The sequence below is a fragment of the Chroicocephalus ridibundus genome, chromosome 8 (assembly GCF_963924245.1).
Source record: "Chroicocephalus ridibundus chromosome 8, bChrRid1.1, whole genome shotgun sequence".
Lineage (NCBI taxonomy): Eukaryota > Metazoa > Chordata > Aves > Charadriiformes > Laridae > Chroicocephalus > Chroicocephalus ridibundus.
The window spans coordinates 316,085-600,675 of NC_086291.1; the positions used below are offsets into that span (position 1 = coordinate 316,085).

Here is a 284,591-nt window from a genome sequence, read left to right on the forward strand (position 1 = left end):
GAGAACAAGGCAGCCCAGTACCTTCATTTTTGGCAAAATTCATCAATACAAGGGTGCTCTCTGGATGGTTGGGACAGAATTTTTCCTGTGTTTCCAATTTTGTGATAGCAGAGGACTTTGCGACACTATTCACAGTCACCAAACTATGTAATTATTATTCATGGTAAATATGATTGGTGCCATTTTAAGATTCAAATAAGGACTAGGGTTCATTGCGCTATGCACTTAAATGAATATATATAATAAAAAAGATTTCCTTGTTCCAAAACCATAGCAAGGGAGACTGCAGGGGGTGCTTGAGATCATCTTTACCCATCTTTCCAAAATATGCTCCCTTCTCCATTCCGACCTTCCTTTTGGCTCTAAGATGCAATGCCCTGCAAACGCCTTCTGCACTCATTAATACTTTATGTTACTTGTAGGGCTGGGGAGTGACATTGAGTTGCTGATAATGATGCAGATGTCAGTTGCCAATGCAACATATCGTTACTTCAAACTCTCTCTGGCTTCCCTTTGCCTTCTCTTGGAAGTGAGCTCTGCTCCTATCTGCTGTGGTTGCTGGAGGCTTTGGCAAGGAGTTCTGGGATGACTCACCAGAGGAGCAGCAGAAACAGAGAGAAAGCAGATGAGAGATAGATGGCTATTTTTATTTTTTTTTAATATGAGTTTACATGAGAAATTACTCTCTATCGGGCTGGGAGTGAAAGCAATGATTGGAATTGTGTCCTGTGGCTGACTTCAGTGCCTGCCCTTAGGCTAGTTACGAGGGAGGGGATTTGGTTTGAAGCAAGACAAAGCTTCCCATGCAGCTGAGCTTTGTTATCCTCAGTAAGCTCTGGGCGTGTTGAGGTTTATCAGGGAAAGCTCTTCATAGCCCTCCACACAAAATATCATACCTTCAGCATTTAATGAAGGCATAAAGATCTATGTCTATAAAATTCTCTAATTCTGCATGACTGTGAAGATCCAAGTCCTTAAAGAAAGGTCTTGGGAAAGAAGACCTGTCTGCAATGCCATTGAAGGTCTTTCAGTATCCATGAAGACCTGTCTGCAACATATCCTTGGATGGACAACGTATTGAAGGACAACATCCTTGTCATCCAGGACCATATGCTCAGCTGTCAAGGGAAATGTTCTGGTGTGGTCTGCATCAGGCAGGCTCCTCGGTGACCAGCCCTGCTTTTCTTGCTCTTCCCCAGACATATAAATGCAAATATCAACTGCTGAAAATTTAAACTTTGTCCAAAATTAGTTATTCTAAACAGCAGATATGTGATAGAATAATACAAAAGCAAAGAAGAATAATTATTTATCATTGCAGGTAAAATATACATCAGTGTCACTAGGGGTATGACCTTTTTCACTCCTGGTACAACCCCTACAATTTAAATAAATGACACAACAGATGCATCTGGTCCAAAATATTTCTATTTGCCACCAGTGAAACAGTGCATATCCACAGTGCTTCCACTGCCAGCATTTTCTTCCATTTCCCTATAGCGATCCTTTCATGGCTAGTGTCTGCATGCATCAAGACACAATAAAATCTTTCCTTAATAGGGGAAGTTTGTGAATAGAAATAACGCAGCCAGGAAACCACTTCTAAATATCGAAGAGATCTCAGTCCTACTTACATGTCACATAAAGAGTGGCCTTGAGTTTTACACATCGCCCTGATTTTGCCAGAAGTGGTGTCGCGATGGCAGCTGATGGAAAGCACCAGCTCGGGCCAGTGAGACCCTCTCGTTCTTCCATCCCTCGTATTCTCTCCTAGAACTTGGTCTTGAAGCGGGTGGTTTTCAGTGGTCAGGAGAGCCAGCAAATTCAAAGCAGAGGTCTGGGAGCAGCAAACAGGAGCAGCTGGCTCGGGACCGATGTGGTAGCAACTTCTCATCCCCTGGGGAGTGTGTGTCCGTGTGTTTCGCTGGGATTGCGCTGCCCACCAACAACCTGGGGACTGTAAAGAACAGAGAAGGGCTAATGTGTATTGAAACCAGAATTGGTCTGAGACTAAATCATTTTGGGAAAGGATGATATAAGAGGCTTTACTGGGGTAGCGCTGGGTGTCTGCTGGAGACCCTCAGGGTTGGATTCAAAAATGGGGAGAGATCTCCCCAACATTATCAGAAAGATAAGTAGTACCAGTAATTGTATCATTATGGGAGACTTAAATTTCCAGATATAGATCAGAGAGCAACTGCTACTAATAGTTACAGGGTCCAGATATTTCTGCTTGTGTTGGTCTCTAGGTTTCTTTGCATGTGGAAGAGCTTTGGAATTTCTTTAAATCAAAAGTGTAAAAACTATGTGGAATCTGTATGGCAGATAGAGAAAAATATGTTGTGGGGAATGATTCCAGACTGAACTGGATAAATACCTGAAAAGGACACTATGAATAAGTAAAGAGCCTATAATGAAAAGAAAAAATATTAATCCCACAAAACAGTTCTGTCTTAGAGATAAAAAGTGCGAGATAAAGTGAAGATTACCAAAGGCTATGTGAGCTATATTTTTATGAGGAAAATTCAAAGTTTCTTCAATCAAGTCTGCACTGAGACTGGAAAAAGAAGTAAAAGGTAATTTAAAATATAATTTATTTTAAATATATTGATCATAACCTGGTGTCGTAATAAACTAGCGTTTTGTCCAAGTTTCCCGTAAATACTGTTTCAGCCTCGTGGGCAGATGCTGGATGGCTAGTGAGCCAAAAGGACAGGGAAAACGACCTGCATTAGAGACTGTCTGCGGTGGGCTCACCCCAGCCATGAACTAAGCACCTACCAGCCTCCCGCTCCCTCCGCACCCCGCATCGGGATGGAGGAGAGAATCAGGAGGGCAAAAGCCAGCAAAAATAGAGGGTATAGATAAAGACAGTTCAAGTGAAGGGAGGATTAAAAAAAAAAAAAAAAAAAAAAGTGGTGCAAAGACAATCACTTACTGCCTTCCTCCAGCAGACTGGTGCGATGTGTTCCAGTAAAACTGCCTGGCTGAGGCGGAACTGTGTGGTCAGAAACTAGTTAGTGGTCATGTAACCCTGGGCAGAATGAGGAGGGGTGCAGATGATGAAAGGTGTGGAGGTAAACGACAAATAGGATAAAATACAGCATGAGTTTAGGAAATACAGGTCATCCCAGACTAACATGGTGTCTTTTGCTTAAAGAAGGATCCTGTTCCTTCTTTGTGAAGTGTCCATCCTTGGAGCTATTAAAAATCCAACTGGACATGGGCCTGGGCAACTGGCTGTGGGTGGCCCTGCCTGAGCAGGGGGTTGGAGCAGACGATCTCCAGAGGTCCCTTCCAGCCTCAGCCGGTCTGTGGTTCGGTGAGAAGGAGCATGCTCAGAGTAAGGAAGAGACATGGACGTTGGGCTGGATGTGCTGACGTGTCAGCCCCTTCCGAGGGCGGTGTTATCGTCCACAAAGATCTCCCAGAGAGACGTGTTTCCCCAGGATACGCAGGACTGTAATGGTCCTGCATAACCAGAAATGGGCAGCCAGCCTGACGCAGACTGTGCTTGGAGTTACCACTGATACTAGTGGGTTTTGCAGAGGGTGTGCGGGGTATTGCTTCCTTCAGAAAACTGCTGTCCCGGAGGATTTTGGCAACTCAGTTGCTGACATTGGAGCATTTGCGTGAACTCCAGGCCTGCTGCGTTAGTTCATCCTGGCTGTGCTATGGCGAGTGGCATGCGTGACTCCTTCCAGCCCAGGTGCCAAGAGGTGCTGGGTGAGGTGTGTTCAGATCCCAAGTCTGTATCTGAGCACTTTTATGAAAGTGGAGCAAGAAATTAGCTAGAGCTGTTTGAAATTATTTGTTCAAAATATTCTTTTTTGGGGGAAACATCTTTCTTGCAATTTTTTCCTCTGCTGAAGCACGAGTTTACACAGGGAATAGTCACGTACAGTTAAGTTCTAGAGGTGTTACCAGCGAGTGGAAAACGATTTCTGAAATGATTGAAAGATGGAATGTCTTCTCCTTGGGTAGTTCAAAGAAACCCCCAAAACTATTGAAGAAACGGGTTTAAAGAAAATGAAAACTTTGTCACTTCTGTTGTTTCCCCCACCCTGGGAACTGCAGACACCCCTTGGGCAGCCCCAGGACTCTGCTGTTGCCAGCTCTGGCCCAGCTCTGCCACACTCTTCCCAGAGGCGCCGCCTGGAGCAGTGACAGTTACAGCGATGTCCAAAACCAGATGGTGGCATTGGAGCCTAAATGACTCACAACTGAGAAGCTTTAGTCTTAAATTCCTCCCTGATGTTACTCCATCAAAGCCAATTAATTTGTCCTCCTGAGCCAGCATGCTCCTAAACTTTGCCAAACCTCTTTGGCTTGTTCCTGTTGCTTGCAAGTGGTTTTAGACCAAGTCCTCTTCCATCCCTCCAGACGAGTGCTCAGAGAGCATGGTCAGCGGGCAAAGACTTGTTGTTAGGAAAAGAGCTGGCCCCACCTAGAAATTTGCACTCAGTCTGAAGATATTTTTTATTATGTATTAACAGTGGGTCTGATAAAGCTGTAAGGTTTTCAGAGACAAATATCTAATTTTTACCTGTTTGAATTTGCTACTTTTCGCTTGCATCAAATTCTGCCAGCTGTTACAAACGCTCTGTTCTTCAGAGGAGGGAAAGTAATATAGTGAGAAGACTAAACCAGCTCACTGGGAAACTCTCACAGGATTATGTTGTTGTTTTTTTTTCTTTTAAGAAAATTTGCTGCTAGAACATTTATCTTTTTGGTAATTCCAGTGTTTTAAAAAATTAAGAATTGCACTCAATGAGGTCCACAAACATTTGGCAGCAAAACTTCTGCTCAGATTAGAAAGCACTGGGTGGCTCAGCAAACACCAGCCTGACAAGGTCCCTTCTCTCCTGGTCCCTGGTTCAGATCCAGCCTGGGTGGACGATCACCAGCTGCTGTCTCTGGGGGATGTGGTGGAGCTGCCCGACGTGAGCCAAGTGCTGGTGGGGAGTCAGTGGTCCTCCCACCTACAGCCTCCCCTGCTGCTCCGCCAGTCTTTGGTCTCCACGGCAAGGCTGGGGGCTGGAAAGCAAGTGGGCGGCGAGAATCACGGGGAGGATTAGGCACGTGTCAGAGTGGGGTTGGAAAGCTCTCCCCGCCAGCATTGCACTTTAAATTCATTATTTCCATCGTAGATGCTTTGGTAAGTACCAGTGTCCCTCTGAGAGGGTGCTGCACAACCTCGTCTTACGGGCACGGGGACAAACAGAGAGAACCGTTTCCCCCCGGGCTTTTTTACTTCCCACCCAGAAGTAACTCAAGTGAATTTCCTGGAGTTACTCCAGTTAAAAATTGGAGAAATAGGAGAGCCTTTGTTTAATGCAGTTTTTCAGAAATGCCACTTCTTGTGGCTTATGTCACCTTACAATGCCACACGAATCTTTATGTAATGTAGTAATACGGTATTGGTTGGAAATGTTTCTGATGCTATAGTGCTAAAGTCCAAAGTGGAAGAGAATATGAAAGGCTGAACATTGAACTTGTCTTCAGCCAGACCCGTGTGTGGGGTGAGGGTGTTTGTTCTTGTGCCTTCAGTTTGACTATACTTGGGCTTTTCAGGAGCAGCAGTACCGGGCCAGGCACTTCAGGTGCTATTTCCCTGTGTTCCAGGGAGGAATATCAAACCACGGCACCGGTGCTGAACCCAACAGCGGGCTGAAACGTTTTGGTGAGGAGTCATCCTTCCCGTCCGAGAGCCAGGGCTCACGGTGGGGGGTCAGGTCTCTGCTGATCTTGGTGCCCCTCGTGTCTCTCTGTAATGCAATGCTGCATTTCCCTTGTGGAGGGGGAGAATGCCATTACATCTGGTAATGATGTTATTCTTATTGCATTCGTGTGTTGCACTGCTGTACAGACCTTGAAAATATACATCCAGCCATCTGATCCAGCTTTTTTTTTGCTGTACACATTCACTTACTCTTCAGCTCTGAGGCATATTGACTTAATTCCCTCTGTTTTCTAATGCTGTGTGTGGTTTAATCACATCCCCAGGAAGAGGTGTAATTATTAAACCACAGGAAAGTTAATGACTGGTATTTGCTCTTCAGCATAGCCCATTTTGGTGTCCGGGGTTTGGCATGTCATCCAATGGGAAAACCAGCTCGGGGACCTAATCCTCAAACCACACATGATTTTCCAGTGATTTATACGTCTTTTTTCACATACTAGGTTAGAACAATAGTTTTGCTGGTTATTTTAGAAAAGCGTGTTTTTTCGATCAAGCTGTGCAGTGCTTACCGTGCAGCAGAAGGTAGTACCTGCTGAAAATTCTTCCCTGGAATTATCCCATGGTTTATAGGGGGGATGGGTATTTCACCATAAGCAAACTAGATTTTACATAAAATTTGCATACTTGTGTAAATGTTGCCTACAGTACTTGTCATTACAGAAATGCATAATTCAGGGTTTTTTGCTAAATCAAGAGCTCCTAATGTACTTTGCTTATTATGTATAAAATCCCTAGGAAATTGGCTAACAATTGCTCAACATTTTCTTTACTGAAGGGATTTCCTGGCAGTCTCGCAATAGCAGTTGGTTATTAGTAGCTCTCGGTATATCTTATGAATTCTGTTTAACTAAAGATCCACTAAACTGTATCCAATTTTATATTGGTCAAAAGGAAAGGAGTAGAACCCATTAGAAAACAGCATTTCTGCATTTGATGGGCATTTTATTTAGGAAATGATGATCTGGAATCAGGTCTGTGCTTTTTTTGTTCATTAAATGATAATAATAACGAAAGCTGAGAAATGGGGCCAGTTTAATCATCTTTGTTAGTCGCCACACGAAGTTTGCAAACCAGACAAGAAATCTGTGAGCCCTGGGTCCCTGAAGAGCCGCTGCCCCGGCTGCGCCCGGGGCTGAGCCTTTGCGCTCTCACCCCTTCCAGCCCCTAAATCGGGCGCTGCGGAGGGGCTTTGTGTACGGAGCGTTAGGGAACAGCCAGAGTTCTGCTGCAGGGGCGAAGGAGGCTCGTGCAGGCGTTGTGCTTTGTTTATGACGTATGAAGCCCTGAGGTGAAAAGGGAAAGGCATCCCAGTGACAGATAGTTTGTTCATGGAATAATTGTGTGAAATCGGGGAGAACACCCACGGAATGAGGTGCTATTCTGTGTGAGTAAAGGTATCAGAACTGCAATGAGTGATCTCGAAACAGCCCTGCCCGTTTAAAGGGCCTAGTTAATAGTTGTGGAAATGAAGGATTAACAATATTTTCTGGAGTGAAAATGACCATGGTTTGCTTTCTGTTTCATGGATCTGAATAAACTAGAATTCAGCTATAATATTACTCAGGTGCACGCTGATAGTTCTGAGCATTTGTGAGGCTCCTACCCTTACTGTGCAAGAAATTCACTTTCTCCCCTTTTTAAGATGTTTAGTCTGAGCTTTATATGGGACTGCTCTTAAAAACTACGGAAACCTTAAAGGGCTGGTTTTGGGTTCACGCACAAAGTTGACTCCAGTGGCGTTTACTACATTTGCTTTAAAGACTGTTTCTGATTTCATATATTTCAGTTCAAGAATGTCAAGATTCCTGATTTAAACTGGTTTGAGGTCAAAAACAGGCTTTAAACTTTTGCTTAGGAATTTATTATCATTTGTGCATCTAAGGGGACGTGAAGCCCTTCCACAGGACAGTGGCAGACTCTACATGGGTGTAAAGATTGCGTATGACCTGGACACTGGAGACTCAAGCTCGGGACAGAAATTCATCCTCCCGAACACCTCATCCACCTCCTCATCCTGGCAACTCGGTGAGGACAGCCAAAGCGTCCCCATCACTAACAAAATTTCCCGTCCTTTAGGCACAGGTGAATTGCGTCAGTGAAGGTGATCCTCGGAGGAGGTGCTTCTTCTGCGCATCCGCTTTGACGCTGACGGGGACCAAGAGAGCTGACACAGAGAACCTGGCTGCGTGCCGCCAGAGGTATGTGGCCGTGCAGATCTTCACTCGAGACAATCAGGTGATTTCTCAATGAAAATGCGCATGGCACGGGAATTGTTTCCATGTTTTAGGGAAGGTGAAATCTAGTAATGTGCTTTTGTTTCTCTACAAGTGGGGCTCAAAAATAAAAGAATGTCATCGGGGAGTAGGGAAGCAGTTGTTCAGTTAGAAAGTTTGAAACTTGTTTTTGAAGCTAGAGAACATATTGGGGTTTTTTTTCCCCACTCTATAAATAACTCTTGGCAGGCAGAAACAACCTTGATTGCATGAGATGAAGTAGAGCAACCAGCAGGCTCTACAGCAGAATAAATGGCACTGTGCCAAGAGCTTCATCAAATGAATAATAGCTTCCACTTGACAATCAGTAAAGTGCCTCTTCTCCTGTGGATTTAGTTTTTAATGATGATTAGAGAGGATGGGCCCCTAAAATTTCTCTGGTAGAAATGACCTCCTATTAATTTCTGTTACTTGAAATGCTGAATTTCAAAGCTATTTTACAGCTGCAAAACCAAAGGCACTGACATAAAGGAACCATTATCTTTGTAATTGTAGCAACAAGTACTAAATTTGTCATTGATTAACAGAGACTTTTTAACTTTATGATCCTTCTGTTGGCTATGTCCCTTACATAATGTTCTGAGCCTTCCAGATTGCCGTCCTTTGGAACTAAAATGTTTGTTAGGGTGTGAAAGTGTATCTTGTGGACTAGAAACCCTTTCTATACTACTGCCTTTTTCTAATTTAATTCCTTCATGCTTTTTTTCTAGTACTTGGCATTGATCCTTGTGGTATCAAAGGGCGTGTGTGAGTATGTGTGGCGTGGAGAGCCCTTCCCGGGGGTGCACTCGGGGTAGGTGTGTGCTTTGTCACTGGCGTGCCTCGCACACACCCAGGACAAGGAAGTAAATCCCAGTTGTCATTTTCCCCATGAACGAAGGGACCTTCCCTGCTCCACTGAGTAAAGAAACGTGGGGATTTAATGCAGAAGGAGTTTAATTGCCATGAAAACCTGGACCTGCAAACACATCCCATGCCTCTGTTCCTTGTTTTGTTTTGTTTCAAGCGAAGCTGTAGAAAGAAACTTTGGCGAATGCCGTTACAGCCTCCATGATGCTGTTTTAGTGGGGAGTTATCAGAAAGGCTGATTAAGTTTTACCTCTTGATTAGAATGTAGAAAAAAATTAGTCTGGTCTAGGCTTCTGTCCTTGGTCTGCTGCTGCTGCTGGTTTGGGACAACACATGCTGCACAGTGTTTAGTGACACAGCGTAATTTTACAAAGCTATAAAGCACTTTGTATGATCACCCTGGTGTTTGAAATGTCCCGGAGGTGCCCGTTTCCCTGCTATCAAGGAGCCAGGACGTGCTCCCGGTCCGTGTCACCGTCTGTGCCCATGAGGCAGGCTGCCCGGAGCTGCTGCCCCTCGCCCGGCAGCGGAGGCCAGGACCCCCTTCTCCTGCCCTGCCCTGGCCTCGGGGCGGGCAGGCTCGCTGGGAATCCCAGCCCACTCTCCTGCTCCCTCGTCAAGGGGCGAACAGGGCAGACCAGAGTAAGAAAGAAGGAGCAAATATTAATTAATGGTCATACAGCACAAGGCTGTTACTAAGTGAACAAAGTAAGTGCTTGAGGGAGGTGAAATGAACTTTCTTTTCCACATCCAGAGGGGGTTTTGGAGTGCTGTCTCTCTGTGCCACGCTGTGGTGGAGCATTAGTGGGGGACAACATAAGGAGCATTGTAATGGGAAGTTTTTGTCCGTGTTACACCACGGGATGTGACAGCCTCGGCGTGTCTGCCTTGACCACCTGCATCCTGAGCCCTCCATGCTCCTCTGCACTGTGCTGATAGGAAGCTTTGGCAGCTATTGATGGCACTTAGGATAACGCTGCAGGGAAAAAATCGTGAGAAAAGACTCAAGACCACTATCTAGATTTCTGGATGTAAAGTTAGGATGTGAGGAACCACTGAAAAAAAAAAAAAGGCAGTCAATGGTAACTTGCTTAGGATATTTTTAAATATTTTGTGATTAGTTTCATGTTTTTGTTTTACATTACATTTTTACTATAAATTATCACATTTTCATAGTAAAAAACTTTCTTTGAACAAAAATTTGGAACTTTTCATTTAGACTATTGAGACTGGATTTTGAATTGGATATTTAAACTGGCAATTTGTCATAACCAACCTTTTTCCCTACATAAAAAATCAGTGTTGATGAATCAGCATATTTTTTAAATAAACATTTCTCTAAAAATTCTTGGCAAGCAATATAAGTATACAGAGCAGAACACGCAAGCAGAGATAGTAATTTGTTTCTGGAATGGGTCATTCTGTATGGGTACCGTGGGAGTTGGGATTTTCTTCAGTTTTGCCATGAGTGAAAATTATTTTGCAAATCTTTTCTGTAGATAACTTGTTTTGGCTGCCTTTGCTTGCTGCATCGTATTGTGGGTTTTGCCAAGTCAACAAAATAACTCAAATGAGGCATTTTGGAGTAAGGAAGAGCTTTGTTTGCAAGTTCAGATGTCGGGTGGTGTGAACCTTGCCTGTTATTTGCATAAAAGGTGCTGTGTCTGTGGTACCTGCTGCTGTGAAGTTACACGGCATTTCTGGGGAAAGCAGGCTGACGAGGACAGCAGGAGAAGGGTGAGGTGGTGGTTCCCCCGTCGCATGAGTGGCTGGGGGATCCTGGCTCTCCCCGGGGCAGCAGGAGAGCCTGGTGGAGAAGGCTGGGCTCCGTCCCTGGGGCAGGAAGGGACGGGCAGTGCGGTGCTGGTGGGCTTGCTGGGCGCCTTGGGCAGCCGAGGGGCCATGGGTGCTGTCTTTCAGTCACAGCAGTCCTGCCGGCCATTACTCACTTCTGGACACCGTTGGGCAGTTTGCAGGTGTCCGTCGGCGGCTGTCTGCAGCACCACATGTCACATGGAGATGCCCAGAGCATGTTTGCTGTGATGAGTTTGCAGCAAGGGGACTCGGTGTCCTGGGGATGGTGCGTCCTAGAAGCTGCTTTGCTCACTGGGCTGTGGTGTGTGCCTCCACCCAGCCTTTGAAATGGGGTTCGGTCTGTTTTTTCCTCCTTTAGCTACTGGGCACTATTAAACACTCGCACAGCTATATTTTTATGATTATTGGCAGAAGTTGGCTTTCACTTAGCAAGTAGTGCCTATCACTTCAGCTAGAGCTCTCTCACAAATGGTGTGTGATCAGCTAACGCATTTAAATGACATTTCTATGCTATCAGACATGTACTCCAGGGAAGTTTCACTAAAACTATCGGAGCTCGTGTCGAGGTATGGAGAACCCAATAGAATATCCAATGCTGACAACAATGAAGTGCTTTTGTGAGATGCCACAACACTTCAAAAATCTTTTCCTGCTTTAAATTCATAGGAATATGGCACTGTCTTGGACAGTAACTGTTAGTAAATACTTCTTTTACGACAGTGACGTGTGTGTGACCAAGGCAGCACCAAGCTGGTAAGGTTTGCGGTTGAGGGTCTGAGAAGGAAAGCAGAGGCAAAGATGTGTTCAGAAAGTCAGGTGTCACTAGCGGGAAAGACTTCTCTTCTCAACAGGCAGAGGCTTCGTAGCACTCGCTGTAGATCTACAAAGTTCCTACTCAAACGAGATGGTAGCAAGCAGAGTGCTTCTACAAAGTCCCTCCTATTCATAAATGTTCTTTGCATACTCATGCATCTTCAAGAAAATCCAGCATTTTATTTAGAAATTCATGACCCGTTTGTCCTTTCTTTTTGAGCCTTCATCAAAGAAGGACGTCCTGGTGTTTACAGTGGGCCTTCACTGTAAATGCTGGCTCTGTCAGGACACGCTTGGGAAGGCTGTGGCAGCCTAATGTTTGTGCTTTAATATAAAATTAAATATACCTGGGCTATCTCAAAAGCACTAGCATTGTCCATGGAACTTTAAATCACTGTACATCTGTGAAAACCAAATCAGGTTGTGGATAATACCCTACCAGGGCTGCTGACAACACTCTGAGTCAAATTCAACCCAAATATGTTGCAGTTTATTGTCTCAAGTTATGAGTATAGCTTTAACTCAAGACAAAGACAAGCGCCGAAACCAGGTTTTTTTTCTCTTTAAGTTTAGTTGAATAAAATAGTGAAAATACTCTGTAGGAATTACTAGCTTTAAAGTGTTTTATTCCTGTACTGTGGTTTGGATAATTTGAGGCAGCCTGGAACTCAGAAAATGGTCAAACAATTTATTGCAGGTATTAGGAGTAAAAATCAGCCCCTTGAGAAATTCTTGTGATTTCACCTGGTGGAAACTAATCGGACTCATTTGAAAAGCTTTGTCACAATCATAGATATATTTTGTAGGTGGTCAAGTTTTAGAGATAATTCATCATATTTCACAAGAAATCTAACTCCTCTGCATGTCTTCATACTTTTTATAATCAGTAAGAACAACTGTAGTTATTTTTCTTGAAGATTCTTCACTCTTCCAGTGTCTGTTTTCTAGCTACCTTAAAGAACAAAAAGCCATCAGTTAGTTGTTTCAAAGACTTGTAAAGTCCTGAAGTCCTCTGAAATCTAAACGTGCAAGAAGAAGGAATCAAGAATTGAGCTTTCCACAACAATCTCCCAACAGCTTCCTCAGCCGGAAACAGATATGCTCAGAAGTTTTGTACAGCTGCAAGTTGTGGGCTGCTATATGTGTTGCAAAATAGAATTGTAGTCTTGAGGTTCATTCTTTTCTTAACTACAGCTAATTTTCACGTTACGGAGCAGATCCTTCTCAAACAGATGGTCATAGACTTATTTTATCAGCAGGAGATCAAGCCACGGAAATTTCAGAAAATCTGAATGTAAGTGGAATTGAATCTACTTTTTTATTATTTTGGATTTAGCGTATTTTCTACAGGTTTTATAGGGCTGAGCTATATTTAGCCATCAACACGAGAGACTTTCTTCTCGGGGAATGAAATACGTGTTAACAAATTACAATAAAATGCTCCAGCAGAGCCTCTGCAAGGATCTGAAGGGCTACTTGATAATTTTTGATGCCTAAGACTCTTATTTCCTCTTAAGAGGCAGATTTTTTCTTTGCAATACACACAAGATCTTGAAATTAACAGAAATCCAACCAAGTAAAACCAAAGACAGAAGTGAAAAATGGAGGGCTAGATCTTCAGATGCTGTGAATTAGCTTATTTCATTGGCTTTGGTGCAGCTTTTGAGCTGAGGGAGGTGGACTCTAGTGTATCTATAGCCCAGAGTGCCTACATCTGCCAGTGAATTAGCTGGCAATCTTAACTGAAATGAAAGCCAAATTATTTTTGCATTTGGCGTAATACCTCCACATCACTGCTCCAGAAGCATTTGAGATGTGAACTGGAACCTTGGAGAACTGTCTTTGCGTTTGGGGTGGATTTAATTAGCAGTGTCTCCTTCCTCCGAATGGCAGGAGGGGAATCCTGCCCTTGCTGCTGAAAAGGTGACAGGGATGTCATCATTGAACAAACGGCAGCAAAGTCTTTGTTGACTTCATCAGACTTTTACTGGTGATGCAAAAGCTTCTTTTACAAGACTGCTTATGGATCTTGGTTTCTCCAGTGTGGTGTTCCTGAAAAGGTGCTTAAAAAGATGCTTAAACCTCATTGAGGACAGAGTTTAATCCTTGCTGTTCACAAGTGATTACTTCTTGATACAGGACAATTGGCTAAAATATCCTAACGGTTTCCTGAAGTCAGTATGAATTTGTCTTGAACTGGTGAACTGCAAAGCCGTAGTATGTAGCGAGAGGGATGGAACAATAGTTATTCCAATATTCCTGAGGAGCCCTGAGTAAGAAATGAACATGTTTAGGGCTCTGCTTTGTTAATATGGGAGCAATAATAGAAGTTCATTGTGAAATTCAAGATCAGAACTTGCTGCCCTTGCTCTGGCTGTGGTAATCAAATGATTATAGTTCCCCGGTATCATCATACTGATCTTCCAAAATGTGAAAGCAGTACATGGTGCAGCTCAGTGACTCACCCCAAAGAAAACAATGCTTAATTATCTTTAATAAAAGCTGCATTTTTCAGGAAATTTAAGCCCCAGAACAGCCATGTTGAGGCAATCTGGTATTTATCAGTGAACAAGGCCCCTTGTGGGGCATGTAAGTGTTTGCCACGATGTGTGGGGAAGAGCTGATGGATCCCTGACTGTCCGCATCCGTGGGTGGGTCTCTGGAGGGTGCTCAGCCCTGGCCACCCCCGATGCTGCTGCCTCCCTGATTTAATCCCCCTCTTTGCCAGTGTTTTACTGTGCATTTCAGGGAGAGCACAGACAGCAACGAGCTGTTAGAAAACCCTACCTGCTATAGAAAGCTGCAGCCACTTGAAGACCTGCCAAAATTTAGGCTAATTATTTGCTAATTAATTAGATGGCAGAGGTACCTTTGAGGAAAAAATGCATATCCAGGACCCCCGCTGGTACCAGGGCTGTAATGAGCTGAATCCTGCCCGCTGTGGCTGTGATGTGCGAGCACCTCCGTGAACGGCTGGTGTGTCACCAGCTCCCCGTCGCTGTAGCCTTGCTCTAAGGCTGCCCAGATACCTAAGAAGCTCTCTGCCCCTTGCTCAGTCACACATAGGAATTGTCTGGTAGCAGCAATACTTGACCTCTTCTTGCTACACACAAAGCTGGTGTCTCCTGCTCACCAGACGCAGCTGGTTCCTCTTGCTCCTGGGACTTCCCTTGGCCTCTCCCTGCATGGTACCGTCCCCTTGCTCAGTAATGAGCTCACTGAGTGAAAAATACAGTAAAAGCATAGTTTTTCCTATTAACATAGAAAGAGGTCTGATGGGTCTCACAGGTTAGATTCACCGGAAATAATACGTCCCCAATCTTCAAACAGCATGTAGTCCTGTTTGTGCAGAGTACTCTGCACTCTCCTCGAGGCTTCCTGGGCCGGTGCGGTCTGTGGTAAAAGCACAATGGAAGTATTGAGACACTGAAGTTATCCCATGATGCTTCTCACAGAGGATGGCAGGGTGGGTCGCAGCCACCCCTCCGCACTTGGTGGCCCTGCGGGATGGCGAGGTGTTACACTGGAGCTCCTGGGGTGCTAGCGGAGACCTGCAGCGTGCTCCCTTCCCTTCCAGGGGTCAACCACTGCTTATGTCTCTGTGCAAGGCAGGGAAGAGCAAAACCAGGAAGTTGCTTCCCAAACCCCTCCAATCACTCTCCTTGCACTGATTCTTAAGGCAGCGCATACACTTCCCTTTGCTTCAGTGGGACTTCAGTACGTGTTTAAGGTTAAGCACATGCTTAAGTCCTTTCCTGGGTTAGGAACCACTGAAAACAGATAAAGTGTCTTGTACAAGGGTGTGCAAGCCAAAGGGATGGTTGCCATGGCAACAGCTGAAAAATTCCCCCAGTGCAAAAAGCTAGAGTACACCCGGGAGAGGAGTGCTTCTTCCCACCTCGCTTGTCTGGCTGATGGCTTCAGGCATGCTCAGCCAGCCTCTGGATCCTCCGGACCACTCAAACGTGGGCAGCTTTCACACCTTGCTCAGTGCTGGGTGAATGGTTAGAGACATCAGAGTGTATGTCTTTTTTCGGTCACTTTTGCTCATCACTGTATTATATTAATGTAGTCTCCAAGTGGACAAAATTTAGCCTTCACTCAGGAAGTTTTTGTGTAATTGTTCCTGTCTATTAGGTTAATTGTATGCATTTTATCATGGCTTTGTCTCTAGCCAGAGAAATACCCAGTGCAGCTCCAACAGATTCTCAAGAAGACCACTATATGTCCTTCTAAACTGACAAGTTTGCATGCTTTTTAAACGTAGTTGTTGTGGGTACTTTTATCTTTGCCCAACAACATGTGTAGAATCATAGAATATCCTGAGCTGGAAGGGATGCGTGAGGACCATCAAGTCCAACTCCTGACTCCACACAGGGCAACCTAAAAGATAAACCATTGTCGTGGTTTTGGCCGGATTCGGCAAGCAGAACAGATGGCCCTCCCCACCCCCCCCTCAGAGAGGAGAGGAAGAGATAAGGAGATTTATGAGTTTAGAAAAAGAACTAAACTACTTCAATGAAAATAATAATAAATAAGAAAATAGTAAATAATAATAGAATAATAAAAATTAAAGAAAAAAAAGTACACAATATATACAAAACCGTATCCAGCTCCCAGGATGACGATCGAGTCACCAGCAGACACAGGGAAAGCCCCAGACTGGAGTCGGCGACGGACAGGAGCTGAATTCCAGAACTAGAGTCAGGAGTGCTCGGATCGGGATCAAAGGCAGACGAACAGACAGGGTCCTCCTCAGACGTCGGCCACTGAAGAAAGAGCGAGCCAGAGCAGCATTGCCCCTTTGATCCCTCAGCTTTTATACTGAGCGTGGTGCAGATGGGATGGAATACCCCGTTGGTCAGTTTGGGGTTGCCTGTCCCCTCTGCTCCTCCCTGCAGGTGGGACCCCTCTACGCTTTTCTGCTTCCGACCCTCCAACGGGGCAAACAGCGAAGTTAGCTGACCATGGTTGTTAGAGCAGTAAGTCTAAGCAAGAGCCTCTGTGCATACCATTCCTTGGTGTAATCAGGTCTTATCACTCAGAGTGAACAGTGTCTGAACGATACGCTGTTAATTTCAGACTTCAGTCAGTTAGAAGAGGCACAGCTAAAAAGTAAAATTACAAATCAGAAAATTGGTTCTGTTTTACCTCAAACCAGGACAACCATGTATCTAAGAGCATTGTCCAAAGACTTCTTAACGCTGACAGGCTTGGGGCCATGACCACTTCCCTAGGGAGCTTGTTCCAGTAACAACAATATTTTACTTAGGGTGTTGATTCTGATGGAAGCTTATAATCCAGAAAATCACTTCAGCAAAGCGTTACTTGAGCAAAGCTTTACTTAAGTCTTAGATTTCTTTATTTAACTCTTGTCCCTCTGTAATATGCTTTACACGCACAAAAGGAATCTTAGTTTTGTTTGCAGAGAACTTTTAAAGAGAGTGAATGAAGAGCCAAGTTTACTTTAAAGACTGCTGCCCCAGGACAGCATTATTGACCCGGACTTTTTCCTCTCCTGGCGATACGTCGCAGTCTCCAGATAGCCGGGAGTGACAGTGTGACCCGTCGTCTTCTGAGACGCACTTGGGAATTCTCCAGGATCCCTCTGCTCTCAGACGGGGAGGGTGGAAGAGAGGTGCTGAGTCCCATGATTCATCTCTGCTGGGTTCAGGTGTGAATAGCTCCTTTTTCACGTGGATTTTGTGATGCTGTGTGTGTACTACTGTGAACAACAACACAACCTAAACTCATTTTTGTTCCCACTGTTGATTCTGTTTTTTTCTTTGTAGTGTCCTTTAGCAAAGATAAGCTTTTGTGTTTGTGTTGAGAAACAAACACTCAGATAAAATCTCTCACAGCATTAGTAACTGATAAAATTGTTATTTTTTTATTATCGTAAGTAGCAAGTATGCAATGTTCTGTGTTGGTATTAGGCAACTATTCTATAGGTAAGGGTGCAGCACTCAGGAGTATATAGCCTAATTTCTGCGGTTTAGAACCAGTAGAAATAACGCGTGGTGACTGAGGCTGACTCTTTCGTTCAGCTGTTAATATTAACTTTTAACACTGAAAAGCAAATAGGGGCCTGGCAGTCAAAAATGCTGAATAAATTGAATTTTACAGGAGATGCCATGATGAACAATGCTATTGTGACTTTGCTGTTTATTGGGCTGGGTTTGCAATACCACAGCGTTTTGAAAAAATCATTTCCATATGAGTATCGGTGTGAGATTTTACTTTCTGAACATATCTTCCTCAGTTTGTCATGGTTTTCACTGCCGTGGAGCTATGAGTAGGAACCTGTCTGTTTTCAATTGGTTTCCAGAATGCTCACATACTTAGACTGTGCAGTTAGAATTGATTTATTTTGTGGATATGAAGTTGCAGTTATGAAGTTTTATTGAATAGTCATCATTGGTAAAGAAAAAGCTCAGACACACTGCAGAGAGATGAAATACCTCTGAACGCATGGGCTTTGGTCTGAGTGATGAAATCAAGTGCTGTCTTCTATCATCCGAGGAGAAGGGCCTGGGACACTCCATTGTCAGCCTTCTAGGAGATCTCCCTGGCATACTGAGTGTTGTGGGGTAGCTGGTAATGGATGGTTGATGGAATATTCTGAATAAGGTCAAAATGGCCCTTTGCTTTTCTTGCCGTAGTCCTTCCTTAGCAGGAGCTCTGTTTGTTCGCCGGGGTACCACCACTCTGCGGGTCCGTAATCTGAGCTGGCCGCTGATGGGTACAGCTAGAGGGTAGCTTTAAACATCTCTGTGCCTCTGCTTCTCTGGTGCTTCTTGCTGGACTGCGCCTGCCTTTGGGCACAGATTAGGTGTGGAGAATGGGCTTGTGTTTGGTGAACAAGCCAAAGGCTCTGGACATCAAAGTTCAGTCTCCTGCTGTGGCATGACTTTACCTGTGCCCTCGGTAAATCGTTTGGCTACTCGCTATGCCTCCGTTCGCGTTCTGCAGAATGGTGCACAGCCTTACCTCTTAGGGGCTTTATAAGGAAAAATATACCCAATATGGTGAGTTGTGCAGCTTCCATGGCAATGCAAAGTACTACGCAAGTCCTGGAACCACGGTCAGGCCTCCCCTGGGTCCCCCGGGAGTTTTGCTTCTGCTGATCGTAGCAGGAGTTCACAGTCACTCAGCGCGGAGGAAAGGTTCACATTAACAACTGTGTATTTCTTGTGCTCGCATTCGTCTGTCATCTTTGCTCAGTCTCCCAGCACGATTAAGTCATCCAGGAATGGGTTGAAAGAGCTGGGCTTGTAATTAAAATGGGAACACATGGCTGAGTTTGCTTTTACCTGTTGCAGAACATGGAGCGTAGGGATGTAAGAAATGAATTGGATGTAAACTTCCAGGAGGAATTGCGTAATCATTTTAGCGATGCTGCTTTCAGCTTGCTCTCTTGCTTTTGATGCAGTTATGGGGTTACCAGAAGATTGTTCTCCTCTCTGTGACCGCTGGGATCCTGGGATTTCGATGACATTTCCTTTCACTGTCTATTTCTCTTCTATTCATTTGTAAGCGCGCGTAAGTTTTTAGTTTGTTTAAAGGAGTCCTAGTCATGTTTTTCCCTCAGATTCTTTCTCAAGGAATCAAAACTGAAAAGAACAGAGTCTTGACAGCATTTTGGCTCCAGTCTTCGGCAGGTATTGAGTAAAAATGTGGTGTGAAAAGTGTAAGCTCACACTATTTACATCTACAGTGAATAGCTGATAATGGATTGCAGTATTAGGCCAAGAGCCGGGTCCTGCACTTGGGTCACACCAACCCCATGGACACTCCAGGCTGGGGGCAGAGTGTCTGGAGAGCTTCCCGGGGGAAAAGGACGGGGGGTGTTGGTTGACAGCCGGCTGAATATGAGCCAGCAGTGTGCCCAGGTGGCCAGGGAGGCCAGCAGCGTCCTGGCCTGTACCAGCACTAGTGTGGCCAGCAGGACTGGGGCAGTGACCGTCCCCCTGTACTGGGCACTGGCGAGGCCCCCCCCTCGAGGGCTGTGTCCAGTTTTGGGCCCCTCACTCCAGGAAAGACATTGAGGGGCTGGAGCGTGTCCAGGGAAGGGCGACGGAGCTGGTGAGGGGTCTGGAGCACAAGCCTTGTGAGGAGCGGCTGAGGGAGCTGGGGGTGTTCAGCCTGGAGAGAAGGGGGCTGAGGGGAGACCTTCTCACTCTCTGCAGCTCCCTGAAAGGAGGGGGCAGCCAGGGGGGGTCGGGCTCTTCTCCCAAGGCCATGGGACAGGGGAAACGGCCTCAAGTTGCACCAGGGGAGGTTTAGGATGGATATTGGGGGAAATTTCTTCACGGAAAGGGCTGTCAAGCATTGGCCCAGGCTGCCCAGGGCAGTGGTGGAGTCGCCATCCCTGGAGGGATTTAAAAGACACGTAGATGTGGTGCTGAGGGATGTGGTTTAGTGGTGGGTTTTGCAGTGTTAGGTTAATGGTTCGCCTCAATTATCTTAAAGGTCTTTTCCAACCTAGACAATTCTGTGATTTTGTGATTCTATGATTCTATGTGTGTCAGTTGCCTTTTGCAGCTCAAACCCCACCATTTGCAAATGTCTGCTGGAGTTTTCTGGGTGAGTTTTTGTCTGCGGATGCACAGTTGGTACCTAGTTAGCTTCTCAGAAATGTCTGTAATGCCAGCTGGTGTTCTCCTGGGCGAGCAGTGGAAACCTCGGGGTCATTCCCTACGACACGTTTGCGTGTGCAGGCGTTCCGTGCCTGTGCTCGGTGCCCAGGCAGTGCCTGTCCGGTGCGAGGCCACCCTGTCTCCCCGGCGTCTCCCAGGCACCAACACCAGTGACCCGCCGCTCAGGCTGACCCACAGGTTGTTCTTAGATACGACTGTACCTTGGATACACTTCGTAACAGCTCAGCTGCCCTCAAAGGCCTCCGCGAGAGGTTTGATACCTGGTGCTTGCAAAGCAGCCACCCGAAGCTCTGCTCTGAAGGCATCTTCACAGGAGAACGGGGTAAGGCCAAGGTGTCTGGTACTGCGGTCGTTATTCGCATGTGTTTTACCTGCTGCTTTGGGTGTATCGCAGTCACCCTTTGAGAGTACAGCTCATGTTAAAAGGGCAACTGTAGTTTGTGGTATGGAAAGATGGGCAAAATACAGCACCAAAAAATGGGGAATATGTTTAAAGTCACACCGAGAATCTACAGGAAAGTGAAAGACAAGAAATCAACTCTCCCAAGTCCTGGGCCTCAGCTGTAATCACAAACCTGTTTCACTCTCATTTACTTGTATTGTCATCAGGAGCTGATTTATTAAAATCCCTAAAGGTCACAGTGCTCCCTATAGTAAGAATGAGACAATGCAACAAACTATTGTCTGCTGTACTTGCCATAATCTGATATAATTGTTTGTGTTAGCGTTTATGTTTATTTATATACCTAGGAAACTCTTTTTACAGTTTACTTTTGCTTGCTCCAGTTGTACATTCTCAGTCAAATAACTAAACCTTGATATCCCACTGGAAACCACCATCTATCCTCAGTTTACTCAAAGAATGACCTCAGCGCGAGGAGTGGTTTGGTATAGACCCCTCATTCCGACTGCGCCAGCGCTCCAGCATGGATGTAGTGCTGTGTCCTGGGAACTGGGACAGGCCTCTCTGCCACAGCTGTGCACTGGTTGTTGTTGGCACACGGATCTGAGCTACTAACGTAGTAGAAGAATTCAGAGCCATCCTTGTTAAAGTCAGACGAAAGATCGGTGAGATTTGCAGAACAAAAGAAATAGTCGTGTTTGTGAAATGTCCTACTCTTGGTTTCGTCCTTAATCCTTTTTCTGGTTATGAAGGAAATTGTGGTTTTCCCGTCAGAAGGACCCTGCACTCAGATAACGGAGAATCCTGCTCTGCGGGCTCCATCTTCATGTTTGACAGCCTCTGGTGTACGAATGTCCTCTGCTGTACGAACGTCCTTTATGAACGTGAGTAGCCACTTTCCTCACCTTCGCTGAATGCGTTTGTCATCCAGAGCCACGCTGGCAGCAGGTTCCTCAGCAGAACTGCCTGGCGAGTGAAGAATATCCCCGTGTGGTTTTTGGAGCTTCCCACACGGTGATTTCAGCCGGCCCTTACCGCCTTGCTGGTGGCAGCGAGTGCCTCTCGCCGTCACGCTGCCCCTCAGGCTGCCCTGGCCCAGGCTGGGCTCCGGCCCCGCTCTGCCGGCGGCACCTCTCTGCCCGCAGCCCTTTGGGAGGTCACTGGCTTTCCTCGGAGCATGCTGTGAGCTCGGCGTGGAGCTGCCGCCCTGACGGCGTCCAGGCGCACCGGCCTTTGATCCCGCGGTCGCTCCAGGCTCTGCCACTCTGGAGAGTTAGCAGAGATTTTGTCGCTTTTTAATTATTTCCATCACAGCTTTCATTTTCATTGACCCTTGTTCAGATGCAGGGGGAAATAATTTTATGGAAAATACAAGCGCTGCTCTTTCACCTGCTCTGGAAGGAGGAGGCGAGGCAGTCGGAAACAGCACAGAAATTAATGAGATGGCAAAGACGTGAGGAGTTGGCTTGTGCCCCCTTGGACAGCAACAGCATCTTAACATGGAGTAGCACGAGTGGGGAACAGTTTATTTGTTGCACAGAAAGGATCCCAGACCTGACCCCAGGAGCTGTGTCTTCCTAGGGCCGGAGGAGGAGGAACAACGACACCCCGACAAGGCCAGTGACAGACAAGGGGCTGCCGCAGGCTCCCACCGGGAGCGCTCCTGGGCGCCAGGTGGAACGCGCCCGCACTGGAGGCCACCACCGCCATGGCCACCACCACCACGGCCTCCACCGCCACGGCCACCGCCTCCACGGCCACCGCAGCTGGGACAGAAGAGCTTGTGCTGCGCAGCACCAAAGGGGTTCAGCCAGTGCCACTGCCAGGAGGAAACCCAGCCCGGCCATGGGGGGCTGTGGGGACTGTGGGGAGGGCCCGTGCCTGCAGAAAACAACCGGGTTCAGGTTCAGAGATTTTCTTTTTTCCTTATTGGACTCAAAAACTGGAAAAAAAGGAAAAAGAAAAAATGATTAGTTTTGAACTTTTTTATGCTTTTGCCTAACTATAGTGGAATTTATGAACATATACCTGAAATTATTTAGCTAAACATTTTTCACCCAACTCTAATTTTAATATCTTAAGCTTGTATTAAAATGGAAACTACTGAACAAACATTTCTGTAGCTGTGAAGATCAACATCTTTTGCACAGAGAGGAGTATTGCTTGCGCCTGCCATTTCAGATTTGACTTCTGATCTTTAAAAATGCATTTTTCCAATGAATTTGTGTGCTACTTTAATTTTCTATCCTCTGCATTCATAATAGTAATAACAATTCCAAACAATTATTATAATAGTAGTACAAAGAATTGGTGTTTGTTATCAATTGTAGGGAGAATCAGAGACGTACCTAATATGAAACTCACTGGAAATAATATGTCTCTGTATGACAACTAAATCCAGAAAAGGTGGCTTTGGATTCAGCTGTTTGAGTAAGAACCTCTGTTCAATTTCTCGTAATTCTTAATTTTCATATGACTCATTTTTTATTTAATTTGTGAAAAACTAATTTCATAGTTTTATTTTCATCCTTACTACTTCACCGTAGCTCTTTAATTCCGTGAGAGAAGAGCTTTCCCTCGGGTGTTCTCGCAGGCCCCCGGCTGTGCTGCCAGTGGAGGGGAGGGTGCGAGGAGGAGCCTTGCGCCTGCCTGGGGACTGGTCATTTCCTACTTTCAATCACTCCGAGCTTCAGGAACTGTGTTTTTGGGGTTTTATGTTTGTCTTCTCCCTGACGGGGCAGAGCATCAGCTCATCTTGGCCGTCACCCTGCCCATCCCTGTGTCTGGTGCGCAGTGGAGAAGTGCCGTGGGCTTGGGAGTGGTGCTTGCAGCCCGGACACAGCCGCCATCGGCCTGTCCCCCCGAGCACAGCACGGGGTTTATTGCTCAGGCACGTTTCTCCTGGCAGTGCAGCGAGGATGTCATTGTAAGCTGGCTCTAAATACTCCTGTAGCTCTTTCAGGGCCAGGCTTGGCAGAGCCCCAGGGCACTGCCGTGTCTGTGCGGGGTCACTGCCGGGGAGCGACTGGTGGCCACGCTGCTGCTGCCCCAGTCCTGTGGCTCCCACACTGCAGCCGGAGCTGGTGCTGGCCCTGGCACTGCTGCCCCTCCAGGGTTCCTCAGGTGTTTGTTACCTGGTGGTGTTTTCTCTCTGGACCAAACTCTCTCAGCCTGGCTGTCCGCGGAGTTACTTGACTCTGCGTTACTTTACAGTGTGTTACTCAACAGTGGCCACTGCTCAAAAGGAGAAATTGCGGCTAACTTCTGGAGGAGAAACACATGTCTAATACTGGAAAGGTAGAACCCACTATACAGTTCTACCAGTCTGATGCTGGGCTGGATTTCTGGGGTTTCCTCCCTGGCAGGCTGCTGGGGTGGGAGTACATCGATCCTCGGGCCATGATGACAGTCTGATTCACTTTAAATAAAAAGAAAAGTTAGTTTTACAAGGTGTTTTAATTATCATTGCTAAAACCCCTTGCTGCCATGTGAAAAGCCGTGTGGGGCTGTGCTTTGGCTGCTCTGGCAGTCACAGCCGAGGTACCCGGCACAGCAGCGGAGTCACGAGCCCCAGGGAGAAGGGCAGATCTCCGTCTCTGCCTCTCCCCTCACGGTTTTTCTGTGGAATAGTTACACTTCCCAGAGTCGCAGCACTGAGCTGCTGCCAGCACCGCTGATTTCCTTGACACCATTTTGTCCCAAGGTTGATAATATCACACTTTTTTGTTTAAAACTACTAACAGCATTCTCAGCATGCGCCGAGTCGGATGTCTGAATTACAGTGCCAACAGCCTCAGCTGTTTTACTTCTGCGGAATGAGCTGTAGTTACCAGAACCCAAATTACTCCCTCTGCTTCTGCTTTTCCTCAGATCTCTCCTGTGCTGCCTTTCTTGAAAATTAACGTGCAGGTCGCTTCCATCTTTCCTTAGAGCCCATTCCTGAAGCTACTGTGGACACAACGGTGTGAACTGGGGATGCTCACACCACTGCCTCGTTTATTAATTACGATCAAATTCTATAGGCTGCAGGCAGCGAAGGCAAATAATGATAGTCATCAAGCTGTTTTTCTTTCTTTTCAACCATTTATTTCTGTCAGTATTAAGAACGTGGTGTTTGGAGCTGAGACGCCCTTGCTGTGCAGCGGTAGCACTACCTGGCGTGTTTGGAGCACAGCAAGGTTGTTTGCTTCTTTTTCTTGGCTGGGTTTTGGAGATAGGTTTTATATCTCCCTTTGCCGCTTCGATTGATTTATCTTTATTGTTTGCCTCTTGATTTTTTTAAAAGTTTCCATCTTACTACTTTCTGACCATGTTTCGAAAACACACGTGCTAGAGATTTTCCATGACAGAAAATTCAAACTCAGTACAAAGATTTCTTCTTGGGAAATGGCTGAGGGAATAGGTTTTGCTGTGTGTCCTGAAGATCAACAGACCTGGATCCCCGTCAGTCAATGACAGGAGATAATTCCAGAGTCAGGGGGCTGAAAAACTCCGTCTTCTGTTGCAGAATAGTTGGCAATGGCAATGAACAATTAGATGGTATGGAAATCCCAGGATCTCTCGGTGCCTGTGCTGTGTAAGACCCTAATTAGATTAAAGCAGAGTGAAGGATGAGGGAAGATGTTAAGGGGAACTAGGCTGAAATGACTCCGCTATTGACATACTCACTTGAAGAAGCTATGCTGTTTAGAGTAGGTTCAGTGAATGATAACCTTAGCTGAGAGATTTATAAAGATATATAAGAACATGTCTGGCACTTTAGACTGTCTGAAATCTCTACCCTGAATTTTTTATTAGTTCCATCTCTAAAATAGTGCGAGCCATTTATATAACCCTCTGAACGCCCTTGTTATGGAGTAGCTATACATCCTGTTCCTAAACAACTCGGCATGAGAAATGTTTTTTATTCGACTCTGCAGAGAGGCTGGAGAACTCCACAATGATACGTTGCAGACCCTTGAAAATTAGCGAGAGTGGAAAAAGAAAGGTAATGCGACAGTAAATCACAGATTCGAGGGGAGTGAGCTAGAATAGTAAATCCAAAATTATTGAATGAGGGTTCATTACTATGAGCTATGAGTGCTGTGTGATTAAAGAATTGGGCCAGATTTCCTGTGGTATGCTGCTGTAATCACAATAATCACATCGCAGCTCTGTTAATATAATGCAAAGGAAAATGTGACCCTAGAAATATTTATGATAAGGCATTAGGAGCTCAAAGGAAACAGTCAAATTGTGTGGCTTCCAGTGACACAAAGCTCCTGGTAAAGGCAGCAATTAAAACGTGTGTGGTGTGTGTTGCTCCAAGGAACAAGTTCTGTCAATGGGAGTGTCGGGGAGCAGCGAGGGCTCGGAGAACCTCATCCTATTACGTTTGTCTTGCGTCAGGTCCTTGCTCCCGACCCTGACAGAGATTTGTGCCTGGTAATACCGCAGGGTTCAGTCCTTCAGCTGCAGACGAAGAGAGAGCATCCAAAGTGAGTTACTCAGGAAGGTTCCTCAGATACTGGCAGCCTCTGTGCAACATTCATGGCCATCGCACGAATTTTAAGAGCTTAGTTTTCAGTCGTATCTGTGCTTTTCTGTAAGATTGCAAAGTTGCAACAAGCTGTCCAGCACTTTTGCAGGTTTTTACATTAAATTGGATGATAATAAACCAGAATCTTATAGGAGACCAGTGCATGTCGGCATGTTTTTGTAGCACCATGCCTACATACCTCCCGTTCCACCAATAATGGAGTTTCAGCAAGTGGCTTTTAGTGACACCAGTAATTCCTTGTGTCTGTAGGAAGCTCAGTGAACATGAACGTGACAGGACGGGGAACTGCTGGAGAGGGTGCAGCAAAGGGCTACCAAGATGCTGAGGGGACTGGAAGACCTCTCTGAGGAAGAAAGGCTGAGGGATTTGGGTCTCTTTAGTCTGGAAAAAAGACGGCTGAGGGGGGACCTTATCAGCACTTATAAACACTTAAAGGGTGGTTGTCAGGAGGATGGGGCCAGGCTCTTTTCAGTGGTGCCCCAGGACAGGACAAGAGGTAATGGGCACAAACTTGAGCATAGGAAGTTCCACCTCAACATGAGGAGGAACTTTCTTGTGAGGGTGGCAGAGCCCTGGCACAGGCTGCCCAGAGAGGTGGGGGAGTCTCCGTCTCTGGAGACATCCCAAACCCGCCTGGACACGTTCCTGTGCCACCTGCTCTGGGTGACCCTGCTCTGGCAGGGGGTTGGACTGGGTGATCTCCAGAGGGTCCTTCCAACCCTATGGTGCTATGATTCTGTGAATTGCAGACACCTGCAATTAATAACATCACTGATGTTACACGGTTGGCTAAGGCATGCATGTTCCTGTCTTACATGGCTTTCTCAGACGGGTGTGGGCAGTGACCGTAGGGGCACTTGGGCAGTGTGTTTATTAGGTCACTTTAGTTACCATCATAAAGGTCTATTCACGAGGATAACCTATAGCCATTACAAGGAATTTTCAGCCTTGCTCATTGCGTGCTCTTTTGGAAGGATGCAGGCTAGCAAACAGTTACTTTTTCAGTCCAGTATTAACCAGAAAAACTGAAACCAAAGGTGAGAGAATGGATCTCTCAAAGTCTCAAAAGCAAAGATTTGTGTTTGCTTATGTTTGAACTCCCCGCGGACTGGTCAGTTTGTTATGATCAGTAACTCCCGTTCATCTGATATCCTGAACCTTCTTGTTGAATCACTTTTCCTCTCTGATTTAGAGTTGCTGGGTCTTTTTTTAAGCTCAAGTTAACTCCAGCTGGCATTACGTGCCACTACACATTATGTTAGAAGTTTGTTTAACTCCCCACAGAAATCTGTGGTGACAGATTGAGCTCATTCATTTCACCTATTCTCCAGCTTGAGACTTTGCTAGCCATTTGGAGACCTGTTTCTCAACAGGGATTGTGGATGCTACCAGAAGAGGTAGGGTATTTGAAGGTGAGAGTCAAGTCTCGTGCTTTGCCAACTCTGCGTACTGCCAAAATAAAGCTATCATATTAAAGGGAAATGCACTCTAGACTTTTTTCATATATTATGTATTGAAGCTAGAAATGACCAACACATTCAATGGTATGAAGTCTGGAACTAAACTCTGTTCCTCTTTTCTTCTTAAGATACTTTGTGGCCCTTCTTCCTAAGGAAACTTTCTGCTGCTATTCAGGTTTCAGCTGTTGGAGCTCTGCCTCCAGATGCCGGCAAAATCAACACTGACCCTCGTTAATGCCAACGAGTGCTGCTGGCCAAGACCCCCACTCCAAGGGGAACAGGTACTCCTTTGCCTTTGAGCTCGTTAAAGGCTGTGTGTCTGAGCATGGCTGCATGCCAGCGTCTGCTGGCACGTCCACCCTCTGTGGCAGCACCCACCTCGAGTTCAGCCCTGGGCTGTGACCGTGCTCTCGGAGGCCGGGGTGCACCCGTACTTACTTCTCCATGGTGACTGCCAAAGAGACTCTGACACAGGCCTTGTCAGTGTGTGATTCAACGCCCTCTTTAGGGCGGGCGCCCACACGCTGCCTTCTGGCCCGACAGCCCAGAAGCGGGGCTCAGGCAGTCCCAAGTTGTAGGGAACTAATTGTGCTGGGGTTTTGTGAGCCCACCAGGAGCTCACGTGCATTTAAGCTACTCAGGCCAGAGATGACGCTGGTGTTTGTCTGCTGGGGATGACCTGGGGGCTGAGCACTGCCCGGCTGAGAAGGGAATGCAAGCTGGCTGGCTGAGTGCAGGCTCCTGTCCTCAGGTGCGGGTGGCTGGGAGGAGAGACCACAGCTGGGAGAGGGAGGAACCGGTGATGAAGGGCCTCCCGGTGAGCCAGGTGTGGGTGGGAGAGTGTGGCGTGCTCGTGTGCTGCTCCGAGCCTTTCTCTTTCGTCCTCCCCAGATTGCTCACTGTGTCTGCAAGCGAGTACATCAGATGGGGATGTCTGACTCTGTTCTGCTGTTCCTGGAAAAGGGCGTTCGTGGTGCTGGCAGCCACACGTGGGTAAGTCGTCCTCTGCAGTGAGCTGTGCGGTGCTGGTGCCGGCCGTCTGGCCAGCCCTGCGGGCAGTGTGTTCTGGAGGTGGCACGGGCTGCCCTGGCGGTGCTTCTCTGCTCAGGGGCAGTTTGCCACCTTTGCTACAGTGCCTTTTCTCAGCAAGGGGAATTTTCACTGTCTGCTTTGGATTTTACTTTGGTGTGAGATTTCCAGTCTTGGCCCTCAGGTAACCTGCCCACTCTAAGAAGTGAGAAGTGCTCCGTGTCTGTGGACATGGTCATACCCTTACCTGAGTGAGCTCTGCCTCGCTGACATCTAAAAATGTCAGGTTTGGGATTCCTTCATATGTAGAACACTATCAATGAAGAAAGAAGTGGGAGACGCTAATCAATTTGGCAGGTCTAACCATTTGAAGGAATGTCTTTAACAAAGAGCAGCTCAAGAACTGTAACTGGATCACAGAAAAGCCTGAAGTCTTAAAATAGACTTCAGAAACTGGTTGAAAACAGCACAAGGACAAACTGACGAAGGACTACTGCCCTGCCTGTCTGGTAGGCTTGAGATGATGGTCTGGCATTGAGGTTCTTGTTGCAGGCAGTCTTTAAATCCCAGAACATCACATACCTTGGTTAAGCCATGTTAAACTACGATAAAAATCGGGTAATCTATCAATAATAGCTTTAATAGTGATTCTGGGGTAACACTTTTTTATTTCCTCTGGTCTGGATTGATGCAAACGGAAGTCCCTCTGATGGGCACCCAGTGATGCCGTGTCCAGTGACCAGAGTCGCTGCAGGGAAGGGAGAAGGCAAGGGGGGGGTGGGAACCCGCTCTTGGGCTATTGAAAAGGGTGTTTGGAGCCCTGGCATCTGTTCCTGGTGTCCCACACTACTCCTGTAATGCGGGATATAAAAGTTGTCTTGCAGGCAGACCCATGAAGCAAAAATGTGGGTTTTTTCCCTGTTTTTTTTCCCCAGAAGTTGGAGTCTGCAGTACCTGGCTGCTTGTTACCTTTGGGTAGGTCCAGGAACACACGTCAGCAATATGTTGTTTGTTACATGAAGGTTTATGCTCTGTGCCAGACTGCAAAAGTATCTGCGTGATGTGAGTCATTCCACCAGAAATAGACCCTAAATGACCAAAAGCTTGTTGCACTGTGTCAGGAATAAAGTTTGGACAGGAAACAGAGGTTTTTTGGCTTCAGCAGGCAAAGTGAACCCCTTGTGAAAAGAATTTGCAATTTCAAATGGAAAATGTGGAAGGAGGGAAGAATGCACAAATAATGCCAAGAAACAGACTCACTTCTCTGGCACAAAATACGAAGAAGTCGTTCCAGCTGATGGTGGGGGACCCAAAAGCAATGTAGTGGTCAAAAGTCAGTAAACTGAGTTGTCTTTTCATTCTGGTTAGTACGTGTAACTTTTAAGAGGATTGTGAGGACCCTTCAGTATGTTATAAAATCCCTTTTGGGTGACAGGAGCAAGAACAAAAAGCAGGTTCTAAGTTTGTCAGCCGCATGTATTCATGTTTCACTGGTGAAAACAAACAGAAGGGACGGTTCTTTTGAGCTTGGGTGTAGGTGTATACAATGAGCTCATGTAGATCCAGGTGCAGCCATTAAGGAAACATTTGATACTGCTAAGTTCCTTCAACTTCAAATGCTGGTACTTGTAGAAAGTGTGTTATTTAATGTAAGTGTAAATACCAGGCAAGAAAGGGAACTGCTTTTTTTACCTTGGGAAGTCGTGTGTTTTCTCAAGGATAAATACAGTTAACCGTTTCGTACACTTTGCACACAAGAAGAGGGTTTTAATGATGTAGAACCTGTGACGTTATCCCGCTGCTGATAGACGAGACTGCAACATTGCTCACCTACCGAAAGCCAGGCTTGAGCTGTCTTCTGCCTGCGAAGCATAACCCACCCCGGCTTCTGGGGCTGTTCCCAGCTGTTTCTTTGCAGAACTCGTCTCAGTGGTTTTCCTGCCTTCAGACTTTGAACTCTGTCCTAGAACCAGCTTAGAGACGTGCCGAAGCCATGCAGCGTGCCGCAGGCGGCTGCGGAGCAGGAGGGAGGGGACAGTGGCTGGCCAGCGCGGGGCGGGGAGGTGGTCCTCGCAGGGACCCCCCTGGCCATGCCTGGGGCGAGCCGGCTGCCGCGGGGGCTCTGCTTGTTGCCGTTGGGCTTCAGTGTGGCACAGCCGGCACAGTGCCTGTGAGAGAGAGCTGATGGTTTGTGTTAGCGCACGTGGCTAGAACCTGTCTGGGGTAAGCAAACTACTTTGGTGCGGGCTAAGCAAAATAGTAGTATGGTATTAAGGAAGACAGGCCTCCCCCTGCACTCCAAATTAATTTCTTTCAACATTGTACAGCAGTAATTTTTTTTTTTCCAGTGTTTTGTCTCCTTTTAAAAATTATTTCCAACTTCTATCAGCCTCCAAGGTTGGTAAAGTATTAAGGCAGTAAAAAATCTTCGTAATGGTGTTAGGTGTTGGGGGCATCAGCGTAGTTTAACGTATTTGGGGGGCGAATTAAATGACAGATATTTGCTCCACAAAACTTTAGGCCAGACTCTGCTATCCGCAGATGTTTATCCTGTGAAATGCGGACACAAAATCTCTTCAGATTTTAAAGGCTGTGTTTTACACTTCAGTTTCTCAGTTCCTGGTATTACTCACAAGTATTGCCTAAAATTCTTACATCCTGGCCTTCATTGATGTTTTTAGATCCTGAAATGTATCGATCATATCTCTTAAGTTCCTTTGTGCAGGACTAGAAATAAATTACCCTAGGTCAAGTTCTGTTTATACAGTGGGCTGTTCTTGCAGAATTACCTTCTTGACTTAATAGCTTCCTTTTGGATGACATTTCTGCCAGAAAGAAGACAAATTGTCTAAGGTCAGCGTGCAGATCAGCTCAGAGTGTAGGAGGAAATTGTGGCGGATCAGGTAAATTGTGGCGGGGCTGGCGGGCAGCACGCCGACGGGCAGCGGCAGCGTGGCCCCCCTGGCACGGCAACGCGCAGAGAGAGCCCCTCGGCTCCCGAACGCCGTCGTGGTGTACTTTGTCCAGTTTGGGCTGGTCTTGAGGTTGTAGGGTTTTAACCGGTGATCAGCGTAGCTATCCTTCCAGCTTCACGTTGACGCGTTCGCGGGTCCCCCAGACTCCTTGTATCAAGCCTGGCAATTACCCGGCCGTATCCAACGTGGTCACGTTTACTCTGCAGATGTTACAAAGTGTAATTTTCCCTGCACCTTCCTTCCCGCTCATTCCTGCAACCTTTGAAATTGTTGTCTCACAAATAGTTGGGAGCCGGCACCTCGCAGCCGAGTCTGCCCTCCTAACTGCCCAGCGGCTGCGATGTTGAGTTTGTTTCCTGATGTGCGGCATCGGGGGACAGGACCGAGGGACCTGGCGCAGATCCCATCGTCCTGCGCCCCGTGAATTTGATGCCGTTCCATATGCGTGTGTGTATGTATATACGCGTGTATTAGAACACATTATGTTCTGTATAACACATGTTAAATAGAACGTTATCTCTATCACATATAAAATATATTCCTTGTTTTACATATATATAAAAACATAAATATGACTTGATGGAGAATGGTTCTGCTGATGTTAGTGGCCTTATATCGCATGAAATTTATGGTAGGAGAACCACCAGGGCTGCAGGCACGGATCAGAGTGGCACCAAACCTGTGAGTTTTGCAGAGTTCTTAAAAAGCAAAGCTAGAACTTGCTCCCGCCTGTCTCGTGACATACTCCGGTCGTGGAGGGGGGTTAGCCCGCTCCTCTGATGCCTCGCTCGTTGCTGCACCGTAGCCCTAGTTAAAGTGCACCTCCAAAGCCCCTGCGCACGGGGGGGAACTAAAGCACAACTGCGTCATATTTAAGACGACGGAGTTAGCTTTTCCCTTTTCAAATTCTTCTGTTAATTCTGTGTTCTACAAGAGAAGAAATATAAAAGTCTCCTTTTAATTAAGCTCTTTATCCTTTGAAGTGAATTTTGGATTTTTTTTCCACGTTGGTGATGTAATTTATGTAAATAATCATCTATCTATGAAAGGAGTGTGTCTGTCAAAAGCTAAAATAAAAAACATCCGTCATTTTGAAGTGATTAACATTCTCCAGATGTTTAAATCATCAGATTTCAGGAGTTTCCCTTTGTTGTGATAATGATATAGTATCCAGAACAAGAATGTTTACTTTTTTCTATGGGTCAAACACAGATTTTTCACAATCCTATTAAAGCATGCAGTTTATTGTAATTGTATGTGCAGATGAAAGCATATGCAGTTATTATTATTTCCCTTAATTGTAAACTGCTGCTGGTAATTTTACTGTAAAGCTGAAACAAAAGGAGCGTACTTGAAAGGACCACCACTGCCCGCTTATGTGATCAATTTATGGATGTCAGGGCTGCACAGCGATGGTTATCCCTCTGCGAGGGGACCGGTGACACGCTGCCACCCTGCAGCGCTCCCCCCGCGCTTCGGGGGGTTCTCGGGCGTACAGTAGATGTAGCTGATAATATTAAGTGACAGTTCTGAAACGCTGTAGTCAAATGTGTTCAGCTTTAGACTTTGGGGAGGAAATAAGACGTGCATTCCCCTCTAATGCCGTGGACCTCGTGGCTGATCAAGAGAGCTTGGCCCGGCCCCCGCCGGCCAGCTCGCTGTGGTAACTGGAGCCACAAAGCCCTGCTGGAGGAGAAGGGGGGGTTATAGTCGAGGAAAATGGCTACACATGTACTAAATGGATCGTTTCCTTTCCCTTCTGCAGTCCTTGCAGAGCAACACCCTTCAATTCGTATAACCCGGAAACGTGGGAGAGGGATGTACGGATCTGGCGTGTCACCGCGCTGGCGAGCTTGTCTGAGAGCTGACAAGGTACACCTGGATAAAACTCTGAGTGGGCTGACACATGATGGCAACTAGCTGACATGTTTGGTTTTAACAGAATCTCTCCCAAAATACAAATTTTGAAAAAATTTCCACAAAAAATAATGAATAGTCGTACCAGATAAATAACCGCTTTTTCTTCCCCAAGATTTCATTTGAACTGAAACCTTAACCAAACAATTGTTCAAGATTTTTCATTTTTTTCAGTTGGTGGAAGGTTCTTGTCAAGCAAATGGGTGCACGGTGCGGGAAGGGGGCGTTGGGTGGCAAAGGCGGCGCGGGCTGTGGCCGGTCCTGCCCTCCAGCATCTTCCCCCGGGGCTTCTCTGACCCCCGTCCCTTCAGCAGCTCCCTCCAGGCTTTCCTTGGAAGGAGCCCTGAACCTGTCGGAGTGATTTCTTCTTTGTCCCACCCAGAACTCGCGTTTCCCTACGGCTGCGCTTGGCTGGGGTCCGGGCCGGGGGAGCGCAGCCTGTGCCAATCTCCAGCGCCTGCTGCGGAAAACGCGCTGTTTCCCAAGCATTATCTCATCCCCTCGCTGGCCCCGACACCGCTGCGGAGGGGGAGATAAGTGAAAGCTACGTTTTGTGGAAGATGAGAAACCAGAATTTCTCTCTGTTTCTCTCCAGGGGGCCCCTAAGACACTATACATGATTAACTCTCTAAAATGTTTGTCTGATGGTTTTTTTTTATCTGGCTCCTGAGATCTGATCTTGCCTCTGGCAAGGTGAAAGAGAAATCTCACCAAAGTACGGCTTTTTAAAGGTCTAAGCTGTCCCGAAGTAAGTTTTCTGTGGCATGCGACCTTTACAGGGTCATCGGTGTACTTGCTTAGGGTGGCCAAAATAATTTATTAAGGACTTTAAGATGTATTTGCAAATAAAACAGCTCATTCCACCAGAGACTCGCTCTGCAGCCAAGGGGCTGAAATGGTGAGCCAGATCGGCCGAGGAGAAAAAGTACACACATGGGCTCCAACCTCCCTCCGGGTGCTGCTCCCGGGCGGCCGGAGAACAGCGGGGACATGGGACGGGGTGGTGGCACGGGCAGGAGGGCGGCAGGACATGGGGACAGCAGGGGGATGAGGCACAGGGAGACGGCGTTGGGTGGGGCTGGGGGAGCCACGCTCCTCTGGAGGGATGGCCTGTCCCCCGCTGTCCCCACACGGCCTGTCCCCCGCCGTCCCAGCCCCGTGCGTGTGGCCTGGCTGCAGCCCTGGCAGCACGTCCCTGCTGCGGGGCAGACCTGGCCGCGCCACCCAACCGTCCTTGCCAAACGGAGACTGCTGTGGCCGTGGGGTGTGGGCAACACGCATGGGGTCGCGTTTTCAGAAGAAGGTGCAGGATTTGGCTGGGAAGGAGCCTCCGGCTCGGGGCAGACCCTGGGGTCTCGGGGTAGCCTGGGAGAGCCTGCTGCTCCCAGCCAGCTCCCGGGGCTTCTCAGAAGCGCTGAGCAAAGCCTCCCACTGGGAGTGTCGGAGCCTGATGCTTCTTCCCAACCACGTTGCGACATTTTGATTGCTCTTACGTTATTTTTGTCGTGCCAAACTTGCTTGTAATTTTAATTACCTTAGACAGGAGAGATGGACAAAGGGCAATTCTTCTGCGTCGTGTTTTGCATCATTTTGCATCGCTTTTTCTTCTCCAGTTCTATTGGCCTGATTGTAATGGATGCATGAAGCTCGTAATGAACGTCCGGAGCTGGCTGTCGGTTTCCTGAGCCCTTGCACCTGGGCGAGACGCTGTGTCGGGGGCCCCGGCAGCAGCCCCCGGCTCTGCACTGCTGCCCATCCCCAGAGCTGCCGGGGGGCTCCGCTGCTCCCCCAGCCCCGCCGGCACTGAACCCTCCCCAGTGCGCGTGGGCACAGGCAGCGGGCCAAACTCGCCCCTCCCAGTGTCCTCCCTAGAAACCAGCGCACTTCAGAAAATACGTAATCAATTATGCAGATGTGCCCGTTACAGACTGGGTGACCCGAGCCGCTCCATGGGCGTGTGAAACCGGGCACATTTATCTAAGTACAAGGCAAGCGGGTGGGTGGGTTTGGTTCTTAGCGCTGGGATCGGCTGGGAATAAACCCGTTCTCAGCTGGAGAGTTGTGCTAGCGCTGTCTCCCGTGAATGAAGGATGAGTTAAAGCCAAGGGCTCTCTCCTGTCTTTGGCCTGCCTTGGTATTTTCACCTAACAGTCCTGTGCGGTTCACTCCGCACTCTGTGCTAGCTAAAAAGGTAAATGGAATCGTAGAATACGATGCAGTGCAGTTTTTCTGAGTCTGTATTTTGGGTTTAGGCGTGGTTTGTTAATTGCATGTAATGTCCTGGTCAGAAACGTGCCGTTTTTCATCACGGGGTAACTACGTACCCGGTTGCCTTTTCCCGAGCTGGGTGCCGGGCTGGGGGGCTGCTGTGCCCTCTGGCAGGTTTGGGGCTGCTCCCCACCCCTCCTGACTGCAACGAGCTCCCTGCCCTTGTGATCGCAGCGGAGCCGAGCCCCGGCCCTGCCTGGGAGCCCGGGGGTGGTGGGAGCAGGGTGGGATGGGGGGCGATGGGGGTGGCGGAGTCCTGGGGAGAGAACGGGCTGCGCGCGGGGGGGGCAGAGGGGCAAACCCAATGCTGCTGGGCCTTGGGGGGAAAGTGGGTACCTGGGCCGTTGCTCACCCCGCTGCAGAGATGCTCTGGTGGGATGACTGTCCCGGTCGGGGCAGCGGTGATGCCGCACCGGGGGTGGGATGCCAGGGTCCCCCCCCGCCCTCTGGGCAGGACACTGGGCGGCAGAAACGCCCCACTTCCCTGGGCAAATATTTCACCCTCGCCCCCTGCTGCCTGACGCTGCTCTCGGGGAAGGTGCGCGTTGGAGCTCTACCAGAACCTGCTGTAAATGCAGGGGGAAGAAAGCAAATAATTCCTGTCATTGCATTCTGGCTTCGCCGTGCGTTCCCTGTGCGTCTGGCTAACGTGGGTTTTTCCTGGATAATGCTGAAACAGATTCTTCCCGTTTCTAAAGTAATTTCTTTTTGTGAGTCTTCCATTACCTCATGCACATAAGCTTGCTAATTGGGCTGAAATAGGAGCTGGTTGTGTCGCTAATTTTCCCTTTGATATACTGGACCCTCCAAAATGACGGCTTTGGAAAACAAATGACTGCTAAGCAGAAAGCGAGTTACAAACCCCCACAAAAATACTGTTCTGCTGCATTTGCAGTCTCTAGCACCCGGAAACATTAGTTCTGTTATTTTTACTCTTCCTGTTTTTACACCCGGTAGCGAGTACTACCTTTCTAACGCAGCATCACGTTACATAGCCCGGCCTGGCTCTTGCGCTCCCGAGGGCCGTCACACCATCGCCGTCGTGGATTTGGCAGCAGTTCGATGCTGAACCGCTAGTTCTAGGGATAAGCCAGTGGACCATGGAAGCATGTTCTTCTGCCTGCAAACGCACTCCGAAGCAAAATTCATCTATTCCAGGGCAGTAGCAATTAAATAAATAAATGTATTTGTTTTAAAGGTAATTGTGGCTTTAAAACAAATCACCACGGGTGATTGTATGAGTGTGGCTGTGCGTGTTTCTGAGCCCAACGTGGTTCTGTGCCGCCTTCTCCCTGAGGCGCTGCCCACCGGCACGGGCTGCAGCAGCCGGGGGTCCAGTGGCCTCGTCCCTTGCCCGGGACCCTCCCGCTGGGCTGCGCACCTCTGGGGCAAGGCTGGGAGGAGGCACAAAATGCGATATGCCGGCAAAACGGGTGATTTCTGGAAAGACACGGTATAAATCTGGTTTTCAGGCAAACAAAGCTCTAAGCGCCAGCACCCAGATGCCCGTCGCGGCTTTTGGTTGACTCCTTTGAGCAAGTCACCTCACCTCTGCTTCTGACGTTACTGCGGATCCAGTATGTGCTGTGGAGTCCGGATGACACCCCGGCCAGCCTCAGCTCTCTTCTTTCAACTTCATACTTGGAATTAAAGTTCACACAATATTTTCATTTCTCCCCTCCCCAGAAAAAAGGAAGGGGAAAAAAAAAATGAAAGGAAAGAAAAAGGGTGAGGAAGGCAAGGGGCGGGAGGAGAAAAGACAAACACAAAATGCAGTTCACTTAAAAATATCTCTGCTTGATGGAGGCTAAAAGGTGGCAGCTGTGCCAAAGTAGTGGACCCTAAATCGCTGAGCAAAAAAGAGCAGGGAAAGCTCTGATTGCTGCTAGTACAGTTGTGAATGTGCGCTCTCAGCCACAAATCAAGCAAGCTTAAAAAAAAAAAAAAGACTCAATCAAGGCAATAATGGCCTCCACTTCACAATCAGACAAGTGCTTCTACTTCAGAAATCCTACCATTTATGGCTGATTGCTAACCCTGGCCTCATTTCTAATCTAAAGGGCGAGTAATAATTTGGAAAAGGAATTATAACAACTTCCCAACCATTTGGTAAATCGTTATTATTTTAAAGGGGTGTTGGGAGGCTGTTGCTGTTTGTCAGGTATTTTTTTCCTGCTGCTGCTCTACCGCTTCCACCACACTGGTTCTCACCGATGTCGTACTGGAAGGAGAGTCATGTACGGTGAAAATATATAAGAAAGAAAAGCGCGGGGCGATACTCCGATCACAGGGCTTGGGTGCGTTAGAAGTTTATACAAAGGCTCACAAAGAGGTGAAACGGCTCTTTGCCTTCGTTATGGCAGCGGTGCCCAGCGCCTCGCGCCGGGACTGGGGCTGTGCTGAGCAGGGACGGGGACACCGTCCGCCCCCCAGGAGCTCTCCCGGGGATCGTCTCAGGTGGGAAGCCCTCTGCCTTGGGCGCTTCCCGAAGGAAGGGGCGAGGGGCAGCGCTGCCCGTGCTGCTGCGGGAGCACGCTGCGGGCTGCGTGGGGGGCAAGGGGCTCCCTGCGGAGGGGGTCTCTGGGGAGAGGCTCCCCACGGAGCGGATCGCAGCCCCCGCTGTGCTCAGGGGCTGCCCAGCCCGACGGAACCGACGCTTTGCTGTCCTAACCCTACCCGCTGTGGGCAGCGTCACGCGAGACAGCAGGAATCATGTCACCCCCAGCGTAGGTGCGGGTGGTGTTAGTTTAGAACCCTGGTACCTTCACTGCATTTACTGCACTTCTTTTCCTGCTCCAAGCATGCAGAACTGCATGTCTCGGTATTTATGTAAATATTTATTCAGACACCTTCTGCAAGGCTGTTGTGGTTTTCACATATGCCTTTTGTAGGCAGAAAACACGGAAAGGGAGGATTCAGACAAAGTGCCTCCATCCGTGAGCGCGGGGAGGCCACAGCGGCCCTGGGCCAGAACGCGGGGTGTTGTCCGATGCCTCTGTTCTAAATGACAAAGCGTTTAAAAACAGATGCAATGTGACGCAGAGCGAAAAAAGCCAAGGGGGACCCGTGCGTGGCTTCACCTGGGTTAGCTAATCCTGTTGAAATCATGGTAGTGTTTTGATAATAGCAGGCATTTGTGATCAAAATACCTCTTATTTTAGTGAATCAAGGGCAAAATGGGATGCCGTCATTTCCCTCGTGTGTTTTATGAAAGGGACGATCAGTGTATTTTGGAGGGTGGCAAAATTTCATTCACTGAATCGGGAGGAAACGCAGCAACAGCTTTAATGCAGCGTTATTTGCCTTCTCCCTGGTTTGTGTTGGGGAGGTATCTGTTGCCGCAGTTACTTAAGTCCCTATTTTAAATATGATTTGAAGAGAGACTGATTCAAAAATTTTCAATGACCCTGTGAAATCTGAACTACTTATTGCAAGACAGAAAGTATAATGCTTCAATCAAAATAACAACTTGGAATGTGTTTTATTAAATGGAGTTCATTTAATATTACCCTGGAGTGCTGTGTATTTGAAAGCACATTATTGAATTGGAACTTTCTAGGTAATAGGAACGAGGGGAAAATGTTTGTTTGTAATATTGCACATTTTGGGCCAAATTCTGATCCCATGTAGAACTAGCCATGGCATTCCTGCGTATATTTTCCAAAAGTGGCATGTCCCTGGGTGCTGTTGATCATTCCGAGGTGAAGACGGTGCAGGGAAAACACATAGAATCTGCACAGAACTCCACATAAAATTCTGCTGTATTTTCCTTTCTCCTGGCCGCTGTATTTCTGCGGTATTTCTGAGGTGAGTGTATTTTCAGTGAGAAAACAAAACCAGGTTCAGTCTCAGTGCAATCGAAGAAAATTCTGTCTAACGTATGCTACCGAGGGATGAAAAATAATGGGGGAAAAAAATTAGATTATATGCATAAACTGCGGGTGCATTTCACTTGTAGATATTCCTTAATTTTTGACGGCAATGTTATGCAAAAATATTTAAATTAGCGTGTTATAAAAGAGCAGTACTGTCAGTTTAACGTTGATACGGAATTGATCGCGGAGGGGGGAAACTTCTTAGAAAGCAATGGGATCCATTTACATCTCTATTAGTGGAAAATTGGTGGTCGTTCCAAGGAAAACAGGTTTTTCCAGTCCAGGTGTTTGCGGAGTTGAAAGGACTCCTGCTGTCAGCAGGCAGCAGCGTGACACAAACCACCACGACGGGTTTTCTCCTCGCAGTCGGGGGCGGGTAAAACGGGCCCCAAACCGCCGGTGCGGCACCGGGCGACCCCGGGTGCGGCGGGTCTGGGTTTGGGGCGGCGACAGCCCCGCCGTCCGCGCCGGGAGTCCCGCCGCCAGCCACGGGTGTTCCTGCCCCGCGCCCGCTGCGGGCGGGACGGACTCTGCGGGAGGGACAAGGTGGCATCGCGCCCTCCGGGCACCGCGAGCCCCGGGAATTAGAGCGGTTTCCGTGGAACACACCCGATGAAAAACGTGCCGGGTTATGGAGGTGGCAGTGAGTCACAGACGCCGGCAGCCCCGGCTTAAAGTTCCGGTGTCGCCCGTGAAAGCGCTCCCCGCGGCTGGGTTCAGGCGTTTCGAGCACCAAAACGCGCTCCGCGAGCGCCAGGCTTCACGGTTTCTGGAGGCGCCTTTTCCATTTTCCGCGCCGTGGGCGGAGGTGTTATTCCTAAAAGTCTGTCCCGCAACGAAACTAAAGCCCCGCACGCTGATGCCGGGGGCTGGGCTGCGGTCTCCGGCGGGCGGCCCGGGGGGAGGCACCAGGCACCGGCCGGGAGCCGAGCGGAGCGCCGGGGACGGGCCGGGCGCGGGTCGGCGTGGGGCGGCCGAAGGACCGGGCGAGCCCCCGGCCCAGGCGTGGGGGACGGGGCCAGGCACGGCGGCACCGGCCGCGCTGGGCGGCGTTCGGCGGCCCCGGAGCTGCGCGGGTCCCGGTGCGGGTCCGCGTCCCGCCGAGCAGCCCCGTGCGGCACCACAAACCCAGAAAGTTCGGAAAACTTACGGGTGGCACAAGGAACAGAACAAACATCTGAAACCTGCGCTGTCCCGGTCGCGGCGTTCCCTGTACGGTGTTAAAAATACTCAAAAATGGCACGTACTGAAAAAGCGACGCCTTCGAGAAACGAAAACGCCGGTTCTTTTCTGTTCGGGGCGCGCTGTGGGGCACACGCAGACGGTCCCGGGCTGTGCGCTCCGGCGGCTGGTGGCAGCTCTCGGCAGCGGCCCCCCGGCGGGCAGGCGCTGGGTCCCGGGGCGCGCCGTGCGGCCCCCCCGCGGCAGCGGCCCCCCGGCGGCACCGGCCCCTGCCGGGCTCCCGGCGGAACAACCGCCCGGGCGAGCGCCGGGAGCCGCGCGGCTGCCAGCGGGACAGCGACCGAACCATTACACAGTCAAATTGTCGGCTTTTGGGGTCCCTCTTCAAAAAAATCTAATTGCAATAAGTATAACATTCCATTACAGTGTTATTCGAGGAAAGGAATTATGTTCTCTTTGATAAAAATTCAATTGGCTTTGAGAAAAATATTTCTCTCTTCGTGGTGTTATTCAGAAAATGAAAACAAAATAAGATTATTTTTTTTTCCCCATAGCATAAAATTGACCGAAGTATTGTATCTGCTCAGTTACCATAAATAAACTGCATCCAGAAAGCAGAATAAAGGCTTATGTGTAATTTCTATATGGAATTTGGATGTTGTTCTGTGGTTTTGAAAAAGAGCTGAAGATAATCCCATCTTGCTGTCTAGATAGTTGCAGCTCTGGTGGGACGCAGCAGACAGGTTTCATACAGTAATTCCTACAGGCTTTACTTCCTCTTGGTGTAAAGGTGTAAAGATATAAAGTGGGCAGCTAGGAAAATTTAGGCAAGTGATTATCTATTTCTTTAAAGACTCGTATTTCCTTTCAAAAGGTTCTTTTAAAAAATGCACAGCATGCTGCACTGGCGCTATTTTCAACTGCTGGTACCTCAGAAGTTAAACATTCTCCTTAGTATCATCACATTATGTAAAATCAAACTGACAAGATATTGTGAAGTAATTGCATATTCTCAGTAACCAGAATTACCTTCTAAAACTCCAGGACACGGTATATTTAATAGGACAAAGTTATTTAAAAAAAAAACCCAAACGAGATTAAATTTTATGTATTGCACGTTGTTGTTCAGGGCATAGCAAATGGAAGGAAAGCGTTAGCGGGGGGGTGGCTGAGGACTGATGGGCCGTCCTGCCCTGGGAGTTTGGGCTCCTGCGAAAGCACCGATTCCACTGCAGTCTGATGCCGTTACGGTTGGGCTCTCGTGCACTGATTTACGGACTTCAGTTTCAGAGGAGGAAGCTGTTCCAAGCAAATACTTGTGCTTGCGACTTGCGATTTGCATGTAAAGAATTATCTTGGCGAATGGGTGGGGGGACTGACGCTGAAGCGCTGCGGGCTGCTGTTTCTGAGCGCTGCGGGCTGATGCTTTGCCTCTAATTTGGGGGGTGATGACTTCAAATGATTTTCTGGCATGGATGCTGAATGTTCTGGGTGAAAAAAGACCATCAGTTATTGGAGTGAATGAATACATCTGCCTCGCCGCAAACAACTGAATGCAAAGTGAACGAAACTGTAATTTTGAATGTCCCAATATTTTAACATAGCAAAACAAAATATGAAAATTGGGCTGAAAATACCTTTTTGTTAATCAAGTGGCTAAGCACACTTACAAATGGTAAAGATTTGCTAATTTTAGGAATCTTGTGGCTTATCAGTAATTTTTTCTGCTGCCGTGAAGCCCGGAGTTACTGGGAAGCTGCTGCCTCCAGTTGCGCGTAGCCACGGGGCTGGTTCTGCCCAGGGGGTGCCTGCAGTCCGCAGCTGGGTATTGCGCTGGACGCGTAACCGGATGCTATAGGAGCTGGAAATAAAACACAGCTTGACAAAATTGGGCTCAAAAGGAAGTTGTGAAGCTGGGGTGAGGCTGGGTGAAGCGTGGCCGTCCCTGCTCTGGGCAGAGGTACCAGGGGAGGGCGGCGCCAGCGCAGCGCTCACGGACAGCTAAAAAGCTCAGAAAAGCCTTGCGAAAACTGTTCAGTATGTTAAGCAGTGAAGTAACACGATTCCCTAATCTTTCACTGGGAATCACACAACAGTTTATTTTTCTTGTTGTAGGGTCTTGTTTTGGTTTTTTGTGTGAGGTTCCCAACAGTCTTCAGTAATTGGAGTGAGCAGGCATAAAGTAACAGGATGGCAATAGTCAGGGTAACCTTTCTACTTTAGACTGACAAAAAATCTCCCTGAATTTGCTGTGATTTTTAAGAGGAAGGCGGGATCATACCACACAGCAGTTTCTGACAAACCGTATTTCTAAGAACGTAAATCCTGTACATGCTGTTACACACTGTAAAGGTTTGGGCCATTATTGTAGTGCCTGCATTGAATTAAAAAAAAAAAAAAGTTAAAAGAAAAAAGAAGCTTCCCCCAAAATGAGGTAGTTGCACTGAATACTCCCAATACATGGCCCCATAGCTCTGCCCTTGCGAACACACTGAAGTCCTGGCTTATGCACAAAGCGCGTGTCTGTGGTGGCATTCGCCCCTGCACGCGGCTGGAAATTAACCTCTGAGTTCCGAAACCACCGCCTCTGTCCCAGAAATATGGACTCTTTGGGCTGGGGTTCAAGTCCGATGCAGTTTTGTTGCATCGCTGCTTTTTCGGTGCTGAATTGTATCTTCCCGGGCGCGGGGCACGCTCTGGCTGCCGCGGAGCCTGTGGCACCTGTACAGGGTCGGTGCTGGCACCTGCAGCCATCGCTGCTGGGCTGGGCCAGAGCCCCCGGGGACCACGCCAGCGTGGGAGATGGGTCACGCTGCTCCAGAAAATCTGAAACCCACTCCCTGCTGCCCCCTCCGCAGGTAGGAGCTGCCCCCCGGGCGGTGAGGGGTGAGCCGGGGTGGGACCCTGCCAGTGGGGACAGGGACAGCCAGACAATGGGCTCCACAAGAAGGGAAAAACAGGAGCATGGAAGGGCAATTGTATCTCCTTCACTTGAGTAACTCTGGAGAGGGCTGAAGTGGTGCTGTGGAGCTTTCCTGTCGTTTGTGCTGGAGGACGGACCTGGGCCTGGGTGTTTGGGATGACTGTGCATCCGCGCACCTCGGGCTGCGGGTTTAACTTCACGGGTCTGCGTTGTGCCAAAATCCCTTCTCCATCCTTGTCTTTTCCTCTCCGACTCCATCAGCCCGGTGATGGGAGCTTCGGGCTTCGGTCCAGCTCGGCTCAGAGGGCAGTCATGCCTCCCAGCGAGCAGCTCTTCAGCATCAGACACGATCCCTTGAGCATTAGACATGACTGCAACCTTCTCGCAAGGACGGAACTGTGTTGGCCTCTCACCTGCCCAAACCCCAGCCAGGTGCCGGGGTCTCTCAGGCCACCAGGACGAGGATGAAGGCACCGAACCGTTCAAGCTGCCGGTGAGTAACACAAACAAGCAACACAGAAGGCTCAGGTTTCTTTTTTTTGGCATGCCTGCACCTGGAAACACAGCCCAACAGGTCTTTCTGAGGCTATTTAAAGCCCCCGATTACTTTTCCCTTTAGCTGCCACCTAGTATGTCAAACTTTTACAGTGGAATGAAAATGTCCCCAAGACACAGGCTGACGTGATGGAAAAAACGGCGGCTCCCGGCTGATGTGAGCCGGGAGTCACAGTACCAAATAAACCAGCTCCTTCAGCCGGGGTCTTGTTTTCAGAGTTCACCATCACGCAGTCATGAGAGGAAGGGCTCAGCATCCATTGTTGCTAAGGTTTATAAATTCACTATTTTTTCTGAAAAATACGAGTGTGGAGTGACTTTTCCAGTGGTACAGTACAGGAATGCACAAATTATTGCACTGCTGTGTATTTAACATTTATTGCAGGTCAGTGGTTCGTAGGCTGGTGGGAGCCTGTTACTGCACACCTTGGGGGCCTTTCTGCCCAACGCTGGAACTGAACTGGGTGCTGGCCGCAGAGCGATACGTCAGCGCGCTAACGAACCCCACGGAGTCCGTGTGCTAACGAACCAGCAGCACACGGCGCTGGCTAACAGATGCAAAGAACAGTAACACTTAATGGTGTCCGGTCGAGGGAAGCAGAACACACAAACACAGCGGGGCTGGAGCCCGACATGGAGCGAAACGTAGGAAAACAGCAAAACCAGCATCAGCTTCGCTGCCCAGCGCCACAGCCACGACGGATCCTGGATGCGCCCGGCTGGAGCTGGCAGAGCAGCGCGTACCTTCTGCTCCTCCGGTCTCGGCGTCGCACCAGTCTGCTTCTGGTGAAGCCAGAATACCTGGCTTTGTGCCATTCTGAAAGGGCCATCGATATTGGGGCACAGTCTTGCAGAGGTCCTACAGGGATTAAGAACCTTCAAGGACAACAACCCAGTTTTTAGAGTTTCTCTGCTCTGTAAAAATCAGAAGGCCCAAACCCAGCATTTGGAAGTGAAATGCTTCCACAGAGAACATGGCCAAAGGCAAACCAGTTATTTCTGTGATAACTGACAGAGTAAAAGACTGTTAATTCAACAGTGCTGTTAAAGAAACCCCCAAAACATTGTAAGGTTTTGTTCTTTGTGCTTCTGTGGCATTAAACCTGCTCGCAATTCTGTTTAATTAACCTGTTTTTCTGGTAAACGTCCATGACAGTGTTACTACTTAGAACAGAGCAATATTTATATCTCTTACAAAGAGCATTACAATAATTATTCAGTTTGCCATTTGCTTTCAAATGCCTTAGTCTATATTGTGATTTCAGCAAAAATATCCAGATTGCTTTCTGAATCATCCTCCGGCTCCAATTCCTCATTGCGATCCTTTGGAGAGGCATCTACGTCTCGTTCTTGAATGGTCTTCCTCTTTCTTCTGCGAGTGTACACAGAGCGACTCTTCCCTGTCTCCTCACGGGGAGAGTGGTCTGCGCTGGCGGCAGTTTTCAAAGCTGACTCCAAGTGTGTGTAGAATCTAGAAAGAAACAAGTGCATAGTTATTATCTTTGTAGGTTTGCCCAGGATCCGCAAAACTACTCTGAGAAACTAATGGTTTTGTAATATAATCAAAATGTGCTAAGAGAAGAAAATCATTACTAATGTTGAAGTGTTCTAGCCAATACTGTAAGAAAAAGAGAAGTACCAGCACGCGTGCCAGTGCATGCCATGCCACTGCTCTCTGCAGGGCTCGTATGTCAGAAATCAGGTACTGACTTCACTTACACGCCATTAAGACCCTGTTAATCTTACAGAAACTACAAAATGGTATCAGGTTAACTGGCTGAAGAATGATAGCACTGATGATCAGATGGACTGCTACTATCAGCAATTACTGTTAACAACAACTGCAGAGATTTTCAATGGACATAAAGAACGAAGCGGTGTGAGTGCGCATAGGTTCTCTCCAGCGTCCTTTAGACCCTCATGCTCTTTGGCTCTTCTGCTTATTCCCGTCCTTGGCTGGAGACAAATGTAAAGACCCAGAGAGTCTTCAGAAATCGTCAGTTTTGGGAACTCTACAAAGCATTTAGTAGAGTAAAGCATGCCCTGCAATCTGCGTACTCCTGAAACGCTTACTGTGTTAGAATAACAAATGCTGGTATCATTAGAAAAAGAAACTTAAACCTACTCAGTAACAGTCTGCAAACTCATGTTGTTTATAGGTTTTTGCTTAAACAGTTTATAGCCTTCAGAGCTCAAAAAATTAACTGAAATTGTATTTTAGACTTCAGGGGGGTTGTCTGGTTTTGGGTTTTTTTTTTTGTTTGTTTGTTTTTTTTACATAACGTGTCTCGCTTTTGGATGTAGATGTCATGAAAAGGATTGGTGCGCTCTTACAAACCTGTCAATCCTCCTTATGTTTTCTTCCATTTTCTGATTAGCTACATGTATCAGAAATTCAATATATTCTTCGGAGACCATCAATTTCCCCTTGTGGCTCAACGGAACTTCTAAGCAATGCGTGCTCCGGACAGCCTAAAAACACACAGAGAAGGATTTATCTAGAATGAAGTTTTTTACTTTATGAGGTTATTTAAATAATATGGGGAGTTCGGTACAGGAAAAGCAACACTTATCCAAACAATTGGTTAGTTTGCTGTCAACTAAGGCAGAAATAAGCTACAGCATGCCCTGTGATAGCTGTCAATCACTTTACAATGCAGATAGTGGCTCGTAAAAAATCAAGGTTAACAGTAACGGTATGATTTTGTTACATTCCTTATGGGTAAGTAGAAAAGTCCTTACCATCATAATTTTTCCTCCTCTGCCGACTGTAATACCAGAGTTCCTGAATCCAGAGTCGATAGCCACTGAATGCTGCAGAACACATAAATGCCTTAAACAGGTCTTATACAACACTTTCACAGCCAGAAATAATGATGGATGGGTTGCAACGCAGTTTATAATCTCAGTTTTGCAAAAGAACTTGTCCAAAAACATCTCCCCAGATTAATGCAATAACAGTTCCATGACAATGTTTTTAAGATGAAACTCACATAGTATCACAAATTGTGGCTGGTTCTCAAAGAACCACAGTCAATATCGATTGTCTCATCTTAATCCGTTCGTGCAGACAGGACATTAACGCCCCTCTGGGCATGGTACTATTGAAGAGCTGGTGACCACACAGACAGTCCTGCAACACTTTATAGCTAGGAGTGCAGCAGTACTACAAAAGCAGCTCGTCAATGCTCTTCTACGTTAATGAAGGAACAAATCCATCGGGCGTTACTCTCCGGAGTCACTCTGGAAAAGCAGAAGGTGAATGTACTACTCAGTTGAAACACTGGAACCAAATGACCTGGCGGCGTCCAAATGACATCTAAAGAACCGTCGCTTTCAGGCAGCGAGAGCAACCCAGGCTTACCGGGAAAAACTTTTTACCAGGCAACCCGCTTCAGCTCAAACACGGAATTGTAGTTGGGTAATTTTGTTTTCTAAAAAGTACAGCAAAGTCTCTACTAAGTTTAAAGCTGTGTTTTCTTCATCAGATTACTTTTACTACCCTAGTTATTAAACGTACAGCACATCTGGGATTACTCCTAAGAGCTAACGCTTACTCAGGAGCCAACACTTGTACTTTTCCAGCAAGGAATATTAGGGGACAACAATGTAACATTGTTAGTTGATGTAATTTTACCAGAAGCTGTGCATCTTGCAGCTCTTGACATAGCACATGAAGAACAAATGGTTCAAACTTGAGCACAACGTCACCAGTGGCTTTCTCTAGTGCTGTCATCTGGAAAATACACCAAAATATTTATATTAATACCACAAGTGCCTACTGTTACTACAAAAAAAAAAGGAAAAAAAGAAAATAATAGCTTGTGTGTGAAACAAGCATTAAAAATGCAGCAAATGAGTTCCCCGTCAGGTTTGTTCATCTGCTTTTGATTTTTCATTGCTCATAATACACAGAAATTCCATGGATTTCCCTGATTCTATTTGCTAGACTGATTAGGTTTGATAGAAATTCATTGCAAGATAGACTTTAAAAACTTGAAAAAGTGTGCGTCCCTGTTTATTTCTTTGTACATCCAACCAAATCGATACAGTCAGTGCAGCATGGGAGGAGGAGTGTTTTACTGCAATCAGATGAAACCTGAGCAGCTTTTCTTAGTGTTTTTTAACTGTTCTTTAAAAATCAAAGACATTTAGTTTCTGAAGTACGTTCCTCAACTTCAGAAAACTTTCTGGGGTTCAGCAGATTAAATTCATGGCCTAACATACTTGATCACATTTTAATCCTAGTGCAAATAATAATGCATAGCCTACTGTATGAGTTATAAAGATAAAAAAAACACAGAGGTTGAAATTAGAGGCATAAACCCACAAGACGAGAAAAAAAGAGTAACTAATTATTAGTAAGTAATAAGTAACATAAATATTTATAAGAAATAATCATAAAATTCAAGAAATCGCCTTCAGACCCCTCAGTTCTGCTAGAAGACCGAGTTGGTAGTGGTAATTTCTCCTGGATTTGCGAGTGTGGAAAAAGGTATGTGACATTCTGCACGGCTTACTGTTACGATTTCTCTACTGTTCTGTGCTCTCTTTATGCAGAGAAATCTTAAGGGCTAACATTACTTTCTTCCCTTCAGAAAGGTTGCTTTGAGGCAGTTTTATTATTTCATTGTATGATTATTTAATCATAAGCGCTATTTGCTTCCCCTTCTTCTTTGCTTTCGCTTGCTTAATTCACAGCACTAAAAATTCGCTATGTTGAGAAATTTCAGTTGTTTGCCCATACTCTTCTGTCCTGTCTAGCTCTTCTCATCTTTCCCGTAAAGTGAAAATATTCAGTAAAATCTTCCAGGAAATAATCAAATTCATATGCTTTTTTTTAAGACATGATGGTATAAAAGAAAACTCTCTCCTTTCTTTTCAACATCGAAAAGTATTTAAATGTATTTATGCAGCATCTCCTTCATAAATGTTCTTATTTTAGGTTGAAAGGAGGTCTTTCTGAATGGCTAAGTTTGTAATTCGTGCGCCAGATTTTACAAAAATGCTCAAGTAACCACAGCTGTGCTAAAGCTGATGAGAAACAGAAACCATCACCGTTGCACAATGCGGCGTTGTGCAGAAATACCTGAGGTAACTTATTTAGCGTTTGCCGGGGCCTGGAAGTGAGCGGTGCTGACACAGAGCTCACCGAGGCGAGTTCAGCTGCCCGAGAGCAGGGTGCCGCAGTCCCACACTGCCGTACCGGGGTGGGCTCTGCAGGTCGGTGTGCTGGCTGGCTGTGTGCACCCTGGAGGCCCCCGCCCTGCGCCCGTGTTCCCTTTTCCAGTGTGTCTCCCTCACCCCTTTCCAGACGCTTTCCTATGCTCAAGCACCTTGTCCCAGCCACCTGAGCAATTCCGTCTCCTGCTCCAGCAACATCATCGGCGTCCGTTGTGGGTGGCAGCCGAGTTAGACAGACTTGTCTCCGAGACAAGCAGTGTAACAGAGAATGCATTATTAGCTGCGGGCGATACCGGTGAGGGTGTTTGTAAGGGTTTCTGTTTCTGAAAAGGCTAAGCAATTTAGCAGATTCTCCAGAGGTAGCTTTGCAGCGAGAATACAAGTAGTTAAGAAAGTCAAACTGACTGAAATAATGTGTGCACGTTAGCACTGCCCCAAAGCTTTCCTACAATATTTGGTTCCTTAAAAAGCTTAGTAATGAAACAAAAGATTTTCAGTAAAGTTTTTTTTTTTATTATTATCTTACTGTATCTAAATCATTAATTTCCTGTAAACTCAATTTAATAGGGCAGTAGTGAAAGTAATTTTCTATTAAGTCTATGAAGTCTGAGGCCCTGATTTGCTCCCAGTGAAGCTGATGGGAAAACTCCCAATGGGAATAGGATTAGGCCCCTCATCTCCAAAGAGTGAAAGTCGTGAAATGACAGAAAGTACCTGTCAGTGGTGTGTAAAAAAGATCACACAAAATTCCAGTTTTACACTACTATGTAATCATGGGATTATATTTGTGTTGTACCAATAACCTTGCAAAGAGGTACTTCGCAACATGTGATGCTTTTTCGCTAAGCATTGGGGGGATAAAGGGATAAAAATAAATTTCAAAATAAATACCCCAATGGTTGAGGTTAATAAACACAGTGCGGTCAAATGATCTGACAGCTGAAAAGCACAACACACAGCATACGTGATCCTGACTTCCCTTCTCGTGTCCCAAATACTGCACTAGCAAAGCTTTACTATACAGTAGAGTGTAGTAGTTTAAAAATTAATCAAAGACATTTTTCTTACACTCGCAATTCACACACTTTAAAAAATCCTGTCTTCCTGCTAAAGGGAACAGGAAAAACGATGAGTATTTACTCGCAGCAACAACCTAATGCATCCTACTCGACCCGAAATTTGCTGGTGGAAATTTCAGCACACTGCTTTGCTAGAGCAAATGCTAACAAAGACAAATATTTTGGAGGAGATTTTTTTGTGCACACGTGAGAACGCATGCACACAGTAAAGTGAGCTATGAATCAAGTGAGAGATTTTTGAGCTTGTAACTGCTTCTTTTTTGTGACAGACAAAGCTAAGCGATGTATGCAGAGAGCAGACTGTTTTGAAAGCACGCTAAAAGAACCTTGCTAGGCGTATTTTTTTTTTTAATTTCAGAGGATTTTAAGATAGTAAAGTGCAATGTAAGAGATTCACTGTTAAAACTAGTTTCAGGTGTCTGTAAATGAAAAGCTGTTAGCACAGCAGCTAGGCTCAAGGCATTTGTAAACTCAAGACAGGTTTAACTGTCTTGAAGGAGTTATTACTTACAAAATGGACATGCCCACTGGCATGCTTACTGCAACACATCTGCTTTTAACGGAAACAAAGGAATTAATTCTGGTCACTTCTGGAATTGCTGACCAAAACAACAAAGCAAGAATGGCCACGGTTTACAAAACAGGTAATGAGGACAACACAAAGTATTTGTGAATCACAACTGACCCATTCTGAAAGAGGTGTTGCAATTACTGCACTAATGTGTACGTCGGGCTCCAACTGTTGGAGAACCGGATAAAGACCATATTACCCTGGACCCACAACCTGCAGGAATGCTGCTGCTGGAGCAAGCACCTCAGGTGCTGCCTGACCCAGAATGTTTACTAGGGGCATGCTGAACTTCAAACAGCACTTGTACCTCGGTATTGACAAGGAATATACAGCTTTCATTTAGCGTAGTCTGCTAATGACTACATCAGCACTGTCCAAAGACCAGCAAGCATCCTACAGAAATTAAGTTATTTTTACTTTTGGACAGGAAGGCTTTTAAATCAGATCTAGTCCCGAGTTGATACCTTGCTGGCAATCCAACCAGAAGGGAAAACAAAGAGGAGATAAAAAGCTGCAGAAATGAAAAATACTTTGTTATATTGACAGTAATTCTTCAGGAAAAGATCACTTGCTTAGGAAAGCATTATTCTTGCTTATTCTGAATAAGGGTTGCAAAAATAAGAATCACTGTATGTTAGATTTTCAGAAATTGTTTTTTGAAAGACAGCCTGCTGTATTGTCTAGAAGCAACAGTAATTACTGACATAGAATCACAGAATTCTCTAGGTTGGAGGGGACCTTTCAGATCATCCAGTCCTACCACGCCTTGTTGAGCTGTTGTGAGGTGGAGATTATGTGCCGCCAGACAGGAAGAAATTATACAAGTTTCATATTAGCTGTGCTTACAACTATGCAGAGAATTTGGTATTAGGATTAAAAGTATTCTCTTCAAAATGGGTCTTAAGAGTTTATTAAGTAGAACACCTGAAGTTTATTTTGAAATCAGCATCATTTCACCTAAGTAGCAGCAATGAAAAGCCTAAAAAGTTTGTTTTACGTGTTTTCCATGACATTAGGCACATTAAATTAAATAAATACAAAAGTTGTATCGCATTGTCCTCTTACCACATCACCTTTGCTACACAACTCGTGCGTTACCATGAGCCACGTACAGTTTTTCTTCGGGATCCCCCCGCTGCTTATATCCTAGCAATGAAGAGACAGGATTAGACCGGTGGGTATTGGATTTGAGGTTGTATAAAAAAAAGAAAATAGAATAATAATATTCCCGCCTCGGCCCGGCCCACTCCAGAGCCGGGGCTCCCTCACCGCGGGGGGGCCCTGCGCCAGGACCAGGCGGCCGGAGCAGGAGCTGGTGGTGCAAAACTGTGTCCGCCCGTTCAAAAGGTGCACGACGCCAGCCGCCCTTTCGTCCAAGCCGCCTTTCCTGCTGCCGTCCGCCCGCCCCAGCCGCTGGGCCTTGTGCTGAGGGAAGGCCGCCATGTTGGACGGCGGCCCGCCAGGGACAAACCTCGGGGGGCGTGGCAGTCGGGGGGGCGTGGCGCGGCGTCTTACGTCGCCGCGCCACGCCCCCCGACTGCCCCTCCCCCCGGTGTTGACCCCGCCCCTCCACACGAAGGGGCGTGTCAGGGCGGGGCTTAGCGTCTTTAGGGGCGGGGCTATGGTGGGTCTGACAATGATGGGCTTGGCAAGGGGCGGGGCTTGGCGATGAGTGGCACGCGAGGGGCGGGGCCTGAGGGCAAGGGAGCCCCCCCGGGGGCGTGTCTTGGGCGGAGTCTGGCAGTGAGAGGCGGGGCTTAGAGGCGAGGGGTGGAGCGAGGCGCTGAGGGGCGTATCCGCGGCGGGGCCTTCCCGTGGCGCTGAGGAGGTGGCGCCCCGCTCCGTCCCCTCGCCTCGGTACTGGTCTGTGGCCGCCTGTCCCTCCTGAGTAGCCGGTGAGCCTCTCCGGAGTTGGGACGGACCTCTCTCGTCCTGCCGTGCCGATGTGTGTGGCGGCGGAACGGGCTCCGCTTCTCGGCCGCCCCGCGACCTGCGGTCTCGGTGGCTGCGCTGAGGTGGGGGGGGGACCCCGGGCGGGCCGGGGCCGCCGCGCTCCCTTCCCCTCAGTCCCTCCGGGCACTCGCCGGAGTCCATTGCGCTGCTTCACTCAGCCCCCGTGGCCCTCCCGGCCCGCTCTCCGGTGCGCTCTCGCCGCTCGCCCTCTCCCGGCTGGTCTGTGGTGGGCTCCGAGGGAGCGTGGGGAGGCTGGTCCTGGGCTGTGCCCGCTCTCGGGCTCCGCTTCGCCCCGCTTCCCCCTGCCCAGCTGCCAGCGGGCCGCTCGGGAGCCGCCTGCCCGGCCCGTGCCGCCGGCGGAGAGCGGGGCTGCGGGCCGGCCTCCCCGTGAGCGCTCACGCTGCAGGGTTCCTCACAGAAACCGCCGCGTCCGGGTTTTTTCCGCGCAGAACAGAGGTCTGCTTTTAATTTGGTTTGTTATCGCTACATATAAAAGCGACCTATACTGCAGAAATTCGCAGTGTAGGTTTTTGTCAAGGGAGATGTTCAGAGTCTGTCCTCGTGAGTGACACTTCTCCTGACTTGGGACAGGCGACTGGACACGTGAGGCCTTGCAGACTGTATCAGGGGAAAAATATAATGATTAAGCCAGGTAATTCTGAAAGCTGTAATCATTTCCATGAAATAGTCCACCTCTGACTGCAGCCCTAAAGCTCTTCGGCTGGAGCTGGCCGAGAGCAAGACCTCGCGGTGTCTGGGAGCTGTCTGCTGTGTGCCTGGTGGAACTCCGCTGTCTGAACCCATCAGATCCTGAAAGAGTTGTGTGTAACTTTCCCTGTGTCAGGAGTAACTTGCTCTGGCTGTTTTTGTCAGAACGTAATAGTAACGTGCCAGTGTTTTTCACCAAAGTGCTGCACATCTCTGCATATGCGATAGCAGTGCAGTGTTTACAGGAGCTGCTGTAGAAATACTTCTACGGATATATTAATTGCATGTGATTCTCCTGATACCCATAAAGTTCTGCAAAGGGTAGGGTTGATTTTCTGCCTTTTGCAAAATTTGGGAAAAAAAAGCCCAACACCCCCCCCCCCCGCCTCTGGCTAATTTAAATCAGGAATGAGGCTCTGTTTAATCAGTTGCTTGACAGGTGGTTGTTTGACTTTTTTATTTATTTTGACTGTGTAAAGTGAGTTATGAAGGCAATACAATAGTATTGTTTGGTGGTGTTTTTTCCACAGATATTCTGATCACTATGGCAGCCACAAGAAGTGTGATGAGAGCTGTCAGAGTTTTTGAATTTGGTGGCCCTGAAGTGCTTAAACTCCAGTCAGATGTCTTAATTCCTCATCCAAAAGAAGATCAGGTATGTATGAGTTCTGTGAACTGAAATAATGGTACTGACTGATAATAGGTACACTTGAAACAGAATGAATAATACAAAACAAAACTTTTTGTCTTGAAGACGTAGTTTTTTATTGGCGTATTCGTACTACCTGAGGCATCGCATTTAACAAACGTGGGCTTTTTACTGTTGTGTGGGCTACATATTCCATATGAAGGATTTCCTGAAAATAGTTTCAGCTCAACACTGAATTTTTGCTGACTCTATTTAAGAATTAAGTTAAAATGCCACAATACTATTCTGTGAATTCAAGTTCTAAATATTTTTAATTATTGCTTAAGAAGCATCTTTTCTTTTAGGTGTTAATTAAAGTCCATGCCTGCGGGGTAAATCCTGTTGAGACATATATTCGTTCTGGAAATTATGCTAGAAAACCAGCGTTGCCCTATACTCCTGGCTCAGATGTAGCTGGTGTAGTAGAAGGTGTTGGGGAGCATGTGACTGCATTCAAGGTATTTATACACTGGATTTTAATTCATTATTGTTTATTGTATCCTCTTTGTATGATTGCTATACTACTGTTCCTGGTTTTATTGCTCATAATCATGTAGTCTATTCGGGGGGGAAAGTCACCGTCATTGACTGGTAGAAGCCTGCAGCAGGATCATATTGGCCATCCAGTCTGCAGGTGGAACTCTGGGGAGGACTTCAAGGCTGTTGGCCTTCAAGAGTTAAAAGGGCTCGGAAGAGGCACTTTGGTTTCTCTGCTTAAAGCGATGATATCGGGCGTACAAAGTTGTGGTTCAGAACTGTTTTTATGGCATTGCAGAAATATTTGAAGTTGGATACTTCCTGCTTGAGGTAATAATTTCACGCAGAACTGAAAAATTTTCTGTAAAGTTTTTTTTGGAAATGGAAATAGCTTTTATGTTACTGACTTAGAAAACCCCATAAATTACATATTTGTCATAAAAACTGTTCAAATACTTTATTACTCCAGTCTAGTAATTTTACTTAGATTTTGTCAGGGGGAAAATCTCAGGACAGGAGAAGGCAATCATCAGTTTCCTAAAAGATATCTACGAAATTTATTTCGTTTTTAAATCTGTTCTTCCTTTCACATCACTAGACTGTTGGTCTCGGACAGGCAAGAAAAATGTAGTTAAAATAGTGTTGGAGTTTCCTGACTTGGAATTTATGTAACCGTTGTGGGAGAGACGAGAGATTTGGGTATCTAGAGAGAAGAATCATGTTTTTGTGTATTTTCTTATCAGTAGTTCACTCTATCTGCTGTGTGTGCGTTTTGTTTCTTATGGAAAGCGCGATGCTCTTTACTGAATGCAGGAGCGAGATGCGGAGGTCAGTGTGTGCCACAGGCAGACACCAGAGGCCAGGCTCCGTCATTTGCCTGCTCGTAATGCTTGAGACACGGCTGTGCTGACCTGCAGCCCTCTGCGCCGTCATTATACCCGATGCCTGCACACCAAACTGGCGTAGGCCACGCGCTGTTTGTTTATTATGATCAGTGTGCAAACAGTAGAAAAACCAGAGCCTCGGTAGCTGTGGCGGCTGACGGCGACCAGGCACACATACGTACGGGACGCTGCCTTTCCTCCCTCACCGCCTGAGTCGCTCCTTTGAGCTTTGGTTACCTTGGAGTATATTAAGAGTATATCTCTTTTCCACATTCAAACAAAATTAACTGACAAATGTTGCTTTTGTATTTGTAAAAGCTTCTGAGGTTTTGCATTTGGAATCTGTGGATGGAATTCTTCAGTGATCAGGTTCATTAAGGTTAATATTAAATGAGACAGTAGGTTTGTGTGTTATGCTGGAGAGCGGGGGGTTATAATTATGACACTTAAATCTAAGTATATGAAATTATATAGTTTGTGTTGCATTGATTGTATGTATTAGCATTTATAAAAATCTCTGTGACAAATATAACTGGTTATTTTTAATAGGAGAGCTGTTAGAAATAGCATAAGCTTCTGTGAATAGATTCTTAATGTATATTCAGGAAAAAATAAAGGAGGTGATTAATTTCTCTGTTTTCTTTCCCTCCTTTCTAGAAAGGTGACAGGGTTTTTACCATCGGCACGATCTCTGGAGGATATGCAGATTATGCAGTTGCTGCAGCTAATAGAGTCTTCCCTTTGTCGGGGAAATTGGACTTTAGGCAAGGAGCAGCCATTGGAATACCCTACTTCACTGCGTATCGTGCTCTTTTCCAAAAGTAAGGTGCCAAATCTAAGTTTCTGCATTTTGCTTTTGAATATTTAAAATCTTAAAGCCCACATTGTCCTTGTCCTGTAAAATGGGGGCGGTATCAATGAGTGGTTTAAAACACTCGAGTTAAATTTGTTATGCTGATGGAATTGTCAGATAATTGTTATCTAGAAGCCAGCGACTGTATTTTCCTGTTAAGTATTTATTCTTAAAAGAACAGACCTGGAAAGGCTTCTTCAATAAGTATCACATAGTAAAACATGTAACTCTTTTTCAGAACTCATTAGTATTTTAGCTGGGGAAGGAAACCAGGAATAGTTTTCATTTCTTAATTAAGCGTCAATGACCTGTAGAGCAGAGCCACTTCTTTCCTTCGTGAGCCTCTGCCGGGAGATGCTGTGTTCAGTTGCCGTGGGACTGTATAACGAGTAAACACCAGAATTCCGTGTCAGCTGGGTGAGAGCTCAGGGCTGGAAATCTGGTTTCGTTTGGCAGGACAAATGATGAGAATTAGTGTGCTTTATTTTAAGATCTGTGAGAGGTGAAGATCTTGAACTGAGGTTCAGCACCAGACCGTTACTTGCTGCAAGTTGCATGCTGACATAATTGCATGTTACTTAAATTCATAAATGATAAGGTTTATTTTGCCTCCTTGTTTTCCCAAAGAGGCTGATTATACCTGTCTAGCCTAACATACATTGGAAATAATACTGTGTGAAAGGTGAGATTTGATGTCAGTATACGCAATCTGACGCTTAATGATTATGTGCTGCGATCCTAATGACAGTATTTTCTGTGTTTCCCTTCAGAGGGCGTGCCAAAGCAGGGGAAAGTGTGCTCGTGCATGGGGCGAGTGGGGGAGTAAGTATTTTGAGGCAAGTTGCAAGAAATGCTGCTTTCTGTCCTTGTATCTCCTTTTGTCTACGATGTGATTTATGGTCACGTTTATATCAATTAATGGATTAACAAAATGAGTGTTTTATTTCAGACACTTTGAGATAGTTTTTGCTTCGAGCAAAGCCTGTTACTGCAAATAGTGATGAAGCTGCATGAGTGATGGTGTAAGGCCCCTGATGCAGAGGGTCACGTAATGAACACGCTGCTGCAGTCGGAAGCTACTGCGGAAGTTTTATATCTGGTCTTCCTGAGATAAAACTAATAGCAGGAAGCTGTAATTTTAAAATATGTACAAGTTGATCTCATTTCTCTGGGTAGCAATCACTTGTGCAGAGCAACTGTGCGTTTCTGGGATATTTCTGCCTGTTGGCTAACAACTGGGCGCACAGGGAGAGATACTGGGATATATAAAGTCGTGACTGAATATTATGTGAAACTGGAAGTATGGTTTTCTTTTGTTTTACGTGACAAGCTAACTTCAGATCTTTCACACAACATTCTAGTTGAATTTGTCCCCCATACTCTGCACTTTGATGCCCAGCTTCTGCTGATGCACCAAACAGCTGCTGTCAGCGGGCAAAATGTCCTTAATTATTTGGTAGACAGCAAAAAGGTGATTATGGCAGTCTCACAGGAGGAGGAATTCAGATCTCATTTGGAGATACTAGAATGACATTCAGCATCGTAGCCTCTTTTTTTTCCTTAAACTAAATGTAGTCTTTAAGTTCTTACTTATTTTATGTTTCCTTGGCTTTGTGTCAGATATACACGTCCCAACTTTAATAGGCAGACAACATTCTACATGGATTTATATCAAATGCTGATAGCTATTAAAAAAACCACAAAACTTTGCTATGCCTCTAAGTATCTTTTCTTTTTTTAAAGACTATTTGGTTATCTTTAAGATCTAAATTACCTATTATGGCTAAAAAAATTTTTTCAAGGCCAGCTTTTAAAATGGGTAAGTTCCGAGTTGCTGGTAGAATATGTAAAATTCAAAATGCTAAGAAAGAAAGAGAAAAAAAGATTTCTTTTTTTTTTACCTTTTCCCCTCAGGTGGGAATAGCAACATGTCAGATTGCCAGAGCTTGTGGTTTAAAGGTTTTGGGTACCTCAGGCACCGAGGAAGGCATGAACGTGGTTCTGAGAAATGGCGCTCACCAAGCATTTAATCACAGGGAAGCCAATTACATTGATAAAATTAAGGTAAGCACGGATCAGAGCTAGTTGATGCAGTATGTATTTGTCTTACAAAATGTGAACAGTTGTTTGCAGAAATTTTTTAAAGCAGATTTATGTAGGCGCAGTAGCGTACTGCCTTTTTCATTTCTAACAAGGAAAATCTTTTCCAGGCTGGAGAAGCTGAGCTTTCTTCACAGGCAGTGGCATTTAGAACCTCTTGCATTCCCGCAAATTCCAATACGGTAGCATATCGTAATTCAGCATATCAAAATATGCTAAAATTAAACTTATTAGCTGTCAGTCTTAGTATAAAGGCTGTATTTAAAATGTAAACAATAAACTGTAAAATGTCTGTTATCTGTAGCATATGAAGTAAACAGTGGCACCCAAGCACTAATTGGAGTGATTTAAATAGCATATTATGTCGTGTATAGGAATACATGGGGACGGAAGGAGTTGATATAATAATAGAAATGCTCTCTAACGTCAATCTTGCTACTGACCTGCAACTGTTGTCCTACGGAGGAAGGGTGATGGTGAGTACTTTTTGTCACTGACTTCAGTTTGTGCATTTAGCAACGCAATTCAACAGTTACAGCTTCGCTGTCTTTTAACTCGTTTGTACCAGGTCGTGGGCTGTAGAGGTCCTATTGAGATAAATCCAAGAGACACCATGAGTAAAGAATCCAGCATAATTGGAGTTAGTCTGTTTCTTGCAACTGAGGTAAGAAGCATTTTTATTTCAAAGAGTGTTTTGTTGGTTTATTTCAACATCTCTTTTATTTCCAGTTAAAATCATTTGTAGGGATGAAGGCACAGTTTCGCTGGAAGTAACTTGTTTGTTCATTCCTTTACGTTTTGATTTAATCTTGGAACATCATAAAATATTTTTGTGTTGTGAAGTTTGATTTAACCCTTGCATTAAATAGTCAATACTTTCCTAAAATATAACGACCTTGTGGTAAATGCTGTCTTTATTACCTGCAGGAGGAGAGGCGTGAGTGTGCAACAGCGCTCCTTGATGGCATAGAAGCTGGCTGGCTGAAACCCGTTGTAGGCTCTGAATATCCGCTGGAGAAAGTCGTGAAGGCTCATGAAGACATCATTCACAGCAGCGGTGCGCGAGGAAAGATGGTGCTCCTTCTGTAAAGCCTTTTTCCAGTTATTTTGTAGCTGTTCTGACTGCACCTTGGCTTACGCGATTCATTGAACGTATGTTATAAAACATACTTTTGATCAGGCTTGACAGTAACAGCAAATGCTAACTTACATTAATTAATTAAGAATTTATTTTCTTTTTGTAACAAGCAGGGTTGCGTATACTTTAAAGTATTTTTAGTAGCTTTTTTGTCTGATGTGGAAATAATAAATTTTCTGTGCTGATGTGGCGTTGTGATGCAGGGGAAACTGTCTAATTTGGTATCGCGCTCTGCGTGATGTCAGAGCGAGGGGGCTGTAGGCAGTGCAGAGTGAAGCCTGCTGTTCAAGCAGGTGCGCACATGTACATGACTAACTATATGCATATAACTAGGGCTCTGTAAATTTTTTAGCCACAAAATTTGTCTTATTCAAATTTTGTCGCATAATTTACTTGGAATAAAAGCTTTTACTACCAAACTAGTTCACTTTCCAGTTCCAAAGATGGCCAAAGAATCTGTCAGATAGGAAGTGTTTGGGAGCAGAGGCAGTTTCGTTTCACGTGCCTGACTTGGTGTTGGAGGTGAGAGTTTCCCAGTTAATCCAAAGGCACCATCACGCTGGGGCTGCATGCTGATCTTTGCTGCTTTGCAGCTGATGCCGTTGGCGGAAGCAGCTGGTTCCTTGCCGGTAAATGGCTGGGTACAGAGGGTTTCTGTTCTTCCTGGGACCTTTATTAAATGTAAAGTCGCCTGAATCCCTGCTACATCGAGGAGAAAAGAGAGGTTGTACTGCTTTCGTGGGTACTGAGAATTCCTGCTAGTTCAGAAGTCAATGTGTCCACGTTGTTGACTTGTTCCAAATACAGTCCAATTAAGGAAGGACAGTTACTTTGATATGTTGACAGTTTTTACACTCAAAAATACTGTTTGGTATTACAGGCACTTCCTTTTAATGATATAATTCTTTAACAGGCAGTGAAGGCATCTTCTCTTGCAGAAGAGTTTTCTCAATTTGAAGGATAAGCTTTTCTATTCCTTTGAGGAAAAGTGAGTCCCTACTAAAAAGAAAGTTTTTAGAAGTATTTTTGTCTGTGAAGGTTACTTGCTTTTTAACATTTGGTCTGGATTCGTTTGGTGTCATACTCTCATAATTCAGCACATGGGCTCTGAATTCATGTGTGGTTTCCTCAGGGTGGAAGCTTCATCACGCCACCATTTTCTAAGTTGTGATTTTTTTTTTTTCTGAACAGCCATTCAGTTCTACTGACATTTTGCTTAATCTAAGCTAAGAAAATAATTGGCAAAATCTTTTGAAATGTCTGGATTTCTCATCTATGTTTGTCATCCCTTGTTAAAATATAAAGGTAAGAGAGGGCCCCCGTCTCTTTATAAGCCCCTCGATCAGGTCTTAACATCTTGTTTTAGTGTTTAATCGACCACGGTTGTTCTGCGTGTGGTTGGGAGAAATCAAATCCTGACACAGTGCTTGTCTCCGGAGTCTGAAATGGGTTCATTACTGTACCTGGGTGGCCTCGAGGGACAAAATTGGACACTCTTCGTGTTGAACTCTTGCTGTCATTCGAGTGTCTTCTTTGGTCTTGGCAGACGTGTTCAAAACAAACCAAAAACCTGTGCCTCATCTCTGCTTTTGCACAGTGGTGGGGTTTTTAAATTTTTTTTATGAGAGTAATTGGAATTGAAATATTTTCCAAGCTTGTAGACACGTTAGGACAGAAATGCTATATATACTTAAAAAAGTGGTAGAAAATTGTCAACTTATTTATTTACACGGAAAACATTGTGGGTGATAGCATCTGTCACCTCTAAGAGCCGCCTTCTTGCCAAGTGGCTTCCCCTTGGAGGAGACCAGGAATGGTTGGATCATTCGAACTCACGCAGTGCCAGCTTGTCTAAAATCTGCCTCAGAAAATACCCATCCTTTCTGCTTGATTTTTCTCTTGTGCATACTACGTGAAGAGAAGCAAAATGCTGGCTGGGAATTGAGATAATATTGCTTTACTCCCTCCTGCTTTCCACGTGCCGTCTCAATAGACCCAGGAGTGGGTCCTGGGCTTCACGTGGTCTTCTCCGACAGCCACGACCCCTGTGCTGTCACTGATACATGGATGAAAATATTTTGGCAACTTGCTAATGGAAAGTGGACAATTTATGGTAAGTGGATAGAAATCAAGAGAGAATTTTCTTTAGAGCTCTATCAAAAAGACTTTATTTTTGTGTCATTGTAGTTGACTTGGATAACAATAGTTGAAGTGTCACGGAATCGTGGAATGATTTGGGTTGGAGGGGACCTCTAAAGATCATCTAGTCCAACCCTTCTGCCACAGACGGGGACACCTCCCACCAGACCAGGTTGCTCTAAGCCCCATCCACCCTGGCCTTGAGCCCCTTCAGGGATGGGGCAGCCACAGCCTCTCTGGGCAACCTGGGCCAGGGTCTTGCCACCGTCAAGGCAAGGAATTTCTTCCTCACATCTCATCTCAATCTCCCCTCTTCCAGTTTAAAACCATCGCTCCTTGTCCTGCCAATACAGGCCCTGCTAAAAAGTCTTTCTCCATCTTTCTTGTAAGTCCCCTTTACATCTTGAAAGGCTGCAGTAAGGTCTCCCTGGACGGAGCCTTCTCTTCTTCAGGCTGAACAACCCCAACTCCTCAGCCTTTCTCCAGGGGAGAGGTGATTGTGGAGTACACCAGCCTTCTCCCTGTCGGTTGCCACGAGCTCTCCTGGCTTATTTACTGGAGGTCGCACATTCTCTTTAATCTTCCTTGTCTGGCCAATGTATCCGTAAAGGCTTTTCTTACCATTCTTTGCATCCCTCGCCAAATTGAGCTCCAGCTCTGCCTGGGCTTTCCTAATCCCATGCCTACACATCTGGGCAGCGTCCTGGTATTCTTCCCAGGACACCCGTGGAAGCGTGTGTGCTCGTGCTATGTCAAATCCAGCTAGCAGAGTTAATGAGGCTATGGGGAGCTATTCTCGGCCCAGTCGCATGTTGTTATTTTCTAATTTGAGAGAATGTGAGATAAATACTAAACACCGATATTTTTTCTAAGTAACTGAGTATAGGTAGTAATCCTTTTCATATTCTACATTTTAAAATTAATTCTAGTGCTCACACTCCCTTTTGGGTTAGCAAACAGCGATAGCAAAGACTGGTGTCAGATGAAAGACAGGTGGCATCTGTCCTTCAGTTACACCTAGATTAGTGTTTTCTTTTTATTCACAGCCCTAGTAAGGTCTCGTTGGGTAGTATTTTCATCATTTCTCTGAGCTGGGCACTGAGGCTCAGGTCTGAGGCTGGGGCCATGCTGGAGACAAATGTCGTGTAATTGTAGTGCGTTGGGGGAGGAAATGAGTATGGTTTTCAAGAATATGAACTTGGGAGCAGTAGCCAGGCATGTATCACAAAAAAGGAAAGAAGATCTTTACAGTGAGGCTTATGAAACAAATTCAGTTAATACTGATGATAAAAGAGCAGGGTCTTAGTGTCAAATGGGGAAGGAGTGTTTTCTAATGCAAGGTTGAGTCATGGAAGGAAGACTTTGTCCAGCACCACATGGGTCCCTGTGGAAGTACCTCTCCTGTTTTACATTAACTTCTTAGTAGAGAGGAAAACGCTCTAAGTTCAGGAGTCAGGTTTGCAATGTCAGGCTTCTTCAGGTACAGAAAGGTCTCTTTTAATGCCATGTGAATTTTATTTGGGACTGCCACTCCAGTGATAATTTAAACTTAGAACTGAGTATTTTTTTTAACATACCATAAATAGATATACATCTCTCTATACATATATATATGTATACACACTTTTCCCAACAATATTAATTCAGCAGGATTTAAGTAAGTGTTTGTATTTCTGGGGGGGGTGGATGATGTTAAGATATTAGAACTTTAAGTCTTGTTATTAAACACAGGACTAAAGGAATGTACTGGATCACTGAGTTAAGTCCTCATTTCTTTCGAGCAGTTTGTCATATAATTGGTTTTGTGAACTTCTAAAGCAGGTGGACCACAGCACTGCTGCTCCTGTGCAAATGTAAACGGGAGGTCATTCTGCTATTATATGGAGTCATACCCTTCGTCCCCAGGCCGTGCGGATGCCCTGTGGAGAGGAGCTGGGTCCCTCCGGCGCTGCGCTTTCCCCAGGGGCAGGAGCTGCATTTCTCCTTAGCCCCAGTTTGAAGGGTTAGGGGTGACCGGGCAGGTGTGAGCCACGCGGGCAGGTAACGGGTAGTGTTGAGCTGATCATTGAGGTGAGAGGCGCTGACGACTCCTGTGCGTTGAGGCAGGGCGCAGTGCGCGGCAGTGGGGGCACAAAGGGAATCTGCGATTCCGCGTGGCAACGCTGTTAGGAAAAGTAAAACACTTCTTAATATTAAGGTACTAAGTAGCAGGTTAAGAGTAACAGTTACCGAGTGATATGATTATGGACATGATGTGCGTATAAAAAAAAAAAAAAACAAAAACAAAACACCAAAAAAAACCCCCCAAAACCTTTTCTTTATAAGTTGTATGTATTTATTTTATTTTTAATGTGGCCTTTGGTGCGAGGGCGTTACATGAACAAGAGGTTCATGGTATATGGTGGCTCCTTTCTGGCTTGGCGCTGCCTCCGTGCGGTAGCTGATGCGCAGAGATGAGGCTGAGAGCGGAGCTGTCTGGGCTGTGGCAGCGCTGCACAGCGCCTGTGACGGGCGTCTCACCAGGAGATGTCAGAGTGGTTCTGTTCTCATCACATTGCAGGCTTCCCTCTGCAAAGGTAACCCGGCAGGAAGAGACAGCATGACTTAGACTGCTTTGTGAAGAAATGTACTAGAACATTTAATTCTTTTGTCCATTTTTGATGTATCGTACAAAGGGAAGGCATTGTTTGAATTTTGGAAAAAGTCTTTTGGATATAAATAATGACGTAGCACTGGACACAAAGAGCGGGAGCAGCAAGGAAGCTGTAGTGGGTGCTTTCGGGCAGGAGATAGCGTATTGGAGAGTCGGGTTGTATTGCTGAAACAAGGTTGGATTCCAGCTGGTGGCTGTAGCTGCAGCAGTGCAGGATTTCGTCACCGCTGTCGTGCTGGAGCTGGGGACACCGGTTTGCCCACGGCTGTGTTACCGTAGTCCCAGCCTTGTGTGTTAGTGCAACCCCACCCTTGCTCACCTGCCAGGGGAGGTGTTGAGACGTTCACGGCTGTTTGGGCTGTGCTCCCTGCTAGAGACACTAATGGCCGGTGGGGGGAAATCACCTGGGCTAGGCAACTTCTTCAGCTGCGGCAGCTGAATTGCTCAGAGCTGTTATTTGTCCCATTTCTGGATAATCTTTCAGGTGTGTCTGACCTGTGCATGGCACCCGGCCAGAGACTCTGTCCCCCTCGAGAGTCCTTGGTTCTGCTTTTCCTTTAGGAGCTGCGGTCCCCTTGGCAGAGCAGGGAAGGGTGGAGGAAGAGGGTGAGGATCACAGACAAGCAGACGGGGCAGGATGACTCTGTCAGGTGGTTTGTTTTTGAGTGAACTGGCCCCTGCGTTGGCAGTTTGGGGCTGGACACGGCTACCGTCGTGTGCCCAACACTGAAAAGGGTGGAATTGCTCTGAAAAGCCATTGCCATTTGTTAATCGCATTATGCCCAAAAGAAATGCTGCCTCCGCCTTCTAGTCATTAAAAGCATCCCCTCTCTCTTGTAATTACATGGTCCTGTGTGTATTCCTGACTTCATGTGCTACAGCGTGATACAATAAATTAATGAGACTTTAATTGCAGAGTTGGGAAGATAAAAAATCAAGAGGATATTGATGTTTCTGATAGTTGTTTCCTTTACCAAAGGCAATTCCCTGTAAATGCAGATAGATCATGGGGACAGTGTAAGTCCTTCAACACCTTGGATCAAGCGTGTGGGGGTGGGACAGCCCTCCCTGTGCCCCGTTCAGGGGTACTCTGTGCCGCCAAGGCATCACCGTAAGATTGTGCTTCAGCTGGAACCCACAAGAAGGGAAGAATAGCATGGAAGGGTGATTATATCTCCTTTACCTGACTAAATCTAGAGAGGGCTGAAGTGGTGCTGTGGAGCTTTCCTGTCGTTTGTGCTGGAGGACGGACCTGGGCCTGGGTGTTTGGGATGACTGTGCATCCGCGCACCTCGGGCTGCGGGTTTAACTTCACGGGTCTGCGTTGTGCCAAAATCCCTTCTCCATCCTTGTCTTTTCCCTTTCCCCTCCCTTCCCAGAGCCCGGTGTTACCGCGGGGCCGGGCACCCCCGCCCGTGCCGGAGCGGGGCCTCCTGCCGGGGGCTGCGGGGGCTCGGAGCGGCGCGGGGGCGGCGGGGGCGAGCAGGGCCGGTGCCGAGCGGGCGGAGGGAGCCGCGGTGCGGGGCCGGGCCGCGGGTGCAGCGGGCCGGCCATTGGCGGCGGGGAGGGGCCGCGGCCGCCCCGCCGTGTCCTAGCGACGCCCGGGGACGCGGCCGGTACCGCCGGGCCCCGCACGCCCCGCACGGCCGCCATGAGCGGCCCGCAGCCCGGGTGAGTGCCGCCGGGCAGGGCCGGGGGACGCGGGGGGACTCGGGAGACGCGGCGCCGCCACCGGCGCCTGCCGCGCCCGCGGCCCCTGGGCCGGGAGCGGGGGGAGCGGGGCGGCCGCGCTGCCTCTGCCGGGCGTTTGCCGTTTCCATCCCGGAGCCGGGGCGGCCGAGGGCCCCGGGTGTTCCCGCGCCCCCGGGCTCGGCGCGGCGCGTTGGGCCGCGCTGCGGTTGCCGGGGGGAGCCGGTGCCGGCGCGGAGGTGGCGAGCGGCCCCAGACCGCGTCCCGCGGAGCCCCCGCCGCGGGGGTCCCCGTGTCGCGGGAACGCGGGCGCGCAGGGAATGGGGCACCCGGCTGCGGGCGGGTCCCTCGGCTCTTGTCTGGCATCAGAGCTGCAGGTGTGAGTTTCAGAGCACCCAAACTGCCCCCAGGCAGCGTGAATTACAGACGCCGAGGAGCTCTGCAGATCCCCATCTCCATGACAAAATTTGGCACATCCTGTTTTAGGGGGCGATGCTCCGAATGAAGCCATGACGTAACTTGCTCGTGGCCGTACAACTGATCCGCAGCAGAACAGGAGTCTTTTGGTTCCCATTTCCCCATCTAGTTGTGTTCAGGATTGGAGGAGGATTTCCATCTGTCCGTGTTGAACTCCGTACTTGAACTTTCTTAATGAGGAAAAAGGAAGAGCTGGCTCCAGTGAGAGCAGTTTATGTTTGTGAGTGGTCAGTTCAGGTGTTACCCTGGGAGCGCAGATGATGCCGAAGCGCAGGTGGCCACCACCTGGCTGCTGCTGCCACCCAAGGGATGGGGGGCCATGTCCACGCTGCCCATCAGCCTCCCAGGTCCGTGGCTGGTCCCGCTGTTGGGCACGGAGGTTCCCCAGGGTGTCCGCAGAGAGCTCGTGCTCCACGCGTGGTGGTCTCCATGTGCCCCGGGGAAGGAGTCACCGGGCTTTGTTCCCTGCACTTCTGGTCGCCCAGAGAGTCCTCAGCTGAAATGGTGATGGATGGGACCCATGGCCGGTTTCACCTGACAGGAGAGCTCCTCCGCCTCCTCCCTGCCTCCGCAGGTCCATCTCAGCTGACTCCAGAGGTCTGCTCTGTTTCACTGGAGCTGGGTAGTTAACATAAGGTCCATGTAAATTGGGGAGTTTTCCTTTCTCCTATGGTATACGGTCCCTCACTTTAAAATTCTAGTCAGGCAAGAAGCTGGCAGATTTTTTGACAGTGATCTTTTGCTTTTATAAATTCAAAAAAATGTAATCTCTAATGTAAAGTGTCTTCTCATCTCTGATAGTCAGCAAGATAATCTATTAAAAAAAAAAAGTGGATGCCCATTGAAAAGTTATTGTTAAAATGAGATGCTGCTGTTTCTCAGTGACTCCATAATAAAAGAATTGGAGGAGACTGCTGCACTTTATTCAGTCTTGATTGGGCATGAATTTGGGCAACTTGGCTCAAATTTAGATGCAAGTGAGGGAGGATTTTGAGCAAATTAATTAAAAAAAGAATCAGGAACAAACTGTGTACATCCAAGTGTTCTAAATAACCTTAAATGTGAAATTACTGAACTAAGAGTGATATGTAGTCACTGTCTGCGATGCCAGAAAAAAACCCGTGATACTAATTTTGAGAAGAGCTTCAAAACCAGTCCTGGAAACTACAGATCAGTCAGTTGAGCTTCTGTGCCAGGAAAATTGTCTGCAATTATGATAAAAACCTAGAATTCATAGGGAGAAGAATAAATAGGATAAACAGGCAGAGAAAAAGGAGTCCCATAAATATCCAGATAAATGGACTTTTTGGACTTACTGCGTCACAAACATTTTGTACAGTACTATTAAGACTGATGCTTTTCCTTTGCTGGGTGTTTTTCTAACATGCATTTTTGTCAGTTCTGTGCTTCTAGCTGTGACAGAGGATTTAGGGGTGACATTTGGATATAGCTCTTAAATATTTAAATCTCTGGGAGAAAACTTCTGATGTGAACTTCTGTTATCTCTCTGTTGGTGCCGTGTGCGGGAGCAGAGGAATAAATGGGGCCGATGGTCTGCTTTGCTGAAGAGCTTCTTTCTGACAGTGGTTTCTGACATTTCTCAAATAACTTGCTATTAGGGAAACCCCCCTGAAGCCAGAGGCTGCGTTACTCTGTGAAGCTCACAAGGACTCCCCTCTGTGTCACAGCAGTTCTGTCACTGCAGCTCTCTGAACCCTCTCCCTCCCTGTCTCACCCCCATCCTTTGTAAGCAGCGGTCTGAATTTTACCTCCGGGCGGGATCTGTGGGTCAGCAGAGACGGAAAGGACCTGGCTGCTGAATGGGGAGCGTGCGGGGGTGCTGCCGGGGCCCTTCCCCAGCACGGCACGTGTCGGTGCCACGGTCACTTGCGGGCACATGGCAGCATGAGTGTCACCTGAAGCTTGGGCTCGAGGCTAAGTTGTGCGCTTTGAGAGCGTGCCATGGGTTCCGTTCAGAGGATAATGTCTCCCCCGGGCTGCCCTGGGGCTGGAAAGCCTGCCTGCACCCGGAGCGCCCAGCGGCTCTGATCCCCGGTGCCAGTGGGATGCTCCAGAGGGACCTGGGCCAAGCGTGAGGAGGGCACCGGTGTGTCCCACTCCCAGCTGAGCTTGCCTGAAGTCTCCTGGGGCAGGGCCAGCTGGGCGGCTGAAATAAGGAGGAAAACTGTCAGAATCTCCAGGAGGGCACAGGCTTGCGGGATGAGCCCCTGCTCACTGCACTGACTTCAACCCGAGTTGGAGTCGGGAGCTGGGAATTCCGCCTGGCTCCCTCTGCGCTGCTCCTGCCGGCAGCAGAGGGCAGGAGCCCGGGCTGCCCTTGGCTATGGCACTGCCAGAGCCCAGTGGACCCCGTTGTGTTCTTCCCAATGGTTCAGTGGGTTTTGGATCAGGCCCAAGACATTTCCTTATTTCCTCCAGTGCCCTTTTGAACTTTGAATGTAATTCAGCATTTTTGAGGACCAGCCTGTTCATAGTTTAAATGAGAAAATACATGTACAGAGACTTCGTTGGAACTGGAGTTGCTACATCGCTGTGCTCAGGCGGGAGTTGCATTTTAACTAGTTATATGGTCCATGAAATATTAGATGGAGGGAAGTAAATGAAAAGGAATTGGATTGAGTTTCTCCTCGGCCTCCGTGTGCAATTGCCAGGTGATACCACGAGTCAATACTTCGCACGATTGATGTAATCTGGTGGTTTCAAATGCACATGCAAACAGTGGATTAAAAAAGTAATGTAGAACAGTTGCTATAGCAGCAGTGTTTAATCAACATGCATAATAGGGTAAGCTAAATTGTTTGTTTAAAGTTTAATTTATTATTGGTAGGCTACCTGTGAGATTATTGTGAAACCCCAGATAAAATTCCTGTAAGTCCACGATCTCTTTGGTTTTTTTGGATTCCTTTTTTTTTTCATTCGCTCTTTTCCTTGAGTATACTTTTGTGCGTGGTAATTCAGCCCAGCAATAGACATTTGTCTTGAACTATCCCGTTGAAAGGTGCGTGACAGAGGTGCAGTGGCGTTCAAGCCAAAGGGAACAAGAGAGATCAATCTCTTGTTGTGTAATTAAAATATATCCTGCCTAGAGAGCCCAAAGGTCAGGCTGCACACGTTCTGCAATAGGTACCTGAGTGTATACGTTTTACAAACGTGAATGGATTTAGAGTATTCAGCCTTAAGCCTACTGTCACTTACTTTGTTATTCGTCCTGTTTTCCAGAGGCTGAAATAAGATAAGGTTGTGCTAAGAACTATTTAAAAATGTATCTGCTCATGATGGATGCTTCAGCTTTTGTGTTCAACTCTCATATCTTAGGTTCAATTTTTGGAAGCTCGGGTCTTTGGTAGCTGCGATGCTTTATCTCTGTTGGCTCTCCAGAGGTGGGTGGAGCAGGGGAGGACCTTGCTCAGGCGGTCTGCGTGGTCTGGTTCTCCTTGGTCGTTGCTCTTACAGTTTTTCACCAACAGAAAAAAGATGCAATTTCTTCACTTTGGATTGTTCAACGTATGCATTAAAGACAACCTTTTGTGTATTGACTTGGGAACTGCAGAAGACTTGAGAGGTTCTTGCATTTCGTATCAGGCCCGTTTTATTGCTCTGGGTGCAGGAGGGACTCGTGCCCCCTGCGTCAGGGGTTCAGAGGCTGAAGACGAGCAGAAGGTAGCGCAGCCCAACTGTCCTGGCCACTGCAGCAGCCTGGTCCCGGGAGCCCTTTAGACTGAACGGCACTCAAGAGCCCTCCTCATTCGGCTGCTTGGTCTCTAAAATCTCGGGAGTGCGGTGCGGCAGGAGAGAGCCGGGTCCGTGTCTGCCCCGCGCAGGCTGGTGTCTGCCCGGCCATGGGTCGTGCGGTGTCTGTGCTTCCTGCCCCGCGGGGCCGGGGTCGCGCCGGAGGCACGGCCACTGCTCAGGTGTCCTCTGCTGCCCTGGGAGGGGTGAGGACGCGTCCTGTCCCGCCACCACAAAGCGTTCTCCTCAGCAGGACCCGCCGGTGGCGGGGGGGCAGCATCCCGGAGCCGGGATTCGGGCAGAGATGGGGGGCTCGCTGCCTCTGGTGCAAACGCTTCCGTTTCCCACGGAGTGCATTTGGGTTTTGTTTAGCTGGAGGAAATGGGTCACACAGTGGATCTGATGATTCTTGGTAAAATGTAGTAGCTGTATTTAGAGAGGGAAAAAAAGCAGTATTCTCCTCAGTGCACGCTGCACTTCGGACAAGCTGCTGCCATAGACTGACAGCCAGCAAAAATGTACTACAGTAACTTACGCTTTCTAGCCTGTAAATGCCACAAAAGTTAGGAATATTGCCCTGTACAAGTTTTGTGCAATTGAATTTATGAATGCGTTTGTGGGACAAGCATTCTTGGCCGTTTGTGTAAATAATATTCTAGAGTCACTGCTGTGTTCAAATAAATGGTCCCTGAGATAGACGGGGCAGCTCCTGATCGTGCCGTCCTGGATTAGTTTTCCCAACAGGTTTGTGGGTTCTGTTGGTGTAAAGGCCAAATGGAGAACTATTTTTTGAAACAGACTTTTTTTGTTCATGAACAAATGAGTGCTTGGCCAGGCAACAATTTAACAGGAACCAAATCCCAATTGAGAAAATGGTTCAAAACAGGAGGGAAGAAAAAAGTGTATTTTTTGACACTTGAAATCGAAGCCACTTAGTTTTCTGTGTAGGTGTTCCAAGCCATGAATTTGTATGCAGTCCCTCTGACGGTGGGAACATTGAAGAAGAGGGAAGCGCCATAAAGCAATGGATGAAAATGTGGATGCTGAAGGAGGCTTTGGCTGAAAACACAAATAAGTAGTCTTCACCAGAGCAAAATTTGCAGCCAAGTTAATAATGTATATGCTAACTTTCAAGCCAGCGAAAATACTATGGAAACAGTGTCTTGTCTTAAAAATATGTTTTGGTGCTAGCAGTTTCTGCTAACGTAAGTGGGCTGGAGGAGGCAGTTGTTTATGTCGGGTACCAGGCAGTAGTGGCTGAGGGCTGGCAATGGGGACCACAGGAAAACTCCTTTGTGCAGGCGAAGTCTGACAAGTGACGTGCTGGAGCCGGAGGCTGGGCCAGGCGTCCTCTGGGGCTCCCTCCCCACACAAGTTATTCTTACGGGTCTTTACAAAAGCTGCTAGAGGCTCCCTCGGTGCCGGGTCTGTCACCAGCGGATCTGTCTGGGGAGGCTGTCGCGGGAGTTGGTCTCGGAGGCGACGTTCAGGGCTGGGCTGTGTTGGACCCCGCGCCCCGGCCGGGGTACGCTGTTCGGTGCGAGCTCTGTGTCTTATGGACAAGTCTCTTGTTTCTGATACAAATCTTCCAGAGGCGATAAGATGTTGCTTTTACATAATCCAATGGGCATTTATCCGACAAAATGCTGCTATTGGATAAGTCTTTATAATTTACGCTGTAATAATTTGGCTGTCACGGGGATTATATGCATCTGTGTTGATTTTATTTCAGATTTCTTGCAACCTACAATAGCCTTACAGACAAACACCTGGCTGGATATTTCAGCAATACCAGGATAAGACGACATCTTCGGAGATCAGGACTGGTGAGATTGAAAAGTTTCCTTTTCTGAGGAAATAAAGAAAAAAATTCTTTGTTTCTTTTAATATTGCAGAAGTCAAACCACTGGTGGTTCTGTTGTGTATTTGTTAGAGGTGTGTGCTGTCGCTGGTAAGAATTGGACCAGCTAGCCAAACGCATGGAATCGTGCGGTGCCAGATCAAAGCCACGCCATCACACGTAGAATAAGGGCGGGTTTGTTGGATGCAAGCATTTCCCACTGCTTTGTCATCTACCCTTGGTCAGCTGGGAATCGCAGGGACGCAGGGCTGTGGTGCACAGGGCTGCGCTGCTGCAGGCAGAATGACAGAGAGACAGGTAAAACTGAGCTCGGAGCTTGGCTCCCTGTGGCAGCTGAGGGAATAGTGTAGCTGGCATGGAGCACGCTTCAGGAGGTCAAGGCCCAAGGGCCACCAGGGCTGTGGAGATGCTGGCCTGAGGGCTGCTGGTGGATGGTGGTTCCGCACGAGACATGGTGTGCTAACAGCCGAGTGGAGGCCATTCTCCATAGAATATCGACCTTAGTCTTCCACTGCACCTACTGTAATGCAACGGTCACCATGCTCATCCGCGTGACACTGGGAGCGGCGGCTGACAGGGACTGGTGATGTGCGTAAATACCAGAGAGCCTTGGCTCAGCCCTGTGCTTCCGCTCGGTCATGCAGTTTCAGTAAGTTATTACCGCACAATTACGGTGATGTGAGAATGTTTGTCAACCTGCTTGCACTTCATGTCCAGGCAGAAGAAGATATTTCATGGAGTTTTTGATAAATTCAGAATGTTTTTATGTTTTTACTCCATATCTCTTTTTGCTCATGGGAGCTTGCCTCTGCAAAATCTTTCAGCTTGCAGATATACAGAACCATATTAATTCTCTTAGTTTTTTTAAACTGTGAAGCCTAAGCATCGCTGACTCTACTAGCTGTTTAAATAGCTTCAGTGGTATTTTCCAGAAGTGTTTAATGGAAAACTGAAGAATTTGGTAAAGGTGAATGTGCTGGATTTTTTTAAAAAATACTTATACGCTCTTAGGTGTGACTCCGTTTAGCACAGGGACATGCAACCCTTACACAGTAGGACATATTGTGTATTTAATTACACAATTTAATTTCCTTTAATTAAGGAAGAATAGTATTTAATTCCCCCCCACTGACCTGGGCAATGGCCCATGATGAGTAAGTCCAAGCCCTCTACTGCTCCCTTCCTCTGGCTGATGGGGCTCAGGGGGCCAAAGGAACGACAACTCTGTGCTGAGAAGGTGGGTTCCAGCTCCGCGGGGGAAGCAGAGGTGGTAGCTCACTGGGAAGGGAAAGTAGTCTTTCTGGGAAATTGCACTTTGTTTAAAAACATACTTTATTCTGTCTTGTTTTTAGTTACACTATATTTGTTTATGACAGATCTCAAGGAGTGGAAGAATAATATCTGAGAAAGAATACCGGCTAAATGCAATGAAGAGAGATCACCAAAGATATGTACAGGAGTGCCTGGCTCAGGCCATCTTTCATAAGGTCCTTGACATGGAGGTATGCATTTACTGCTGACTGTAAGCTTTTTCCGAGACTCCCCTGCTGACAGCCAGAGCCTGTTCACTCCTACTGGACTGTTCTCTCTAGCTGTGCCCTCCTGCTGCCCTGAAAGGCGCGCTCCTGCTGGGAAAAAGGACAATCTTCGTGCTCAATGTCCCCCACGTGAAACCTCCGCTGGCCTCTAGCGGTGAAACCGTAGTGTCGTTAGAGCATACGCTGTCCCCGCTCACTGACCGCACTGCGGCACTCATCGGATTATGGGGTGATATTCACAGGGCTAGTTTGTGTATAAATTGTAATCAAAACAGAATAGTTTGAACATGGTTACGTATCTTATTGGAGTACAAAATTTGGGCGCATTCCTGTTACATATCAAGAGCGGAGTTGGTCCCTACAACTTTCCAAATGCTCAGCTGTTCCCTTGCCAATGTTAATATACACAGGCGTAATGCAAACCGAGTCAATCAATCATAGTTTCATAATAGAGCTCAATGAGGACCAGGGAGCAGGCACGTGATAAGCAGAACAGAAGCAAGTGTTCTTAGACTCCTTGACATCTCAGAGTGTCCATTAATGAGGTTTCTCTTTCTCTTACATTGATAGCGTCATCATCAGCTGGAAATCAAAAGGAAACTTGAAAATTCCGTGAGGAAGGAGAAGGTGCGGAAAATCAAGGTAAAGCTTGAGTGGTACCGAGCACTGGTGGGACACGGCAGTTTTGCCCTGTGTTAAATAACGACCGTGAGTCAGGCCAGAGATTCACTGAGCCAAGTGTCCTGTCTCTGATGTTGATGGAAAAGTGCAAGAAACAGGCAGGGAGAGGATGATCCTGCCGCAAGTTACATCCCCTTCTTCCTCTGTCCAGCAGTTTGGGAACTTCCGTTCATGTGCAAGATTCCTTTTGAATCTACTTATTGTTTTGGTTCTGCAGTGTTCTTGGTTGTGGAATTTAATTCTGACTTGTCTGAAATGGTACTTCCTTGTATTTCTGCACAATAATGAAGGTGTCTGCTGCCTGATAATTCTGTTTGATGCTCCACTGTTCTCGCTATGATAAAAGTTAGTAACCGTTCCTGTTTTTCAAGGCATTTTGGGGTTTACATTGCTTTTTCATATTCCTTCTCAGTTTTCCAAGCTGAAGACCCTCCATCTCTTGAATCTTTCATACATGAGCGATTCCAGTCTTCTCATTACTGTTGCCTTTTTTTTACCTTTTCTAGTTCTACTATTTCTGTTTTGAAATGGGGAACCAGAACAGGATGAATAATTTAAGATACGTGTTGTAGTTCTTCTAGTAATTCTAGACACTGTCTGCTTTTGACTGCTGCTGAGCACTGAGCTCACATTTTCAGCTCTTTGCCTCTCCACATGATATTTGGCAGAACCAGCATGTAAGTAACGAAAAGAGGTTTCAGGAGTCTTCCCTTTGGTGTCATGTAGGTAGAGTTTGATTCTGTAGTTGTTAGAGTCGTGGAAATCCCACAGAAGTCAATGGTTCTTCTCCCCATGAAGTCACTCGGACTCATATGGGAAAAGTTGTTCTCATTTTAGCTGAAATATACTCAAAATCTGATTTCACAGAATCACAGAATGGTTGGGGTGAGAAGGGAGCTCTGGAGATCACCCAGTCCAACTCCATGCCAGAGCAGGGTCACCCAGAGCAGGTTGGACAGAAACGCGTCCAGGTGGGGTTTGAATGTCTCCAGAGAAGGAAACATTTCTTCTATCTGCCTGCATACACTACACTGAGAGGAATGCATTGAGAAGCTAGCTGCTTCTTTGAGCAGTTGAAAAACAATGTCAAATCTTTTTAATTTTGTGAGCAATTCATCAGGTAAAGAAAGGACAAGATTTTAATGAAAAACACTGATCACTATGGTAGTTGCAAAGGCATTATTTACTGACTGAACTCCTGAAATTCGCCTGAGTGGAAGCAGCGACTACGGCACCCTATCAAGGGATTCTGGACTTGGATAGTTTTGGAACACAAATCAAAGCTGCCTCCTTCAGTGAGGAGCGTAAGGGAGACGCCTGCAGATATGTGATCTCTATCTTTGCTGTGATGCCACACTGGGACACAGGACCCCGGCGGGAATTAGCGGTGTAATTTAATTCTCATCTCATATGTTCAGTGAATTTGTCTAATGTAGAAGGAAAGGAGAAAGACAGAAGGCTGGGCAAAAGAGGATGAGAAACATAGCTAGCTATTTACAGAAGGGTGGTCAGGCCGGTGTGGAGCTTTTGAGAAGAAAAGGTAGGGAGAGGCAGCAGGCAGAGCAAGGAAGTGCCAGATGCACTCAAATTTAAAAACGAGGGAGACCTTCAACCAAACCAAGAATTGGGAGACAGGCAGAAACAGGCAGATGAGTTGAATCCGGGGGGATCCGCAGCTGGAGAGGGCTGCAGGGAAATGAATTGGAGATGGGAACAAGTCTTTTCACTCGTCCCTCTCTCATTCTCCCTTGATTTCCTTTCGTTCCTTAACCAGGTGTTCCATGGGGTCTAGGCAATTTGATCATCATCGCTGGGTGGAAGATGGAAGGCAAGCTCAAACATTGCTGTTAATTGTATTTAGTACCCCAGAGACGTAAATTTCTGTTCTTGTAGGTGCAACAATCCAGAAGATCAGTGGAAGGTGCTAGCTGTATGCGCTCCCCACATCCACCACTTGGGCCAAAAAATCGTTATGGGCTCCATCCTTTAGTGGCTGGAGAACCAGATGGTCACTCACAACTGGTGAGTTTCACCAAGAACTCCACGGGCTGTAATGTGAGCACACACAGCGTACACAGGTACCCACGACATCTGTGCTTGGTCTGGAGCATTGACTGCCCTGCTTGCTCCAGACTAGGGCCTCATCCTTCATTGCTTGAGGCTGTTCCTGTTTGCAGGGTCGTGTCATGGAAGAGTAATCTCGAGAAGCCAATGTTGCAGGAATGGCACATCAGAACGTATTAAAAAATAGCTTTACTTGTGATAAATCTGCTTTAATCTTTCCCTTTTACCTGCCTTATCAGCCAAGGTCAGGCCGGTATCAGTACGTTAAGTATGGTCAATGAATACCATGCCTGTAGGTAAGTTTACGGATGTTGTAAAATCCTGCAAGCAATGGGGGTCTTTTAGAAAACAGAGTTGAAGGGGTGCAGTAAGACTAAAGCTCATTCCAGAAGGCCGTGCTTTGGAGCTATTGGCTCCGCTAACAGGCAGAGGAGGAATGTTAATATACTCTTGAAATATGATGATACTAAAGTCTAAGGTCAAATATATGGTCTACTTTTAACCGGTTCTGCATTTCAATAACAATAATTGGTGCAGGTTGAAGAGAGACTTTCAGTCCTGAGCAACCTTCTCCTCTCCATCCCATGCAGAGGGCACCTGGACCTGTGGTTGGTTATAACGGTGGACATCCTTCTCAGCAACACCGGCCCAAGGAGCCTGCCTTTTCTAAGACGGTAAGGTAACTGAGTTAAACAGGTATTTTAGGGTTTAATATTTTAATTTGGTATTCTGAAGGATATACAAGGAAAATAGAAAATAAAAGAAAGTAATAAACATGCTGAGTATTGAAGAAAAATAGGCATGCATTTGTCATGCGTTCTCTCAGTGTCCGTATGCCAAAGTCACCAAAACATTCCACACTGCCACAGTTCCTATGAGTTCATTACGTTTGCTGCACTGTGAAGAGACAGTCGTAAAACCTAGATTTATGCCCAAGAGTTATTTTGAATGCTCCAGTTTTTGGATGCTCAATTAGAGTTGCCTAAAGGGTCTGGCTCTTCAGGGGAGACTAGAAAATTTCATTTCCTGAAGGTTACCTGAGAATCACTCATCACTTCCAGATATCTTGATCAGTGCTATTTTTATTTTTTCCTTTATGATGCTGCCCTGCACTGGAAGCCATACACTGAGATTTCGCGGCGGTTTGCTTTTCCCTCCCCTAGGCTTCCTGGCGGCCAAATACAGCCCCAGGACACATGCAGCGCCCGCTTCGCCTCCAGCCGCTTCGCTGTGCTGCAGCCGGGTCTGTACCGAAGACTTCCAGCTCAAAACAGAAGTGCCAGGCACTCGAAAATAATCAGCAGTTTGCTGGTGAGGTGAGGCCATATTTCATTCTGAAAATAATATAATTTTAGAGACAGCTTTATAATGCTGCTTTAGTACTGTAGTTCCCAGAACTGAATACTGCAGGCAAGGTGCCCACCAAATGGTTATCGGCTTTTATTTAAACTCTTCTTTTCAACCTCCCTTGAATTTTCAAGACATTTTCTTACTGGTATAATGCCCGGTTCTTTATGACAGCCAGGAAAAAGGTGGTGACTTCTCTTTCATAGTATAAAATCTCTCCGCATGTGAAGTTTTCTGCCTCTACATAGATTTTCTGTTAGGTAGAGAGGGAGGCAGCCACTTGGTTAACACCAATTACTCAAGAATATTTTCATGCTGTCTTAGAAGTTTTCATCTTCATCTACAGCTGCAAAGTAGCAAAAAACTGATTTGTTTATTTTACCGTTCCTCCTACTAAGTCACAGTAGTGGGTTCAGAGAATGCGAGCTTTTGGGAGTAGCCAAACATGATGTACGCAGTTACTTTCAGGTGAGATTTGGACTTGTCTTCTGTTCTAGAAGAACATGATGTAGTTGGCTCCGTGTTAGGAGTTCATGGGACTGGAGGATTTTGGAAGGGGAGGGTGGCCTGCTGCCCGTGACTGGCGGACACTGTGTGAGTCGCTCCCTTCTGCTGCGCGTTCGCTCTGCGTTGTGATGGTCACAATCCTTTCTCCAAGAATTTGCTGGCACTATCTATGTCTACACAAATTACGGGTGATTTAAATGGTTTCTTTAATGCTCACTACTGACAAAACACCTAGATCGGATCCAGAGCATGCAACATCTGCAGGATTTATTCTCTAGAGATGTCTTGCTTTTCAGGGCTCTGGTCCTCTGTTTGTGTTTTGTCCTGAGGGAGGAATAAACCTCCACTACAAATGAGAGAAGCGTTTTGAACCACATCTTGTATAATTGCTGCCAAATGATGTCACTGTTGGGAGATTCCGGCTGCTGTGGAATTTTCTGCCAGCTGAGAGCGGCAGCAGTGCTGTGGGGATGTGCCGCCTTCTCTGCCCGTGACCAGAACGCTGCACTGTTACAAGCCGTACGTGGATTACAGCGTTGTGTATAGCTATGAAAGTGGCATCATCAAGCATTCTACCTGTTGCTTTGCAATTAAAAGAAAGGGTTTTAGCACAGAAATGTTTTCATGAAAAAAATTGCAAGCACCATATTATGGAATTGTTCTAGAAATGTGTGCATCACTGAACGTAAAGAGCAGCCAAACCCCGGTTTGTTCAATATGCTCGGTAGCTATTTTTGTGTAACCTATTTAAGCTTGGTAAAATGTTTTTGCAGGAGGAGAGGAGTGGGTTAAGGCTTATGAATTCGACGGAATATGTGACTGGACTATCCCCGTATCAACTCCCTGTCGTTAGCAATCATATGATACCAGTGCCGCCTCCCCCCCTGCAAAAGGCAGACAGGAGTGTAAATGCAGTGAGAAACGGGGTGCCCAGAGGCAGGCGATTTCGTCCCACCACGGCACCAAATGGCTTAGAGCAGCTTTTAGCAAAGGTAAGCTACCTCTACTTCTCAGTTGCTGCATGGGTGTATTACTTTCCTCATTGATGGACTCGCCTAGTGCTGAAAGATCCGTATTCTTGGTTTGCACAAAGATTCACCAAATTTTTGAAAGAAAGTAAGTTCATAACTATTAAACTATATAACTGTCACCCATCTCTCTATATACTAAAACATTTGATGTTTTTTTCAGGGGAAAAAAAAGTGCTCGAACAGAAAAAACAGAGCAACTCTTATTTGCAGCCTTCCATCTCAGTCAATTTGGTCCTGTGTCTGACCATATCTGGTACCAGGACTTCAGAGGGACGTACAAAATGCCTTGAGTGTGTGAAAACTTCATCCTTCATAAACACTATAGCTCCAGCTTCATAAACACTATAGCTCCAGCCAGTTTTGACTCCTGTAGAGGAAATTGTAGGAACCCAGGATTGATGATATGGGTCATTAAATCTGGTCCCTGCAATTTTGGGCAATTCAATGCAATGGATTTTTAGTCCAAAATTTTCTACCCTTCTGCATGTCACAAAACACTCTCCAATTTAAGAAGCTCGAGGCGTCTCTTAAAAGACTGTAAGCCTCAAGTGTATGCAGCACATACACTGTCTTTGTGCTCACCCTTCGTTAGAGTTGGAAGCTGAATGCATTTTTTGTGTATTTCCCACTGCAGAATTCCGGAGGATTCCCTAAGCCCTCGTTACGCAGCAACGCATTTGTTACCATGGTCTTTCTAGGAAAAAGTGTGCATTTATCTTACGGTGACACTGATTACAGAGATGAAATCAAAGTCTATCAGCAGCATTGTGGAGGAGAAAACCTGTGTGTCTACAAAGGCAAGCTGTTGGAAGGAGGTAAGGATAAGGAGTCAAAGAGTTCATATGGATTCTGGCAACATCTTTTTTTTTCTTTTGGCTAAAATGTTGATGTGATACCAAAATTATTTCAGCTGAGCTCAGTCAAGATCTGTGCATCCAGGTGTTTTTATACCGTCTGCCTCCACACTACATCTGGATCTGCTGTTTCATGATGGAAAGTGAGGTTACAATTACTTTTGCAAATTATGGTAGAATGAATTTAGAGAACTGATTTAACAAAATACTCTAGCTTAGATAAATTTTGTGGATGGACGTATGGTTAATAAAGTCGTCGTAGCAGTAAACTGTCCTTGAATGGGGGTTACCTGTGTCTGACTTGCTATAATAATACATCAGTCTGTGTTGCTTATTATTCCAGAAGGAAACGTACATAGTGGGAGCCCAGTTCCCATCTCTTTTATATGAGCGTGCTTCCATCACTCCAGTAAAAGGCGAATCGTGTTCTGAGAAATCGGGAAGAGGAAGCGACTGGGAGGTTTTCACGTAGGAGGAAGAGCGATTCCAGAGATTGTACCCCTCATTTCCGCTCACAGAACCCACCGCGTTTGCGTTGTGTATGGGGAGATGGCGCAGAGATGCCTGCCCGGCCCCGGAGGCCGTGGGCGTGATGCAGGGTGCCCACGGGTCTGGTTTGGGCGTTTGTCCCAGCTGTGCAGAATATGGCCTTTGGGTGTCTTTTGGGTGTGCTCCCGTTGTCCCGGGCCCCGTTCACACCCGTGAGGGAAGCTGCTGGGCAGAGGGAGCTTCTCCCTGCTGCCGCGTGCTGTCTCCTCTGGAAGGACACTGTGACTGGCGGGTGCTCCGCAGTGCCTGTACGCCCCGGGTGCCAAACGCCGCCCTTGCAGAGTTGCCTGAAACGGCTCCAGAAACAGCATCTTTCACCTGCTGAGCGTTGCTCGGAGTACGACTGTACTCGTGCAGCTCCCGAGCCGCCGACACTGCGGCTGTGCTGCTGCGGAGCCTGGCCGCACTCTGTGCGGTGCTGCGCTGAGGGCGGCGTGCGTTGCGCTGTGGGAGCTCTAACGCACCACTGCGCTGCGCCATGCAGACACACACCAGGAATCCTAAACCTCCTCTCCGTGATGTGCCTCCTGCAGGGCGAGCGGCAGAGCTGATGTTTTGGAGGCGGGAGGCTCTGGTCTCTGCCCCGCCGCAGCAGCGAGCCGCCACACTGGCTGTGTGTTGTGTTAGCTGGCGCAGGGGTGTCCGGCTTGGAATGCTGGGTCGGAAAGGGACAGAGCTGCTGTGTGGGGAGGAGGAGGAGTTCTGCCGACTAATTAATGCAGCCAAGAACCAAAGTGCCTGACCTCAGAGGGCTGGGTGCTTTGGTGGTGATGCGGAGGTACCACCATTGCAACAGGCTGACAGTAAAACATAACCTTTTTCTTTGAACCCCTTCCCTTCTGTGGTTGCAGAGACCTTTCAGTTCGTCTCAAAGAGGCACCATGGTTTCCCGTTCAGCCTCACCTTTTTTCTGAACGGGATGCAAGTGGACAGGCTGAGCTGGTGCTGTGAGTACAAACACCAGAAGCATTCCAGGCTGGGAGGCAGACACGGATACTTCAGGTTTCTCAATGTGGAGGGAGCATCTCCTTGCTACAGGTATGGAGACGAACACGCTTTGCTCACAAGGACTTAGCAGCCCAGTTTTTAGAGAGTTTATCACTTGTTTCCTCTTTTTAAATCTTACTGGCACTGCAGAGCTATGTAGAATCTTTAATTTTCACCTGTAAGTGCAGACCGTATTACTCTCCTTCAAGGAGGAATTGCGTCTGTGTTTGTGGAGCGCTTGAGGATTTTAGGGGGCTTCTCCAAGTGAGTCATTATCAGTCACCTCGTTGTCTGAGTGGCAATGCAGAGGCAGATAGGGACCTGGATTTACTGCCGATAATGATCTGAATAGCTCACTGTGTCTTCTGCCCTTCCATTGTTCACAGAAAGAAAAATGTGATACTTTCCAATTCTCTGTGGTTTTTTTCATAGATGCATTATTGCAATGGGTCTGGACAAAAAGCCATCCCCTCCCAAGAGAAAGATGGAGGCCCATGAGGAAAAGCATGTGGGTTCCCGGAGAGATGGAGTGCACCGAGAGCCAAGTAAAAGCACCGTTGAGCAGAAATCAAGCAAAGATTCATTGTTAGTCATCATACCAGGTCATGAAGTGAGTGTGGAAACTATTGAGGACAAAATGGAGACCGGACAGGAGTACAGAAAAGAAGAAAGGGAAAAACTATCTGATCATGAAAGTGAAGATAGTCAGGAAGACACCGGTAAAAATGGTACAGTATTGCAAAACACAAGCATGGGATGAAAAATGGGAGAGGATGATTCTGGAGAAGGTAGGGGATTGTGGGCTTCCAACTTCACCTGGAGCATCCTCTCTTAGGACACCTCATGTGTGAGAAATGTGGTGATGCCTGTGTCTGGGCAATAAAATCAGTGGGTCTTCTTTCAGCCAAGCGCCAGGATGAGAGGGTTTTGCAAGAGCCAAGCAAGTGAGTCAGGAAGGTCTGGAAGGCTGAAACAGGAGCCTGAGGTAGGTGGGAAAGCAGGAGGAAAGTGCGGAACAGTGAAGGGACAGCAGTGGAGAAGGAGAATGGCGGCAGGGGCACGACAAGTAGGGCAGAAGGAAGAAATGGGTGTGGGTGGGCAGAGAACGAGTCTGAGGTGAGCTCATAGGGGAGACGGGACATCGGCATAAGGTGAATGGAGAGAAGACGGTGGCCATAGGGCAGGAGGTGAAAAAGGGCAGGGAAGGCGGGAAGAGCACATAGCAGCAAAATGTCAGCAAGATTCAGCGCCAGATGAGCTATTTCGGTCTTTTCTCCTGTCAGTTGCCAGTGGGAGCACGATGCTTGGTGCACCTCAGGCTCTTTGCACCACACTGCCCTGGGCGCCGCGTACCTGACGCCTGCCCAGGCCTCCAGCGCCCTTGCTTGTCTGAGCACTTGTTCCCTCTGCTCCACTCTACCCGCTCACCTTTCCTGCCTTCTGTGCTCCGATCCTGCTGGGGCTGTCGTCCTTTCCCTTCACCAAACGCTCCCGCTGCCTGCTGTAGCTGACCTTGCCCCTCTTGAGTCCCATCTCGTTTCTGTTGTCAGAGATGTAAAAAGAAAGACCGGAGAGAGTCTGCCCTTGCTGAAAGTTTGCCCAAGGGGTGTTTCTTGTGGCAGACAAAGATAATATTTGTGGTGTAAAAGTGATGTGTGGCAGCTCCAACTGCACGCTCAGAATGTGCCATTTCCCTGGTGCCACTGGGCTCCACTGCCTGTCCCCGCGGGAGGAGACGGTGAGCCCAGCCCCTGCCTTCACACACTCTAACTGTAATGCCTTCTGCAGAGCAAGTCAAATTTAGAGAGAAATTTTAATTCCTACTTTCCATTCCTATTTTTACTTTCATAATTCTGCAGTGCTGCTGCTCAGCTTCCGCGTTAGTCCCTGTGGATGCGTGTTGTGATTCATCAAGCCTTGTGCCTTCCAGGAGGTGGGCACCTTTCTGACAGTTACCTAAGGAGGCCTCGCTTCCAACAACGCAGCTGGAATCTCAATTGATTTTTAATACAGAAAATAAATCCCCATATTCCCTTAATTCTCATTGCCTGGGTAATTGTTTATTTGCCTAATTGGTTCTGCATCAGATACTCTTCATTTCTGTCCTTGGCGTTCTGTCACTTCGGTGCTTTAGAAGCACTGATGGAAAGAAAAAGGGATGAGCAATAAAATCTGACAGGTGGGAAATTATGGCCACGAGGGACAGGTGGTGTGTCGGCGGTGACAGCTCTCCTTCACAGTTTAGGTCTGTTGGCTCTCTGCTGCGTGCGCAGTGAGCTCGTGGTACCCGTGGAATTGCTGGATTTGAAATGGAAATCGCTGACATTGCTGCGTGCTGGTGCCTGGGATTTCACATAGCGCAGCCGTGGCCGGGAAGGGAAGGATTCTGTCATGCATATGCACCAAGGCAGTCTTTACCTGTAGATCTGAGCAAAGTTATCTATCAAATGCTACACCTTGTCAGGCTGGCAGCCTGGGAGGGAAGCCAGACCGTGGTGATGTACCAATGGTAATTCTGCCGTAAGCTTCATTTGTACCAGGATTTCTCCTGGGACCTGGAGGAGCGTACTAGAACCGTGCGATAGCAGACGCTTCCTCCGCAGCACCCTTTGGCTGGATTTCAGTAATTCATTTAGTTTGTAAGCCACTTCTTTGCTAATTAGCCATGTCAATCCACACTTATCTTACTTTGTGCTACAATATATTACCTTTCTCCAGCTTTCCCTGTTGCTTGTATTTTTTTTCATCGCAGCAAGTTTTTCTCCTGTAATGATGCTGTCTTGCATTTTATTTCTGAGTTTGTGCAGCTCTTAAGTTTTCTGGTTCTTTCAGTGGCTAATGATTTTTTGTTTTGTTTTAAGGTATTAATTGTACTTGATGCATCATTCAGTAGCTCTCCTGCATTTTTGCTGCTCTGTCTATGAAGAACATGATGCTTTTTGTGATAATGTGCTCTGATGATTCCTGTCTGTGGTCTTAGATTCTCTCATGGCTTTAAAAAGACTGAGCAAATGCAGAGGCAAAAGGAGATTAATGGGGTTAACCTCTCTCTGCTTAAAAAGGACTTTATTAGTTGTGAATTCCGTTTCCTGTCTCACAGTATGATTCTTTTGTTTTAGAGTACGATGAAGATTTTGAAGCAGATGAAGAAGTTAATGAAGAGGGACAGACTGGTGATCAAATGAATGGAATGCCAAAGTCATCCTCAGGCGATAAGAAACATAATTTAGACTATGAAAAGGAGAGTAAAACCTCATCACAGAAGGCACTGCAGACCTCTGACAGTGAGAAAGAGCAAAGCGATGGTTATTCTGACAGGGACTCCGAGGATGATAAACAAGGTTGGGTTTTTTCATAATGAGGTGTAGAGAAGTTGCCCTGATGCGTGTTTTACATTTTGTGTGTGTCCAGTGCACGTTTGTGTGTGTCCATGTTGAGTCTGCATAGGAAACCCCATGGAGTCCTACTGAATTGGTGACAGAGAGCTATTTTATCTGTTATTAATTCCACCCACGGGCAGCGTAAGCGTGTGCCAGCTCACAGCAGACTCCACTGAACCATTCAGTTGCAGAAAGGGAGATGGAGCCTGTCAGCACGTGAGCTCCAAGCGTCCGTGACGCTGTGACCACTGACACCTGCTGAGCGTGAGCACCTTTATCTGAGAAGCCACCAGGAAACCCAGCCTTGTACCACCTTGTATTTTAGAAGTGCTGTCTTTAAGGGCCCCAGTTATTCCCAACCTGAGCTTTGTGCCCTGGTGCATGATGGGCTCTGCCTGGGCCGGGGACAAAGCGCTGTCGGCTCAGGCGTCCCCTGTCCCCACCGCGGTGGGCAGCTTGTGAGGGTCCTTGTCCGAGTCCGGCTGAGAATGAGTGAGGGTCGGAGTCAGGAAGGTGGTCTGGGATTCTTGATCCAAACGTAGCTACAAAAGTGTGCAGTGAAGTACCCAAGGCCATTATTATTATTATTAATTCAGAAAGATTAAACTGTTCTGGAATACATTTTTGAAGAATAAGTAGCATTTTCTGTCATTCGATTTTTTTGGATCAGCACTTTTAATGTGTAGTGTTTTAACTATTGGCCTTTGTGCAGGCCGAGCCGTGCATCTTCCTAAATAACCCCACAGAAAACTTGCAGAGAATTTCTCATTTCTTAGACAAACAATAGAATTCCAGTCATCTGGTGGTGGATGAGCCAGGAGTGAGCTGCCTCTTCCTTCTGGCGCGGTGTTTGATCTCGCCAGCATTGCCCCTCTGTGGCTCTGTTGGATCCTGACCTGACTCGCGTGCCTCTCGCTTGTCATCATGTATCAGGATTTCTCCGTTTACTGCTATTTTAAATTAATTACTTTGTCTTCCTTACATTTGACAGTCCTATTGTGCAAACTGCTTCTCAAGTTAAATGGAAACATTACTTTCACTTTTGTATTTCTAGGTGAATTAAACAAAGGTAATACAGCTGTTTGTGAAAAGGTTGCAGCTGCAAGAAAGATCCAGTCTTTTTACAGAAAGTGTAAAATCCAACAGAAATTCAAATCAGGTTTGAAACATCCTTGCTTATAAAATCATTGCAGTGATCAAAAAGAATCTTAATTTTTGTTTTCTCACGATAATCAGAAATAGCTTGTGATCCATGAATAATCAGTACAATTAAGCATTCTTTTCTGCTTGTTAGCATGTGGCATTACGGACTTTATTGTGGCTGTAATCAGCTGCTCCTCAAGCTCTGGCCGTGTGTGGTGGTCCAGTGGAAGCGTGTGGGTGCGGAGGCGTGTGTAGACGGAGAGGGGCGGGTAACTGGGTAACTGCAGGGGCCTTTCGGGGCTGCCTCTGCATGAAGGCCTTCGTTAAGGGCCGCCCTTACGCACCTTTGTGCTGGGATGTAATGGTGCTGCGTGCACCAAAACTCACTAATTCAATACGAATTTTTCTGTGATGAAAACGTTGTTGGGAAGCCATCAAATCTTGAAATACAGACATTTAAGATCAGCAACTAGTGGTGTAATCCAGCCGGTGACGGAGGCAGGGCCCCTCACCCACCATGGATGGGCGCTCGGTCTCCTCTGCTGTGGTAGCTCAGGGCATGCACTTACATCATGGGCGTTCTCTGGGGGTTTAAATAAGACAGGTTTAATCCTCTTTCTTAGCAGCCTGGTTTGCTGCTTCTGTCTTTCACGCCAGCGCACCAGTACAGTGTTCGTCGGTCATTGCTTGCCTCCCCCTTGGCAGCCGGCGGTGGGCGTCAGCGGCGTTGCCACCCTGGGAATGGGGGAAGCTGCTTCCAGAGATGCCTCTGGAGAAGCTCATGGCTTGGAGTCGCTTTTCCCTTTGGCTGATGTGAGCTGTGACTTCCCACCCTTTCTCCGTGGCTCACACAGGGTGTGTTTACAGCCAGTAAGTCTTGGGGGCCAGTGGTGCAGGGCAATGGGCATACACCTCCAGATGGCCACCAAAACGTGTTCAGCTAAAACGTTTAGGAGAGTCCTGCTTCCAGCCTTGTCATTTTTTTTCTTCTTCTTTTTTTTTTTTTAATTATTTTATTTTGTCGTTAGGTGAATTTTTGAAGTGTAGGTGAATTTCTGTAGGGTACGAAACTTGTTTGGTGCAGATTGTCCTTACCTTGTAGTGGTGCGTTGGTCACTGGCAGCGTGAGCTTCCTTTCTGTCAGGCTCCTCGAGGCAAACACAAACCTCTGGCCACCTGGAGATTACCCACACCACGTGTTTCTGCGTAATTCAATGTCAGTTGTTGCTGGCTTCAACTGTCATCTCCCTGTGACCTGAAATGAGCTTTGAACATTTACTGTGCCTTGAATTCATCTGCTGAGCCTTGGACCTGTAATTTTTTTTTGAAGAACTCACTCGCTTTCATTAAGGACGTGTTCTCAGCATTGCTGCCAATCCCACGTGTTCTCATCACTGCTGCCCGTCTCTGCGGAGACGTCAGTCACAATGAGCGTACCCTGAGTACCTTCCCCAGAGATGCTGGCAGCTCCCCCAAACCACCACTAACGCGTGCTGGGAGGTGGAGTTGCACTCGGTTCCTTTTCCTTTGCTACTTTTAAGGAAAACTGAGGAGTTTTCTTGAATGGATAGTCTGGCGTCTATACGAGGCAGTCCATTAACTTAGAATTGCAGTTTCCATTCACACACCTGCTTTGTTCTTGTTTTAAAATTAATGGGAGTAATTGATGTATTTTAGGGAAGTTTTTGCTTCCATACTGGAGGTATTTTTAAAAGCAGTCCTGCAAAGTTTTTGTAATACATTACAGATGAAAAGGGTAATTTAAAATATTACAAAAAATTGCAATGAGCCTTCCTCAGCTGCACAGAGGCAGAAGCGGTACAGACGCTGCTGGAAGACTGTGGCTGCAGGAAGAAATAAGGTGGCACAGATTGGCTCCTGGGGCTCTGGGAATAGCTGTTGAGGGACAGACCGTGGGTCCAAATTCTACCTCTGGCCTTTGGCCGGCAGGAGATGCCCAGGAAAAAAAAAGAACAGGGGAAGAATGCAGTGCTGCTTCCCCGGTGTGTCGTCCCACCCCTGTAATTAGCTGGTGTCAAGGGTGGTCCCTGTTAATTATTAGGCCTAGCTGGATTCTTCTTCCTTGAGTTTGATTAATGCCTTCTTGAGTCCCTGTCAGCTTTGGACACCAGCAATGCTGTGTAGCAGTAAGCTCTTCTGTTCACCTCAATGTTAGATGAAGAATTATTGCTTTTTTTTTCCCCCTCAAATTTTCTATTTATGAATTTCATACGACAGTCCCTGCGTCCTTTTTTAGAGGAGACAGTGAACTTCATCTCCAGTTCAATTTGAATGGTTTACACGTGATTTTGGAGATCTTTGTCATATTCACTGAGCTAACAGGAGTGTGCTAAAGGACTGTTGCTATGGTTGAAATCTTTTATCAAATGAAGGTCAAGAAACTATTCTAAAACCTTTCTGAGTCATATCTAGAGGTGCTTTTGGAAGTGTATTTCTGTGTGATTGATGGAGCTAATCTGGTTCATTACCACTATCAGAAGAAAATATGTTAAATGGCTATAATTTTAATACTTTGATACATCTGGGCAATGTTCTTCTATTGCACTAATAGGAATTTTGTCACGGTATCCTCAGGTGGTGTAATTCAGAAATTGATATCAGATGAGCCAATGAATGCAGATGTTTAGTGACAAATGCTAAACCAAAATTATGTTTGCTCTTTCCAGAGAGGAGGCCTGCACGCTCTGTCTCATCCATCAGTACTCAGTATAGCAGCGAAGATGACTCTCATGCTGAAACGATGGAAGACGATGTTAAGGGCAAAGAGGGGTATAATATCAGAAGAGCATCTGATAACACAGCACATGCACAATATGGAAAAGAGAACGGGGAGAATAAACCACTCAGAATGGAGGAAAATCAGGAAAGTTCTACACTGGAAACGGAAGGAACAGATGAAGCAGAAAAGGCAAAACCAGAAGATCTAACAGCAAGGGAAGATACCGGAATTTGTCATGAAAATATAACGGCAATACAGCTTCACAGTCCTGAAGTTAACGGGGAACTCAAACAGGCTGGGTCAGCAGAAAGTAACATCGGGGAAGAGGGGGACAAGAATGCAAGTACCAGGAGTGATGGTGGGGAGGAAAGTCTTCTGGAGCCTTTGGAAAGCAATGTGACGGAAGCGGAAGACAGCAACGAAGAGTCTCTGCAGAGTGACGAAGGAGGTGGTGAGTACGGTCCCTCTGCCCAGCTGTGAGTGACTGGTGCGTGCGAGTGTCCCGTGTTTGCCTTCACACCGAGTCACGGTGCGGTGTGGGGAATGTGGCTGCCAGGCTGTTCTCCAGCTGCCACTGCCGTGAGCTGAACAGCCACCGCGGCGTAACCCTGGTTCATCGTTTCTTTCCTAGTGTTTCCAGTGGAGGGCTTTGGCTATTCTTTGTAACTCCTGTAGTTGGGTTTCACGTATCATGCAATTATTATAAAATCCAAACATGATTTGTTTCCTATAGAGGAGAGTCTGTATGCCAGATTGGGGGACTCTGTTTATGATGTTGAAATACTAGATTCAAAACAAACACCAAAAATCACCATGGGAATCATGGCGCAGCAGATGAAGATCACAAATGTGTCAGTTGATCCATGGTTGTGTTGCTTCACCCTGTCATGGATTTGTTGTCAAGGAGCGAATCAGTCAGTTGTGTGACACCTTGGTTTTACTGTTGATAAAATGGGCATCTTGCAGTTTCAACCTTGCCTTTATGGATAATGGGCAATTAGTAAAAGGTTGGCCACATGAGGAAGGCTTTGCATTATTATATCTGGACAACGGGAAAAAAGGTAAGCCTCTGCTTTGCAATGTCATCCAGGCCATGGGGGAAATGCCTTGGATGGGGTTAAATCAGGCAGTATAAAAGGATATTTGTCTGCCTGGTGCTGACGTAAAGGAGAGCCACAAGCCACAGTAGATGAAATTTCCAGTTGTCTTTCCGCATGCGGGATGCGCAGTGGAATATAGAATGGTCTTCCTTTATTTTGGTAGGATTTTTTGGTTCTGTTTCTGTTGCCTTCTGTTCACTGCAGTGCATCTAAGATAGCCGTGTCTGGAATAAACGCTTTGAATGCTGGTGCTTAATGCTTTGCGAGTCTGTTGCTGCCGGGTTACTCAGACTGTCTCGTGCATTGCTTTTGCTTTGTTATGCATTCAGAATTGAGGCAGTAAAGACAGTAACATACTATTCATTGAATAATGCTGAAGTCTTCAAAGACGTTTGCTTCTGGAACCCCTCTCTTCACTTGTGTGAAAGAAACTTCAATTTAAGCGCCTTCACCTCTAGGCTCAGATGAGTTGAGTAAGGACTACTGAGGAAAGAACTTTAAAAACCTGGGGGACAGAATATTATGCTGCAATACAAAGCCAAGGAAAGATCAATCGAATGTGGCAAGCTAGTAGTCTGGTACTGAGTTAGCCTAAGACAAGAGCGGTGTTCTTTATCAGCGCAAATCCCCCTGTGCTCACATTCAGCACACGTGGTTTCGTGGCTCTAGGTTTGAACAGAGATCCTCTGTCAAATACAGATGAATTGTCCAAATGTTATGTCGGTAACAACGTTTACTTCTCAGTTAAGTCCTGGTTCATCTCTGCTGCCAGCAGACTACCTGAGATTCAGGGACAGTGCAGATCAAGGAAAGACAAGAAAAATCATTGAATTGTAAAAATCACAGGTAGGAATGACTTCCTAAATTGTGTACAGATTTTTTTCCCTGTCTACGTGGGGGTTCTCTAGGTAAATTTTATAGCAAATAGAGAATTGCCAAGAAACTGTGTGTAGAGCAATGAAAGAAAAAGATAATGTCCTTTTTGAGATTTAATGAACGTGCTGAAGAAATATTGTGGTGTAACAAAAGTCACATGGGAATCTTAGCTTCTTCTAGGCTCTTAGCACAGTTGCTGCCATGATAGAGATTCTAATTCAAAAATTCAAGGATGTCTAGAGTCTTAAAAGAAATGCCAGATGGTTGCAATTCCAGCTGTTCCAGCTGTCCAAAAGGCTGAGGGCTAAAAGCCTCCAGAGATGCCCGAAGGGCTGAGGGAGCCCAGTCCTTTACTGTGACTGCAGAGTTGGTTCTCAGCCCCTTCTTGGGCCTCCCTGACTTCTTCACATGAGCTTCTCAGTGGGTCTGGTCATTCTCACCAGCCGTCCAGCCTGTGTTTTGATGAGGTTGAGATGGCACCATTCTGGTTTTGCCCCGGTGATGCCCGTCATGCCCTGCTCGTGGCAGGATCTCTCCTAAGCAGTGCTGTCGTTAACAGTGCAGAACTAATTTAGCAGAGAAAATTGTATCTGCTGAAGAAAGCAAAAGGTGCAGGATGCTTCTCTGGGGTTGTTCAGTTGCGGGCTGAGTCTGGGCAAATCACAACCGGTGGCGCGAGAGGACCTGTCAGAAGTGGAAATACCTGGGATGGGCTCCTGCTGCGCGCTGTCGGATCTTGCTGTGCTCTTGGTGACAAGGAGATATCGCGGATCCCGAGGGAGAGAACTGTTGTGAGCAGCGTTTGTCATCCTCCCCGGGGCTCTGCGTTTTGATAGACTGTCAATTCCCTTTTGTCAATTGTTACGCAGGAGGTAAACGGCAAAGAATGGGAGCTGCCAGCTTGTCAGACTTCAGGCCCGTAATCAGTCAGAGTATGATAGATGCATGCACCTGGCAAAGCACTTGGTATTTCAGCAGGTCAAAGAACGCGCTGCCTGAGCCTCTGTGGGAGGCAGCCCAGGGGTGTCCTGCAGCAGAAAGCTTCTTGTCCTCTCTGCAGAGCTGAGACGTCTGAACGATTCAAGCAGGCTCTGCACTATTTGCAGGGACCTTTGTCAGGACCTTGGGTCCCAGGAGGAACCTTATAAATGCTCTCCTGGGACATTCCCTGCTCAGTTTTCATGGTTCCTTGCAGAGCAGATCTTAGTGCTTCGTCCAGGTGAAATGTGACGGCAAGGAGTGAAGCCATCGCTGCCCTTTAGGACCTGTGGCACAGGCAAAAAGGCGTTCAGGCTGAGCAGGGGCCTGTCGTAGTGTAGACTGAAATGGTCTTTTTAAAAGTTTCTTCCATTTCTGCTCAGAGCTGTGTGGGTGCAGGGTACTGCTGGGTTAGGAAGGATGGGGGAAAGCATAAAGCAGGAGGAACCACAGGAGGAAGAAGAAGAAAAAATAAAAACAGAAGCGAAAAAAAGAAGAAAAATAACATACACAAGGGTGAGTAGAAAGACAGAATCAACAGTGTAGAAAAACCCAGGCTCATAGGAAGAGGTGAGAAAGCACAGGGTGCGCACTGGCAGGAGAGAGACAGGGATCTGGGAAGGGAAGAGTGCAAGGTTGTCGCAGGGAGCACGGTGTTAAGTCTTTGCCTCACTGTGAGCGGGACCAACACCTCTCCTGCTCCTGGACGTGTCAGTGCCCTGACTGACTGAAGCAGCAGGCAGATTAAATCCCAGACACACAGCTACGTGTATAAAAAAAATGAGTCTCATGAAAATTGATAGCCTTTTTTCTTAATAAATTGCTGGAGGGAACATTCTGCTACATACAAGTATGCGTGGTCACAATCCATGGTGCCCAGAAGTGACGGCGAGACAGAATTTCTGCGGGTTAAGAGGGCAATTCGAATGAGAGCAGTGTTCAGGTCGGTCACTCTTACTGTGCTTATTTTTATGCAACTGATTTTCTTCCAGCAGAGCTCCTGTCAGCTGCGGACGTGCCCGACGGGTCAGCCCAGAGGCACATCTCCCACAGTAGTCTGCGTCTCGCAGGGGCGAGAGAAGATGCTGTTCACAAACACGAGAGACACTGTCTTCTGAATTTCACTCATTCTGTAGCAATCCCACACTCTGATCTGTTCTATAATAGCTGTTAGAAAAGAAATGCCTGCCTCGTCATTTTGTCTCCACTTATGGATTTGATGTCCATGAATTTGTCTGTTCATGCAGGTTCCCTGCTCCTGTCCTGTCCATTCTCTATGAAGCCCAATATTTTGGGTACCTTTACTGCATACTCCACTGCACAGTGGCCCGAAGTCAGCTGGTTCCCGAGTGCAGGAGCATTAGCTTTTTACTTGAGGCTCCTTATTTTTATTTTCAGAGAAATTGAATTGAGGCGTTGCTTGAAAGTCAGGATATCATACTGTATCATCACCAGCTTTATTTAGGCTGTGAGTCATGATTCAGCCAGAAACACGTTGGGTGGTTTGTTGTGGCGATTGGTTTCAGTCTCTCTATTTTTTAATAGAAGACCAAGTCAGGATTCAGATCTTTTTTCTCACTGGCTGAAACCCTCATCCTCTACTCTCAGACAAAATGCTTTGTCTAAATAAAGTGGCACAGGCTGATTCTGGGAAGATCATTGGTGAAGATGTTGGAAAGTGTCTGTGCTCTCACTGAGCCTTGACGTAGAATTTGTCTGTAGACGTTCAGAAACTGAAACTTGGAACAAGTGTCTCTGCAGCCCTTCCACTGCGTAGATGAAGGTGAGCAGTGTACTGCTTCATGTCATGTACAGTAATAAGATCTAGAAATGCTGTGATTGTCTCCTTTATGATCCGACAGTTATGTCTGACATAAGCCTTGAGTACAAGCAATTGACTGAGTTACTCCCTTTCGGTTGAAGCCTTGATTGTTCCAAGCTGCGGAGGAGCAGTCTGAAACGTGTGACCACTGGCACCATCCAGGCAGCAACAGGAGTTAAAGGAGTCTCACGCTAACAGCCATAACCCAAACGAAAGCTGTTCCAGAGGTGTACCTGAACGTCTGTGGTTCCTCATGGACGCAGTATGTTGGCAACAGAGAGCATTTGGCAGTAAAACCGAGTGCAAGGCTGGACTTTATGCTGTTAGTCCATACCAGTGGCAAACTGGCAAGGTCTTTGTGTAAAAGACTAAGCCAATAACTGCAACAGAAAAGGAAAGACACAGAAAACTGATGGAACTTGAAGGGAGAAGTCTGGGCTGCGGGAGGGAAGGGCTGTCAGAGGAGATGCTGAAGGGGTCGGGCTGTGTACATAGCTGGAATACTGCTCATGAAGAAGTTGTTTAGGGTGAAAGCCATTCACGTAATCATCCAGAAAGTCATAAAGCAAAATGGAACCGACAGCACAATCTTAACAATAATATCAAATGTATGACTTGAATGCGAAGCATCTCAATCATTGCATTTACAGAGCAGAAAATACTTCCCCGCTTATTTATAGATAGGCACAGGTCATTCAGTCACTTAGGTTAGTTTGGGGAGTTGGGAAATCATCAGAACTGGATTTTTTTCTTTTTTAAAAGTATTCACAGAACAATAACAATTTCTATAAAACAATGTTGTTGCTTGTATGTTGAACCCCCCCTCAAACTGCCTGACCAAAGCAATCTCACTGTTTCGTGAAAATGCTGTGCAAGATTGTTGCTCTGTGTTTCAGTAGATGCTCCTGCACGAATTTTCCCTTGGATTTTTAATGATTGTCTCCGTTTGGTTTTAATCTACTTAAAAAACTTATTGCTGGTGAATATTTACGTGGCTCCAATCAGGTTTTCTCTGGCATTTCAAGTTCCAAATCGAGCAAAGATAGCTGGATGACTTTGACTCCCCTTTTGCTTTTTAGCAATTTCTCTTTCTTGCTTCCTCTTTTGTAACTTTGTGATAGTTTTTGAAGATTGCAAACCAGTCCAGAAGGAAATAGCAACGGCGATTGGAAATGATCATCATGTGAACTCTGAACCTGAACCTAGTGATTCCCCTGCAGAAGAGGAAGAAGAGAACGTAACAAGTACAGAGCCTGCTGCCAACGAAGGTGAGATTGGCCGTCGATCAGGGACGTGCATTAAATCTTCTTCATCTGAAGTCTATTTATAGAAGTGTTTGCCCTTTTCTTTCTAGGCTATCAAAATCCAGTAGTCTTCATGCGTGTGTCTCCCCAAGGATCTGTGTCTGTGATGCACAGACCAGGGGAGAACATGCGGTTCCTGGGCAGCCCGACTTCTGGGTCAGTTGCCCCTGAAAGGCAGGAGGGGAGGAGTGGGGAGCAGAAGGCCAGTGGAGGGGGTGTGGGCAACCGGTCACGAGCTCTGCTCTGCTGGCAGAGACGGGCCAGACAAATAGTGTCCCCTCGGCCTGTTTGTCACCTGGAGTCTTCTCTGGCTGCCGTCCCAGAGGTGGGGTCTGGTTGCACAGGCTTCTGTGCAAGCAGGCAGCAAAAAGCAGTAATTTTGGAGTGCAGAGGTAGTGCAAGAAGATAAAATAAATCAAAACCAGCGTGAGATGATTTGGGGCAAGACAGCCTTCACCCAGTGTGAGAAAGGATGGGTTGGGAAAGACATTGCTCCTTGCTTCTTTCAGTAGCACAACACTTCTCATTTTCTAAGGAATAGAAACCTGCCGGGGTTGGTAGAAAAGCGTGGTGCAGCAGCACAGGCTGCTGGGGTCCCTGCCCGGGGACACATCCTGCGGCACTGAATCCAACAAGGGCTTTGCCCTTACGGGGGGGGATTGAATCCAGCGGGCAGGATTCGCCCTGTATTATTCCCCTGATGTAATTACAGACTCCATGGGAAGCAAGTGCCCATTTTACATGAACAGCTGAGTATTCTTCTTCCTGTGTGTGCATATTTTACATGAGCAATTTACCACCTATTTCTGCATTCTTTGATTGTTACTGTCAAGCTTATGGCTGTCTGATACACCCCCCTCAGCTCCCTGCAGGGCAGGTGAGGGAAGGAGGGAGCGTAGGCAGGGCAGACAGAACGGTCCGGGTTGAAAGCTGGTCATGTGTCACCATTTTTGCTTACATGAGTTCTGCCAGATGCCAGAACGGCAGCACTAGGAAGGCAGTCAGAGCACAGGTGCGCGATGAGAAGCAGCACAGCAAGTTTTCTTCTTGTCACCGCGCTGATGTCCCTTCATTGCTTGGGAGAGATAGCATCTTTAATAATAAACCTGTAAAACAGCCCTAACACTAACACAGTTCTCAATAAAACTAATGTTTTGATTATTTCTTAATAGCACCAGATGGAGCTTTCTTGGCAGAAGGAACAAGAACACTTGACGTGCAGAAGGCAGCAGAACAAGTGGTACGAGAAGGGCAGATGGTAGGGGAGAGACAGGCTCTTGCAAAGGAAGATTTTGTTGCTGAGGGAGGCGATGCTCGCACTGAAGAGGCAGGAGGAGAAGTGGCACGGGCGGGAGATTTGCTGCCTGAGGAAGACGCGGTGGCTGTGCTGCGGGTGGAGGAATCTGCACCTGGGGAGAGCGCCATGGCAGGAGAAGATCCCAGAGGAAAGGGGACAGGGAAGGGAATGGAGCCTGGCGCAGCAGTGTCACCCGGGGAGCAGGAAGGGGTGATGGAGGGGATGGAGAGCGAGGCAGCACTGGGAGAGCAGGTCCCCAGAGGAGAGGAGCCAGCAGCAGCAGTGCTAGGCGGGGAGGAGGACGGAGCGGTCTCTGAGGGGCAGGAGCTGGCTGGGGGGGTCTCTGGGGCAGAAGAGGCTGCGGAGGAGGGCTCAGGGGTGGAGGAGGCTGTGGGAGCCACAGGGCCTGCGGTGAAGGAGGTGGTGAGCGAAGCCATGTCTGAGGCAGAGGAGGCCATGGAGGAGGGAGGTTTTGCAGGGGACTTTGTGGCGGGTGCTGTGTCTGAGAGAGAGGGGGCTTTGGAGGATGTCAGCGTGGCAGAAGGGATTGCCAGGGTCGTTGGCCCTGAAGGAGAGGAGCCTGTAGAGGAAGCCGTTTCTGGAGGAGAGGATGCTGTGGAGGAGCCCGGGGCTCTCCTGGGAGCGTTAGAGGATACAAATGTTTGCACAGGAGAAGCAATGGTTGGTGGAGGAGACTTTGGAAAGCCAAATGAGTTTTCCCAGCTGAAAGCATCAGGGGAAGAGCAGATGGAGATGGGGAAAGCTGCCATAGGAGCAGCAGGATCTGAGGCTGGCAAGGCATCAGAGGTAGAAGGGAGCTCTCTCCTGAGAGCAGAGGACACAGTGGAGGAGTCCGTGGAGCCTGGCAAGGGTCCCGTGTTGGAAGTAGCACCTGGAGTAGAGGCACTGGTGGATGCTGGAGGGGATCCCATGAGTGAAGGGTCATCTCAGTTGGAGGAGACCACAGCAGCGGTGGAGGAGGAGGGCTCAGCAGGAGCACTTTTGGGTGGAAGCCCATCTCTAGGCAGCAAAGGAGAGACAGAAAGTGCAATGGAAGGAAAACCTGATGGAGGGGCGATGGGAGTATCTGTGGGGACGGGCAGAGCAGCGCCAGGAGGGGGAGAGGAGGCCATGGGTGGAGCAGCAGGTCCAAGGGAGCTGGCAGCTGGGATGGAGGGATCACTGGAGCGTGCCGAAGAGAGAGGGAAGGGGAGGCGTCCTGGTGAGGCCTTGGATGAAGTGCTGCCAGCCGCGGTGCTGTGTGTGAGCCGGACTGGGGAGGCCGGGCTGGTGGCCATTGCGGTGGTGGGAGGCCAGGCAGGGCCAGGGGCTGGGGCTGAGGGAGAGGCAGGGGAGCCGGCGCTGCCGGGGGTGGCGGCGGTGGCCGGGATGTCCCCCCGGCATGGAGAGCTGCATGGAACCATGTCCCCTGGGGAGCAGCCAGAGTCAGAACCCCCCCTGAGAGCCCCTGCACAGGGGGTCGGGGCAGCAGAGCTGAGGGACAGAGGGTCTGCAGGAGGCGAGGGGCTGTGCCTGGGCCCGCAGCTGGCAGCTCCTGCGACAGGAGCAGTGGGGGACGAGGGGGGGCCGCAGGAGGGGACAGAGCAGGCGGGAGTGAAGGCTGAGGGGGGACAGCCAGGCCCCTGCGGAAACACCGGAGAGAGAGAGGCAGCGGGTGCCCTGGCGAGCGCCCGGGACGCGCCGGGAGCCGGGGAGCAGAGGAAGGACGGTCTCCCCGGAGGGAGCCCAGCCGCCCCCGCAGCCGCCGGCGTGGGCGAGAGGAGCCGCGGTGCCCCTGGGGTGAGTCCTGCACGGGTTGGCCACTGCCCCCCGCATCCCTTTGGGTCCCCAGAGGGGTCCCTGCCAGGAGCAGAGGATGCACCACTTTGTCCCGCTTCTTACACTTTCCTTCAGTATCTGCGACTGGGGCGGGGGGTGATTAAATCCTTTTGGGTGGCAGCTTCTGTGTTCTTTCCTGTTCCCAAAATCTCGTTGCAAATCTCTGCTGTGGCGCTGATGCTCGCAGCCCCGCTGTCCTCTCGCCCCTGCAGCCGCGTGGAGCAGCTCCCAACACCCAGCGACTGCTCCTCTGCCTGGCGCTGCTGGCAGCGGGTGACGCTCTGGGTCGGCAGCGCTCCCCGGCTCTGGTGACTCTGGCATCTGCTTGTAGGAAACCTGTTATAGCGGTATCTCAGTAGCTCAAAGTTTAGCACATTTTCTGTAAAGCTAATGTTTTTCTCGTTGCTTCGTAGGATGTTGGAAACCCAGATGCAGTTGTCATGCCCTCAGTACAGCCCCAGGATGGGGAAGAAACTCTCTTCTAAGCCTTTTCTGCAGCTCCTTCAGTGCTGTGTCCGGCAACACTTACACAAATTGCTGTGGGTTTGTGCCTGCTGGGATGTTCACTCCTCCTTTGATTTACTCCACGAGTACCACAACCATCTGTCACATTCTGCTAGAGCAGCTTCTCAGTGTGCAGCAGACAACTGAAATAAATCTGTGTATGCCGGCCCGGGAAACAGCACTCCTCCCTAATTATGAAGACAATAATCGCAACGATTGTTCCACTGCTGTCATGCTTGTTTTTCCCAAAACATGGAAGAATATTGGACAGGCTGAACCTCCCCTCGTCCCCCCAGCACGGCGTGGTGCTGCTGGCGGGAGGGAGGGAGGGCTGAGGGGGGATGGGACTGTTCCTGTGGACGTGTCTGTGCAGAGTGCCTGTGTCCGCGCCTGTCTGTGTCAGTGTTCCCACTGCGTTTTCCTGCGTGTCGCTGCCGTTGTGAACTGCAGCCTCCTCGCTGCGGTGGGGGCTGTGTCTGCGTCGCTGTGCACGGGGCACTCGCGCACGTTAATGCTTTGATGCTGGTGGAGCAGCTGGGGGTGCTGAGGAGGGAGGTGGGTCACGGGGGGCAGGGTGGCCTCGCAGAGGGGTTTGGGGGGGGCTGCCTCCCCCCGATACGGGCGGGCGAGCCCTCCAGCTGCAGGGGCACAGGGAAGGGGCTTCTCCCCGGGGAGCCAGGCTGGTCGCCAGCCACGCTTTTGAGGGTGTTCCTGGGACTTTGAAATGCTGTTGGAAGTTGCTAAATCAGAACAATTCTAACATGTATTTTTAAATGAGCAAAGCCTGGCCGTTTGCTGTCAGGGGGCTGCAGGAGGGGTGGGGGGTGTGAGGCCGTGTCAGCCCAGCGCGGGCTGCGGGTCGCCGCTGCTGGAGTGTCCCGCGCAGCTCTGCGGCACCTCATGGGCCCCCGAGACCCTGCCGGGCCGGGGGGGCGCGCAGCAGCCGGCCGGCGTCGCTCGGTGGCATTCAGGGTGCTGTGCCCCGGCTCCGTCTGTGACTGCTGTCAGAGCGGGAAGCGGAACTGGAACCAGCGGGAGCGTGAGTGGGTTGTCACTGTGTCACTTACGATCAATACACGTGGGATAGGAAATGTAAATGCGCTCAAGTGATTCGCGTTTGATCCCTCCGGTAGCAAAGACGGTTACATTTGTATTTTCAGTCTGGATACCGGGAAGTGCTTTCAAAAAGAAAAGTAGACAAAAAAGACTAGTAACAGCTTTACAGTGCTCAGCAGTTTAAATGAAAGCATCGCATCGAGTGGTCCTGAGCGGTGTGGTGGAAATGTTTATTCTGTGCAGGATATGCAATATTTGCTTAACAGCACATGTTTGATTTTGACCATTCAGCAACGGTCTTTTGCTTTTAACCAGGGAACGTCCGCAAAATCAGAAGTGGCTTATTCACTGGACCAAGACATTTTCAGTGTTGTTCAGTATAAAAAAAGTGCAGTAAACAGATAATCAGTGTTTACGTACTCTATGGTTGAATACACCTGGTATGTGAAGTGTTCAGAATTCAAATTCATGCTAAGGACCTTCTCCAGAGGTTTGGTTTTTCTGTATCCATACACACACCTGCACAGTTACTTGGGCTGATAAAAAACCCTGTGCCAGTCCGTGTAGCTCCTTAAATTTTTGCAAATGATTTCTTTGTAAGAATAATACTTGCCAATCAAGTAGACCTGGTTGTCTGTATTTCTCTCTGCTGTCTGAAGGACTGATGTCGGGTCGAGTATTTGTGCCACTAAAACTGTGTGGCGCAGGTACCCACGCGGAGGAAATGCCCGCGGCTTGGGAGCACGGCTGTACCACAGCTGCGTACAAAGGCCCGTCCGGGCACACGGGTGGCAATTCAAGTGCTACAGGTGAACAAAGGCCGAGGGAGGGGGGCAGGGATTTGCCGGGCAGGGATTCCCTGGCAGGGCCAGGATTAAAACAAGGCTGTGCTTGGGCAGGTCACGAACCACACTGGCTCTCTGGCAGTGTGGAGGGAGGGTCCTTCCCGTGTGGGTAGAAGCTTCCCTGAGTGAAATCTGGCATTCAGAGCATGCGGAAGGTGATTTCGTGGCAGTGTGTGTTTGCGGCAGCAGAAGACGACTTGAGTATCTGCACGTCAGCCTTCTAGAAAAGGAGGCAGGGGCTGGTACGCGAGAGGCAGCTGAGCTCCCGGGGCGCGCTCGGGCTGCGGAGGACCTGGGGCACCAGGGCTGTCCCAGAGGCACAATGCGGTGGTGATCGTAAGGGACTGGAAAGCTGGCGATTCATTATTTAAAATAGTTAAAATATTTATAAATGGCACTTGTGCCTATGATTTTAACAAGCAGGGAAATGAATCCTTTGGTGAGGAACATGCCAACTCGTACAAGGTCTTGTTTTGCTCTAAAAAACCCCACGCTGCAAATGCGCTGGGTTTATACACTGATAGATACTCGTGGCACGCGAGGGGTACGTGTGGCTGCGGCCTTCCCAGAGCCACAGAAGGGCAGGGGGTGGAAGGGACCTCTGGAGGTCATCCAGCCCAGCCTCCCCCCAGCTGATGTCTAAAGTGGTGAGAGGACTTGAACCAGATACGGAATTAAGCTGAATTTGGCAATTTCAGCTTCAGAGAACTGTTTGACTCCACTTTTTTTTTTTTTTTTTTTCCTACCCCCCCCCAGCTGCTGTTGCGGGGATGGGCGGGGGGGGCGGGCTGTTCAAGATGTACCATTCCTGCCCTTTCAAACATGGGTATGCCTGCAGTCTGAGCAGGTGGAATTTTGGTAAGAAGGAAAACCACAAAAAGGGATAATGTAAGGTTTTGGAAATGCTACCCATGGTAATTTCCGCTCTCCTATCCATTGCTAGTTAGTAATTGGCTTCAAAGTGAAAAAAAAGTTGGTGGCATTTAGGGAAAAACAAGATGTGCACCGAAAAAAGAGTCTAATTATTAAACTGAACATATGTGAGAAAAGCAACTATCTAAGAGTGTTGCCACTGGCAAAACTAATTTTTGGCTCATCACAAAGGCCTTTTCCCCCTCCCCAGCCTGTCAGGTTCCCTCAGCAGCTCCTCGCTGGATGCTGATGGTTGTGCCGCGGGTGTGCCGCTGCCGGCTCGCGCGGCTGAACTCGCACCCTCTGAGGTTACAGGGGCTCGACAGCGGCGTTCGGGCAGGGGGAAGGACGCCAGGTGGGCGCAGTGTGGGACGGCCCGTTGGCGGCCCAGCGCCTGGCGCGGGGGCCCAGGCTGAGGCGGGGGGAGCCGGGGCGCGGTGGTAGCCCTCAGCCACCCCTGGGCCCTCTGCGGGGGGACACCCCGGGCGCTGCTGCTGAATGGGCGTTCTCAGGCTGGGGGTTTCCTGCGGTGTTTGGGGGGCTCAGCCGTACAAATGGGGTGGGACCCACTCCCCCGCCTGCCTGGGGGGCTGTGCCAGCCCAGCCTGCCCGGTGGCCGTGCCGGGGGCTCGCTGCAGCCACCGGGGCCACCCCGCAGGAAATCTCCAGCCCCTGGGCTACCCTGGGCCGCGTCCCTGCGGGCACAGCCCTGCCCGCAGCCAGACTCGCGGACGCCGGGCTCGCTCCTGGTTGTGGTGCAAGCGCCTGTTTGGTTGGACACCAGTTTATCTTAATCTAGATCATCTGTTACTGACATGTCACACAATTTGGAATATTGCCACAGCCACCAGGCACTGGCTGGTCTTAAAATCAGGGTAAGAATCCTTGGAGCATCTTATTCTGTATCAGTATTTCAGTGTGCTGGGCTGCCTGGGCTTCTCTGGGAACGGCACAAACGAGGTTCATTCCCACAAACAACCTTGGAGCATGTTCTATTCAATAATTTACATTTTTCAGAGTTTTCATTTGTATTAATAACTGATCACTCCTATGAAACACACTTTCCCCCTAAGCCAAATGTTTCTTCTATAGGGATCAATTTACTAAGAGACTGTTTTCTTGAAGGACACAGTAATTTTAATTACTAATAAAATTATTTGCAAGCAGTTGGCCTTGTAAAGAGCTCTATAAACTATAAAAGTTTTGCCTTCAAAAGCTTTCTGATATTTTTTTTTTGGTTGTTTCCGCCTGTCCGCTTGACACTCCCCAGGGCAGTGCTGGGGGATCGCACCAGGCAGCTCGGGCACAGGCGCGCACACAGAGGTGTCGGTGCAAATGGCGTCTGCTTTCCCCGCTCCGTTTTCTCCTCTCTAATCCAGTTCAGTGTCTGGTTTTCGGGTACAGCTGCTGTGTTAACAGAGTCATCGCATGATTTAAGCGATCTTTAAAAGGAGATAGTGCAGAGGTATTTGTAAGAAAAAATTCCTGTTGAAAAGGAAACTTAATGCTGGAACTGATTTTTCAGATATGTTAAGATTGTCATATTCATGACACAATTCTGCATATTTTCCTTCTGGTTTAAAGTATGTTTTGGAGCACTTGTGTTGCTTTTCGTAAGCAAATGTCCGAAGGAAAGCTTATACTCTTTGGGAAAAACCATCACTCAAACCAACACAAGGAAGTGGATAAGAAAACACAAATGTTGGGAAGAGTACAACTGAGACGGGCACCCAAATATCTCTTTATTCTCAGGGAGCAGGAAAGCATCCAAAGACCAGGGCTCTGACGAGCCGCAGCCATGGGCTGTCCTGGGAGCTGCGCGAGCCGTGGGGCAGAACACGGGACGCGGGACGTGGCTGGGGCTTCAGAGAACGCGGGGAAGAAGGTAGAGCTGGTTCAGAAGCTGGGAGCAGGAACAGCTTCCCCTCCACAGGGGCCTGGATGGTGGCGGGGAGCGACAGGCTGCTCCTCCGCTCCATGGGGCCGGGGCTGGCGGCTCCCTGGCAGGGAGGGGCTGGTAGCCCAGGCCTTAGTGCAGCCAAGGTACCAGCAGCTCGCCTTGGAGCGTGGGAACTGTAACAGCTGCGTTTTACCTTCCATCTCTGAGGTTATTAATGCTGAAGCTGAGAGTGCGGCATTCCTTGGGGCCGCTCGCTTTGTTGAGGAATAGACGCACGCCACCAAGCCCAGCCCCTCAAGCAGGTCAGCAGGGAAAGACGCTCGCGCAGAGCTTGTGCCAGGGACGGTTGTCACCAACACATAAAGCCGTCGGGGGTAGGGACCCTCGCTGGTGCTGGGAGCTGGGCTGACGGGGTGAGACCTGTGGCTGCGGGTCGGTGGCGAGTCCCCGCAGGCGGAGGGCCCGGGCCATCAGCCGCTCTCTTCAAAGCTGCCGCTGCTGCCGCAGGAGTGAAACCTCATGGTGCTCATGGGGTCCGACACGTAGCCTGCGGGAGGCAGAGAGGCTCACGCGCGGCCCGACACAGCGGCGCTTCTCCCCGCCCTCCCCTGCAGTGACAATGTCAACAAAATAATGTGCGTATCGTTTTGGGATAAATAGACACAGACCATGCTGTTACCTTTCGCTGGCTGCAAATTTCCATTCACTAGCATCTGCTGAGGAAAAATTTAAATGGGAAGTAAACAGACCCTGTCACTCATGCAATGAATTCACAAGACTCAAGCACAAAGCAGCTTTGGTGACTGACATAAAACCACGAATCTCAATGTTTTAATAACATAGTGGAAGTTTGCCATTTAAAAAAATATCTTTTTGCCCTTTAACTAGAGCTTCAGAGAGCTAAAAATAAGCTTTCTAATAAGTGTTTTTAAAATATTTTGATCCTTGACACTACGAACCAGAAAGCCACTGCTCTTGCCAGCGCTGTATTTCCGATGGGCTGCTCAACGCCAAAGAAACTGTTTCTCCCTTTGCACGATGGCACCGGCCAGCTGCTCCCACGCGTCTTGTTTTACTGGTCTAACACGAACAACCCAGAGGAGCCAACGCAAATTTCGTGCTAACTGGCATAGTGCAGAGACACTCAGCTGCTCGGGAAACAAGAGAGCTGAGAAACTAGAACACAAAAACTTCCTGGGGCGCAGGGTTGGGTGGGAGAAAGGTTAGGGACCGTTGCTGAGGCCCCTGCGTGCCAAATTCCTACTGCCAAACACAGAAGATACGCAGCTGCACAAGATGAAGGCTCTGGTAATCACAACAGTACTGGCCATGGCATCCCAAAGATGTAATCCATAAGCAACCTTGGTTTATCTCCTAATCGTGACACTGTGCTTTGGAATGTGGCAGCGAAGCTTTCCCTTGAGGGACTCTCTTTCATATCCTAAATATTCTGGGCCTTAACGCTGCGAGTGGTCTCGCGCCTGCTGGATGTGCCCTGGATGGCGGGGGGGGAAGGCAGCACCTGTCATCGCCGAAGCCAGAGCCATGGTGCGTCCCTGCCTACGCCAGGATCGACGGGCTGTGATGGGGCACAGAGAGCAGGACGTACTTTTGAGGACCTCTCCAGCCGTGGTGACAATACTTTGCTCTGTGCCGCGGTACACTGGTCACACCGAGTGCGAGACACCTTCAGGTACCCTGCTGCTGCCACACGGTAGGGAACCTTCGCTTTAATAAACGCTATAATGTTATATCCTATGGTTTTTTCTTATCCGTGTAGTGCCTGTGCGTTTCATGCCAGGGTTGAGGATGCGTGCCTTGCCTCTCCCGCAGGGGTCCCTCCCTTGCTGGCGGTGCATCCCTGTGCCGGCGGATGAGCAGGTGCCGGGGGGTGACGCCGTGCTGTGCCACCGCCTGGGCTGCACTGTCCCCTATCATCTCCCTGCGTGCGCGTCCTGCTCCTGCTGCAGGACATCGTCCGTGCCGCGAGCCTGGCCAGGGCTCTCTGCAGTTGGGAGGGAGACTTTGGCGAGTGTTGCAGCAGCACCATGTGCTTGTCCGAGAGCTGCGGCGAGCAAGGAGAAGCCAACGTCAAACTCCGTGTTTACACCTATCTTAGGTTTTAGAGGGTATACAAATTTCTTTGGGCATTGTGCCTCTGCCCCAGGTGATTTCACTGCTTTCAAGGTGCTGTTTAACTCACAATTTGTGAAGCTTCCCGTGAAGAGCAGGTCCTTCGCTTTCACTGAATAGTCAGGGCTGTGTTTATTTGTAGAATTTCTATTTTCAAACACACTCAATGAAGAAAATTGTTCACCATCGCAAAGGCTCTTGTGGGGGGGGGAGCAGGGTGCTTTTGAGGCACTTATTGAGAAAGGAAAACTGTGAATGTATTCGTTACTGTTCAGAGACTGCAAGCGCAAATGAGGATAATGGAAAACATTAGGCAAAAAGCAAATAGAAAGAAAAAAGATCGAAATGGACATGAATGGGGAGAGACAGCAGTGAAATTGGTTTACGTGTCATAAATAAAGAGTGCAAATACTTGCAATCATTAGACCAAGGACTCTAATAAGAAAGGGCTCAGGGCTCTGTGTCTCCTGGCGTGCTGCTGGGCGTCGCAGCCCTGGACCGCTCTCACCCGGAGCTGGAAGCCTGGGGTGCAGCCAGAGCAGCACTGCGGGGCCCTCCGGAGCTTTGCAACAAGGGACGGTGATGCTGCTCTTCCTCGAGATACGTGTCCTGGGGACACCGCGGGACTCACCCTCCAGCTGCATACGCTGCTGAAATGAAGCACGTGGCGAGGAGCAGCTTTTCCACTCCTGTCGTGTCCAGCCAGGATCTCGCCCTCCTCTGTTCCGCCCTGGCTTTTGCCATCGTCCCCTGAGTTACCGCAAGGCTCAGCTGGGCTGGCTCCTGGCAGGGACGGAGCTGTGCCCCACAGCCTGGGAATCCCGACCAGCACTGTGGAGCTCTGGCTGGGGCCACCTCCCTTCCCGATCCCATGCTTTGGGTCCCTTCCCTGGAAACAGGTACGAGGAACAGATATGTTTCAAAATAAATCTGGGGTCTTGTGAGTGGAGACTGAAATCACTGCTTAATCCCACAGCTAAAATGCAGCCACGGAGAGTCACTTCTCCACCAGCCCTTCATTCCCTTCTGTCCCTTTTTAATACAGACTTGAGAAGCCCTCTCCGGTCTTGCCTGGATGGGCTTACTCCAGGAGTTTGCTAACCATTTCTGTTTCGTTTGTGTTTTCATCCTCCTCCAATCTTCCGGCTGCCAGGTGCCTGATGAAAGCCGAGCCCCGCGGAACTGCTCCCTGAGCTGTGCAATCTGCACACCACCAGTCACGGCGAAGTTGTGTTGTTTTTTCAGTTTCAAAGGTTTTACCTCACCACTTGTTATGACATCAACGCTGCTGTCAGCAGTTGCTCAGTAAATATTTATATGACCAGGTTTTCTCTTTTTCTCCCCCAGTGTGCTCGGTCCAGGGGAGGGGAGGGAGCGCGAGAGCCATGCTGAGGCCAGTGAAAAACAGCAGATGATGAGCTGATGAGCTTCTGGTACGTGCTTCAGGCAGAACAAACTACTGAATCCTCCTGGTGACAAAACAGGTTGGAAAGTGGCAGAAAAGTGGGAGCAGATGCCAGGAGAGGAGTGAGAAGGTCCCAGGGCAGGGGACAGCAGCAGGCTCTGAGGGAGGATGGCGACACTCTGAAGTCCATGTACAACACTGTAAATGGACGTACGTAGGCGCAGAGCATACAGAAAAACGAATGTTTTCCTTGTACATACCCCGTGGGGGTCCCTCGGCGAGACCTTCGGCAGCACAGAACACCTCTGCCCACAGCAAGCACAGGGACCTTCCTGCTGGGCACGCCGGGGCGGCAGCGACCCTGGCGTACTCCTCTCCGTAGAAGTCTGTGGTGTCCACCAAAGCCCAGCCCCACTCCTTGCTACTGGGGATGTCACTGTCGTTCTCCTCCACGTCAGCCTCATGACTCCTGCCATTTTTGTTTGCCTCCTTTGTCCATCACATGCCAAAGCCCGAGATGAGTATTTATGAGAAAACCCCCACTCAGTGTTCAGAACAGACACAGGCAGTGCCAAAACCTTGTCCTTTGCCGGCTCCATGGTGCTTGTGTAAGAGTGCATCAGGGACTGTTTGTCATCCGGTGTCACTGGGTGTCCTGCAGTGCCCTGGTACGTGCCGTGCCACGGCTGTGTCTCAGCGCTGGAACAGGGCAGTGACGTCCTGGTGACATGGCCCTGGGACAGCTTGGGACGTTGAGGTGAACAGAGCGGCTGGTGGAAGGGGCAGCACCGGGGGATGCAGCCCCTTTCCAAACGCACACACGGAGGAGGCGCCGTCCCCGTCCAGCGCTGCTGCAGAGGTACCGAGCGGGGACGTACGGTTGCTCCACACCTGAGCGTGAGACACCTACTACCCTGACTGCACGTGCTGGACGCGGCTTCACGCCCCGGCAGGTCTGTCTGGGACGCAGTAGCCGAGCCGAGTGCGAATGAAGATCGTCACGAAGGTGAGACTTAGAGTCTGACCTTCAGATCCACACCAAAAAGAAAGTTTACCCGAGCTGCCTGAATCCACTCTGCTCGATACCACCCTGACCCCAACTACATTTTTGTATGCTCTCTCTTTTAAGGTTTTATTTATACATACATGCTGCTGGGCTAAAAACTGCTCGAAGCCGGTGACAATTCTACACTTGGGAAACCATAAAGAAAGAGCCAGTGAGTTCCTGAGCCATTTCGAAAGGTGGGCGAGAAACAGACTCCTGAGGAGCTGCCTGCAAGGCAAGACCTGAGCAAAGGATGTTTGGCATGAGAGGTTTACCAGGGATGATTGCAAACGCAGGGGCTAGGAAATGCTGGAAAGCTGTTTGTGTGGCAATGCACAAACTCACACCCCAATGGGGCCGGGCGGGAGGAAGCGGCAGCCAGGACATCCCCGTGCTGGAGGGGAGCAGAACGATGGGATGTCCTCTGAGAGAGGAGTGCGAAGGGTCTCGTGGCATTTTATGCTCCTGTGGCACCCCAGAAATAGGGCTGTCTTGCCCACTTTTTGCAGAAGCAGCCTTGAGGGTATAATGCCACACCTCCTTACTCACAGACCCACGCTCGCAGCCAGAAAGGACCATCCCGTGCCGAAGTGCCCGTGGCGCACAGACAGTGAAGCAGCCAGGAGCCGCAGAGGGTGAGACCTCGCCAGCGCTGCCCGACAAAACCAGCCGCCTCCACTCGACCTCAGCTTTCTCACGGGACTTCTGGTGCCTCGGGAGCTGTAGTGCTGCGCGGGTTAAACACACCGAGATTTCTGCACTAACTCACCGTTTTTGTCGATGGGTGGGTACTGGAAGTTCCTCCTCATGTCATCCAAAGACAGACCCTGAGGAGGGTGTTGCCCAGTGCTGCAAATTAGGCAGGAGGCGTCAGGTGAGATAAGACTGATAAAGTCACTTCTCCAGACCAGGAGAACTTTTTCTACAGAGTTGGAAGGAAAAGGCAGTGACATGAAATACATCAGCCCGAAGCCCAGCCACTGGCATGTGCAGTAAACAAAAAGCAAGGAAAAGTGATGGAGGAAGAACGTGAATCACACGCATGCTTGCATTTCATCCATTCTCCACGTAACTTCGCTCAAATTTACTGTTTTGGGCTCCACAATTGTACGCTGCTATTTTAGAAGCAATTCTAGGCATCAGTCCAGGATCATTGTGATGTATTTTATGCATCGCTGCTAACAGATTCCTGCAAGTAAGTTTCCCTGGCAAGGAAGATTCCAGCCATCGACCCAACCCCTGTCCTGCCAACAGGTTATTTATCCCTGAACCTAAGGAGCTGCCACTGGGGCAGACAGCGGCGGACAGAGACCAAGCTCACACAAAACCCAGCAGCCCAAACTGTTCTCCTTTAGCCCTTAGTCAATTTATTAATTTAATGCCTGACCACATCTGACGCCTGACTGGGGCACTGAACAGGACCTGCTGTGTTTCAGCGCTCCAGAAGAGTGTTGTGCCTTCGCTCGGCCTGCACCGAGTGTGCTTGCCAAAACCTCGAGAAGCTTTTAATTGAAAACACCATCAGCCGCGGTTCCCGGGCTTTGACACTCTTCGTGGTGCAGGCACAAGGCACAGTACTAAAAAGAACTTTATATCAACTTAATTAGACGCTGTGGTTATTACTTATCTCACAATATATTAAAAAACAAAGGTCTGTCACCACTAGACTAAACTTAACAGTGCTTCTGTCTTCTGTTGAGGAATCACTAAGATATTCTTTCTGGTGATCTCTCTGTGCGGTTTTGACAGGATAACAGGATCGGGTTTGCTGAATTCCACTAACTGCGGAGTAACGTGACATCAGCTTCACTTTCTCTTCAAATATTTTCCCTGGCAAAACTGATCAATCTGCCTTTCAACCTCTAAAATGCAAAGTCATCAAGTGGAAAGGGCGACTCTTCTCATCATGTGTTGTGCCTCTGGGTGAACCTTTCTGGGTGCTATTTATAGATCTGAATGTTGTTAGTTTGTGTGGCAGAGCATTTCATAAAAGACTCCACCTTGAAACAACTGCTGGGGCTACAGAGGAGCCCGTTTCGGTGGGTAACGAGCCTCAGAGCTGCACGGGGCAAGAAGGGGACTTGCAAGTGCCCCTTTTCTCTCTCTGGTGCCTGCACTAACCTAGATACGGCACTTCCTTATTCCTTTCATGCAAATCTATTAAACTCAACAGCAAAACCTGCTCCTTTACAGAAAATAAGAGTCTAGCTGACATTGCCTTCATCCTGACCTCGCTGCCCCCCTCCGTGTCCCGCTCCAGCGGCAGACGGCAAGAGCGATGCAATTTATAGGATATCACATTTTGCCAGATGAAGGTTTCAGGTTTGAGCTGTATTTTCACGTAAAAGATTTCAGTGCCTGTCTGCAGGTGTTTGCCTCCTGCCTCTCCATACGAGCCCCCGCGCAGGCGAAGGACCGACTCATGTCGCTCCCCTGTCCTGGCCGGTTGCGTTCCCGGCTGACCGGAGCCACCGCCAGGGCAGGGCGGGCTCTGCCGTTACCTGGTCTGGCTGCTAAACGGTGCTAAAGGCTAAGGTTTAGGCTGGGTGCGCCTCTCTTCTGGCAGGGATTGAGAGCACCGTTTCATTTTCACGGCGCTTGCTCCCCGTGGGATAGAGACGGGAGATTGCTAGATTTGCCCTCCAGCCCAGGCGTCCCGAGTGGCGGGGCAGACCGCCTCCGATATCAACTTAACGGCACAGTAATAGAGAGAACCCACGTGTGACTTTGCCTTAAAAAATGTCAGGAGTTCTCCTGTCCTCCTATGGTCGTAAATTGAACGACACGCAATTTTCAGGAGGGACTGTGGTAGGAACAGCCCGGGCAATGCTGACCCCCTGCTCTCTGGGAGGCTGAGCTCCTTTTCCTCTTCCTTAAGGAAAAGGGACTTGGCATTTGTGTCTCCTGCCTCTGTACCTCGCTCTCTGTCTGTCTGTCCCTGCCCTTCTCGGCACAGACGCTCTCCCTGGGGAGCTGCCGGGGCCTGCAATGGGCGGGGGTGACAGCACCCGTCCGGTGGTGCTCTCTCCCGGTTCTGCAACACCCTCCGCCAGCAGCACAGCCCGCTTCATTCCCTTAGTCACACCTGAGATGGAGATGAAAACACCCAAAACCTAAAATCCAGACCTGAGAAACTCAACATCACAAAATGGCAACTCTTCAGTTGTTTTGCTTTTCTACCACCGCTGCTCTCCGGGGTCACGAGTCTCTCCCCATGTTTTATCTCCATCACAGGCTCTGATGGGCAGGGAACCAGGTGTTCTTCCTGTCCACAAAACTCCCTCTCATTAAATAAAATCCACTCATACTGAGAATCTAACAGGGGTGAGCCCATGATAGAAAACAGTTTTCAGACACCTGGCCAGGCATGAGTTGTACACTCCATAAAGGGCACATATACATATAAATCACAGAATCAAAGAATCACCTGGGTTGGAAGGGACCTTTCAGATCATCGAGTCCAACCATCAACCCAACTCTGACAAAAACCATCACTAAACCGTATCTCTAAGCACCACGTCTGCCCGGCTTTAAATCCCTCCAGGGATGCGACTCCACCACTGCCCTGGGCAGCCTGGGCCAAGGCTTGACAGCCCTTTCCGTGAAGAAATTTCTCCCAATATCCATCCTAAACCTCCCCTGGCACAACTTGAGGCCGTTTCCCCTTGTCCCGTGGCCTGTTCCTTGGGAGAAGAGCCCGACCCCCCCTGGCTGCCCCCTCCTTTCAGGGAGCTGCAGAGAGCGAGAAGGTCTCCCCTCAGCCCCCTTCTCTCCAGGCTGAACCCCCCCAGCTCCCTCAGCCGCTCCTCACAGCACTTGTAACAATGCTGTAAGAACATAACGATGCAACTTGTAACACTGCAGCAGCAAACAAGTTTTCTCGTCGATAATAATCATCATGGCATTTCAGTGTGACCTTTCTTCCCAAATTCGCTTATTTCTAGTGTTTTCAGCTGGGCTTTCCCACACGTGCCCTGTTCCTCCTGGCCATGGGACGTCTCCGCCGAGCGTTCGGCAGCGAGAACCAGCGGCGCTGGAGAGGTCAGTCAGGAAATCACTCACACGGCCCCGGGGGGCTTGGATCCCTGCTGGGAGAGGGGGGCTCAGCACGTACCTCCGCCCCTCACGGGGATGAGCCCTGCCCTCCTGTTGTGGTGCGACGCACTGACGCACTCTCTATTTTCAGACAACATGGAGAGGTTATACTGCCTCCAGTATAACGAACTGGTCTGTCAGCCCCAAAAAGCTCCCCTGACGGGCATTACTTCGCAGGAGTCACTACACGAGCAGCTCTGCAAGGGGTGAGCGGTGCCCACGTTGTGCGGGAGGCTTGGGGGGCTCCGTGCCCCAGCGCCACCTGAGGCCTCCAGCACCTCATTTGGTGTGAAATGCTGCCCGTGGTCTAACCTGGATTTTCCCTCTTTGTCGCTGATGGGATATTTTTTCTTTATTTTTTTTTCCAAAGAAAAAATGTGTCCTTTAGCTTTTCTTTGGTGAAATTTTTCAACTGGGAAACACACTGTGACAGAAGCACTGGCCTTCCCAGACCTGCTGGCAGGTAGTGAAGGTACATCCAGCTCGTGACCACCCCCCCATCCCCTTGGATGGACCTTCACTGCCGCGGTGCTACACAAAGCACTGGTACTGTGTGTAGAACCCGTACACGGCAGGACTTGATTTTCTACTATTTTTATGTTACTCACAGTGAAAAATGCAAATGCTTAGCGGTTGTCCTGGCAGCAGGATGGCTCCCGCAGCATTCAGATCACCCAAACACCCTGTGCTGCGGTTGCAGGAAGACAAGGCTGCAGAGGTCCTTCCCCTGCTGGCCCCGGCAGTGGATCAGCCCCGGGCTGCGTTTCTGCCACCGGCCCCCGCAGCCACATGCCCGGGGTGGGGGCAGTCCCCGCGGCAGGACTATTCCTGTCCCCCTCAGCTCAGGGCTCTCCCTGGCCCTGCCGTCGCTGGCACCTACCTCTGGGACCAGACGGCGTAAGCTCGTGCATTCAAGGCATATTCCAACTCAAACCGGCTGCGCAGCGCCGCAACGTGACTGCGGCCAGGACCTCCTCGTGCCACCAGACAGTCCGACGATGAGGAGGGAGACAGAGAACCGCTGCTGTTGCTGGAGGCCGGAGACATTAACTGGATTAAAAAGAAAAAAAAAAGCGGCATTGTTATTACATATTTACAAGACTTTCTTTGCTCTTTCTCCTAAGTTGCGTGTCCCTCATTTCCTCTATAGTTTGGCTGGAAACGCAGCGCCTCCTGACTTTGATCAGCTGAGGAGAACTGGATGCTGCCTGCCAAACGGAGCGGTCAATCCATCATTGCCTGGGGTTTTCAAGCTGGGGTGGGTGGCTTTCCAGAAGACATGCTTTAGCTCAGCCATGAGTTATTTGGCTCGCCAGTGCTCGCTGTGCAGCTGGAGCCATCGCTGCCTCCCAGCGAAGCCACCGGCCCAGGCTTTCCCGTCTGTCCGGGGAAGGCGTCAGTGCCACCCTGTCGCAGCCCTCCTGCCCGAGAGCCCCAGGGCCAGAATTCAGACTACGGGGCCACGTAACTGCAGGGCTGGCACACCAACGCGTGTGTTTGCACGTACGGACCCACCACGCACACAGGCACCTGCAGCAGTGGGGACCGAGACTTGCTGGCACAAAATGTCTCTGCCACTCCTGCTTTCAGAGACACTTAAACGGAGCAGAAATGATTTGCTGAGAGGAGAAGAGAAAAGAGAGGAGACGGGGGGAGGTGGAGAGAGAAAACTCTCTACCTCCAGCCTTCGTCGGCTGCAGTACTTAACTTACTAGAGATCTCGTTCCTTAAAGCTCCTCTCAGACAAGGCTTTGCCCTGGACACTGTGGAGCTTTGGTCTAACTCCCCAGTGAAATAATGCTTTCTTTTTTTCTTTTGGTATGCAAGCTCTCACCCCAGATTTCTCCCTGCATGCTCTGCTGCCCACGTATCATAGAAGCCAGGTCTCCCATGAGACGACACAGTTTCTCGCAATACAGTGCTTCACGCTTTTTTTACATTTAATAGCTTCCACCTACGCATGGAGCAACCAGTTGCAGTCAGAACATGGAGAGATGTAATAGATTATGGGTGTCTTTTCTGACCCTTAAACTCAAGAGCAGCGACACATTTTAAAAGGAGGGTTTGTTTTTTGGTTTTGTTTTTTTTTTTAAAACCCTCTTACATGCATACACACACACGAACACACAGAGAAAATGTAATTTCAGGAATTGCAGCCCTGAATCATTTACTTTCTGTTTGACCACGTGTCTTACACCAGGCTGAAGGCTGTCTCATCCGTCTGTGTCACAGCCACAGTCCAAAGCAGGAATCGCCTTTGCATTTGTCCTTCTTATGTTCGCTCTTTTCACCTGTCTCCCAAGGGCCTTGGCCAGTTTGTCTTTTCTTCTGTTCAAACCAGCAGCCTTGCACGGGACGGATGGGAGCGAAAGATCCTGCCCAGGAGTACCGTGAAGCGGCTCCCCACGGCCCTGGTCGCGCTCCCTTCGTGCCCTCTCTGAGTAGCTCACAACACTCGCGGCGGTGTCTGGTCCCTGCCTCCTCCCGCCCCCCGACAAACCGCTGCTGACAGCGGCGCGTTGGCCGGCAACGGCACCCAGCAGCTCCCACAGCCCACAGGCTCCACAGCCGCTTTTCCCCGGCTGCTGCTGCTCTTCCCGACCCACAGCGCAGGCACCGACGGCCTTGCCTCAATATCAGGTCCTTACCTCAATATTGCACAGGCATTCTTCTAACTTGGCGACTACTTCTGAAAACTCCGGTCTCCCCTGTGAACACCACAGAAAAAGCGGAGCTGCATTAGAAACAGAAGGGGGGACATACCTTCCGTGATTCCACTGACTCACAGACAGGTGACGAATCACAGCTCCCCTCCATTTCCCTTTCTCCGAATCTCATGGCATCGCTTTCAGTCTGCTGGGGGATCTGATGGGAGCTGCAAGGTCAGCACTAAGCTACGCAACTAAGTGTGTGTATAACAACTTCAACTGCATTATTCTTCTCTTTTTCTGTAACAATTAGATTTAAGCTAGTTAACGACTAGATCATAAGATTACAAAAATACCAACTATAAATCCTTGTCTCTGATTATATATTCGGTGTGTTTCCTCCTTGCCCGTAAACGAGACTTTGCAGGCAGCCAGAGCGGTGAAGAGCAGCGGACAAGCACTTTCGGCCACCCTGTCCCTCCCTGGTGGGTGGACTCGCCCCGCAACGCGCCGCCGCTCCCCACCACCTGCCCAGCGCATTCCGGCCACGGCTGCGTCTGGGTGGGCTCCGTGTGGCACAGGAGCTCGTGGAGGCCGTGCCAGGGACAGGGCCAGGCCGCAGAGGGGATGGCAAATACACCTCCTTCTTGTTATTGCCGGTCAATGCCCTGCTCCAGGTTACGGCACAGTCTTCCCAGGCGAGTTCAGGCTTAACTGAAGCATTGCATACGGCGTGTTTGACAGAGGAGGACTGGGAATATCTGAATTAAGCAACTGTTAAACAAGCTCCTCATTCCCATCCCCACGTCTTCCTCAACAAAGATGCCTGCAAGAGGTAGGCACAATTTAAGAGCTTTAGGACAGTCCTGCAGCCCTCACATCCATGAGCGACAGCAGAGGGATAATACGCACAAATAAAACTTCAGGTTTTAGCCCTCTGTGAGAAAGTACGGTAACACAATGGGTGGTAACTGCTTTTCTGTCGCAAGAGGGTAAGAAAGAAAATGTCCAGTCCATTTTAAGTTCCAGGGAGGGAGAAAAGTGTGTTTATTGGTGTCCCCAGCAGTGTCCTGGCTGGTGTTGCTCCTGCTGGTAGCGAGGGTCCCCGTCCTCCTCCTGCCCCTGACTGGAGCCCGTCGGATGAGCCCATCGGGGACCACGGAAGAAATGACTGTAACATTAGAGTTGTACTTAATGAAACTAAAACAATGTTTATTTTCTTTACGGAACTAAGCCCCAGGTACTATGGCAAATACTTTGACTCTAATTAAAGCTTACAAATTAAAATAGCTAATGAAAAATGCTGCTTAAGAGGCACTGTCTAATTTTCTAGTCATCAGTTTGCCTTTGGAAACAACCACTGTCAAAAGTTTCTGGGAACCAGATGTTCAAGTGCCTGATAAATAGTAAGTGACATGACACATGGGAACAAGTTTTCAGTTGGGATGAACCCTGAATGAAATTAAAGATAAATAAAAGGATAAATTTTCAAATTTGGAGGTAAGGCATAGACATTCAGCAAAATCCATACAGATACACTCCATTTTCTGCTTCTTTTTTTTTTTTTTTTTTTTTTTTAAACTGAGAAAACCTCTTGGAGAATTCTGACCTGTGAACACTCATTGAGCCCCAAAATTCACCACTTTCCCCTACCAAATAACCTCTCACAAGTAAACGTCTTTGTTTATGCACCTACAGTGAGATGCTGTAAAATGGATATCGATACGGTGATGCTTTTTATCTCCTAGATATTCTGCTCATTCTGCTCGTTCTGGTGCTCCCCTACCGGCACTCGGTCCCTCCGGAGCGGTTCGCCCAGGAGACACCGCTGTGCCAGGGATGCCGATACAGACCAGATAACTCGGTGAGGGCCTTGGAAAGGACTGCTGCTAATCTCTGCAGTGACCGCACAGCACTTCACGAGATTTGTACCGGGAGTTTTGCACAGCGAACCTTCAAACGCTGACGAGAGGGTGATAACACTGCTTTATTTTTCTCTGCCCAGTGCCCTCCTGAGACTGTGCCAGGGCCCTCAGAAGTCATTCAAACCCTCTGTAACCAAGAATGGTAGCAAAACACCTTTAATGAAGCCCAGTTTAATAAGTTTTTGCCCACAGCTTGTGCAAAGTTCAAGCCCTCCACTGGCTTATTGAGCTATCAATTGCCTCATAATTCTACCATGCAGCTCCAGAACATCTGCAAGATTAAGTGCTGTCGCAGGGATACTGGCGAGTAACAAAGTGCATTCGGATTCTAAAAAGATGGTTTCTCTTTAGTGGGGCTAAATGAGCTGTGGAAATGCTAACAAGATACAGTGACTATATCCATTACATAGTGCTTCCTTAAGTCAACAATTTAATACGACATCTCATTAATAAATTTAAACAGAATGCGAGTTACCTGCTGATGATTATTAGCAGCTACTTTACAGTTACACGAAAACAAACCAAACCACCCCCCCCGCCCTAACGTTATCTTGTAAAGTGCAAAGACAAGAGTATATTCAAGAATCCAGAAAACACTAATAACAATAAATAAACTGACAATGAAATGAACTAGCTACACCCTGTGCTGCAAACACATTTTATCTGCAATTCCCACGCCGCCATACTGCGTACGCAGCCATAAGGAACACAGCAGGGGGCAAAGCCCACCGCTCCCGTTGCCCAGAGTCCCACTGCCTTGGTAGAGCGCTTAAGCATGTGCGTTAGTCCCCTAAACCCGGTAAGAAACTCTCAAATACCCAGGACAAGGACAGGTTAGGCACGTGATAACGCGTCTTTCTAAGCCAGGCTAACTAGGAAAGGGGCTCCAGGGCACAAACCCAGGACCCTGTTTCCAGTAGGAAATTCAAAGTCAGGGCATCTGGTTCAGTGATATGAAGCTTTAGTAAGAAACAAGGCTCCTGTAACACCAGAAAATTACACAGGTTCCAAAATCCGCTCCCATTCATCAGAAATGGAACTTCCATGTTGATCAATGAAGACCTCCAGTGCCAGAATGCACCAGGAAACCAACCAACCAACGAACCCACCAACCAACAACGTTTCCAAACACAAAGCCTTTCCCTGCAATGTGTTTCCTAAAGCAGCTGACCCACATGGTGGGACATTTTCTACGCAAACCTTCCAAAATTCCCAGTCTCTGGAGGGCATTTCTTGACTTCTCAGGCAGTTTAGAGCCACATGCAAAAACAGCGGTGCCATGGCTGCAGCGCGCATGCAAAGATGCTTTACAGAGCACAGGGGGACCCTTGCCCGGCTGACACGTGGAAGCATAGAAAGGACCTACCCATCTCCATGGTCCTCTGTGAGAAATGCTTCACAGAGATGACATTCATCTGTCTGATTGCTATTTTCCATCAGCAAGGAACACTGCCAAAGCCCAGAAGTTATGAACAAACCCATCGTTCTTACGCTCTACAAGTGCCAGAACAGCGACACTGTCAGTAGGACGGCCCCGACTCATCTCAGCCAGCACAGGCGCCCCCACACTCCAAAATCTGCATCTTCCTGTGCAAACACGCATATCTGTGCACAATCCATCCATCCGGGAGATACAGCTGGGACGTAGTGTTGGAAAAGTGCTGGTTATCAGCCCCACTTTGGGAGATTTGACACTCAATACAAAGACAGAGATACAAGGACAAAGCCTAGTCAGGGGAGGGTCACTGTTGTCCCTCTACTGCGGGTGGTGTCAAGCACCATTAAATCCTGCTGTGGCCCTGAAGGCTACCAGTCTGAGGGTGACGGGGTTCTGCCACCTTGCTTCAGTTAGTTCACGTTCTCTTTAGCGCAGAAATAGCAGAAGCCAACATAAACCAATGATGTTATTTATCCGCCATGTTACAATCTCAGAAGGGAGCACTTGCAAATTTTTTCTTTAATGCCGTTGAGTTGGGTGGGATAATCAGACAGACTGAAAAACCCGTCACAGTTGCAGCTGTGCAAGTTCTCTCCTCAGATCCCATAGAACACTTCACGCTCGTCACCTACGTTTCCCTCTCTGGCTGACATGGGGGAACACGTTTTCCTGTGTGCTGACCCTCATTTCTGTGCAGCTGCCGAAAGCCGTCCTCGAACACCCCCTCTTTCGTCTTACAGGTTCTGCCTGTGGCCATACCGCTGCCTGCGGCCACGCAACCTGGGGCTGAGATCTCACGTGAGCTCCCGGGCTCAGAACAGTCAGGCGTAGTCCGTGCTTGGCCAAAGACTGCTGGGAAGCAAAACAAAACACGATAGCCCAATGGTTGGGTTTTTTAGCTTCTTTTCAGTCTTCCTATTGCTTGGGTTGATCATGGCTTTGCGTTTGTTATTGCTGCTCACGCAGCCTTTGGCCCCCGAGGCTTGCTCCCGCTCCCTCTCTCTTCTCCAGACTGCAGGACCTGTTCTGAGCTTTCAAAAGGCGCAGCATTTTATCTTTTATCTTCTACGCTATCATGACGTGCTTTCAGTGAGCTCCATCTTCTGTGGATGTGGCTTCTCTGTCTTTGGCTAGACCATTCTACTAAACCTGCATCAGTAATTAAAACTACCATCTTTACAAGACAGTGAAGAAATTTTCTGGTGGAGCGATTCTTCAAAAGAGCAGGGAAATTCTGGTCCACTGTTATGGCATCTCCAATGCCGACAGCCCTGCCCGGAGGCAGAGGTGTGTTAGTGACAAACTCAGCCCAGCAGAAGTGGGAAGCTTGGTAGAGTCTACACGGCCTGGATGATGTTTGCACAAATTGCTCCCACGTGCAGTTACTCAGAACGTGCCGTCGTCTAGAGAAAGTCTGAGGGGTCATCACTGGGGGCGATTAACGGTGGGGACTAATGGGATCCCTGCACTGCTGCGGAGCTGCCCCCTCTGTGTCCAGCGGGCTGCTCCGCCAGACCTTACCCAGTGCCACAAGATGTGTGTGGCTGGCCAAAGCAGAGACGCCCGTTTTGGGTCGGCGCGCGGCAGGGACACTCACCTCGGGACAGGCGTTCCAGCCCCTCATCAGCAGGGCGGAGATGGGCTTGGGGATGGAGTACCCGATGGGTGGGCGCACGTGGTGGTAGGCCATGTCCGCCGCCGCCGCCGCTGTGAGAGAACAGCCCCACACACACCCGTTAGCAGCAATCGCACGGCTTCCCAGCAAACACGGCCTGTTCCCCACTGAAACACCCCAGCAGGTACGGAAACGCCGAACCAACAAACCTGTTGCTTAAAAGAGGCTTTCCAGTCCCTGGTGGGGGTAAAGAGAGCTGAGGCAATCTGTAACCCTGACTGGAAACACACTGCTGTTAAGACTCAGCAAGGGTGAACAGAACCTAATTTAGCTTAAACCCTAAAAAAAAAAAAAAAAAAAAAAGCCTTTGGAGGAAGAAATGAGTTAACTTTCAACTCACTTTTAAAAACATAAATTATCTCCATCATTAAGACAGGGTGACAGGCATACTCCAGTTGCAGATAAATTGGTAACTGACCCTTAAAATAACCCATGGCTAGTTCTGTACAGTCTAAGACAAAAATTAAGTCTAAGTGTTTCTTTAGTAGAAATCTAACGAGGGCCTTTCTATAAGTGCAAGCCACTGCTGACTGAGACAAAATTGCCAAAACGTTTTCCTAATGGAGTTTACCTGTTCAGTGAATCCAAATACATGGTTAATCCCTCTTGTTCCTTTTGAGCAAAGTTTTTTCAAGTCAAAACAAACGTATTTTCAACTCATATCGAAAGCTAAGTAAAATCCTTTGTTTGCCTGACACTTTAAAACGATGCAATCAGAGTGTGTGGGATTGCAGGGAACTATAAGATTGCAAACATGAGATTGTAACAAGAATGGTCTAATTTTTTTTAAAACTATATCCCATTCTCATCACAGTATTCATCATAAGAACAGATTAATTTCAGCCATTGTCTGTCCTCATAGCGGCTTTTGTCTGCGTAATGCTGTTGCAGGATGTTGATATCGGAGCAATCCGGTGATACTGCGGCTCTGTGTAGCCAGGAGCGGAGAGTGCAGTTTGCCGAATCGTGATTCCACTCCGACAAGATTTCAAAGCCCTGACTCAGACACTGCCGGGTTCATCTTGTGCCTAGCAGACACTGTGAAAAGGGGCAAATGCAAATCAGACCAAGATAGCAATGAAAAGCGCTCCATTTTTTCTGCCCAAGGTAATGTAAGTGAAATATTACCTATTGGCAAAAATCTCGTCTTATCAACGTTAATAGGATTTATTCCATCAGTTTAATGGGGTCAGGATTAGAAAAAGAAAGGGAAAAAACACACCGTGTGCCTCTGTACACTTCTATAATACTTTACAAAGTTTGTTTGTGTCACTATTTTTTGGGCTCTCCTTTCACTGTCAGTAGGCATTTTCTTCAGCTAAAAAAATATATCTGTTAAGAAGTATCTTAGGATGGCTGAATTAAATGACAAGAATACATTTTTCTCACAAGCGATCAAAATGAAAAGCCCCTGAACTTAGCGATGCCTTCCAGCTCTACTACGTGATACCCTTGAACTACGAGTGTTTTCTGTTTGACTGGCTGGTCCGATCCTGCCAGTCTCCGGGGTGAGAGCAACTGTAAACCATGAGAGGAGTCAATGACTACCTGCCAATCAAACTACCTGCAAAAAATGTTATTTCAATTTGTTCTCGCTTACGGACCAGGGAAACAACTGTAGTAACTGCAGAATGTTAACTGACATCTCCTATATTGGATACCTGCATGTTTATGATCGTAACGTGCCTTTTCCTTGTGCAAGTGTCATCTTTGCAATAATTTTGCTACGTGGGATGCAATGGTTGAGTTTCTCAATCTAGTTTCACACCTATCGTTTCCAGACCTCTACATCCCCGTGTTTCCCCACAAAACTCTACCCAAAGCTTACACGCTGACAGTTCTACAGGTGTAAATAGAATGCCACCTGTGGAAGACAGCCAAGGAAGAGGATCTTCAGATATCAGAGGGTGTCCTCTTGCCCTCCGGGCCTTCCAAAATGTCTTTTAAATGGAAGATTGTTCTCCATGTAGCTGCCAATGTCTGCTTCCACGTGCAGACTGTGCCTCGAGCACAGACGGATGCCTTTGCAGTCATGCCTCATGCAAGCATACATGAGAGATACATAGCGCATGAATAAAGAACTGAGCCACAGTTCTCAGGAAAACGGGATGGGATCAGCCTGGGAACCGTTCCCGGGTTTCTGACTTGGTGGCAGACCCACCCATCTCGACTACAGCTTGAGCAAGGGGGCAACAAACACACCAGCGCACCCGCTGAAGCACCCGTGTCCCAGCCACACAGCCCCCAAAGGATGTGGCAACGAGGCATGAGCGGCAACAAGGATGAAGATCAAACACAGCTTCCACCTGCCCCGAGCTGCAAAACCTCCTCCGTTTGCTTGCGCAAGCCCAGTCCTGCTGAGGGGGGGTGTGTGTGAGGGAGAAAGGCAGCTCCTGTGCCCGCTGTGCGCGACTTGTGCGCCACGCTCGCCCCGTCCCAGCCTGCCGGTGAATCCCGGCTGGCTCCTAAACTGGTTTCAGTGTAGCCTGGGCCTTAATAATATAATGATCTGATAATGACACAATTAATTACCAACTGGCTGCCTAATTGCTCTATTTGAAGTATATGCAATCCCTCAGACTGTAAAAACCTCAGGAAAGAAGTAGTCTCTATATTTAATAAATATAAATAATTTAATAAAGTCCTGCATTCTCCAGTTACTTCTCAAAACCATCATTTTTATGGTTTTGGTGTTTTGTTTTGGTTTTTTTTTCCCCATTTTGTCTGTTTTACAGGTGATTTTGAGCACATTCAGTTGGTTTCCTTACTAACCAGACGACATGCTGCAGGCTTTGGTTCCACGGGACTGCATGATGGGGACCTCAAAGGCATTACGTTTGACTTAACAATGAAGTGATTTAATTCAGGAACACACCGGGTTTAATAGATGTTCTATTTGGTAGATTAAGAGGTGACTTTGATTCATTACCTATAAAAATGTTTATTCCTATTCATCAAATAGAAACCTGCTGAATGGATCTCTTGGTCAGTACAGTGCGCCTCTCGTATAATCGGATCCTGTACTGGGTGCAGCAGAGAACATGGAATTGCTTTTAACAGGGTGACTACTTTTAGTTCAATGGATGACATCTAGTTTTCATTATAATCAAATGCTATCATCGTATTCCCTTTTCGACACCTAATTATTTCAATGAACCTCACCAGAATGGTTTGTGGACCTCTAAGCCTGCACAAAGGTAACCATAAAAAAAGCCAGCGATGCATAACTAGAGTTAGCGTTCTGCAGATAGCATACAAAATTTTCATAAAGAAAACGCCTCACCTTGAAATACATACTTTGAGAAGAATATGGGATTTGTATTTAACTGAACAGTCGTTGTCTGAAAAGGTATCTTAAATGTGGGACTTTTATATAGGCTATAAAACACACAACACCCTCAAAGCTGCTTTTTACTGAATATATGTATATAAATCAGAAGTTCACCTTCAGTATCTTTTTTTGTGCGCAAATATATCTTTCACAAGCAGAACAGTTTGAGGTACCACAGAGACAAGGAACCAGCTGTAAACCACGACGGTTGCATCTGAAAAATCACCTGCTTTGTGACCGCACACAAAGTCTCCATTTCCTTATCCATGGAAGGGGGGAAGATACACTCCAGGTCAGGTGCCAGGCGGGCTCACTTGAGGGAGAACAGACCCGGTTCAAACCCAAGCACTTTGGAAAACCATCCCCACTCTTGTGGGCACCAACACGGTCTTTGGGAAATGCGTCTTATGACAGGATTCAAACAACCTCTTGGCGATCTGGAGGCGAGGAAGGGCCCATCACTGAGGGGGAGGGCAAGGCAAGAGCCCTTCCCGAGGCACAGTGTCCCAGCAAAGAGAGAAGGGGCAGAAAATGCTTCCCTTTCTCTTTACAAAAAGCCAGCAAGCCCATGGAAGTCAGGAGAAAGGGAAACGTTTGGGGGGGGGGGGAGGGGGGGGGAAGAAAAAAAAAAGAAAAAGGAGAGTGTGAGAGAAAAAGAGTACCCCCTATGCCTTTTTTAAATGCCTTTTATTTCATTTATGATGCTCCCAGTGAGCTTTAGCTCCTCTCGAGACTTCTAGTCCTATCTAGACCGTAATTTGAAGGGAGTGAAATGGTTAACTCAGAATTAATGGAGATTAACGTTAGAAATGGTGTCCTCACAGAAGGCTTTGATAATACGGGTGCTGGTGTACTGGAACTGCACCCAGGGACGTACGGTTTGATCCTCAGTTAAATGGCCGTGAAACAAGGACCAGCGGAGAGAGAACACAAACACCAAAACGATTCAGACCTGAAACTCAGGTTCACAGGTAAAGGGATGTTCTTTCTAGAACCTGAAGCAGAATTGAGTCAGCTGTTTGGCTTCTGCATCGCTTCGGCAGTCAGAAATAGAGCGGTATGAAACGCAGCTAGCACAGCGTAGAAGGTCAGATACAAAGCCGGCACGTTAATTGCCGATGATATTTATGGGAGCTGCCTTTTGCACGCGAGAGACTGACTGTCTGAACATCACAAAGGCACCCAAGGGAGTTCAATAGAGGAATAATCTCAAAATAGCAGAAAAATGAATCTTTATTTAATGATTCCCCCAAGGGAAACGAAAAAACAAACCAAGGAAGGAATCAATAAGTAAAACTTTGCATGTATCAAAAATGACTTTGAAAAGACAGGAGCAATGCCCTAATGAGAAAAATACGTTAGATTTTATTTAGTATTTGAGTCATTTATAAAGCAATTGACCTAATAAGGGAATAGCATATTGATAAGCGCTTAAGAAACAGAATTAGACATACAGATATACACAGAGACAGACGTATAAGCACCAAAGGATTACTCATTGTTACTGATATTTATGTTCTTCTTGGGCATAAACATTTGTATGAACTACGAGAAATTTACCTTTTTCAAGGTAAAATGCTGCCACAGGGCATGATTTCTCCAAACATTAGAAAATCTATTTGAAATCCATCTGACCAACTTTGCTCATCTCTTCCCCCAGCAACTGCTCCCTTTGCACCCCAAAACCAGTTAAAGCCCAAGAAAAGATCCCCCAGGTTTCGCAGCTGTTTCGGTCGCTGGAGTGAAATGTCCGAGGCCGTCTCCCACGCGCAGAGAGCCGCAGAGCGGCACGGCCACGGGCCCACCTCCGACCCAGGGCAGACTGCGGGGGCTGGTGCCAGTGCCCGGGGCTCCAAACCCTCCCTCGCTACCTGCCATGGCTTGTACCGCGTCCCGCGGGGCTCCCAGCCCCTAACAACTTCCAGCAGGCATCAAGGGGCAAAGTCTCAGGGAGTGCAAAGTGCAGCCCTGGAAGTGCCGAGTGGCTGCTCTGCCCCACAAGGGTTTCCAGGTGCTTTCTTAAGCTACACAGGAACATGCTCAAGGAAGAAACGTCTCAAGGAATGGCTTTACAATCCCAACACCGATGTGAGAGACTAAAGGGCTACAATTCGAGTGACTTGTTCATAATCCCAGAACTGGATAAGGAATGGTAAGTTAAGTAGGTCTGTAGTGAGTAATAGATGCAACTGTAGTGGGATAGTTCCGTGCTTTTCACTGAAAGCATAATCTTAGCACTTAACAGCAAAATATTGGTTAATATTATACAGTGTATCTACTTCTCTAGTTCAAAGAAATGTAAATATTAATCCTTTAAGCATCTTACCTGGTTTCAGGTGAGCAAATGGAATTTCACCTGTTAAGAGCTCCCAGAGGCACAAAGCATAGCTGAAAACGTCGGCTTTTATGGTGTATCTCGTGCACTGGGTGAACACCTCAGGGGCCATCCAGCGCAGGTTCTGCACACCAGGAAACATCAATAATTCATTAAGCATTTACTTCCTCATATATGCATCTTGTTTTCCTTTCTTTTCTTATTTCCTTGCCTCCATTGCCTCCTTGCCCCATAAATAACTGCTAAGTTTGTAAAGAAAAAATTTCACCTAGCTTGCAAAATCTAAGCAGTATATTATTGCACACTATACACAACAGCACTAGCACGGTGGCTGTCTCAACCCCGTAAGGCCAGACTGCTCAGGCTTTAAGCGTGGGAGCAGTGCTAGAAGCAAAGCAGAGCACCCAGCCTCGGAGCCTGGAGCCCACACCGTGAGGTCTGAGCACGCCGTGTAACACCGATTCCCTGCTGCTCCAGCTGCTAGAGGGACAAACTGACGACAACTGCATTGGGCTGGTGCCTCTTCTCCTGGGATCTCACCACTGCCTGCAGAAGCCCAGTTGTGAGGCTGCTCCACAGGGGATGCCTCACACTGGGGCGATGAGTTTGGGGGCTTTTGCAGATTCCCTGCACCTCAGTAACTTAATCTACATCCTTTACAGACAGCCCTTCTGAGCGGGACGTCACCAAACCCTGGCGGGAGCCAGGGCTGTGGCAGCAGTACTCGCTCCTCTCACAGGGAGTGGCAATTACAATTGGTTAAAAAGATGATTGCCAAAGCCTGGGTTTAGCTTCACCTGCCCGTTCCCCAATTAGCCATTATGGGGGTGCAAACTTGCATGGCCACGGAGCGACACACAGAACGCATCTGGACCAAAACTGACGAAGACAACAACGCTGTCTTGCAGAGGTGACTCTTTGAGCAATAGCCTTGTGAAGGAGAAGGGACCTCTGAGAGAAAATCAGTGTGGAACAACTAACTCCCTGTTAGAAACAGGAACCACCTGCCAGCAACACACGTATGTGAGTGGGGAAGGGTGGATTGAAAAAATGACACTTTACTAAGGATTTTGGGGACAACAGAGCTCCAAAGACAACCTTATAAAGCATTATTTTCTGTTGCAGATACTATATAACAAAACAACCCACAAAGAAACATTAAGAGAGATAACATACTATACCAGTTCATCTTTTCCAACACAAATATTTCTAATGAAATTTTCTCCTAAACTGTGTGTTTTATACTGATTGTGTGGAACAAAGCAAGAGACAAACCCCAGGTTGTTTTGTCATGTTGTCTTCATCCAGAGACTGCAAAAATCTAGATTCTGAAATACACAGAACAACAACAAAAAAAAATTACTGTCAAGCCAATACAGATAGCCACCTCATACAAAAGTCTTGGTAAAGTTGTTTTTTTTCTTTTAATAACTCTGGGGTTTTGAGAGTCCAGGAGAACTGTGACAGCTGCTTTCCAGCAAGGAGGTGTACAAAGAACAAGGCTTCCGAAGCCTGCACACCGAATTCAGCACTGGCACAAATCTACCAAGCTCCACCGACGCTAAGAGCAGTTTACAGCAGCTGAGGACCCAGCGCAGGATCTGTGACCTCACGGTGATTTGTACTGGTGAATACAACAGATTCACAGCTAACGCTCACTGAGCCCTGCATTAAAATGCGATGCCACAGGAGCCTGTCAGTCTTAATGCCAGAAACGCAGCCCACCCAGAAGTGAGGAGATCTTGCACGAATACAGTGACGGTGGTATATGCACACGTCGTGATACATAAATAAGACCCCAGGCAGGACTTGGGCACCTCTGACATACCAGAAAGACACTGAAGCATGCGCCTGATGTCCACGCGCCTCTGCTGATCGCATCATGGTGATAGCGCGCAGTGACACTGGCCATGCCTTAAGTCACGTAGCTCCTGAGGAGCTGGGTCCGAGCCCTGAACTGCACCCTTGCACCAGGCAGAACGCATTCCTGTGGAGCTTGACTGCTAAACGCCAAGACAATGCACGAAATACAGATTCGTAAAGTACAACCTAGTCTAAGTTTGAACACAAAGTTACTAAGCTCCATAGCTCAAATAATGAGCTACATTCTGCTCTTCTACCTAAAATGGAAGAAACCTGTCCTATCGCCACGGGGCTGGGCTTCCACCAGGCAGCCTTGCACAGTAACACCGTCCGCAGATCCTGAGCGCTTGCCATCAAAGCGGGGCGCGCATCTTCTCTTACAGGCATTTTCACTCAACTTCTTCCTCCAACCCACCACTAGAACTCACTCAAACCGGGATGCGCCCAGCTCGCTGTCACCTGGGCGGCCGCCTCAGCTGACCGCCGGGCTACTGCACGGCACCTCCAACCCAGAGGAGACCAACCCCAGGGCGGTTCTCAGCCCTAGAGCCTTTTGTGCCCTCTCATGATAACAAAACGAAGAGCAACCTCCTCAGCATTTTCTCAGTCAGCACAGGTTTAGTTTTAGAGAATTAGAGGTTAATTTATAAATGTTTCACAAAAATTCCCTACCTCCGAAATCAGCAACAACTGCATGGCCATCCTCGTACAGGAGAATGTTGTGACTGCAGAAAAAAATATTATAGATAATTGTTTAATAGTGTCTTAAAGATGGTGAAAATTTTACAGTTTTTGGTTCATAGCTAAAATCTCGAGGAGTTCAAATCACCTGCTTAAGTAGATAAACGTCTATAGATAAACTGCTTTTAGCTACAGCTCAGAATTATTGTTATAAAGTACAGATTAACTCTGAGAAGCAGCTTCACAAATGAGAATGTCAGCTTCTAATCAATAGTAGAGCAAAACAATTTCTGTAATTAGTTATAGATCAAGTACACCAGCTTTATTCAATATGTGCACTGAATCACAGTGATGAAGCAAAAAAGAAGGTATTCGAATATAAACCCAGTGATGGCCTTTATATAAAATTGCAGAGACTGATTCTTTTCTCTTTTAAGGCTTATGTAAGTGTAAGTTCACAGCGGTAATTCCCGATTTATGCTGACATATAGAAGGGAAGGAACCGATCTGAAGAGTCCATATAGAATGGATCACTGGAAGCCATAAGAAATCCATTAGGCTGGGGAAAAAAATGATGATACAATGGTAAATCCTCTTCAATTTAATAACCACAGTTAATAATGCAAATGATACCTTCATGAGACAAAGGTACTTTATTTCTCAGACTATCTCCCTTTGTTTACGAAAAGAAGACAGCTCGTTCATCCTGTAGCTTATCTCAGCGCCTAGGATGAAAGCTCCTCCCTGCGGGCGCTCATGGAGGTTTGTCGGTGGCCAGAGGTTCGGCTTCAGCCCTGCCTCCACTCCTGTCCAGCTCCACGGCGTCCCTTTGGATGACGCCCCTGAGAGCCAGCGGAGTCCAGCGGGTGGTGTGTGCGAACTTACGCCGGACCTCAGCCGAGCCCCCGGCAACGTGCGGGATTGCCATCTGCTTAATAAGTCAGGAGCGCTTAATGAATATTTACTGTTCACCTTGTTGTCCCTGAAATTCACATTCCTTGTCACTGATTGATGGGTGTAATCGCAAGCATAAAGTACGCTTCATTACTGGACATCAAAAGAACCACATTTTCCATTTATCCTTAAAAATTACACTTGCAAAAATCGCATTTTGACTGTGGTAGTGGAACCTCGTGGTGGCATCTCCTTCCAAAGCTCCCTCTGATGAAAGCAGCAACCCTGGAGACTGGTGGCTGCAACTATGAACAGAAGCAAGAAACGATCTGGGGCGCTGGCTGGTGCCTGTGGCCGGAGCTGTGGTTCCACCCAGCAGGATTCCGCACGGGAACGCTGCGCAGCATGGGAGAGGCCGGGGGGGGCTCACGGTCACGTCTCTAACCGAACTGCAGAGAGCAAGAAATCCCAGGAAAATGGGATATTCATGTTGGACATACATATTGGATTTTTATTTCAATATAAGGTCTTCATCTTTGCCCCAGGCAGTTTCTGGAGTTAGGAAGAAAGGAATAAATGCAGGAAAATTCCTGTTTGGTCAGCACACGTATGGGGCAATCTCTGTCAGGACATCCAGAGATCAGCGAAATCATTTCTCAAAGATAATTACTTGTACTGACACCTATCAAAGTGTTTTGATTTCTGTGGAATCTCTGAAACCATAGCAACTGCAGGTCTCCGTGAATTTAAAGGATTGGGTAACGAGAACTTTACCTTAGACTGTCAGCAGAGGCATTTGGAGGCTTAAAGTTAAATCTACTGGATTTGTCCTAAATCTACTAGAATCAGAGCGGGGAATTATGAGATTTGTGTGGTGGTTTAAACCCACTTATTGAAGGTAATGCGAAGAAAATTCAGCTTTATTTACATATTATTTGTTCAAAGATGGTGAAGGATATGGATAACGCCTGGGAGGAAACCTATGTCTGCAGCCTTTCTGGTAATCAGAGCATTTTGCAAAGTAAGCTTCCAAGTATGAACAAAATAACTACAAAAAGATTTCCACATAAGACTATAAATATTTCGTATCCATTTTATAAAAGTGTCATCTTGTGAGCAGGTAGGCAGGAGAGCTGCAAATAAGCAAACCAAAGCAAAATGGAGTATTTCTAACACCGAAACCGTGAAAAGGAAGATATTCAGATTAGATCAGAACCAAATGGGCACTTATTACACATTTTCACCTTGATAGCTTCAAGCAAGAGAAAAAAGTAACATTGCCCTTGGAAAACAATGAATTCTCATTCGGGGGCACTTTATTCTCGGACTTGGACTGAAAGATAAAAGACTAGATGATGCAGGTGAGAAAAGTACCAACTCCTGAATTCTGGAGATTCAGAGTAGATCGAATGCGAGTGAGCAGACACAAGTTCCCAGCCCTGCAAGCAGAATATCTGCTCTGGGGGATGCTCAACCTGAACACCCTCGGGGCAGGGATAAGTCCTCTGGGCAGAGTGCCATGACACACACCAACGTGTTTAGCCCGGGATCGGTCTTCTCACGCTGGGTACGGGTCTGCGTTTGGTGTGGCGGTATCAGCTCACCTGCAACGACCTCGGGGATCTTTCACATGGGTCAGCATTTAGAAATGCCTTCTGTTGACTTGGAAATTAATGTTTGAAACAATATGTGCTGATAGAAATCAAAATACCGAGGGTGAGTCTCCATTAACTTTACTGCTTAAGCAGAATGGAAATAAGAAGAAATTCTGTCTGTGTAGGAACTTACAGTGGGAAAACGCCATCCCTATGTATTTGGCATTTCCAGGGAGACTTCAGTTCAACTAATATACCAGGGGACTTGGAACCAGTCCCAGGATCAACGGGTCTCCGTCTATCCATACCTCGGCAGTTGGAGAATCTCAGCACGTAGAGCTGTGGCACTATTCCAGCCCGTGCAGTCGGGGAGCGGATGTGTGAGCTGTGCTCTAAGGCGGCTGCCATTTACAAGTACCCAACTTCTGTTTTCAATGAGGAGGAAGAATTTCTTCCTCAGAGCAATATATAGAGCTTAAAACAGAGGCTTCTCTAAAGTCACTGCAAGTATTGCACCTTGATTGAAACTCATCGCTCAAGAGCCTCACTTCTCCAGCATCACTTGGCAGTTGCATGGCCATTGCCAACCAGAAAGGTACTCTGGATTTTGGAGGGCACCTTCTTCAGAGGGCACCTTCTGAGGGCATCTTCTGAGAGCACCTTCCGAGGGCACCTTCTTCTGAGGGCATCTTCTTCCCCTCCAGGCGGCAAGACATTCAGGTGAAGTTGCCATGACCCAACGCACACTGGGTTCAAGAGTCAGTTCCTCTGAACTTGCGAATCCTCAGCCATCAGTCCTGTCCCCCGCACCCCAGCTCCAAGGCCGTGAGGAGTGAGCTGCGGTGCCGGGAGAGGGAGGAGCACACAGGGCTGCCCACTCTGTCCCTCCAGCCACCCGACCCGTCCCCCAGCAGCCTCTGCCTCTGCGAGGAGACCCACGGGCAGCCCGACAGCACGGCTGAGCCAGCGCCCAGGCTGAGGACTGGGATGACCTCCTGCCACCGGTGAGCGGCTGCACACTCTCGTTGGTCACACAGCCAGACAGGACATGCTGGGGGAATGTGTCCCCACACTTGGGGGGTGCATCAGACAAAACCTGGTCTCTAGCCCCCCAGAAGCACTGGCACAGCACTCCCGACGAGAGCCTGGCATTGGACGTAAACTGGATAATAAGGCAGTAAAGGACACAGAAAAACCATGTCACCACCCTGCCACTTTCTGCCTATCTTCTGACTGACCCAGCCTCCTGCCAGCTCTCCTGGTTCCTGATCCCTATGGGGGCAGAGGCCAGGCAAGAAGGACGGGGTCCTGAGTCAGGGTGACTGCCTGAATGAAGGAGTCTCATGAGGGCAAGGGGACAGACAGGATTCGGTTCCGTTGATTTGGGCAGTGGGAAGCTGCACTGCTCACGCCTGCGATCGCTGCACCTCACCGCTGGAGACCATCCCAGGCTGACGGGACGGGGAGGCAGTGAGAGCCCATTTCTCACAGTGCATTCAAGAAGCTGCAACAGCACAACCCCCTTTCTGCATGCTCAGGTGCATGTGCATTGGCTTCCAGGGGGTTAATACACGGGGACGGAGCTGGGCACCTCTGAAGTGCAGCCATATCTGTGGCTCTAGTTTGGGCAAAGAAGTCCAGACGGTCTGGCCGGGTATGCAGCGAGCTCTGCTCACCGGTGGAGCAGACTGCAGAAGCAGCATCCTGTGCCATTATTCCACAGAGTTTTATGTGCCACTCACCAGGGATATAGAATTTGCTGTGCATTTATTTCCTGAAAAATTAAGAAAAGGAACACTAAAATGCACAAACATGATTGGCCACAGTGGGAATTTTGGTTTCCAGTTTGGGTGAGGGAGTGTTTGTTACCGATAGTCTTCACACTGCCTGCTCTCCGGTTCAACCAGCAGTCCCCACCACCGCCCGTCCCGCTCTTTCCTCTGCACTCTCGTCCCAGTCCAGAAAGCTGGCTGCTAACGAGATCTGGAAGCGAGGATCGGTCTTTGAGCACGGCCGCGTCTTGCTTCGGCCGCATGTCTATTAGCTTAGGGAGCATCGGGACTCGTGGAGGTCGGCGGCAGGGCAGGGTAATTCTTGGCAGTGTTTCTGCTCGTTTTTGAGCTCAGATCTGAGGGGCAAATTGCAGCCCACTCACTGCTTTCCCAAATCAGCCTGGAGGGGCTTGTTTGCCAGAGTCCGGATCTCTGGCAAAACAGCTTGATGTAGCACCTAATAGCTAAGACATAACTTTATTTGGAAGCTTCAGATAGCTTCTTCTGGTGGTAGAAGTGTTAAGAAACAGTTACCCCATTGGTATTCCTATTTCAGCAGTTTGTAGCTCATAGCAAATGTAAATCTGGGCCGAGCTGTGATTTGCCAAAGGCCAGCTGTGGAAGCTAAAAGAAAAATCTACCACAAAAGAAAAAAAGATGCTAAAAAAATTTCTACCACTTCTTATTTCTACTCCTGGCCTGCCTGTGCTAGACATAAGTAGACCTGTTGGTCATGATGGGGGCATAATCAGTGTTAATGTATAACTTCAGAACCACAGGGTTATTGATAATTTAATTAATCAAACGCAACTAACTAATATTAATTTTTCACTTGGAGTCAGGGTTTTTCTCCAGAATAAACTCGCCGAGAGAAATGACAGAAGCCAATTTACAATGTGACATTTAAAACAAGGCAGGATGAGGATTTCAGAAAAAGACAACGGAACAAATCAGCAACGGCCTTTAGGGACTACAGCGTTGATCTGATCTGAACTCCCTCGTAACACAGGACATTCGACTCTAAATTCTTGCTTCGGTGTAAGAATTGTGGCTGAACCAAATCACATGTTTTGGAAGAAAAGATGTGCTCCTCACTGGTGAGACAGCTACTTTGCTCTGATGCCGAAGGAGCCAGAAGGCTGTTGGACAGTACTGGACTCATCTTCTAAACGGCTACGACACAACCCACGCTACTAAAACGGAGCCCTCTCTGGACGGCTTTTAGCCTGCATGTGCCCAGCACATGCCTTAAATTTGTAACTCAGAATTGATGTGCAAATGCCGTGTCATCACAATGACCTGCAAAACAGAATTCCTCTAATCGACCGTGTTCGGAAAGTCTAAAGAGCCCATGCTGAATGCATACACAGCCTTTCAGGCAATCTTCTACTTACGCCTATTTTATAATACTCCAGACATTTTGTGTCATCTCCTCAAACCCCATTATCTCAACACAACTACCTAAAAAGAAAACAAGAGCACAAGAGGGACGAGACGCTCAAGGACTTGCTGATTTTCTGCTACACACTCAGATTTATCCTTAAGATCCGTATGCTTAAGTGTTAGAATTATTAACAGAAGGACGCTGGGATGGAGGCATTTGCAGAAACTTGATAATGTACAGACAGAAAGTAGGTTAATGTCCCAAGAAAAATTAAGCCTCAAAGGTCTTGGAAATAAACTCATTTAGTACAGTGGGTTGGGAAATAAGCCCAGGTGTTTCCAGAACTTTTCAAGATTGCAACTTCTGATTTTGCCCTGAATTAAGATGGAAAGCGGGCATTTCATAGTGTGCTGTGCAAATAAAAAGAGATTTTTTGCCCCTGTAAGTAACTAAATAACTTGACCGAAGCGTTCCATTCTGAATATATCCTCTAAGCTGGCCTACATTATAAATGACGATAAATTCTAGGAGCCTGCATTCTTCACCTATCAAATAACTGCGTGTACAAAGGAAGATTTTTGATAATCCCCAGGAAGAATGCCATGAACTTCGTGCCTTACTGAACACCAAAGCAAACCGTAACTTCTCCGGTAGGAAATGCTGCAGAGGGCAGGCTCCGCCAGCCCGGCCGCCGTTCACATGCAGGCTGGTCGCTAGAGGGGGATGCAACGCACGGTTTGGGAGCATCTCGCTTTATCTCTAATTTTCTCCCATTGTGGGTCTCTGTGATATGGATCAATTATACCCTCTGGCAGCACTTGTTTTAGCTTAAATGCCAATGTTAATTCTGAAGAGATAATTCAAATTGTATTTACTTTGCCAAAAGTATAGAGAAGAAGAGCAAACAGTCAGAGAGCATGGGAAATGTTGGAGGGGATAATGCTTGCTTTCTGCTGACTCTGTTCCCTTACATAGCACTACAAACTACGATAGTTTTGTGTCTTTCTTGTGCTTGTCAGTCTGTTGTGGAACTAAACCATTTGGGATTAATAGGCTTTATCAGGTATACATCCCTTTTGAAAAAATCTTATTTTATTTTTTATGTGCCCAATCCTTAAGAGACCAAAAAAGGTACAAGAAAGACAGAAAAAAAAGGAGAGATCCCTTTTCCCCTCTCAGTCTTTTAATCCCCAGCGAATGGCAGAGAGCATTAAATCAGATCAGTTTCTTTGACAGTCTTGGTCCCATCTCTCAGACAGACAGGTTCCCTGGTCATTTAGGAGACATTACTTCTTTTACCAGCACTGCGACACTGCAAACACGGATTAGTGAATCTTCAAAATCTTAATCTTGAAAATCTCTCTTTCTCCTAACACCAGTCCCCATTTCATGGCTTTTGACTGGACCACGGAACTTGAAATTACAGCTGTTGGCAGCAGCCCTTCCTCTTCTGCGGTACTGCTTTATGGAGGGGTAGAGAGGCAAAGGATTGAAGCTCTGACAATCACAATGACCAAAATTGAATCTAGTCCAAAGTGTCTCCTCGTCTGTGTTTTGTAAGGGGCTCGGTCTAATCTACTGGTAGGTTTTGCCGTATGAAATGAAATACTCTGCCAGAGATAAGGTTTGAAGCCAGCTTCGTATACTGGTGTTAGATTCCATATAGGCATTTCATTTTGAGGTCAGTCCAACTTCGGGGAAGGTTTTGGAGTAGATGATCTTGGAGGTCCCTCCCAGCTGAACTGTTCTATGATGTTTTTAACTGCAGCTTTCCAGTGGCCTCCTGCCGATCTCTCAGCGTGCAAGCAGCTCTTTATGCAACCAACTACAGAGGGATCTGCGAAGGGAATTCATTAATTACCCAAGCAGTGAGTAAACACCTGTATGCATATTTATACATATGTGGGCTTTTGCGTCTGTGGATCCATAAACGCCTTTTGAATGCACTTATTTCCCGCTCCTCTTCGTCTTCATACTGTACTGAGCATAGACAACCATGTGCCATTTTACCACAACGTCGACAGAGTTGACAGCGTACAGTTATCAGAACCCAAGTGTTCCCTCCCCACATACAAATACTTCATAGTTGCTCATGCTCAGAACTGGCTATAGAAAGACTCTTCTTTTCGTGCCAGAGTAGCACTTTTGCAGAAGGTGGCTAACCAACCACAAAGAACCGGCTTCTCTCTCTCGGTTCTGCAGGCTGAAAAAGCCAGGCCAGTGACTTCAGAGGTGTTTCTCAGAAGTGAGAGGATGCAGTCAGTGACAGAGAATCCCGGTGCAGTCTCTGCACTACTGCTTGAGGTGTTCCGTGCCACAGCTTTCTTATGCACCATAAAGACAGACAGTTGCATCCTTAGGACTGCAGTATTTTGGCATTGCCATCCACCTGAACTACAGGCCTGGGGAAACTCCTGGCGCGACTCATGTTCACAAGGTTTGACGGAGTTGTTTCTAATTTGGAAAGCTGAACAAAAACACGTAACATTTATTTAATATAACAAAATTGAGGTCACTAAGGAGTGGGACATAAGCCATACTCACAACACTGACTTCAAAATTGGAATTAGGGTTTACAGTGGCTAAAATCTAAGGTGAGCACCTACACTGTCATCGCTAGGACAAAACCCACAAAGCTTGCCTAAAGAGAGAGAACGCAGCGGTTTGGGAAGGCACCTGCTTTACATTAAGAGAATAAAAGTCCTGTGACAATCCAAGAGAAGGTGAGGAGGTCAGTCAATAGATGTTGGTAGATCTAGGGCACTTGTGACTTTTAAAGTGAAGGTAAGCTATGAAAAGATTGATAGATTATCATTAACGTCTTGAATACGTAGTGGTGTTCCAGCTGAAATGTCTGCACCAGTCAACCAAAGTTACGGCCCACATTCCACGTACCAGACTCTGAAACGGTTGGTTCCAACAGCAGAGGACTGGGCTTGTTGACTCACATACCGTCTCACTGAGCGATGACTAAAATAATTCTTTTCGGTTTTATTATCTGCAGAGCGGGATGAACAAGAGACTAAGCACAGTGTTTGAAAAATACCCCCCATATGAGAAAAATGATGTGCTTTCATTCCTGGCTGCGTAGAAATAGACTATTTTGAATCTAAGTTTGTTTTCCAGTCCTCAGAATTACTTCAGATCACGAGAGTGTCAACGTGACACTCTCAATTGAAGGTTTTTTAGAAAAGAAGCTGAACTCTAAGCTATGAGGGTTTGGGAAACCATAGTTTGAGGTCAGTAAATTGCAAAAAATAAGGGTGATAGTTTTCAAGTAAGGATAGCTACTGGTTAGCCTAAAAGGTGATCTGATTCACTTCGCTCTGTTTACAGCTTCTGAGATCCTTCATTCTTAACCTCGCAGTGGATCATTGCAACATCAGCGAGGAATTATAAATGGCTGTATCCTGCAACGGGCATTGATTCCAGGGGATATTACTCTATACAAACTCCTGATGTGAGCCATAGTACTTATTGATTTCATCAGCGTCCAAATTACTTTTCTTGTAATATTGACTTTTTTTCTGCAAAAGCATATACATGTGAGCAGAACGGCCTTCACATTAAAGAGTCTGGCTTTCAAAACAGGTAAAAATATTTCTGTGCTGCCCCTCCGAACCCTGAGCAGCGTTTCTGAATCACGTGTTACCGGACCGTGTGTCGCAGAGGAAGCAGGCTAAAAAAACCACGAGCCAGAGCCTGTCCTGTGGCTCACGTACGGGGTTCCGCCGAGCTCCCTGCAAGTGGAGCTTTTCAACACCTCTCCAACTGTGGTGCTTGTGCGGGTGCAGAGATACAGCTTTAATAGTTTAACTCAACACATCCTGACTTAACACCCTTGCTACGATTCCCTGCTCTCTCTTCTGTTTACAGAAATATAAACCCTAGAAGACCGGCGCGCCATAAACAGAAATGTAATTTCTCAAGACGCTGAGCTAAGGCCGAGCTGAGTGACGATGTCTCAGCTGCGCGCAGGACCGAGATAGAGGACGTGACTGAGCCGGGGACACCCAGGCCCATGGAGGCAGTGCCTCTCCGAGCAGATGCAGACAGATGTTCTTGCCCCTGTGGAGAGGGGCCGGCGCAGGGGCCATGTGCGTGTGGGTACAATGCTGTGTTCAGCGTGCTCTGCCTTTACACAGCCGCAGCACGCAGCCTGCCTGCCGGCGCCGGTGGGAGGCACGTCTGACGCATCTCCAAAGCAGCTCTTCGCCTTCCTACCATCCATAACAGGGTCATATATTCCTCCAGCCAGGACGCCGCCTCTTGACCTTCCCTCTCTTCCGTTCTCTCCTGCCAGCTCCCCGTCAGATCCTGGGAACATACGCCAGCCAGCGATGGAGGCTGCTTCTCCCTCGCGTGGCTGTAGGGAATGGGACTGCTCCTCCTTACCCCTTCTACTGTTCTGAACACTTCACTCATTTTTATCCCAGGTAAATATGTGGCTGTGACCAAACCTGGAAGGCATTGTTTCAACGGGTGGTCACATACCCCTCATCTTTGTAGGGAGACAGCAAAGGGAAGACAGCTGACCAGAGGAGGCTGTGGTTGACATGAAGACTCGGGTACTCCATGGTTGGGTTTTTTGGAGCTTGGTTTGGTTTGGTTTTGCTGTTTGTTTTGGTTTATAAGAGGAAACACTCCAAAGAAAACCTCCTAACATGAAGGATGCCCCAGCTGGGATTCCCTTTTGCACTGTCCTGAAGCTGGGGCGCTCTCTCACGTCTCCACGCCACACAAGGCAGCATTCTCCTCTCTCCTGGGCCCTGGCTTTGGCAGGCAGTGCTCCACCAGTCGCCACTCAAAGAAGTAAAGGTATGCTCAGTGAAGAGGGAGTGTTCAGGGTTCCTCTTATACATACATATATATATATATATGTATATGTATATGTATATGTATATGTATATGTATATGTATATGTATATGTGTATATACATATATATAACGTGTTCCAGCGTTATAGTTCAGGGTGTACGGGAGAGCTAACATTTATTTCTGGGCTCTCTAAAAGGGCTCAATAAAATTCATGTATTGTGACAGAACAATAACAATGGATCAAAATTCATTATTATGCTAGAAGGATGTCTGGACATGTAAGCTTTTCTTTCAAACTTTGAAAAAGCTTTATGGATCTCAGTTTGCTGGGAGAGACTTTGTAGTAAGTACATAAAATGGAAAATGGAAGGCAAACTTGTGAAGAACAGACACCAGGAATTAATAAAACTGAAGCTTTGATTATTTTTCTTTGTTTGTTTCTACATTTGATCAAGATGAAGCACAATCAGCAGCCAAGTGAAAAAGGAACTCAATGTCTGTGTTCTAAGCAAAACATTACATTTACCCCAATTTGGAAAGATCAACTCAAGTATGTCAAGATTTTGTGATGTCGGTAACACTGAGGTAGTGATGCAGCACAAATTAGACTCTTTTCAGTGGTTCCCAGTGACAGGACGAGGGGTAACGGGCACAAGCTGGAACATAGGAAGTTCCGATCAATATGAGAAAAAACTTCTTTACGGTGAGGGTGACAGAGCCCTGGAACAGGCTGCCCAGGGAGGGTGTGGAGTCCCCTTCTCTGGAGACTTTAAGGCGCGCCTGGATGCAGCCCTGAGTCATGTGCTCCAGGCAATCCTGCTTTAGCAGGGGAGTGGGACTGCATATCTCTAGAGGTCCCTTCCAACTCTGAAAAATTCCGTGATTCTGTGATCTGTGACACTCTAATCAGCAGGGAAGGACTTACATGCCTAAGTGGAGTTAAAATACCTTTAAATGAGGGGACTAGGGGAGCGAGAGCCACGGAGCCGCTGCTGCGAGCAGGTTTGTGCAGCGCGGCGGCCCTGAGTGGGATCAGCTCTGCCGAGGGATGCGGTCCCTCGCACCCTGCGCAGGGCCACTGCACCGCTCTGTTATCCTCACAGATCCACAGCTCAGGAAGCAGCTGTACTTTTCCAGGCAGTTCAGAAAGAGGCTGAAGTGTGGTGAATATCACTTTTTCTAGGAGAAAATGAAAATCCTGAGATTTTACACACTAATTCGTTTGTTTGTCAAACCACTGTGATACTATCACAGAATGCAAATACATATGGCTGCAGGGAGAAGACATCTGCCATGGATGCTGCAAGTGGAAAAGCTGAAAAGAGCTGGAACAGCATCTCCCCACTTCTGCACTTAACTAGTCTAGCTGGGTATCTAGTGAAAGAGCGAGACGCTGTGCAATTACTGTCATGCTTGCGAGAGAAAGGAGGAGGTTCTGTACCCGGTACAGAAATTTCACAAGAGAGGAAACCTTTAAAAATACCTGGAAAAGCGAGCTATTGCCACATTTGCAATCTTTTACAGCTCTATAAAGGTTGGATAGAATCAAGCTTAGGGAGAAAGACAAAATACTTGCTATTTAAATGTTTGCTAGTGAAAGATGTACTATATCCAAGATGCAGTACAAGAGTATAGATCGTGACCATGCAGGAAAAATATCTTTTGCCTATTGCAAAATGTCATTTAGCAGGAAAAGTGTACATAGAATCTATTGAAAATTGATTTGCTAATTCAAGGAAGCTATTGCAACTGATTTAATTTTCAGAAAGACCACACAAGAGGAAGCAGAAAAACACCGCTTGCATGCAACAAGTAGAAAGCAAGGCTTTTAGAAATTAGCATCACAAACAGAGATTTTCAAACAAACTGGGAATGTGGAGAGAGATTCACAAAATCCTTTAGCTAAGTGAAAAGCTTCCAGCTACTCTGAAGATCAAGGTTTTCATACAGCAGTCGCGATGCCTTCATGGCACGTGGCTTTTGAAGGGCTGAGCAAATTAGAACATAAAAGCGTATGAATGTGGACACAACAGTGCTCACATGATATTTATCAAAATGTTGACTGATCCAAGTAAATTCAGGAGAGTGAAAAGTATATGAAAAAAAGAAATGAAAAAGTTGGCAATGGCTTACATGATGAAGGGAAAATGAAAGTAATATTGATGGTCTCAACAAAAAAGCGTAAGTTGCCCATATTAGAGCTGTAGATATGAGCAAGAACAGTCAAGTGAGGAACACAAATTTCACCAGATAATAGCTTTTAGGACAGAAAAAATTTAAGGTCTCCCAACCAGGACTCCCACAAATCACTGTCTTCAAGATTTCTAGCTTCACCTAAACCCAAACCTTGGGATGATAAATTTAATCATAAAAGTGTAGTGGGTTCATACAATGTAGCCATGACTCCTTCAGTTTATATCTAATCTGATTTTAGCTCCCATATATACTTTCCATCAAAATATTTAAGTGATTTGAGTATGACATGTGGAATTGTTTTGAGACCCCCACCAGATGTCAAATGAAAATATTAATCAAATGCAAGGCTAGAAAGACTCTTGAAGGCTGTACCCTGGGTTGAATGTAGGCACACGAGTCAAACAAAACTACAGGCTTCTCTGTGGTCTTGGTTCAAATTTGACCTCTGTCAGTATGGACAAAAATTATCACCATTTCTCAATGTGAATAAAATGTACCGAGCTCTAGCTTCAGCTTCAGTCTGCTCAAGGATTGTCTAGACCTTGAATAAACCCAACTTGATGATACACATAGTCAAGACCTGAGTTGACAGGCTTTGTGGAGAAGCCAAGAAATGAATAAACAGACACTTCCACCCGATCTATCCGTGGCATGCATAAGCCTTTCTGACAAAACAATGCCGAAATGCCCATCTTGGGGCTGAGTGAATGGACCTATGTGAAAGCAGGAGGTAGTCTCTGGAAGGGTTTTGTCAGTCTGGTACCACCAGTGAACACTACAGTTACTAATTTTTCTTTTCTAAAGTAAAAAATATAACCCACAGAAATAAGGCTGGAAGGAACAGCTCACAAACACTATTATTGCCTCAATGGCACTTGGAAATTTGAAAACCGCCGACGAGAAAGGAACTCTTAAGCCTCTGTTTTGAGAAATACAGCAAGAGAAACCTGATCTGAGCTGACAGAAGGTTAATAATGAGTTCAGCAGAATCAGAAATTAATTGTCTTCTGATAAGGTGAGACACAGTTTGAAATGGTGAGGCCAAGCATCATTCTCTTCATGAAACCATGGAAGGAAAAAACCGAGAAAAGAATCCAAAGTGTGTAATCATCCTGGCTTTTACAAAAGCAAGTAGTTCTGCGGGCCTGCCAGATGCACGGGCTTCTCCCTCGCGGGGCAAGAGACGGGCAAAGCACATTCTCCATGTGTCCCTTTCCCAGAGAACAGGGCCATGAAAAGATCCTTCTGCCTTTAACACACTGCGGGTTTAATGAAAGGCAACTGCTATTTTAAGATTTCATAAGGGATTTTATAACAAAGAGGAGTTGCAGACACCATCCCCATTACCACCAGGCTTCCATCCTCTCTTTCATCTTTCTCCCTAAGCCGGCTCTCAGAAACTTTCACAGATAGTTAGAGCCATCAAATGAAGGTTACTGGCTCAAAGGTTTGGTCCAACCATGTTCAGCTGTTATGGCTTAAATTAAATTGAAACTAAAATGGTCCCTTTTTTATTAAAGTGCTATAATCATTGTGGCTGCAATCCTTCACCGCGGTATCAGCAGTAATAAGCTGATACATGTCACCGTTGCTGATAGCTGTCAGAACTCCTTTTTCCAGGACTGGAAAGCAAAATAAAACTCCCAATTATTCTCAAAATGGAAGGATAACCCTTTTTCCAGGGTAGAGACATGAAACATTCATTTTTTCTCTGTCCTGTCAAGCCATATTGCAGATTTATTTAATGCATTATGTGCATTGAATTAGATTTCAGAACTCACAAAGGGGGTTACAAGCTATGTGAAAATTTAAGGTAAAAAATGTAAGGCTCCTGTGAAGCCACTAGCAAAACTTAACACAAGAGGGTCAGAATTTCACTCTTGGTCTTTCTCTTCAGCTGTCGTAGAGATTTTCATCTAGTAATTATGCCTGTGGGCTGACTGGGACTCGTGCTGAAAACACGACTTCTGCTCTCACACTGAAAAGTTTCAGAAGTTAAGCTACTCTCAGCACCACACATCAACCGCACTGACGTCCTTATAGCAAATTATCTTCTGACCCTCACAAATATGATCTGGTAAGAGTTCCGTGAGGCAATGATATGCTTTTTGGCTCTCTAGTGAGATGCTGTTTTGGGTTTTCTTTTGTGGAAAACATGATTTAAAATCCTTCAGTGCAGAACTAATTTTCTTACAGCCAGTAGTGACAAGGCAAAGCTGAACCGTAAGGTTTGGATCTTTGTTGTCCTGAAACAGTTCCCCAGACCGCAGCACTCAGAGACGGGGCTCTGGGCTGGCATCACGACCGAGGGAGAGCTGCAGCTTCAAAAGAAAGCATCTTCCTCTGAGCTCCACGCTTCGGTGGCCCAAAAGGAAGCTGTGAGGGGATGAGGTATGTGAAGGGGCTGCAGAGAGAAAGAGGAGGATGTGTGAGGTCAGGGTGTGGGGTGAGGAGAAGGGAACGTTGGCTGTAAGGAGGAGAACAGCTGGTGGGCATGGCTGGAAGGCAATGGAGACGCTTCCAGTCAACTAACACCAGGGAAAAAAAAAAGAGGTAGTAAGAGGACGTCCTTCCAGCCGGTCTTTTTTTGTAGGTCAAGATCCAGGTTGCTTTCTGCACAGTAAATCCTAGGGAATCCACCTTATCCTTTAGAAACTGGACACTCACTAAGAAGGTCTGGCCTAAACAGATTTTTTTTCTGTCACATTTCCAAAAGCCTCTAGGACTGGTGAAGCCATGCCACTATCAACAGCTTTTTTTTTTTTTTTTGAGAAAGAAAAGTTAATGTAGAAAAGCTCTGCCCAGTGCCAAGCTTTTCCTTGCAATTTAATGTACTAAATGTTTGTAATGTCAGCAGTTTCTCTTTGCTCTTAATCCAGACCTTGTCATACAAGCTGGGCTAGGGCCCATTTGCCAAAGCAGGGAAGGTGTCTAGGTAAAAACTGTTAGCAATCCTGGCTTGGGCCAGAGCGGAAGAACTGAAATTCCATCTCAGCACTCAGGACTTATAAGGGATGCCTTGTAAAAGCAGAAGAGATGGCAGCTAAAAGCAGAAAGCTGTTTGTTCAAAGCAGTGCACAGCTGTGCTGGTGAGAGGAAAGCCCAGCCAGCCCCAGTTCGAAGGGTGTGCCTTTTGCATTACAGGGGTAGCAGGACGAAGGATCATGTGTTGTCTTTAGCAAAAGGAGGCATTTTCATCTAAAACTCCAAGACAGGTAGGTATGTCAGCACCCCTCACTGAAATATGCACACCCTGAGACTATTTTCCTTGCTAGAAAAGCAAGAACAGATTTTCTCTGCGTACACCAAGGAGTCGGTGCTTCCACTCGGGCATCACCAAAGAAACTGATGAGTGCACAGTCCTGTGCTAGATTTTTGCTCTTAAAAGGGATCCAGAGATACTTTTATGTGTAACAAATGGGCCAAACAAACCAAGAAACAGATTATGGGAAAACAGTTAAAGCAAAAAAGACAAAGCAAACAAAGAAAAGGAAAAGAAGTAATGCAAGAAAGTGAGAAGGTGTTGTTTGAAAGCACAGTGCTATGCTGAAAGTAAACTGAGAATTCTCAAATGGAAAATTAAAAAAAAAACCAAACAGATTAAACAAGTATTTGTATCCATCCTTCCAGGACAGTAGAAGAAAGTATTTGCCTGTGTGGGAAATGCAATCAACAAGGACAGAAATGAATGACTGAAGTGATCAGCATCTCATCGTTTCAGTTATTAAAAAATTAGAGTTTTCATAATGACAAGTTATCAGGACCGAGCACATCCTGCACTGAGGAAAAATAGTGAGACTGGGAGACAGACACTGAAGAAGCCTCAGTCGACATTAGCAAAAGCTGACCTCATTCAGGACATACCCCTGAAGACGAGAACCCACCAGGAAATCAGAGACCAGACATGTCACTGCCAGCCGTGGGGGAGCACTCCACGCTGCGATAAGGGGATCAAGAGGTGCAACATCTGCCGCAGTGAAGCGCCGCCTGGTCAGGAGCAGCTGAGGGCTGCGGGGACCCGCTCCCGCTGATGCCGGGGCTCCCCACGGCCACCACTGCCCCGGCAGGCCAGGGCCGCAGAGCCCAGAGCTCAGGGATTTTCGGGGAGCGCCTGCTGCCCGCCTCGGCTCCGCAGCGACACTGAGCGCGGGGACGGCTCTGCCCGCAGGAGCATCCCTCGGGGTCAGCCCGTGCCGCAGGACGGCATCACGCACAGAGTGGGTCCAGAACACCCTGGTTGTGCCCTCCCTTCTCAGATCTGCCCCAGTCCTGAATTCCTTCTGAATTGCTCAGAACTGGTTACTGCAAAGCTTTGCAGTCAAATCACTTGATAATGAATTGTAATTAGTTCAAAATGTCTTAGAAGAGAACTTAATTGTGCTTAAGAGTTTGACTGCCCTAATGTCTCCTGCTAATTAATGGAACTGTTTGAATAAGTGATTTTTATGGACTGTTTCACTTTGCATTGACTGAGAACATTTTATGGAGCTTAGCATTATTGTATAAAAAGTGGGGAACAGACATTTCTTGTCAACAAAATTTTACTTGTTTATATGAAGATGAAAAATTAAATTTTTCATATTTATTTTTTGAGAATAATTTCATAGAATCATAAAATTTTCTAGGTTGGAAGGGACCCTTCACATCATCAAGTCCAACCATCAACCCAGCACTGCCCAAACCCCCACTACCCCGTGTCCCTCAGCACCACGTCTGCCCGGCTTTTCATTCCCTCCAGGGATGGCGACTCCACCACTGCCCTGGGCAGCCTGGGCCAAGGCTTGACAGCCCTTTCCGTGAAGAAATGTCTCCCAATATCCATGCTAAACCTCCCCTGGCACAACTTGAGGCCGTTTCCTCTTGTCCCATGGCCTGTTCCTTGGGAGAAGAGCCCGACCCCCCCTGGCTGCCCCCTCCTTTCAGGGAGCTGTAGAGAGCCCCCATACAGTCATTATACACAGATGAAAATAACACATCAGCAATATCCTTCTAAACATCATACATTTATCACATCCCCACAGAAACACCATATCTGCACATTGAAATAAAGTAATTGAGTATGTACTTGGCAATAGTTTACAGCAGCCATTTTTACGTGCTTGTAGCAGTTTTAACATGAGCAGATGGATGCACTCATACATTGGAGTAGATGAATAAAGCAAAGTGTGCTAAAATTTGCAGTCAGATATAAAGCAGAATTTGTGCCAATATTGCTAACCTAGGACACATAAATCCCAGAAGACTGGCTTGAAGTGATATGGTTTGTAAGACTGCATTTTTCAGACTAAAATAAAGAAATGTGGAGTTTCTTTTGCATTAGTGATCTGATTTTCTTCTTCAGTCTGCAATGATATTTTTTCCTTTGCAACCCAAACAGATTTATTCTTTCATTTTAAATTGCGGCTTCAAGAGCAGGTACTCATTTTTGAAAATACCCTTTTGAACCCAAAGTTCTTGCGAACTGAGAGAGAATTCAAAACACTGTCATCATATACACGCCTGGCTCTCAAATTTGTCACTACGGGCCACTGCCAGAGACAAGACACTTGAGTTTGTTGGGCTTCAGCTTGTCCCCCCGTGACTGGTGTTATATATATTCACACACTCTGTCCCTGTTATGCTTCAAATCCCAAGAAACCTCACATTTATAAAGGATAAATACTACATTTGGAGTCCCTCCCTTCATAGATCTCCTTTGTAGAGCCGCCACTGTAGGTACACTTGGAGCAAGACACCAGAACTTTCCCGTGTGCGAGCCATGCTGTTCTCTTGGACGTGCCAACACCACTCTCCAGGGAATTCCTGCTGCCTCATATTTTTTCATAATTTCATACCAGAACCCTGAGCTGGGCATAGTCTCACAATCAGTTTACTTCTTTGCTCAGCAAAGGCAAAAATCCGTCTCCTTTTTTCAAAAGAGTGAGTGTCTTTCACAAGGAATCTTTCACTGCAGCTATCAGTGTCACTAAGAAATGAAAACTTACAGCAAGAGGAAGGAAAATGTTATTTATTCTATCACCGTAACTCTATAGGACCGGTCACTTGAGATATAAACAAAATGAATATTTCTGTGATTTTTTTAAGAATAAGTAGTTAAGCTAGTGGCAGATGAAGAGGTGTATGTCTGACGCTGAAGAAAACCTATTTTGCAACTCACTCCATCCTACTTTTAAAGAATTCTTTCTGTAGCAGCTTTCTTGTCTCAAGGCTTGGATATATGAAGGAGCTATTTCCAAGCAAACTACCGCGGCTAAAAAGTGCAACAGCTGTTCAGCACTAACTTTCTTTGCCCAGTTGCTCTTCTTTAAATATGCCCGTAGGTAATTTTGGTTAGTCCCCTTCCAAAGCCCAAGTTAGTGCCGAATGGCTAGTCTGAGTGACTTCTGACGTAGACATGACACCTAAATATTCCGCTCAGTAGAGAAGATGTTTCCTGCCTCTAACAAAGACTGAACATTGGTGGGCCAGATGCAAGAAAACACCGGGTTTTAGCGGTTGCATCCTTCAATGACAACTACAGGTCAGCAAATGTGACTCATAGTGGTTTGTATAAAAACTCTGAGGTTTTTTTCAATCCGGTTTCATTTCCAGAGGGAAATGTGGATAACTGACTCACATAGACTCTCTCCTACTTCTTTGCCAGTGGCACTGCCAGCTGACTCCTGGCTGGGATTTACCTGCCACACCTCCACGAGTGTCAGCTTTGGGCACTCAGCCTAAACTGGATGAGTTTATGCCTGCCCATCATGAGCACGGCCTCATCCAGGGTTCCTCCCTTTTCACACAGGCACCTAAAACAAACGGGAGGGGTTGCCTTCTGAAGGCTTTCACATTTCTGCATCAACCTTCAGGGACTAGAGACTAGTTTAAATCAGGCACTTCATTCTTAAAGGGGCAAAAGTAGGTAAAATGAATCAATTAATGTTTTGGATTCAAACAATTATACTGGGGAAATATACTAGATAGTGTAAATTGTAAAAAGGCTGGCTATCCCACAGGACTAATGTGTGCAAATAGCATATAAATATTTTGTAAATTTCAGATAAGGTATCTGTCAGTGAAATTATTATAAGCATGAAGCTGGCTACTGTCTGTTAAGTCCTTCAACTAAAATGTATTAAAGCCTCCAGTGGACGTGAAAGCATCGTGCCCCAGTTCCCCAGTCCAAGTGATGCAAGCAGACCTTCTGCCAAGGCCCATCAGCGCTAACGAGGTACCGCACAGGCACAAGAGTCTGCAAGTACAGGCGAGACCGCAGACCATCGCTGCTGCTTTCAGGCCTCATACCCGCTGTATCTTTAGGATAAAGAAAGAAACTTACCTGTTCAAATCACGATGTATGATCGGTTGTGTGAGATTGTGGAGGTACTCCATGCCTTTGGCAACATCTACAGCAATGATTAATTTAGACTGCAGGTCAAGAGTTCTACAGTGTGAAAAAAAATATAATATTACTCAAGGTTAATAAACAGACAATAATTATCTGGAAATTACTTTTATCTGTGAATCACGGAACCTTTAAAATTGTTTTAATGTTATATAATCTATGTAATAGAAAACGTATATATGTATATAATGTAAAATAATGACTTAATAAATATTTTGTGAATACTTATTAATTTCCCTTGTACGCCCAATAATCTGAATCAAAGCTAAAATTTTTCTAGTGTGTTCTGTTCTCTATTGTTCTTTACTGAAACGAATAACATTTACATCAGCATAGGTTTACTAGTCTTCCGAATTCTGTACCACAAGCCCCAGCAGAGAACAGGCAGAATACCTCTTCTGTTCATGAAGCAGGGAGAAGAGTGAGCCTCCAGAAATATACTGAGTGACTATCGCAAACTGACTGGGGTCATCTAAGCAAGCTCCCACAAACTGGATGACACACGGATGATTCAGTCGGCAGAGAATGGAAACTTCGCGGCAGAACATGTCCACGTCAGATTTGGAGCAGTAGGTATTGGCACGATAGCTTAGAATTTACACAAGAGAAAACAATAAGGCAAAAATATAACAACATATGGGGTTTTTTAATACTTCAAACTAGGTCATTAGCCAAACAAGATGGAAAAGTTTGGTAAACTTACCGTTTGATTGCGACAATTTTATTTCTGCATCGTCCCTTATATACTTTTCCAAAAGACCCTAAAATGGTTCAAAATAAATAAGCACACAGATATTTATTATGATCGTCAGACATTTAAAATGGATGCATTCTTATTTCTGGTACCTGAGCCGATAATCTCATGGAACTCTATCTCAGAGAGCTGAAGATGGAAATGTGATGGCAAACCAGCACGGAGGAGAAGGACATCTGCCTTTTCTGCAAAAGAAAACACTCACCCTATTTGTAAAATGCAGGGCCATGGAGAAGGACAGAATATAAGCTTTTCACTTCACAAGACTATTGCACAGTAAAAGCTGATTTTCCTCCTGTAAACTGGCTGGCTGGTAATCCCGTTCCCTTTCCTTTCAGTAACCGCAGTAAACCCCAGTAACAGACAAATACTGGCGACACCACAGTTGCCTGCGGCATCCCTGGCTTTGAAATCTTATCACTGATGAGCACTGTCCCATAAGCATATTCTGCCTGCATCATGTGGTGGCTGCATAAAATCCTTTATACGGAGAATTAGTTCCCTTTTTCCTGTACAGCTAGTGCTCACTACTAATGCAGGGGATGTTATTCCAGATCTGACTGACTCTTTACTGACACGTGGAATCTAAATTTCGCAACTTAACTTAATTTAGTTAGCAAACATCTCTACCTTGTTGGTCTTTTTGGTTTATTACTATAACGTTTATCAGAATATTTCTAAACGGAACGTTTCAATGCTTCTATGTAAAGGATGTAAGGATTTGATTATATCCAGAGTGGATATTCGAAGCCGAAAATTGACAGCACCACAAAAAATGAAATATTTTAAAGTAAAAATATTGCTCTGAATGTTTTATCTATATGTGTTTCAGGTTAACATAAATTATTTTTGGACAGAATGTTTCTTGTAAAGAGAATCCAGGCATTTTACAGTGGAATTCAATACGATATTTTTGGCATTCATCGATACGTGCATAATTTGTTAGTACTAATTCACAATCACATCCTTTTTTCCAAAGACATAAAAACAAATACACTTTGTAAAGTAAATGAAAATAAGATAAATACAGGAATTATCATGATGCTGATCAACAAAGCTAAATATATTGTTTGCTAAAATTATCCTAGGGAAATAGCTGTTGCTTATGCACATCATTACACTTCTGAACAATGAAAATTCCAGGAATCATGAATCTGGCATCGTATGTTTAGGCTGACAAATGCCTTGGGTAAAAAGACCATAAAAGTTCAAGTTTCTCCTCGCCATTGCAAGTACCTTTAGTCATGCTTTTAATCTTTCCTAGAGGGGACGGAACAGACACGTAGGAACCATCTGAAATAGAAGAAAAGAACGAATCGTGTGGAATTCAAAGACACTCAGTATAAGCCCGATAAAGTAATGTAAGTACTGATGAATTAATGAGGCAATAATTGTTTAAATAATGAATAATAAAGGGATGAAAATACACATAAGCACACAAACACATACGATTGTGACTTTATATTGCTGTGTTCTTGAAAGTAATTTGTCTATAGCTTCATTAATGCTGTAGAACCATACTGACTTTCACTGGTTTTAAAGGCAGCCAACGTAGCCTCTTCTATCAGCAAGATTTTGTAAAGGAACTCCGATCAGATTCACAAACTCCGGCGATTGGGCTGCAAGCGTATTACACTGCCTGGTTCACTGACGAGATTTTCCAAAAGACCTCAGCTTTCTCCCTGGACCAAAAATTGCATGTTTTGTTTTTCTGCATAAGCGGCAGCTGAGTTCTTTTAACAATCAGCATTACAAAATCTGTCTGGGTGTGTTAATTGCTTGCCAAAATAAATGTCTGATACACGCAAAACTTAGTCCCCTAAAGACTGACACACCCGTGAATTTACACCCCTAAACGCGGAACAGGTCAACCTATGTAGGAGACAGATTGATCCTGCGGCTGACCGCAGGGCTCCTCCTGGTTCCACGGCAGGAGGAGTCAATGGCCTGGAGAAGCCACCAGGAATCACGCATTCACCCTCTCTGTAGGCAGCCTTCTCAACACACCGCACAACGTTCTGTTTATCTAGCTGCTTGCGTTAACATCCTTCTTGGCATTTGTCTTTTAGTTGCCAATACAAATGAGTATTTTTGTAGCAAAAAGGATAATTAATTTTTCCCAAGGAGGAATTAGATATCCAAAGATATTAAAAAATGTGAAGGAGACCGAGTATAGAAATATACCAAATGTCAGTAATCAAAGAAACATCAGAGCTAAAAACCACAAAGAGAATGGCTAAGCAAGGCATTAAGGATGTAAAAAGGTACGAGTGATGATTACTGGGGAGTGATCTTCATCTCACAGCTTTTAGCTTTTTTTTGGGGGGAGCAATACAATGCGACAACTCTATTTGAAGATAAAGGAAGAATTTTGACGTAAATAGAAGGTATCTGGAAAATGGGGATTCTCATGACGCTAACTTTCTTTGTGCCAGACAGAACTGATCTGAAGCTCCCTGACACCTGTGGAACATTCCCAGAGACTTCAGCAGTCTGGATCAGACCCTTCAGTTAGAGAACAAAGGGATTTGTCAGACCATACCTCCTCCAGGTTGTGAGTATTCGTTACAGGGTGATTCATCTTGAGGTCTCTTATAATGCTTCAGAAGGGTCACAATGGCATCGTGACCTAAGGAAGAAAGAGGAAATACATGGATTTGCAGGTAAACACAATATTCTTTTTTTGGTTTTAAATTGATTTATACAAAATCAGGGGATTTTATAAAAAATGTACAATGTGCCTATAAAACATGTAAACAAAGATACAGTGGCACTAATCTGAAACATACTATGATTCTTAACTGCAGAACTAAAGGGAAATACCTGCCAACAAAACAAGCATGTTATTTTCATGAGTCCTCCTAATGCTAAAATGTGATATATGGCAATAGAAAACCCTGCTACAGAACTCTACAACGGAAGCTGACAATAGTCTTTAATAGGCCTTACAAGGACAACCAGAGCCTGAAAATATGTCAGTCCTGGTGTCCTAAACTGGACAATATTTGTGCACTCTGTGGCCGTAGGCAGTTGCTCTACTCTTCATCCTCCTGTGCAAGGAACCAGGAGAGAGCAGTGTCTGCGCAGCACGATTGTGCTCTCGGATGCTTGATGCACGAAGTTCTGCCTGGCAACATTCCAATTTCTTTTCTAAACCTTTCAAATATGAGTTTTCTGCCAGTAATTTTATACAGAGTAATTTGCCAATATCAGGTTTTCGAAAGGCCTTTGAAGCCCTATATTTTTCACTACTACCCTATTGAGTACAAACTTTCTGGCTTATATAATAAGCCAGGGAAAGACCAGCAAGCCGACAAGTCACAGAAAGGTCATTTTCTAGATCTTCTAGGGTCCTGCAAAAACTTACAACTCCAACTCTTAAGGGTGCTAGAGGAAAGAGATGAGGCAGAGGCTCTTCTGCTGACTCTCCCCCTGCTGTCAGAAGCTGCCTTCTAGAGGAGAGACGCCCTGCTGCCTCCCCGGGCTGCCAGGGCACGCGCTCACACCAGAGAGCGTCAGCATAACGGAACCATCCTCTGAAGCACAGGAATTAAACCAAGGGCAGGCTTTTACAGATAGCAGCTTTCTGGACATCCAAACTCAGAGGATGGCTGAAGTGTTATCCCTTCCCGTAACATAAGTGCTAAGGCAAAGAAGATGGTCGCTTCTTCAGCAAAGCAATGAAGAGACTGCTAAATACCCTTCGACGGTCCTGGGGGTGGAGTGGCAACACCAGGAAGAATAAACGGAAGGGTATCCCACATAAACGTATGTCTGTCAAACACTGACGGAATCCATAAGTGGATGTGAACATCTAAAACACTTTCAGGAAGAAATAAAGCTTTTTATTTGGGTGGAGTCAAAAACAGGACAGAAACCTGACACGTTGCTGTCCATATAGGACACGGAAAATGCCTTGCTTTCATCCATATTTGCAAGAATTTAAGATTACCCTGTGTGATCCCTTGCTCCTTGTAATGCCTCCTTCAGTAATAAAATTAAAACTCCTCATGCACATACCAGAGGGAGAAATAGGCTTTTCTGAACAGGCGGTATATTTTCTATTTTAGCAGCACAGTGAGTTTGTGTTGAATTAAGCTGATGTTTAACAGAGTATCTGAGAAGATAAGAGAAGGACTGCTTTTTACAACCCTTTGTGCCAGGAACCGGGAAGCAGATGGTGGGAGCTCTTAGTCTACAGGGACAGAGGGTTTATTTTGTACTCTCCTCTCCTTCCTGTACTGCTCTTATGGATTTTGGGGCAGAAACTAGAAAACTGAAATACCTTTCTCATAAGCCCACATCAAACAGGTCTGCTCATCCTTTTCTCCACTGGACCTGCTGGGATCACAAGCTACCAGATTCATATCAGCTCCGTTATCCAGTAGAAACTGTACAAGTCGAATATGACCGTGGTAGCAAGCACAGTGTAATCCTAGAACATCAGAGAAGCACGCTAAGCACAACCGTCAGAACATCATGACAGGACTTGCAGCAACAACTATAAAGCACAAATTGATTTCCTCGATAAAGGAATATATTATCAAAAAAATACCTGAGGCAATAGGTGAAAATAAAATATTAACGCTGCAAGAACCAATCTATTGCCTGCTACACAACATGTCAGCATTTACTCTACCACCTGTAAATCACATTTAATAACTTTATATGTGAGGAAAAGCAAGCAGAAACGAAGGTGATTTTTTCATCCCCTGCAGGAGGGACATGGAGGTGTGCAGCCATCAGACGCTCTATCCTGCATGCCCAGTCCCCAGCGGAATAATACATGGGCCCAATTCTTAAAACCGTTCAGAAGCCTAACTATGGGAGAATCAGTTTCCATCGGGTTTTGTTACTCATATACAAGCTAACGAGCCTGACACATCCCCACTGAACTCTTATCACTTCTCTGCCTGCCTGCAAACAGACTTCAAAAAAGTTGAGATCTGCCTGAAAGGTAATGGGATGCTGATCATCAAATTATCATGAGAATAGCCCCAGAAATCCTAATTGTGTATATGGCTTCCAAAAGTTTTGGTGCTGGTATATGCGCTCATCCACAATAAGGATGACGATGTTACCTGTATGTCCATCCCTTCCCTGGTGATTGATGCTTACAACATTCTGGTCAAGAAGAAATTTTACAAGTTCTATGTTCTTTCCATAGGTGCAAGCACTGCAAAAACAAAGGGCAAAGTCAATGCTTCCGTCCATAAAAGGACAAATACTTTGGGTAGCCAAAAATGTAAAAAGAATTACACAGAGATAAAAAAGTAGTAATAGAAGAAAGGATAGTTAGAAATGTGCAAATGCATGATTAATCTGCCGAAGCACATTAATTTCTGTCATTTCAGAAACATTATAATTATTCTTGTATAAATTTACAGTTATGCAAAAGAATACAGCCAGTTTTGCAAAGTGCCTCTTAAATAACACTTTATAAACTTATAGCATCGTGACCAAACTGTGTTCTTCCACCTCATTTCTAATTAAGAATATCTAGACTCCAGCAAGTTTCTAGGCAGAACAGGCCCTAACTCGGCTTCCAAACTGGACAGAAACCGTTATTCACACGGATGTGTATAAACCTTTCCTACCTTTCCCTCTCTCACCTGCTCTCTCTCCCCCCCCTCACTATCTGTTTCTACACCTTACTTCATGTCCTCTCCTCTATCTCCAGATACAAACTTCCCACCCACCCCGAGCTCACCGCGGGCTTTGTTCCTCATCCGGCTGCTGGGGAGCCATCGGTTATTTCGGGTGATGTACTGCCTGCACGCATAAGTGGAATTCTATTGATAACAGCGTTTTAAACAGCTCACCTGTGGAAAGCGGTTTCACTGAATATATTTTCTTTAGTGAGACTTTCCGTTCCCGAGAGCTGAATTATTTCCTTGACAACTTCAAGCTTTCCATTGTAACACGCGCTGAAGATGAAGTCAGCAAAGAGTCGTTAACAACACCAGCTTTCTCACTAGGCCCAACCCACGTGAACCAGCTTCTCCGCAGGACTCACAGGTGTAAAGGTGTGTCTCCGTAGATATTCACCACGTGGGGCTGAACTTCGAAGCTGCTCTGCAGCAAGAACTTTACAATTTCATGGTGTCCAAATCGGCAGCAGAAGTGCAGAGGAACGTGGTCTTCGTTGTCCTGAGCATTGACTGCCATGTGACCCAGGAAGAGACCAGAGAAAGTATTTTATACTTAACATAGCTTGGTTTGGATAGTTAGCAACACTTTGTGTTGTGCATATATGTTATAAAATTTCCTGCTGAAATATTTATGGTCCTATTTCTTTAAAATAGAAATTTCTGTGAGCTTCCATATATCACAACTACATTACTCAGCGTCATCTGTAGTATACTCTGAAGATGATTTTTTGGACTTAGGGTGTAATTGCTTTCTTCCAGTAGCAGATGTACTGAATGTTTCGATGTAGCTTGCAATGAAGGAATCACGAGTTATAAACGACCCTTAGAAGTAACAAGTGCTGTCAGTATACTAGAATGCGAAGCAAGAGTAAGACACGTAGTTGCTGTATGTAAGAAAGCAATCCACTGAATTATTCCAAATGCATGGAACAACAGTTATTAATTACAAAGACTAGGAAGAGACATACTTCATTGCTGCTCTTAGGAAAGGAAAATCCAGTTGGTTTTAAGGTTTATGTTAGCTTCCTTGAGTAGCAGAATCAAGGATTCTTGATAGAGTTATACAATGACAAAGAAGAAATTTAAACAAAATAAAGGAGACACAATAAGGATACGTTTTTCATCGTAATATAAATACATAAAGGGCAAGAAAGGAAGAGGAGAATTCACTCCAACTTCTGGATTACCAATGTTTTCATTTTGCTGAACGTCTCTTCACCTGCGAGGATGGTTATGTATGCACTTCACATAGTCAAGAGGATGGGAGTATTCTCTGACATAACATGAAACTATATAAAAGAATGGGCAAAATTAAGAGACATTGCTGGGCAGGAATGGTATTACCTCTGCTGGTTCAACATAATTTCGCATGGGAAACAAACCATGTGGGATCCAAAGGTATTGTTCAGTTTAAGAGATTTGCCCTTCCAGTGTTTTATGTCACAAAATCATGCATTGTGTATGTTGCACACAACTTACATAAATATAACCAGTAAAAGTATTTTTTTCTAAATTTCTGAAGACCAATTTTTGTATTCTTCTACCTGCAAAACCTGTTGCTTTAATCAACACACAACAGCATAAGATTAGAAGCAAAAGAAAATGGAAACTAATTAATTTTAAATGCCTCTCAAATAAGCACATATGCACGAAGGATTTGAATTTGATGTGATTTCTTAAACTCCTGGCTAGCTTATATTCTCTGATATTTTGGGTGAGATAGTAGGGTGTTGCAGGATAGACACTATAAGCAAGCGATTAAAAAAAATTCGTTGGTTCAATTGGCTTTCAGTAAGACCAAGATTCATTCTTGAAGATTTGGGTCCCAGTTCAGCAAAGCACTTGGAAACCTGTCAGTAAGTGATCTGCTAGATCAAAATGTTGTTTCAGTTAGCGTGCAGAAGTACATTCACATTCCTGAAACCATCTAATTTTGACTGCTGTTGGTTTAGTATAGCAAACACTAATACTACACACTCCTTATCACGATCTTCTATTTGAAAATGATTCTGTAATAGAACAACATAAACCCCAAATTCTTGAGAGTAGCTATTATCAAGTGAACAGTGTGACACTACGGCTGCATGTCCTAATAACATGACGGTGCCTGGAAGCTTCCTGGCACTCGGGCCAAGACCAGAGACCCGCTGGCATCTACCCATAGTAGCGAACCATGGGAAGGGCGGCTGCATGCAACCCGTCGGCTGGGGAGCGTCCCCGGAGATCCTTGGCCCACAGGCGGGAGCTGTCTGGGACTGCCAGCTACCCTGGAGCACACCCACGCCAGGGAGCCTTCTGCATGTTTCCAGGGTAGGCAATTGCATTCCAGCACCTGGGAACCTTCTGTGGCATGCCTGAAACCAGTACGGATACACCTCACACGGCTCGCCCCTTGTCTAGTGGGACGTAAAGAAGAGATTGGGCAAGGCTCTAGGCGGAGTTCTCCATTGCTACACAGACATACAAATACTGTTTTGATTATCCAGAAAAGGTCTTTATTCCGTTTTAAATGAGAGCCTGTGTTTCTGTGATTCTTAGTGTATTTCTTTCTATGTTTAAAGATAGAACAACCAGAACTGGTCAAAATCATAACTGATAGAACTGACAAATCCAGTCCGCCTATTGCAACATCAAGTTCTCAGTTGGGCCTAGCACCAGATCTTTGAGACACTTTATAAGAAATTATAATAGACTACTAAGGAATAATCGGTTCATTAGAGGTCCCCAAATTTGTACTATGCAGACTTTTAAGCACAACTTTGATAAACGTCTCTCAGGAACAATTCTCTCCTGTAGCTGGGCCTCTCTGGGACAAAGGGCAAACCAAACACATTCTGTTCTCAAGAACAATGAAAATTAAAATAAATCCCTGTTTTAAAACCTTTCTGAAGTAATGCTGAATGATCACAGAAATGGACAGTCCTTTAAAATGAACTGAACTTGCAATTTCACTGATGTCTAGTGACAGTTCCAAAGATGAATTCTGTTTCAGGCCAAACAAAAAGAAAAAAAAAGGAATTCCTGTAACTTCCATTAAGCCTGTGGCCTGCAAATTTCATTAACTGCTCCCACTAGCCTTCCTAGCAGTCCTATATTAAAAGAAGTAAAAAAAAGTAAGCGGTTTTATTTCTCTATTCTAAAATAATTCTTCACTTTATAGATTTATGTGACATGTTAGCCTTTATTTTTTTATTATGATGCGGTACCAGACACAGATTGATTCTGAAGTGCAATAAATAAGAGGGGAATAAATGTCAAAGTTTTATAATAATAAATGTCAGCATTTTAGAACCCACAGAATGGCCTGAAGGACAGCAGGGTCTCAGGGCCGTGGGCTTCTACAACACAACAAGGCGGAGAAAGAAGGAAACACGTATCTTCTCCTTTGCTTATGCAGTTGGAAATGACATCAAATACTTGCAAGCCATCTCCTTTGCCTCTGGAAGGATATCTAATTCCAACATGGGATGACGGTTTTAGTTTTAATTGATAGCTTTTTGATTTCTAAATGAAACATGACAGGTAAACTGGAATATTGTCTTAAAAAGAAGTTCAGAGTCAAGACAAAACAAAATCAGTCAAAAACACTTTAGAAGAGAGTTATGGCAAAAAAAGTACATCATACTGATTCAGGAATTACTAAAGAAGAGTTCTTCAAATTGAGATTTTAAAGTACTTTTACACTAAATTCAGGACAGATCGTGCAACTGTTATGGCAGTCAGAGACTAAAAATTCAGGTTGCCTTACAAGTAAAGAGTAAAAATGAACAAATGCTAAGGTCATGTCTGGAACAAAAAGGAGTACTGTAGAAATTATTCTTAGGACTGAGACATTATGTAGTAGAAAATAACAAGCGAAACAATTACAGTATGTAAAAGGATGAAAAAAATACAGTGCAAGCCTGTTTTACAAAAAAAAGGGAAATTGCCCAAGTCCCAGTGCGTGATAACTGTTTAATATTGAGAGAAGCATGACTGAATGTCCCTGGATTTTTAACACCAAACTCTGGTTTCAAATTTAAAATTGATTGTATTTAGCAGAGGTGACAGTTATTTTCAAAGACACTTGAAAAAGAGGACCTGCCACTCCAGGCAGCTCAGTAGTCCTGAAAGCAGACAAATTTTATTAAAGACTACCAGAATTATAAAAACAAAGGATATATTTTATATCACAGCACTTTGAAGAACAATAAAAAATGGCACGTAGCTTACGCGAAGCAAAGGAAATGTTTGTTTCCTGGCCAGCAACTAGTTCTCTAAGCTGGCAGGTATTCTGTTTCTTAGCTACCCCATCAGCCTATAAATCAGCTTTTTAAATATGACTTTTTTCTTTCATTTTGAAAGGAACATTTTTTGAAGTCATGCAAACATCTACATCAGAAGTTCTACTTCTACGTTCAGCATTTGGGAAGCAATTATTTCTAGGCCCTCCTTGATTTCAAAGAAATGGAACATAAAAAAAGAGTGGAACACACCGACAATTCTAAATTACCATTACTTCTTAAATTGCCCCACCTTTCATATGTCCATTCCTTTTGCTGCTGGAGTGTTGGGACACCAGCAGAAGTGGCCATACAATCAGCCCAGCTGATAACAACAACAGGCAAACCCCACAGCTCTTTAATTTCAATTATCAAGTTTGCCTTCCTCCATGTATGTGGCAGGTGAGACTGAGAAACAACCAACAATTAGACAACTTGGACTTTGCTTCAGAAGTCAGTGCTCCTGAGACGCAAACACATACCCTTCTGATTCCTAAAGGGCAAATCAGTAATGCAAAAAAATCTCTATGAGCTTGGAAGGTGTGAAAAAAGAAAGAAGGAAATAGAAGTTCTTAAAAACAGAAACAGGAAATTCCGTGCTAAATCAGTTTGTAAAAATCTCAAGAGAGTTAAGGCGCTTTAAATGACAGAAGCTTGTAATGGCATGCTGATCTTCGAGATACATTAACGAGCGGAAAATTAATTTGGAGCTTAAAGGAATCTGGTCAATGCCTCAAGAAATGTGCTTGAAAGACCTTATGTGATTTCTGAAAATACACAGAATTTACTTAGTCCTTTTCTACGGTGTTTATGTTAAAACAAAGTATGAGATTAGCATCTGGACTCTACTTGTAACATATTGGATTTATATACAGGCATGTGTAAATAAATGAACATTTGTGATGATACATACAGGGGCAGTACGCTGCTTTTATATGTTTTTCTTATATATTGTGGTTGGGCTGAAGAACTTTGGCTATTGTTAGACTGCGAATGTAGCTATATTTCAGCAGTATTCTGACCTTTGCAGTCTGATCCAGTGGTCACTGCTTGTCTTCAGTTGCCATGGCCCTGGCGCTGATCAAGGAGTCAGGCAGGTTATGTTAAAGGAAACAGTTCAAGTTTATGACACCAATTACTGGCCTGCCCAGAATACTGCCAAATTTCTTCAGGTTATCTCACCAATTACTTTCATTTCTAGGCATTTAAGAGTTGTTCCTCTGCTGCTATATTTATACCACGTTTCAAAGTGTGCCACTTTGTGAGGCAAAGACTTCCCGCTTCCAGTCTCCTTTTTCTTTTTCCAATACTGAAGATTCTGATTGTAAAGAAAAGGATCTGAAGCAATGTCCCAGATTCTTTTCCTTTTGGAATAAACTATCTAGCTGTTAGTGAACCTCCCACTGCCTTGTTATGGCGAGTGAATGTCTCTTCTTTTCCCCCTCTTTATTATAATTATATTGGTTCAGGGCACACAAATTGAGACTGAAACATCAAGAGCTCACTATTGAAAAAAGCACTTACAAATCTGAGGCATGCTGTTTCCTTCCATGCTTTCTTTACTATGTGAGTAGGATGTGTGTACTGTAGGCAAGACTCACAGAGAATATGGTACATTTATACTGTTAAAATCAAGCAAAGAAGAGGAAGCTGGGAAGAAACGCAGTCTTAACGCCACCAGCAGAGTAGGAATGAGGCTGCTGTTGGCACTACTGGGCATGCTGAGCAAGGAAGAAGCCTCATGGGCTCTTGCCCTCTGTAACAATTGCCAAGGAATGCCAGTGCCTTACAGAGGCAGCACCGAAGGCTTGAGAACAACAGAGCTTGTGCGGAACGACTGCTCGACTGTCCTCTGCCGGGGCATTGACCAGGTAGGTTAGGAAGGAGCTGGGCCCGGCAGTGTAACATGCTTTTCAAGTGCGGCTACGCAGCACCCCTTCTGACCTTCCCCTGGCGTGCTCCATCGGTTGCAATTCCGGAGCAGCTGTGTGCATAGCCTGGAACCAGACATCGTACAGGTACTACATCGAGAAGCAGCAACTGAAGAATGTTGATATCTTCTTGTTCTTTCTATAACATGCAGGATTCTTGCAGCAAGTGCTTTTTTTTAATATTTGCTTGTTTCTTGTTTTTCTAGTTACACTTTTTCAAGTCAAATTATGATATCCCTAGGCAGATCCCCAAGCCCATTGAAATGAATGGAAGTTTTGCCATAGGCGCCAAGTGGACCAAGAATTTACTTGTGTATTGTAGCTATAAGTTATCAAGAATAACGATGTAGGCCAAAGATGTATTAAAGAGCAGTACTTTTGCAAGTAATGCACTCATCCTTTTCAAAAAACTTTTCTTTCTCTTATTCTGAGGACAAGAAATTAATTTCCAAATAATATTTATGTTGTTTAGTATTTAAGAACCTCCGCCTTAATATTCATAATATGCATAAAATCTGACCTCTAAGTTTTAAGATCAATAAGACTTTGTAGGATGTGGCCACAAGTGTGTATGCACATGCCTGTGGTACCAGTGTCACGGCAGTGGCAAAGTAAGGCTGGAGTGTGGTACGTGTTGTGCCTTCTACATTGCTGAAGTGGCACAAGGAGAGGGAACAAAAGAGCAAGCATAAGAACGCAGCAGTACTACTAGTCGCATGCTAATATTAATTACAATGGAGAATATTTTAAATTGCGGCACGTGCGAAATATACAGCACTGAACTGTAACGTCTGTAATGTCTTACTGGCATCGGTGTGAGATCACGTGTGAAAAGAACGCACAGATTCCTACCTTTCACAGAATACCAAAAGCGTGCTAATAGACTTTCCTATCTGTCCAACCCATTGCGTCTCTCACACACACACTCTCTCTTATAGATGTCCCACAATGAAGCGTATAAAGCTTGTGTAGAATAACGAAGGATGTGCTAAGAAGATTCCATTTTTTGCAAAATTGTTTGTGAACCATTTGCAATTTCTCATCTGAACTATTTTAAATTACGTGCTGTATAATTTTGACTTAAAATCCTTCATCTGTATCTCATTCAGTAGGAGTTCACTATGCATTGAAGTCATTTTGATTGGAGATACATACCACATGGCCGCATGTTCTCTTGCTGGATTAGTGTCACAATAGTAAACTGCCTCTGTATATTAATCTTAATTTTGTTTTCTGCTGCTGTTTTTCACCTCTAACTTATTAATGAAAAAGAATGAAAGCGAGAGGACAAACCAAGCACATTAAGAAGTGAAGAAAACTCTCCAACTGTTATATTTTTTTTTTCAGTTGCCCAAAGATGATACAATCACACACAGAGTACGTGTTAGGAAGCTAAATTCAAGATTCAAGCCCTGACTCTGTTTATAAAATACAATGCTAAAGGTGATTTTTTAAAATATCTTTTCTTACCATCAGCTTTGCTTCCCTCTTCCATCAAGAGCTTTGTAATGTTGAGAAAGCCTTTGGCAGAAGCCAAATGGAGAGGCCTGTCTCCAACTTCACCACTTGCATTCACATCAGCTCCGAACTTTAGTAAGAGGTGGGTTACCTAAGTATTTCATCAAGGCTAATTAAAATATCACATGAAAATAAATCTTTTGACAAAATCAGGTAGAATATTATTGCATTGGGTAATAATACATGTGGGCATCTCTAAAGTTACAACAGGGAGAGGAGATTCAATAGAAAACTCATTTTTAAGTTACATATCTATAAAAAACATTCAAATTCTCAAAAGCAAGTGCCATTTATTCTCTCAAATGTTATGTATGGTAAAGGGCTAGACACAAGACACATGTACTTGTTTAAGTGACCAGTCAGCATGATAAAGCAAACGCCCTCAAAGTCTGCAAATGTGAGAGCCCCAGCTTCCTTTCTGAAAGCGTCTCTTATCACAAGAGCACCATATGTGGTTTAGCATCATTTCACAAGACTGTGACTGTTTGTTCAGAAGCGGCTTATGGCAAATAAGCAAACCGATCTCTCAGCCTAATAATATGCAAGGAATTTCTTAATGTCACTGGATGGTGAGGTGCATATATATGAAAAGAAGGATCTCAGAAAGGCATCCATGGTTCACACCCTTTCTGTCACTCAGATACAGAAGAGCATTTTCAATCATCTGCCCATCTGGACTCTGTTCTTTCAAAAGCTTTTCCTACAACAACTCCTCAATGAACTCCAAGTAACGTCACCGAAATGAAAAATACACTCTACCTAGAGGTCAACCTTTGAAACTTCAAAATATCTCAGAATACCTGCTTTCACCCAAAGAAACGTATAGGGAATGACCTGCATAAGCCAAAATAGACCCACTATTACATTTCACATAAAAGGGCTATTCAAGGCAAATGACTGGACTTCTAGATTAACCGTATGTCAATTATACATTAGTAAAAGAAAGAGAATTGGGACGTTCAATGTCAGCTTTGGTCAGAACTTCACGTTATGCTTCAATAAATCTGTGACCCGCATGAATGAAGCAAGCACAGGTGGACTTGTCATGGAAAATCCTGCTCTCTAAATGATCGTTGTTTCCGTTAACTTAAAAGTGGCTACAATTTAGTTTGTGAATTCCAAGGGAAAACCAATAGAATTGCCATTTCACTGTTACTGGGAAGTGATGCTCACTTCCTTGGAGAGGCTTAAGAAAGATGAAGAAACATCAAATGAAATATGCCTTTGTGTCCAAGTCTCTTTATAGGTTATCAAAGCTAACGAGACAATCATTTGTTTCAAGAGGTCTAGAGGGGACGATACCAATTTTTGCTGGGGTCTAGCACAGAGGATTAAAGTATTGAAATGTCTTGTTGATATTGAGACTTCAAGAGCAACCAGTGATTGTCCTACAGGTGTAACTTCAGCACGTCAGGCCTTTTCATGGTAGGACCCTCTGGAATGTAAAGCAGAAACATCTAACACTGAACCTATTGCCCCCTTGCTGTTCCACTTCTCAGCTTGCTGAATTTCCCCCATTTGGTTACCTGTTCGTGGCCATAATATGCAGCAATATGCAATGGGGTGAAAAAAACTGCATCCTGAACATTGACATAAGCTCCATGCTGCAGAAGAATATCAACAGCCTAGAAGGAAAAAGAGAATTCCAATTAGAAGCACTAGATGGATCTATGTGGTCCACTAGTAAAACAAGATTTCAAAGCCTTACCTCACCAGTTTAAAAAAAAGGCAAAAAGCCCCAAACAAGCAAGCTATAAAGGTGAAGAACTGCATACAGTGTGTAAAAGTGATTAACTTACAGTACTTTAACTGAACACTGAATGTCACTGATGCTTCATAAATAAGCCTGAAAATGTTTTTGCCAGTAAAAAGGTGGCTTTATGAGGTAAAAGGCACAGAAATGACTGCCTGGAGTTTCTCTGAATAACCTTTAATTTTCTTTTAACTGTTATGAACAAAGAGCAGTAAACATATCAGAGTTTTTAGAAGTAAAAAAACCAAAACAACCCAATACAAAATGAAAGATTCTTTTAAATGTATATGTGTGAGGGTAAATCCTCAAGCATAATTCCCCCAGTGTGTAAAGATTTCTTTGTATTTTAGAAGATCATAGCCCTTCACCTTCAATAAATAATCCTAAGTGTTTTCTTTCAAATTTCCACTTTTTTTGGTCTTTCAGAAGGCCAGCGTTTTCCTGGACAGCTACGAATTATCAGACATTTGCTTTCTGAATAACTGTCAAAATACAAGTCTGAATGAAGCCACTTTGGATCATTCCTTGAAGCCCAAGGGCTGCTAGTTTTTTTGAAGCACAAGGGAGCCTTTATGCACGCTGAGGGGCTTGTGCCATGATTGTTTGCGTAGTTCTACGTATTGTTTTGATGAATGTTAATTTTTGAGCCTAATGATGATGAAAGATGCTGGACCGTGACTCACCCACAGTACGGTGAGCAACTGGGAAACACCTCCCTGGCAACTGGGAGAAATGACAAAGACGGGGAAACAGCCAGCTTCGATGTACGCGACTTGTACCTGTACCTCCCCATTGAGACTTCTGCTGCCGATGCCAGTTAATGCCAGCTGCCACAATGCACATTTCTGTCAACTGCTATCTACGCCGAGACCACCAAATCATTTCACACATGCAACAATGGGGCCAGTCATTTAAATCCATGTCATTCTCAAGTGCTCAGAGAATGAAAACCTGTTACCAAGCAACATTACTGTACAGAGATTATTACTTTACACAATTTAAATTGAAATACATTTTTTCCATGGGGCTGCCTGAATACATTTTTGTGTAAGGTCCATTCCCCGACATATTCAAGTGCATCTATGTCCCACTGGTGTTAACCATTTCAGTATGATACCAGCTGTAAGCTCCCGCGAAGCAGCACTGCAGGGCCAGTTTGTCTCTTCAGACCCAAGGGCTTCAACAAGTCCAGCATGCCATAGGAGGTACCGAAGTGCTGCAAGGACTAAGCCCTTCTATTGAAGACAGGCTGGAGGAGGCGAGGACGGCTGTGTTCCTATGGAATTGCTCTTCAGCACCCCTCTGAGTGCAAATGATGGGAAATGTTGGCCCATTATTGTTTTCCAGAAGCTAGAAGTATCCTGGCAGCATACTAGGCAGGGACTGGCGCAATTCTGATGTGAATGGGATAAGCAGGGAGCACTGGCTGCGAGTTAGATCACAAACAAGCCCCACAAACATTGGTGCTTGTCTTTGGCTGCTGTGGTGGTGCTCCAGAGACATGTGAGCTCCAAGCATGTGGCGAGGGAGAAGGTGAGAGCTGGCAGGAGTGAGAGAGCTCCGGGATGAAGGCAATCCTGGCGATGAACAGCATCCCAAGCAGCCATAGCCAGACCCCGCGGATGACACAGAATCACATAACCATTGAGGCTGGAAAGGAGCTCTGCAGATTGTCCTTGTACCAGCTGAAGAACAGCTCAGTAACAGCCTGCGCACATGCCCTTACTGGTCGAGTGTCAATGTGTTCAGGCAGTAAATAAAGAACACGCTCGGTTACGGTTGGTTAATACAACCGGCTCCCCCCGTTGTGCATCCCATGCCCAGACAATTTTCAGTATACGAGTAGCTCGGTGGACCAGAGGTGGGGAACACAGAGCCAGATAGTCTGAGATTTAATGGCTTGGTCGCTTCTCAGTGATTCATCTTAGGCATTTCTCAGCAAACTACTGTCATAAAACTGAAGTTGCAGCTGCTGGCTCTGAAAAGAGATGCCTGGACCTGTAGCTTTTACAAGAATATGGTTGAAACTTCTTTGGCTCAGTTGGATTTTAATTTAGGCATGCAGCTGTGAGGCACGTGCTTGGGGATGTGACCCGACCCCAATTCTCCCTGATCATTTTTGGAAGCCGGAATTCAAAATTTAAATTCATCTACAGGCTTCAAGGTAGATCTTCAAGATGAAAAAACTGTGTTGAGCAATGTGGAGCCACCTCTGATGATAAACATAAAACTAGACGAATTTTGACGCATTTTTCCAGGCTGTAGAAATGGCAACCATGCTAGCTACTTTGTGATCTCCTGATAAAAAGAATTTTGTGAGTCATATTAAGCAAACTCCACTGAACTGTAAAAGATGAGAGGGGTACAGAGACAATCTTGATGGTTTCAGAGACAAACTATCTTTCTAAGAAAGTAAATGGAATCTTAGAAAACACTGGAAGTTGTCATAGCATTACAGGTAGGTGGGTATGCTGGAGTGATGTGTAAGGACAAAATTACTTCAGAAAGTAAGGGAGGAAATTCTGATGAAAAAAGAGCTTTAAATTCTTACAGAAAGACCAAAAAAAGACTTTTATCCTCAGAAGACAGACTATGACTAAAAGTGCAGCTCCTAACATATGGGAAATTTTCAAGTTGCAGAGAAAGCAGCTCTTGCTGACTTTATTTGATGTTGTAAAACACAAGACAGACGACATAAAGGCTTTGTCTTTCAGACAAGGGCGAGGGATAAGAAATCCTCTAAGAAAATAAAATCAATGATTATTGACTTTTTAGCAGGTAAAATTTAAATGAGAAGACAACTTCAACAATTAAGGCCTTTGCACCAGTGCTAGCCTCTGTACAGCCTTACACTAAAATATCTAAAGAATCTATCATGATTTTCAGAGTTCCTTTATTAATTAAGCTATTAAAATAAAAATATAATTAGTGGCAAGCATTTGCCTAATTCCCTCCAATTTAGCAAATGTAGATATGATCAGTCATGTCCTGAAAGTGTCTTTGCATTAAGGTATTACAACTCCTAACTCTCCCCGTATCTGTAAAAATTTTAGAGCAAACTCTGTAAGACTGAATTAAGAAACTGCTAAAGGGCGTTCTGAGTGTTTTAAATACAACTTGCTGAAGAATGTACAATTAATCGTCTTTCTTAGGAAAACACCTACTGAGATATTGAGTATATGCCCTTCTGTAAGGCGTGAGGACGGACATCAGACCAGCAATAAGCTCTTGCATGTTCTTTTACCTTAGCTGTTCCAGCCAGAGGAAACAGGTCACAGGTAAGTCATTAACGAAAGATGCAGGTGTTGGTGTCTTGAGATAAAATGCTGTCCCCAGGACTGCTTTTGCTACAGGGTAGCCAAAGGATGGGTTTTTGTTTGTATTTTGCCGATATTGGTAGATGCTAAACACGGAATAGTTAAAATGTTTTTGTGCAATATTACTAAAAGATAACTGTTCTGGACAAAGAAATCACTGTGAATTTAACAATACCAGAGTTTTAAAATTTCACATTTGCTTTGACATCTTCTAGCTTAAAAACGGGTGTCTCACAAATCTGCTGCACAGGACATTGTTGGGGAGAAAGCCGAGCTGGAGAAAAGGGTGGTGAAGGTTTGTCGCTGTTTTCAGACAGGTTGGCGTCACCAACTTAAGGTAAGTGTCTGTACTGAGCACAACTCAATGCTTTTTCACCTGAGTTTGCCAAACCCCTCCTGCTCCCAGCCGGGGGCTGCAAAAGGCTTTCTTCGCTTCATTCAGTCGGGATGGCTTGCTGGTAGCTATTAAAACTAGCCACCGAATTCAAGACTCCTGAGTTCCAGCGAGTTCCTTTGTCACTGGCTGGATCCTCAGACAGGCAAGTTCTGAGGATCTTTGATTGCCCTTTCTCTTACAGCTTGTGTAGTCACGTGCATTGATGCCGTGTGAGTACTCTTTCTGCATTCCTGGTTCTAGAATGACTCTGAAAATGTCTGAAAAATTGGTGCCAGATAAAACAAAGCCCTGGGAAGATGCAGCACTAGCATAAAATGCGGGGAATGAAAGAAGAAAATGGGGACTTGGTGAACCATTTAAGTCAGCTCATATAAATTTAATTTTTCAAGGCTTTTTGAATCATTTGAAGGTACTCCTATTACTAGAAAAATTCCAGTGAAGACAGGAGGTGCCAAACATGCTGATGTAACATATGACTTGTAAATGAAAAGGGATTTATTACTGTAGAAAACCTAACTCCCTTTTCCCCAACAGGCCCTTGCTACAAACACATTCACACTTCAGATTCTCAGGTTTGCAAACTGCAAAAATTAAGTAGCACTGGTTCATTCTGCCTGCAACCCTCGGCCCAGTTCACACATCCGTAGATGTTGTAATCTCAGAATGACAACTTTAATTTACAAAATGAAATGGGCAATGATACTGGTTTTGCAGTGCACTAATACTGGACAACACATAAATGTGTATGAGGCACATGCATTATTTATTTAGCAATGGCCTCCCTGGGATGGAAACATACAGCGTTTTCAGAATAGCAGACTGAATGAGAGATTTATTAAACTTATTTGGTAATGTTTCTAATCATCAGCTTATTTTATAATTTTTCATTAATTTTTCATTCTTCGCATTGGAAACTTGCAATTTCCATTAATGGATAAAATAAGCAAACAGCATAGTTTTGGTGAAGTAAAATATGGCAGTAAGAGCAGATGAAATATTTATACACCATGCTGGCTCAAATGAGTTGGAACATCCCATTGACGCTGATGGCCTTCAGTATCCTAATTTCGGAGAACTGATGACTCCAGCGGTTTCAGGTGTGGTGACGGAGCGAAAGCCATAGACTGACTCTTCAGGGAAATGGGAAAGAAAGCAATTTTTTCCCCAGTTCTCCCTGTCTTTCTCTTAAATATAGTCAGTCCTCTTCTGTAGTAAAAGATTGTTGCGTAGATTGATGTGTATACCTCTACTATTCGTTTATTTAATGGTATAAATAATGGTTTATCTTATTGGAACTAGGAAGATGACCAAAAATCTATTTTCTCTTTCTTAAATTTATTCGATTTTGTAGGGAGGTTGAAAAAATTACTCCATATTTCCATGAATATTAATGAAATTGCAGACAAAATAAGCTCTTTAATCTAGATTCTCAGCTATACAAAAGCTATATAAAGAAGGAAAGAAAAAGCTTGCGCTTGGGCTATACGTCTTCAGTCCCCAGTGCAGCAGCTGAACCAGCAGAGTTATATAGAGTCCCACGCCATTTATGGGGAATACTTCTGATAAAGAGCTGATCATTCCCAAGGAAGAAATAAGGGGCTTTTCAAAACCACTTACAATAAGTTATTTCTTATCACGTTAATGGTCTTATCCTTGTCGTATTCTGACCACCCTTATTTTTCAATACCCTCAGTAGGAGGTCAAGACATGAGACAAATTGTAGTTGTTCCTCTGACATTTGCAAGACAAGGCCCAGACATTTTAAAAATCACTTGAAACTCCAATGCAGAGGAGTACTTTGTATTTCCCACAGAGGAAACATTAAATACATACTCCAAAAAGTGAAAAAGATCATTAAAGATTTAAGACTCTGGTTAATATCTCTATTATAATTCCACAGAACAATTAGATATGGTGGTTCTTTATCTGATTTTTAGCAATAGGTTACACAAGGGAGGGTTTCCATTAAGCTAATAGAAAGAGCTGCGTGTGCTCTGGGAGGGAACGTCATGATGTGCTGTGAGCTGAGGGATGTAACACTGCAAGGCGAACCCCCCCAGCCCCGCTCACTCCCAGCCTCGCCAGCAGGCAGACACCCCGAGAGCTGGTTCCTTCTTCCACGGGGAGCGCTGACCTCCAGGCAGAAACGGTGAGCTTGCCCTGCTCACACCTTCCTCGCGCGCCAGATCCAACAGATGCTGCAGATTGATTTGTGCCCTGGTCACTGTTGGAGCTGCTGACGGAAACACGGAAGACTAACAGCTTTTTAATTGAGTTCCTTGGTGTGACCACCCGTAAATTGTTTTAACCTCCTTTAGTTTAGCCTTCTTCGCACACACTGACTCTCTCGGTAACGCAAGGTTGTCACCAACTGCACCGTTATGCATCCTGTCTTTATCAAGAAGTGCAAACATACCTGCCGGATTTGAATCCTTTTGGAACCAGTGTGGAGGCCACAATGTAAAGCTAAATTCGCCAGTATCCTCGCCTGGCCCTGGTGGCCCGCAAGTCTGGGAAAGGTCCCAGCAGATGAAGTATGCACCCCCCCCCCCCCCCCCCCCATATACATATACACAGACAAATAGACACACATATACATATACACATAGGTTATATATATAGTCCTTAAGAGGGTGAAACAAGAGAATGTGTATTTCCATTAGAAATGGGGGGAACTTTTACATTGGCACAACTCCTCTCCTTCCTGCACCTTACCATGTACTCGTTACACGAACGAGCGCTAAAACTGCTGCTCCCGTGAATCTGCCTCCTTCACTCACAATGAGGCAGGCTTTGGCAGCCAAGCTGTACTGGCAAACCTCCCAAGGGCATACAGACCGCACTGGCACTTCCAAAGGTGCCGCTATGCCAGCTGCGCGGAGCTGGCTTGCTTGACATCAACAAGCTCAGTGACTGCTTTAACTTGGGAGTTCGCAAGACACGTCTTGCCATGGACATACAGAGCGGTTCCTCTTTTCTGTTGAAAACCGTACACGCACCTTGTTCTAGTCCTCCAGCCAAACTCTTATTTGAAGTGAATTTATAATTCGCTTAATGCATAACTAAATTCACAGCTTACATGCAAGTATTAATGTCATCTGAATTTCCTCCTTTGTACTTAGTTATTTTTTCTTGCATTTCTTGCTGAGTGACTCTCTTTAAAGAATTCTGATGTTTCTCTCTCCATAAATTAGTCCAGCACTCTGTATAAGTTAAAACTTTTACTCAAGCAGAGGACAAAATCTTTGATTGCTTAATGGACCCAAAGGAGATAAAAAGCAAAGTACCTGAATACACGAGTACGTTTACAGTCATAAACCCTTCATTACCAAGGTAATTTTGCACACCCAGTACTTTAAGAGATTAAAAAATAAATAAATTACACTGAGTGAGCTGTTGCCAGGGTGACCGAAATGAGATGATGTGTGAAATGACTGAACTGAGGTGGTAAATGATAAGAAAACAGATTCATGACTGACAGCAGGTCTAGAAAGGGAAGGGCCTGATTTATAGGCATCTAGGGAATCTCATCCCTCTCTCCCTTCCTCTGCTCCCCATAGTGGTAAGTCTCCAACCCATAGGAGGCTTATCAATATGGATGCTTGAGATTCACGCTAGACTTACGCTGACAATGGTTTTCTCTGTACTAATCCAATGTATAAAATAGCTCTAAACTGAGAACCTCTGTGCCTTTCTGAAGTGAAAATCAGAGAGCTGTGAAGCAGAGCCTGTGACACCTAGAAGAGGGAACAAAACTCTTTTACTGTGTGTCCTTCACACTCAGAAAGACAGTGTGTGGAAGCCACGCTCCATATGCAGGTTCAGAAATCCTGACATGTATGTCAGGTGTTTCATCATGTATCTGTCGGTTAACATTTCCGATACTTAGAAAACAACGCCATTTATTGCCAAGACTTTAAAGACATTTATATAAAGGTAAGAGATGTACAAACAGATCTAGGTCCTTTGTGCATACTTGTTCAATGCAAAAATGCACAGATGTGACTTTCCCAAAATGTACAAAAAAATAAATGAAATTTAGCTGCACTAAACAAATTCCAAGTTTCATTTTGAAAGGCATCAATCTAAAATCTAAAATAAAATGACCTGCTAATATTAACACTCATATAATTTCCCATAGAGAAAAGGAGAACCGTACCTTATGGTGACCAGCGATTGTGGCAATGTGAAGGGCTGTCAAAGCTCCGTACCCGACTTGCTGAATGTCAGCTCCACCATGCAGCAGCGCTGTTAGCAGTTCTGCATTGTCCTAAAAGGCATGTATTTAACACATGTTATTTCTGGGACACAGCTCTACCAGTCGCAGGGAGGGAGCCAAAGAGAGCGGTACACGGCTAGGCCTCCCCTGCTATTACATATCTGCATTTCAAGAACAGGGACTGACCACGGCCCCAGGAGCACAAAGTGCAAGGAAAGGAGCAGAGGGGAGATTTGTCCCAGGCACCAGAAGTCTCTCTTTTGCTATACTAAAGCCTGCATCTTCAAAACCAGTCTCTATTCTGATTTTATGATGTCTTTAAAGATCTCTCAGTCTCTGAGCCATTATTAAATGCACACACAAACTGTTTAAATGTCAAAACATTACAGTACGTAACATAGAAGAAGGGCACCTGAGGAGCTCCCAGGATAAATATATAGCATGCATGCCAAATTCTGAACCGTGAGCTTATTTTTCATATCGTTTCAGTTCCTTCCAGGTATACACACAATTTTTGCTATGACTATGACTTCCAGGTATAACAGCAGCAATGGGCAATATCAAATGATAATAATAAAAATAAAGTTGAGAAACACATTAGGACTCATAATGCCCAGGCAATATGACCATTAATAAATTCTCCTTTACAAATGGTGAAATTAAACACAGAGAAGTGAAATGATTTGTTTGGGGACACCGGCAGAACTCGCAGGAGAAACCAGGCCGTCTTTCTCTCCATTACTTGTTCTAACCGCACCAACTAGAGCCATCGTAATTGTCTTCTTGGGGACCTGCCTTCTATCATTCAGCCCACATATGAGCCTTCTCCAGTTCGTTTTCATTGTTTCCTAAGAAGAAATGCACACAACACAGGGGAAAAGAGATGCTAAAAGCTCTAAACTTCCTCATTGTTCTCTTCCTCTTCAGAGCAGACACTAAAAGAAGGGCAAGAATGAATCAATGCCAGAGAAGCAACGGTTAAAATATGTCTGCGAAAGCACAACATTTGTTCATACTGAAATGGTTTTCCGATTTTCAGGAAATATCAGGAATTTCTCTTTGATAATAATGGACAGTGAAAGTTTATATCACTTTTCCTATCAAATAGTTTTAGACCCTGGAGCACGGTACTTCGTCGCCCAATGGATTGGACATTATGCATCAGGGAAGACAGGCTGAGTTTGAATTATCTTGAAACGTTCTCTTCTAATTAATGACTCAGTCCAGTCCACTGTTACAAAATGACACAAAATATTCAGATTATAGACAAGAAGAAGTAAAGGAGTTTCACATGAAGTCTCCTTGTCTCGATATACATTGCTTTATTGTTTCTGAGGTACCTCTAGTGTCCTTTATATTTTACTTAGAAAAGAATTATAATACAACAAAAGCTGTCATCGGGTAACTCACAGTAAATCTTAAAGTCTTAAAATGTCACTTATGGCAGAAATGTTCTATTGCATTTTATTTTACATCCCAAACTTCACACTAGTTTGCTTAGCTTCGTGCGACCTGGAAAAGATATTGGATATTGTATCACAGGACTCGAGTGATTAAATAAGTTGCTGATACAGTTCTTTTGCCTAAGTGGATGCGAGAGATTTATCAACTTTACAGTGCAGGGAAAACAGACAAAACAAGATTTGATAGCAAAATGAAAACTACTCCCAAGTAATGAAAACATCCTAGAAATCTGTTATAAAAGTCCTATTTAAGCAAAGAATTTTTTAAAAACTAAATTAATAATTGTAAATGATTCACTGAGTTTAACATTAAAGAAAGGCAGAGATATTCTTCTAGGCAATTGGCTAATTATGCAACATTGCGCATGGGGAAGAGTTTCTTTTATGATTGCTGGAAACCATCGCTTCATTCCACAATGTATAAGATTTGATTATTGTCATCATTTTATAGCTTGCATATCTAATTGGTACCAGCGGCTGTAAAACCAAAGTAACCCAGGAATTACAAGACGTAATGCAAGATATAGCGAGTGCTCACAGTATACTAGCTAGGAGGGGGAGGTAGCTTATGGTGCACGTACACAGAGTCAAGCCACGGAGCTGCAGAGTGTAAGGCATCCACAGCACATCATAACTTTTAGGTATCCAGCTCCATGACTGAGTCTTCAGCCTATTTAATGACCACACCTGGGGCAAGTTCAGAGTTCCAGTGATGGGATTCATGAAATCCAGCGTTTGGAGCAGGAAATTGCCTTAGCTTGTCCACAGCAAACACTAAATAGGGCGGCACCTTTCTTCCCAACTTCAGACAGAATTACAAAAGCTGCTGGTTGCATCTCTCCTTTCTTTCCACTCCTGCCCTCCTCTGCAACAGCTAAAGCATTGGGGGTTCAGTGTCTTCCCTGCACCAATATCACTCACAGCTGTATGCCACGTGCCTCAGGCAATACTGTCAGTACTCCACCTGTGTCAGGCTTTCCCCTCACTCCCCCTGTCCCACGACCCCCCCGTTCACTTCCACGGGCAAGCTGGTTGCACGCTCACCCCAGCACAGCCACAGCCTGCTGACTGGAAATACCAGTTTGAATGCTCTCCAAGAGAGACTTTGGTCTTCTCTCTACACAGATATTCTAATTATCAGATTATTACCTAATAGAAGGCAAACCATCTCCTTTTCCACAGGTGAGCTTTTGGGGGAGAATGACCGTGACTCTGATAATTCCTGCTGCATTTAGAAATGGGTATTTGGATTAAAGACCATCTACCACATCTGTGTCCTCTTGCAACAGAGCGAGGAACACCACTTCTGGATCAAGAGAGGCACACAGGTGCCAAGTTGCTTAACCTGCTCTCAGCTTTGAGCATACAGCAGATCGGAACGGCATCTGCCGTGACAGCTTTGCAGAAGAAAGGCTGTTACGACCTTGTGGCACCTATGGGACATACAAGGGTTGCACATTATAGTCTAGAATATAAACTCTGAAATTTACTCTGAGTTCCCTCTAAAAAGCAAAGTGCTTTTGGGGCTAGTCTATGCATGGATTAAGTTTCTAAGATGCTCCATCTCAAAATAAGAATCATAACAATTCTTTAGGAAAATGCTGTCTTTGTCCACTTTATTCCTTGCTACTGTTATTGTTAAGTCTTAAAAGATAAGTACAATAATGAAGAAAATTAATATTGCAGCTGAATGTGGAACTTGAGGAGGAACAACAAAAAAGAAGAAAAAAGACAGAAATTGTGATATAAAATCCTTTGAGATTGTTTCTATTAATAGCTATAATAACAAAAAGAACTCTCCTCTATCTTGAGTTGTATTGCATGATTTAATCAATACTTCTAAAGCAATATCATATCCTCATGGATGGCGTAGCAAAAGCACATGCTGATTTCCTGTGCATCGGCTCTTTATAGGCCATTTTCCTATGCACCGTAAACGTGAAATTTGTATTTTCACCAGAAGTAGCAACTAGAGAGTTCATCTAGATAGTTCAAACAAATAAGCTGCTCAATTCTGATTTCTTTTCATCAATTCTATTCAAAATAATTTACCTTATAAACTGCCAAGTGGAGAGCTGTAAATCCATTTCTTGTTAATCTGGATGGGCGCAGTCCTTTTAGCATAAGAGTCCGAATATGTGATTTATTACCTTTAGGATGAAAATTGGAAAACAAAGTCACTTACAGAAAAGAACACACAGAAAAGATTTGATTATTGTCATCATTTTATAGCTTGCATATCTAACTGGTACCAGTGGCTGTAAAACCACGCTAACACAGGAATTGCAAGACATAATGCAAGCTATGGCAAGTGCTGACAGTATATTAGCTAGGAGAGGAAGTAAGTAAGTAAGTAAGTAACTTCTGTGTGAGTTTGAAAGCCAAGAGAAATAGGTAGCTTATCTGCCGACCTGAGGCAAGTCATAAAACATATCTTGTGAAACCTGCGGATGGTATTAGGCACCACCTCCTTATCCACTGGGACAGCTGCAGATCTGGCCACGTACTGGCCCACTCTTTGTTCACATTTTATAAGGATTTGTTACGGTTAGTTGAACTTCCAAAGAAGCAAGCTCCTCTTTTAACATCCAGGCCATGCTGCAAAGGACTCCATAAACCAGCAGGTGCTTCCAGAATCTCTGGTTTCTCAGACACTGAACTCTTTTGTCCTTTCAGAACAGGAGCGCTCTGCACAACAGTATTACAGGGACACTCGTTTTGAGGGATGCTAACGAATGTCAGCACGGGCAAATAGCTTTACTCCTACCGTTCTGATGCGCACTGATGATCTCAAAAATATATCTGCCTTCTGAATACTTACGACAGTAATCAAGGACGAGGTCGGATCTAATAGCTTCTCTCCCTCTTTGAAGTGTTCACATACCGTACCTAATTAATTAACATTGTATGTTTTCTTAAACTTCCCCTCTGCAATCCCACCAATCGCTCTAATGTTACAGCTACTGAGGTCATCTTTGGATTTGATCTTGCACTCTCTGAAAATTAAGTGTAAAGATCCACCTGGTTTTCAGCGTGCAGGATCAGGTCCTCCTTCATGATAGCATCTAAGATTGAGCAGATCGTTTATGCATGTTATTATTAAGTACTTTGCAGAGCTGAAACCTCAGGGTAAAATGCTCTTCACCTCTCTCAGCCAGTTTCTGCTGAAAATTGTATAACAAGTGCAAAGTGCGTGCATGAACTAATGACTTGCTATGTGGATAACAGAGCAGCAACGTGGAGCGGAGTGGAAAATTCCACCACTAGTGTGTTTCTATGAGCATCTCAGAAGACATTTTGCACTATTTTCTTGTGTACTCGGACTTGTAATCTGCAAAAATCCTATCAGCTGATATTTTTCACTGAAGTATTTGAGTTGTTCTTCTTCTAATTACCATGAAATAACATACAGGTATTTTCATTATACCAGAAAAAGAGAGGTATGCATGGCAAAGTATTGCTAGAACGAGCTCCCTGGCCTGAAGTCTATACCATGTACAGAATACGGAAGTATAGAGCAATGCTGTAGGATGAGCATGGATTGACTGACTAAAGCATATAGCAAGGAATTCCGAATTAAACACCTGAAGCAAACCACGCCACATTACCAACCAAAACTTTCCTTGGACTGAAGAATCAGCTAAAGCGGGGTTCAGTCTAACTCGATTCAACCCCTTGGCAGTAGAGTTGAGAATAACGCTATAGATGCTTATCCAACTGTCAACAAGGACAACACAGAAAGAAATAAACTGAAAATATAACCTTCCTGACAGTTATTAGACAGAACAAATCAGTAGCCATGTAAACAAAATGTTTAAAGAACATCATATTTCAAATACATACCCCCACATATGCAACATAAATGAAGAAGAGAGAGCCCATTTTCTGTGCGGTAATTTAAATTGACTTTGCAGAAGGCTTCATCAGAGCTGAAAAAGAGATTTTACAGATGATTACTGTTTTCATCCTTTAGCACAGCTTCTTTCATTTGGAAAAAATTAAACAGAGAAATCTCAATATGATTTTTTTTTGAGACACCGGGCTAATTTTATACCAGTTTACACTCTGTAAATCTAAAAATACTTTACTAATAACAAGTGAGTAGTTCAGATTTATTGTTTTCTGAGCAATCCTGCTATTCAGTCACAGTATATACATTCTAAAACCAGCTAAATTAGAGAAAAAAAGAGGAAAGACTCTTCAGAAATATAAATAATCCATACGAAACCAGTTTCTTTATTGATGCAATAATAACTAAGAAGTATTTTAAAAAAATCTATGTATTTGCTCTAAAATGATGAGCAGAACACACACAGAACTAGAGGCAAACAAGCCAAGTCAAAAGAATAACCAGAAAAAGCCTTTGAGTAAGTAAGTTTATCTTCCCCAAATGAGATCACAGAAACGCTCAACAATAACTACAGGGAATGGTTCAGCTGAAAACACTCCAGAAGCACACACATGGATGGAAGGTACCTACAGCTCAGACAAAAATTCAGCAATGATTAGAGGAAAATGTTTGTAAAGCGTTCTGAGGAATGAAGAAGTCTTTCCAGAAGCCACCGTTGTGGATTTGCAGCTGCAACGGCACACCAAGTCCCGGGAAGGCCCGTGAGCATCCGAGGGGGGAGAGGCCAGGGCCGGGGGGGCTGGTGCGCGGCAGGGGCGAAGCCGGGCCAGGACAGGACTCACCTTTGCTCCAGCCCCCTTTCCTGGCCCTTACCTTACGGCATCGCGAGGACGATGGACCTGTAACGCTCAGCAGGCTGGTGGGATTTTATAGCTCTGGTTTTCTGATTTGGTTTATTGTGATACATTAAAATAGAATTTTAAAATAATTTATAGATCCTCATTTTGACTTCCCATTAACTTGTCCCCAAGTATTTCTGGTTTTGATATAAACAAAATATTACAGTTTGTACTCACATCCTGCTAAAGAAAGGCTTGTTTGCATTTAAAGTTCTCAGACAACTAAATGTCACTTACATATTGTGACACTGACAAAATGAAGCTCAATTTAATGTTTAATTTTCTCCCATATTTTCAGTACAGCGTTACATTTTTATATAGCTTAATGATTTCATAGTGCCTTCTAGGCCACACAAGGATGAAATGAATAATTAAAATGAAGTAATTATTATTAATACATTTCTAATAAAATAACTCTTAAATAGGATCCATACCAAGTTTGACTCATTAAAAGATATTCAGAATATGTATTTGATGCTCTGTGCTTTATGAGAGCGTGGTGACCTCTCCGTAGCTGGAGCTCTGGTTATAAATCCTATGAAAATAGCATTATAGCTTTACTTGAAAAACTCCTCAATGTCTGAAGTGTCACATTTATTTTTTAAACAGTGAAGAGAGCCCCTGAAAAGTGTGAAGGAAAGTGATCACTCTATTTTTGCTTACAGACTGATAAATCATTACCGTACTCGAACATTTCAGCTTCTGTCGTCGAGTCTCATGGGTTTCCTTTAGCACAGATTGACTTGTTACTGCTCGATCAAACACTCTCAGTAATTACTTTTGTTGACAATTAAATACACATAACAATTAATACTTTTGTGGAGAATGCCGATTTTGGTCTGTCAATAGAAGTTTAGGGTTTTTTCCATTCAGTATCAGTATAATAATAATAATCATGGTTTAGCAGAACATTTAGATTTCTATATCTATAAATCCAGCCTGAGTGTGTAGCACTGTTAAACACAGTTAACATGGTTACAATTAAAAATAAGGCTTTAATACTTCTCTCTCCTTTTAAAATACAAACCTATGCAAAGTTCCCCTTAGCAAGATGACCCCTGTTCAGCAAGGTCCCACTTAGGCCTTTTCCTTCAATAAATATTTCAATAATTTGTTCTTTAAGTAGAATTTAAAATGCAGACAAAGCCAGAGACTTGTCTTTGCTTCTGTTCTCTTCGTTAAGTCTATCCTAAAAGAAATCCTGCTTGTTCAATGTGTGTTATTGTTCTAAACTAGGAGCAAAGCCTGTACCTTTATATTCTTTTCCGTGAGGCTTGACAAAATTAATTTGGAAATGTTAAACCACCTCACTTTTCTGGGATTCATTTGAAACAAACCATTTTAATTTCCAGAATTTGAAAGTATCTTTTCCAGTTTAGTGGGGTGGGTTTGAGAGCTATTAGATTGCAAAGGGACACCTTATAACCCCCGGCTGTGAGCTCGGAGCGTGTTCTTTGGCGGGCAGGCTGCAGACTGATCCCCTCCTGCTGCAGCACCCAGCATCGTCACCCCTGCAAGCACCTGGGGAGCAGCATCTCCTCCTGCTGTGGCACCCAGTGCCATCATCCCTGCAAGCACCCAGCAAGCGGCAGCAGGGCAGGAGGAACACCCACGCTGCAGGGCAGGAGCAGCACCAACGCTGCAGGGCAGGAGAAGCACCCACGCTGCAGGGCAGGGGCAGCAGCACCCACGCTGCAGGGCAGGAGGAATACCCACGCTGCCGGGCAGGGGCAGCAGCACCCACGCTGCAGGGCAGGAGCAGCAGCACCCACGCTGCAGGGCAGGGGCAGCACCCACGCTGCAGGGCAGGAGGAACACCCACGCTGCAGGGCAGGAGAAGCACCCACGCTGCAGGGCAGGGGCAGGAGGAACACCCACGCTGCAGGGCAGGAGCAGCAGCACCCACGCTGCAGGGCAGGGGCAGCACCCACGCTGCAGGGCAGGAGGAACACCCACGCTGCAGGGCAGGAGGAACACCCACGCTGCAGGGCAGGGGCAGCACCCACGCTGCAGGGCAGGAGGAACACCCACGCTGCAGGGCAGGGGCAGGAGGAACACCCACGCTGCAGGGCAGGAGCAGCAGCACCCACGCTGCAGGGCAGGAGGAACACCCACGCTGCAGGGCAGGAGAAGCAGCACCCACGCTGCAGGGCAGGGGCAGCACCCACGCTGCAGGGCAGGAGCAGCACCCACGCTGCAGGGCAGGAGCAGCAGCACCCACGCTGCAGGGCAGGGGCAGCACCCACGCTGCAGGGCAGGAGGAACACCCACGCTGCAGGGCAGGAGGAACACCCACGCTGCAGGGCAGGGGCAGCACCCACGCTGCAGGGCAGGGGCAGCAGCACCCACGCTGCAGGGCAGGAGCAGCACCCACGCTGCAGGGCAGGAGGAACACCCACGCTGCAGGGCAGGGGCAGCACCCACGCTGCAGGGCAGGAGGAACACCCACGCTGCAGGGCAGGGGCAGCACCCACGCTGCAGGGTAGGGGCAGGAGGAACACCCACGCTGCAGGGCAGGAGCAGCAGCACCCACGCTGCAGGGCAGGAGGAACACCCACGCTGCAGGGCAGGGGCAGCACCCACGCTGCAGGGCAGGGGCAGGAGGAACACCCACGCTGCAGGGCAGGAGCAGCAGCACCCACGCTGCAGGGCAGGGGCAGCACCCACGCTGCAGGGCAGGAGGAACACCCACGCTGCAGGGCAGGAGCAGCAGCACCCACGCTGCAGGGCAGGAGGAACACCCACGCTGCAGGGCAGGGGCAGCAGCACCCACGCTGCAGGGCAGGAGGAACACCCACGCTGCAGGGCAGGAGAAGCACCCACGCTGCAGGGCAGGAGGAACACCCACGCAGCAGGGCAGGGGCAGCCCCCACGCTGCAGGGCAGGGGCAGCACGCCTCCACGAGTGTCCATCCACAGAAGAAGAAGGTGCTGTGAACTACAGACATACAAAGTATTGTGCTGGTAAGAAAATATTTTAGCGATTCTAACTCAAATGAAACAAAACTGTAATTAAATAATAAATAAGTACAAATTAAATATTAACTACATAAAAATTAAATATTTTCCTTGTGAGACATTTTGACAATTTTTTTCTGATGAAAACTAGCTTTTTGGAAAAAAACTTTTCTGTCAGAAAGACCACTCTGATAGAAACTGCTGTCTGCACGCTATCAGTACTGGGCGGTTTATGTTCAGGGACAGTGCATCATTTGAAAAGGATACGGGCCTGATAAAAACAGAGCATTACATTTATTTATAACTGCAAAAATTGAAATTATTTTGCTAAAAGTCTGTGCCTCAGTGGGCCAATTCTCGCATCAGTCTAGATTTTCATACGTGTTCCTTAGAAGATGGGTATCACATGTTAAGGAAGCTCATTATTTTACGTCCCGAATGTAAACTGCTTCTGTATGGAAGGTTTTTTTCACACATTATAGTCACATTTACCCTTGTTTGGTGCCAGCCCTTCACCTACCACTGCCACTTTACTAATGTGGAAATTGTTTTGCTCAGTAAAAATAAAATCTCATTCTTTAAATGTATTTTCTCTTTGTGCAATTCTTCTCTGACATGCTGTGATTAATGGTAGTGCTATAAGGCTCATCTATTTTCAGGTTTTCCTTCAGGGGCAATTGAGGGAAAAATAAATTCCAGGTTCTGGGAAACAAGTCTGCGCAGTAACACGTTGGGTGTCCACGAGGTGCACGCCGTACGTACCCTTGCACTGCGGCGACTGCGTGGGGGAGTGGATTGCTTTGTGTGAAGGATGAATTCTGCAAGTCTTAAAATCTGAGTATTGTTGTGCTGTAAAGTCATGTCTCCTGCTTCAATTTTTTATCTTTAGAATTACATTAAAAATTCATATTCCTACCACTTAATGTGTAGTTAAGAATCCAGGTTATACCATTTTAGCTGCATGTTAAAATTTCCTCTTCTTCCAGTTTGAAAAATAATAATAAAAAATTCCCATTTGTTTTCTTAGTGGTATTAAATTTTAATATGGTTTGAGTTCTTATAAACTGGCAAAATGTTAATGTTTTTGTGGGAAAATATTGCAGGGAAAGTTTTCTATATTAAAAGCTGCAATTAAAGGGCTTGTACGGAAAATGAAAACCAGCTCAAATGACTACACTCAGGGCCTAGTTTTATGTAGGTGTCCTCTTGGTTCCTTTCTGAAGAAATAATTGCATCTTTTAGGGAAATGGAAATTCTGACTTTTTATATTTAGTGTGGTCGTTTTAGGAAACCATTGCACTAATAGCTCTGAGGTATGGCAATAGACTGGGGACAACTTTTATCCAAGAAGTGACAGGTTCACTTTTCACTTTTGCAGCTGTTGGGTTTTTTCTATGGCATTGGACTGTTTGCCCCTTGACCTTTGTGTGTCTCCTCAGTGTGAAACAGGGATGCTGACCGTTCTTTCCTCTGCTAGGACAGCAACTTATTTAAATTTCCATCAGGCAAATTACCGTCTTTGCCTTAGCTTCCAACAAACATTTGGTTTTTCAGTCTTAAATTTTTTAAATAAACAATGGGTAAAACCCTATTAATTCCTCTGCTATTTGAGAGATGAGAAGTCTTCCGAAAATAACCACTGCTGCTGTGGAAAAGGTTTTCATATAGTCGAGACTGATTTTTAACATGAGCCATGCTTGGATTTTAGACGCTCACAGAACCTGACTGTTTTCATTACTCGTGGGTGAAGGCAGCTTTTGGAAATGAAATCACTGGCTGTTTCCTCCAGCCTGACTGGAAAAAAAAAAGCCTTTCCAGTGCAATGTAACCAGTATCAGTAATTCCCACTCCTTCCGTGGAAAAGAGCAGTGCTCTTGATCCAAGATGAGTTTGGTTGACAACGAGACGGACACGGGCAGTAAGGCAGGCTGATAAGCTGAACTGCCAAAGGTCTGCTTATGTGGAAGTTAATTTTTTTCTTTATTCTTATGCCTAATGCAGGAATTAAGCACTTTCACCATATACTCAGATGTCTTGCTTATCTAAAATAGAGAGTACTCTGGCTCCAGTTTGTTAGGATAATTAGTTTTACTACTAAAAAAGCTTAAAATGAGGCAAGTACCAAAGTACTTTATTGGATCACAGCCAAAGTGGTCAGCGTGTTGCAGTGAAAGCCCGGTGTCGTCTTTCACTTAGCAGGCTCAGTGATAATTACGCTGGCTGAAAGTGAGCATGATGAATAACTTATATGACCAGTTTGGCTTTTTTGAGCTTGTGATTTATTTCTGATTAGAATCCCCTATTTTTTCAAGTGATTTTGATGTCTGACATTATTTACCTGACTATTTTCTTAACTTACAGTCAATGAGCTGGGTGTTTTCTGTATTGGAGCTTTTCAGATAATGAACATGTTACTTGGTTTGGTGACCTTGGTTGTTAGCACGTGCTGTGCTGAGAAAGCGATTACAGTCATGAATTTGAAATCCACTTTCAGAAGATTATCTTCTTTTGTGTTTGTTTAAAATTTGTTATTTCAGCAATATTCCTGTCTGAAGAAACACATTAGCAAAACTGAAAAGTACACAACAAACTTAGACATCCCATTAAAGCTAATTAATTTACAAAAGTATACAGATGTTTGCTGTAAAATATTGGCATTAGTAATTAACAACCACTAATTTTGGTACTGTGCTGTGGGACTCTGGCCCAGCACTGTAATGACATATTCCCCAAACCAGACATTAAAGAACATGCATTCCATAGACGAGACGCTCCTTTCCTAGGAAAACACCTGAAACTGAAAATAGTGTTCAATGGCAAATACTCATTTGAAAGAAATTAATAAATAACTTTCCAGAATATTTTACCTAAAAACATGCTTCAGTTCTGTCAGCTCCTTCTCTTTGATTTGCAGGTCATCTTCTAATCGTTCTATGATTATAGCATACGATTCACTAACTTTCTTCTTCCATTCATCTAACAAGAAAAAAAGCCTGATTCATAAAGCACTTCAAAACATATCAAATCAGGAACTCAAATCATAACGTCCCAGTAACTGAAGCACTTCATTTTTAAATGTCCAATTGTACACCGTTTCATATATTTTTCTATTTCAGTGTGAAAGTTTAAAATATTACAGCTATTAAACTGTTCTTGCTGCAACAATTATAGACACATATATACTGATTTCATAGGCACTCATACATATGAATCCTTATGAGAAATATTTTTAACTTGAACAAGAGAAAACTTAAGCCTTAGGTTGCATTTGTTAGCTCTTATTTCCCAAATCTTAGCATAGACAAGCAACATAAAAAAGCTGGAAGGTTTTTCTAATGAAGTATGAGTTAAATCAACATAATAATTTAAGTTAACACAATCTTACACGATTGCACAAAGAAATTTAGTTTACTAGCTTTTTGTCTTCTTTTACGGACTGTATATGCGATTTGGCTTAAGCCATTCTTCTTGTAAACCAAGAACAATACAATACCTTATCCTTGGACTCAAAAGTAAATTAGCAATGAGTTATTTCCCGAAATATCATTTGCGTCTTGTAGATGGATGTATGATATATTGCATTTAAAAAAGCAACATTAATTACCAGTGCAAGTTTGGGTTGGTCTAGATTTATAATTTCCCATTTGTCCAATATATCTTCTTTGTTTCAGCAAAGTTCTTGCAGTAATATGATTCCTTGTTCAAGAGCAGTGACAGTCCTACTGAAAAATACTTTTGATAGTCTCTGGCTAAAAATAAACCCTGTGCCAAATGGAATGTCATGCAACAATGACACGGAGCAAAACTGGCTGTGCTGTCAACTGTAAAAAAATAATAAAGGTACCTAATCAGCTCGCTTAAAAATTGACTGTCTATTTCAACAGAAACATTTGCTTTCATCTGTTGAATACCTAAAACTGGTGGGAAGCGGGTAATTTGGCAGCTTGCTACCAGTTTTGTAGAGAAAAAGGAATTTTAGAAGCTGAATCCCAAGCACACTTTCAGGATCCCCGAGGAGTGCTGGGGGTCCCCAGTCTGTAGAGGCTGGAGGGGATCTCAACTGGTAACATTAAAATGAATGCTGACCCAGGGGATGGCTTTGGAGCATCGGGGCATTTTACTTAGGAAGCGCAAATTGTGTCACATCAGAGAGTACTGACTTTTTGCAGTTTGTTAATATTTGTACGTGTTGTTATGTCGAGGAAGTCCCACTGAATGAGACTGGGAAATGAGCTGGCTGCCAGGAGTCCAGAACGTGTACCCTGTGAGCAGACCCTCTGCGGAGACGGGCCTCCTCGCACCAGCAGGCAGCGGCAGCTCGGCTGGGAATGGGCCACGGGACCGCCGGCAAAGGACGTGACCTGCAGGCAGCAGGGCTGGTCGCCGCTTACAAAGAAGGGAGGGGACTCTCAAGGTCTTTTAGCTCCTGCTCCTGCTCTCGCTAGAATTTCTCCAGAAATGAAGGAGGACACAATCAAGGTGCTTTGTTCGCATTTCAAGCAGACCATGTACAAGACAGCTGAGGACCAGGATCTACAGAGATACGCAACTAAATCCTGTGCTCAATCTAATTTATCCTGTTTGGACCCTCTGTCACAGTAACGCAATAAACCCCCCATGATCTGGCTAGCTGGAAGGGTGAACTGAGCAAACTCCGTGTCTCATGCAAACAAATCATGACAAAATTAATCTAGACTGTGTGCAGAGATGCATTCCTGTGAGACCCTATGCTTAAGAACTGTGAAAGATTGGTTAATAGCAAAATAACACTGCTTTTCTCTCGCACAAACTGAATCTCCTCAGTAATCTGCTTAGCACCGATCTGCTCATCTATTGTCTACCCTTTTCATATCCATTTCCCCGTGTTCTCTATCAAATGGAACTACTTGGCACATATTGTCCCAGCCGGTTATGGGATTCATGCTGGTTTCTGTATGTGTCTCTTTTCCTCCTCTTATTGTTTTTTTATTTTTGTTTAATTTATTTGGTGTATATATTTTTATATACACATTTATATATTTAAAGCCTGTTGATTGACCTTGGCAGCTGTTCTGTGTCTAAGTTCTTAGTTTTCTCAGTTAAGGATTCAGGCAAGAAGATATGTTAATATAATACACATATATAAAATCTTCAACATGCTGCATCCCATTGTAAACAAACTTGCACTCCTGTGATAGTTCCTGACACAGCATGAGCTCATCCATTTATTTGCACTGATTTACACATAAAACCAAGGATGTATTTCAGAAGACTTTGAACTGCTTTGACAATATGCCCTGTGATATTCAACCAAATATTTGCAAAAAGGCAGCAGCTTCGTAACTGATCCTCCACATCTAGTTGCCAAGCAACTGGAAGAGCTGGAAATGCAGCTCGGAGATGGGTATCTCCTCTCCCACTGCTTTTATTAGCTGAGCGATGTTTGTTTTTCTTCAAATGTCTAAAATGCCGCCGTAGCTGTGCAGTCAAAGACAAGCGTTTAGCTGTCTCTCCCACCCGCCAGAGCGTTCTGGGGTAAAAAGGCCTGCCAGGACACATTCACTTCAGCACACACCTCCCTCGGCAGCCTGGCCTACATCAGGAGCTCAGCAATGGATGCATTTCATCTTTTTATAGCAGTGGAGCTTTCTGAACATTTTCTGATCCATTCATGCAGGAGAGCGTTAATCATATTAGGATTACCTTTCACTGTCAAATAAGATAGATCAGCGTTTTTCTTCATATCCTGTGCTTTTAGGAGCTGCTCTGAAAGAAGGGCCCGCAGCTGGGCCCCCCGGGGTCCCAGCTCAGAGATGGGGTGTCTCAGCGCTTGTGCAGGTATTTGCACTCCCGCAGCATTTAGCAGCCTCTGCTGCAGATGTTGCTAACTCCATTCTATCATAGAATCATAGAATCGTCTAGGATGGAAGGGACCTTTCAGATCATCAAGTCCAACTGTTCGCCTAACGCTGCCCAAACCCCCACCAGCCCATGTCCCTCAGCACCACGTCTGCCCGGCTTTTCAATCCCTCCAGGGATGGCGACTCCACCACTGCCCTGGGCAGCCTGGGCCAATGCTTGACAACCTTTTCCATGAAGAAATTTCTCCCAATATCCATCCTAAACCTCCCCTGGCACAACTTGAGGCCGTTTCCCCTTGTCCCGTGGCCTGTTCCTTGGGAGAAGAGCCCGACCCCCCCTGGCTGCCCCCTCCTTTCAGGGAGCTGCAGAGAGCGAGAAGGTCTCCCCTCAGCCCCCTTCTCTCCAGGCTGAACCCCCCCAGCTCCCTCAGCCGCTCCTCACAAGGCTTGTGCTCCAGACCCCTCACCAGCTCCGTCGCCCTTCTCTGGACACGCTCCAGCCCCTCAATGTCTTTCCTGGAGCGAGGGGCCCAAAACTGGACACAGGCCTCGAGGTGGGGCCTTGCCAGTGCCCAGTACAGGGGGAGGGTCACTGCCCCCGTCCTGCTGGCCACACTAGTGCTGGTACAGGCCAAGGAATCAGTTCTCGGGCGTCTGAGACTCGGCCTTCTCCTGTCCACCGCGCACGTGTATGCAGCCCTGCATCCACGCCTCCTGCGCCAGCTGCATGGCAGCAGAGCAGCAAGGAAGCTGTGCCGGCGCCCATCACCCAGAACGGCTGGACCTGCAGCAGTGCTGTGCCTCCCCCTTGCACCAGCCAGCCTCCCGCCGCCTCCCCCCACCGCCTGGTAGCCCTCAGCGCTGCCTTGAGTACCCCAGCCAAGGTGGGGGACTCGTCATGGTGGTGACTTAGCTGCTCTGTGCAGGTTAGGACTTCAGAAGGGCTTGGCTTCAGCCTGCTGTCACTTTGGGGCTTGGATGCCCTGTACAATCCAAACTGGAAGTTAGTCAGTTTAGGTAAGAATCACAGGATGGCCTGAAACAGACCCCTGATAGCTCCTGGGCCCAGGGAGCCCCCCTTTTCTGTCTGGGCTCCCGCTGTCTCTGAGGGAAGCCCCGGGGCTGTTGTCTGGTGAGGGGCTGTGCCAGCCCCACGCGTCTGGGGCAGCGCCTCCGAACCGCTCCCTCAGCTGATGTGGCACGGCCTGCAGGGAGGAGAGGAGGGAAAAGGCCTACAACAGCAGCTAAAGGGTAGGCGAGGCGAGGCAAGGTGAAGCAAGGAGCATAAAGGTGAGAAGAGCGGCCAGGTGAAGCGAGCTGAGGCGAGGCACAGAGCACTGAGGCGAGGAGCCGAAAGCTGAGGAGAGACGCCGAGAGCAGAGGCGAGACAGAGCAGCGAGGTGAGGAGTGGTGAGACAAGGTGTGGTGAGGAGAGGCCTGGTGAGACGCAGTGAGGCGAGAAGACGTGTGTTGAGATGGTGTGAGACAAGGTGCAGCACAACGAGGAGAGGTGTGGTGAGGTGACGTGAGGCACAGTGGCGGGAGGAGAGGTGTGGTGAGGTGAGGCGAGGAGGGGTGAGGGTCCCATGCTGTGGCTGTAACTGGAGGTGGAATCCAGCAGCTCTAAGGGCAGTTAACGGAGAGTCGCTTGAAGAAGTGGGACACTCCAGCAGCAGTAAGGGGAGCGGTGGTAATGATGACTCCCAGCAGGGAGTGAAATGCCAGGGAAAAAAATCTGGAATTGACAAAATAGGTTTTGGGACTCCCCATGTCCTGAAGAGCAAAACTTTTTTCCATCCAGACCAAGCAAACTGTGACAGAAACAGGATCAGGACAGAGTCCAAAGCCCAAGAAACATTCTGTTCACTTCTGCACAGCATTTTCCTACAACAGCTTTATAAAGTAAGAACATTAAATTTCCATGATAAGAAAGAGAAAATTATTTGCTTTAAAAGAAGTAAATACCTTGCTTATTATTGGTATTCTAGTACCACCTACTTTATGAAAATATATCAAAAAGAAGTCATAGAATCATAGAATCATAGAATCATAGAATCATAGAATCATAGGGTTGGAAGGGACCTCTGGAGATCATCTAGTCCAACCCCCCTGCCAGAGCAGGGTCACCTAGAGCAGGTTACACAGGAACATGTCCAGGTGGGTTTTGAATGTCTCCAGAGATGGAGACTCCACCACCTCTCTGGGCAGCCTGTTCCAGTGCTCTGCCACCCTCAGGGTAAAGAAGTTCCTCCTCATGTTTAGGTGGAACTTCCTATGTTCCAGTTTGTGCCCATTGCCTCTTGTCCTGTCCCCGGGCACCACTGAAAAGAGCCTCGCCCCATCGTCCTGACACCCACCCTTTAAGTATTTATAAGCGTTGATAAGGTCACCCCTCAGACGTCTTTTTTCCAGACTGAAGAGACCCAAATCCCTCAGCCTTTCCTCATAAGAGAGGTGTTCCAGTCCCCTAATCATCCTCGTAGCCCTCCGCTGCACCCTTTCCAGCAGTTCCCTGTCCCTCTTGAACCGGGGAGCCCAGAACTGGACACAGTACTCCAGGTGCGGTCTCACCAAGGCAGAGTAGAGGGGGAGGATGACCTCCCTTGACCTGCTGGCCACGCTCCTCTTGATGCACCCCAGGATGCCATTGGCCTTCTTGGCCACAAGGGCACATTGCTGACTCATGGTCATCCTGTTGTCCACCAGGACTCCCAGGTCTCTTTCCACAGAGCTGCTCTCCAGCAGGTCAGCACCCAACCTGTACTGCTGCATGGGGTTGTTCCTCCCCAGGTGCAGCACCCTACACTTGCCCTTGTTGAACTTCATAAGGTTTCTCTCTGCCCAGATCTCCAACCTGTCCAGGTCTCTCTGTATGGCGGCACAGCCTTCCGGTGTGTCAGCCACCCCACCCAGCTTGGTGTCATCAGCAAACTTGCTGAGGGTGCACTCTATCCCCTCATCCAGGTCATTGATGAATATGTTGAACAGGACTGGACCCAGTACTGACCCCTGGGGAACACCACTCGTCACTGGTCTCCAACTAGACTCTGTGCCCCTAATCACAACCCTCTGAGCTCTATCTTTCAACCAGTTTTCTATCCACCCCACTGTCCATTCATCTAACCCACACTTCCTAAGCTTCCCTATGAGGATGCTGTGGGAGACCGTGTCAAACGCCTTGCTTAAGTCAAGGTAGACCACATCTACCGCCCTCCCCTCATCTATCCATCTAGTCATGCCATCGTAGAAGGCTATCAGGTTAGTCAGACATGATTTCCCCCTGGTGAATCCATGCTGAGTACTTCTGATAGCTTTCCTTTCCTCCACGCGCCTTGAGATGACACCCAGAACGAGCTGTTCCATCATCTTTCCAGGGATGGAGGTGAGGCTGACCGGCCTGTAGTTCCCCGGCTCCTCCTTCTTGCCTTTCTTGAAGACTGGAGGGACATTGGCTTTCCTCCAGTCCGCAGGCACCTCGCCTGTTCTCCAGGACTTTTCAAAGATGATGGAGAGCGGACCAGCAATGACTTCCGCCAGCTCCCTCAGCACTCTCGGGTGCATCCCATCAGGGCCCATGGACTTGTGAATATCTAGATGATCTAATTGGTCCCTCACTCGCTCCTCCTCAACCCAAGGGAAGTCGTCTTCTTTCCCTGTTACTTTATTCAATGCCTGGGACTCCTGAGGGCTGGGCCGAGCAGAAAAGACCGAAGCAAAGAAGGCATTCAGTAACTCTGCCTTCTCCACATCCTCTGTCACCATGACTCCTGCCTCATTCAGCAGTGGGCCTACAACTTCCCTGGTCTTCCTTTTGCTTCCAATATACTTGTAGAAGCTCTTTTTGTTTTGCTTGATGTCCCTAGCCAGGTCTAATTCCAAGGCGGCCTTGGCTTTCCTTGTTTCATCCCTGCACGCTCTGGTGGCATTCTTGTAATCCTCCCAAGGGGTCAGTCCCTTCTTCCACTTATTATAAACTTCCTTCTTCCACTTGAGCTTTTTCTGAAGCTCCCTGCTCAACCATGCAGGTCTCCTGCGTCCCTTGGCCGATTTCTTTCTCTTAGGGATGCACCGATCCTGAGCTTGGAGGAAGTGGTCTTTGAATATCAACCAGCTTTCTTGAGCCCCTTTGCCTTCCAGAGCCCTAGCCCACGGGATCTCTCCAAGCAGTTTCTTAAAGAGGTCGAAGTTAGCCCTCCTGAAATCCAAGGTTGTAATTTTACTTCTTGTTGTTGTTTTGTGGATAGTACCCATGATCCTGAACTCAATCATTTCATGATCACTACAACCTAGGGTGCCCCCAACCTTAATGTCCTCCACCAATCCCTCTGTGTTTGTCAGTACCAGGTCCAGGAGTGCTCCTCTCCTTGTTGGCTCCTGTACCACCTGTGTCAAAAAGTTGTCATCAATGCACTGGAGGAGCCTCCTGGACTGTGCATGCCTGGCTGTGTGGTCTTCCCAGCAGATATCGGGGTGATTGAAGTCCCCCATGAGAACCAGGGCCTGCGCTTGCGAGGCTACCTTCAGTTGTCTGTAGAAAGCCTCATCAGTCTCCCCATCCTGATCAGGTGGCCTGTAATAAACACCCACAACAGTGTCCCTCATATTTGCCTGTCCCTTAATCCTCACCCATAAGCTCTCAACCCGCTCTTCATCCGCCCCTAGTGAGAGCTCGATGCATTCCAAATGCTCTCTCACATAGAGTGCAATTCCACCACCACGCCTCGCTGGTCTGTCTTTCCTGACACCAGTTTCTATACCGTGTTTTCATTCGCTCTTTGCAAACATTTGTGTGGGTGAAGGTTCATTGATGTGGACACTCGGGGAAGGCCAGTGGAAACTACAGCACAGGAGGAGAATTGGTCAGTCAGCAAAGTCAGGGCAACAGCTTTGTTCATCATGAAAGCAACTTCCAGGTGAATTCTTGAAGCATTCATATCACAGGCAGTTGCAGAATAATTGAAACTAGGGGAAAATAAAAAGGCAAAAACTAATAATAATTCCAGAGCCTGTTTGCAGACCGTTTGCAAACAGAGAAGGGAATAACTGCAGTCACTATTATGTTAGGCCAGTTCTAATTAACATCTATACAAGTAGCACTAAAATGTCAAGAGCAATGTTTTTCAGTGAGTGAAGTCTTCAAATGTAATGTTTACAGACTACTGAGCTGTGCAATTTTTTTTGATTAATTTTTTAGAAGTTTTATGTTTGGAATGTGCAGCTGTCATGTCCAATCTCACCAGAGAAACGTGAAAAATTCTTTTCCTTTTTCCGGTTTTAAATGCCCTTCACAGGGAGGCTTTACAGGATTAAGTCTTCTGAAATGATCTTTATTTCAAATGAATTAGAACATATCCGTATATATAATTTACTTCAAGAGGCTGGAAGTTGCTTGTATACATTTCAGTGTCATTCTGGTGACATTCAGATATATCACAGAAAATGAAAAGGGTATTGAAAGAAAATGCATTTTTATGAAAATAAAGTACAAGGAACTCTGTAGCCCATATAAGGAAACAGGTGTTTACAAGGGCTTCTCTGTGGCAGTGGATTAAAAGAATAGTATTGCTGTTTTTGTTCTCACAATACTACAGTGGCATTCGCATGGGGATTAATTTTCCACATGTGCAGAGAGGATAAAATGAAGCTGTTGCATCAGAGATTTAGGAACGGGAAGAGGTTGGAACCACCGAGCTCCAGAACAGACAAACTCCCTGTCCAAGTCAAGAACCTTTCTATGCGGATCCAAATGATTGTTGGAGCTTGCTTTCTTCCGTCAGTTCCCCAAATCCTTCTGGCACAGGTATATTTCAGCTGCTCATTTTTATGTCAGCTGCCTTCCCTTGTGTTCTTTTTTAAGTGCCCAATTTCTCAGATTTCAATTTCCTGCCTAAAAGGTTACTGAAATAATCCCCCTCTCTCAAATTTCATAGTGTAATATATACAGTATGACTAAATCTCTGTTCATTATAGCATGCTCTCAAAGCATTCAGGGAAATCATTAAGATGATGTCCATTATGAGCCCTATTATTACACTACACAGCAAAACTAATTAAATAAAGAAAGCTGACATGAATAAAATCATTAAACACTCATCTTGGCTTTATTTGAGACTGTACCAGCCTGAGTTGCATTTCAGGACAGACAGAGCCAGGCAAGATCTAGAGGCCCATATGAAAACTGCATCCATCTAGGAAACTCAATAAGCCTTAATCGAAATGAAACTCCAAATTTCAGTAGCTGCCTCTTGCCCTTAGAAAGTCTTACCTGACTGGCATTTTCAGTGTTGCATCCTTTATTACTCAGACTGGAGGAAAATCATGGGCCGGGATGCCACAATGGTCTTATTTTCAGAATCTGATACCAGAAACCAGCAACCCCATGATTACTATTATCTCGCTGTTAAATTTTACTGTGTGGCCTTGCATGTGTCTCTCAGTTTCCTTGGGATAAGTTTATCCCAGCTGGTTGCATGAGAAAATTGTTGTCATCTACCTTAACAGCAGACTGTGGAAAAGAAAGATAAGCTAAAGCTTGTAAAATGCAATACGAATAAAACACATACACATATTGTGTTCATCAAACGTAGGTTATTACTGTCAGGAAGCGTCCAGTCTCCAGTCTTTTTGATTTTAATAAGATTTGATCACACTATAACATAGCCCTTGTTGTAAGGACTGGAATTTGTTATAGCTAAAAAACATGCGTGCTTCATAAATAGCTGCAATATATACAGGAAAGAGTTATCTCATGCCTAAATAGAGACGACGCTTTACAGATGTGTCATCAAGGCTACGTAGAAATACTCGCTTATGTGTCATGCCCTCTCTCTCTCTCCTTGACAGAAATATCATTGCGGTAACTCACAAATGAGGTCACATCCACTGCAGACTAACTGCTGTTGCCACTGCTTCTGTGCTCTGCAGTCCCAGCGCTTGCTTTGCAGGCTGGCGCCCTGCTCTCCCGGTGCCCAGCACGGTGCAGCACACCAGCGACGGAGGCTCTTTGCCGGCTGGTGCCCTGCTCTCCCGGTGCCCAGCAGACCTCAGCAGGCTGCCCAACGAGGAGCAGCACAGCAGCGAGAGTTTGGCAGGAGTGTGCAGGGTTACAGCACTCGCTGGCAAGATACATAACGAGAGCTCTGCAGCTTTTGTTCTGCTTCACTTCGGAGTCCCTGGCGGACTCTAGAAACCTTTGCTCCATCAACATGCTCGCCGGGGCCAAAATCCTGGGCCCTGCTTAAATCAAAAGCAGAACTCCTAGTGACTTCAATCAAATAGGGTATTCATTCCAGGTTTTCAGATTTTATTCTGAAGCTGATGCAGGAAAAATCAACAAAACTAGCTACGTTCTGTAGCCATCTTTCAGCATTTAAAACTCACAAAAAAGCCTGCAGAAAAATATGCCTCATATCTACCAAATCCTTTCAACAGAATTCATCAAAGTGCAATGGATGTGTATTTTAATTTTTAAATTCCACCAGCCCTTAACAGATGGATGCCTGGATTGCCAATACCATTATCAATCTTCACGCGCTAACATTCTCTATGGCATGGTCCATTTTCTCTGAATATTTCCATAAACTTTGTAATCTAGTACTTCACAATGATAATTTTATTGACAGTTAGAAAGACCACAAAGGATTATGGGTGCATTAGAAATTTAGTGGGCAAACACGCGCTTCCTGTGGCTCAATGGATGTTAGTGGAAGCTTATATATAGAAATGTCTACTCCGAAATGTGGAGTCCAAGAATGAATTTACAGAACCTGTGAGTGAACATGCATGCACATAACCCTATATGATATTAAAAAGTATGGGAAAATAACTAATAGAGCTCTGTAAAGTAAAATATATTTTTTAATGTTTTAAATAAAATATTACATTAAACTTGGTTGTAGTTTAAAAATGAAAAATATTACAAATCCAGATGTTGCAGTACCTGTGGAATAAATTAATTAAGCCTGCTGACATTACCTATGGCTAATATTGACCAAAATCTGCTTTATAAAATTTAAGACAAAAATATTTACTGTAAAAGGAAAGCATGGAGTGGCCTAAAGGCTTAAAGCAGTCTTACGTTTCTTACCTAGTAAATAAAATCTACGCTTATTCCATTACAACAGTTTGGTTTTTTTTTTTTAAATTATTAAGTTCTTTGCCTCAAGATCTAAATGTTTTATGTCCTAACAGGGCAATTCATTGACATGCTGCTAAGAACTGTTAAATGAGGCTGGACATGACATGTTGCACAGGTTTGCAAAAAAAGTTATCTTAGGCCTTTATTCAAAGGTTAAGAAAATTTCTAGCTCCTCACTGAAACGTTTAGCCACAAGCTATTCAACGCAGTCACATATTTTAGTATCTGTATCTGAAGCAGCAACTGACTGTGCATTTGGTGTGTTTAAACCACGCACCATTTGTTTAAGCAGTAGCTTCATGGGGCCGCTCTCTACAAACTGCATAGCGGAAGAGAAGATCGGGAACAGGAAAAATGTCACATTTTGAGGTATGCCGACATCCAGCTCCTTTGTGCACTGCCTAGAGCACAGCCACGCTCTCCGGGGCCGTGGCCAAAGAACACTTTCAGCAAACCTTTACAAAAGTTTTCCTCATTCCGATCCTTGACGGCAGGACTAAGGACAGTGAAAGTGTTACTGCCCTTGGTGAGGAAGACGCAGCTGGGCTCTCCAGCAGCCACCTGTCAGTTGTGGAATCTGGGGCTTCCATGAGCGTTTACTGTTAGCAGGGGCCAGGCTTCTTTGTGGACCCCAAGGAGCATCCACCAGGCTCACAACCCATCTCACCAGAGTGTGAGCCCGGCTTTAGGGTCAGACCTGCAGGCTGTCGACGTTAAGGGACTACCAGTGGAGATCCAGTGGGGGGCTATGAAGATGCTGAGGGGACTGGAGCACCTCTCTGCTGAGGAAAGGCTGAGAGCCCCGGGGCTGTTCAGGCTGGAGAAGGGCAAACTGAGTCTGTTCTGCTGGAGAAGAGCAGATTGAGAGGGGACCTCGTCAATGCTTATCAATATGTAAAGGGCAGGGGGCAAGAGGATGGGGCCAGGCTCTTCTCAGTGGTGCCCGGGGACAGGACAAGGGGCAACAGGCACGAACCGGAACACAGGAAATTCCATCTCAACATGAGGAAAAACTTCTTTGCTGTGAGGGTGGCAGAGCCCTGGCACAGGCTGCCCAGAGAGGTGTGGAGTCTTCTCTGGAGACATTCAAACCCTGCCAGGACATGATCCTGTCCAGCCAGGTCTGGGTGAATCTCCTCTGGCAGGGGGTTGGAGGAGATATCTCCAGAGGTCCTTGCCAACCCCTAGTAGTCTGTGATTCTGTGATCACCGCCCTGTCAAACTGACAGTCAGTCTCCAACACGGTATGTCAGAAAGACAGGATTTCTGTGTGACACTTACCGTTTCACAGAAACTTGGATCATTCTGACGCAGCGGCTAGGTTAAGGAGTGACAGTAATGGATAGCGCATCCCAGAGGATAATACTTTCTGCAGGGATGTGAGTCCTTACTTCTTACCCATCCTGGTTGCAGCTGAGCCAGCACAGCTGAGCAGGCCAGGGCAGGGCAGGCAGGACAGCAGCAGGCCAGGGAAGAAAATCTGAGGGAAATACTCCAAGAAGCACCTCTCGCCTTTCCTTGCGCAGCTGGTGGACTGCCAGAGCCTGGGGCAGCCTCTTGACCCAGGTGCCAGGCAAGGTAGTCTGAGACTACCACCAGGATTCCACTCCTGCTATTATCTTTTTTTTCTTGGAAGAGCACCGCTTCCGAGACCATAGCAGCTTCTGTTTGATCAGGTCTACTCCAACACTTTCCAAACGCCGTTTAGTCAGTATGCTTTTCCTCATTCTTTTTTCCTATTACTTATGCGTCAGAAGCAAATCCATCTTCTATTTTAACCAGATTGCTTTCAGTAATGAAATCAATACATGGTACTTAGGGAATTTAGAATAAATGCAATTGCAACAGTTAAAGTGAATAATCACGTAAAAAGAATGCAACTTAATTTTACTGTTACTAAACATCCAGAAAGCCTGTCTAGCAGTAAAGCAATCCTCAGGGAAGTCTTTTCGGAGCAAAGTCTGGTCTGCAACTGAAGATGCAAACTCTACGTCAAACATTCGTTTTTCCCAGAACTTTTTGTGTACTCTAATAGATGAATAGATTATGCAAATAGGATGACATACAAACCACAATTTCACGCTCCATGTTCTATGACTTTGTGACTTTATGCATTTGTCTCGGACCTTAATGCTCTCAAATCTACTGCTGTTTCCACTGTTAGACTAATGTTTTATAACGACTTTTAAAACCTCTGTTTGCTCAGAAATTCTCCTTATTCCTTTGAAGCAATTCACAACCTCCATGTCTAGCTCCTTTGTGTTTCTTCTTGCTCAGAAGAGATCCTCAGGAAAAAGAGTAGGTCTCTTGAAAGGTTTCTGTATCAATGAGGAAGAAAACTGGTGAAGGTTGAACTACCTTGGGTAATATTCATGAGATATTACACTACTACCTTACAGGTGGTGTAAGAAAGACGCCAAGAGGGAATTCAGTCAGCAGGGAGACAAACACTGTTATAATGAAACATTAAAGATGAAAACCCATAGATAAATGCAACAGAAAAAGATGCATTATGTTTGCAGTCAAGTTACACTGATACAATACACAGCACATGCTTAAAAATAGCATGATATGGAAAAATTAAAAATGTCATTATAGAAGCAAATCTAAATGATTGAGGTATCTCAATATAAACTTAGTGTGAACAAGCTTTTTTTCCACCTTGTAGCACAGAAGTAATGTAATGAGCTGTTGAAAACACGGAGGAATTGGCCGGGCTTGCGTGCGCTCCCTGCACAGCACCTCTGTGGTGCCGTGGCCCAAGACCGAATCGGGGCGAGCGGGGCACTGCCATCTCCTAGTATGACATGGCCTCTACTTTTAAAAAAGGGGGGCAGGGAAGAGGGAGCAGAGAAAAGTGAATTTAAAGTTGGACACATAAAAAAGGCACGTTACTTTTTGATCAGGCCAGAACAGAAAGTATAGAAAGCATACTCATCTATTTGGAGCTGGATCTTTGGCACCTAAGCTAGAAACAAAAGGACGTCTTTACTAGTGACGGGCGGAGAAGGGGAAGGGAGAGCAGATACTGTGTTTCTCTGACGGTGTGCATCGTGGTACCGCTCACTTGGTGAACCTCCCTGTTGTGCTTTATCCACTGGCCCGCAGCGGGATTAAGCATCACTCCAAGGGCTCTGACAGTTCAGTTTAGAGAAATACGGAAGGGAACGAAAGGGAGGTTTTCATGTAGCACATGTCACTAACGTGGATAACAGGAAGTTGGTAGGTGTCAATCAAACTACCAGCTTCCAAATGACCAACTGTAAAAAAACCAAAAATCAGTATGTCTTGATGCCAGGTTTTGGCCCCAATATTATGTCACAGGGGAAAGAATGATCTCTTGTGCAAATCCTTTTCCTCTGATAAAAACAAAGAAATTGTAAAAAAATTACAGAATGAAATATATAGAGAAAGAAAATGATTAATGCTTAAGACAGGATGTCTTGATTTAAAAAGTACTTTTAATAAATTTACCTCTACCTATTTGAAATACTACTGTAAAAAGGCATCATGAAAAGACAGACAAATAAGTTACTGCCGCATCATTCCATGTTGTTGGAGCTACTTTGAAAGACTTTTAAAGCAGTTTTCAGTCAAATTGCTGATTAATTTGTTCTGTATCATATTTTACTGATGAAGACTACAAAATATAATAACACGCACCCCAAGAAAAGTCACCAATGAGTGTTTTCAGACATGTGAAATATTTATTTCATCAAAAGAATAGTTTATCTGCATTTGCTGCATTATTAATGTTATGCTACAACAACGTTGTTAATGCAATTTCATTATTCCTACTTCAATGAAATCAGACATTTGTGTACTTTTTTCTTATGATTTTTACAAGATGGGAAGTAATCAATCACCTACAAATGAAAACAGGAAATTTCTTCAAGTACAGTTCATTCTACAAATCAGACTTCTCTTTTTGTCTTTGTAGACAGATTTCATCATAAATTTGCTTCCTAAACTTCAACATGTCTTCTACATCCTTGTAGGTGAGCATTTCTTCAACAGACAAGAGCTTAAAGCCATGCAATTTAAAAGCTGACATGTGCCGCACAGAGTTTAACATTTTTAACGACATCCTAACTGATTCACTTAAAGTAGAACAAACAGGAAAGATCCTGGCAGTCCACAGCCCCAGGCGCATGCTCTCACCGGAGAAGAGCTGGTCCGAAACCTTCACACCCCAGAGCTCCAAGCATTCCAGCAAGCTGACTCCAAAAAACTGGAGCGAGTGTATCTCTGACAACAATTTCACACTCCGCTTCAAGTCATCTTCTACACTGAACACCATACTTATGTACTTTACTTGACCGTTAATTTTTATACTTAATGAACTTAGAAAACAATTTGAAGGTATGTCTACTTTCACATTTATGTGCGATCCACTAATAATGCTCTTCTTCCCTACTGAGACTTCAGGTCCGATTCTAGAGTATTCAATGACGGACCCAGGCCCTACGGAACACCCAGGCTCGAGTATGCTTTGAATGACACTTGCTGACTGATCCAAGCTCTCAGCTTTCTCAGAAAAGCTGCTGAAAGCCACAGGCAGTAAGTCAAGCTCAAATTTCAGTTTGCTATCAGATGTAAAATGAAACAAATACTCTTGCGTCGTTCCAATGTGATAGAACTTGGAGTTGTTTAAGACTATAACATTAAGCGCAGTTCCTTTCAGAAGGGAGTATAGCTTCTGCCGTACTTCTACTAACTGGGATTCCTCTTTTGTGACGTTACTTGTGTTTTTTGTGTAATCTTGAGTGGCTCCAGGTCCCAGGGCCTGGAGGAAGTCACCGTATGCATCTATTTCACAGGAAAGAGTGCCTATCTGCTTATAAAACATCAGTAATTGTTTTGCAACGCTATGATCCATGTAAAATATACTGTCTGTATACACACACTCCGAGTCCATTTCTGAGTCACTGTGGTCTCCAGAGGAACTTAGCTGAGAAGAATTCCCCCTTACGCATACCGCGCCACACTGGCGCATCGTCTCGACATCAGGCTTGTGCAGGAAATGATGGCAAGACGTGTATTCAAGTCCTCCTTTTCCCGAAATGCTGGATGGATCCAGAACAAATACTCCGTGAGTGGTCCCAACTGTCAAATCCGAAGGGTGAGCTAACGCGGTAAATCCAGGCTTATCAAATGTGATGGTTTCTGTAAGTCCGGTGCTGTACAGTTCTAGATCATCTGAACACGTAACGAGAATTCCTGGCTTCATGTGACTGGGGAAATCAATGTACATGGCGAGCTTCAGGTCCAACATCTGGTAAACGGGATCGCCAAAAGGCAAAGCTGTGAAAATCTTTCCCAGGGCACTTGCGTTTGGTAAACGTTGACTGTAACCACCTTGAAGAAAAAGACATTTTTAATTATACAGAGACACTGCATATAAGTAAAAACTAAACCTATACAGCTCTTTTGCATCTACACAAAGGTATAATCCCCCCAACTTGGTCATATACCAAGTACTCCTGAAAAAATGGCAGATGGAAAAAGATCATCAATCCTTCTTCTTAACACATTTCTCAAAGCAGATCTGACCTTATGTCCAAAATTTAGCATGCCTTAAATAGCTTATATTAAAATTGTGTTTAATTTCATTGCCTTTAGTTTGCTTCAGAGATGGAAAATGGACCACTTGTCTGTAACTAACGTGAAGAAAGCAAATGATGCCTGCTTTTCACTTGAAAAAACAAGTAGGACCCCCGCCTGGAATTTTAAGTCACAGACGAGTCAACTAAGCAGTGTTTTCGTTGGGCGAGTTACTTTCTCCCCTCCAAAACCGACGCCCCTTTTGGCAGAGCCCTAACCAACGGGGTAAGGTGGCAGGCATCCAGTCTGCCTGTAGTCAGGAGGGGCCCCAGGTCCCCTACAGAGGGGGCTGCTCCTCAAATGGGAATTTCAAGGCAGGAGCTTAATTCAGATACTCTGAATTACACTTCTTTCTCCACTGTTTGATCGAACGACTTAAGTGCTTAAGTGACAGTAGTATCTCCTAAGGATCAATCTCAATTCAAATGATCAGATCAGATATGTTTGGGATTACTTTTCCGAGGGAACTGTATTTTACAACTCTGACTCCTTCCCTGCCATCATATTATTTAAAAAAAAAAAGGGGGGGGGCGTACAATTTTAGTGTGTGAAACGTAAACCAGCATTACCAGAGTGAATTAGCAGCACAATAAAAGAAGTCCATTTATCACCATACAGATCTTCCAGGCATCGAAGAACATGAAGTGTTGATCCACCATTGCCTAAAGAAAAAACACGTTAGTGTCTGCTGGGAAGTGCACCCACACTGCCTGCACCGACACGCCGAGCGCACTGGGACTGGTGCTGCGGCGGGTGATGGGGAAGCGCATTAATGCGGCATCGAGCGAGCCGGTTCCCCGGTTCTGGCCGCGGGCCGTGGGTGTCGGGGCGCGGTGGCGGCTCGACGCTTGCCCCGCACACGTGCGGGCGCGCTGCCGCCTCCCGCGGCCCCTCCCGCTGCACAGGCCCGCACCGGGCCCGGCCCCCCGCAGGAGCCGGAGTCGAGGCCGGAGAGCCCAGCCCGGGCGCGGCGCCCCCCCGGTCGAGCCGGCGCGGACGGGTGCGCACCGATTTTGGGTCCCGGCGGATCCACGAAGACATGGTACCGGGCGCCCAGCGGCAGCTCCCTCCCGCGCAGCTTCTCCGCCAGCTGCCGCCGGTAGGCGCGCGCCTGCTCCGCGTCCGCGGCCGTCACCGCCACCACGTCCCAGAACTGGCCGGGCCCGGCGGCCTTCCCTGCGGGCACAGCGGGCGCCGCGTCAGGGGACGGGCGGCCCGGGGCCGGGCAGGGCGCGCTCGCCCAGCCGGGCCCCCGCGGCGCGGCTCTCCCAGACCGGGCCCCACCGCCCCCTGCCCGCCCCACCTCTGAGCGCCGCGAACCGCGCCAGCCGCCGCCCCGTAGCCTCCCGCCGCGCCGCGCTCCGCTCGCCCGCCGCCGGCATGGCCGCGCCGCCGCCGTCACCCCCCGCGCCCGACCCGGAAGCGCCGGGCGGGGAGCCGGGGCGGGGCGGGGGCCGCCTCAGGCCCTGCCGGTTCCCGGTGCTCGGGTCGGCCCCGCGGCGCCGTCGCGGAGCGCAGCCCTCGGTCGCGCCCGGGGCAGAGCTGGGCTGGGCGGAGGGGGTGGGGAAGGGGGGGGCTGCCGCCTGGGGTGGCCGGGAGACTGGCCTCGGGCCGGCGAGTGCGAGCCCGGGGAGCGGCCCCGCGGCCGCCCGTCGAAGCACGGAGCGCGGGCGGTGCCGCTGCCGCCCCCCCCTCCCCGTGCGGTCGGGCCTCGCCGCGTCTGGCGGGCACAGGCCCGTGTGCCGTGCTGCTGCTCTCGCCCGCCCGCCGCTCTTTTTATATTTACTTTTTTTATTTAATAATTCTGGTTCGCTAAGTTGTTGGGTCTAAGGATGGTGCAAGTGGGTTTTGTTCGGAAGGAAGGCACAGGGCCCTGCTGGGCCCCCTCTCTGGCTCCACGCACATGGCCTGCTGCGGCCTTGGGGTGTCGAATGCATCCGAGGGCTTTCAGGAAAAGAAGTTCCTTTCCCATTCCCTTTAGTTACGCAGCTTGTAGAGGACACGTTCCCGCCTATGGGCCCAGATTTGGAGACACGTCTCTGCCGGGATGGCGGTTCTGGTGTTGAGCTTGGGGTCCGCGGGGCCGGGTCTGCCCAGGCTGGGGCCTGTGTGTGGAGACAGGCCACGGTGTGAGGCCGGGGTTACAGCTCCTGACAGTCACGGGAGGGAGCGGCGTGAGTTAGATTGCTAGTTTAGTAATCTAATTAGGGATGGAATCCTAATTGCAGATGAACTACTGTGCTGAAGCCGTTCCTGCCGGGCTCGCATGTGCCGGGCTCCCCGGCTGTGGGGGCGCGCGCCTGCTGAGCGGGTTTGGGTCCGATGAACTGATCCTGCAGGGACCGGCTGCCGGCTCCCGTGGTGTGTGTGGTTATCTGATAGCTGCTGGCACATTCACGCCGCTGAAAGGTTTTCCCACGGCAGCTCTTTGCCCTGGGTATTGTGATTTTTGATCTGGGGACTTCATCTGTCTGACTGAACTTAGAGTCTGCTGAGACTACAGATACCAAATACAAACAGATCAAAATGAAAGGAGGGTTTGTCTTGATAAGATCTCATTATGCATAAATCTTACAATAACAAGTGCCTATAAAAGCACTGTAGGAGCTACTGAAAAAAAGAATTTGGGAAGTTAAAAAGTTACAAAAAATCCATAGTTTTTCATGATTGTAAACCGCTGACAGAGAAGATAAAAGAAAAAAAGATGAATACTTCACTGCTGCTTTATCAGTTTGAGACTTCTCTGTGATGCGTGTGATAACAGCCCTAATCAGAGTAATGTACACCGCAAAGATCTGTTTGATCCTTCCGTATGTTCTCAACTTACTCTAATAAGGAACACAGCCTATTTTCTTGAAACTGTACTTTTACTCTTTGGCATTGGGTTTTCGTTGTTGACAACAGCTGTGTTGACCCCAATGAGCACAAGGTGCTGGATCCCAAGTCCAGCGTTACGGGTGTGATGTTCAGTTACAACAGGTGAAGATTCACTGCTGCTTACAGGGTTTTTTAATACTGTTTTCCCCTTTCATACCTTCTGGCTAACGCAGCGTTAGTGAGGAACCCTGTCAATTACTGTGTTTTCATGAACCCGATTAGCAACTGCATCACCCCGATTACATTCAGAAGTGCTCTAGACATTAAGGAAACATTTTCTATTTTAAGTCAGAAGAATGAGTGATTCTCAACAAAGCTGGGAACCCTCACATACTAACCAGCAAGTTTTCCTGTCTCCCATTCCTTACTAGTAGTTTATTTGCCAAGGGAGAATTGCTGGCTTTCTGAAATGCAAAAAAAGGAATTGAAGTTGGGAAATCTTTTTATCGTGTTAGAGTAGATTGCCCTTTATTAATTGTGCTCTTCTTAATCTATCTCTGACTTGCGTGTCTTAAGATGTATATAATAAATACAGTTTAAGAGATGTCTTTTATAATACATGTTTAGTTCAATAGTGACACAGTTTTCACAGTGCGATTAAAAATACATGCTAATTTACAAGTCATTTAGGGAATGACTGGAGATACAAAGTAATTAATGGTTTACTGGCAATAATACTGATTTCTTTTTAAGAGCAGCAAGCCTTTGAAGCTATAATTGGGACTCTAATGCTTGCAGTGAAATACTGCTGCAGTTCAACAGAATTTTTGTTTTGAACTTTTCATCATTAGTCATTCCTAATGCAAAAGTTTCTGTTTGCACTCTCTAAGATAATCCAAGACTAGAATAATTATTGAATCCCACTATTCATGGTAATAATTTTTTTTAAAATTATTTCAGTTGGATGGTTATTCATGCTTTTAATAGTACTAATTTATAATCACTTAGCCTGATAGGTGATTCCAGGAAATGATAGATTTTCATCAATGCTGCCTTGCTCTGTGCCCCCAGAATCTCAAACAGTCCACGGAGTAATGCTGGCCATTCATCAGACTGGGTGGCAGAGCCAGTAAACGGCTCCAGGAGATCCGTTTAGTCTGCGTGATGAAGGCAGAGGTGTTCACTGGTTGAGCTTAGTCCCAGGAGAGCTTTTCTAAGAGCAGCACTATTTACGCTGGTATTTAACTGAAGTATAAATGCCCAAGTCGAGTTTTTCTGTGGAGATTGTGGTTACAGAACAGCGGAGAACACACACGTTGTGTGTTGCTGAGAGCTGCCTCCGCTCCGCTCTGACCCTGCCGCTCTCCCGTACCCTTCAGCCTGTGGTGTCAGCGGCGTAGGCACAGCCCGACGCTGCCATCCCCGCCTCAGGCAGAGGAGATGGATTAATGCAAAACTCCCAGTGTTTCTGTACGAGCATTTTGTTGAGTAAATACAGTGTGAGCGTTGTGGAATCATGCCAGGCATTAGCAAAGTACTTTCTGTGACCCTTTGGGAGGCAAGATGTCATATACAATATGTCGTTAGCACAATAGTATTTTTTACTTAAGCAGTTAGTGCCACTGGAGTTTGTTCTGCCCTGTGGCTGTACAGTATTTCATAAGTAGTAGTATAACACATACCTGGATAGTGTCTTTGGTTATCTGAAATTCTCCTTCTGAAGCTGAACACGTAGCCTTTTATATAGTCTTTGTATTCTTTTCCCGATCTCTGAGGGATGAATCAAAGGAGAGCTTATCATGAAGAAGTTAACTGAATATTGAACATCTTGTTTCTGCTTCAACAAAGCTGATACTTGAATGCCTACAAAGTATTGATCAAAGTCTGTTGTAAAAGTTCGAAGGCCTGGTCATAGTTCAGTTAAATGGGCTGTATCTACAGAATGTGGGGCATTTGCAGTGCTGTTTTTTCCCTTAAAATATGCATCCTCTCAAATAGTTACGTTATCAATAGTGATTCATTTGGTGGTGTGCTGGAGCTCCATGCACATCAGGTAAATAATAATACTTTGTGAAGATGCAAAAATGAAGTTGATTTGTCTTTAGACTTCTGTAATTGCATTCCTTAGGAACTATATGTATTTTGAATAAAATATGGTTTCTTCATGGAGGAAACTCTTCTGACTCAATATATTCATTTTTTTCCTAGGAACAGGTGGTTACATCTTGGGCTCACAGAATTTTTGCCATTTGTGATAAAAAGGCAAGTGTTTTTCCCATGCCTACCCTGCTGTTCGGTGAGAGGCCTGATACCAGGAGTTTCGGTGTTTGACGTCTCCCTTCCTTTATAAAGGAGTGGAAAGGATGATGGTGATAACACAGTTAGTTACGTGTGAATTCAGGATTTTTCAGTATTGAAATGGATTTGGCTTAAGGGCTGTACTTGGAAAAAAATAATCTTTGCAGTACAGAGAAAACGGTAAAACAACTTGTATTTGTACATATTTTAAATGACATAAATAAACAATAGGAAAAGTCTATGTGACAGTTTACATATTGTAAGCTTGTAATGATTTATTGTTCCTACTGTGCGTTGAAGTGCTTCATCTGTCTCTCTGTAAATGACTAAACCCGAAGGCATCTGCTGCTTCCCCTACCCCCAGACTTACTCGGAAGGTTTTTCCGTAGATGTTTGGTATAGTTTTCCAGTTCTCGGTTTTAATCTCTGTTAATCTACTATTTAATCTTTCATTTTATGGAGCAAAAGTTGAACTTGAATCTGCAGTTTCACATTTGGCTTTCTGAGCTCTCTATGTGCTAGAGATAAAATGAGAACAAACCAGAAACAGAACAATTCTGCAACGCTGCTTAGAACAACCGAATCCAAAATTCCGGTCTAATTTGCATGAAGTCCGGTTTTGTCGGGTGTGTAGAAAGCTGGCGCTGCAGTGGGTGGCTCAGGGAGTGCCTGGTGTTCCAGCGCTGCCGTGGTGAGCTCTAAGGTTGGCACGATCATACCGCAGTCGCGAAGGCCAGGCTCAGCCCGTCTCTACTCTGTACATTTGCTTCTCTTTTTTCCAGTATTGAGCTGGCCTGTGTATGATGGTTTATAATCTTAGGTGTTAATAAATTACATTTTTCTGAAGGATGAATTTTCATCATTATTTCAGATACGGCATCTTCCAGGCCTCGTGTTTTGGGAAGGCATGGAGGAATTAAGTCTACTTTATCTTTGTGATAATGAAATTGGAAAAAATGGCTAATGTGCACTCATTATCTTTCAGTCCTAATCTGATAGGCCTCACCTTGTGTGATACTCCACTGAGCCTGAAAATAGCCTGTAGGCACATTGTTGTTAACAGCATTTTCTCCCTCAAAGCCCTGCGTTACTATGTAATTTCTGATGAGGAAATTGTTGGGAGATGGAAACTTCCTGACAAATAGAAATGTTTTTGCCATTGTCTTCTGCCGACGTCCCTCCTGTTGCTGAGAGGTGAGCCAGCTCATAGCATGCTGTTCTCTAAAAGGTTCCGTTGTGAGGATGTTTTTCCTAATTGTGAAATCAAACTGGCTCTTGTTTGATTAGATAGAGAGTCATTAACACAATATTGTATCAAACTGTATTCAATCTAATAGGATCAGGGATCCGTTACTGAAAATGTTTATTTAATGTGGCTACGTAATGTTTTTAAGGTGACGTAGTGGCACTGCACGGTATCTTTTTCAGAATGAAACATTTGTGCATTAAGAACAACACTTAACTGGGTATAAGTAGCCCACTTAGCTCATGCTAAGTTCCGAATTCTTTTGTCCTGCACGTTTGTGAGCACCTCCTGGTGCATCCTGTGGTTGAACAGAGAGGAGACCCTATATGAACTCTTTCTACGTCTTAAACCAGTTGAGCTTCCCAGCTGGGGCGTTTTGCAGAACTTGCGCTGGGTTCCAGTGCTGGGGGCCTCTCCTAGACCCAAAGGCGGTCCTTGCCTTGCTGTGTGGGTTGTGAGCGGCCGGGCAGTGTGGGGCACTCGCCCTGAGCGGGGTCGGTCCCCGCGGCTGCTCTGCTGCCATCACCTGCGCTTGCCCTCGGCAGGACAGCAAACGGGCTGGGGACCTTGCTCTGGCCCTGCAGAGAGTGATCTTATTTACAGCTTCATCTCTGCTTACTTAACAGGACAAGAAATCCGCAGGCGTAGACAGAAAGGAAGCCTGTAGTTTTTTGCTTTTCCGGGTTTCCTTCTGCCTCTGGACCATATTGTCCCGTCTTTCCGTACTTTCCTTGCCTGTTTTCTCCAGAAGCTCTTCCAGCATGCCCTTTCTCACCTTGCCTAGTTACAGCTGAACGAAATATTTCTTGTTTACTATAAAGTCATACTAATTTATTTTCCTCTATATTCAAGGCTTCCCGTTGGGCTTTTGAAAACTTTCCCCTTTATTCTTTGTGTGAGTCCTTTCTAAATGTTTTCATTATCATTTCGGTTACTTTGTCTTTGGGGAACCCAAGTCCGTTGCTTGAAAGCAGATAGGGAAAAACTCATTCTCCTGCTTCTACCCATTCTCTAAGCCTGGTAGTTATTGTAAAATATTTTCCATTTTCTAGGCCAGTGGGCATATGATAAATCTTTCATCAAAACTGTCTACCTGGAGACATTTCACGATAAAGCTATTTTTTTATTACAAATGTTCATCAAAATCCATGACTTAAATGCAGACAGGTTCTCACATTATTGTTTGCGCATAGGACAACATTTTCTCATGGGCTATTTGTAAATTGTTCGTTGCCTTGGTGACTAAGGATAGCAAAGATACCACCAAACCCATTTAAACTGGCTTTTAAAATTTCTGACCGTATTTTCGTAAATGGTCACTCAATTTTACTCAGGTCCCTTTGGATGTAACAAAACTATTGTTTATGGAAATAATTTTGAGGGCCTGTTAATAGTCAATCATTATTTAATGTATACAGTTTCAAATATGCTAGTGATTGAGAAAATAATACTTTTAGAAGTAAAAAAAAAGTATGAAAAATTCTCTGCATAGAACAGACCATACTTTTACTTAACGTAGCGTAATTTGATTTTACAGGTTATGTAAATCCATTAATGTTATGAGATACAAAAATTTCTGTGTTTTTAGCTTTTCCCAAAGTATGGTAACATGAGACAGTACCTCAAGCTAAAAAATACACAGTGGCTGTGCTGTGAGCCAGAACGTTGGATTGCACAACTCTGGACTCGGTGTCTTTCATACTCTACGCTTTCAAGGGCTTTATATTAGAACTCTCTGTATTAGAATTATATGCGCGCTGTGTTCGACGAGCACTTCTTTTATAATCGAGGGTGAACTTTCAGAGTCTCAGCATTTGTTTACTAATGTATTTAGTTTAATTTGTTAAAGTCAGGTGAATGGCAGAAAACAAGTACTGTAAGTAGCATCTCTACTGCAGATAAAATCATTACTGCATTTGCGTTTTATCTCTTATGTTGCTAAGAACTTGATTGTATTTCATTGTGAGGATGTAAAATAACTTCATTTGCATATAAACCTGCCCATACTTCATAGCTACAAGAGCAATCACTCCAGTAATAATATAACAAAGCAAAAAGTGTTTGATATCTATAGTAGTTCAGTTGTATGACTTTATCATACATATAGGTTTGTATATCAGGATTTTAGTGTCTGTATATCAGGATTTTAGTGTTTTGTCAGATCCCACTGCTGAAACTCTTTACCGAAGTTTCCCAGACTTCATGTGTTTCTACTGTTTATGAAGTTAATAGATGGTAATAGATGCAGTTCTGTTGGTCAAAACGTTTCTTCCTTGAGGCGTTTTTGGTGAGTCAGAGTAGTGCGTGGTGGCTCTGCAGGCGACACGGTCTGCGTTGGGTGCTTTTTTCCCTCACCTGGGTGTTTAGCTGGGCCTTCACCAGGAACCACAGTTTGTGCCGTTCCCCACCGTTACCGGTGAGTGCACTTGGATGGGAGCTGTTGTCCCGCGCCGGGAGGCTGGCTGCCGTCCGCTGACAGGTTGACATACAGTTGTTGTCTTATTATTTTCATGAAGGAGGCTATTTTCTTGCAGCTTTCTAGAACCAGGTTGTACCTTACACTTTTTGTTTACCATCTCTGCAGTCTGCTATAAGAATGTATTAATGGAACATCAAAGTATTGGTATTCTTCAAAAGCGGGAGGAGCGGGGCTCAGTGCATTTGACAGAATTTGCTTCTTTTGATTCTCACCACCTTTGGTAACCTGTAACGTATTTGTGCACTTTCCCTTGGAAGGAAAGCGTGTTCTCGGGAACCACTGTGGCAGCGATGCCAGAACGCCCGTGGAGGCGGTGGAACATACAGTTACTCCACATCATTCCACACAGACAGTAAAAGATTGGGTTTGAGGACACATTGCTCCTTCCCTCCCCAAAAGAGGTGGTGGTTTCAGTGCAGCCTTAGCTTTGGCTACCAATTTTTTGCAGAACTGTCGTTCCAGGTAGAGTCGAGTCAGTTCTGGCCCTGACCTTTTTGCAGGGACAGCCAAGGTCCTCGGAATCCACCCTGCAGAGGTGGTTGTTCCTGTCTTTAGATGATGTCCTGTGTGCTTTATATCTGGTTAAAAGCTCCTGGGATTATTTTTTCCAGATGAAGACTTGCTTCTTGGGTGATCTTGTGAAAAATTCACGACTGGTGCTGTAATTGGATCTTTTTGCTATTTTTTTTATTACTTAAATTCACATTCTTTTCCTGAGGATGTTTTTTTATTTGTATTCTGTCCATCAGAATTTTAATCAAGACAGACAGAGGATCAGGGCATTACTTTTCTGCGTATTGATCCTTCTTATTTCAGTTTGTTTCAGTGATATTTTAGTCTGTTTTTACTTAGTGGATAAATAAAAAAGATTAAAAAAAAATCTGTGCCCCAGTGATAGTTTTCCTGAACTACTGAGCCTGTGAAGAGTGACAGCATCTGTATTATTTTGAAAGATCAAGTTTCTCTTCTGGGAAGGTGACATTTTCTCCCTGCAGCTACATAATTAACCCGATCTCGGGACACCGACGCTGTGGGTATGCAGAGTAGCGTGCTGCCGTTGGGGAGAGCCGACGGAGCTGGTTACTAACCAGCGTGCTGTGACTGGGGGGTACCTGGGGGGCCTCGCCAGGTTCCTTTGGTGTCTCAGAAGCTGCATTTGACACGATGGGAGAAGGTTTGCATGGTGTCTGAAGAGCCGTAGTCTTTGTTAGCAGAGGTAGGCCACCTCTCTGGTTCATTAATCAGCTCTTAACAATGTCTGCTGGGGGTCTCGGGAAAAACTGTTAAAATAGAGAAATGCTATCTCCAGAATTTTCTGTTCCTCTGTAATGGGCTGCCTGATTTTGCTTGTCATTTTGAATAATTCTTGAGTTATGGTAACTTCATATCCAAGCGATCCAGAAAAAAACCGTCTGTGATTTTTGTTAGCTCATGATCAGTAACATGGAGGATAACCGACCACTGTCACGTGGCTGGGAGGTAAGCGCTGCCAAGGTTAGTGGTGGCTTCCAATGGTCCTGTAAGCGGGGGCTGCTGGCAGGTCCCCCGCGGCTGCTCACTCTGGAGCAAGCTCGCCTGGGGTAGCCCTCGGCAGCATGGAATAGCCCTCGGCAGCACAGGATAGTCCTCGGCAGCATGGAATAGCCCTCGGCAGCATGGCCGAGCATCCGTGCGCTGCTGGCGTGGGATGGGCAGCGTGGTGCCACAGAGGTGGCAGAGCAAGCCAGGCACCTCTGGAGCAGTACGATGTCCCTTTGTCCCACCCGTCAGCCGGCGTGGAGGGGGTGGGAGGCGCTGGGCAGGCCCTGGGGGATGCAGCAGCAGTAAGAGGAGTGAGCAAGGGAACGATGGAGGCGGGAGGAGGGAGAGCTTGGGGGTACTGCCCGAGAGGCAGAGGAGAACACGGGGAGCTCGGCACGGCACCAGTGGCACCAGCAGCAGGAGACGCAGACAGACAGGGTGGAATAGCGGCTCAAGGCACTCTGAGAGGGCGATTTGTCAAACACCTTCAAGGTGGAGAGGGGTTAGGAAAGGAGAGAAATGGTACCTTGCTTTCACGTTTTGCTGGGAGATGATGCTGTGCTGACGCGATTCCAAGGAGGACACGGGCCTCCTTCTTGCCAGCTCTCTCTGGTGCCTGATACCAGATGCTCAAAGAGGTGCACGGAGCGTCACTGTGCACTAGTAGTTTTGGGTTCCTAAAACAGAGAGTGGGACTAAGTGTGATCGTTGCCACAGTGACAAAGCTTGCACGTTTTTCTGCAGATTGGACACAAAACATTGTCCTCGGGCAGAGGCCAGTAGCTGTAATTCCTAAACACTGTACCCTTAAACAAATCGGTGTTCAAAGCAGGGACCTTTAACATTTTTGTTCTTCATGCTTATGCCTTTTACGGGTTTTTATTGCCATATTACATATTACCATAAAAACCTCCGTGTCTCCATAATGGCTTGAAAACTGTTTCATTATTATGTTAATATGAAGTCCTTTGCAGATAATGTTTTGTCAATCTTTTTGAAGTACTGTACATTACATTCTAAAAAATTATATACTTGTTCTTTATACTTACTGAATATTAACTGTGACTAGCAAGGGTTTCTTTGAAATTTGAAGATCTTTTCCTGACAATGTTTCATTTGATTGAACTCTTGTTTTTGTAACAGACCAGAGTCAAAGCTTTCAGGACAAAAAATATCTTTTTGTAAAGAACATCCTAATTTTTCTCATTTCTGATACATTAAAATCAGTCTCTATGTTTAAGCGAGGAATACCTGTGTAAAATTAATTTAGAATGAGCGATGCTTCTTCAGTAACAAACCCATTTAAGTTAAACCAAAGGCGAACCTGATGCCATGTCTTTTTCATTTACACATGCCAGCTGCATGAGAAGAAGAGTAAGAAAATGAATGAAAAATCATAATTCTAGAATTTAACTTATTTTCATATGCTAAACATGTAGAAAGATCCGAACATGAAATATCTGGAACGGCCTTTGGCATGTCCTGTGTTCCAGCCCTGTCCTGGGGCAGCAGGGCAGCAGTGCGAGGGAGCGCTGCTCCGAGCAGCCCCAGCAGCGCTGGCCTGGGCTGGGCTGGCCGTTCCTGAGCGCTCCTGTCCCCGTCCCCACGCCGTGCCCGTGTCCTGCCTGGACGACACAGGCACAATTACGTCTTCCTTAAAGACCCTTCTTTTGCCCACTTTTGGATTTGGCATTTTTAAATGGAGTTGTGGTTGCCTGTTTTGTACTGTGGGAAAGGGTGGGAGTCTCCAGTCTCCTTTCCGATCCTTACAGGGCTTATTTGAATACTGGTTTCAATGTGCATCTCTATTGATTTTATTCCTTATCAATATTTGTGATCTTCACTTGAATGCTTATCTATGCCTTATATAATTTCTATTTTCCGTAAGTGAACTTTTCCCCCCGACATCTTTTCTAGTTGGTATGACCAAAACTGAACGGTATTCTTGGTGAGAATCTACAGCTGACCCTAACAGTGTTACTGCATGCAATTGCATTTCTTTGGCGCTCATTTATTACATATTATTGTCACATCTTTTCATTGATGGTGCGCTTTTTTTTTCCCCACGGTTTTATGGGTATTTTAGAAATCAATGAAGTTCATCAATAACAGATCATATTATTAGACATATCAATATTATCAAGATACTCCTTTCAACGTGCATTACTTTGCATTTATCAACACTGGATTTCACCAGCTGCTCTTTGTTCATTTGCTGACCTCTGTTAGGTTACTCTAAAGATCTTCCAGACTGTATTAGCTCATTAGTTTCACGAGATGCACTTTTTGCCATTTCACAAAGGGATAGTTGTTAAAGATGGTTAATAAATCCTCCTTAGATGTCTGGAGAGCGTGCCCTGAGTCACACCGAGCATGTTTGCTAGCGTGCTGCCCGGTTAACATGCCGGCAGAGGGCAAGGAGGCATTTTCCTTTCTGCTCAGGAGCGTGGCTGCTTTGCCCATCGTGTGTGGGAGCTTTGGTTTCTGTTTTAGTTTCAGGCATTTCATTTGGCACTGAAACGGGGCTCACTACTGGTCCTTAATTTGCAGGGTTACTGCTGGCACCTTGGACGTGTGGCTTTTACCATACACCGGCACTCCTATGTAGCTGCTGCTATTAAACAAAAAAGAGTATTTTCTGTTAGCATCTCACCCTTGGGCTTCAACATCCTTCAAAGAAACCCCGAGTTAATGCTGCGTTTCTGCCCTGGCTTACATGGGGCGAGGTCCTGTAATCCGTTCCGGTGGGAGAATCCTCTCTGCGTGCCGTGGACCCTGGGCAGGGGGGACAGGGGCGTACACAGGGCTTTGGGGCTTTGTGATAGCGGGATGGAGTAAATCTGGGCCCAGCGAGCGGGGAGATTTCCTCTCCCTGCCTGGGCATGGTGCTGCAGTGCTGTGGGAAAGACTGCTCCCGCTTGTGGTACATCATGGGTTTGGTTCTTGCTGTCACGACCGTCGTTTCTTGGGCTGTATCTGTACGAGACTGGTTGTATCTAATGCTGCTCAAGTGCGAGTAAATATGGAACTTGTTATACCTAAGTAGGATTGTTGATTGTAAATAGGTAAAGAGAGGGAAGGCTCAATCATGCGTACCAGAATACTGTATTATTCATGTTCGCATCCATAAAAAGAAAGTAAACTATATGACAAGTCCAGCAGTAACCCTGGGGCAGAGCCCCCTTTTCAGCAGACAGGTTCACCGTACGGGAAGGCTGTGCAGTTCCTAGTTTGGACGAGTCTAACTTCGACTGACTGAAGTAGACCTTTCTGTAGCCCGTTGCCTGTGTTCCTGGGGGCGGCCAGTCCGTCCACCCCAGCTGGGCAGACTTCTTGCCCGAAGGATCTGAGAAGGCGCTTGTGTTTGTGTTGGCTCTCCATATATCGCTGCATATTATGTATGAAAAATCCTTCATTATTCATCCACCTTGCTGAGATATGTCAAATAAGCTTCGAGGAGTCTAAATACGGATTTTCTTAAATTGTCTAAAATTTCGGACTAGTTATTTCACTAACATTAAATTAACATTTCAGTACGGCGGTTCACTTTATTTCAGCTGCAACAAAAGCATTAACTCTGCTTTATTCCAATTTTGAGGTTTTTGAGTATATACTTCATATACTGTGAAATAGTCACAAAGGTTGTTTTTACAGTAGAATTCCTTTGCCTGAACTTCCACTGCGGAGACATTACGTCAGAGATGAAGATAAACGAGTTAACAGTCAAAGCGCACCTTCGGCGTGCGATAGGAAAAACTTTATGTACCACATCATTAAGCCAGAAGAGAAGACTGAGGGTGGAAGGCATTCGTCTGGGAAACAAGGGAGTGCACTAGTCAAAACACTCTTTTCTAAGAAAAATGAACTCTGCAAACAGAGGAAAGAACCATTCTAAGAATTCTGGGAAAGTCTGATAAAACCAGAGACTCCGTATAGGAGATTGTTGCAGAGTTACAGAGCGGTCGAGGTTGGCAGAGGCTGCTGGAGGTCACCTGGCCCAGCCTCTGCTCCGGCAGGGCCAGCCGGCGCTGGCTGCCAGGACCACAGCGGGGCGGGTTCGGAATGTCTCCGGGGATGGAGGCTCCACAGCCTCCCTGGTGGTACTCGGTCACCCTCACAGGGAAGAGTGTTCCCTGATGTCCAGGGACCCTCCTGTGTGTCAGTTCGTGCCCGTGGCCTCTGGTCCTGTCCCCGGGCACCTCCGGGACGAGCCCAGCTCCGTCCTCTTGGCACGGGGTTTGTACTAGGGGTGAGACCCCCGAGCCTGCTCTGCTCCAGGTGGAGCGATTTTTCTTGTACCGTCACTGCAGCTGGAAGTAGGTCTGGAGCCCGTATGTAATGTGCCGATCTATTGCGGGTGCGGGGGGACGTCGGTGCGTGCAGAGCGCTGGGCTGCGCGAGTCGTGGCTGCGTCGGCTCCCTGCCGCTGCGCACACGGCGCGCGTTGGCATGCACCATCGTTTGTGATGCGTAAATAAGGACTGCTGTGCTGTCTTAGTGGTATCAAATGTAAAGAGCATTAGAAAATCCACTTTTATGAACAGAAGAAAAAATTTGCTTCCTTTTTAGATATCGCTTTTCTGCTTTTCTGCCTTTCCAACACCTTTTTGCCCTTTGCAGTGTCAAAGTAGGATGGCATTGTCCTACTCTTCCCAGTTAATGATAATTTTCACCTCAGAGAACAGAACTAGGATTTTTTTCTTTTGAGTTTAAAAATAACAAAATTATACCATGTAGGCCATATGGCAGAAAAAGGAGGTGAGAAAGATGAAGGGAAGTTCAGAGCAAGAGGGTTGCTAGAATTGTTGGATTTGGTCCTTTTTTTCTGTAGGTGATTTATCTACAGCGTCACTCTGTTCCTTCTTTAAATGGGCTTATATTCTACAATTTTATTTCCATAATGACTTTCATATAGAAAATTCCTGCTGTAATGGGGAGTGAGATTATGATTAATTTTGAACTAACAATGCTGATTATTTGAACCTGCAAAGAAATGTTACTGCAGAGGTGGATTCAGCCATCGTTTCTGGGCACCCAGTGTTCAGCGGCAGACACAATAAAGTAACCACTTAATGCAGCCTTTAAAGCTTGGGGCTCCCGTGGCAGGTGTCTTTCTTTCCAGAGGCAGAGTGTCACCGTGCTTTCCACCGCTCTAAAAAGAGCAGAAAAGTCCACACAGCATTTCTTCTAAATCTTTGATAATTATGAAATATCTGACCGTAATACAAGAAAGTTCTCATTAGGACTTTGCTCCTTCTTTCCCTCCATTCATTCCGTGTATTTTACCGAGTGTATGCTGGGGTAGGAGAACCGTAGGTTTGGGCGCTGTGCTCAGGAGTTGGGGCGCTGCCTTCGGCACGTCGGGCTCCGAGAGTCCATGGAGTGCTCTTCACCTGCCTGTTCCCCTGCTCCCAGCCTGCCGTTAGTGGCTGATGTGCTGCAGCTGGGGCTGGGGTCAAGGGCAGGGAGAAGCAACGAGAAGCAGAATGTCCCTTCCCTGTGATTGAATCCCTGAAGTTGATTTCTGTCCATCTGGTGTGAATTATTTGAATTTAGAACCGCCACTGTTCTTTCAGTGGAGCGGGGGATTTTGGCACAGGTCTAGAATCCGTGTTGTGAGTTTCCATAAATAATATAAACTGTAACTCAATGGAGTTTTGAGCTCTGGAAAGGAATAGCTTGGAGCCTGGCAGGAGACGTGCTGCTGAAGGTGCTGGTTTTGAGCAAGACATTGAGAAAAGCCCTGACAGCTTGCGGCTGCTGCAGGAGCAGTGGAGCCGAGGGGTGGAACAGGCGCTGGTAGGCACACCGAGGTGCTCGTTTATATTAAATCCTGTAGCGACAATGGTCTTGAGGAGTTACAAATATGAACGCCTTGCGAGGGGTTTTGTTTAAACGTGGGTTTAGTTGGTGTACCAGACAGGCGCAGTGTCTTGGCGTGCAGTGTTTGGTTTTACCGCAGTGGGAGGCACAGCGTCCCGGCAGTGGGGACTCCCGCACCGCCGGCCGTGCCCCACATCTCCAGCGCAGCCGCGGCAGCTGCTGGCACGGCACCCGCGGGATGTCCTGGCTCTGCTGGGACAGACCGTGTGCGTGGCACGCAGGGAGAGCTGTCCCCAGGAACGTCCCCACAAGGGGCACGTCCAGCCTTGCGCCGGGCTCGTCCCCGTGTCCCTGTGCCCCGGTGCCACGGCTGCTGCCTGCGGGCGAGGTGGCTGAGGCGGGGGTGGCCTTGGGGTGTCCCGGCTCCTCCAGCCGCTCCTGCGGCACAGCGGCCCTGCCCTGGGGAAGGTTATAATGTGGGCTGGAACGAAAGCTTGTTTTGGAGCTGGCTGTACTGATTGTTTCTGAGTATTACCGCCTTTGGTATTCTTTTATGTTCTGTTGATGAAAAGGAAAATACTTGGATACAAATACCACAGTTGTGCTGATGCTTATAAAACATACAGCCATAGTTACACAAATGTTGAAAAGGTGACAGAGATGACTTTCTAATTGTGCTTGCTTCTTCTTAATACCCATCCTCATATTCGCGCTCGATGTGTGTCATATCGTGCATCATCTTCCAGGATAACAGGCAACTGTCATTAGGCATTAGGGAGGTGCTTGGATATATACTGCCAATGCCAGTCAGTAAAGCTACGCTGGTGAGGGTGTGCGCAAAGCGGTTAGCAGTTCAGTACGTCACTCCTGAAGTGTTCCTGTCAGCTCGTCCTTCACGCGGCGGTCTTCCTGACCTTCATCCTTCCCGCAGCCCACTGTCCGGCAGCCCCCCCGGCTCCTCCCCTCTCCGTGTCCCCGTCGCCGGTGGCTCTGCAGGGAGATGTTGGAGTTACCGCTTCCCTGCCTGCAGCATTGCCTCTCTCTGCGGGAGCCCGGTGGTTTTGCCCGGTGTCCCTCGCTCAGGGACAGACACGCAGCCCGTCCCCCCCCAGGGCAGCTCCTTGGCCAGCTGCGTGCAGGAAGGTCCAGGACCCAGCAGAGGATTGTGACCCCAGAAACAGTGTCCTGGCACCGGGCAACACCTGAACCCGCGCAGGGACTCACCCTCTCCCATCCACATGGCGCTGAAGGATAAGGACGTTGGGAGGGAGCAGGGCCAGGGCTGTCTGGCAGCTCTCTGGGCAGCGGCCGGGGTCCCCACTGCCCTCCCGGAGCGTGACAACGGCCCAGAGCCAACCTGGAATGAGAGCGGAAGGGCTGGTCCTTTTCAGTCTATCCCTGATTAATTACTCACGCTTCCTCCAAAGCGCTATCAGTGGAAAGTACAAAAAATCAGGCAGAAGGCGGCTGTGTTGTAACTTTTGGAGTGGTGTCATTTGTTTGTATTGCTTTTTATTACGGCATGCAAGGAGAAGAACCAAGGCTTTATAGCAGTCTGGAAATAGAACGCTTGTTTTACAAACAAAATCCCCTGCAAAAATAATTCACAGTCTTGTATATGGTCATGCTGTGAAAATTTTCCTCGTAAATAAAGTAAAATAGTAAAATTTTAGTCGGGTTTGTATTGGGATTATAAAAATGAGAAAATTGGATTTTAAGTATGAATATAGTAGATGGAATGTACGTTTTCACATAAATCTGATGCATAATTTCAAGGGAAATACTGGAAGAACTATCGTACCAGGAGAGAAGGAATGCATTTCAAATACGGACATGCAGAAACATCATTTGTATTATTATCTTCTACTCGTATAAATTTTATGCAGTGAATTTTGTATTGTAGGAAGATTTTTTTACAACCTATTTAAAAAAGCAACTACTGTAGGAAGCTGGGAAACTTTCAGGAAGTTACTCATTTTTACTTTGCAGAGTTCAGGGTGCAGGAGCTGTTTGTGGAAGGCTTGGGTTGGGTTAGCGTGAGCAGCGCTGGCCGCGCGTGGGGGCCCTTGTGCTGGCTCGGGGAAGGGAGGGTCCTCGCAGCCGTCTCCTCCCAGCCACGTGCGGTCCCAGCAGCGTGTCACAATGGGCAGAACCTGGGAGGTGGCGGCATGGTGCACACAGGACGACCTGTTGAAGTCCTGTTTCGAAGGACCGTGGTATTTAATTCAACACAGCGAGACAGTAACTTGCCTTACACAGTCAATCTGCTGTCAGCAAATATTAAATTCTAACAAAAAATGAGAATTTTTTAACTGTACGTTTTTATGTTCTAAATACTGGATTTGATGCTGTATTGTTTTATTCGTGGGTCCCCTGAAAATGGAAAACACTGGTACAGAGAAACAAACAGAATGAAATGTGGCCGTTCCAGCTGTACGAAGCGGTTCGGCGGCACGGGGTGAGGTGACATCCCGGCAGGGCGAGGGCTGCCCGCAGGGCCCCGCCAGTCCCATGTTCGCAGTCGTGCTGCTCTCAGGACGATGCCGGACACCACCCGGGTCACTGAGCGAAGGCGGCTTTGCTGGAGTGCGTGGATCTGGAAGATTTGGCCCATTTTGTTTTGCTGCTAATGCCACTCGCAGAATGACCCCCACGACAGCCACTGGCAGGCGCTGCACAGGGGGACACAGAGGGGAGCGGGCACCGAGCAAGGCAGCCCGTGTTTTTAGGAGCTTCTTGAAGAGAAACAATGGGGAATTTAGAAAACGTGAAGAAGAGGTCTTGAGAGCTGAAAGCTTTACAACAATACCAAATGAAAAGAGGAAGATTACTGAAAATGTGAGGCAAAGGCACACTTGGTTCTTAGAGGCAGGAAACAAACCCCATCGGAGTGTTCATTAGGTCAGGACTTCAGCGCTTGACGTGTTGCTTTGACACGGGCTTGGTTGAGGCTCAATGGGTGGGGGAAACATGAAGATACCCTAAGGAAAAGACAAAGAAGTGTTGAGGAGAATAGAGAGCAAATGAGGAAGTATTAGCAGTTGATAAAAAAATGTTAAGGATGTCTCTTAAGACTCCGTACTGTAAATGTGAATGCATTGCACAAAAGGAGACAGTTTTTGTGTACGTAGGATGCTTGGTGGATATTTTCAGTGAGTACTTGTCTGTCGAATGAACCAAATCCCAGATAAATCATATCCAGCTTCACAAATAGATCAACATTTGGATTGTGGTATTGTGAAGAAAAAGCTCTTCTAAAGTAAAAAGTACAAACCCAAAGGAAACATAATGTCTTCTCCTCCTTTGTACACCAGGAGAGTGAGATGACCTCGGGACTCAGGCGGCTCGTGCAGGGAAGTCCTTGTGCCTGCGGTCAGACACCGGTGCGTGCAGGGGGCTGGGCCTTCGCGTGGCAGCGACGCAGGGGCTCTCGCTCTTCCGCTGCCTCGTGAGCACTTGCGCTCTGCCGTGCTGCTGCCGGAAGCACTTGCTCGGTAGTACCTCGCGTAGGTTGGACACAGGCACTTCAGCCTGTTTGCGTGTTGCACGGTGCATCCTCAAATCGAACGCTGAATTGCAATCAGTGGTGCCAAACTGTAAGTGTTTCCTGACTTAAGCCATTTTGGGGATGAACAAAATGAATCAAGCATGTCACTGTGCATTTTGGAATATATCCTGGTTCAGTTAGGATATGATCTAGAACCAGAAGGGTTAATTTTTTTAAAGGAATGGTAAAAGTAAATTGCCCAATGCAGTTTTACTCTACACCCAGAAATTGCTTTTTTATCTTTTTATTTACAAGTATTCTTTTCAAAGGCACTTCACGGGTTGCCATTTACTCTGAAAATTTACTTTAAAATAAATACAAAGTTCCATATTTGTTGGACCTGAGAGAATCCATTTCCATTCTCTGTTTCATTAGTGTTTGTAAAAGTCCTGTAGGATGAAGTCAGTTACCACTGTGTCACTGATGCCTTGATTTATGACCTCCGTGTCACCAAGGCCCATCAACTGTGCTTTTGATTTACTCTTCTGATGAATAGTAAATTAATAAATGATGCACAAAACATAATCGAGTGCCGCTCACTCCCCTTAAGCTGTTTATTCTTCAGGCTGGGCGGAATAAGAAACAATGACGGTGTTGCAGAAGATAAATCAGTTAGAGAGAGACGTGTGAGTTGATGGCAGAAGCTGGGTTTGGCTTGTGTGCCTGGAGGACGGTGAGGAGCTGGTGAGATCCTGCTCTGTGAGAGCCTTCGGGAGACTTTCCTCTGGGGCTGGAAGCTGATGCCACAGGCAGGTTTGGAGGAGGAGTACGTCGCAGGTCTCTAACGGCCGGGCTCGCCGTGGGCACAGCTCACTGAGTCAAGTTGGCTGGAGCGCTCCGCACTGGTCAGCCAGAAATTACGGGCTTCATTGGAAAATTGGTTATGTTATCTAGAAGGTCAGAGCAGATAATTGTAATAGTCTCTTTCTAGCTGCAAAATCAGCAAATTGGGAAATGCTTATTGTTGTCACAGATGTCGGTGGGTCTGATTCTGAATGCAGCCAGGCTGCAGCGCTGAGGAGAGAGCCCTTTGCTCGGGTTTCCCCCACGGCTGGCTTGAGCCCTGAACAGACGTATTGCTTCACTAACCGCGGTACCGGAGTATAATATCATCATTAAAATGAGCGTGATTATTCCACACGGTCAGACTAAACCCAAATCCTATCAAATTGTGTTTCTCTAGCAGGAATAACTTTCCCCCATTTGCAGGATGAGAGGCAGTGTGCTGTGCTTCCAGCGGAACACGCGTAGTCACTCTGATGCCTTGGATGAAACCTGCTCAAACTCTGAATATTTATATGTCACTTTTATAATTTGAATTGAGCTCTCATATAGACACAATGAAAATGCCCTCGTTCTCAGAAACTGCAGAACTCTAATACTAGACCCACTGTTCATATTTACCCAGCTAGAAAATATTAAAACATTAACCACCACACTGTAGTCTCTGATTTAGCTCAGATTTTTCTGTAATCCCACCCAGACCAGTAAATACCTGGTATGTCGGGTTGAATGGTGTGGCGTTCGATGTTTACATGGCTAAAAGAAGTACGTGGAGCGAGACGTTTAGTACTGCACGGTACGGGAGGCACTGCCGGGGCAGCGGGCTGCGGGGCTGGCAGTGCCCGGGGGTGGGCACGCTGCCGTTTCTGCCACCCGGCCTTTCTCCTGGCCACCAACTGTCACCCACCCGTCTGCTGCTGCGACTAGATCCCCTCGCTGTGTTCGTACGTGCAATTACTGATGCTTCGGGTTTATTTTGCATGTTATTTGTGTGCCTGTGTCACCGTGGAAATACATCCCATGGGTGTTGGTGGCCACGCTACAGAAACCCTCCTCTCGGCCCCACGGCAAATCATGGAAAACCAACTTAGATGTACTGGTATTAGCATTAACACCACCGGTGATGTTATAAAAAGAGGGAATACAGTTCAAAATATTTGCCTGCAAATTGCTTTTTTTCCCCAAAATTAGTCTTATGGGGTAGAATCAGTTCTTTTTTAGCAGTACATAAATTGGTTAGAAAAAGTTTTCACAAAAATAGAGATAATATGTTTTATAAAAGTTATATGTTAGCCAAATGTTAAATATTTTACAGGCACATCAGCTGTGCCTGAAACTTCTTTGCTGTGCATGAGTTACCAGTTGAAGGTAATATCTGTAATTTATTGGAGAAAAAGCAATTGAAATACTCAGCATAAGATAAATGATCTTTTTAGCTGGAGTATAGAGTCCGTAATTACAGTATGAACAGATTAGGAAAAATAACATTCCATCATATCTCCTGTTCAGCATTTACAGAAATTCCAGGTATTTATTTAATATTTAAATAGCCCATCTCCAAGAGTGTTTTCATTGTTTGATGTGGTCGAGCAATTCTCTGACACCCTTCATCATTCATCTAGATTATTTTTGTAGGCATACAATATTTTAAAATTCTGTCTTTTTATCTGCCGAGTATTTTTACCCAGGCATTTTGTTAAACTGCTAATGAGTCCCACGAGGCAATATGTTTAAATTAAATATATATTAATACCTGTAATAAATTGAAAACCCAACAAAAAAGTCTCACTTTACATAGCTATATAAATGAGTGTAAAGCTAAGCTGTCTGTTAGATTAGGAGTGGGGCTGCCATCCCCGTTCCGCTGGCGCAGGCGAGCTGGCCGGCGGTGCGGCACGTCGCGTCGCTCCGCTGGGCGCGGGGGGTCGAGCTGGGGCGGGGGATGAGCAGGTCCAGCGGCTGCGGGGGCTCTCGGGGGGGTTCCCAGCCCAGCGCCGTGGGGCACGTCCAGCCGCCTCCGGGCTGTCACCTGCGCCCCAGCACTGCCCCGTCCCGCCTCTGCCAGAGCCTCGCCGCTGCCTCTTGGTCCTCCATTGCCTCTCGGTCGTGTCTGACCGCAAGCGTTGTTTTGCCCTGGATGTGCCATTTTCACCCCGTGAGCCCTCGCTCTGCCTCGGTGGCAGGCGGACTGGGGCAAACTGGCAGCGGGACTGTGAGTGCCGTCAGCGCAGTCGTCCCCTCCTCAGATGGGAGCATCCTTTGCTGGCTCCCAGACAGGACCATCCTTCGCCACCCAGCTGGGGGAGAGTTTCTAGCCCAGGAGACTGCTCCACCCCGGCAGGAGTGCGGGCGATGGGGACCCGGGGGCAGCGCGGGGTGGCCAGCTGGTGAGAGCAGCGCGGCTTTGAACACAGACTTTGCGTAACGGGGTTTCTGGAAACCAAGGGTTTGGTGCCGCCTCTTGTCTTCCGCAGTGGTGGCTTCCCCTTGCCGTGCTGCTCGTGTCGCGCTGGTGCCGGTGCCTGCTCCGCTGCAGACCCACCGTCACTGCTCACCGGCAGAAAGGAAGGAGGTGGGTTCACCCGGAGTCGGCCGTGTTTGGAGAAAATTCATCACTGTACTTTGCTTGTGGCAGTTTCCTTGGTCATACTGTTCCTCGAATTGTTCAGACAACAGTTGCTTTTCATCTTCTCGGTAAAGCAAGTTACCTGGTAACGATATTTTAAAGCTAAATGATGCCTAGTTTGTTCAAGCTGTCCAACGCTGCAAAGATAATTCCCTTTTTAAATAGTGTTAGGGCAAATGCGTGCCAAGACCCTGCTTTCATTAGTCCATATTCTTTCTCCGCCTGTTGCTCCTCTTCGGCACAAGAGGATTTGTTCCTAAACACTTGCTTTGAAATTCCCTTGCTACTGGTCCTAATCCCCGTGTGTTGAGTTGGGCTGGTCAGTGTTCTCCCTCCGCGCGCCCCACAGCTGAGACCCTCTTGGCGTTTCTCCTGTTGGGCATGGCCATTACTTCGCTATTTACTGCTCTCGTGGTGCCCCTTCCGGTTGGGCTGTATGCTTAACGTTCCCAGATTCCTTCAAAATCTGATACTTTTACCTGACTAACCTCGATAATCACGTAGCGGTGGTTACTCAGCAGTGACTGTTTAAGTGAAGGACTTTTTACTTCCTTTTGTAGTTTCCCATCTTTGTACCTCATCCGCTGTTGTTTCCTTCCCGAATTTATTTGACAGAGATTATTTTGTTTCTTCCCAGTCCTGTCCTTTACCAGATACACTGAGTTTGCAGACAAACGCGCAGACAGCTCTTATTTCTGTAAGAACTTACTGACATAATACCTTGTGGTTTTTCTAATGCTTGCTTCTAGACCATTTTGCCATGTCTTTCCTGTCCTCCATATGTTCCCTAGTTCTAGTTTGGAACTTTTAGCTAGCGTCAAAAAAGCTGCATTGCCTTAATGGGAAAGCCGGGGTGGGTGCTGCAGGGGGGGGCGTCCCTCCAGCACGGCCGTGGCTGGGGGGGCACCAGCTCTCCCTGGGGATACCTGAGAGATCCCCCCGTGGGTCAGGAGGGACGGGATGGGACGTGTCCTACCAGGCAACTGGGTCTGAGTGAGGAGACTCCTGTGCGTCAGCTGTCATTTGTGTCACTGCTCCTGCTTGGCGTCCTGTTGTATTGGCAGCTACAGCCTCTTCTAACCTGGGAAAAAACCCAAAAGAAAAAATGGAGAAACAACTGTTTTTCACTGGTTCACTAGTATGGTAATAACTGGGATTGCAGAAGAATAGTGTGAGTCTCCTGAGACGACAGTAAGAATTTGAGAGACCATATTTAGGAAGACAAGAGTGTTGGAGGTCTCACTTGAAGAGGATGATGGGCGTTTGGGATGTGCCCTACCAAAACCTGCCAAAACAGCCATTGTTTGTTTTCCCCCCTGCTGTAAGCGGCGGAGCTGATGAGCGCTGCCCAAATCCCGTGTGCTCTCTGCAGCTGCCACTGCCGCGTTGGGAATCACAGAATCACAGGATGGAAGGAGAGCCACCAGGCTGGTGAGGGGTCTGGAGAACAAGTCCTATGAGGAGAGGCTGAAGGAGTTGGGCATGTTTAGTTTGGAGAAGAGGAGGCTGAGGGGAGACCTCATTGCCCTCTACAACTCCCTGAAAGGAAACTGTAGAGAGGCAGGGGTTGGCCTCTTCTCCCAAGGGAATAACGACAGGACCAGAGGAAATGGTCTGAAGCTGCGGCAGGGGAGATTTAGATTAGATATTAGGAAGAATGACTTTACTGAAAGAGTGGTCAGGCCCTGGAACAGCCTGCCCAGGGAGGGGGTTGAGCCACCATCCCTGGAGGTATTTAAGAAACGTGTAGACATGGCTCTTCAGGGCATGCTCTAGTGCCCAAGATTATTGTTTGTGGTGGGGTGTTGTGTGTGGGGTTGTGGGTGTGGAGTTTAGTAGGTGGGTGGGTTTTTTTGTTTTGTTTTTTTTTTTTGTGGTTGGACTTGATGATCTCAGAGGTCCCTTCCAACCACTAAGATTCTGTGATTCTGTGATTCTGTTTGGGTTGGAAGGGACCTTAAAGCCCACCCGGTGCCACCCCCTGCCCTGGGCAGGGACACCTCCCACCAGCCCAGGTTGCTCCAAGCCCCGTCCAACCTGGCCTTGAACCCCTCCAGGGATGGGGCAGCCACAGCTTCTCTGGGCAACCTGGGCCAGGGGCTCACCCCCCTCACAGCCAACAATTTCTGCCTCACATCTCATCTCAGTCTCCCCTCTTGCAGTGGAAAACCCTTCCCCCTCGTCCCACGGCTCCCCTCCCTGCTCTGGAGTCCCTCCCCAGCTTTCCTGGAGCCCCTTGAGGGCCTGGCAGGGGCTGGAAGGTCTCCCCGGAGCCTTCTCTTCTCCAGGCTGAACCCCCCCAGCTCTCAGCCTGTCCTCCCAGCAGAGGGGCTCCATCTCGTGAAGGGCATGTGGAGGGCTGGGGACGGAGCTGTGCCCACGGAGCCCGGTGGCCCCTGGGCTCACCCCCTCCGCGGGGCTGCTGGGGGGCACCGCGGCCACCCCACTGCAGAGGAGGAGGAGGTGGAGGCCGAAGGGCAGGGACTGACCCTCTGCTGGCACGAGGAGTGGCATGAGGAGCATCCGTCCGGCAGGGAGGAGGCTCGGCTGAGATTCATACCGGGCATCAAGCAGCGCTTTGAAACCCGTCTCCGTGTTTTTCCTCTGTGAGCAGGCTGGCAGGAGCATCACAGGCGGGAGCGCGTGAATCCCACCAAGCTCCGTACTTACCAAAAGCTCCATGTGTATTCCAGGAAAAAAAGGTAATTGGCCCATTTGTCCTCAATAGCGACAAGTAAAAACTTGCAGAAGGTGCAGTAACAGCCTCTGCAGTGAGTTTTGCTCCCAGGACAGGGCGAACAAATCATTGAGGGTTTACCATTTTAGTTTATTCTTCACTGTTTTAAATTTAGCTTCTACTTATGCTTAATGTTAATCAACAGAGCTAGGCAGAGCAACTGTAGGGAAGTAAAGTTGATGCCCTGTGAAGGTTTTTGGGGAAAAACATTCAAATTTTCCTTGATCAAGTTACGCTTTCCAGTAGATGGCAGCATATATTCAGTCTTTATTTAAGAAAAAATTTAAAAAAGGAAAATCTTTAGAAGGTGTGAAGGAAATGCTTACAGAACTCCAAAATATATTCTTTACAATGTTGTTTACAAGTATCTGTTTTTGATATAATTACTGAATATTTGATAACTATTGGTCCTAATGTTAATAAATCCTTCTAGAAATTGCTGTTGAGACGCAGACTGTGGGAGCTCAATAGAGAAAATTCAGTGAAGTGTGCCGTAAGTGGAACAAGGTCTCTGTTTCTGACTGTAAGCTATTTTTGGGGCCTGAAACACACAGGAGGAAGACACGGCTGTGGGGCTGGTTTTCCCGCAGGAAAATGGAGGCCTATGACCCATGGTCTAGGCTAAACGCAATGCTGCAGCCAGGGTTTGATTCCAGTTCCCTAAGATCAAACGCACCTTGAGAATTTTTTATTTTTTACTATAAAGTCTGTGTTGCAGTGCTGTTGAAATCCACCCAAGGATCTCGCCTCTTGTGCTGCTGCACCAAGCGCCGTGCGTTCCCTGCTGCGGGGAGATGCCGCGCGTTCCCTGCTGCGGGGAGATGCCGCGTGTTCCCTGCTGCGGGGAGATGCCGCGCATCGCTGGGGGACTCTGACCCCGCAGAGGTCAGCCTTGTAGCTTCCTACTGGTATGGAAATGAGGGGATTTGTAACAAAACCTTGTGTGCTTTGCATTCTCTAGGTACACTCCCTGAAAAGTGATGCTAATGCAGGAAGACATGAATGATTATTTTGTACTACTCTTGGCAGTACTTTCAATATTCCTATTTTCTGTTTATTGCCAGCACTTTCCTTTTCCCTTTTCAATACTATACTTTTTTTCTTTAATACATGGCTTTTGTTTCTGTTCACTTATTTATTATTAACACATTATTCTGCTATTGGTTGCACTCATGCCTTTTGGGCACTTTTTCCTTCAAAGATAGAAGAAAAGAGGGAAAGAAAAGAGTTTTTCTTCTGTTTCTGTGGCTGATCAGCGCTGCCTGCAGAATGGGCTGATTGACAGCTTCTTTTATGAGAGGCTCCTTCAAAACACCATGCTTCATGCTGCTGCCTGGCAGCGACTCTGACTTTTGAGGCTACAGGAAAGCTACCGAGGTACCCAGGTGTGGGCTTGGTTTGATACCGGTGGGTGCTGGCAGCAGAGGTCACCTGCGTTGGTCGGGACGTGGGTGTCCAAGCTGAGCTGCCCCTGCTGGATCTCCGGCACGTTGCTGATGGGAAGGTGCCACCACGCACAGGTGACGGCATGGCTCTTGGAGCGAGGTGACTCGCTTACTCTGCAAACTCCCATGTGTGCGAGTTCATCCCTGCGCTGCCCAGCTGTCCTGTTGCTCCAAACTACTCTGCCTTCCTGGCCCTGGAGATGTGCTTGCAGGGCACGTGAGCTCGCTCAGATTTTGAGGAAGGAGAAACAAGGCAGGGAGAAATGTTTGTGTTGGCAGGATGCGATGGTTAGGGTTGATATACTGTGGCTGGTTAATACCTGGCCTGGGGAGGTAGAAGCAGCTTGTGTCTTTATCGTTTGTTTTTATTTTATAGCTTTTGGCAGATACCCAGAGAACTAGATGAGTCCCCTTGTTTTCTCCTGTTGCAAAACCCCCACAACCCTATGCTATGCATCACTGAGTATATAAACATAAAAAATAGCCTCTGACACAGCGCGGGGCTCTGTTTCTGCAGGAATGCTGTGTACTTCGGTGAACCGGGGAAGTATCGTCGTGCCCTGCTCACGCGTGGGGAGCGAGACCCCAGGACATCCCGCTCTTCTGCAGGCAGGAGGTGGTTTCCCGCGAGAGCAGCGGGCTGGGCCTGCAGAGCAGGAGTCGCAGTAGCTTCCCAAGTCTCCAGCAGAACCAGGGGCTCGATGTCCTGCCTTTGAGCCTGGTTTGTTACCCACAACCATCTCCTCTGTGTGTTTGTTACTGCATTGGAGACACGAATGATGAACTCTGCGCAAGGGTGAGTGGTTTTGGGTGACATAACTGGCTTTTCTCTATTCAGGTTCCATGAACTCGCATTCCTCCCTAGATTATTGGTATTCTGTGAGCAGCACAGCCCAAATAAATCTCAACATTTTCATGACATTTCTCAAAGAGCTACAAGTTTTCGCTAGCACTTAGACCAGTAAATGTCTACATTGTGGGTTTGTTTAATGAAAAGAGTCAAGGTGTTTACCCTGGCTGTGTGGTGGCTGTGGTTGTAGAGGCTTTTGACTCTCTTGTATATTAAGCAGAGAATTATGGTTTAATGTTTTCTTAAAATCCACTGATGGAATTCAAGACTACTAAAGCAGGACCTTCAGACCAGGAGACTTGATGGGGGATGGCAGTGAACTGTGCTATTGTCCTGGTTTGAGGTAAAGCAGAACAGCTAAAAAGCAAAATAACTGAACAGAAAATTGGTTCTGTTTTACCTCAAAGCAGGACAGCTCTGGAGTCGCCTGTTCCTCCCACGCTGGCTTTAAGCCCAGCCGCGGTGTGGGTACCACAGATGCCACCAAGGACCAGCCAGTGCAGTTACCCTTTTTCATCTTCATCCATCCTTGGGTACAGCTCGGGGCAGGAGGGTTCCCTGCTGGCTGGAGGGGCTTTGGGAAATCTCATACGTGTATGAAACATACCAATGCACGCCTAAACAAATACGTAATATATTATATACGTCCATGTATGTAGGTATGCATGCCTGTGCACACAGCACACCAGCTGCCTTCCCCCTGGTCTGAGGCCCTGCTGCTGCCGTCCCGATGTCTCTGTTCCTGGAAGGAGCCCCAGGTGTTTCAGCGCGTTCTGCCCACTTACCTCTGTAGGAACAGAATGAAACGAGCAGTCCATTGCGCAGCTAAAAGCCGGTGTTGAGTGGCCTGGTGTGCCCACGGGCAGCGCGAGAGTGCAGGACATAAGGTTGTCTCCGGGTAAGCCCCACCGCCTTTCATTGCTGCTGATGGGGAGCAGCATGGAGCCATCCTCCTGAGGCGGGCGCAGGGCTGGGTGAGGCTCCTGCTCTTCTCCAGCTCTGTTCTTCCCAAGAGCCGCTTAAGATAAAGCTGTGAGGTGTATTTTACACACCTGTCTGCAGGGGATGTTGCCCTCGTGCTGCCAGGGCTCCGCGGGCTGCCGGAGCCGGTTCCTGCCCGTTGGGCTTCTGCAGCCCGTGGAGCCAGCGTGCAGCGCGCTGTACAGGACAGATAAGCCAGCCTCTCGCTGAACCCTTCTTGAGCAATTTCTCTAATGTATTAGGCATAAACAATCTTTCTTTCAGAGTCAGGCATGCATATCTCATTCTAATTATTTTTTTCCCCTCTAACCCGTATTTGTTCAAGTTGTTGCCACAAGCAGTGGTGATAATATTCTCTTTCTATTGTTACTATAGAGAGGGGATCTGCTATAATTATTGCTTAAACTGAGTTTTCTTCATTGAAAATGTTAAAATATCTGTGGATGCGTGATCATGGATTCATACATCTACCACGTGTGCCATTTTCAGGCCAGGCAGAGACGCTCCTTCCATCCCTCGGTCATCCTGCTGCCCTGGGTGTGCAGGGCAGGCTCTGCCACGCTGGGGCACGGGCAGCAGAGGAGACACGGGGCACAGCGCGGGCAGCTGCTGCTCCAGCCACAGCAGTGCGACAGGCTGCATCCTGGCAGTGCTCGTCCTCCTCTTGAGAGACCGGCTGATTTCTCAGGCGCGGTCGTTGGCCGGCGGCAGGTACTCCCCTCTTCCGCCACGCCTTGCCAGAGGCACTGCCTTTACACCACCAAAAAACGTCTGAGAAAGCACTGCTCCAGCAGAGCTGTGGAGCCGACACCCAGATAAAGCTGTCCCAGTGCTTGTGCCACTTGGTGTAACGTGATTTAAACCCAGGCTGGCTGTTCCAGCCGGGCTGTCACGGGGCAGTGGTGTGCGGTGTGTCACGGCTGCAGCTGAGCTCCGCTCCCTGCGAGGCGTGATGGTCTCAGAGCCGGCCTGGCACCGCGCTGTTGGGCGTGCTGGCACCGTTCAAATGCGGTTTAGTGTTGTCTGCTCCAGATACAACTACCCTGAAAGCGGGGTGAGCTCGCTGCAGCCAGGGCAGGGCTGTGGGTTTCCGTGCCAGTGTGTAACGCGGTCAGCGGTGATGGGTGTACGCAGGGGCGTGCAGCTGAACGCGGGGGCAGCAGCAGCGCAGAGACGCGGGTGCTGGTGAGTCAGTCCCATTGCTGCTCTGATGAGGCTGCAGAAACAAAACTTCAGCAGAGAGATGCATGAAAGCCGCGGGCCAAACTGTCACTTGATGGCATTTGTTTATCCTGGGGTTCTTGCTAGCACCTTGAAAATCCGTTTTTCTCCCTTCAGGGTCCCTTTGTTTCTGGCTACAGAAAATGTTGAGAGACCTCTGCTTGGAAACTGAAGCGCTGCCCATTAATTGCCACCAAAATTGCTGTGGAGCATCGCTACCCTCAGCACAGGCAGCAACAGCTTGGGAGCAGGAGGTAGTGTAGGTTTTCTGTGTGTCTTCTCGGGACGCTGCTGCGGGGCCGGGGCTTTAGTGCGTGGTCTGCACCTCGCCAGGGGCTCAGCGTGACGGCTGCTCCGTGTCTGCAGCACGAGCCGCGGTCGGACCCCTCCTCCTCGTTATTCACTACGTGAGGTGTTAGGTGGTCACCCAGCCAACCAACAGGATAACACGGCTTATCTCTTCCTCTGTTAACCGGTTTCCAGTGTGTTCCAGTCACAGTTGAAGCCCACACCAGAGGTCCTGTGCTTTTCCCACGAATCCCGAGGGATATTGAACCTGTTGGTACGAGACTGGCTGAGGCGCAGCCCAGAGCTGCAGCCCAGCAGCCTTCACGCCCTGAGGCGTGAACCCCTTTAAGCACCCGGGGTTTGGGAGGGTGGCTCCGCGCATTCATTTCCGTAAACGGGGCTCCTGAGAAAATGAGATTTTAACCGTGATATGCTCTGTTCATCTAGGTCTTTTCCAAAGGTCTTTGGAAGCTCTTGGCTAAGCCAAAGTAACCTTGAAAGAAGGATGGAAATTTTGAAGATAATCAAGCACCTGCTTTCAAAAACAGGTAGGAAGCTGGGTGGGTGGGAAATGACCTCAGCTCAGCCAAATGCTGATGTTTATCTTCTGATGAAATTAGACCCTGAACGTGACCCAAATCCGTGCACAGTCTCAGTCAAGCCCATTTCACACTTTTTGGTGAACCTCCTATTTATTAAAAAAAAAATTCCTCTTGTTCCTCTTGCTCTTGCGTGACCGAGAGGGGAGAGCTGCCTGGTGCGTCCCTGCGGCCACAGGGAAGACATATGGAAATGCTTTCACAGCAGCTACCATTCCCTTTAAAAAAAGGAAAAAGAATTACAAATAATTCTCTCTTCTCCTAGCCCTGTCTTTAATAAAAGTCTAATGAAACTGTGTCAAAATGGGTGAGTAACTGTTAGATGTATAATTAAACCTTCCTGTGTAATATGGGGCACTGCAAGATCAAATGAATTATGAGATTTCCCTTCTGGATATATTACCTTACTGAAAGCTGTCAATATTTTTTAACAAGAAAGACTGAAAGGATGTGGGTTTTTCAAAGAATGGGAAAGTTATAAGCTACTTAGCTCGCTAATATTAGCTCTAAAGGAAAGACAGTGAAGTCTATAAAGAAATACTATCGGTTGTATTGACACCTGGGAAGAGGCGACGTCGTTAGCTGACTGGATACAGTATTTCTTAAGTGTTTTGTTGTTCTTCTTCTGAGCTCTTTGTTTACAAGTTCATTGCCGAGATTTAGTCCTGTAATGGTTTCTGGTTAATAAAAAGATGAAGAATGTGATTGATGGCATCTTAGATGCAAGCAATGGATGCTTGATTTTGCCCTCTTTGTCACATCCCTAAGGAAAGAAGAAATAGGTTTGAGGAGCCCTTCACAGCCGGGGAAGGAAATGAGGCTCAGAAGACTTTTGAATGCAGCTCTGAACAGATTCCAGACACTGCAAGAGAGCAAAACAGCTCCTAAAGTGCAGGGGAAAATAAATATTTTTAAAGGATTTCAGCGTATTTAACATAAAACATGTTGATTTATAAGAGTCTAATTATTACAATCATTAAAAGACCATGATTATCATTAAAAGGCTATTATCAGAAATGAAATGCTAAAAACAAATGGTATATATTAAATAGGATCATACATATTTCATAAAACATATTATACTGCAAAATAAGTTGTCACGTAGCCATGGCAATGACTTTTAAGTTACCCTTTTTGATGCCTTAATGCACCGCTCTGCATGTTTTAGTGTCAAGGCTCTGAACATGCCCAGCGCTCAAAAGCTGCGACTGCGAATGAATATAAAGGGGCCATTATACACCCAGGCGGTCACCTGCGTGGAGAAATGCTGTTCACTGGCACGGGACACGTCCCTCGGAGTTGGGGTGTTAAACAGGAGCTGGCAGATGTGGAGGATCCAGCCGGGTTTTGTCTCCCAGACCCAGGCGGGAGCGGCTGGTGGCCGCTCGGCCCCGCTGGCCTCACGGTGGTCCAGGGGCTCGTCCTCGCCGGACGGTGCCTCCCTGCCCGGGGGACACTGCCCTGCCCTGGCCACTGCCGCCGGGGGCCCTGGCCCCCCGCCGCAGCCACCACCTGGCTGCCCGTGCGGCACGGCTGCCAAGAAAAGGAGTTAATTTTCTTGCCAGCCTGTATTCAATAATTTGGTGCCTCGTGAGCTTAACTTTCAATTTTGGGTTTTCCATAGAGTTCCCAGTACAAGGCATTTGAGCTTGAGATGTACGTGCCTGGCTCTCACAAACCACAGGCAAATGTATTTATTAGGCCATGGATTGTCTGCACTTCTAAGTGCCCCCTCACGAAGAAAGTTTTCAGAGTACAGTTAAAATGCAGAGGCCGATACTGACTTCTCCGTGAAGTGCAAGGCCGGGCTAGGTAGGAGCAGTTTTGTTGTAGGCAGTGGGGCTACTCTGCTCGTCTTTGTTCTGAATTGGACATCTGGCTGCAACTACTTTTTTAAAAAAATTGGGGGTTCTGAAGTACATTTGTGCATTTAAAGTTCATGGTATTTTTATAGATATCTTCTTCCTTTTTCATTTTATGTCTCTCCTTTTATTTTGAGTGTTTTCTTTGATTTTTGTGTCAAAGAGCTGATAGGTACAGCACGTCTGATAAGATCCAACTGAGATTAAAATAAATTCTGTTTTGTGGTACAGAAGAGAATAGTTTTTACATATCAAATCTCATAAAAGCAGAAGAGATGTGTGCATGGTGGGTGCTGAACTCTGGTTTACCCTCTCATTATATCGCCTGGAACGGAAGGAAGCCAGTGCTCGGCCCTGGCGCTGCAGAGGCCATTGGAAGGCTTTTATTACCGCCTTTAAACACAGAGCCATTTCTTTTGTCACAAACGCTTCCCTGACACTGAGGAGTCAGAGATGTAATTATCCACGTGAAGTTCTTCCCGACGGTGTGGAATTCCTTGTGAACAACCTCTCCTCTGTCACACCAGGTTTCTTTTGCTCTCTGGGCATTCCCTGTTTCCCTCCCGGCCGGGGCCGGTACTTGAGCTCCTGCAGTCGGTGGAGAGGGACCTGCGGGCGTGAGCGGATGGTGTTCCCCGAGCGGAGGGCTCCTCGGCGAGGAACTGTCACCGGAATACACCCTGGAAAATGTCCAGGTGCCTGGCCTGGAGACAGCTCAGGAAACAAACCTCGGAGGCAGAGTTGCATAGACCTGGCTGCATCAGGTAGGGCAGTTTCTCATTTCTTTCTCGATATTTCAACATAAAGCATTGTGATCTTCTTTCTTTGTGGCTATGGCATGCTCTGTTTCTGTGCTTGTTTGGCTTTTAAATAAGCATTGTAGGAAGATATCTCAGATCGTGCCCTCGTTCTTCAGTTACACATTCATTAATATGTTCAAGGCCAGACTTCATGTCCTGGGATTCAAATAGGTCCAGCCAAGGATGCTCCCGCAGGGCTGGGGAGAAGGGGCCGGGCAGGAGGGGGTGGGCAGCGGGAGGGGACAGGAGAGAAGTGCCAAGTGCAGTTTTGTGAAATGCAGCTCTGTTTATGTTAATCCATCAAAACATTCAACATGGCATGTACCGCTTGTTTTGTTGGTGGTCCTTGAGCAGCTTCTTTCCTCCCTCCCCCCCAAAATCCTTCAATTTCTTGGTCAAAAATATTCTTCTTCAAATTCCCCAAAAAATAAGGATTTCCCCGACTTCTCTTAACTCATTCTTCCAAAGTAGTGCATTCAGAGGATTTCTTTCCTAATTCTTTCCCTCAGCATCTCTGCTGGTGGCTGGCGTGTTGCTGGCACACGGGCGTTAGCGATGGCCAGGTCTGCAGAGCCACGAGCTGGCGTGGTGCAGCGGACCCCAGCGCTTTGGGCGAGCTCCCGCCTGGCCCAGCACTTACCCCGGGGATGTGTGCCGGTGGGGACGCGAGGCATCGTCCAAGGTCACCCCCCAAAGGCTGCATTCGTGTGTCCCGGCTGGCGTCAGTCAGCGTGCTCCTCCAGGGCTGAGGAGACAGAAAAGAAGAGAAAAGCCACCAGAATCTGCCTACTCTTCATGTAGCTTCTGCATATCGCATGGGCCGTGGTCATTAACTCAGGTTTGCCGGATCAAAGCCTCAGAGACGGGAGAAAACAGTGTGTTTCCAAGTGTGTGAGTGCACGTGAGGGAGCAGTTCAGGTGGGAGCTGAGCTGAGAGCGAGGGAAGTTATTTCGGTTCATTTCTGTTGTCAGCTTTGCTTTGGTTGGAGGCTTTTTGAGACTGTCGGTGAAACAGTGCTCTGCCACAGCCACTGTAGTGGCTGCCTGCACCCAAACGGCACACCCTGCGCAAGGGGCAACATTGCCATCATGTCATGGCTGCCACCATCACAGTGCCTTAAACAAGCTTCAAGGTGACACCGTAGTCACTCAGAAATTACAGAGATGTGTTAGAGAGTGACATTCGTGTCATCCTGATACAATGGTGACATTAGCATCTAATTATCTTGTAGTCAATTTAACATCAGTCACATCCTGTATATCATGTATCGTACCACCTTGACTAACTGAATCTCCGGGGGACGTTAAATAAGTTCAGATCACCAAGAATTCACGTGATCGAGGAAGTGTTCAATGAATTCGATAGGCATTGCAGCGCTGAGCTGTGTTCAATAAATTCGATAGGCATTGCAGCGCTGAGCTGTGTTCTGAACGACCAGGTGGTTTGCTGCTGTAAGGCCTGGATAAAGAGGGATGCACATAATGGTGAAAATGGATAGAAAGGAAAACAAGAGACTTGGATGTGGAAGACCAGAGCGGAATAGCATTATGGCCGTCTGGCTTCCAGAGCCACCCAGCACGCCGAGACCTGGTGTCCGCTGGATGTGGCAACAGAAACCCCAGTTTTCCTGGGAGGAGGATCCCCGTGGTCAGCCCAGTGCAATTATAGCTGACCCAACTTAAATCTGTTCAGCTTCTTCCTACTGTTAGGGCATCACCAATTTCTCATTAGTCCCAGCTGCAGCCGGGGCTGTCACGGTGTTATTGTATGAGACAGCAAAACTTAGTTTGTACGATGGGGTGATCGTTCCTGTCATTCCTGAAGACTGATTGTTTCATCCAGTCATCTGAGACATCACTGAGGTTGGTCAAGTGATAGGAGAAAACAGTGAGTTATTCCACAAAAATTCCAATGTGAGCGAGATAAACGATCCGCATTAAATGATTCGGCCAGGTATGCAGTCCTGAAGTGTTCTGCTCTCCTGTGAGATTCTCATTGTCTCCGAAAGGGTGAATTTTACTGAATACTACTGAGCTCTTCTGTAAGAGCATGCACGTTACTCTCAAACAATACCGCTGTTGTTCCTAATAAGGACTCCTGAAGAACAGCTGTGATGTTAGGGTTCTGGGAGTCTAGCCACCAGAATGCTTTCCTCCATTTAATTAGGTAACAGTCTACGTATTTCAGAAATAATGTCTCTCCCTCAAGACCTATTTGTTGTAAGTGTCAAGTTTTCTGTTTCTCAATTACCCTTTTTTCAGGAAGCACTTCTGATTTTGATTGATCTTCGGTTGTTATTAATGCCTTCCTGGCTGTTTTATCCAGAAATAAGAACTATAAATTCATATCCCTGAATGTAATCATACCTGTATTACAGCCCCATCACAGAAAACAAAACAAAAAAATGAATGCGTCTTTATATCTCAGTATTATTCAAACAAGTTCTTATTTTTCTTTTCTTTATGGGTGACCCGGTTTGGGGATAGTTTTATGCATGTTTATTGCGTAGGTAATCACACCTAAATAGTATCTCCTTGCTTAGCACTTAAGGTCACTTAAGGTAATTGCAAAACTTAGTTTTAATGACATGGTTAGTAATGAATTGCATTGGCTACCGAGTGCAGTTGTCAGCTGCTTAGATATTCACAGGGGAAATCTTATCGTTATTCACAGAGACAGAGAAACAAACATTAAATTTAATTGCACTACGGAGCACCAGAGTCATAATCTTTATATGACAGTTAATGCTTTCATTACTTATCAATTCGCTTATTATGTTACTCTTTCAAAATGCTAAGCATCTGACAAATATAAGTAGATCTTTCTCTCCTACATATGTAAAGACAGATAAATGACAAAGAGTATGATTGAATAAGTATACCAAATAATTTTATTTTATGTGAATAGTTTTACTAACTCCTGATGGCATCGTTATATATCTTGTTAAAAACATATCCCTTTCAAATTTAAAATAAAGTTTTCATCCATTTTACGTAGGCCTTATTTCAACAAAGACTGCAGTACCTCGTTAGGCTTAGGCAGTTCCTGAAGCAGATCCTTTTCCAGAAGCATTCTTAGGCGCAGACTCGTCCAGCAGGATTCCGACAGGCACGATTAACATGAGGTACGTGAGCCATCCTGGGTATGTCGACAGTGTTTCTACCTGTTGAAAACTAGTCGTGTTCTTCAGCACCATCCTGATTGTTTTCCTTGAATGCACTTTGTTAAGCACCTGTTTAAATGTTTGGAAGAATCAGGTCTATAAGAATCAAAGAAATCAAAGAACAGCAAGAAAGTCACAAAATCATATTGAAATCCTGATGCTACTTTAATGAGTTTCAGGAAGTTCTTGCATGCGCCTGTTTTATGCAGAGCCAAGCTGTAGTGGCCATTCAAAACCAGTGTTAGCAAAGAGCTGCTGATACCCAATTTGTGTAATTATCAAACTATATCTGATAATAAAAACGTAGCCCCTGACTGATGAGTCTGTTCGGACACCTGCAAGCAGCTGGTGGAGTGCCTGCAGTGACGCCTGTCACCTGCTGGTGTTTGTCAGCCCCCTGCCATTGCTGCAGCGTAGTTGCAGGGGTTGCCTTCAGTGCAGTCCAGCTTCTCAAGGAAATAACGCAAGGAGTGCTGGAAAATGTCTGTTTGATAGCTGGAAAGAAATGAGATTTGCCCGCATATTCTGCTACCATTCAGATGTGCGTGATCGGTAGAGGCAAATACAAACGAAAGAACCATAGCGTCTTATCAAGTTGCCTGCCCAGTGCTGAGGGACACAGGTAACCGCTGAGCTTCTCTGGTTCATGCTGGCATCAGAAGAGCTATATCTGTAGTTTTGCCTTTAGTTAAAACCAGGGTTGTTTAATTTGTTCCCTGCAATGGTGTTGGTGATGTACCCAACACAGGCATAGTACATGCCAGCTTTCTTCCGATTCAGTAGTTCTTGCTATGCACCTCTACTTAAGCTCTAAAACCCAAACTTTGCAGCAGTCTAAGGCTTTAGCTTATTTTTAAATGATCATAGTGCTGGTAATAAAGCTTTCATGTGCAGCAAGGAGGGGATGAACACTGAAATAGTCAGGTTAAGTGGCACAATAATTGAACCTGCTAACAAATGGGGGGGGAGCCCTCTTTGTAATAATTTCTTTGCTTCGCGTAATATTTGAGTCTAAAGCAAACAGGTTTTTTTCGGTGTGCTGTTGATGTGTGTACACTTGATGTGCCATGTTAATAAAGCACATGAAAATTGAATAATGGGCAGGTTGTCCTCTTAACACACAGGCTTGCCATTTCCCAGAGCGCGCACAGCAAATGAAGAGTTCAATAATTCATAAAGAGTGCTTTGTACTTGGTAGAATTGAGGAAGTGAGGGTAATCCTACCTTATAATGCAAGATCGCCCCGAAGTAAAGCCCTTTAGGAAGAACAAACCTTGATAAACAAAAAGTGTCTGGAGCCACTGATCTTTTTCTTTCTGACAGACAGCTCCTCTCTTATTACTTTCCACACTGGTTTGATCGTTACTGCTTGTGTGGCTCTCTTCAGGCCCAGCACCCTCCCGCCATGCCGGGATGTTGTTCCTACGTTCACTTTCACTGTGCTCCGGCTGCTGCTTCGCAGGCGCTGGGCGAGCTGTGCCCTGGCAGATGATGGCTCTGTAACAGCCTCTGCCCCTTTGTGTGCTCCTTGTGCCCCTCGGCCCAGGTACCGCGCCGCATCCAGAGAGGTGATGTGCCCTTTCCAGGGCAAGTTGGAGTTCCTCCCCTGGGAGCAGCAGCGGAGCTTGGGACAGAACCCTGTACTGCCTACTCCTAAATGCACTGCCACCGCATAATCACTTCCCCATCTGATTTATCATAGAACCATAGAATCGCCTAGGTCGGAAGGGACCTTTCAGATCATTGAGTCCAACCATCAACCCAGCACTGCCAAACCCCCACTACCCCGTGTCCCTCAGCACCACGTCTGCCCGGCTTTTCAATCCCTCCAGGGATGGCGACTCCACCACTGCCCTGGGCAGCCTGGGCCAAGGCTTGACAACCCTTTTGGTGGAGAAATTTTCCCCAATATCCATCCTAAACCTCTCCTGGAGCAACTTGAGGCCGTTTCCTCTTGTCCCATGGCCTGTTCCTTGGGAGAAGAGCCCGACCCCCCCTGGCTGCCCCCTCCTTTCAGGGAGCTGCAGAGAGCGAGCAGGTCTCCCCTCAGCCCCCTTCTCTCCAGGCTGAACCCCCCCAGCTCCCTCAGCCGCTCCTCACAAGGCTTGTGCTCCAGACCCCTCACCAGCTCCGTCGCCCTTCTCTGGACACGCTCCATTGATGTCTCTGTGCGTTATCTAGCAGTGCAGCTACTTGGCATCTCTGCATTGCCATTTCCATCCTCCCCATTGCTGCCTGCAGATGCTGAAATGCACAAACAACTTAGTAAAATCACTTTCTTCGTGCAGGATCCAATGTGTTTCTGTCATTTTTAATACAACACGCAATTTACAATCTTCAGCACACTTACGAAGCAGTAAAACAATAACAAATTACCAACCTCATTTATTTTGTTGCATAGTTTGTTTTGTAATTATCACGCGATGGTGGTTGCTGAGCAGCAGGACTGGCTCTTGGGCTCCGTTGGTGTGTGGGTCTTGGGAGCACCAAGTGCTTCCCATGGGACGCTGGCTGTGGAGTGACCCACCAGGGAGGCCGGCAAAGCTGCCTGGATGTCTCCGGGTGAAGGAGGGCTGGCCGTGCTGCTTGATTTCATGTTGCTTTGGGTGAATCGCCCCTCAATCATGACGCCATTACTGGAAGGCCGGCGGGCCCTGGGTGGCCCTGGCCGGAGCGGTGACTCCGTGGGGCTGGGCAGCTCCGGTGGCTGTGGGGGCTGCCAGACTGCGGTGGCGATGGCCGGCCCCAGAGCTGTGGAGAACCCAGCATCCTGCCCTCCTCCCTCCCCTGGGCGGCACAGGGCAGCCCGGGATGCGGCAGGGCCCTGCCCAGGCGCTTGTCCTTCCCTCAGCCCATGGCAGCGCCGCAGCCGGGCCTGGGGCGGCCGAGGGAGGGAGAAGGCAGCAGCAAGTCCAGGGGAGCCGCATGGCGCATGGTGCAGCTCCGGTCGCTGCCGACCAGAACAGCTTTGCTCTAACAGCCGGTGTCTCCGTTCTCCATGGTGGATGGTTCAGGCTTCCCTCCAGCCTCTGCGTAGCGCTGGGCTTTCCACGGCTCCCGGGCCCGTGCCACACCGGCACCATCCTGCCGGGGGGATGGCCAGGCATGGCCTCTCTGTGGCCGCCCAGCGCCCGCCATGTGTCACTCACTCAGCTCCAGGGATCTGAACTGGTTTTTAAGCTGTTGGTGCGACTGGGACAATTATAGCAGCATAGATGGTGTATGATTTCTCCTACCAAAATGGCGCTCAGCGCCACCGAGGCAGCATGACTTATCGGTGCTGTACTCTCTGCATTCCCTTTTAATCTACAGGATTTAAATGTGCCTCTTAATTGTGCCTAAGATTTATGAATGCAGTGTTAAATTGCACGTCTGGGAGGGTTTTTTAAAATAACAAAATGCAAATTGCTGAGCTTTTCTGAAGTTTACAAAATACTTATCTATAGGTCTATCAGTTTCCTACCAAAAGCCAGGCAGCCTTGTGGTGCTAATCATCCATCTGGGTGGGATACTGAGGGAAAATGTCCCAATTAACAGTTAACGTAGATTACTTAATGCATAAACTTTCCTAGGCAGAACTAATGTGGCTTTTCTTTGGCTTAGTCAGCCATTTTTCAGTCTCTGTTTGGGGGAACCCTGGGGTTTGCTTGTGGAGCGGATCCAGGAGCAGCCCGTTGTCCGCAGCCGAGCCCTGCCCGGGGCTGCGGTGTCTCCCTCCCGCCGTTCTGCTGCCCGCAAACACAACGAGGGCCGAAAGATGTCACTTTACTGGTGTGTAATTTGTAAGGGAATTAAGTATAAGGCAATCAGGGGAATTTTATTTCTGAATAAGAGTTTCCACACACAGATAGAATGACATTTAAGTAATCTGCTCTAGATTCAAAACTCTAGTTAAATTAGATTAGCTTTTGCCAAGTACCTTCTTGAGGATGAGCACGTTGGTGTGGGGAGGCATTGAGTTTGCTCGTGTTTTGTCCGCAGGGCATTTGCTGCCAGGAGGAAGTTTCCACCACTTAATGTGGCTATTGGAAATATTTCTGCGTGTGTGACTGTGGCGCGTGTGTTCCCCTCTCTTTGTGGCATTGCCTTTTCAGACCCGGTGGCTGCTGGAGGAGGGAGTCTCCGACGTGGCATTGCCAACCATGCCAGCAACACCCTGTTCCACAAACACCCAGCACGAGGCAGCTGGTTGGACCCTGCTGCCTCCAATCTGCCAAAACCTCGTCTGCTCACCCCCTCGCCAGGTTCCTAACGCCGTGCTGACAGACAGTATGGCCTCCCCGGGATGTGGTGCCAACAGCGGGGCTGCCGGCTCGGTGGCCATGGTGGAGGACGGGTGACTCCGAGCAGGCGGAGCAGGAGCTCAGGGGGACACTGAGCTGCCCTGGGGAGCTCCCACCTCTGGCCGAGGCACATCGCATGAGAGCCGAAGGGGGCCCGTGTCGGCGCCCGGGGGGAGCGGCGGGTATGGGGGCAGACGGGCAAACCCAGCCTGCCAGTCAAACAGGAAACGCACAAGGAAAAAAGTCACAGGTCTTATTTTTAACTGTCATATTCTTTTAATGAATGTTACTATTGGATTCTTCAGCAAAATGCCTCTCTGCGCTTAATGAAATTTGCAGCCTGGCCGTGATTTAAGCCTGGTTTGTAAGAGACGCTAAAGGTTATGTGGTTAAACAGTTGCCGCATCCTGTATATTGCCAATGATAACGGAGACTGTAAAAGAAAATACAAGCAATACCTGCAGTAATCAGCAAATGAATTTGCCCTGCCTGTGCTAATATTGATTTTTTTCCTTCGCTTTTTGCAAATCCTGGCTAATGAATTTCCTGGCGAGAGTGCTTGCCAAAAAAGAAAATTTTGGTCAAATGTTGTAGAATTTTGATGGCACATAAAATGATGGTTTAGATCCCAGAGTATATTTGCTAGAACCCGGTTCTGAAGTTTGTCTTGCCAAGAAAAATATGAAATATTATCTGACTTGCTTGCAAACAGGCAGCAGACAAAATTATTTCCAGGATGTGAATGTGAATGGCTTAAAATGCTGTAAAAGAGGCCTGCAGTCTCCGAGGCAAAAGCTGTTGAATAATTAGAACAGTTACTTGCTATATTTTATTTACCTAACTCCCAATGAACTTTGTGATCTCTTAGAATTTCCCAGCTGAATGTAGCTCAGGAGCTTCTGCTGTAATACTCGGTGCTTAAAGTCAAGCTAAAAGAAAATCTTGTTTAATTATAGCAGCGTTAAGGCCCATCTCCTCCATGGCTGTGTGACTAGCAGGTGATGTGCTCCACGCGTGTCCAGCGGGGATGTGTCAGCTCGTTGGTTGCCCGTACATCTGCTTCCTCCCGGGAAGCTCCCAGCGAGAGTCGCTGCAGCGCTTGCCTCTGCCCTGGCCGGGGCAGCAGGAGGGGGTGGCTTTGGTCTTTCCACTTTCCAACAGCGCCTCTCAGGCCTTGTACCCGGAAGGCCAGTGGTGCTCGTCCCGTCATTTCCAGATGGGAAAAACGAAGCAACAGAGCTTGCGTCTGGCGGCAGACATGGTCAGGGTCTGAATGGGCCTCTGTTGCGTTTGATGTCATTGGAGTTACTTTAATTTTAAGCTAATTTTTTAGATTGTCAGACTCAATATCATCAGTGTCACTACCACGCCTATCTGCAGCGAGGCCATCGCTGCTGCTGACACCGTGGTCATGGTGTCACTGCTGATAATTTAAGTCTGACATTAGAAAGATTAATTTACTATGAAAATGACCCTCGGGAGGCTAGTTCAGACACAGGATGAATCATATTTGAAAAATTGGATGCCTCATTGTTTCAGAAGTTCTAATTAACTTTTTTTTAACCATCAAAAGTAGTGGATGCAGATACATCATGGCTGCCCATTTCATTCCAGTGGGATGGCTGCAAGGAGACAAAAAGCCCTTTACTGTTCTGTGGTCGGTGGGATGGCTTCTGTGTTGGGCTGGAGCTGAATCGGACTATTTCCGTCTCATGCGTTTTCACTGTGAAGGCTCAAAAAATGCCTTTGTTAAATTTGGAGCTAAGTCATAGCTGGTGGTGATACAGACAATTAAGAGTAGAAAAATTAAAAAAATCCCCATGTTAAAATATTGGTTTAGAAGTGCACTATTGTGAGAATTGCCAGCTCTGCACCACCCTCCAAAGGTGCGCATTCACTGTCTGATTGCCAGAGACTCTGTGTGGTACCTGTGAGTCTGCAGATCAGGAGAAATTAAACAAAACTTATTTTTTAAATCTGTAACTTGCTATGTTTTCTGATAACTTATCTGCTTTTCTTTTTTTTTCTGACATTATTCTCATTTTCCTCACCATTTCTTGTGATGACACCTTTCATCCAATGTTCTATAAAATATGATAATACAAAGCTCTCAAGACGTGGAGGCTATAGTAAGACCCAGCAGCGACTCTAACTAGGAATTTCTGCCACTTAAGTATTTTTGTCTCACTATTTTGACCTGTTTTATAGGCCCTAGCAGCTCCTTACTTTAGGAAATTTTGTGTCTTAGCTGTGCAGAAAAATCTGGGACATCTCTGAGATACGTTTGGGGTGAGCTAATACTGCTGCTTGCACATGAAAGGTGCAGGAAGAGGAGAAGGGAGGATATGACACGACCAGCAGCAGTCCAGAATTCGGTCTGGTAGTCTGCTAGCAGTAGATCAAAAGAAAAGAAAAATGTATTTCCGTCTTTATTTTCTTGAATCCTGTTTGTGAAGTGGGGTCGTGCCTCCCAAACACTGTTCCTTACATATCTTCAGTCTAAGACCATGGGTGCTCAGAGCGCTTCTGCAGCAGACCCCCAGAGTCTGCTCTGCCTTTCTCTGCAGAAAGCCCCGTGCCTGCGTCCTCGGCTCAGTGCTGTTAACTGTCCAAACCGTCATCTCAACATTAATAATGGATTCTGAGTAAGCTCTCCAGAGCAGAGATACTACTGAAAAAAAACCCATATAACCATATTTCCCACGCACTTTCCTCTCTCTGTTCTCCCAGGATCATAAAGCAGGAACTCAGCCCAGTGCCGTTTGAGTGCCAGACAGACGGCGTTTGCGCAAGGCTGCTGAGGATTTCTCTAATGGCCTGCTGAGTTGGGCTTGGGAGAGCTGAGGCTGGGCTTGCAATCCCTCTCACCCTCGTACTTGTTGAGGTGAGGCAATAATTGCAAACGGTAATTTCTGGGTTCAGGTGCCAAGATGTTGAGGTGAGAAGAAGCAGGTTCCTTTTGTTGGGATGTCTCTGGCGTGAAACGCATTGTTTGAGAAGGACCACTGGGACGGGCCTGTGCCTGGCCAGTAGAACCAGCGTCTCTGCTGCCGAGTTACTCCAGGATGCCCAATTAAAGGCAGCTCTGAGCGTGCTCTCCCCAGGACTGCTCTCCCCACCTCGCCTCTGCCCTGCTGCACAGCTGCAGTCCAGACTTCAGGCTCCTGCTCTGTCTCACAGCGGCTCATCAGCGAGGTCCTGCCCGTGCCAGTGCTGTCAGCCGTGCCTGCGAGCCCCCCGAGCCCTGCTGCTGCGGGGGCGTCGCTGCCATTCTTGTTTCATTTCCTATGTAAAAGCTCTGTCTTGAATGTATATGGTTGAAAGCTTCCCGATGGCTCTTGCTTGGGAACTTGGCACTGATGAAGCTGGAGGACAGACAACTCATACTCATGCATTAGATTTCCTAGAACAGCTTTCTTGTTTGAAAAGAAAAAAAAACCCACAAAACCTACATCCACAAAAAAGCATTTGGTAGCATGTGTCAAATCCATCTGCACACGTAAAACATGGAAGGGAGGTGAAAACCATTATTAAAATGCAAATGCCAAAATTTGGTAATAAGTGGGAGATTCAAATGACCTTGTTTCAGCAATAACCAACCATTCGATTCCCAATTTGTCGGTCTGTGTGTACAATAAATACATCTCAGGCGGCAGAGGGCAGCTCTGGCTGATATTTGTGGGCCACCCTGTGCTCAATGCCTGGGCTACTCGCGCCCGCTGCTCCAAAGCCAGACTGTGGGCTGGCAGCCAAGAGATGTCAGTGACCTTCCAAGTTCATTTGCTTCTGCTCACTAATGCAACTCAATTTTGAATGCAGCTTTTCCCTGGCCATCTTCCGTGGAATTTTATCTCAGCTTTTGTATGGGTGTGTTAAACACAGGCAGACATCTCTTGACACTGAGAGACGTTATTTAAAAGATGATAGGCTCCTAAAGATGCAGCTAGGTGCCCACTGGGATTTTCTCAAAGCTTACTCTTTCTGGAAATATGCTTAATTCTTATTAATATCAGTATTTTCATCAACTTCAGTTGAAGCTGGGCATCTAGGAAGTTTGAAAGTCTATCTGGGTGGTTATGAGCATGTATTTATACCCCAAACCCCTGAGAAGTCAGGCCTTTAAATGTTGCCATGACGGATGACAGCTTAAGTTCCCGGGTGGATGGTTTCTCTCCTGGTGGCCGATCCGCCTGGGCTGGTTGCCCGGGCTGGCTCCGCTGCTGCCTGCGGGGCTGGGAAAGGACAGGGAGCGAGAGCTGCCGGCGCTTGCTGCTCGCTGCGCACTGGAGATATTCCTCCTGGGCTGGGAAGCGTCCGTTGTGTCGCTGTCTGCTAGACCGAGAAGCTGCTGGAGAAGGTCTCTGATCTTGGTGCCCTTTCAAATTTCTTACTGTCAAAATAGCTGCTGCCCGTGGGGAGTGTGGGAACCGGGCGCTGTGCGGCAATGGCAATGCGAGTACTTGCAGCAAAGATATTAGTGGACAATGTAATAAGTGAGCGAGCAAATGAATACCTCGGGCCATTTATCATGAGCCAGATACGCCGGCTGAGCTCTCTGCAGCTCCGTTAAAGAGAAAAATAGCTCCATGACAACTTGTCTATCAGTGTCAAGGAGACTCTCTAATTTACTGACGTCTGGAGATAGCTGCCTCTGGGGGAAGGAAGACGGTGGTTATCTGCTCGGGCACCAGCCGATGCGCGCTGCGTGCTGTGCGTTCCATCGCGCGCTGCTGGTAGCGCTGGGGCGGGGGAAGAGCCGTGCCCGGTACATGCGGTGCTGAACATACCTTTCTCGAAAATGACTCTGGAGATCTGCCCAGATGGTGTACTACATCCTCGTCTCCAATGTACCAATTAGCATTTGAGCAGGCAATGTGGATGGTTGCTAGCACTTTCTCAGTGGGTCTAGTATTGGGATTTTACTACTTTACTTTAAAAAAAAATTATTGGCTGCTACTAGCTAGCTGGCAAGTGCAAAATCCAGCACCTGCGTTGCTAGATCCTGCCTGCGCAGCGAGCAGCACGGGTGACTGCCGAGCCATCTGCGGCGTGTCGCATGTCACCGGCGCCACTGGGGTGGGAGGGCAGGATCGCCAGGAGAAAAGGAGCAGAGGAGCCGTGCCACTGGGACACGGTTCCCTATGCACAGCGTGTCTGAGGCCCCGCACCCTGACATCTCTCTCGGGCTCGGAGGCGGAGGACAAGCGGCAGCGTGCTGCCCGCGGACCGGACTGACCCGCACTGCCAGGTGCAGGGGGTGCTGCCGTCTGCAAGGGGACAGGTCAACGCCTCCAAGTGGGGGGAGAGCGTGCCGGTTCTTCTTCACCTTTCATGAAAAGGCTGTTGGGAAGATGTTGTGCGAGGGTTGGACTGTTCTTGGACGTTGTTTTGGATAGACAAGTAACGATAGCGTGTTTGTAGGTGCAGATGGGAGGAAAATCAACCACAAAGGGAACTCAGTTTTATTTGTCATTAATTTTGACTTGCTTCAGCAGATGTTTGCTGGAAACTGTTTTAACCTGCCTAATTTGTCTCTGTGTAATGGGAAGCAGATAGCCTCAATTAAGAGACTGATTAGTAAGTTCTTTAATGACTTTCAATAGTTTTAGTCATTATTGCTGATACAGGACGTGGAATCCTGGGAGTTGGGATTTAAATAGTAAAATCAAAAACATGTCACAGTTATTTGTACACAGCGAGTTTGCTACTTGTCCGTTTCCCTTCTTGGCTGTGTGGAAAGTTGCCAGATATTTGCTGCACGTGGTGCTAGATACCAAAATACGCGAAAGGGTTTAGAAATGTGATGCCACCCAGTTCCCCAGCGGGTAGGGCAGAACCTTGCCGCGGCCTCCTTCAGTCGCTGGGCACTGGCTTTGGTGCGCCCCGGGGAGTCAGCGGCAGCAGATCCCTCAGCAGGAACTGAAGTGAAGCGTTAAGACAAGCAAGCTGAGTTTTCGGTTTGTTTGTTTCTTGAAGCACCTGCAGTCAAGGAGTTTACAATAGCAAAGACAAGGCGGTAGAACCTCATGTTAGCACATGTGCTTCAAAGGGTGTGTTACACACAGCCGTTCGGGTAGCCGGGTTGTGTACACTCTCTTCTACATACTTTAAATACAATAACTTATGCATACAGTACATACTACTTGTGTTATCAGCGTAAGAGGCAAAGCCCTGGGGCTGTTGCATTTATTCTGCATCCCCTAACATTTTTGCCTGCATCACCCCCGTTGACCCACCCTGCCTGGGGCTGTCCTTAGTGGCTGCAGACACCTTCGAGGCTTCCAGAAGCCTCCACCATTGCCCCTCGCAGACACCCAGCGACCGGGGGCAGCACGGCCTTTCCTCTTCTGCCAACCAGAGGGGTTTTCAGAATGGCCCGAGTCCTGAATGGGCAGGTCCTGGTTTCAGTTTGTGGTGCTGATGACAGGGAAGTTCATTGAAGAATGGTACTGGCAATATTGGTCTGAAACGCCTTGGGTTCGGCAGAGCCTGGGCAGGCCAACGGGGGCTTTGTGGGGGCAGCAGCCGCGCAGCCAAGCAGCGGGGCAGCCGCTGGAGCACGGCACGGGCACGAGCACGCCCTCCAGAAAAAAAACATTTTCATCGCTATTTTCTGCTCTGCAAGGAATTCTGAGGTGCAATCCTTTTTTCTTTTTTTCTTTTCTCTAAAAAAATGAGAATGAAGTGGTTGAGAAAGGTGTGAATGAAGTTAAAAAAATAATGTTGAAATGAAAGATTGACAGATTAATGTGCTCTCTTGAATGTATATATTCAAAACAGGATACTTTGATATTACTGAATTGTTTTGTTTAATTTTTATTTTTCTGCAGCCTAATTTTTTCAAACTTTGCGTGTTTCCCATTGTTCACATAAATGATGTTGTGAGCAGAAAAGGTTCAATAGAAGATTTCCAAACAAAGCAGAACAGGGACAAAGCACTAATATTTTGGTATCTTGCGGTGCTATTCCCGTGTTGTTTGCAGGAGCTGAGCACGTGCACAGCAATGCACAGACTGGCGGATAGAAAAGAAGGAGCGTAATCTGGACTGTGGTCAAAATTATTACTGGGATGAAGAGGACCATTGCCTGGGTTTCGCTCCTCACTGTGCCTCGCTTTGCCTTCAGTTTTTCTGTCTGCAAAATAAATGCGTTGTTGTTGTTTTCTGCTTCCTTACAGGTGTGATTCATGACTCCTGCTCAGGCTGGGATAAATCTGGTGGTAAAAACTGGGAATCATTATTAGGAGGGAGGATGACACAGTCTGTGTCCCAGGAATCTCGCAATCAGAAACTGTGATGTGGGAGCACCGTCGTGCAAAGGCATGCTGGTAAGGCTCAATTATCGGCCTGCGTTCTGGGGAATTTTACTGCCTTGTCCTTCTCGGTAGTTTTGTGTTTCTCTGAACAAGTCCTGGCAAGTACCGTGAAAGCTTTTGCCCATTGCGCTATTTTATGAGAGCATAAAATTTCATGACATTTATGAAAGTATGTGTCGTGAAGCAGGTGGCTTGTTAGCCTTTATTTTATTTTACTAGACTCATTTGTAGACATATAATATTAGATCTTTGTCATAAGTTTGTGAATTATGCTAAGATATTGTCTGATATTGCTGTCTGAGGAGCCTGAGGCATCTTTGTTGATGGTGACTAAGCAAGCAGGTGTATTTATCTAGTCTAGATTCCGGTGTAGTGTTTCAATGCTCCGTATCAGGTAGGAGTGCTAGGCAATCTGCCACTGATGGCTTGCAGGTAAACTCAGCCAGCTCGTTTAGCTTCTCTCTTCAGTCGGTTCTCCTTCTACCCAATTACAGGCATGGCGCATGCCTGAACCGAGCGGGGGTACTGTTCCCTTGGTATCTGTAAAATGCAGCGGGAGCACACCTAACAGCTCTCCTGGTAGGCACGTGGAGAAATAAGGAAGAGAAATTCAAATGACCCTAAGAGCCAAGCCTCTGGATTGCCTTCTGCTCCAGACGTTCCCCCGGTACTGCCGGCTGCTGGGCCAGCAGCGGGAAAACCCACCCGCGCACTTCTCTCTCGGCAGCCTGTGTTCAGCATGTGCCAGCAAAGACCTTTATAAAGATGCTCCACTTTCACCAGCCAGAGGGATTTTTAAAGTTCTGGGGTGGAAGGGGGGCTTCTGGCTCTCTTTATGCAGAAGACAGTTCCCAGGTCATTGTTTGCCACGATTAGGTGGTTGCTGTGGGTGTCCTGCACTACAGCGAAACCTGTATTTATGCCCCCCCTTGTACTTATGGCCTCCTGCGTTAGGTGGTCACCGGTGTTAATGGCCGATGAAATCTCCTTCCCTGGGAAATGTCCAACTTTTGCATAATCCTTCACTCTCTAACAGGCAGCCACCTGCCCGCCACGCTCTGGCCACCCTGGGCCTGCCCAGCTGTGTAAATGGCATGGCAATCAGCGTGGCGCGGCAGCTCCAGAGGCACCACCCCGCGCCCGCCGATGACTCTGCAACGTGTTTTCAAGCCATTGACTTGTACATTGCAAAAAAAGTCTTTTTATTTGACCTTTTAAATGCTCTGTTGCAAAAGGCAGAGGAAGTGCAGTGACAGCACATATGTGGAAATTGCTTTCCTGCTGATTTTTGGTGTACTTTGGCCCATTACAGTGGTTACAGAGGTTTCTTTTATTATTATTTTTTTCTATTTTTTTGGTAGGGCCTGGTTCCCTAGGGTGTCCAGTATTAACGTGTTTAACTCTAAGCTATTAACGACACCCCTGGCTGTATTCCCAGCAGATGCATCTCTGAGGCTGGAAGGAGTGACAGGCTTGTCATCTCAAAGATGCATGTTCCAGCCCTCCTGCAAGCGCTCCCTGCGCCGCCGCAAGGCCAGCACACGTGCCAGGATGAACTCTTCTCCTGGCACCTGATCTAGCACAACTGATTAACTTCTCACGTTATGCCACCTCGCTTCCCCCGCCCTGCACACAGGCTGAATGCTGCTTTCTGTCTCCTTCCTGAGCTCTGACCGAGGGAGCTGCTTTACCTGCGAATTGCCTGACCCCGTGCCTGGAGCACCGGGAGATCGGCCTGGGAAGGGCTCCGGCAAGCGCATATTCATATGGCCGCTCTAGTGCTTAAAAAGGGGTAAGGTCAAACACTGGATCAGTGCCCTGTTTTGCCTCAGCAACAAGCTGCTGGGGAAGGATTTTGATTTAATTGGGTGCAAGAGCTCACATTGTCCTTGCTTCTGCCCGTAGTCTTTGGTCACAGCTTTTCCCCTGGATCTCCAGCGTGGGTTTTTAACAGTCACCCTGCTCCCGCTGTCCCTGGGACAGAAGCATTGCAAACAGGGTGCCTGCGGACTCGAACACAGCAATCTGCTCCACCTGCGGAATGCCAGGCTGGCAAATTAAAGCCAGGGCTTAAAAGGAAAATTAGAGACCAGAGCCAGAACTTTCTGTGGGGCTGGCTGTAAAAGCAGAATCCCCTTTCACATGGCTGGGGATGGTGGGGTTCGTGTCCGTTCAGCCCAGGAGCAGTGAGACCTCGGGCGCCCTGCAGAAGGGAAGGAAACTGGAGCAGGCCTTCTGCTGGCGCATCTTTGGGGGTGAAGAAAACCTAGGCTGAGTTCTGTATTTGGAAACAATTTTATATCCCGATTACGGACCAAGACTCTAATTACATGTTCACAGAGTTACACAACTCCTATCGTCTATAAGAAATGAACTATTAACTGGGACTAAGAGACACCCACTCCATAGCCTTGTCGCCCAGCGACTCGCCCCGGCTGCAGAGCTGCACCTTGAAGCAGAGCGTGCAGGGCCCTGGCCCGTCTCCCCCGTCCCCAGCGATGCCCACGCTGGTGGGCTCCCTCCTTCCGCAGGAGGCAAAGCAGCAGCCCTCTCCCGCTTTCTCTCCCTGGGCAGTCATTCTTGTGATGAGCTTCGCTTCTCCTACGTCAGCCCGTTTGAGCCCACCGTAAGCTGCCTGTGTGATGGCAGAGGTGCCAGGCAGCCCCGCGCCCGCCCGCCTCTCCCTGCGCCACGGCCAGGAGCGGTTCCCAGGGCGGCTCGGCAGCGGCTGAGAGTCCTGGGCAGCAGCACCCAGGGAGCCCACGCGGAGTTCCTGACGCTCTTAACGAGTGCTCGGCCCGGCACGGGCTGGGGTGGGCGGGTGTCCTCTGTGCACAGAGCAACAGTAGCTGCCAGGAATCTCACTTTCTGGGGGATTTGCAAAGAAATATAACCTAAGTTTGAAAAGGAAGGTGCTACTTAACACGCTATGACAGATGTATTTACACTGGCAGAATTACATTGTATTTTGTGCTTAGTTCCGCCAGACATGAAAAGAAATCAGAGATCTTCTCCAAGAGGTTAGAAGTGTGGCCACGTTGTCTGAGGAGTTGTTTTCCCCTCACCATGCTCACCCAAGTTCTCTGTCCAGACCATAATCTGAATTAGTTAGGGGGGTAAAATCCAGGAAAAGTACCAGTTTACCTGGTATTGATAGACTCAAGCTAAAATCTTTTCAAAGGAATAGTTATTTTGAGGGCCTCTGTTTCTAAAAAATAAAAATTAAAATAATATACCAAGAAATGACATGCTGAAAAAGTTGCAAGTTTTTGGAACACAAAGCATTTTTGGCACTCTTGACCAGCGATATTTTGGGTTTAGGCAGCGCTCAGTGTACACTTGTCAGAGCTGTATCCAGTATGTGCTGTCATCACTGAGAATGAAGTCAATGCACAAATGTGCAGAAAACTCAGCCAAGGGGAAAAATTGGTCCTTACACCAACCATAAAAAGGTGTTTTATTTATTTGTATCATCACTCAAAGAACATTGCCACAATCACATTTAAAGTATTAAATAGATTGTGGCTGAAGATTACATTTGAGGCAGCTGAGGCCAGCTTTTCTGTTAAAAAGGCAAAATAAAACAAACACAGGAAAGAAGCTCTGGGAGAAGGAGCCCCAGGAATGCAGTACATCTGCGAAACAGGAGGGTGAAGCGGTGTCCAAAAGATCCCGTTTGAGATTTATGCTGAACAGCAGTTAGGTACTAATGAAACAAGGCACTCGGTCTTTAGCTGACTTCACTTGTGTTTAATGGTTCTCCCCGGGCTGCAGGATGAGACCTTAATGATCTTAGTGTGTAGCTAAAGGTTCATTTCAGTAATCTGTTCTCGAGGCTCTCCCGGCCTGGAAAGCTTGAGAGGAAAGCGGTGCTGCGGTGCGGGGAGGATCTGAGGTGGGGCCTCGCTGGGACCCGCTCCCGGGTGGCTCCAGCTGCGGCGTTGAGCACAAAGGGCAGCTTCTGCGGTGGCGATGCTGGCAGAACCAGGAATCACAGTAACCCCATCTCGCTGCCGCTAAACTCTGCAACGGCTTTCGCAACAGCGAGGGACCAGGCAAGATTTAATCCGGGAAATGTTTGTAAGATAGCAAAAGGTTGTTTCCGTTACATTTTAATAAGCAAAGCTCTTACTTCTCTTTTGACGAGCGTAGCTCCCACACTTTTTGCAAATGTGTAATGTGGATATAGTAATCTCTGGGAATGCGTTTTGAGTAAATAATTATTTTCCAGCATAAGAGAAAGTACCCAGCCCTTCAGTTACGGTTAGGATTTTGGTTTTGCCAGTCAAAGCTCCTCTTCCTCTAAAACATCATAAACAGTCTTTTCAGCTGCAGAAGGGCCTGTCAAGAGACATGTAAAGATGGGAGGTAACAAGTGGAACGGCACACATTGACTGTCCCTCAGGCTGCTGGTGTTAAAAGGTACTACTGACGTACATATTACAGGTTTTTATGGAAAGGGGTTTTTTTGTAATTGTTACATCAACACCTGCGATCATTATAGCGGAAAAGAGACCCAGAAGGATTGATTTCTTCTGCAGGTTTTGAGTCTCCTTATTTTGAGCACTTAACACTGTGAATTTTCTGTCTCTCTGTTTCTCAGTAAGGCCCTTGCTGTGCCTTGTGCACGTTGAATCCCTCCCGGGGTCCAGTGGGCCAGCATCCATCACGAGAGCTAAGTGTGTGGGTGAGAGCGCTGCTGGTCTGCAGCCAGAGCTAGCATTCCCTCAGTTTTTAAAATAATGTTACAGGGAAGATGAAAGTTATTTTTTTCAGTAGGGAAATGGGATGATAAGGCAATAAAATTGGTGAAGAGACCTGTTACAAATTGTGGCACGATGTGGACACGGAACAACCTTAGCTAAACACGCCAAAGTTGGTTGTTCTGAGTGGAGGCTGAAGGTCAAATCATTCATCTCTCCAGGAGTAACGACCCGAGTCCTGGCCAGCCCTTCAGACCAAAGTGGAGGTGCCTTCCCGTGGTGATGCTGGTTTGGGCTCTGATGAAGCCCCACCTCTGGAGCGACAGCTGGACCTGGGTAGGAGCTGCGTGCCAGGCACGGACAGTCGGAGAAGTCAACGCGAGAGTGAAACAGGTAACGGAGGACAGGTAACGACATAAAGCAAAAGAGGACAAAGGCATATCTGGTCATTAAGTCCAAGCTTTATAATTGTTCTAAAAAACCAATTTTTTGTTTGGGCAAAATTACAAGGATTATTTGTAACAACTCAATGACATGCTGATCAATTTTGATTTGCTCTGGCAAGAGCATTTATAAGGACACAATAGCTATGGGGAGCTCTCAGAACACGTGTAGACGTGTGTGTACAGAGTACTGCCAAATAGACTGGGCATGTGTTCACGGCTGCGTGCGAGGCAGCGAATTCCTGCCACGAGTCCTGGGAATCAACAGCGCTTTGCCTCCCATCGCGCGGCCTCGTCAGCCTCGGGCGCACGGGGAACGGCTGTCAGAATCCGCTGTGGCAGTGCCCAAGTCCCCGGGAAGGAGCCTGGAAAAGGATGCTGTGAGAGGCCTGCAGTTCCGTGCTATATTTGCGTGTTTATCTGGTCAGCGCCAGCCCATTTTGTGGGCAGCTTGTGCTTGTCTCAAGGTATTTGGATTTGATAATCTGATCAGTGCCAGTCCGTTCTTGGCTTCTCTGTCCACCTGCTGACTCCCTTGTGTTACCCTTCTGGTGCTCCATCCATCTGTTAAGAATTTACTTACAAAAAGCATTAAAATAAATCACTATGATTTTATGTGCATAGGGATCCTGTTTCCAGCATTTCAAAAATCCTAATAAATAACTGTGCCTGTTAGTAACAGTATCATAAAGTCTTGTATTTTACCATTAGTGATTTACAGGGAATGCCATGATGCTTAGAAAACAGCCTTTTAACATTCAAATTTGGTGGTTTTCAGGATTCATTTTATACTTTGTTGTCGGGTAATACAGGTTTTCAGACCAGGTGCATGTGCTGAACACCATTATCAAAGAAATATATTCAGAGACAGAGTACAACAGCTTCCATCAAATTAGTGCTTGACCGTAAAGAAGCTCACAGCTGATACCTGGGGCAGTGGAAATGCTATGGATCCAGACATTTTTTAGTTTTTGGGCTATTGATTTTTCCATGAGGGAGGACGGGATGGCCCTGCAAGGAGAGAAGACCATTTTCCATCCTCTGCTGACCTGAGCACTGTTTGTAGCAGCTCAAGTCCTGCGATAGCTGGAGAAACCTGGAAAGGCTGATGGCACCAGTCAACGCCGGTCAGGCAGGGCCGTGCGACCGGGTGGTGGCCGAGTCCCTGCTGGTAACAGGGCTGGAGCTCATGGGGGAAGCAGGTGATGTTCAACCTCCTTCCTAACCTGCAGTGCAGCTCCCCTGAGCTTCAGCAGCCGCGCCTCTTGGGATGGCCACTGAAGGTGTAGCTCCATAGCCATCAAGCCATTGAAGATACGGGAGGGGAGAAAGACGTGCTGGAGGCAAGGTGGAGACAGGTCGCAGACGTGCTGGCATTTGGAAGCTGCTGAAAGCCTGCGGGGAGGCTTTGCAGCTGAGTGGCTCTGGTCGTAGAATCAGTCATAGAATCCTTTTGGTTGGAAGAGACCTTAAAATCATCAAGTCCAGCCGTTAACCCAGCACTGCCAAGTGACCACTACCCCATGTCCCTCAGCACCACGTCTGCCCGGCTTTTCAACCCCTCCAGGGATGGCGACTCCACCACTGCCCTGGGCAGCCTGGGCCAAGGCTTGACAACCCTTTCCATGAAGAAATTTCTCCTAATATCCATCCTAAACCTCCCCTGGCGCAACTTGAGGCCGTTTCCCCTTGTCCCATGGCCTGTTCCTTGGGAGAAGAGCCCGACCCCCCCTGGCTGCCCCCTCCTTTCAGGGAGCTGCGGAGAGCATCTCCCCTGGTTCCTGCTGCTCGTCGCCACCGAATTTCCAGCTGTTTCTGGGGTCTGACCCTGAAGGGGGACTGCTGAATACAGCCTAGCCGATGCCATTTTATCTTCTTGTGGAAAGGTTGCAAGCTGTAGTTTATATAAATGAAGCCTTTATCTGTAACATATCACTGAAATCCATAATGTTATAGGAAAAGAAGGGTGGCTTGGCTGATACAGGCGTTAAAATCTTTAACGTTATGTCCCAGATAGTGAGTAATGTGATATAAAAAGATTGTAATGCATTCAGCAAAGCCAAACACAGCAAGACCTGAACAAACCCCAGAGGACACCAAGACAACCAACCTAAAATATAGGTCAATGTTTTCAAATTTGGTGTAAGTTCTTTTGGTCTAATTAATCTATATCTACCAATATGTTAATGAGAGGGAGACACAGAAAGCTGACTGCCACTGAAAGGTCCCCAAGGCTGCAAGAAAACAGTCTCAGCTTGTGGCTAATTATTTTTTCCTTAAAATTTATGCCCTGAAAGATAAGCAAACATGGTGTTTATTTGACCTGTGCACCTTGTACCAGACTTTTTTTCCAGATACTCTTCTTTAAAGCAGCAATTAAAATGACAGAAAAAGAGAAGACAATGCTGCTGAAAAGACAGCAACACAACAAGGAAGGAAAGGGGTGAACATGGCTTGAAATTACAGCAGTCGCTGCATCAAGATGTTCACGGCCCTTCTCCGTGGCCGTGCAAGATGTGGGCTGAGTTTCCAGCCCCGCTGATTCTCCTCATGGGTCTCATGACATCTGCGGTTTTCTTCCTGAGAACCCAAGCCTGCGTGGTCTCGGCTTTGCCGTACGAGGTGGCTCTGCCCCATGCCCCGAGGGAGTACGCATGGCCATGGCGCCCCAGGGTGGTCTGCTGCCCTTGCGCATCCTCTGGAACACCGGCCCCTGGCACCGCACGCCTGGAGCAGCGTCGCCCTCGGCACGGGGCTGTGCCGCGCACCACACTCTGGTTACCCCTGATTCTTTTACAGCCTTTACATCCCTCACCAAGGTAGGCTGTAATCCTCGGGGAGCTATCAGGATGTCTGATTTATGCAAGAGCCTGTAATAAACTTATGACAGTTATTTCTGTAGCTAATGGAATGTAAAAATTCAGATAACATATGTTAATACTGATAAGCAGAATCTCTGATAAGAACACCCCCCACCACTAAATAGGAAAACTCTGCTCTGACTGCGCTGGTGCCTCTGCCCCTTGCTGTCAGCGAGGAACTTTCCTGAAAGATGCATTTGCAGAATAGAAGTGGACTACTGAGACTGAAGACGTCTGTCACTTGACATAGACCTTGTTCTTCCCAAGTTAAGTTGTGCCTGTGTTTGGTGACTCCGTTTAACCGAAGATGAGGCAAAGAAGGGGAGCTTTCTGATTTACATAGTGTTGCATCTTTGGGAAACAAATGTAGAAAACACGATGCCCAGCCAGCGCTCCTGGCAGTGACAGCGTTAGCTGCTGCACGCAGCTGCTCCCACTAGTGACTGACTGGAGCCCGAAGGCTCGACATGGGGGCTTTGATCATTTGTCGATGCTTTTGAAACGCGCAGCTTTTCTCCTTCTGTCCTAATGGCTTTATAACTGATTCATAATCTCACTCTTCTCAATGAGGTTAAGATACGGCTGAATGTGTTGCTGAGTAAATGGCTTGCTTTGTGGTGTTTCTATTAGGCTTGAAAGAAAGTATCGCTGCCTTGCCTAAGAAGAGGTTTCTATTTCATATAATAGAGGACATACATCCCGATGTGCGTGCTGTTTATAATGCATTGATGGAATTTATCATAGGAACATCCAGACCTCTTAAACACACACTAAATTTAACTTTAAAGCAATGCTAATTCAGGGGGAAAAAACAGTATGCATCATCTGTCGTCGACTTGATAGTCTGTGATATGTGTAACCAATTGTTCTTATTTACATTAATTTGCATTGTGAAAAGCAATTTTACAGTTTCAGTCAGACTTAATAGGCAATTTGCAGCTCACTGCCTAATGGCGTAGTTACTTAAGCCTGCCCCCAGGGTCCTTTCTAGACCTGATATGAGACTAAACCTTTTAAATGTTCAATTGAACATCTTAAAAAGTCAAAAAGTCTTCAGCTATTAGAGCCGGTTCATACTTGCCTTGTCATATTTGATATTATTGCTACAGATGCCCTTTGATTCAGATATAGTTTGCCCTAGACTGCAGAAGTGGTGATTTGATTCTACAAAACATCATAGCATGAATGGCTCCCCCCCCGCGAGGCACTTTGCTGAAGGAAGAAGGTGAAGGTAGGAATGGCCTGGCGCGACCTGCACCGTGGCCTTTGTGGATCAGTAGATCTACTGCCTGCACATGATGACAACTGACTTTTCACCAAAGCGCCTCATCTTAATGACACATTTCCATATTTACGAATGTGCGAACCATCTTCGGCAGGTGTGATAAAAGCTAATTTTACAAGAAGACTGAATGAAGGCCCTTAATTCACAAAAACTTTACTTCAGGTTGAATGTATTAGAGGCAAACTGAAAACGAAAATAACCTACACTTGGGTGATGCCGCAGAGGCTATTGTGGGTTTTGTCACTCTCGGAGCACTACCTAAGAGAGGTTCTTTGCCCTGTGAAGTTACATTTGGGCTTATCATTCTTCTCATAGTGTATTTGGTTGTTGAAGAGGCACTTTGAGAAAGCGTACAAGCAGTCCTGTAGGGAAGGTCACTGGTTCTGAGTGGTGCGCATGAGGGAGGAAGTAGGAAAGACCTTCTCAGAAGATGGAGCCCCAATGATTAATTCCTCTACGTGCAACAAGCGAGGTTCACGGAATTATTTAAGTTATTTATTTTCTGAAGAATACAATGTACATGAGACTGAAGCAGGTCACTGATGGTGGACGGGTTGAGCAATGACCGTGGTTGCATCTCTGGCCTTTGTATCTAGTGAGCCATGTGGAAGTGTCAAGCGGGAGCGAGTTGTGTAAGAATGACACAAAAGACGTTGTGTTGTTTGGTCATCCTTGTACTAATGATGAATGGAGACAGCAGGGAGTTGGGATACTCACTCGTTTACATGAAGATGTTGTCGAGTTTGAGATCAGGATGCACCAAGACCCACAGTGCTGTTGTGGTTTGACAGCGATCCTCTCTCACGTTCAGCAGGGTTCATTTCCAGCACACTTCCAGACGTTGAGATATTTGTTTCTAACCCATGCTGATATCACACAGATATATGCACTTCGCAACAGATTATGAAAATGTGTGAATGTTATTGGATTCCTGTCTTCTCTAACATGATAAAGGAAATACAGGGTTTGCTAAATGCCATTTTCTAGGGAAGAATATTGTGCCCCGCTGAACTAATGTAATACCGCCATCCTCCTCCTTTAGGAGTCTGCTTTATGTCTGCAAGAGGGTTTTACTTCGAGAGATGTCGCAATTCACTTCACAATAGTGTACAAGAGAGATTCAAAAAAATCGCTACAGCTGCGTGCTGGTTGCCATATCTTGCATTTGCAGCATTGTGCAGAGTGTGGAAAGATAGTCAAGGAAAGTTACGTATCAAGTCACCCCATGTCATAATGCAAAGAGTCCCTTATCTACAATAAGCTCAAAGTATTTGAGGCTGTGAATATCCGAGCCAGTTTAGCAAAAAATAGCTAAAGTAAAACTATCCTTTTAAGATGTTTTTCAACTAGATCTGGCTAGTTTGAGGCCATCTGAGCTTTGTGATGCATGGAGGTGGTGTAGGTAGCCTAGGCAATCTGGCACTGTCTATATTTGTGCTTCAGAATATCAGTGATCTAACCTGTTTTCAGTTTTAAACCTTTTTTTTTTTTTTTTAAGATGGCCTTTGCTGTTTTCTCACTGCATCGTAATTAAAAAGCACAATAGTTCAGAAATCAAAGTGCGAAAGGTTGAAGACAGCCTTTAAAATGGGAGCTATAGGACATTTTACAGCACTAGCACGAATCTTTACTGCCTTTCGGAGGTTCGCTTGTAACACAGCTAATATTTTTAGGTTTTTATGAAAAAGATTGACAATTAGGGCTGCACACAGCGTGCACCATATTCCGTGGCTGGAGGCGGCGTTAGCCCCCGGGCAGGAGGAGGGCTGGAGCTCCTCTCCCTCCACCCACGCCTGCTCGGGCTTGGTTAAGGTCCGACCGACCCCACCGGCGCCTCGCCGCAGCCCAGCACTCGCAGGTGACTTTGCTGTTGTCCTCTCACACCATCTGCCTTAGTGATCCTGCTGCAGAGTTTGCCACAAAACCCGCCAGGGAAATAATTTTCGTTGTTTTTTTTTTTTTTTCCAGCCTGCTCTGGATTCTTCCTCTGCACTTACCAGGCAGAAGCCCACACCTGGCGGTAAAGGCTGCTCGCCTGAGCCAACATCCGCAACTAAGCTTTGGTTTGCTTCCCACCGGACTCCGGGGCGTTCGCTCAAAATCCTAAGGGTGTTGGAAACGCTCCCTGCTGCTGATCACACATTTTAGAAGAATGATCTTGTGGAACTGCCACCGGTCTGTGCTCTACTTCCCAGACACCCAGCTCTCCGCAGGTCTCTGTAAGTCAGTTGGGTTTTGTGTTTCAAAGCCTATATTGTCCAAAATGCAGAGGTAATGTTTAAGGAAAAAAATCACAATAGTGGAGGATTTTGGATTAGCTGAGTTCTCTTACCTTTAGATCAATGACCGACAAGGACGATTTCTAGTTTGCTGCAGTGCAGACACAAAGCTGGGTGTTGTTGTTTGTTACTGTTTAATAAACAACAACCTGTGGATAGAAGATGGCGCTTTACAGACTGGTAACAGGCTGTGCTGTCGTGAAGGTGATGCACTGCATCTAACCCGTCTGGTAATGGACACCGGGCTTTTCATCTCTCATTGATTTTTGCAAGATGGGTTTTATCGGCGGAGCTGCATACCCTCTAGGTTCCTCCTGAATACCGAGTATATTCATTAAAGCGTAGAGAGGAGCTCAGGACAGACTTAGTCCATTAATCACTCGCACATATAATGACCTTCATGCCTCTATGTCAAAGTGGCCGGCCACGTCAGCCCGAGTGGCAACGCCGAAACCGGTGAGTTCTCAGCCCAGGCGAGGAGCAGCCCCGCGCGCTCTCCGCAGGGGGAGCGGAGCCCTGCGAGGAGCACGAGCCTGCGAAGAGCTGGTCCCAGGAGGTAAACAGTGTGGCCAAAAGCCACCAGCCATGGGAGCGCCAGCCATCCCAGCAGACCCCGGCAAGGCGGGTGCCGGGGAGAGGGCAGCCCCTGCCGCCTCCGCGCCATCAGCGCCCGTGCTGGACCCGGCCCTCGCTGCGGGAGCTGGGGGTGCCTGCGGGGTAATGCGGGGCTGAGAGGTCCTCACCAACAGAAGGTGGTGTTCATCTTTAACATGCTGATATCCACAGAGAGGATATTTTGACCCACTGAAATGAACTCCTGTACAGGTTGCTCACAACTTATTTGCATAGTTGTTCCATGTCCAGAGTCCTTTTCAGTGGCAAAGAATGATCATTAAGGCAAATTGGAAATCAAATGAACAGACATGTTGTGCTTTCAGTGATTATGCCAGCATTTTAAAACTGTGATTACAGCATAGAATGAGGCAGAACATATTTCTTTAAAAGGAATTATATACAAAAGCATGAAACTTTTTTCTGCAACTATTCTGATAACAGAGTGCAAAGACTGCACAAACAGGACAGCCAGCCAGGAGAAGATGTTCAGCTTGAGTGAACTTTCTGCCTGTGCTGGTGCCTTTTCTCCGCTGCTGCGGCACCGGGTGCTTCGAACGCGGCGAGACCCTGCGAAGAATCATAGAATCATAGAATCTTCATGGTTGGAAAGGACCTTTAAGATCATCGAGTCCAACCAAACAACCTGCAATCTCTGCCACTAGAGCATGCCCTGAAGTGCCACATTTAGATGTTTCTTAAACACCTCTAGGGATGGTGACTCAACCCCCTCCCTGGGCAGGCTGTGCCAGGGCCTGACCACTCTTTCAGTAAAGTCATTCTTCCTCATATCTAACCTAAACCTCCCCTGCCGCAGCTTCAGACCATTTCCTCTGGTCCTGTCATTCTTCACCTGGGAGAAGAGGCCAACACCCCCCTCTCTCCACCCTCCTTTCAGGGAGTTGTAGAGGGCAATGGGGTCTCCCCTCAGCCTCCTCTTCTCCAAGCTAAAGAAGAGACTGTGGCCCCTTGCAGCTGCCGAACCCAGCATCCATACAACCTCAAGGACTCACCCCTTGATGCTAAAGAGCAATCTGATCCTCAACGTCAGAGCTTTTGTGCAGGGATGTTTGGCTTGTGTTTCTGCGGGACTGTTGCAGGAGGCAGCCCTGGGCAGCACACTGCCCTCACGCTGCCCGGCCCAGGGCGGACGGGGAGCCAGCGCACCCCAGCATGGTCCGGTGCCCTTCTGAAGGAGGGTCTGTGCTGCCCTGGTGCGCTGCCTCGGGGGGAAGAGCACGTGCCGCGGGGAAGAGCACCCCAGCAGGAGCCGTGATGGAGCCGCAATGGGGAGCTGAGGGTGGGCTCCTGTGCCTCGGGAGCACGTGCATCAGGCAGGGACGGGCAGGAGCGATGCTCGGCCGGGAGCCACAGCCAAAGCACGCGCCAAACGGAGGGATGATTTGAGGATGCTCAGTGAAGTTACAAAAAGAGCACTTGGGCTAACTGGGGATGTGGGTCTCAGCCACCTTCCCAGATGGGTCCGTATGCTCACGGTGTGCGTGTATTCAGTCAGGAGTAACTGGATCTTGTCGGTGTCTCTCAGAGTGAGATCAAACTTTACAGTTCATCCCAACCTTCTGCCTTTTCTCCTTTGTTTCTGGAGTTTTCCTTCTCTTTTGCCCGTTGTGGCGTTTTGGCAGGGGTGGGAGGTGTGTCACGAGTGCAGATCCTGCAGTGAACGCCAGATTGCTTACCGCACATCAAGGGCCGATGTGGTTGGCAGAGCTCTCCCAAAGCGAGCTGGGCACGGCAGGAGAAACGAGGGGAAACTTAACAAAGTGCTGACCTTCCACTGTCCCGAAAGGACCCCGTCACGGCAGTGGCCCCAGCGAAGCGGTGGGTTTCCGCAGCAGGGCTGCCACTGAGGGCACCGCCAGAGCCCCGTACCTGGGCACGCGTGGGGCTCTGGGCAGGAGGGGTTGGACAAACCTGAGAGGAAATGTCTGTCTGCTAAAGCGAGCGTGGCCTTGAGCACGGAAACGCTGTCAAACGGGGCTGTCTGTGGCTGAGATCGCTTGTTTCCCACTTGAGTTGGAATGCTCAAACTGCTGCTGTGATGCAGCCTATGAGCTGTGTAAGTGATACAAAACCACTTTTTAATTTATCCCGAAATGGTTCTGATACACTGAAAATAGTGATCATGCCAACTGCTTTTGATTTACTTTTCTTTCTCATCCACAGTGCTGTATACTTTCCAGATAACTCCAGTGGTTTTGGAGATTTTGCCAATTCTTTTGTTTTCCTCCACCAAATCTCTGCTGGGCTTTGAAAAAAAGAGGAGACTCTATCAGCTTTATTTGTGAGGTTTCGCTGGCTGTCCTCAGGACACCCGCATTCGAGCAGCTTGTCTGGGGATTTTTAGTTAACTGCTGGGGAAGCTGCTTTATGACAAAAGTATGATTAATGATTGCTTTTGCATGTTTCTTATAAATGAGATGCTCTGTCACTAAATAAATACACAAATAAATGGGCTGGGTGTAAAAGAACATGTTTTTCATCAAAAATGACATCCTTAGTTGTGAATTTTAACAGATGTCATGAAACCAAAGATATTGTAATCTATTAGCAAAAGCCTTTGAAGTTCTATTTTAATTAACTTGCAAAGCCATCAGGACTCTTGGAGAGAAAATGGTATGTGTAGTGTATCTCAAGAACTGCTTGAACGTGATCCCCAGGATGCGATGGGCATGGCTGGAGAACAGAAGCACAGAGCACAGAAGCTGAGAGCAGTCACTGCTGTAGCAGCGCGCAGTTGATATTTAGCAAAGAAACCCTGGCACGGAAAGCAACTGAAAAAATTGCTGCCGCTGCCTTAAAGAACCCTTCTTATTCCCGCAGCAACGGAGAAAGGCTCTGATGCTGAAGCCAGCGTTTGAAGAAGCTGAGCCTTAACAGAAGCAGAGAATGGTATATCCCGGCGTGAGAGTATATTCCCATACAGATGGTGAATTTATTTTAAATCGTTTTCCCTGGATGCTCTTGCATCCAAAGGCCCAGCCGGGCAAAAGCAGGAGCCCCAGCACCAAACAGGGCTCAGCTTCTCTGGTAAACAAAAATGCGTCTTGAACTTTGGGTGATGGTGTCGCGTGTGAACCTGAAACACGTATCTCGGGTGGAGCAGGTACCCTAAGTGCCCAGAACTGGGTCTGAAGGCAGTTTTCAGCTTGCTCTCCTCCCGTGCTGCCCGAGGCAGACACCAGCGTGGTAAGGATCGCTGCCCCTTCGTGGCCTTTGGGCAAACGCCGGGGCTGATCTTCAGCAAGCACAGTGCGGCGTCTGCGTTGTGTGCGCGTCGCTGGGCACGCTGTCGCACGCTGCAGGCACCTTGCAGCTTTTCTTCTCCAGAAACCTCTGACTGAATGAAAGAAGACTGGGACCGCAGTGGATTTATCTCGGAATATATTCTATTGACTACGGCTGGAGTTCCTGCTCGCTTTATAGCATCGCTGTTTTCTGACTGAAGGTAACCATATGCTGCGTTTCCATAGCATGTGTTTCAATGAGACTTCCGTACCAGAGCAGATGGGCATGCTCCAGTATGGCAGAATTGTGTCTCTGTGGCACCGCTGTGAACCCCGGTGTGTAACCGTGGAGTAGACGGCACTTCACGTTTGTGTATGATAAGCATGTTTTAAATAGGTTTGGTGATTCCCCTAGCTAATATGAATTCCAGTTAATCACTCTTCTGAAATCCCAGTGGCATGCCCACCGCTCACTGGCTTTCCAGTTTCATATGGTCACTCTTTTTGCTCCTAGGGATGGCATCCCTGGCTGTGTCACGCTGCTGCGTTGTGGAGGTGTCCCACCCGGGGTACAGCCGTTCTCACACACCGTCCGTGGTGTGCTTGGGCACCAGCAGCACAGCTCTCACAGGTGAGTCAGTCACCAGCCTGCTTCTTACCTGCCCGTGTTCAGCGTCGTGCTCTGCTCTGGAGTGCCTGCACAATGCTGGGCCAGTCATTTGGGAGCACACAGGCGTCTGCTTTCTCATTCCAATAAGCAGGAGTTAACCCCCGTAGCCTGAGCTGGCCCCGCCGCCCAAGGCTGAAGGCTCAGAAGGCTGCTCTGCCTTTCGTGGGCGCAGGGGGAGAGCTGAACGCCGGCCTCTGCCCGTGGAGGTGGCTCTGCGGCGGCGGGACCAGGCACAGGGAAGCGTAAAGTGCAGCGAAGAGAGCTTTCCTTCCCCTTCCCCTTCCCCTTGCCCTTTCCCTTCCCCTTCCCCTTTCCCTTCCCCTTCCCCTTCCCCTTCCCCTTCCCCTTCCCCTTCCCCTTCCCCTTCCCCTTCCCCTCCCCTCACATCCCAGTTTGCCACTCCATCCCGGTCCGTGTTTCCATCACTGCTTTACCACCTGGGTACATGCAGGCCATTTTCTTTCACCCACTTATTTCCTGGTTTATTTGATTCTGAAATAATTGTGCTCAAGCACTAAAATAGTGTGATTCAAATTATTTTTAAAGAGCTACATGACTGCTTAGGGGCTTACGTGGAAGAAATAGTGGGATGAATAAATGGATGACTGGCGGATCTGAGTTTTAAATGCAAAAAAAGAACCCAGTTGCCTCAGACATAAATGTGGGATTTGGAGTCTTATTTGAAGGTTTATCTAAAGGGTGTATGTTTGGTTATGTCTGCAATTTACAGATTGATCCCCAGTGTGAAGTTTTGCAGAGAAAAAGCTATTATTTTAGTGTCCGGGAACAGTAAGGGGGGCTGGCTCCACCAGAAGGAGGTGGATTGTCGGCGTGAAGGAAGCCAGGCAGCCCTTGCCCTTCAGCGCTGCCTGAACGCGGGCTCTCGACTAGAAAAGAAGCCCCGAGGGCTGGCAGAGGATTATCTCCGCGGCTCTGCAGAAGTTCAGGGTACTGCCACTGGAGCAGCGGGCGCCTCCGATTTTATACCAACTTAGCCAAGATAAAGATCGGACCCAGTGCTTCGAGCCTCTGAAGGCAGCCTGATAAAATTAGCAGGAGTCATTTTTTGTAAAAACGTCTTTTGATAGCTTAGCGAAAGCCAGAAGATTAAATACAAGGAGGAGGACTTCAAGCCACGGTTTCTCTGTTGGTGTAAACAGGTATCGTTACGCTGAAACAAATGGAAGGGCTCTTAATTTACACCACCTGAAGGCCTGACAAATTCCCCTTTTTTGACACTATAATGAATAGCCATTTCATGGGTATGAGATGAGTTCAGGTGAAAACCTTAGGTTTTTAATCTCCTGCCTGTCTCCCCCCGATCTGTGTAGCAACCGGCATTATTTCACTGTAGTTGTTTTACAAATTGAATTGTAATACGTTCTAGTCCTTCCTACTGAATGATAACTTTTTTTAAATTTTATTTTTGGTTTTTAGATTGATGTCCTCATTGTAATGCGCCTTCATTCTGATTCCCGCTAACTGCTCGGGATTGTGGCTTCAGTGGAATTTTTCAGGGCCAGACCGCTAATAGGAAGCTTGCGGCCACCCGTGGCCGGGCTCCGCTGCGCGACGCCGGGAGCAGGAGCCGAGGGTGCGGGGCCGGGGAATGCAGCGAAGCTCTGTTTGCCCCGCGGGGCAGAGGGAGCCGCCCCCCCTCTGCTGGGCGTTTTCGCGAACGGCGTAGCGGAAAAGTTCCGTTATTTCTGACCTTTCTGTCCACATCGTAGCGCAGCCGTTGCCATTTGGGACGGTTTAAGGTGCTTCAGGCTGTTCTGTACTAGTCAGCAAACCCTTCTAGCACCATCATTAGCCATCTCCGCAGCTGGCGTGGGGGGAAGGCGAACGCTTCGGGGCGATTCTGAGCAAGAGTTCCTTCAGCAGCATTTCTTTTCCTGTAGTTTGATGCCAAATACGAATTTCCATTTATTGTGTACTGAGCAGGATAACGCAGGTTTTTGTTGCTGTCTCCCAAGAACCCAGAAAAGAATACATTTATCTGAACCTATCATTTGTTGGTGTAATGACCAAGAATTAAAGACTGAGGGTAAGCAGCAATGTCAAGCCTTTTTGATCTTTAAAAAATCCTATTTTTTAAGGTTACTTGCTACATGCTTTGCTGTAGCCAACAGACATAATTTGGGTCTCCGTTAACCTGCAGGTTCAGTCAAAAGGAACAACAGGAAAACTAAGAGAGTTTGACCAGCAAGAAATAATGGTGAGTTTCTCACAAAGCGGCTGAAAGAGAGCAAGAACTGCAGCCGTGGAGCCGGAGTGCGGAGGTTTTAAGGGACTCTGGCAGCCGTGAAGCTCCCGGTTCGAAGGCTGCTGGGTCACCAGGGAACCCCCACATCTTCCTGCAGGAGAGGAGCCGCAGGGGCCCAGCCCCAGCCCCGCACGCCGTGCTCAGCGCGCCCTCTGCCAACGCGCTGCTGGGGCCTGAGAACGGCATTCACTGGCCCCGTCTAACTCGAGATTTTATAAATGATCTCCTCAATACATTCTACTTTAATGCTTTCTCCATGCTGCTAGGAAATACGCTGTTTACAGATGATTGCATTTTCTAAATGACGGCATTTGCTTCTTAGCCCTTAAGTGAAATGCCTGGAAAGATGTGTTCCTGCAGCCTGCCAGGGACGTAGCGGGAAGGCCCTCGCTCCTCGCTCCCTCCCGCGGCAAGACGCTCTCGGAACACCACCCAGGTTTTAGCACTGGATTTATCTCCACAATGCACCGTCAGTTAAAAGCTTCCCGAGCTGCTTGTGTTTACAAGGAACATTTCTCATGCAACTTTAGAGCACGCAAAGTAAATACGTCTCGCTTGGCAGACGGCTTGAAGGAAACCTACTTAGTTCAATCATTAGGTCAAGCCAAATAAATTTCTACCTTCTTCAAAGAAAATTACTAGTGAGTGTCGAGGCTGAAGTGATTTCTACTTCCTTGACACTGAAGATTTAGTTACATCAAACAATAACGAACAGCTGAAAGATGTAATTTTGGATATAAAAGAGTGCAACAACTCCACGTTCAAAGACAAAATAATTCTCGCTATTCAGTGCATCACAGTGTTTAAATACTTGTGGCACTGAATATTAGCAAGACGCTTTTAGAGGCAGCTGATGGCTCTGAAGCTTAGCCCCCACTCAGTCTGTCAGATCTTTGAGTTTCAGAGGAAAAACTGCGCAGAAAATCTTGCGTTTTGGTCGTGCTTTCCGTTGCGTTACAGATCAGTAAATGGTAGTAAATGGAGCTCTGGCAACGGGGAGGTCGCTGCAGGGCATTTGGAAATGAAAGGACTATTTTGTGTCTCGTTTAGAGACTTCTCTTTATTTATTGGTGTGTGTTATCCAGTGGCCGGGGTAATGGGCCTCAGAAGAAAGTGTTGTTTAAGTAAAATAGCTGTGGTTTGGGGGGGAATAACTAAATCAGGAGTTCGGAGAAGCAACAGCCCTGTTCTCAGGCATCTGAGATGTATCTGCTACTAAAAGCAAAGCGATTTTTTCTAATTCCAAAATCCCAGTTTGCAAGGATGCTAAATCATCCTCGGGCTTAACACAATAGTCTCTTGGCAACTGCGGATGCTTATCTTGAAAGATTCATTTTTACAACAGATTGAATTCTCAGAAAAGAGGCCAAACATAAAGATGTTAGAAATCAAAGTGAAAATCCAAAGGGTTTTGAGGCTTGATTTGGTTAAGCATCCAAATGTTTGGATATTTATTTGAAACTTATTCAAGCTGCTTAAATCTAGAAAACTGGTAATAGGCTCTATCCTCCCTGCTCTCTGACGGAAAGTCTTGGCACATACAGTTCCAAATTGCATTGACCTTTTTTGCTGCCAAATTCTATTGCGTTTTCAATTCTAATTTACTGTCCAATCCAGCCCCAAGGTCTCTAGCTTTTACTACCTTTCTAGGTTTCCATTTCCCATTCAATATGTGCTTTTCCCCCTTGCTTAATAGTCTTCATTTTCCCCCAGTTAAGTCTCATCCTATTACTCAAAAATTTAGGGACTGATATATTAGATCAGACCAACGATCCATCCATGTTCTTATTCTTTCTTCTATGATCTGCCAGGTTCAGATGCTTCAGAAGGCATAGAAAAAACACAGAAATGGATCGTTATGGAAGCCTTTGTCCATAGGAAAAATGCATCCTGTATTTCTGTGCTAACACAGGAGCGTTTGTATCCTCTGCTGTAACACCCAGCCGAAATAAGTGTCCGTCTCTGCACCCATGTACATAGCTGTATTCTTCTGGATTCTCTTAAATGTTCGCTCTCAATAACATCCCGTGGCAGTGAGTTCCACAGGTTTATTCTGGAGGTTTATTGGCTGTTTCTGCCTACGTTTATGTTTGCTCTGGTGATACCGGAATGATTTAGCTTTTTTGCTGTTTGCTAATTTTCCAAAGTAGTGTCACTTGTGATTGTGGTTAATAAGCCAAATGTCGCTTCCTTTCGAGTAGCAAAGAAGATGCTATATAAAAAGAATTACAATACACATACTCCCTCCGATTTTTGAAGTGCATTTATATAAAGTATATTTTTAAGTATACTGTAAAGTATACCCCGTGCCCATAGTTCCCTGGCACTTTTGCCGTTTCCTTTGATTTATTTCTTGATTTTAGCACTCGAGCCTTGCCAGCCACGCTGGACTGGTGGGACCTCTGCAAATCTTCTTGGCAGCGCTTCCCGTCTTTCACTCGGCTCCCCTTCTCCCTATTGGATGCTTTTGGTCCGTGCTTGGGATTTATCGGTTTAATTAATCTAATCTCTGCAGTATCATCCGTGCTAACGGAAATGATTCCTGACAATGTTGTGTTGATCCCTGTGCTTGCGGAATGAGAGTGAAGCTATGTGGCAGCATATGGCAGTATTTCGTATCTGTGATCGCCAAGGTTAACATTTCAGAGGGGTTTTTTTAGTCCTTTTTCTTTTAGTCAGAATTGTCTATTTGCCTAGAGATCAGGCCGGTTTTGTGTGTTTCCTCATTGATAAAACTACGCTTTTTAATGTTGTGTAAAATCCTATTGTGTTCCCACAGACATTCGCAGGAGCAAATGTCACACACAAAATCACGGGGCGTCGCTACAGTGGAACGCACACACGTGGTGCCGTGCACAGGCTCCTTTTTTTAAGTATGAAACTTTGTCCTCTGCTTTTAAATGTTTGCAGAAAGAACAAAGCTTTTTAGATCAGTGTGTGGCTGGATTAATCCAGGCCGACTCCCAGTAACGGCACGGGTATGGTTTCAGGCCCTCAGTGGTTTTACCCCAGTAATTCTATCTCAGCGCCGTTTCCTTACTTGCCGACTGCCAGGGAGTTGAGAGTGGCGATGATAATCCTGTCTTCCACGGAAGCGCTGACGCGTTTTGGATCCCAGTGCCTGGTATTTATGGAAGGTTTTTCTAGTACAGACTCAGCAGTTTGCACAGTTTGGTGAATTCGTTTAGAGTAATTAGTGCAACACCAGGCTGGATTTGCAAGTCTGTTTAAGCCATTCTACTTCAAGTATATCAAACTTTAAAACATCTACAGTACAAACATTGATTTTGTTTGGATTATTTCACGTGTTCTTCCAGCTCTACTGAAATAACTCAAGGGTGGGTAACTCGAGGGTTGGTTGACGCAGGTCCTGGTCGTTCCTTAGGCTTGAGGCTCCCGCGTGGGTCCTCTGGTGGACCCCATGACGTTGCTGGCCCTGCTGACACCGGGGGATGACAGCGATGGTCCAGTGAGCCCCGGCAGCCGACAGCGCGGCTCTGCTGCGCTCCTCACACGGGAACGGGAGTTGGTCTCGTGGCCGCTGCAGTGTCCTGCTGTAACTGCAGACCGCTGGCTTTGCCTTCCTCTTATCCTGATTCTGGCGTAGTTGTTTATGTTAGCGACACAGCGACCCGTCAAAAATTTACTCCTATTTGATTCATTTTTCACCTGCAAAACAGAGCATGAGTCCACATATTTTTAAGACATTTTTTTTTCCGCCAGGGATGGGCCAGTTTTATTCTACATCTCTTCTCCGGGATGCGGAGGAAGCCCTACAATGCTCGCTGGAGACATTGCGTGGCAGAAGTTGCCTCAAGAGAATTTTCTTCCATGCTTTAGCCCCAGATGCTCACACGGCTGTTCAGCACTCTTCCACCCGTTATTAAAAGAAGCTTGTGCACGTGCGGTGTCCCGCGAATGTGACTCGAAGAACAGACCTCCCGGCAAATTTGCTGGGGTAAAGCAGATTGCTGCCCTGGAGAAGATCCAGACAGTGTGGGAGGGGCATTTTGTTGTTTTCCATAGAAAAATTGTAATTGCCTTGATATAAATTAACCCTGCGATACTGGCCTTTCCTTCTTGCAGTTTGATCATTTGAAATCAGTCAGAGAGCATGAAGAGGTTTTATTTTTTTTCAACTCCTGGTCTAGGTTCCCTGTTAAAATTAACTTTTTTTTTTCCAGAAGTAATTTTTGCTCTTGTTCACCTAAAATAGCCATAAGAAGACAGATGAAACCCTCCTGCCCTATGTGTATTTTTAGAGAAGTATGGTGGCTCGACTGGTCGCTCCGAGTCAGTGTCAGTAACCTTGTCCTGGCCAGGTGACTTGCACTGCTGAATTGCCATATTTTTCTGGATATCACCAGAAATTGTGTTACTTGTGTTCATCGGTTACCTTAATTTTTACAGGTCAGGTCATTCAGTGTAGCTGAGCCATCTCTTTTATCTCGGGCGTGCTCCACGCAGGTAGTCGCATTCTCTCCGCTCCCAAAAGCCGCTGGCACTCAGGCAGTCGGGTCTCTGTCACGGCGGCGTTGATGCCCCGAACCACTGGGTACCGCTTGGCTTCAGACCATGAAACTGCGGCCCATTTTCCCTGGGGGGTGCCAGGACGTTAGGTTGGTACTTGCAATCTGCATATTAGTTTTGAATTATACAAATTCAAAGTTCTTCTAAAACTAACATCTTGTTGTCGTTTTCTCCCCACCAGTGGGGCTGGCCAGGAGAACGCGGAGCCGCGATGGTCCGGGCTGTGCCCCAGCTGCCAGCGCCGCCCCCAGCCCGGGCAGGCGGGTGGAGGGACACAAACTGGTGCCAGTGCTGGAGGGTGAGTCCATGCCAGTTAGCACATCACTGATCCCAGGCACAACAGAATAGCTGATATGAGGCTTGATAATGAAAAATTAATTAGAATGTATTCTAATTAGTGTCAATCAACTTGCGGGTATGGAAAACAGGACCAGTAGATGAGACTGACTCTTTTTTTAATGAGGTGACAAACGCGGTAGATGGGGAGAGGACTGATACAGCAGCCGGCTGCGTGGCGTTTGCGGTGACACCGGTGTGACGTGTGGGAGGACGTGGGCTGCTGCCGGGCGGCCGCGCGGAGGGCGGGAGGCGTAGGATGCTCTGCGCCCCCAGGGACGGGGACACGGGGAGGGCGTGGGCACCCTGCGTGGGTCTGGCTGCGGTGGAAACGCTCTGCGCAGCTGCGGGGGATGCGCGTGGGGAGAGGAACTGCATGGGGAGAAGGATGACGTGGGAGAGAGGGACCGTGTTGGGGAGAGGGACCACGCGGGGAGAAGGATGACGTGGAGGAGAGGGCCCGTGTGGGGAGAGGGACCGTCCGGAGGGATCACGTATGGCCACGGGTAGCAGAGGGGTAAGGGCCAGGAGAAGAAGCCGGGCACTGAGAGGCTCGAAGGAGTCAGGCTGCTGAATTCAGGAACGAGATGGGCACGGCATGATTTGATCTCAGCCCATGAATATGAGCACAGGGAGCTGGAGTTTGGTAACAGAAAGCTTTTCCATATAGTGGATGGGGATATATGGAGATCTAAAGCTGGAAGCTGAGATAAACACGGATTTCATGTACGGTGGAGATAATCTGGTAACTGGAGCATCCTACCAGAGCTGATGGCCGACTCCTCGTTGCCAGAATGTCTTAATGGAGATTGGTTTGTGTTTTTCTGAAAGGGTGTTCTACTTGGAAAGGAATTAATCCCGGAAAGTTTTATGTCCAAGCCATAATGGATGCTCACAGCAGCTCTTCCTGGCTACGGACCCACCGTTACTTGCTGCAGTTACTTTGTCTGGGGCAGGACCAGCCCCTCACCCCCAGACGGAGCGCAGAGCCCGGCCGATGCGAACCCGGGCCAGCAGCGCTGGTGTCTGCGTCTGCGTCGCCGTGGCTAATCAACACCTCAGCTAAAGCGGGTTTGATTCCAAGAAGTCTTACAGACCCCAATAAAGATCAGTAATCATTAAAATTAACCACACGCTGATTTAATCAACATATAGCTTTGTTAATTACAAGCTCTTTCTTCGTGTCCATCTGTTTTAAAGATTTTCGTGAACCTGCAGCAGATGTTCATGTAAATATAATAAGCCGGTTGCCATGTAAATATAAAATTTTCAGGAGTGTTTGTGAAACAGACATCCAGTTTATTTGTGGTGTTGTCAGTATCACCTTTTCAGTGGCTTAAACACAAGACCGATAACTTTGTTAAAATCCCCGTTAGAGACAGTCTCTGCTGTGCCTGTGCCTGCCCCCCCCGCCCCGCTCCCGTGCGCGGTGCTGGATGGCCCCGGCCCTGGCTGGATCCCTGGAGGGGTACAATAAATCCTTTCTGCGCTCAGTGAGTACGGTTCCGTCACCGCGAGGGGTGTCAGTGGGGAGGGGTTGGTGCAGCACCTTTCCCGTCCCCCCCTGCTGCCTGCCGGGCCAGGAGAGGTGGCAGGGGATGCCCGCGCGGGTCCCACCGGGGGCCAGGGGGCCCAGGGGACACAGCGGCCAAACCGGGCTGGTGTGACGGTGCAGAAACCGCACTCATTTTAAAACATGAAATTGCTTTTTAAAAATGAATACCCTGTGACATAAACTGAAAAAACCCCTATATTTTACTTTGCCACTAGTGACTCAATGGGGCGCATTTTGCTGGATTAATGTTTTTCTAGTGAAACAGAATCCCCAATGCAATGGGGAAAAAAATGCATGAAAAAGTCTTACATTTGCAGAAGAGCTTTATTTTGCTGAAAATACTTTAAAAGTTTAAGACTTAGCTTTTGAGTCCATAAGCTTAATAACAGCTTTGTTTTTTTTTTTATTTGGCAGCGTGTGGGGCTGTTTCTGTGTGTGTGGGAGCTGCGGATCGGGTCCGTGGAGATCTTTGTCCACGGGAGCATGGCTCTGGGTAAGGTTCTTCCCGGCGGCCTGCAGCCTAGAAGCCACGGAGGCAGAGTCGGGGCGTGCGGAGGAAACCTGGCTCTGTGATTGCCTGCGTTTGAGCTTTCTTGGATGAGAACTAGGCTATTGACGGAATTGCCCGAGTTCCCTGCGTGAGAGTACTCTGACAGCCGGTCTCGCTCTGCGGGACAGGACAGGTCCCACTGCATCACTGGGAAACAGGCGCTTCTCCAAGGGAAGCAAACTGGGAGCCCTGGGGGGCTCTGGCTGCGGTGAGTCATTCACGCCGTTTGTGCTGTGGTGAGAAGAGCCGGGACAGGGTCTGGCGAGGGGTGGTACGGATGCGGTGGGGTCCGTGCGCTCCTGGGGGTTGAGCCATGAGCAGTTCTGGTGGCACAGCCCGACCCTCCCTGGAGCGCGGGCTGCGACCCCTGAAAATAGGCAGTGCCGGCTGTTCCTGTGCCGGGTGGCAATCCGTCCTCAGCCCATTAACCTCGGAAAACACACCACTGGAACTCCGTCAGCCTTCACAGGAATGAATACAATAGGTTCAGGTTGTGAATTCAGGGAGGAATCTCTTTTTTTGTTAAGTGTGTGCAAAGAAGGCCCTGGTCGATAGAAGGGGTTCCTAACTGTGCCTGTGGTGCACTTAAGTGATAATAATCCCAAAGGCAATCAGACAACAAAGGAAGGAATTCATTGTTCATCCCAGAAGGGGAACCCCCCCCCCCGATTCTCAGATTCACTTGGCAATGTCAGACATACAGCCCTGACCCCCACCGGCCGCGCTGGAGTTCCGTCTGGGCAAAGCCACGGCCCCCGCAGAGCCCCCGGCACACAAGGACGGTCTCTTGTCCCCCCAGCGCTGGTGTCCTCCCGGCTGATGGAACGGGAGGCTCCTCCCGTGCAGGAGGAGGCGCTGGCTTGGCTGGGGTCCCTGCTGCCAGGGGTGTCCCCACGGGGTGGTGGCAGAGGGGACACCAAGAGGCACGAGCACCTTCAGCACCGGTGGGGTGGGCTCTCGGCTCGCTTGCAAAGCCTCCTTTGAGACGGATTTTGAAGATGGATTTTAAAGTCAATTAGAGATGACCTTGTGGCATCATGGGAAAACTGACAAAACGCAGAACTGCATATTCATATCAGTCGTCTAGATTTCCATCTGCCTTCAGAAAATAATTAGTCTAATAAACAGTAGAACTTCCGCTTCAGACGATGTGTTTCTGTAATGCACTGTGGGTGTTTATTGCTCCCTGTGTCCCGCGGGTACACCCGCTGGGCACGGACACGCAGAGCCTTGGCCGCCGGGTGCCACGGAGACACCCCGACCTTCCCGCTCACGGGGCTTCCCCACACGCTCCTGTCCCCGAGCACCCCCCGGCGGGGTCCTCATCCCGGGGGACGCGTCCCCTCTGCGAGCGCCCTGACGCCAGGCAGCGGGAGGCCGGGGACCACCGACTGCGGTCAGCCCCGTGGATTCGTCACCACCAGCCCCACTGCCGTCCCCCCCGTCCTCTCTGTGCCCGCCAGGGCCAGGAGCTGCGGTGTCCCGTAGGAAGGCCACAGAGCGACGTGGCTTCCTGCTGACTTCTCCAGAACGGACCGCTGTGGTGCGCACGCTGGCAGCCAGCCACAGCGGCAAGCAAGGGGCTTCCCAGCAAAGCCAGTGGCGGGCGAGCGACGGAGGGCAGAGCCCAGCTCGGTGCACGGATTTGCCCACAGCCTGACGCCTCCATCCCGATAAACATTCGCAGCCGGGTGCACGCCTCTGTCTCGCATGAATTTATCTGTGTAAAGCATTATCCGCAGCCGATTCCACACGCTTATTGGGGGTGACATGAAAAATTAAATGTATATTTTGGTGCTGGTCGGGGGAGTTGAGGGAAACACGGATCTTAACTCAAAGTTTCCTGCTGAGAGCTGAGTCTGGAGTTATCTCTCGTTTACGTCTGCACTTGAAAAGAACGCCGCTTTCTGATTTCCTCTCTTATTTTCTAGCTTCTGAGGATTTTGGTTTCATTTAGCTGTGCATTGGCAAAGACTTCAGGAGCCCAGAGAGGAGGATGAGAGGGAGCGAAGGCAGATCATTAAGCAGCCCTCATCGGGCGCCCTTTGATCTGAGCCGTCCTCACCGATACCGGGCGGGCAGAGCGCTGCGGGCACGGCACCCCCGGCACTGCCGAGGATTCGCCATGTTTCAGGGATGGGAGCGCAAAGAAAGAGACGCCCGCAAGCGTCTGGGGAGGCCCCGGAGCAGAGGCGGCTCCTCCTGCCCGTGCCCAGACCGGCGCGAGGAGGTGGGGACGGACCCCACGGTGGGGCTGGGCAGACACCCGGCCTCGCAGCGAGGGCGCATCAACGGCACCAACGGAAAAGGAATTTAAAGATGATAGAAGATAGTCAGCGATGTGAGCGCAAGTTCATCTAAACCAAACTCATTGAATTATTTATATAAAGAAATATTTTTATAATTTCCAGTAATCTTTGCATAATAATTTTTCTATTGTTTTAATACTAAAAATACGCCCTTCTTGACTGAACACAGCAAACGGTAGAGAAGCTTCTATTTCCCACCGCAATTGAGTCTTACTACGTCAAATCTTTAGATTTCAGATGACAGTGGAAATTAATAGCAAGAATAAAATCTTATAATTGAAACTGAAATGAAACTAAATCTTACAGATGGGATACTATCTTGAACTTCAGTCTGAGTGTCTAAGGAATCACTGTGCATTTTTTCATTCTTCGACTCTTCTCCGTAAATGTTTTGACGTGCTCAGAAATTTATCTTCATTATTAAGGCTGCTAGATCATCACATACTGATGAGTTCAAAGTCAAAATTCTTACTTACCATTTACCCAGAAGTAAGTTTCCATCTGGAAATACACATTACAGGCTTATTTCTCGTATTAGTCACAAGCAGCAATGCCGGGAGCATCCTGACCCTGCGGGTGCTCAGGGAACGACCCCTGGTCCCACCGGGGCCAGTGCCTGTCGGTTTTATTATCCGTACAAGCAAGGTCTGTGGTACGGATACGGCACTCCTATAACACGTATTGTCTGAGTATTACTCCTGCCTAGAAGCCCTGGTAACTGTTCTTTTTAAAAGAATATATTTATAGTTTTAGGCCATATTGATATTTTAGTTAATAGATTCAAGACCTTCCCTTTTGCATCTGTTTCTCCGCAGCCCTGCCCTTTCAGACGTTACATTTCTCCTGTGTACAGGGTCAGAAGCGTAGGAAAGGAGAGGCTATGAAAGGGAGGAGGAACGTCTTTAATTCTGCGCCTTCGTCCCACGGCGGTGTTATGTGGATTGAGAAGGCGGCTTCTTACCGGGGTGAGTATGTTGGTGGTGCCGGTGCCTGTGCTGAGCCATGCCCTGCCGGCACGGCCGTGGCAGCCGGCACCGCGCTGGGGTTTGGCTCCTGGGGGCTCGGGCCACCCCACTTGGGTGCTGCCTGCAAACGCTCCTCGCTGATGTACCGGGATCACACTAAGCCTCTTGCTTTAGAGAGGAATTAAAATAATTGTGGGACATAATGCAGGAAAAACCCTTTAGTGTTTCATTCTTTATAATTCATATTTCTATAATATCCTTTAATTTCCTTTAAGCTCCTTAAGTGCCCATGAGTTCAGATCCTTTCTACACTGTTTTATTATTGAGGTGTGAAATACGTGGCGCTCCTGTTAACGCTCGGTACGAGCCTTGCAGCCCCCTGTCGAGGCGCCGTGCTGGTGGCGGGACTGGGTCGCTCCGTCTGGTGAGGATTACTGAAACGAGCCGCGTGGCACTGCTGGTGGTGAGAAACGACACGAAACACCTTTATTTACTAGTTCCCCTTTCGTGTTTGAGTTTAGGGTAAGTATTACAATAGTATATTTATAGAAAAAATTGATAACTTTTATTATATGTTCATTAACATCTAATAAGTGTTTGTTTTTCCTTTGCATCGCTTGGGCATTCGTCACTCTCTGCTTGCAAAAAGCGAGACAGGAAACCTCGACTTTTGGGGTTGGGCAACTTCACGGGGTAAAGGTAGAGCTCTGAACGTGGAGGGGTTCCAGGCCAGGCTGGAGGGGGCTTGGAGCAACCTGGGCCGGTGGGAGGTGTCCCTGCCCAGGGCAGGGGGTGGCGCTGGGTGGGCTTTAAGGTCCCTTCCAGCCCAAACCATCCTGTGATCCTGTGATCCTCTGATGCCTTGCCTCTCCCCGTGCCGTGGTACCGACAGTTAACGAAGTCCCTGTGGTGGTGGCGGGGCTGCCATCGCACCCGCCATGTGCCGAGCAGGGGGCTGGGTGTGTGCGGGGCTCATCGGAGCTCGCCGTAAGCATCAGCTCGGTGTTTGCCGCCTGGCTTGATATCAAGGACCAGCCTCAGGTCATTGACGCTGCCACAGAGCTCTGCTAGTTTGCCCAAAGCTGGTGAAAGGCGTGGGATGTGCACAAGGTGATTCGGATAGCAGTCGTTTCCGATCGGCCCCCGGCAGATGTTTCTGTTCCAGCGCAGGTTGGCTGCAGTGCAGAACGCGGAGCCCGGTGCCGGGCGGTACCAGAGCGTTGTGGGGTGGCTCTTCTCGGTTGGTGATGCCGGGGGTGGTTGATTCCTCGGCAATAAGCAGGAACAGGTACTAAATATTCTCCTTCCTCGGGCTGAATGATTTATTGCAGTACTTTATCACCAGTTTTATATTTAATAACACCTTAGACTTTGTCCAGTTAAAACACCGATTTTAACAATATATAATGCTTTTAAATCTGAATGGAAAACAGGTTAAATATCTCTCTGTTGACAGAATTGTGAATTATGAGACAAAAGTGTCCATCATGGTCACCTGGTTTGACCTTTTGCATAACAGAGACATTAAAATTAAACCTGCAAATCCCTCCTGAAGCCCTTTTCCTTTCCCTTCTTTAGAAAAAAAATCCATTTTGATTAATTCACAATTGTCTCATTTCTTTATAATGCGAAGACGGTTTTGTGTGCTAAGACGGAGTCCTCTCCTATCAGTGGAAGTCACCTCCCGAACATTTCAGAATAAAATGAATGGTTGATCTCCTCAAATCCTTTGCTGCAAGGAGGTTTCCCGATGCAGATTACTCTGGTAGGTCTCTCTGCTGCTGCTGACGTTTCCGCACAAGTTTGATGTACTGATGACAGCCCAGGGTTCGGTATTTCACTGCCGATCTCGCAGTGGAGGTGGATAAAGTTTTTCCAACCTGTATTTTTTCTGCTTTCAAAGAATAAAAAGTTAAATCCAAATTGATGTCTGCTTTGTCAAATTGTCTATCAAGGACGCTGTTCAAGACAATCCCAGAACTTTTCTCGTATGATTCTTTCTTTTTTCTTTTTTCAAACATGTTGTCTTTAGACATTTTCCATCTCTGTATTATAGAACGCGTAGCCCCTATTATTTTCACTTTGGTGGCAATAGTGAATACTTTGTTCCAAGTCTACCTTAAACATTTTTAAAGTTATTTTTCAATTCAGCCAGCTAATTTGATCTTCTGAAAATCAGTTTTTAAGAACTTTATTTTTTATCTTCCTTTCCCTTGATTTGGGATAATGACAAGCCCTTATGTCTAAACCATATATGCTTTTATAAAATGGATATCAGGCAGAGATAAGTTAAAAAGTGAGTTACCACAATATTGCGGATTAGATTTTTGAAGTCTGTCAAGCCAACGAACAGTGAAAAATGGAATGAAGGAGTTTCAGATTGCACTCGAGTAGCTATTTGGTATTTGTATTTATTATGCTGCAAATCAGTACAAATTTTCTGAAGAACCAAATTTACTAGCTTTATTTCTTCATTTGAATAATTACTGCCAATAAATATCTCAATAAGCCACCATTTAGAGAGTAATTTTAATAAAAAGTCACGGCCAGCTCCTCTGCAGTTATAACTTTCACGCCCAGCGTGTTTCCAGCAGCTGGCGACCGGCCCCCGCTGCAGGCTTGGCCCGTCTGGTGGGCGTCCCTCTCCCCGGGGTTGGCGATTGAAAAGTTGGGCGATGGGCTCTTGGGGGGTTTACTTTCCAGCAACTTCACGGATCGGCACCAGAAAGCGTGAATTCCTCACTAGGAACTTGCTACCGGAAAGGTCCAAAATATGGCATTTGTAGATGCCAAAAAAAGGGCATTTGTGGCCAGGCTCCTCCTGATGGATGGAGGCAATGCTACACCTTGAGCGCAGGAGCCAGCTCGGCCGTGCACACACGGAGACCAACAGCGTGGCCTTCATGGGCTTCATGGCCTTCTTTGCCTTCATGGCCTTCATTGCAAACACAGCTGCCCTGACCGAGAGGGTCAGAAAACCCCCCAAAAATGGTCTGAGAAAAAAAACAGAACAAAAATAAACAAAGCTCATTTTTGAGGACAACTCTCTGCTATGGAAACGAAAAAAAGTCATTTTGGTGACCTTTGCTTTTTCTGTCACGCCTGCTGAAATATTTGGATATTTTTGCCTTTTGAAATGCTTGGACTACAAAAAACATGCGCCACCTTCTCCGTTGTTAGTTTAAAAAATAAATAAGAACAGAACATTTGCTTTCTTTCCGACTAATTGCATGCCAAATTGCTTTACAGTTGCACCGGAGAAAGCCCATTCAGTGGGTTTTTTTCTCCTGAGTGAAAGATCGTTATCTCGAGATGCTTCCCAGGCAGGAATTTCCATAACAAGAGTCTCTTAAGAGCTACTTACAGACTTCCAGGCCATCTGAGAGGTTACGGGGGGGTGGGAAAGGCGGCAGCAAATGGGGTGACCCGGGGAATTGCTACAGGACGGAGCGGGACTGACCTCCGCCGCAGTGGCTTCTTACGGCGCTTCTGCTCCCAGGCTCCATTTGCTCCATTTCTGCTGCCGTTTGCTAAACCGCTCCCGAATTATTGGGCTTTGTAGTGTAGAAATGAAGGTAGAGGTTGGGTATGAGCTATAAAAACCTTAATGCAATGGTGAGTAAATCTGTGGCGGCGTCACTCGCACAGGAGTACATTAACGCAACACTTGCGGAGCGGTGTCAATGTTTGATTTTCTATTTTAGATTAAAGATGGATCAAAGCTCGAGGAGAGAAGGCACGGGCTGTCCGGGCTGGAAGCCAGTACCTTTCTGGTTTAGGGTGACATCTGCCCGGGTTTCTGCTTTCTCCAAGCTTGTGTTGGTCCGGCGCCTCCGGACCATCTCTTCCCTTGGCGCTGTTGTCACCGTTCCCAAGCGCACGCTTTTCTCTTGGTCTTTCTGCTGTTTTTTCAGCCCAAAACCTGCACCAACGCCCCCGGAGCAGCACGGGGCTGCCCCAGCTCGGCCTTTCCAAGAGCACTGCCCTTCCCAGTGCAAAGAAAACAGCTGCAGCTTTCAAATACAAATATAAATACAAGCAAATATGTGGTTTTCAAAAGTAATTGCTATTTACTTTAGGTAGCGCAGGAAATAGATCTGTTCAGGACACGAAAGAACACATTCTGTTGTTTGCTGTGGAAAACAGCAGCTTGCATGAACCAGGGAGCAGCCAGGGTTAATGGTCGCTGGTTAAATTAAAAAAGCAAAAACCAGAAGGCATAGATAAAGCCAGGGCTTGCTGTCTGAAAGATACAGAGAATTCCCAACGTGGAACACAGTAAATTACTGTAACCCAAACCGCTATAATTTTGTTTCTACGAATAAACTGGTGAATGTATATAGAAATGTCTGCTCAGATTCAATTGAGATAACAAACTATAAAATTGATGTTAAATTAAAATGAAGGGAGCTTCCAACGCTGCACGTGAGGAATTGGGCTGAGGCCGACTGACCGGCCCAGCCCGCCCAACACTCCTACAGCGCCGGGGCCCGCAGGCGAGACGTGGCGGGACGCTGCCATTCACAGTGCGGAAATCCAGCAGAAATTGTGTTTTCTGAGGGGGGGGCTTTAAAGAGCAGGGACCTCTGCCCTGCCCAGAGGCACCCGCAGACCTCGGTGTCACCTGCTGCGGCCACAGCCCTGCGCGTCCTCAGCAGGGGCAGCAGCTCCATGTGAGAGACTCCCTACATCCTTCCCTGTAGCCTTTTACATCCGCAGTTCATCCTTCCGTGCAGCCTTTCACACCCTCAGTTCATCCGTACGTACGTCCTTCCGTGCAGAATGCCGACGTGGCAGGTACTGCTGCTCTGGCATCTCCAGGGTGGTGCTCTCTAAGGGGGGGTGAGGATGTGCTGCCCAGATCTGCTGGGTGGGGATGGCCACAACCGCAACGCCGCTGAGACGGTGGCAAAGCCAGAGACAGTTCTCCGGAGCCGCCTTTGGGGAGGGAAGCGCCCGCGGGGCCCGGCTGGTCCCTGCTCCGTCCCTGTCCCTGCTCTCCTGGGCCAAGCCGGGCGCTCGGCCGGGGCTCGGCACCGCTGCTGGGGCAGACGTGATCGCCTGGGGGGAAACTGGCAGTGCCAGCAGCAGCTTTAAAATCGCAGACAGTCAAGGGTTAATTTACTTGGTTTACTCTGTTGTTTTATCTCTGGGAATGCAAAGGTTGTGCCTTGTGCGAGAACCGAATGAAGCCGAGCGGCACAGAAGTGCAGTTGTGCCTCTCGAAAGGCTCCATCCCACCACCCTCGGAAAACGGCTGTTTTTCAGCTGTAAAATAAGTTCAGTTTGGATCCTACGGGCACAAACAGTGTCTCTGGCCCCTGTACCGGCGCCGTGGGAATTCTTCCCAGCCAGGGAGAGGCCCCTCTCCCTGTGCTCCGGCTGGTGCCGGGGCTGTCAGGAGCCCACCGTTGACAAACAGCCGCGGAGCTCTGGTGCACAAGCCGCTGAGCTAAGGTTGAGGCAGTATTAAATCTTGACATTTTAAGAGAGTAAAATAAATAAAAAATTACTCACTGTTTCACTACAGCCCAAGCAGAACCTGCACCGCTCCTAAAGCCTAAGAACAGCAGTCACTGTGTACAAGGAAAGTTCTTAAGAGTTAGTCAATTGGGAAATAAATCTAAAAGTCAAGCTACCCAGCAAAATATTGGATTTGTTTGAAAACGAGCACGCTGTAGCGGGCTGTTTCTCCAGGAGGAGGTTGATTATAACTGACATCACGGGGCTTCGCAGCCACAAACGCTCCAGCTTCCAAGGAGTTCCCAGAGCTCCTGACCCACGTCAGCCCTCGTGTCCCCACGTCCCACCAGCGCCGGGCGGAATCTCCCCTCTTCCCCCGGCAGCTGGGACCTGTTTAGCGAGACGCTCCTCCCGTGGTTCCCTCCCCTCCCCTCGCCTTGTCCTCCCTGACCACAATATTTCCTTTTCAGCCGCTCTGAAAGAGCGACTCTCTTCCTCGAGTGTGTTTTGGTCCATTAAAGAAATAAAGAACTGCATGAAAAAAGGATTACATGCCCTGGAATCCCAACAGAATTAATGTTAAAGACTGTGTTTACATTAGATTTTTATCACTTCTTTAGTTTGTGACAGATGCGTATAACAAAGAAAATAGAGAAACATGTACTGCATCTCTCTCTGTGCATGTATTTTAATAAGGTTTTGAATGCCATTAAACCCCAACCCCCCCCCCTTCAAATCTTGAGCTTCTTTGGAGACTGCGATCAGCCGCTTTTGAAATTATAAATCTAAAAGTACAGCTGGAGAACAAGCATTTGAAATCTGAAAATATTGTGCCTGTAGGACTAATTATGCTTTTGCAAACTTTATCAAAACATTGCTGTTTATTTAAAGTTAGCAGCAGCAGAACGCCACCGTAATGAATGGT

The 284,591-nt window shown here is 46.9% G+C and overlaps 5 protein-coding genes and 1 long non-coding RNA gene across 14 annotated transcripts in view; 3 read left to right on the forward strand and 3 right to left on the reverse strand.

Moving 5' to 3' along the window:
* Positions 1 to 44,684: 44,684 nt before the first annotated feature.
* TYW3 (tRNA-yW synthesizing protein 3 homolog) lies at positions 44,685 to 52,589 on the reverse strand. The gene is made up of 6 exons (XM_063344752.1): positions 52,383 to 52,589; positions 52,179 to 52,259; positions 47,917 to 48,015; positions 47,022 to 47,093; positions 46,618 to 46,751; positions 44,685 to 45,750 (listed from the first exon to the last, which is right to left on the reverse strand). The coding sequence occupies exons 1-6, from the start codon at positions 52,554 to 52,556 to the stop codon at positions 45,528 to 45,530; spliced, it is 783 nt and encodes a 260-aa protein (XP_063200822.1). The 5' UTR covers positions 52,557 to 52,589; the 3' UTR covers positions 44,685 to 45,527.
* Positions 52,590 to 52,871: 282 nt separating this feature from the next.
* On the forward strand, positions 52,872 to 60,099 carry CRYZ (crystallin zeta). 2 transcript variants are annotated; one of them, XM_063344801.1, is made up of 9 exons: positions 52,872 to 53,008; positions 54,305 to 54,429; positions 54,768 to 54,920; positions 56,481 to 56,644; positions 57,447 to 57,498; positions 58,591 to 58,740; positions 59,151 to 59,252; positions 59,345 to 59,440; positions 59,704 to 60,099. In XM_063344801.1, exons 2-9 carry the CDS (start codon positions 54,319 to 54,321, stop codon positions 59,863 to 59,865), a joined length of 990 nt encoding a protein of 329 aa, XP_063200871.1. In that variant the 5' UTR covers positions 52,872 to 53,008; positions 54,305 to 54,318; the 3' UTR covers positions 59,866 to 60,099. The 2 variants fall into 2 exon arrangements, with proteins under 2 accessions (XP_063200871.1, XP_063200872.1); XM_063344802.1 differs by having other exon boundaries at positions 53,005 to 53,128.
* Positions 60,100 to 65,847: 5,748 nt separating this feature from the next.
* ERICH3 (glutamate rich 3) lies at positions 65,848 to 99,248 on the forward strand. Of its 4 annotated transcripts, none has more exons than XM_063345257.1 (17): positions 65,848 to 65,870; positions 72,355 to 72,448; positions 73,860 to 73,985; positions 74,592 to 74,663; positions 76,596 to 76,724; positions 77,357 to 77,440; positions 77,930 to 78,082; positions 79,394 to 79,612; positions 80,286 to 80,466; positions 81,906 to 82,092; positions 82,474 to 82,769; positions 85,161 to 85,382; positions 86,476 to 86,580; positions 89,252 to 89,755; positions 95,202 to 95,348; positions 96,557 to 98,481; positions 98,934 to 99,248. In XM_063345257.1, exons 1-17 carry the CDS (start codon positions 65,863 to 65,865, stop codon positions 99,003 to 99,005), a joined length of 4,524 nt encoding a protein of 1,507 aa, XP_063201327.1. In that variant the 5' UTR covers positions 65,848 to 65,862; the 3' UTR covers positions 99,006 to 99,248. The 4 variants fall into 4 exon arrangements, with proteins under 4 accessions (XP_063201327.1, XP_063201326.1, XP_063201328.1 ...); XM_063345256.1 differs by lacking the exon at positions 65,848 to 65,870 and adding an exon at positions 66,199 to 66,377; XM_063345258.1 differs by lacking the exons at positions 65,848 to 65,870; positions 86,476 to 86,580 and adding an exon at positions 66,199 to 66,377.
* Positions 99,249 to 100,843: 1,595 nt separating this feature from the next.
* On the reverse strand, positions 100,844 to 185,048 carry TNNI3K (TNNI3 interacting kinase). Of its 3 annotated transcripts, XM_063345260.1 has the most exons (25): positions 184,933 to 185,048; positions 184,196 to 184,304; positions 177,466 to 177,551; positions 175,675 to 175,772; positions 172,100 to 172,210; positions 164,000 to 164,098; positions 162,426 to 162,564; positions 155,128 to 155,272; positions 154,934 to 155,038; positions 154,193 to 154,287; positions 153,397 to 153,546; positions 151,654 to 151,740; positions 150,348 to 150,404; positions 149,204 to 149,296; positions 149,061 to 149,118; positions 148,751 to 148,945; positions 148,292 to 148,396; positions 128,303 to 128,355; positions 127,043 to 127,095; positions 125,759 to 125,891; positions 120,024 to 120,133; positions 115,064 to 115,123; positions 113,296 to 113,465; positions 109,090 to 109,169; positions 100,844 to 104,284 (listed from the first exon to the last, which is right to left on the reverse strand). In XM_063345260.1, exons 1-25 carry the CDS (start codon positions 184,970 to 184,972, stop codon positions 104,208 to 104,210), a joined length of 2,508 nt encoding a protein of 835 aa, XP_063201330.1. In that variant the 5' UTR covers positions 184,973 to 185,048; the 3' UTR covers positions 100,844 to 104,207. The 3 variants fall into 3 exon arrangements, with proteins under 3 accessions (XP_063201330.1, XP_063201331.1, XP_063201332.1); XM_063345261.1 differs by lacking the exons at positions 100,844 to 104,284; positions 109,090 to 109,169; positions 113,296 to 113,465; ... (3 more) ...; positions 127,043 to 127,095; positions 128,303 to 128,355 and adding an exon at positions 129,233 to 129,654; XM_063345262.1 differs by lacking the exons at positions 100,844 to 104,284; positions 109,090 to 109,169; positions 113,296 to 113,465; ... (3 more) ...; positions 127,043 to 127,095; positions 128,303 to 128,355 and adding an exon at positions 146,190 to 146,816.
* Positions 185,049 to 198,974: 13,926 nt separating this feature from the next.
* On the reverse strand, positions 198,975 to 202,327 carry FPGT (fucose-1-phosphate guanylyltransferase). Of its 2 annotated transcripts, XM_063345263.1 has the most exons (4): positions 202,213 to 202,327; positions 201,918 to 202,085; positions 201,479 to 201,571; positions 198,977 to 200,663 (listed from the first exon to the last, which is right to left on the reverse strand). In XM_063345263.1, the coding sequence occupies exons 1-4, from the start codon at positions 202,289 to 202,291 to the stop codon at positions 199,213 to 199,215; spliced, it is 1,791 nt and encodes a 596-aa protein (XP_063201333.1). In that variant the 5' UTR covers positions 202,292 to 202,327; the 3' UTR covers positions 198,977 to 199,212. The 2 variants fall into 2 exon arrangements, with proteins under 2 accessions (XP_063201334.1, XP_063201333.1); XM_063345264.1 differs by lacking the exon at positions 201,918 to 202,085 and having other exon boundaries at positions 198,975 to 200,663; positions 202,213 to 202,314.
* A 26,188-nt stretch (positions 202,328 to 228,515) lies between these two features.
* The window catches only part of LOC134519546 (uncharacterized), a 56,462-nt gene continuing 386 nt past the window's right edge, over positions 228,516 to 284,591 (forward strand). The window contains exons 1-15 of one of the 2 annotated variants that reach the window (XR_010072248.1): positions 228,516 to 229,027; positions 231,401 to 231,537; positions 232,019 to 232,119; positions 234,560 to 234,796; positions 235,342 to 237,957; positions 249,457 to 249,606; positions 254,519 to 254,690; positions 260,855 to 265,243; positions 265,537 to 265,653; positions 272,143 to 272,577; positions 272,670 to 272,786; positions 273,656 to 278,203; positions 278,531 to 278,725; positions 279,369 to 279,491; positions 279,837 to 279,968. This is a non-coding gene — a long non-coding RNA (uncharacterized LOC134519546). Of the gene's footprint in view, positions 229,028 to 231,400; positions 231,538 to 232,018; positions 232,120 to 234,559; positions 234,797 to 235,341; positions 237,958 to 249,456; positions 249,607 to 254,518; positions 254,691 to 260,854; positions 265,244 to 265,536; positions 265,654 to 272,142; positions 272,578 to 272,669; positions 272,787 to 273,655; positions 278,204 to 278,530; positions 278,726 to 279,368; positions 279,492 to 279,836; positions 280,231 to 284,591 lie in introns of those variants that run through there. The other variant, XR_010072249.1, reaches the window with a different exon arrangement.

Excerpts from the sequence above, each read along its gene's own strand:
- TYW3 (XM_063344752.1), bottom strand. The coding sequence starts at position 52,556 with ATGGCGGCCTTCCCTCAGCACAAGGCCCAGCGGCTGGGGCGGGCGGAC. Across the intron at positions 46,752-47,021 it reads GAGGAGGAAAAATTATGATG|GCTGTCCGGAGCACGCATTG; the intron begins GTAAGGACTTTT and ends GTGTGTTTTTAG. Across the intron at positions 45,751-46,617 it reads AACATAAGGAGGATTGACAG|ATTCTACACACACTTGGAGT; the intron begins GTTTGTAAGAGC and ends GTTTCTTTCTAG.
- CRYZ (XM_063344801.1), top strand. The coding sequence starts at position 54,319 with ATGGCAGCCACAAGAAGTGTGATGAGAGCTGTCAGAGTTTTTGAATTT. Across the intron at positions 54,430-54,767 it reads CTCATCCAAAAGAAGATCAG|GTGTTAATTAAAGTCCATGC; the intron begins GTATGTATGAGT and ends CTTTTCTTTTAG. Across the intron at positions 59,441-59,703 it reads GTCTGTTTCTTGCAACTGAG|GAGGAGAGGCGTGAGTGTGC; the intron begins GTAAGAAGCATT and ends TATTACCTGCAG.
- ERICH3 (XM_063345256.1), top strand. The coding sequence starts at position 66,358 with ATGAGCGGCCCGCAGCCCGG. Across the intron at positions 72,449-73,859 it reads ATCTTCGGAGATCAGGACTG|ATCTCAAGGAGTGGAAGAAT; the intron begins GTGAGATTGAAA and ends TGTTTATGACAG. Across the intron at positions 77,441-77,929 it reads AGCCTGCCTTTTCTAAGACG|GCTTCCTGGCGGCCAAATAC; the intron begins GTAAGGTAACTG and ends TCCCTCCCCTAG.
- TNNI3K (XM_063345260.1), bottom strand. The coding sequence starts at position 184,972 with ATGGGAAATTATAAATCTAGACCAACCCAAACTTGCACTG. Across the intron at positions 155,039-155,127 it reads GGAGACACACCTTTACACCT|CGCGTGTTACAATGGAAAGC; the intron begins GTGAGTCCTGCG and ends CTTCATCTTCAG. Across the intron at positions 150,405-151,653 it reads ATACTCACAACCTGGAGGAG|ATGGTTCCTACGTGTCTGTT; the intron begins GTATGGTCTGAC and ends CTTCTATTTCAG.
- FPGT (XM_063345263.1), bottom strand. The coding sequence starts at position 202,291 with ATGCCGGCGGCGGGCGAGCGGAGCGCGGCGCGGCGGGAGGCTACGGGG. Across the intron at positions 202,086-202,212 it reads GCGGTTCGCGGCGCTCAGAG|GGAAGGCCGCCGGGCCCGGC; the intron begins GTGGGGCGGGCA and ends CTGTGCCCGCAG. Across the intron at positions 200,664-201,478 it reads TGTGCTGCTAATTCACTCTG|GTGGTTACAGTCAACGTTTA; the intron begins GTAATGCTGGTT and ends TTTTTCTTCAAG.